The 281789-nt window shown below is 40.0% G+C and overlaps 1 protein-coding gene across 1 annotated transcript; it reads right to left on the bottom strand.

Annotated features, from left to right (window-relative positions):
* Positions 1–105222: 105222 nt before the first annotated feature.
* Positions 105223–229957, bottom strand: SUCLG2 (succinate-CoA ligase GDP-forming subunit beta). Its single transcript, XM_061362317.1, has 11 exons — positions 229791–229957; positions 203375–203516; positions 169852–169951; positions 169638–169728; positions 163607–163759; positions 162532–162621; positions 159938–160034; positions 155037–155198; positions 153522–153664; positions 112724–112844; positions 105223–105409 (listed from the first exon to the last, which is right to left on the bottom strand). The coding sequence occupies exons 1-11, from the start codon at positions 229872–229874 to the stop codon at positions 105294–105296; spliced, it is 1299 nt and encodes a 432-aa protein (XP_061218301.1). The 5' UTR covers positions 229875–229957; the 3' UTR covers positions 105223–105293.
* Between the last annotated feature and the right edge of the window lie 51832 nt (positions 229958–281789).

Below are 281789 nucleotides of genomic sequence, written 5' to 3'. Positions count from 1 at the left end.
CTCAACCTCCTGTCACAGAACCATATATCATCTTTAAGATTATGTCACTATTTCTATCACATAGGAATCCAGACTGTTTTAATACAATTGAGGTGATTATGACTGGCTGCCGGTTGTGGCTGGCCTGCTTCCTGCCCCCCATAGGTTCACATCTCTGATCACATCTCACTAATCAATGCAGCAAAGCAATGCCGGATAATTCTGCACTTTTAGGCATATGAGTAGCCTTAGAAATGCTTTGTTGAGTCAAATCCCATGAATTCTACACTTTGCAGGCTCAAGCTGTAATCCAGACTTGGGAAACTCTCAAACTTCCCTAAGAGCATCTTTAGTTATTAAAAAAGACTGCTGCAATATGAAATACCCATTAGAAGAAGCTCTTGTGAAGGAATAGAAGCTGCCTGTGCATCTAATTTTGTGATTTGTGTGCCAAATGAGACACGATATTCTTACTTACATGCATGCTTAATTCTGGAAAGCACCTATGTAGGAAAGTCGAGAGGTGTGAGTTTTGTACCATAAACCTATGTACTATGCACATGGGACATATTTGGGATATCAGACATGAAAGGATGATGGCTAACACTTCCATTGGAGTGCAATTACTGGATGTCTTTTATATTTCATTAGCTTGTGACCTTGTTAGAGGATATTACCCATTTTTGGGTTGCTTGAACTTCTGCAAGAGCCTGATTATAATACTGAACCATCATTCCTAACAGCCACAAAAGAAGCCAACAGACGAGGCAGCAACACAACACTCCCCACAACCATGTGCCAGTGAGGCATGAGCAGTGTTTGATGGGAAGGTGTGACAAGCACCATGAATTAGATTTAGATTTATCCCACATACTCATTTCTTATTAATAGTTTTCCTCACTTTTTTCCCCTCCTTATATATTTAGCTTCCTAAATTTAAAGACATGGAGGAGGATTTCAACTATTTCAACATATTCAAGTGGCAAAATTTGTACATCTTCCTACCTCCCTTTTTAACAGAATGATAAAGCAGTGACCAGTCCACATAGTGGAGTGTCATGCTGCTGGGACATTTTCTGCCATCACCCATTGTGCAAGATGCTGCTTTGCCACACATGGCATTGTCTTGGCCTGGGAAAGGAGTAGTACAGGCTGCCTGAGAGCAGGGCTGGTGAGCAAGGCTGGGAGACACAGCACTGCTGGGTCTCAAATCTACAGTCTGTATGATGAACTCAAATATACAGCTCAAATATACTCAGCTTCAGTGTTTCTTATTTTATACTGCCAGTTAAAGCCTTCAGCCAAGAGGATGCCAGAGAAGCCTGGAACCATGAGTGAACAGAGGTAACTTGGTAGTAACCATATTAAAACCAAGCAAAACAAACAAAGAAACCAAAAACTGAGGTACCAATCCCTATGTTTGAAATGTGCAATCATTCTAGACAGCACAAGAGAGTATTCAGAAGGACAGTTCCAGTTGCAGCTGACGCCACATTTATTTTGATGTGTTCAGAAAATGCCTAGTAGACAATACAGGTGCATTCAGATTACATTGGGGGAATGAATTTAAAAGACTTCGTACCATCTGTGGAGACTGACTATAAACCAGTGCTATTTAGACTTATCAGAGCCCTGCAAGGGTGTTGGGATGAGTGACATTCATAACTGTCAGCAAAGCTTCCCATAATGGCTGTGGAGCTCAGGAACAAAGACTTGATTTGGTGTCTGCTTTGGCACTCACTGAAGTATCGCTGCTGAGGTTTATATTTGGAGAGAGGTTCAGGTACATTCTGACACCAAGAAATTCACATACACAGGTAAATGGGATCTCCTGTGTCATCACGGTCAAGTCCCTTCTGGCACATGTGATAATTCCCCTTAAAGAACATACAACCCATCATCCTGCAGAGCCAAGCACTTGCCGAGGAGTCACCCTGCTATGGTGTCTGTCCTGCAACTCAACCTGAAGCGGTTGAGTCTCCAACAAGTACAACAGTACAGGAGTCTAGAGGCTTAAACAAACACAATCTGACACAGCTTGAGATACGCAAACCCTTAGCTCATCAATCAAACAGGATATTTATGCAAAGGAAAAGACCTCCACAAAGGCACAAATTTGGGCAATATTTAAAAATGGTTTTTCTTTTTTTTTTTTTTTTTTAGCATTTATGTTTGTTTCTATGTTACTACTTTCTGAAACAAACTGCATCTCTTCAACTTTGGCATTACTGATGAATTTGGATTGCAAATGCTTCCTCTAATGACTTCACTTTCTCTTCTCCTTTTACACTACCTTATTCAGCACATTTTTCCCTATTGCAACACTTCTGAAGTAGCACGAAGTTATTTAAGTGTTGTAGATCATATTTTAGTCAGATACTCAAGACACAATTCTGCTGGACAGCTTAAGAAACCTGTTACAGCAAAAGTTGGACATGGAAAGCTTCAATGGAACCACATCATTCCTCTTTCAGCAGGGACTAGGTAATTCAGGGAGAGTCTATAGCACAGGCATGGAGTTTTTTGCCCTTCAAATGTAACAGTCCCTCCCAGTGTTCAAGACAGACATTTACATCTTGGTTTCTCTGAATTCACAGAGGATGCCCCAGTCAGCTATCTTTTGTAACTATAATGGACCTTCCCTTCAGAGACCACATGTCCAGCACTGCAGAAAGTGCTTCTCTGCAAAGGCTTATTAAAATCACACCAGAAGCTTTCATTTAGGTGAATTAGTGTTTCCCAGCCAATGCAGATGAACTGGTACAATTGAAATGAAATAGGGTCAAATACTTCCCTCACATTGAAGGCCTTAGTGTTTCCTTCCTGGACAGATGAGATTCTTAAGTAGCTTTTAATCAGTATGTAATCATCCCTGGCCATTAGTTATGCCGCCTGATCACAAAACACAACTCCAGAGAGAGATCCTTAAATAATCTAGGAGGATCCATGTATCATTAAGTGATAAAACCACAGATTCCGCCTATCACCCATGAATGCTATGTATGATACGCACTTGTTTAGCAAACTTGCCAAGTCTAATTCATTCTCCCAGCAGACTGGCACTTCTTGAAGTCTAATGGAAACCACAGCAGGCCTGCTCCTGCGGAGGCCACATCAGGAAGGAAATCTCTGATGTGCTTCTGAGATTGTCTCTACCTTGTGTGCACATGCATTCACCCATGTCCCAGCCTCGCTACGTCAGATGGAGGGAAAATCCATGAGCTAAAGCCTTGTCCACAGGGACTGCATTCCCTTGTGTTGTCAGGATTGATGTGTTAAAAGCACAAGTCATTCAAGTCTGGTGGCAAGAGGGAGCCTCAAACCATCTTCGATGATGCCTGATGGGTCCTAGCCATGCGCCAGTCACAATGTGAAGCGAGAAGGGAGCTCCTTTCAGTGCTGACTCCCAGCCCCAGACCACAGCTGGGACAAAGGAGGAAGCACAGTTTGCTCTCAATGTCTGGGCTCTCCTTTACATCCTTCCAGGCAGGACAACCCACAGTCCATGGCCTGTGACCTGATGTATGATGGTTCATATTTCTTATTTGTTCAGACTTTTACCCACTAGGTGTTAGTCCTCTCTCCTACCTGTTACAGATATCCTTCAAAACACAGTATTGTGTAGTACATCCCAGTATGAAACATGAGGGACAGCAATATCATGATTTCAGCTTTCATCCAGAGACGATAGCAATTATGCACTACATAAATAGGAGTGCAGTGAAGCAGCTTTGTGATTACACTGTAACCTAAGCCGTAGCTAATTTACTTGTAGTCTGAAGTGCGCTGAAGTTAGCAGTAAGGTCTGGTACAGGGACAAAACACCTTCACCAATACATATACCAATATACTTACCTTCACACTCTGTATTATTTTTCACTCATATCTATCATGAGCCTAGATATTTTCTAGGGATTAATGATAGGCAGTGAAAAGTTGATAGCCTGAAGTTCAGCAGAGAGCCATTAAACTGGCCTGGTCATTAATCCCTTGAAAATACCCTGCACCAAGGTTGCTATAAGGTGAATATGGAAAATAACCTTCCACTCATGTTGACTTTTGTCCTGGCTGTTATATCTTTGATGGCGTATAGAAACAATACCCCAAAAGCAAGTGCCTCTTTCTCCCTTGTATTTGGATGTGCTGGATGTTAAGAGGGTGAATCCTTCCTAAGTTCACCTCTGTACACCACTGGGGGCTGCCAGTAGAAGACCCTGAATAAACAGCTTGTATTCCAGTAAGTCTGGTTTAGCCACAGCCGCATGGCAGTGCATGGAGGTTAATTTTAGACCAAACCTCCATTTTCTGAGATGTGTAATTCCAGCTTCTCCGAGCTGAGAAACAACATTGGCAGCTGAGTAAAAATATCCATTACCAGGGGAATATATCAAAACACCGTTCCATCAGTCATCCTGCTCACACAACTCCCTCCCAGAACCGAGGGTGGTAATGAAAGTAATTTAACATACATCTATAATTAATTTACTACATTCCTCCTGCCAGTGGCAATCATCTTACCCAGGAAAGTTCATGAAATTGATCTTAATGCATAAAAATAGAGATGGAAAAGCATTAAAGGCAGCTTGATGTGGTTTACTTCTAAGCATGTAAGCAGTTAAGCACTGTTTGGAGAAATGTTTTGGGGCTGATTTAAGCAGAAGCCATTACCTGTGAGAAATGATGGTAAGCACACGAGCTGAGCAGGGCTTTCCCCTCGACACACACAGTTTGTGAGCGCTGATGAGAGCAGCAGGCCTTTCTTCCTGGAGGTGTTCTTATTTTGCATAATGCAAACAGAAACCTGAGTGTAGGTTCAAAGACCCTTTGCAAAGAGGACAAAGCTGCTGGAGAGCCAGAGGTAGCACCAGGGACACGAACTCATGGCTGTTACTCCAGTGCTGCTTTAAGCCATGAGCCCACATCCCCAGCATCCATTCAGAGGGGTGAATCTGGCCGATGTGCCAAACGTCCAGATGTGCAGATGTATCTGGGCACTTGGGCACTCCATGCACCACATATACACTCACCTACACACACACTACAGACATGTGTGACAGAAGGTCCTATATATACATGTTCAGGCTGTTTCTAGGACTTCCTAGTGCCTTAAAAGCATCATTGGATTGTGCAGGTATCCCTGGTTCCTTGTCTATTTGCTATTACCATTTCACCAGCTGTGGCTTTTGTGCTCATCCATGAGCCACACACTCAGCTGAGCTGGTGGCTCCTACCCTCCCAGTGTCTCTATGCTCCTAGGGCTGCAAAAAGGGCTTAGGACCATCAGCCTGATAGGAGCTCATACACTTATCTCTGATCATGATCTGCAACTTCCCAGAGAATCTGCTTTAAAATGAAGATAATTAACTTTATGACTTTAATACAGGCTGGAAAACCTAGAAAAGCAGAAGCACATAGCAAAGAACACTTCAGTGCTCTTGTAGCTATATAAATATGCATATAAATAAATAAGAAGGCTTTTAAGTGTATCTTCCATCACTGTGACCTCCATATGAGGGAGTATAGTAGCCTTACATGGATGGGGTTCAGGGAAGGAAGAGCCACCACTCCTGTTGGTGCCCTTTCGAGGTGGAGCACAGCCTGTCCTGACTGCACTGCAAGGGAAAGGAAACCCTGCACATGAAACATCATTCCTGCTATGGAAAAGCCCTAATCATGGAAGTAGGGCAATTCTTTCATTTCCTTATGCCTGCCGATGCAGGAGAGCCCACTGAAAGGACACTTGACCTCTGTAGTTGGGGCTGCTTGTTGCAAGCATGGCTGATTCCTCAGCAAGGCTCAGCAAGAGGCATTTTCTACAGGCTTCTTCCTTAGTTCAGAGCTGTTGACTGGCTTCTCCTTAACGCCAGAAAGAGCAGGATGTGTCAGGCCTGTGCTGCCAGAGAGAGAAGCATGAATCAGCCTAAGGATTCGTACAGACAGCAGCAGGTTGCTGCAGGACTTTTATTGCCCGTTGGCTGTCACGCAGCTCCTCATCACAGGACATCAAACACCTTCAGTGCTGACTGCTGGAGCCATGAGAGGGACAGCCAGCAGCAAAATGTATAAGACAGCTCTGAAGCCAGCAGAAAGTATTCAGGGATGCTTTGAAATGCTGGGGCATGGGCCCTGAATACCTGCTTTTCACGGTGTCCCCATGGCAGGAGCCTGGGAAAGTGTCTGCCCCACCAGAACCCTAACTGCTGACCAAACAGCTATAGGAAAGGTTGCCAAAATTGGGGAGCTTCCTCTGTATGGGTTTGTGTTGGCATGAGCACGATTACTCTCTGTGCCCTTCTGGAATAACCTCCAGAAGCCCTTGTCCAACCCAGTCCTAACCAACTCATAGCATGAACTGCTACATTGTGCAAGACCTTCCCCCTTGTAACACTAAAGTGATATCAGAACCAAAAAAAGCCTTACAGTAAATCGGCTCATTATAGATATGAAGGAAATTTCAGGACACAGGCACCCCATGGAAAGGCTCAGGGATGGATGGGACTTGCCACCCTTCTCTTGAGGAGCAAGGGCTCTTTCTTCTCACAAGCACTTGTCACTAGTGAGACAATTGCAGGGAACAGCCCAGCTTTTGCCAGAAAGGAAAGTTTTCAGCAAGAGGCAGGAAAGCACAATCTGAGTCACATAGCTCTATCTCCAGCCAAAATAAAGACATTGACAACATAGAGGTCAGTGATGGGCACAGGGCAAACCGCTATCCCTGGCCAAGAGCTCCACTACCAAGTGAGAGATGCCCTGAGACATGTTAATTACTGAGATTTGCAAATGTGAGGAATATCAGGATTGTATTCACCTAAGAAAGGGGATCTTAGAGGTGCAGGTGGTGAGAAGAGAGTTGGACACTTAAAGACAAAACCAAAACCACCCTTCCTATAAATTCCCATTCATTTCAGGTTGGCTCCTTCCCACTACATTACAGTTATGTGATGATGAAGCATTTCTGTCTTTCCCTGAAGTGGCTGTAGGTTTGGTGATAACATTACAAGCTGTTGTTGTGAGACACCCAGCTAGGGAATAGATCACGGTGTGTTAGCTGCTGTATGGGCAGAATGAAACCTGCTTGGGAGGAAAAGGATGTGACAGGAAAAGCACCCTTAAATGAGCTATGCTAGATCAGTTTGAAGTGTTCTTAGTCATACCTTCTTCAATTAAAGAAAGTTAATACTTTATCTAGAAAAAAAAACAACCTGCTTCAAAGCACAGCAATGGATGAAATGAAGTTTGTAGGTTTTTTTCTCAAGACTTCAGCAATTCTCATCAGCAAACACTGAGCAACAATTGCTGATGGAACAGATAGAAATATACAGCAGTGCCATGTGTTTTATCAGCTAATAAAAGAAAACCCTCAGATTAGGGAAGTGTGAGCATATATAATGACATAAGTGATGCTCTGAATGTGTGGTTTCTGTTTCAGTAACTTGTCAGCATTATGTGGAACACAAATAGATACGGTGACTGAAAAAGCAATAGTGTCGTCACCATTTGTCTTGCAGTTTGATAACAAATTAGTGGGTTTAAGTGGTACAGCACAACCCTGAGGGACACGACTTGCCTGACAAATCCAATTCTATGTACCCCTGCAAACTACATAGTGCTTATCAATTCTGTCTATTTTGAAATGTGTTTTGGATTCCTCCTTTCCTTCTGGTTCCTACGAGTGTTGCCTAAACAGCATCTGATTTTCCCAATTCCCCTTTCACAAACTGACTGAGAAACCAGAAGATGTGAACCAGGCACTAATGGCCTGGTGCACAGCTGAGCAAGAGCTGCTTGGCTGATGGCATGAGTTAGTGAGGAGTTGCATTTTCCTATTGGAAATGGAGAGGAACCACACTTCTTCTTTCAAAGAAATAGTCTTTTTTTCCCCCTTCTTCAATAGCACTGTGAATATTGTGCACAAAAGGCCATCTCTTTGTCTTCTTTTTGTTATAACTAGGAAGAAAACTATTTCAAACAAAAGAAAAATACTTCATGTTTGGCTTTTACATCTTTTCCCACCTGTCCATCACTCATAGGAGGAACAAAACAGAGGAAGTAAAAAGAAACCAGGTATTCAACAGAGAATAAAAAAAGAGAAACAATTGCTATGAACCAGAATATAAAAACCAGAAAGATCCAAGATCAATGTTTTCCTTTTCTATCCAGTGTTAAGAAGCACAGTACCGCAGACAGAGCTCTGCTGCAGGAGACGCATGGTAGTGCTGCTGCCAAAACAGCTTTTTAGCGAGAGAAAACACGTTCTGCTCTGTTCTTAGAGGTGAAAAAACACGCATCTGGGCCAGTTTCCACCCTGAAGATGGGTGCTGGCAGTGACACCCCAAAGACAGCCCTCGCTTTGGAACCACAGAGGATGGAGGCTGGCAAGCAGCAGCTTCCCGCAGCCGCTAGAGATCAGCCTTGCCCTGCTCTTGGCGCTGCACAAAACCCCTCCGGCTGCCTCGGTCCCCCGGCTTTTCACATCCGACTTTTTCTCTCCTGAATGCTCATGCTTTTCGCAGTGCATTTTGAGAGTCCCCTGCGCTTTCCCCCCATCGCTTTGCACTTGGGTGTCATTAACTGCGGTTAATTGCAGGGGAATTCTGTGCGTTTCTCTGCAGCAGAAATGCAGAGCCCCCTCTCTTTCCCCAGGCTTTTGCTTTGTTTTAGCTGGTTTTTATACATTGTAGACTGTCATAGCATTTTGGAATTTCTCGCCCTCCCAGCTCCTGTCAGCTGCCAGATGACTGTGTTAGTGCTATGCCTGACATTTTCCTTTCTTAGATATATGCAAACCTGGGGCCGGGGATAGCAAACAAAGGAAGAGGGTATTTTACTCTTCTGCAAGAGTAACTCCCATCCCAACTTGCTGTCTGCCCTCTGAAATCAGAGGCAGTGGGCAGTGACAAAGCCAACACAACCCTGTATGCTCCAAGCAGAGCTGATGGGCATCCATCCTCCATCCCACTCTGTGCCAATGCTTCACTTACACACTTGGGATACTGGGGGCAGTGATATCGCACTGGCAAAGCAGTGCGCAAAGCTTCCTCTGGAGCCGAACTCTTCTACCTCCTGCTTAGAGGCTCCTATTCAAGCTTAATACTGCAATTAAGCTCACAGTTTCCCTGTTTCAAATATTTCAGCACTCCTCTGATCACCTCTCATTTTGTGCCTCAGAAATATATTGAATATGATGTGCTGACCTAACCAGCCATGACAAATTGTGGTGTAGATGTGGGAAGCACGCGGAATACAAAGGGATGCAAAATGTCAGGAGCTGAGATTCAACTTCACTGGTGTTGTAGGACCTCAGTTATCATTTTGGCTCAGACAGAACTGTATTCACACTCAGGTTTGTCCCAATGCTTTACCAGTGCTGGGACCATCTTCCTAAATGAAGAGCACAAGACTTAACGTGCATGTCTGCGTGTGCACATATTTATGTTCATCTCTCATGACATGCGTGTGGTTTGGATGCATGCCCCACTATTAGAAATAGTTAATCTGGAATAAATGTTTTTAGTTAACTACAGTTTCTTCAGCAAAAAACATGTGGCATTCTCATTATGCCTTACTGCATAAACCTGATGAGTCTACTCTCCTTATTCTCCAGCTACAATGAACAAACTGAAAATGAAAGCTAACATGACCAATGTGACTGTGTGGTACACTGAGGACAGATGTGGGCTTAGCCTTCTGCTCTAAGGTAGCCAGATGTGGCAGCCCACAAGGAACGTGCCCACCTGAGGTCACTGCTGCTCTGAAAGCCATACTGTGCAGCTACCCGAATGGTGGATTTGAAAGCCACTCTATTCAGGTGCTGGGAACTTTCCTCCTCCTGCTCATCTCAGGGAAACAAATTCAGAAGGCACAGGAAGATCGCCAAAATTAGAGTACAAATTCTGCAGAGATTCTGATTCTGACACCTGTATCTACCTCAGTCTTGAAAGCTTAACACGTTGATACCCACACCTCAGACTTGTGATGAGCAGGCTCTTTGAAAAGCCAGAAGTGACAGCACATGTCTGCAGGGTGATGGAAACTAGACAAAAAGAAGAGCCAGCCGTTCTGCAGGAGGCACTAACCCAAAGTGATCCCTGCAAACTGGGACAGGAGCTCGAGAGCCAGAGCCAGAGTGGGAGGAGAGCTGAGAGGAGGGAAGAATACAAGAAGTGTTAGTCCAAAATAAACTTCACGGATGCCCAGAGTGCTTTTTTCTGCTCTCACACATGCTATGTGGGCACTTGTTATTCTTATGCATTCATTTAGTGTCACCAAGCCCTTTATGACTGCAGGGGACAAGAATGGGCCTGACATTATAATATCTATTCCTGCAAGTGCATGGATTTTACAAGAAACGTAGCAATATCTGAGAACCTAATCTCTCTCAAAGAGAGAAAATAACCAGAAAACACTGGAGTGAGTCCCAAAAGACATGTCACTGCATTTAATGTGTATTTATGCAACTATTTAGAAGCAAACGAGAAGCAGTGATTATGTATAGAATAAAATGGAACAACAAATTGAGATTGTTTTAGCTTCTGCTCTATCTGATTAGCCAGGAAGAACAACAGACAGATATGCTCTGAACAAACAAGAATATGCTAAGCCTGAATGCTCTGGTCCTTGGGGGATTCACTTTTATTTACTGACTGAAACAAAGAGGGAGAACAAAAGAGATTTGTTTCAGATCAGCTGGGAGCCTTGGCAGCCCAGGCTGAGCCAGTCCTCCTGTGCACCTATGTGCACGGGACTTTGTGCTGCTTCTCTGGTCCTTGGCTGAGAAGAAGTCCTCAGTTAACTGCAGCACCAACACTGGCAGTTTGCAAGTCAGCCCTAGCAATTGGTGGGAATCGTGGTATGGGAAAGGGCTGCAGCTCGAGGTATCCCTCTCCTAAATATATTTAACAGCAGAATATTGGGTTGAATAGCGGGACCAGATGCCCCGACGGTCCTCTGGCTCAGATGTCTGCTCAGTGTAGTGAGACATGAGCCAGATGCTGAAAGAATGAAAACCCGTTACAGATATAGCCAGAGAGAATGGAAACCGGTGATTTACAAGGACAGGCAGTGATCTTTCCAAACCCCACTCACAGCTATAAGGAGCAGTGAATCCCCGAGATGCCTGGCATGATCACAGCACAAGATTTAACTGGGGAGACTTCCAGGAGCCAGGTTTTAAAGAAGGCAGCAAACTGTAATTGTGCATGAGTAGATCTATAACATAACATCTCAGAAAGACCAAAGTCACCAGTCATAGCTTTGCTCTCTTGACCCCTGATAGGCACATGAAAGGAATGTGCTTGTATTGAGCAGGAGCCACTGGATTTGCTCTTTGAAGTTGCACGGTTTCATTCATCTACCTTTAGCACATAGCATGGGACCAGAAATTGCTAATGAACATCGTTGCTCAGTGCACCAGGTGATTATATATTACCAAGGCTCAGGTACTACATTGTAAGGGTAACATGCCTCAGATAAGTGAGAGAGTGGCTGGAATAACTAGTTTAGTGGTAAAGGTGAATGTTAAGTAGCTTTTTAATGCAGCAAATCAAATCCTACACTAACAAAGACCTTATGACCTAGGTAATAAGTAACACGACTGGAGCAGGCAATAAGACTGCACGGAACCTGCATTTTGTGTACATGCAGCCATTGAACTAACCTTTAACACAACTGGGGAGATCAAGCCAAATCTTATTTCCTTCCTATTCTTTCACAGGGCCATGCTGGTGTGGGCACCCCTTAGGGTGCAATACACTACAGCAGCAAGATGTTCTATTAATTCATCTCTGCTGGTCATCGGAGCCCTGCTCTGTGAGGATAGAAAGCCTGAGTACATCCCAAAAGCTGCAAAACAACTGGAATATGGCTAAATAAATGGTACATTTTATTCTCTCTCATCAAAATAGGACACCAGGTTCTTTCCTGTTGTCCTATCCTGTTTCCTTAAATGTTTTAATAACATTCTTTCAGTCTCTCAATTACATTTTATGTGGAATGAGAAACTGAGGTTTCCTCACTAAACATGTTGTGCTATAAATACCATTACAGATATACTTAAGAAATGGTTGAATAAACACACTGATGAAGAATAGGAAGAACTGTTCCTACTTAGAGACAATGGTATGATTTTCAACTTGCAAAAAGATCCTGTTAAGCATAAGGAAAGGTCAGCAGCATAATTCTTTGTTCCTTTCCCCAAAAAGGGATGATTCATCAGAAGAGAAAAATATGGTTTCTGCAAACATACTTTAGCAAATTTCTAAATAAAGAATGGCAATAATTTTACAAAGCCTGGCATGGAAAAGGTCATTTGTGGAGAGGACAGCCAGTAATGCAAAACCCAAGTGAAACAGAGGCAACTTAATAGAATATGTCAGAAAGGACTGTTCAGCTGTGATAATAACAAGGCTTCTGCATTTTATTGTGGTTTAGCCTATTTTCCCAGCCAAGCGAGGCTCACACAATCATATGCCGTGTACCTCTGTGTGTCTATGTTCTCCCCAAGTAATTCTTGAATCCATGGGCCTGTCTGCACCACATTTGAAAGGTAAAAGGAGTTTCAAAGGCAAGTGAGATCCTCTGGCTGTCATGAAAATAGGCACTGCTATCCCCACTGATGGAAAGGCTGCAACCGTCCTCATCTGCTCATCCTCCCTCAGTCATGGAAGAGCCCACATGGGGAAAGATGTTATCAGCATCCCAAACCAAGGAAGATGTTCAGCGGAGTCTGCCCCTTCCTGGCTACCAGAAAATCAAACTACAGAGTACAAAACTAAGAAACCAGCTTCTGTTCGTCCCACTATGAAGGGAACTACTCACTCCCGCAGTAGTTTTATCCTGTGAAGTACAGATATCCCTAACATGGTTCTCTTTGTCCCAGCCTCAGTGATACGTCAAATTGCCCTCCCAGATTTTGGAAGGATGAAGCCAACCATCCTATTAAAGCATCACAGTACTTCTGTTCTATTCTCTGCAGGTCAGGGGAGAGTGCTGGATACATTATTTGCATGGGTAAGGAGGAGGCTGATTGAATTGAGAAGCAGCATTAGTAATCCTGATCTGAGGGAATGCCTGTGTTTATCAGGGCATTATACCCTTCATTTATCTGTCATCTCTCCCCTTCTTCAGCTGACCAGTGAAGTTTTACGTTGACCAGATTTGGCAGGCTTCATTTTGTGTATTTACTTTTTCCTTGTCATCCTTGCAAACAAATGCACATACCACACACTGACTAGTTTATCTATATAGCACATACAGAGTATCATCTCTTATGAATGCACTAAAAAGGTCAGAGTACTCAGCTTGCATTGCAAATCAGTACCAGTTATGTTCTCTGACAGCACCAGATGTCAGCTCCAAAATGAACTGCATCTGTTCAGCTGTACACAGGAGCAATGCATGCAAAGATGAGACCAGACTCTTGAATGGCCCCTCAGAGCCAGGGCTGTGGACTTGCATTGCAAATTCAACGAGTCCAACTGCAAAGAAAGGTTTGGACTTCTCTCCTAGGACTTGTTGCTCTTCTTAAGCTGAGCAGAGAATGAGAACTGCAAGTAAAATACAGACTTGGGGCTGGCCTGAGCGTGGCAATTCCCTTTCCTGGCTCTGAGCAGCTCAGGTCTGCTCTTATTTTTCCATCAGCTATTTCCTACTGCAAGTCCTGCTCTCCAGCATTCCACATTACATCCACAGCAACTCCTTGCTCTGTGCAGATGACTTCTTTGCTGGACTTTTGGAATAAGGGGGACTTATCCACCTAAGCTTTCCAACCTATTGCAGAGGTGCCTCATGTCACAGCACTGGGAGTTAAGTTCAGAGACATGGTGCATCAGCCTTTCCAGTTTGGCTGCTCATCCCCACAGTGCTGCTCCTCCAGAAAGGAGATGATGTTTCCTAACAGGCTACTGGAAACACATTGTGAAGACCAGTCCTAACTCGTTCACCACTGATAAGCAATCCAGATGACGATGGTACGTGGTGTATCTGGAGCCAGATTGTGGAAGGGACACTTGAGCTACTGTGCTACCCATGTGTGTGAGTTTGGGCTGGTTTTTGCAGTGTGAAGAAGCTTGTTTACGCATTGTTTTGTGGTTGTTTCAATCAAGATCTGACCTGACTATGACTGCATCAATGGGAGCATGGCCAGGGTTATAGCTGGAGCTGTGTGCTTTGCCAAGCAGGTCCTCCAATTAAGTTTTTTCTAGTATATTTGCAAGCCAAATAATTAGCACCCTTGAGATTTCCATGGCCTTCTACAGATTCCCAACTTCTACATTTACAGCAAATTGCTAGAAAACCGAATAAATGCAGTAGTACAAAAAAGGAAACATTATCTGCTTTCATAGGATCATAGAATGGTTTGGCCTGGAAGGCACCTTGAAGACCATTCACTTCCAACCCCCTGCTATGGACAGGGACATCTTCCACTAGACCAGATTGCTCAAAGCCCCATCCAACCTGGCTTTAATGTTACTTGTTTGTAAGTACTAAAACACTTGATGAATTTTAATAGCTGTGACACTTCCCGCCACTCTTTATAAGCGGTATAGTTCTATAGATTCAAAGTAGGTTCCTTCACCTTGTCAAACCCTCAAGAAGCATCTTCCAGCATGCCAGTTTTCACTGATGGAAGAGCTGGCTTGGTTGCAACGGCCAGGGCAAGGCTTCCCTGCTTCAGAGCATCTAGCCTGGAAGGGCTCCTCAGAGTCATACCTGTTGAGTTAATCATGTCCCTCATGAAGCTTGATAAAATATACACTCACTGAACATGATGAGATAATTTGGCTTATTTTGTCTGAATTTTTCTAAGGTAAGGGCACAGAAGGTTTCTCCTTTCCTCCCTTGCACATTGCGTCTGACATGATAAATCTTTTAACAGTAATGAGAACAAGTTAATACAGGACTACATTTTCTCTTCTCTTAATGAGCTTTGTCATGGAAATGGATTGATTTTATGTCACTTTCTTTTCTCTTTATACTTTTTATGGGTGGAATGAGGGAGCAAAATTTTCTCCCTCCTAAATTCAATCGGAATTTGCCTTAGCCTACATAACTTCATGTTTATTTTGGCCACTTCTTTCACTGCTCCCATGTTTACAGCCTGGGAAAGAGGGGAAACGGCCAATAAATCATAATCTGGAATACTGAAAAGGTCACAGCCATCCGCATGATAACACCATCCCCTGCAGCAGTAGGCATTTCCCAGCTGCTGCATTCCTCCAGATGTGCCTCTCTGTTTTCCCTGTCATTTCCTCAGACCCTGGAGGAACTGGGGGGAGGAAGGCAGATCTTAGCTAAAGGAAGCCCAAGCCCAAAGGGCAGGAGTGAGAGCTTTCTGCCTCCCCTCCAACCAGAGCAGATGTCCTGTCTGGCACATGGCGAGCAGTGTGCCGTGCCGTGAGGAGCCACCGTGCTCACGTATGGCAAAGCTCCCGTCACGCTCCTGTTATCCTGCCTCTGATATTGTCAGCCCCTCAGAGGGGAAATGTATTAACTATTTACTGGCTTCTTCCAAGTGCTTTTCCCTGCAGCCCCAAAGCTTGAGGCTTTGTGGATCGATTCAGAATAATTTCCCCTGGAATGCTGCATGGCTTTGTCCATCCCCTCCAAATTTCTTGCCTATGACTTCTTATTAATCTTCCTTCTCTCCAGTTCAGCAGCTGCCCCTGTGACAGAGAAGCAATTTTCTCCCCGGTACACACAAATAAACGAGGGGCTGAGCTTTAGGTATTACTCCTTGTAGGACTAAACCAGACACCTGTATATTTATCAGTGCTCATCTCATTGCACAGACTAATTGAAACTTGAAAATCCTCGTTTAGAAATGGGAGCATGGAAATGAAAAGGGATTTTTCACTTTGTGCAGCTGACTATACGCAAAATGAGTTGTAATGGCTACAAGTAGGACTGTTACCTTCTGCTGCCCACAACAGCAGGGCAGAATGTATGGATGGCAGGTGTAAATCATGACAGTCTTCAGTGTCTACTAAGGAGTTGGACTAACCTCTACCAGGTAAGGATCTGCCCTCTGGAAGTCAAAGTGGATCAATAATTTGGGCTCATAATGAATTGGCACAGAGTCAGAGGATAGCTCAGCTCTCTGAAGATTGTAAACCTTTGCAGTAAAACTCTGTACTCCATATTATGAGACAAACCCATTGCTGAATGGGATTTTGGATAATAATTCTCTTAAATGGGAAGACTGTATGGAAGAAAATTTAAGCAGGGGAATTGCAGTTTTGCATTTTATGTGATAAAAACAACTGGGGAAAGAAAGAAACGTGGCCACTATTTTACAAATTGAGTTGTGGAAGCCACGCTCCAGCTTTGCTGCCATTAAGGATTAACATCTGGAGATAAGAGTTTAAAATCCAATATTGCCTTGACAATGAGGCACAGGCACAGCTTGAGGTCATTGTATTGGCTGCGTATTCACAGTTCACCAATTTTATACCCCTTGTTTCCCACTAAATTGTTCATCCAACCATCCTCTATGTTTCCTTTACATCATGCCACAGCTGGAAAAGGAGGAAGGCATCCTGCATGTACCATGGCTCCTTTTGTCACTGCTTTCACCCTCCAGGTGCGGCACGCTTCCTACCTCCTTTGCTTTTCTATACCACCACTGCTGCAGGCTTGAGGTCATACCTGCCACATTAAAGTGGAAGCAAGTGGGCAGGTTTGTACACAAATAGTCACACAAGGCAAAGAATGCACCATGGATTGTGATCAACCCAGGAAACAAAGCGCTCTTTCTCACTTCAGCTCCTCTCCGGCCTGCATCTCTCCAAATAAGAATTACACTTCGACAGAAAACAACATCCCACTGTACTATGTCAAAACTCCTCCACTTGAATGCAACACCCTCATTAACCCACCAAGCAGTTGTTTCTGCTGTCTTGCAGTTATATCCAAGAAGTGCTTCCAAGCATCCATCAGAAAGAAATTCACAATAGACCTCTGTGCCCTGCCAAGTTACACAGTTCCTGTAGGCCCTACAAAATTCCTTTGTTAAACAGCCCTATCAAATACCACAGAAAGGGAGGGAAAGCTGAGGCACGCTAGATTGTGGAATGAGAATCAACCTCTCCCTTGTCTTTCAAGAATAACTGTCCTTTGCAGCACCTCAAAACCATCATACTAATAAATTAGAGAAAAGACCCACTGTATTGAGTTTGCATGGCAAAGTTTTGGTAATGGGGATGGTGTAGAGGTGGCTTCTAAAAGAAGCTGCTAAGAAGTTTCCTCCGCTACTGACAGAGCCAGTGCCAGGCTTTTGGGAATAACACATTTAAGACAGGGGGAAATGTTACTGAGCAAGAGCAACTGTCCTTATGTTGACCCACGAGTCTTTCGTTGTATTTCCTCTCTCCCATCCATTTGAGGAGGGAAGTGATTGACAAACTTTGGAGGGCACCTAGTGTACAGCCAGGGTCAGCCCAACACAACCACTCACTGCCGAGAAGGTTTCATTTTCCTTTTCACCTTTAAAGAGAGACTTAAGGAAATATGAGAGGGATGAGGGGGTATAAATTACTACATCAAATACTGATTAAAATCACTGGAAAAATTTAAACCTCATTATACCCATGATATATCTGTTATCTGCTGTAGTCAGAGTTTGAGTAGCTGCTGTGCTTGTCACTAGGGTTGGTGTAGCTGCTGTATTTGGAGTTGGAGTAGCTGTGTTTGTTGCTTTGCCATCAGATCCAGAGACTCTTTGAAGGTGCTGGATAGTGCTGAACAGGGCTCTGTAAATGTAGGCCAAACCCCAGCACGTTGCCATGATGTGTCCCTCTCTGGTATGACCAGGATGACAACACACCTCATTTAAATGTTTTACTAATTTTTCTGGATTTTGCACTTGTTCAGTGGTGAAGTTCCAAATCCCTGGAGAGGCTCACTGACCTTGATACTTGCCCATACTATCCCATACACTCTGCCACTCATGACTGTCCAGCCTCAGGGAAAATCTCTTGGTCCTCCTATATCGTAGTTGAACCCTATACAAGGCCCAAACTCAACTCTGCTTAGCTTTCGAGATCAGACAAAATGGTCATGGGTAAAACATACTCTGTATGTGTGCCAACATGTTAATCCCCATCAAAATCAGGGTATCCAAAGGCCATTCAAAACCTTCAGAATTCTCAAATGATGCTGTAAACGGTCTGGTATGGGGGCTGGGAAGGTAAGAGAATGTCTCCTTCATAGGTTGACTACCCGAGGAGGAAACAAAGACGTGTAGTTGCTAAACACTTCCATTATATGCCTCCCAAAGTATAGAGGTGATGACCACGCTGGGAAGACTGGGAAGCAAGGCAGATCAGTTTCATGACCAATGAGTCTATTGTATTACAAGTAATTACCATAAAGCACAGCGAAACAAGAACCTTAGCCCAAGCCCCCCAGCTGATAAACACTAAAACAGCAAAACAGGCTGTAAGTAAGGTACGACATGCTGAAACTCTGAGATCAAGAGCAACAACTTTGAGAGCCAATAAATCAGCACTGTGACAAGTGACTATTAATCTGAAATAATGAATGCTTATCACAAATAAGATCAGACACACTCCAGTCAGATCTGTCGTTATCTCAACCATTCATGCCCCACAAAGAACTGTCTATGTTTAAGCCCAGCTGGCAACCCAGAACCACGCAGTCGCTCTCTCACTCTCCCCGCTCCCGGAGGGATGGGGAGGAGAATCGAAAGAATGTAACTCCCATGGGTTGAGATAAGAACAGTTCAGTAACTAAGGTATGACACAGACCACTGCTGCTACCTCCCTGGCAGAGCATGAGACTCACAAAGTCCTTGGTCAGTGTAAACATTACTGAGCAGCAACTAAACACATCGGTGTTATCAGCGCTGTTCCCAGGCTGAAAGGCAAAACCACAGCACTGCACCAGCTGCTAAGAAGGAGAAAAATGACTGCTACTGCTGAACCCAGGACAAAGGGGAAAAAGCCCTAGAGAAGGAGAAAAAAATATTTCAGATTTTCAGCTATTGAACAATGCCAGCATACAGACAAATGGGCATCATATGGCTTTCTGAAGGCATGAAGCTTGGAAATCAGAAATCAGCTTTCACTGAGAGATTGAGAGAGAGAGAGAGCGCAAGAAAGGAGCACATCTAGGTCCTATAATACTAATATTAGCAGGTCTGGATCACTTCTCATTCCATGGGGTAACCAAATAAATAACCATTGATATAGGGAATACAAAATCTGTGATGCATAACCAACGCGTAAGAACGAGATCTGACTGTGTGTTACGTATTCAGCAGAAGAAGGTAAATAAAGAACTCAGGGTTCTTTCTATCTTTCTCTATCTAGAAAAAGAAAGACAAAATACTTTCTTTTTTTTTGACAGCAGAGTGCATCAGATTGCCTCAAAAGTGTTGTGAATAAATGTAATTTCTAAGTAAGCATTACTAAAGGTAAATAGAGCAAAAACCCCAACTGTGAGCAGTAACGGTTGGGTTACTACAATGGGTGCTCAAGTTTGCAAAGTGAAACTTAATGCAAAGCAAAACCCATCTAAATCCACTCAAACCTGAGTTTTGAGTTCTGAGGCTGAGGGGTCAGTATAAGTGCAAAGGCTGAGGGGTCAGTGCAAGTGCAAAGCCCAGGGGGATGCTCTACACTAAAACCTGTTTGCACTCCTGGATGAATCCTCACATCCAATTAGAAGCAGGGCAGGAAGGTTTGTGCTGGAACTGAACTCCTGGTTCCAGGACTGTGACAGTTTATTCGGCTGCATTCGGTTTAGCACCGAGCACTTCAATCAGCTAATTGATAGCTAATGGCTTGTCAGCTCGGAATATTCCTTTCGCCCATAAGTAGTAGGAGTGTGGAAAAAAGAGCCACCTGGGAGTCAGTATAAACTTTCTGTATGCAAAGCTTTCGGATAAATCACATTTTCTTGGCAGCTAATACAGAATTAGCCACAACTGTTCAGCACAGCTCCATTGCTTAATACAGGGGCTCTAACATATTGTTCACATATGAATTATGAAAGCATGCTGTGATTTATAGGCACTGTTCAGTTTACATCTCTGATTTGATATTTTAGGGAGTTTTTCACTGGCATTTGCAAAGCATCAGACTACTGCAAGCTGTGAAGGACTTAAAAGCTCAAGAACAGTTGTTACTGTGCATCCCTAACAGAGAGAGAGCTCTCTGAATGAGGACAGTAAGAAATGGTTATCCTGCAAATGATTTTTCAAATCCTCCCTCAAAAAGCCTGCTGCTTCTGCAATATTGCTTTGTCATCTTAGCTTTACAGCCTGCCTGTAAGGAACATCTTGGGACAAAACTTAGAGCAAGTATGTCTTTCCTAAATTGGGGTAAAAAATATCAATTGCCCTGGTTAAACACATCCGGAAGAGGTGAAATGATTTGGATATTGTTCTCTTCCCATCACCACTCCTTGACTGTTTGCCATCTGTTGCCCACTCTTTGCTGCAGGACAGTGTGGTCCATTGGCCACACAAGAGATCCAAGAGAAAGGTCTTGGTTTGCAGATGCCAAGCAGCCTCGACACATCACCCCTCCTCCTCTTCCCTCAGCTTGCCCATTTGGAACTGGAGGACAATATCGATCTCCTTGGAAAAGCCTTTGGGACTGATGGCTGATATTAATTTTGAAGCAGCAAAACAAACGGATGATGGTTTATGACTGAGGAAGGATGAGCTGTCCCCAGGCATAGCAGCACACAGTGGTGAATGACAAGGTGTATTCCACCTTCTTGAAGAGCCCTGTGGGACCTCTTGTAGCTCTTTCTTCTGAGCTGGCTTTCTTCAAGCTCCTCAGTTGTCAGCAATCCTTTGGGTACACATACTGCAGAAGGCAGCATCCATGGATCAGTACAGTCATGTTTGCTTCTTTGCTCTCTTTTCTAACTCATTTGTGCTGTTCCCCCAGGTCTCACCTTTCTGTCCAGCCAGTAAATGTTTCATGCTGGGATTATGTAGGGGACTGGATGAACACACAAAGAGCTGATACCATAATAAATCCAGTATTAACACAAAAAGAAAGAGGAAAGTACTTTGACAGGGACCATAGGCTGTTAACTTGACAGAAACAGCCAATAATGCGATTGTATCATTTTAGTTCTCTTTGCTGACTACCTGGCATTAAGATACCCCTTAGCTTCATGTCAGAGCTGAAAATTTAAATGAAACTTACATCGTCTAACACTGCCTTGAACATGGGTGACATTTATTTGCCTTCCTTTTTGCTTTCATTAATTCCAGTTTTGCTTTTAGATTTGTTTGTTAATCCTACAAATGAAATTAAACCAAGGCTATTCTACATAAAGGGTTTGCATGGATCAGATCTAATAATGTCAGATTTTGTTATTTTATACAAAGTGATTAGCTAGTAATTCTTTTAATGGAGGAAAGATAAACAAAAGCCTCATGAAATGGGTGTTTCACGCGCCATGCATGGCTAAAGTCATGCTAACTGTGCAAGGAGTATCAGTTACTTCATGCTGGATACATGGTCCCACTTGAATCAGCAGAGATATTCCAGCACTGGGGGCCAGTGTTGATACAGTATGTCATGAATCAGACAATAAGCAGCTGATGTAATTCACTGTGGTTTTACTGATGCTGGCATTGCTGATGTTCTGGCAGTAGCATCATCTCCCTCTATAAGGTGCTCTGCGTGGTGCAGGAATATTCCATGTTGTGTTCTCCTGTCTGTGCATGTACCGACAGTCTCCCCTGACTTTGCTTTCCTTTGCCATAACAGCAGCTGTGATAAATGGCTGTAAAACTTTGAGACCTACAATTTTGGTTCCCCACCCTGTAACAGCCCTGATCATCTCTCCACACCTCTGTGGTCTGCAGTGGCTCAGGTCTCTCCCTGGTTGTGGTGTCCATCCGTCTGCAGCTTCAAGTCTATCACAGATCCACTGAGCACAGGTGTAGAAACTGCACAGTGGCAGAATGACAGTATATGGGCAGTTAAGGCTTTTTTAAGCATCTTACACTTTTAAAATTCTTCACACAATGCATCAAGATTTTAAGTACCGCTTCAGCTTGGTGTCTGTTTAGAAATTCTACTCCATTCTGTTAGCACCAAGGGAACTATGTTAATTTGCCCCAGAAGAGAATTTGTCTCTTGTTTTGATCAGTAGCATGACCAGGATATTTGTGTATTTTCTGTTCTAATGTCAGAGTTCCTCAATGACATGCACAGGCTATTATTCAATAATGATGCCTAAATGGAGCTATCAGAAGGGTTATTATCAAGGTTATTAAAAAGCAATTCTTGCTGCCTTCAGTTTAACCATGAATTGCAGAGCTAGCCACCATCTAGGTGAGGATGTGCATATTAATCAAGAGGCTTCCTATAGACTACTTAGATATCCTGAGCCCAGATAATGATTGATTTACTCTACTTTTAGATCAGCACACAATCAACCAGGGGTGTTGAACATCTGACCAGCAGAGTTAATTCATAATGCTTGGCAACCATTGTGCTATTTTCTCACATCTGTTCTTTCTGGCAGAGACACTGGATTTCTTTTAAGAGCCCAGAAAATGGCACATGGAGAAGTGTTTGTGGTGCAGTATTCCCTGCTATCAAATGGTAACAGTCCTACTAAAACCCCTTTCACTTCAACACTTTTCCAGGAGAAATAAGCCTTCTATATTATAATATGCCAGATGCTAAAGTATGGAAAATGCCAGCATTTTTTAGTAATCATTCGAAGGTATCTGTACATAATTGCATTCCTACGCAAACCAAAGTCGATCAGGTAAGTTATTACAAAGCCCATGAGCACTATGTGGGCTGAGTACTCAGCATCAGGGAAATGTATTTAATTCTGCCCCCTTTTTAGCTTAGGTAAAGTGCAGACCCACATTGCTCTCACGTGCTTCTAACAATCCCTGAAGTGCAACATGGCTTGCATCTGTTGATGCATTTTCTATGGACACAAGCAGTTCAGCTGGCTCGGGTCTTTCCTGACGACCCTGTGCTATCAATGCATGCATTTGAGGTTTGGCAAAGTTCTCACAGTGCTGTCAAGCCAACCAACACATTGAGTATTAAACGGTTTCCCATTTGCTATTATCATTTCCACAGGCTACACTTCAGCTTTGCTATGTACTTCCTAATGCTTTCAATACTGCTTTTTTCAAGTGCAGAAACCAGAGATGCCAAGACACAGATGTGTCCACTCCAGCCCCTTTCCCCAGCAGCCTGAGGATGGAACTTGAAGTTAAAAACAGTCACTAAAAGCAGACAGACTTCTCTCTGGTCTACCCTCAGTTATGTTACCAAACTGTTCATCCTGTCTTGAGAAACTGTCAAAGATAAAGTGTGCAGAACAAATGGGAAGGTGGATTTAATAAAGAGTCTTCTGAGAAGTATTGCTTGCACAATCAATAAAAGGCTTTGAAGAGGCCCTCAGGGCTTTTGAACAGTGATTTGAATACAAGGAGCTGAGCTTCAACAAAATGGGAGGTACAGGCACTTTATAAAGAACAACCTTCTTAGACTTAAGCATTGCATGGCAGGCAATGGTGTGCTGATGAACAACACTCTTATGTTTTTAAGACATTACTGTGAAGAGTTATGGTGATCACACTGATTTGGGATAGCTGCCAAAAGTGAGAGGAAGAGAAGTGGGAGCATTTTGATTCATAGAAAAACTCTAAGAACTCGCCAACAAAGTTCAAGTTGACAAGCTTGTAGTTATTGTAGGGCCGGGAGACACGGGGGGTAGCTCCTCCAAGCATGTCTCACTTGAGCACCAAACAAGCCATATAGTCAAAGATACTTACACATTACCTTACATGCATATTCCTAAAACTACTTATGCATGATGTTATTCTAGAAAATTCCTCCCGCATGCACACAGTAATGTGGTATTGGTCTTTGGGACCCCTGATGGTCAATTCTTCATTATCTTCCTCTTCATCACTTTGTCCTTTGCCTGAACTTCGGAGTTGGCCATCCTTGCTCTCCATTTGCCAGCTCCTTAGTTGGTTCTAACTGGTTTCCCTAAATATTAACTGAAGAGTTCTCTTCCTTATCATTATCATAGAGTCCACCTGGGGTCCAGATTGCTTAGTTATAAGCAAAAGGTTCATTCTATATACAATGAGCTATCCTTCGTTCTGTCTTTCTTGTGCTTTCTCCATTCCAATTTATAGGCACAAAGGTGTATCTATCAAAAGTAAAGAGCACTCCGAACTTCATAACATTCATGGAGTCAGTAGTCTGGAAGCTGGATTCACAGTAAATGAGTAGGACCAACCAAAACTACTTTACTGGAGCACATGAAAAGCCTAGTGAAGAATCATCTCAAAAACCTATGCACTTTCATTGAATAATTCAGTGGCTGGAAACTCATGTTTAGTTGCTGATTTTGCTTAGAAAGCAAAAACTAGCAGGACTCTATACCTCTGATGTTACAGCACAACCTGGGACCAGCAGCACGTTGCTCTGAGTTTAGATATTGTCTAATAAATATTCCTTGGTACAGGTGCGGTCCCTATTAAAAGGGACCTCGCTACACACAGTCCCATTAGAGTCCTACTTGCCATGGTACTTCCTCATCTGCCAAGCCCAAGAGCTAATAACTTCTGGAAAAGCATCTTTATTACAGTTCAGAAAGTGCTTCAAGCTTCTGCCTTAGAATAAGTAATTCACCTCTCTGGGGATAAATAAAGCAATACAGGTTTGCATGCCCCCTGCAGAGTTGGATACCAAACACAAATATCCCATCTTGCTTTAAAAGGAACTCTTTCCAGAGACCTGCTTTATGATAAAACCTATTTTGAGAGAGGATTTCACAATCCCAACAGATGAAATCTCACAAATCTCTGTAGGGTAGAACCTCATGGGAATTGCAGAGATGGGATGCTGCTGTAACAGACAATTTTAGCTATGTCCAGGAGAAAAGTTTCTGGTAACAGAGCTGCTGAAAGCTTGGCTATGTGGGGAGCTGAGGGTGTCCCCAGGATGGAGAGCACCGGGGTGGGGGCATGTGGTGTAGGTGGCTTGTCTTTTCTCACCATCATGGGGTGTTTGAGCCCAGCTTAGCTCAGTGGACTCCTGTGGCCTCATAATTTATGCCTTGTTATGTCTTTGCACTGTAATATACCAAAATAAAGAATAACATTCCTGTAACAGAGATTAATGGCTGTGAGGCTGCAAAGTAATTTTTCAATATGAAATGGAGCAAAACTTACATTTTCAGCACAATTTCCTACTTCAGTGATGCACCTGGTAATAATTATGATTTACATTAACCATAACATCATCCTTCTTATATCAACTTGCCTTAGTAAAGAATGAAATAGACTCTTGTTAAATGTTTCATGAAATAATTCGAATTACATATGCTAAAACTTCCCAGCTCCCACAAGCCAGGCTAAACATCAACAAGGATAAAAACTATTTGCTGCTGCAAAGACCCTGATTCTGTGTTAAAAATTAAGTGAGCAGAGCCCTAAGAGCTCTCTTGGTTGAATTAATTATAACAGCTGACAAAAAGTTTAAGTCCAAAACAATGATGCAACTACAAACCCCATTCTCTGCAGGTTTTCCATGCACTGAGACTATGTTCAAGGTAGCTTTCTCCTGTAAGATTTTGCCTATTACAAATGTAATTTGTTGCTTTGCTAATCTAGGGCCTGAGCGTCTCTCTTGTTCCCTAAGGCACCAGGAAACATTTTCCTAGCGGGGTTTCCTGCCAATATATAATAAACAAAGCTCCTGCAACAAAACTGAAAGACAATGTCCTTTCCGTGGCATTTGTGAGGAATGCAAACCATTTACATGCTAAAACATAACAGCAAGAAAAGCGATGAAACAGCGTGAATTATTTGCCGTAGAAACACAGATAAGTGAAATACAGAACTAATGCAGCCCTAAAGAGCAGGTAAATTCATTTGAATAATAGGATTATGATTTATGATTTTGCCATTACAAGAACCATTTTCAGTTCTACAGCCTTTAATTATGCTTTGGCTTGCACAAAAGCTGCTCTGTTCCTGTGCCTGAAGTATCAGGACCCCAGACAGGATTCAGAGGCACCATGCATAGGCAAGGCTTCAGAATACCCTGCTTCCTGAGGCCCTGTATCTGTGCTAAGGGCACACCTTACCCAGCAGCTTACCAGGAATCCAAGGGGCTAGAAACCCTCATTCCCCCCTAAAAATGCTCTATTTTACCTAAAGAGTTGATGGAACATCTGTGGTATGACCTTTCTCCCTTGCTGGTGCCCTAGCTTGGAGAGCAGGATTGTTTAAAATCTCTCACTCTACCCTATACTGTCCTATATACCTTACATGTATCCGTTGTGAGCTAGGAAGCCTGCTTGTGTGTGGGGAGGGGCAGCGGGATGCAGCTGACCCCAGGGATGCCCAGTGTTATCCTGCAGTACTCAACACCATACATATCTTTCCTGCAGGGTTGCTGTTTGAACCAGATGCTGCAAACATGGCTATCAGGTGGTGGTGGCAGTTGTGTTCAGCAACAGACATCACTGCTTGCCAGCACTGCCCAATCCAGAGCTGTCATCAGTACAGGGCTGCCCACATATCAGCAGCCCTTCCTCACCATTCCAAAGGGCTGTTTCATTTCCTTTGACTCGCCCGGTCCCTATCAGCTGAGATGGGTAATAGCTTGGTTCTGCTGCCAGTGCTGGAGTAAAGTTCAGCACTGAATCATTAATTAGGATGACTGGATACTCTGGGATTTAAACCAGTGATTAATGAGCCTTTCCAGCTCTACCTCTATGTGAACAACTATCTAGTTCATGTTATATTTAATTTACTCTAAAAAAACCCTCACTGAGACAGTAAATCTTGCTCAGAAGAATTAGCGGAGGAAGAAATAACACACTGCATTTATAATGTTGATTGCAAATTTATATTCACACTCTCTCGCACTAATTTGAATGCCTTCTTCAGAGAGACAATATAATTCATGTTTTAGGGGAGTCTTTGAAAATCCATTTAGAAATGGGAAATGGCGAAGGAGACATCATGCTACGGGAATTAAAATGAGTATGACAAGTAATGCAAAATAATTCAAAGCAAGCAAAAATACAGTGCCTTGTTCTTATTTTTGGCATAAAGCTACCATTCCCTTTGTGGCAAGACAATGTAATCTACCAAACAAATCCATCTCCCCACTAATCAGCTTACAAAGTAAGTTCGAATCCTACTGTTTCCATCATGCAGGGGGTGAGACATTCCAAGCTTTGCCAGTGTTTTGTTGTTTTGTTTTTCCCCTTAAGCAAACATTACAGTGCAGAGGCGCATGGCAAGTGTGCTGGAAACCCAATTTTGAATTAATCTGTTCAGAGCATTAATCCACTCCTAAGCTCCCTTCACTCCTGCATGGTACGTAATCGAAAGCTGGGATCATGGCTGCTTGAGCTGTGCTTTCCCTTACATCTGCATTCAGACACCATGAAGTCAAAGGCCACCAATCTTAACTAATTCCTCTAACTACATATCCACTGATCTCCCCACCAGAAGTCAGCCCAACGTCTCTGCAAATTTCCATATGTTTGAAGTTTTCCTCTCCTCTTTTATCTTTGCCTGAAAACTGTTGGAACGCAGCTATAATTTCATAGGATAATGAGGAAGAGATTAAGGAATTTGCACATCTGTCACCTAAATGCGTGCAATAAGGAGAACGTAAAATAAATAAAATTAGGATCCCATAAAAGCAAACAGCTGCTGCTGAGTCGCTGTCAGCGTTGCCTCCTGCACCAAGTGGTGCATGAAGTTAACTCCTGCATCCTTGAGCCTCAGCAGCACTGCCTCTGCAAGCTATAGGCCCATCCACCAGCATCTCCTGGGACATCTTTATTACAGCCAGGCTCATGTCCAGGGATGCAGATGGGCTTAGGGGAAGGTGGGATAGGCAGTCATGCTCTCCATCCAGCCTATCCCACTTTGCAAATGGGACATGGCCTAAACTGCCTGTGATGTTCTGGCAGGTCTTCTGCAACTGCAGATTTTCTTCCAAGTAGCTAAATAGAAAACCCTGAATTTCAAATCAGCTGCAAAACCCAAACCAGTTTTTATGCAACAAGTTGAAAATCCACCAACATTAAAATATCGGCTTCTTGTTCATTGGGATTGCTCTACCATTATCTCTGGACGCACCATCAGCCCTCAGTTTCCCATATCTTGGCAAAGCTAAAAAGATTTGCCTGAACCTGTGGATGAGCAGGAGAGCTCAAACATAGGGCACATTGTCAGGCTGATGGGCTGGGATGTCCACACAGCTTTCTCCACAGGAGCTAATGGAGATTGTGGAAATGGGTTCATTCTCTTTACATTTAAGCAATAAAGTCCTGGAAAGACTCTTATTTTCAACCTTTATCCAGAAATGGTTAAGCTCTTAAATTGAATCCATTATCACCCAGACGAAGACACATACCAGTCAGCTAATTATGTTTGTTACCAAACTCGTGAATAATTAAATATTCTATTGTGATGTTACGATTGGTATTTATTATCCTCTGCTAAGAAGTGAAATTAAACATAATGAGGCCTGTTAGTGTCTCTCTTCAGTGATGAGCCCATGGTATAGGTACCTATATCATTTGCACCAATGGTGATTAATGAGTTTAATTTACTTGACTTGCTTGTTGAAATCTGTGAGGGGAATAGAGAAGGGAAGTCAGATTGTTAAAATACTTTTAATTGGACTAATAATGCCAAGTTTGCATGTGTTAACTAGGGCACACTATTAATTAGTTTTACTAGGTTGTTTTCTGAAAGGTGGCACTGTAGCATTTAGGCATGTCTTATGATCCCAGGAGAGCTAATAAGATGACAATCAGAGCATGACATTACATATAACTGCAAGCATACAGCCTTTAATCTTTCTGGATAAAGGATTGGGGATAGCTGATGGACAAAACAGTTGCTGCACTGTAGCTGCCTCTCCCTCTTATTGCCTTTACTAGGTGTTACTCACTCAACTATGGTAAGGTTCCACAGAGTTGCCCATCCTCAGCAGTGGTAGAGCTGGAAATCAGTTCTACATCTAAAGCCCCACAAAACTGGTAGCTAAGGGCTTGCCACAAGCAAGATGCTCACTTCTGGAGCTAAATAAGGGCTAAAATACCTCTTCTATGCCCAGGAGGCAGCAGGTTGAATGGATTGGCCTGGCTGGCAAACAGCAGTCGCACTAGTACCTGTATCTGCACTGCAACAGCTCTTGCACTTGTACTGGGGAGCCCTCAAGGTACCACCAAAGCCATACTTGTCATCTTATCTGCTGTCAGAGTAGAGGCAAACAGAGAGCCAGGGGCAGATTCTGTCTCTGATAGATGACAGGTCAAGCAAAAAGCACACTGCCAGGCATGGGTTCAGGAAGGGAGGCAGAGATATCAAAGCATAAAGTGTAGGTGTAAAGCTCTCTGGCATAATTTGGCTCCCACTAGCATAGAGGTAAGAAATGCGTATTTCCACACAACTTAATTGATGGTTACCACATTTACTGTCTTCCATCAGAACTCAGCACAAGGTGGGCAGGTAAAATTATCCTCAGTTACCCCGTGTGAGCAATTGGCACCATGGTCTGTACGTACCCCCAACCCAGGTGGGCAGCAGGACCTGAGCCAGAGCAGAGGCTCCCCATTTTTTTCTGATCATATTAGCCAAGCTGTGCCGTCACAAGCAGCCCTCAGGGTCTTATCAGACCACAGAAGCAGTAAATTTCCCACCTCTTTACTGCTATGAATCTGGAGTTCAGCTGCACTGTCAATAGGCATTAGTAACAGTTTAGCAGTTTCACTGCTCGTATGGATGTCTAAAGGATTGAAGATTTCACTCTTTGCTTGGCTTTCTTTGCTCACATTAAATACCTGTCAGTGTACAAATGTGTGGAATTTGCATGCACATCCATAGAGCATTTTGAATGCAGAACAAGCAGACAGAAATAAAGACCCATATTGCGGACAGGAACTGTAATCACAGAGGAAAAGTGTTTTCAGTCTATTCTTTCTGCAGCCCTGTCACGCTGTCCCCAAGAAATACAGGTGAGTATGTGGTTTGTGTCCCTACAGGCTATAGGCTTACTGAGCTATAATGACAAAGGAAGTTAGCTCCTGCTTGAAGAGAACAGGAAGGGAGAAGAGGTGTTTTGACATATGCCCCAGGTTGGGAGTTTGGAAGTGAGTGTAGCACCGTGGAAATGGAGAGGCATTTGGGACACTTGAGTCACCACATGCATCCAGAGCAGAGGAACTACTTGGGAACAAGTACTGTGGTTAGTTTCACGGCATGAGCACTAAAAATGGATTGTATTACAAAATGGCCTTAATATCATTCATTTTCTATTCCCATCACCCGTGGCAGAGTTAGAGGGGACAGAAGAAAAGGCCATGCTCTTCACTGATCTATGCTGAACAGGACCTGGGCACATGGCTAGGTTTGCTGTTCCCAGTTCTGCTGGCTGTGCTTAAAAAAAGAGTTATTGTTCTGGACATTTCTTGCTTTGCTGCTCATTTACAGAAGCTTCTTAGGAAACTGCTTTGAGCTGGCACCAGGATGAGCCCATTTGGAAGCTGGAGCAACTGGCAAGCACCTGCGTGTTGGGATTCCCTGAGCTAAGTGTCTCAAATGTGTCTGTATCCTATTTCTTACAATGACTGCTTGCTCTTGAATTACACAACGTCCCCAGTTGCAAGAAATCTGAAAGCTAGAGATTCATTTAATGGCCTCCAATGGTCTTTTCTTCAATTAATTTCTCATTGTCTTTCATTGCTTTGGTCCTGCAACATCCCTTGGGCATGACTTCCACAATTTCATTATGCTTTTCCTTTTTTATATGTCTGCTCAGCCAGTGCCATGTGATACCTCCCTCCTCTGCCACATTCATGAGGAATTGAGAATAACCATTTCCTGACATTTGTAATAGTAAAAAAGGTTATTTTCTTCTCCAAGGGGGAAAACAGGTTGTCTCTGTAAGAAGATCAGTGACTTAGGGATGCTAAATAAAACAAATTAGCTAAGTAAATAATTGTTTAATGTATGGATTTCGATTCTTAAAGAAATAGATATTGAATCTTCTAGTATGATATTCACCCAGGGGTTCCTGTGAAAGAAATAGTCGGTTTTAAGCATTTAGTGGAGCTCAAAAGCCACAGTTGTCAAAACCCCCTTTTTATTTATCATTGAAATGTATTGACAGGCTAAATAGTGTACTTTCCTACATAGTAGGAAGCTTATTTATTGCTTTTATTTTTACTTGGGTAGTAAGAAGATTGAATTGATATCTGCTCTCTTCATAGGGGTGTCTAAAATTTTCCCATATTTGAGGATGCTTTTCAGACACTGATCACATTAATTCACCTGAGTGGCTGACTGTACTTTGATCTCTACAAATGAGCTATTCTTTGTTAAATAACTTTTCATATACCTATATATTAATGATATTTAATATTTTCCACCCACAGACTTCTGGCCTTGCTTGTTAGCAATCTCTAAGGTAAATCCTGGTCATTGTTGTTTATTTTTCTGGGGAAAAAATCTCAGTAAACCCAGGTTCCTAAATTGCAATAACCCTACTAGTATAACTGGAGCTAGATGATGTTTAAAGGAAGAGGCAAGCTATGGCTAATGCCATATTCTGATCTATTTCAGTTTACCTATGTAGCAACAGAAATGCAGCTAAACATTCCTCACAAAGGACTTAGAGCTTAAGTTGAGCTTTTGCTGATGCATGTCCCCCTGCTCAACTCAAGTATTCACAACATACTCCCAGCCTTGTAGTCTGTTTGCTTAATTCCTGCAGAAGACTTGCTGAGTTTGAAAACAACTAAGCAAAGACGAGCAGGAAAGCAAAGCCTCAGAACTCAAGCCTGAAAAACCCCATCATGTTCTCACTCTCTAAAGTGGGAGCCAGGGCAGATACATCTTGCAAACTTCACAAAGACTGCCGAACAAGTGAAACGTTTGAGGCAGAGGAGTACACAGCTGGCAATGTTGTCTGATCTATTTGCTAAACTACCTGTGGCACACAGCCCTGTGCATCTCAAGCATAGGTTTTCCTGCACCCTCCACCCCCATAATTTCATTTTCACTTAGATGAAAGCTGGTACTATCATCCTTGTGACCGACTGCTATGCATTGCCAAGGCAGACTGTTCTAGGGAATATGTCCTCATTATTCAAACATTTCCATTCACACTTAACTCACTTGTTTTCTCTACTGTGCCAAGTTATCCTGACTCAAAGTGCACTGAAACTGCTGGAAAGGCTCCCCATGATCTGTACTGGACCAGACCAGTGGGTTTGGGTTCAGTTTCCAGGTGGAAGCAATACTTTGAGAATGGGACACCTAAACCCTGAGCTCATGTCCTGTGTCAAAGTCTGCTGTACCTTGAGGATGCTGAAACCATTGCCAGTCTGGCCTACAAATAAGCGAAGGTTAAATTAGAGCAACAGCCACAGAAGAGCAGAGTAATATGAAATGCTGGGAAAGAGAAAGTGCCAGTATGTTTACAAGTCCTCCTTTCTTTCTGTGTTTCAGCCCGCATCAAAACAGCGAAGGGCTGCAGTCCTGGGTACCTCTAAAGCATCACTTGGATCAGGGGTTGGTGCTTAGCACAGGTAAGGATCACAGCTTGAGCCAGAGATGCAAATCTAATTGCCACTTTAACAAGCCCTCCAGCAACACCTTATTTTATCTATTTTGAACGAGCATCAAGTGACCATCAAGTCATTATCTGACAAGTGATGGGTCTAGGCAATGCACTGGCTGTGTACTGGGTTCCTCTGATGATGAGTGGAGGAGTTAGTGGCAAATAAACCTATCTTTTTACCATTTACCAACTGCTAGGCTATGAGCTGCCTTTTCAATCAGACCTTGTCGGCCTAAATGGTAACACATAACTCTGAAGTGGTGTTCTGGGACTTGAAAGGAGACATACTGCAGATTCTTCAAGGAAAATGGGAAACAGGCATTCGTTTTTGCTACAATCATATCACTGCAGTTTACACCTGGTGCTTTGCACATAGCCACAGTTTAAAATCTGCCTTGCAGTGAGAAATGAACTGGTACATTTGCCCCATAAAATATGGATAAAAGCATATTTTGTTTGGCCTAGGTTCCTTATCTGGCTGCAATGAGACTGTATAAACAAAGCACCCATTGCAAGAACAGATTGCAGAATCATGATAAGCATTTCTGGCACATACCCCACCCTTCAAGTAGGCAGCCAACTGGGCTTTGTCTGTGAACATTTAGAGCACTCCAAGACATGTTGTCTTGAGCTAGGATAAGGTGAGCTCTCCATTATGCTTAGGTACTGATGAAAGTTTCGGTTTGAGTTAGCTGTCATCAACCTTTCCGATAAAGTTTTGGACTTCAAACCAAGCAAACTGGACTGGCCAACAATGAAAGCATGGTGGTATTTCACATTGCAGAAAAAATCATAATCTTAAAAACAAATGAAGTGAAACTGTGTGTTTTTAAAGGATCTTCAAATTCTGGTAACAAAGACCCACGACTCGCACTTCAGAAAACAAAAACCACCCCTACAAACTACAGGCTATACTCTGTTCTCCAGGACCTGGTTTCCCAATAGGTTAAATGAGAGAAATATCAGGTCCTTTGACACAGATACACTAATTTCTAATTCCTCCTAGCAGATAAAAAGTACCTATCACAGCAGGAGCAAAGACACCCAAAAGAAAATACCAGAAGGTGGTTATGATAATAAGCTTAATTTTATTACAGTAGGATTATATTTTAAACCTTTCATCAGACTCTTAGAATTTCAGAACATGCTTCTTCGATCCAGGGTTTTTAAAAGACAAAAGAAATACAAGAAGAGAACATAAAGTCTTACTCCTGTGGATGAACCCAGTTTTGTAGCCTAGAGAAGATCTTATTGTAAAGTAACTTAATTGTATTCAGAGGACAACTTCAATTCTGATTACGACTAGAATCACGCATGTCTTCATATAGGAAGTCCTATCGGAGTCTGTGTGTCCTAAGCACAGGCTCTTTGAAGCATTGCTTAGCAGGGTAATTTTATTGTACGAATTTGCGTGTAAAAATTATTGTCTTTCTGGTTATCTAATTAAAATAAAGATGTAATAAAGAATTTATGGTTTTAATTAGAGCATAGATCTTAAAGCAATTATAATGCTATTAATAATTCCTTAACAGGCTTTCTTATACAAGATGAAGAAAAAAGAAGATTTGAGCCCCATGAAAAATCAATATGCATTATTCAATTACATTAACAAAGCTACACAAAGTAGTCTAGGTCCCAATTAAATTGCTCCTCATGTTAAACTGGCAATGGAGTCTGTAGTTATTAATGAGTCTTTACCTATTTGTTTAGTCATTGTGAGGTTTTTTTGAACTATAGGGTTTTGTTGCTTTAGGGGGGTTTTATTAGAAAGATGCTGAATATAAAGATGTGCCTATGGCCTCATCCTGCCTGAAATACAATTTTGAAGGTCAGGATGACCAAGGTTTTCTCCAGAACCAACATGACTGAGCACAAACCCTTTCTGCTTTTCCTTTACCTGAACTGTCACCTAAGGCAGCACAAGAGCTGCTCATCGAGGCCAAGCAGATGCAGTGCAAGGCACTGCACCCTTTTCCAGTGATCTCTGCTAGGTGGAGGGGGTTCAGGGGTCCACCAGGACCTCATGCGAAAGCACCACTCTGGGCTAGACATGCTGCTCCCCTTATTCCACACGTAAAGATCCCTGCCAGGAGTACAGTAAGGCTGAAAGGTCAGGATCCCAGATGCACTCACTGTCTTTCTCTACTGTTTGCAGTCCCAGGTCCTAAACACACGTGCTGGAGGCCACCAGCATCTCCAGGAGCCACATGCAGAGGCTCAGCTAAAAGGATCGCTCACTGGGCAGCACCTAATTATTTGGGAGTGAGGAAAGGGAGCACAAAGAGTTCAGTGCTACACATGCATATCCAAACACTTTTTACTGTCTAATGGTGAACAGAAAGCTAACTAGCACAAAAACCTTGGCCCTGACTCAGGCAATCGCTTTGCAACATGCTTAACTTTAGGCACACAGTGGTCAATAGAGTTATTTATGTACCTAAAAATTAAGAATATAATTAACTGACGAAAGACACAATATAGACCTATAATGAATAGTGAATCCAAAAGCTAAACAGGAAACAGTTATTCCCTATTTCACGTAAAAGCAGCTCTGGAGAAACCAATAATTTACCAGGGAGCAGGTATGAAACAAACCAAAAGAAACAATTTCAAACAACATCCCTGCAAAATTTCCTACCAAAAAGGTATTGCAAAGGCCAAAATAATAAATCAGTTCAAAAGGGGAACAAGGAAAAGTCATTCATTGATAGGGGTGTTTACTCCTAATGGTTCAGATGCCAGTTGGGTGAACCACTAAGAAAGGGATGCCACAAGGCATCAACGGAACAATCACCTAGACCTGCCCATCCTTGTGCCCTTAGCCATTTGCAGCTGGTGGCTATCAGGGACAGGACACATACTCAGCACAGATGCTCTCTTCTTCCTTGTTGATGGCACAGTAAGTATTGAAGAGAGGGTTTTGGAGGGGATCAGGATCTAATGTCCAACTTATGTGTCATCACTGAAACTTCTAGAAAAATTTGAGTTTACCTTTCATTAATAACCTGGTTGAAGTGATAGAACCAAGAACTAGATAAGTTCATATTTTACAGATTAAATGAACTTTAACAACAGCAATGTATCCGTACATTCATTCATACACAGCTCCACTGATCAAGCTGCCTAGAAAATGAAGCCATACTAATTTAAATGTAGAACAGGGGCAAAAATGATCTCACACAAAACTTCTAATTAGTCATTCTGTAATATGGATTGTCACTTGGGAACTCACTAATTGATCATTAAGAACACATTGTTATAAAGGTGGACTTCTTGGTGTGAGGAGAACAAAACCCTCAAACTTCTGAAAGAAAGAAACCACCATTCACTCCAAATAAATCTAGAGAACATCGATGCTTTATTATGTTCAGACCTAGCTATAGCAGAACAGAGATTTATTTTGGTACTGTCAGCTTGGGTGCATCGTTGCCTATGGATTTGAGCCTTCGTTGATACCTGTGGGTGATGCTGCCCTACTACAGCAATCACAAGGGTAAAGATGCTATTAGAGCTACTTGCAAATTTCAGCATCCAGTGGAACTGTATGCATTGAGATGGATTTCATTTCTTGAGCACATCCTGTGTAGTGCTCTTTAAAAATGTCAATTCCTTCAGCCAAATGACTGCACAAATTCAAGTTGTTTTCAAAAAGTTGGTGAGGTTAAAAAAAGAGAAGATTCAGTAATTGCAACAGGGAAGATCAAGAACTATTTAATGCCAAGTTAATGCTGTGATTTGAGTGAATGCCTTTGAGCTGGTTGGAGTTACTTGATAATCTGATTCTAAAAACCCTTTAAAACATTCAAAATGGGTGCAAAGTTTTCCTAAGATTTTCGTTTCATGTAGTTGTCTCTCCTTTCAACACCTTTGAGTTTTCCCAATACTCGGTGGCTGCAGGCTTCACCAGACACAGGATAGGGGGGCACACAGCACACAGTCACAAGGGGTGCATCCAACCAGAGATAGTCCACCTTCTCCTCTTGCCATCGAATCTGGGCGGACGCCAACCTAAATGTGGGGCTACAGGTGCATTAGGGGAGCTTAGGGTGACATTCTGGTTCTCTAGATGAGCCTGTTAAGGAACCAAAGTGGAAAATCCCAGCTACCCAAACCAGTGAGCTGGTTAAAGCACTGCAGCCATGCAACAGGCATCTGTATTTAGCTTTGATTTACTTATGGCAGGATGGGCTGCTGTTGCGTGCCTCGCTCAGACAGACCTGCACAAACACATGCAAGACTTGCAGAAAGGCCCCATTTGTGCAGGATCTGGGACAAGAAAGGGCCACATGGGTCCGGGGTTTGTCCAAGTAACAGGAGCTGTCAGTACTTCATGTCTTTCAAGGCCATGTCCCAGTTAGAGACTTTTAAGGAGACCACATTCTTCAAACACTAAGGATGACTTTGGGCAAGGTCCTGCACTCACCCTTCTGTCTCTAAGTACTATCTTTGCTTAACACACACCTTCCTCCTGTTATTTCTTTTCATATCTCTTTTTCCATCAGGAAACCATTTGCTTGGCATGTTTTTTCATCTTCTCATTTACATGTCTCCTGCAAGACTGAAACTCCAGCATTGATTTTACCACAAGATAATGTTAATAGGATCAATAAACCACAATGACTATATCAAAGTGTCTGTTCTTCACCCGCCAGGACTGCAGAAGGTGCTTTAGTCTTAAAGTACATCTAATACACCGTCTCTCACTCTTCTTGTCTACCCTTATGTATGAGAGACTGTCTGTCTGCCAGGTAGAAAATAAATTATTAGCTTACTGAAATAATTTAAATTTTAATACCACTTTAGCATATATAAAATATCACTGATGCAATTAAAATATAGACAATCAGCTCAGTGCATCTAAAAACGGGTGCGGTGTGCCCTGACAGGAATAAAAGAAGTCTGTTGGGAAGACTATTATTAAGTACAGAGTCCTCCTTAACCTAAACATTTCTCAGCTAGTAAAAATCAGGTATCCTATTTCAGTCAGGTCAGACACCATTTAACAATCTTTGTAGGGAAAGATTGGGAAAGACTTGGTTCAAAATAAGCTAGATCCTCTGAGAATGCACATAAGGGTCATTTTCACGGGGGTAAAGGAGGTTATGTGCTCTCTGGTTTCTTGGTTAGTTGTTCCATGGACTGTTTTAGACAGATCATTTTTCAAAGGTCACAAAAAAGAAATTGCAGGACGGGACAAAAGGTTACAATAGAAAGTTTGCTCTGATTACTTCAAGTCCTGTGCTGTGTGCCCTCGGGTCCCAGAGTGGTTGTTGCAGCCAGCTGCAAAGTCACAGGACAAAGGAGATGAATAATGTCAGCTATCATTTTAAAACAGAATATTTCCTTGTTCTTTTTCTGTTTTGTTTTTCCCTTACTCTTTTTGATTCCAGCCAATATCTGACCCTTAAGCACAAAGCATTTGCAGACAGCATTAGAAGACCTGAGAGTCAATCTAATTATTTTTCTCAAGATCGTATGAAGTGTTTCAGTGAGACACTAATGGCTTTGTTCAGCTTTGTGACCAAAATAATTTCACATTTAACTAGCAAGTCCTCTGGCACAGATGAGTTTGAAGACAATGCATAGTCTCTGTACAAATGAAAGTCGGCCTGAGTTTATACCAAAGGACACCTCTCTGTGTGAATGGGACCAGGTTTCTACTTCAAGCAATCAGAATCATTTCACTGATGATAAAGGTAAGCAGGTGCTACCCTGAAGAGGCATAAAGCTTTTAGATAGAGGATATGAAAGCAGTCTGGCTGAGAAGCAGCAGCTTAAAGTCATCAACTTTCAGGACACCATGTGAAACGCACTGGAGGACTCAGCCCCTCTCCTAGTAAATGCTTGTCTGAAAAAATCCACATAAACCCCAGCCAGGCTGAGTAAATCAAACCCAGCAAACTGCATTTGTGAGACTTTAGCGGAGATAAAGGGTGAGATTTATAAAGTGCCTCTGTAATTCAGCAACAAGAGCGCTACCAAAAATTATTCCCTACGGGTTCTTGTAAATCCAAACCCTCTAAAAAACAGATTTTTGACTTTTTTCTTATTGATATAAATGGACTCTGTGTTATCCCTGGAGTATTTCAAACTTGTTATCAATGTATTTTCCAGGGGTTTTTGTATATGCCAAACAAAGCAAAGGCTTTAACTTGAGCCCTATACATAATGAAACAGATTGATTCTGACAGTTTAAGCTTGCTTAAATTTAAAACAAAGGTCAGGGCTTGAAAAACCAAGCAGAGATATTCTCATCATATGGTATAATGCCACTTTGCCCCCATAATTATGTTTTCCATCTCTAGATTAAAAAATAAATAAGGAAGCTTGAAGAATATAGTAGTTTTATTTAAAAACTCCTATTCAAATAATTAAAGGTCCCCATTATAAAGATTCAGCTCTAACGATAAGTTGCCAGTGAGGACAACCAGCGCAGTGTGCTCAGTTACACTGGTGCACCTCAGGAACTTGAAGGAGGAGGGATTTTAAAGGTCATCTAGAGCAACCTCCTGCTCCACACAAGAGGCATCATTTGCTCAGGTCAGCTGTGCATTTGTCTGGCTGAATCCTGAAATCCTGCAATAACTTCTGATTTATTCCAAATTTACCCTCATGTAGAACTTGTCTCCACAGCAAAATGAGGGAAATGTATCCAAATTAAAACTAGACCCAGTGTAAAATGAATGTGTTAAATCATGTTTACTATTTTGTAGGCATGGTTATTCATGATTAAGAGAGCAATAATTTGATTTTTGTTTCCAAAGTAAATTAAGATAAGATCAATTAAATCCAGTCTAATGCTGTACAACATTGTCATTTTGGAGATACACAGTACAGTTCAGCAAGATGATTTTAAAAGTTATTTTGGAATGGTTTGACCTCCAAGTTAGACCAAGGACATTGCACATAAAAAGTTTACTTAAACCCTTTCATGACACAGATTTTTTGGTCTATGGATACATTTTGAGCGTGTCCCTCCCCACAACCTTTCCTCTCTAATAGCTGGTTTTAAATTAGAGTTTTACCTGCAAGAAAATACCCAATTAAACACTCAGAAGATTATTGAAGGCTTACTGTCAGTAATGCCCAAGGGAGACTGGAAGAACAGACCCTCGCTATTCCATGGGATTAGGACTGGGACTTAATTTCATTATGTAATTATAATTTCCATTTATTTACTGTGAGGAATTAGCTGTAGGTTGGCTTTCTAATGTCACCTTAACTGGCTCTGGAAAAAAGAGCAGGATGCAATAAGAATGAACATGATGTGCTCAGCTAAAAGGTCAAGATCTGGTCTCAGCAAAGCCATCAGCTTCTGAGGTTCCCACCTAGGTGTGTGGTTCCCACCAGGGCTCTGGCCACAGTCTGGCTCATGGAGTCTCCAAACAGAATTTGGTCAAAGTACAGCTGGAGAAATTACTTTAACCTTTTAGTAAGTGTCCAGTGCTAAGAAGGACGAACGGCTTCCAAGGCAAAATGTCACAGCAGAATAACTGTGAACAGTGGGGAAGTCAGTGAAGGAAACTGAGGCCAATTTACACCCAGAAGGACAAACACCGCCATTTTTTTCTCTGTCCCTTCCCCAAGTAAGCATGCTATGCAATATCGTGAGTAGTAAATTGGTCTCGAAGAGGGGAAGGACTTGCCAACTTACTGGCACTCTTCGGTAACTAAAGCAACTGCTTTCCAAATGTATTAGTTGTATTTCTACTAAACCTACAGTTGAGCAAATCAGGTTCATGTCCTTTTCTAAGGATGACGATGTCCAGAAATGGTAATAAAGGGTAAGGAAGGGGCAGAGCTGGTACAGTAAAAGCCCCCGAGAGGACGCTGCTCTGCTGGGTGTCTGGCGGATCGCTCTGCTCCAGTGCAGAAGGAGCCCATTTGCGTGCCAGGGAGGATGTTTTCCAGCTCTGAGGCTGATCCGTGGGGAAAAGGCTGATCAAAGCAGTGATTAAAGGGGGATCTGGCAGGGTCAAACTGAGCTCCTTTGTTCTTCTGCATTTTTTTAAGAAACATTTGCACTCAGTAAGGCTAGCTCTTCTCCCAAGGACACATTGGCAATCAAACCCTTGCTTTGCTAGCTAGACTGTCTTAGGTTTGTCTTGGAAATATGGAGCAAGTGATGCACCTGGATTATAGTAACCTGAGTTCTTGCCATGTTTTGCTCATGCTGTTAAAGTTTCATATTAAGCTGTATTTCCAGAACTTTATTTGCAGAAAGGTTAGATCTGCAGTTAAGCTACTGAAAGGATGTGATTCCTCAGCCACTCAGCACACTTGTTATAAGTGTTTTTAGGATTCTTGATATCCTTTCATCAAAACTGCAGTAATAAAAAAAAAGCAAATTACTCCAGAAATGCAGCAGTCCCCATCACATTTGAGTGTGTGGCACCCGCAAGAACCTTGACTCCAAGAAATCTTTACCTGAAGGGAAAATATTTTCCATTACACAAAATACATAAACAAAACCAAGTCTGATATTCGGTACACAGGCAGGGAAGGAGTTATGATTTTCATAGGAAACATGAGTTTGTAAGTGCAGTTGTCATCATTCAACTACTACAATCACCCTGAGGATGAAGGAGAAAGCACAAACCCAGTTGAGCAACTTTGCACTCCAAGAAGTGAATTTTGTTTCCCAAAACCTTTGCTTCTCAAACAAGAGTACTAAAACTGCTCAGCTGTAGCAACCACCTTTGAATCTAATCACTTAAACAGAGCCCACCTCAGAGGTGCTTCATCTGTGCACAACTGGCCCCTCAGTCTTGACCCAAGCACTCAGACACAGGAGGCAGAAACTCACTCACACCACCAGCTTTTCTAAATGCAAGTCTTCCCTATAGGAGCTGACAAACCTTGCTTATTCACTCTGAAGCCCTGGTACAGGGCACATTACCAGACTATGTCCCTACAAAAAGACATACAAAAATCCCAGTGTTTTCCAGGTTTTTGCAATGTGTTTTGGAAACTTTAACCAAACAATTCTTTCCTTTTGCACTGAGGCATCTCAGATTTTCTTTTCTCTTTTCTTGCTTTTTTTTGGCAGACTTATACAAACGACATCTTTGACATGCATGAAATGTGGAAAGGCCCCATTACCCCACCATTTTACAAGCCATTAAAGAAAATAGATCATTTTCCCTCTATGGTTTCACACAAAAAAGCATTAGCATTAGCTGGAAAGAGAATTTACATGTTAGTTCCAAAACACTCCATGAAGATTTTGCTCATGAGGTGAAAACGATGATGCTTCTAAAGTCTGCAAAACAGTTTGACCTGGTAATAGCAGTTCCCAATGTACTGAGGCAATAGTAGGTTATTCTGAACAATATAACTATTTCCTTGCATACACAACAGTTTGCACAAAGTCTCATATCTCCAGCTTGCAGTCTTTACTCACTCATGGCACCAGCAAGGTTACTCCCACAAGTAAACCATCTCTCAAGGATTATTGATCTCCCACAACTGAAAGCCACGTGGAACCCAAACAACTTCAACCACAGCACTATTAAACCAGATTAAAATCTGACCTTTTACATTGGAACTTGCATCTCCCACACATTTCTCTTGCTCCGGCATGCAGGAAGAAGCTAGACCAGAAGACACAAGCAAGAACATTGTAGAATCATAGAATGGCTAGGGCTAGAAGGGACCTTAGATGTTAACACCAAGCCAGAAGAAACACCTGACAGCTTTTAAATAGCAAAGGGTGGTCAGGAGCTGACTGGTCAGGAGCAGGGTGAGTTGGCCACATGGGATTGGCCAGGTTAGAAGCTGCTCTCCACATCTCCACCATCTAACATTAACACATGAGGAGGATGTCTAGCCCATGTTAGGCTTCTTCTGGAGGCAGCAACTATAATGTTGCCTCTGTGAGTTTAATGGGTATGGTCTTGCTCCCAGCCTTGAAGAAATCAGTAGGAAAATTCCCATTACTTGTGGTTTCATAGGATCAGGACAAGCTTGGATAAACAGTGCCCTTGGTTAACAGACATTGCTGTTGTTTGCACAGAGGAACAAAAGAAATACATAAGAACCAAAGGAGAAGCCAGATGTAGTATTAACACCACCAATGCAACATGAATCCTAAGTGACTGGTGCTCCTGAAATCAGTCTATACTAAGCTGTCCCACAGTGTCTTTTTGCATGCTATGGCTCTATCTGAAATGCCTTATATCAGGCTGAGGAAACTTTTAGTGGAATAAAGCCCTATCCAATGCAAATTTGGTGGTGTATCCATAATGAAACCACAATTTAGCATCTAGAGAAAGCAGTCACATTCCAGCATGACTGAACAGAGTGATGAAGTTAAATTTAATTAAATAAAAAAAAAGAACTTCAGGTCCTGAAAAACCATGTTATGCAGTGCAAGTAGGCAGTCCACCCACCTTCCCACCAGATTAACATCAGCAGAGGATCAGAAATGAAATGCCATATTTTGTGCTCAAGTAATGCATTCTGAAGAGGAAACAATTAATTACTGCCAGGTAACACTGTCATGGGCTGACTAGGTGACACAGTAACTAATACATTTTCTCCACCAGCTTGTAGCTGCAATGAAGACACAGCAAGATCCCCTTTCACTGCAAACAAATATTAAAACAACATTCATTATCTTTTCATGAAAGGGAATAAAACAGTGACCTTGGCAGAATTTGTGTCTCTGCTTTTCCCTCTTCCAAAATAAGACAAAACCAAGGCAGCATATCCTCCCCAAAGCCCATCAAAAGACAAAGCCCCAGTAGAAAGCAGCATTGCCTTTTTAACCATTGAAGGTGTTTTTAAGATGGGCTTTTCCTACAGGGATTTCAGAAGCTCCACTGTGGCTGCAGCAAGCAACTGAAGCAAAGCATGGGCCACTGAGTCAAAGAGGGAACGCGAGCAGACATACTACAGCGAGCTATTTTAAACCATTATCGGAGATCTGTAGCTAAGCTCTCCAGCGGCCTGCTTCTAGCTAAAAGGCTTCCACTTGAGTGCTTCAGATCATGTAAGTTTGTTTAAGATGCATAATTCATGAAGGGTACATAGCACCATCCTTGAATAACTTTTCACTCACCACCTGCTTGACAGGGAGAGAGCTGACAGAGCAGTGTGACTTCAGAAATCTGACATGAGCATGCTATGTGTCCCAGGAAGGGACAGGGATCGCTCCATTGCCTTAACCCCTTCCTTGGTTAAGGAAGCCGATTGCACCATGGTTAGGACTATTTCCATCTGTTGTCATTACCATTGAAATAAGAGAAAGACAAACGATGGGAAGAATTACAACTGCTTACCTTATAGGCCTTGAAAAGGGATGTAAAGAAAATGTCTGGTTTTATAGCCTTTCAAAAGAAAAAATCTATTGCACACCAACTGCCAAGTGCAACTATTCCTACTAAAGCTGAGCAGCACTTGCAACTCAAATAGTCCCACTGAAATCAATTTGGGATTATAAAATGCAAGTAAGGAAAGCACCACCTGTTTTTTTTGGTGGCAAAATAAGATGTATAAGGACAAAACCTTCAGCTAAAATTAATGTGATTTGCCTCATTGTGGAGCTGTGCCCATTTACATCAGCCTGGAGTCCACTGCAGCAACATGACTACTGTAGAGCACTTGGGGTTTAATTACCAATGGTAAATAGTACGTCCTTAAACTTTATAGACCTTATATATTTACCCTACTTTATTTTGTAGATAAAAGCCCAACTGTGGCCTGATAGGCAATTGAGGAATGATTTATGGACTTTGTCTGCTGTTAGTATCAGTTTGGAAGTGCTGTGTGACAGAAGGGAGGGATTTTTTTCCTAATTTATTTTGGGAGATGGTGTTTGGAGTGGAACTGTCATACATGGATTTCCCTTATAAAATTGTGAATAATTTTTATCAGGGCTTTAGAAAGAGGGGAAAAATATAGGGCAAGACAAGATACAGAGAGAATAACAATGGACACAGTAGACAGGATGAAGGACCTAGTGCATGGCAGAGAAAGAGCCTTCATGGCTTTCATAATTTATGCTGTGGGCCAGCCATCCCAGCTGTGAGCCTTGTCCCACTTCCACCCAAATCCCAGGCTATTCTCCTTTCATTTTGGCTCCTTTGTCACTGAAATGTGCCTCCTGCTGTCACGCTTGATGTGGCATTTAGATTAAGCACAGACACCTCTCAGTTTCATTTTAAAGGCCAAAACAACAAACACATGCACAGACGAAGGAGGACAGGTTAATTTTCAAATCCAGAGTGTATGGGTATTGTCATCCCCCCCTATACACACAGCCTCCAAAATAAACATTTCACACAGAGCAGTATTTTGCCTCTTGTGTAGTGCAGAGCAGTGAAGTGAAGCCGCGCTTCCAGCCAGGGCACTCTGAGCATGCACATTTTAAAGTAAGAAGGGTTTTTCCTCCCAGGATTTCAGAGAGGTTTTGTAATTGGCGGCTTGTATGACCCCACTGTGATTTCTGCCCTATACCAGAGTGCTGGGACTACCTGAGAAGTGATTTGTAAGTCAGAGAGAAAGAGTGAAATACACAGACCTGGTGTATTGACATGCACTTTATCCTTCCTACTGTTACTCTGAAAGCTAGCATGCTTTCCTGCTTTTATAAGGGTCACTTGATTCTTTCATCTGAGTCAAATCCTGCTCTTGCTTCCTGCAGGGCATACGAGAGAGATGACACCAAACATTATTCTGTTATCAAGGGAGAGATTATTCCTGCAACATGGGTGCTTCCTGCGGACGGCCAAAAAATCTGACAGTAGGAAAAAGCAGTCCATGCCATGTTGTTCTGACAGGAAGAAGTCAAGCAAGTCTATCAATGTAATTATTTTGCATCTCTCCCTATTTAAATCTGGGCTGAAAGGCTGGTGAAGAAGTAGGTGCATGCACGATGCTTTGGCTCAGAATTCCTTCCTCAGTGACCTGAAAGAAGCAGAGCTATCACTGGCAGGATGTTTCCATTCCCCAAGGAAGGGGAGGGAATGGGACTTATTCTGGGTAGCTGGGAAAAGAAAGTAAATGTGTGAGTTTATTCATTTATGCATTGGGGGGTGCTTTTGTGCATTGTTGGAGTCACCAAGCAGGGGGACTGGCAGCAAAGTGAAGAGTCAGGCTGCCTCTGAGCCATAGGCTCGAGGGCAAGTTGGAGGGGAGAGTGGGAGCCCAGCACTGCAACTTTGGTTTTCAGGTTATCCCTGGTGTTGCTGTGCCATTGTAGGATAAGGCAGAACCAGGGTTGTATTTAAGTAGCTCATGCTACTTTAATGAGATCTCAGTGAGTGATATTTGGAAATATACTATTAAGTTTCTGCAGTGCAGCACTAAGATTTTCCAGTGACTTCAGGAAAAGAAATAGCACCTTCCGCTCTTGTGTCTCTTACAGGGGAGAGATGTTAGAGATCAGCTCAAATGCATCCAGCCCTCTGCTAAAAACAAAGTGGGCTTCAGAAATGGCTTAGCAACATTATGCCAACGGCATAGCCTAGGCTTTTGCTTCAAAGCTATCTTGTCCTTCAGCAATGTTTTTCTTCCTGCCTTCTCTGCCAGCTTTTCTACCTAACTCCTCAGTCCAATAACTCCACACTGATGTACAAACAGGCTTTTTCTATAGCATCCCTCTGTCTTAAAATTAAAAGGAAGTAAACATGCATTGTCTTCCTAGAAATAAACACCCAAGACAGAAGGCAGAAAAACTGCCTTTATTTGGGAGAATTCATTTAGTGATGCAAGATGCTCCCACCAAATGTGTAAAGGGTGTGTAGTGCCATCCCCTAACTGAGTATTCAAACAGGAGGATATGTGCAGAGCTGTGTACAGAACAAAGTAATTTCAGGTACCAAATCTTACACTGATACACATACACACAAAAAAGCTATTTGTAGCTGAGATATGCAAAGAACTATGCATTCAACCATCCAGACAAAATCTGCAGACAAGGCAATACAAAATTATAAGTGTTGATGTGCACTTGTCTCTGGCATGAGGATGTGAAAAGAATTACATCTGTCCTCTCCAACAGGCAATTGTTCATCATTTCTAACGGATAAAATAAGAAAGTACAACAAAGCCTTGAAAACTCAGTACACCCCAAGCTGGCTGATGGGAGGAGGGCTGTGAGGATATACTTTCTAATCGCCATTCAACCCTTAGCAAAAGGATGGCTTAAAGGCCACTGTGCTGAACCTGGAAGTTAATCCATAGCTCATCCTAAGTACAGATTTCCTTTGTGATCATGAGAAAGGCTTGGACAGAGCTCATAGAAAATTGGGGAGTTTGGGAAGACTAGTGTCAGAAAAGCAGAGAGAGGGAATAAATCATCTCTGTTTCCTTGGGTACATTATCTAGTAAGTAGTCAAAAGCCCATGTGCAACCTCTATTTATACCCAGGTGTTGTACAGAAGACAGCACTCATCTTTACACAAAAGGTGCATCAGACTCCTGACCCATGTGGTAACACTATTCAATTGACACTCCAGCAGCAGAATAACCACCCTACTGAAGCATCTCTCTGTGTGAATACAGTCAAATTTCCACTGTTGAATGCAGAAGGTGGAATAAATAGAAGTAAATGAGAAAAACAGGTTCCTGCACGCTTAGATGCACAGAGCCTGCTTTTTGGCTCTGCTCCTTCCCCAAGTTGTGCTCGCAGATGTGCACAGCCCATGACCTCCTCTGTGGCAGGGGGATGTGACAAATTGCTGTGTCGCTCAGCTACGTGCAAAGGGAATGAAGCCCACGTCCGGCAGCACCGTGAGAGACGAGGCGAGACGAGACAAGTCTCCCCATCCTCAGCAGGGCTCCATTTCCAAAAAGAGGCCAACAACGTGGCAGGGCACGTATTCTGCACAGAGCACCAGAGGTGCAGTAAACCTTGACATACAGCATATATCCACATAGCCATAAAGAGGTTAAGACTCTCTTGGTAGGAACCAGTAGGCAAGAGCCTCAGGAATGACTATTTTTCTTTCCTGACTTCCCCATAAGAGGACGTAGGGAACAATTCCTCCTGCTTCAGTTGATGGTCTCCCCCCTAAGAGTTCTGTTGCCTGTCTGAGGCCAAGATTGTTTGCACAAGGATGCTGTAAGAATGGCCAGAGTTTTATGAGGAAGGAAGAGATGACACCCAGTCTCACTGCATAAGCATCAAGAGTGACAATGAAGCAGTTAAATCACTAAGTAGATCCAAATTGTATGTGCACTAGATCCAAATGCTGTCTTTAGGACCTTCATTCTCTGTTTGGTTCTTTGCAGAGGTTGCTAAAGATTAATGATTTATGAAAGCATCAGGCTGCACTGTGTTTCCTCGGGTCCAGTTAAGGAAATCCAATAAACATGGGAGTTTTGTGTGGTGAACATATGTATTTTTCTTCCCCTGTAATGTTAGGCCTGTCAAAATGAAGCTGTTTGGTTGGAAAAGAGTCTGCTGAGGAGCCAAAAATGAGAACTAGAACTGGTGAAACCTATCAGATAAGTATCAGAGCAGTGCTATCATAGTGCACTGTGCTGTTTGAGGAAGAAAAGGAGCAGTGGGGTCTAACTGGCCAAAGAGTACAAGATACCTGGGGTTTGGGTCTGCTTCTACTGACAATCATCTGTTGTATGACCTTGGGCAAGCACGTTTTTTCTCAACACTTGCTTCTCTCACTGTTTGTTTTGCCTTATCTGTTTAAATTGGAAGCTCTCAAAATGAGGTTTGGCTCCTCCCATGTATTCAAAGTTTGGGGCTCAAGGTGCTACAATAATACAAACAATAATAAAAAGGATTGAGTGATGCAGTAAAATGACATGAATAATAGGGTACCTTTTAAGACGGTTCTTCCTGTGAGATCATCTTTGTGCTAGTAAGTTCTGTTTACTCAGGGATTATTCAATAAATAATAAATAAAACCTCAGGCACAGCAGGTAATTTAGGTGTATCATCCATTAAAATTAATCCAAAGGGTGTGTCTAAATCCCCTTAGCACTCTCAGAAAATTCTTAGCTTTAGTATTTGATTTCCAAGCCAGGCAATTGGCAGAGTGGTCTCTGTATCCAGTGGACAGTGGGGTAGGAATTAAGAGGAGTAGTGAGCACACTTGGGTTCAAAGCTCTTACTCACCTGGGCAGCTTTACTGGGCATCCGGTTGCTCTTGCTCCCCTGTAGCCCTGTGTGAAGTCCCTGGGAACTGATCACTACAGGAGGTAAGGCTGGGAGACTTTTGCCTCTGGATTCTGCAGATGAACAGATTGGGCAAAGAAAGGAAGATTAAAAAGGAGAAATAGCACCTTCACTGCATGCAGTATGACTCTAACTCTTCTACCCCCACTGCTCTTACCTGAAATTGTGCTCCCGAGAGCACACAGTGCTGCTCTTGCTTTCGGCAAGGGTCAGTGGGGGCCCACGGTGGATTCAGCAAATGGGAAGTTTAAAGTCACTTAAAGCCACCTACTCTCCATTTCTCACCTCTAATTTCTTAAACCTAGTGCAAGGGGGGGAGGAACAGCACCAGCCTTATTGTAAATGCCACATCACTATGTAAGACAGGACTGATGTGCTTCGAAAGATGCTCGCTGCAGCTTTCGTAGATCACTCTGTCTCTGTCAGCATGACAGATAACAGCCTCCAGACAACTATGAACACATTAAAAATATACTTCCATCTCTGAGCAATCACACGTCAGTGCAGCGCTGTCTCACCGTGGAGGAGCAAAGAATGCCGTACCTCTGGGAGAGCTGTACAAACATCTGCGTCTGCTTCAGCTCTATTTTTCACCATTGTTCCTTCCTGACGATTTTGCCACCCTTGACAAAAACCCCAAGCGAGAGCTAAAAATGAAATGAGTTCTTTCTGACATGTGCATGCATATTTAAGCATTTCTGTCACTGTATGTTAGAGTTGCAGGCACTCTAACAATGCCACTTAGTTGCTTGCTTCTTGCATGGCATCAGTAATATTAGGCTATACAGTTTCAGAAGCTGAACATATCTCCTCTTTCTTCCCATTTCATATTGGCCATGAAACTTAAATTATCATCAGAATCACAACGAAACAGAGCAGTGTCTCTAATTCTGTGAAGAAACGAGGCTGACAACACCAGAACAAAATACACATCGTTAACAGAGCGCTGCTCATAACACTCTTAAACACACAGCTCTGTGAATATTCAAACTCTATTTTTGAAGGACACTAGGCTTAAATCTGGAGATTTCAATTGTGTTACTGTTTCACAAGTCAGAACACCAAGGAAAAAGAAAAGCTTTGTGTTGTTCAGGGTACCTTTGTCTCAGCAAACAAGGCAGAGGCAAGTTTCCCTACAAAAAAAGAGAGATGGTAGGCCTGCATTTAAATGACTTGTACCTCACTTTTAAAGAAGTGGATTGTGAATATTATAATGCTGGATTCATCATTAGATGACAGACCAGATGGTTGAAAGCTCAGAGTGTAGTCTCATCCCTATGCAGAGGGATTTCTACAATTGCATAGTAACTGTTATTGGAAGTTTCCATACACATGTAAATCCCTTTGTACTAGAATGAGAAAACCCTTTAATGCAAAGCATTATGTCCATTACAAGAAGCAGAATGAATAGCTAATAGTCATTGCAATTAAACTGAAAATCCATTTGGCCTGCTGGCACCTTGAACATAAAGCAGTAATTTTATGAATTATATCTTTTATTTAAACACCACGTTTCACATCAGTGACACCTTCACAGATACAAATAGCAGGAAAGTCCAGTTACATGTATTGCAATGAGGTCCAAATAAAATTTTAATGCTCAGGATGTACTGAGAAGTCATTGGTCTGCTTAAATTTATTTAATCCGTATACTAAGATATCAGGTCTGTGTATCTACTGTAGTGCATTATAAAAAAAAGAGGTCTGTAAACCTTAAAAACATCACTGCAATCCCAGATGAAAAAGCCCTAAGAACTTACTGTTAGTAAAACCCCACTGAAACAGATTCCCAGCCTAATGCCAAAAAAGTGTCACCAGAAACGCTCAGTGAAAGTAACCTTCCTGAGAGGTAAGGCTATTAGCATGGCCTTAAAACAGCCAGACAGTCTCTAAGGATGATCCTCAGGTCCTTGCTCCAAGATGTTAAGCTCTTGGATCTTAGCATGATTCCTTGAAGGCAAGCATGAACCTCTCCTGGAGATTGCTGGATATCTCAAGCATGATCATGCATGGAACAAATAGTTAGGCCATCCTTACTTCATTATATTAATCAAGAAGAGTTTCTGTTTCCATACTGCACTAAATTCTTGAGAGGAGAAATTCAATAACATGCATCAGATGTTACTACAGCCACAGTAGTCATACTGATAGGAAAAATGTGCTTGACAGAATCTCCCGTTACTGCACTGATACCCAGTTCATTCACGCATTTGATCCACAAATGGATGTGTGCTTCCTTTTGCTGTTGTCTGTAAAGATGGTTTTACAAACCACCATCCAAAAGCATTTGTGACCCATGTTACACAGTGATTCTCAGCCTCAGAGAAGTCAGTCTATTCTGCAGAGAATATTAACAAATAACACTCTAGAGAGATAATATTTAAACGTCTGTTCAGAGCCCAGTGTTTCACAGTACTACAGAAAATAGAAAGTGTTCTTATGGGAATGTGTCTAGAACTACTCAAATAAAATTATGTATTTTTCTCATTTCCTCATTCTAAACTCTTTTTATTGCAAACAGCATTTAGTTACCATTTGCTGCACTGCAGAATTTTGCCACATTGAGATGAATTAAACTATCTTGGGGAACTCACCCAAAACTCGGTATTAAAACTGTGGCCAAGCTTGGAAAATACAAACCAGAGAAATTACCTAGAATGCTTCATCCATGACTCGTCTTGGAAGCAGAACTGGTAAATATATTTTGCACATGAACTTAGCATTAGTTTATTGGTGCTACTTATCCCCAACCTTCCCCTGTCAGTGGCCCTGGATGGAGCTCAGCAAATGCCCCTGCCAAGTGTCTCAAGGCCATTGAGACCATTTATTGTAATTGTTTTGCTTGGAGCTCCATTTCCATCCTGCCTGATTACAGAATTTCATGAATCTGAAACATGTAGAAATAATAAGAACAATCATTCAGTCTCCATTACTCACTCCTCAGAAGACAAAGGCCTGGCCTCTTCTTTCAAGAAAGAATTTGCCTCAAAGTGAATTTATAACACTGAAAAGTGGAAAGGTTGTTTTTATGGAAAAAGCCTGCAAGCAATTCTGCTTCTCCCAGTAGAATTACAACTTCATCCTTTAGGGTGGAAAAAGTATACTCCCATTGCCCCCAACCCAAAGAAAAAGCTGAATACTTTAAAAAAGCTGCTATTTACAAAATAAATACATGTATTGAAAAGTTATTGTTTTTTCCCTGAAAAAAAATTGGCAGGCACAAGTTTAATATTGAACCTACCAGTAACCCACAGACTGCAAGGGTCCACTCAGTAGGTCAACCCTTCTCTTGATTTCCACGTAGTTGCATGAACTTATTCACATTTTCAAGTCTTGTGATGAATCAAGTTTCTTAGAGTCCTTCCTTTCTTCTCCTCTGTTGTTGGAGAAAGGACAGCTAGACCCACGGTTGGATAGACACACCTTCAAAGAGGCCAAACTTTCAGTAGGTCACACACAATGCAAAAGTTATTTCTGCCCTTTGCTGCAGAAGGACTGAGCTGGTCTGGCTTTTTTATTATTATTACTTATTTAAAATGAGTCTATATTTAGTAAATTTCTAATAAATATTAGAATTTAATAGTACTTGTTATTGTCTTGTACACGTGTGTGGATATGTGTATAAAATGAAATTCAAACCTGTGTTTTAGTCTAACAGAGGAAAGGAGTGCAAATGGAGGGTCATTGTAAAGCTGTGTAGGATATGGGGAAGTCAGCCAAAATGACCTTTCAGAAATGGCAGCCTTCCCAGCCTTAAAGTCTTTTGTGAAAAATAAAATATTCTATTACATTATTTTCCAATTTCAGCGTCTCCCTCGTTGGGCTCCAGGGTGGTACATTTCCAAAAGTTTGGATATAATTTGCTGCTCACCATCTGCCTCAATAGCTGGACATATTGATCATCAACACCAGGACCAAACAGCTGTGGCCCAAGGACACCAAGCAGCCACCAGTGTCATGCCAGTGGGAATATCCATGCTCCAGATCTCTGCAGCCTCACTGACTACAACACTGTGGGCACACGAAAGTAAACTCCCCTACATACTCACTCCCCTTCTTGGTTAACATCAGTACAAATTGTTTTGCCACATTAAGATGAGCCTGGGTGTAAATGAAAATGCTTTACTGTACCCTGAATTTGTAGCAATGTGCAATGTTGATTTCTCCTTTCATCCATGCAGAGAGTGCTGGATATTTTACTTTGTGGTGGGTTTACAAACCTTTGCCCAGTCTACTGTGGCATGCAACACTATGCAGTTAGTCTCCATATGTATGGCATTTGTAAAGCTCTTTCTTATAGTTCAGGTTCCTTCTCACAAAATTAGTTTCATTATTAAAGAGGAAAAATATTTCAGCATGAAGCTGCCCGAGAAGCAGCCAACTGGCTTTGCACTTGGCTCAAACAGGCTGGTCTTAATTAACTCATGCAGAGGCCTGAAGTACTACAAACTTCCTGCACCAGGCAATGCATTACACTCCACAACAAAATCTTTTGGAAGGGCTGGGCAATGTAACCTCAGAACTTTCCCCTAGAAATATGCATTCCTGTTTTAAAAGCTAATGACCTATTTTCATACTCAACAAATACTTTCTCCTCCTTTGCCAGCTACTTCCATTTTCTTTCTCAGATACGCGAAAGAAATCCAGCTGGTGGCGTAAGTATGTGATGCTTTCCAATGCATCCTGCTCTCCAATATGAATATTTATTTTCAGGTTTTTGTGCTGGATATTGAAGAATATAATCAGCATTTTCAAATTCCATTGTTTGGGGAATGGAGTTCTTTCAAATGAGGGCTAGATGCTTCTGATATTGGTGTCTCCCTTTAAAGCACACTGAACTCTCATGGCTGAGAAGACATTAAGGCAAAGGATAATTATTCAGAACTATCTTTGTAGACCTCATCCTGGGACTTTATATCCTGATAATCTAGAGGTTAATTTAGGAACAGATAAAAAAAAAAACAAAAAACACAACCAACCAACCAAACACAAAAACCCAACAAACAAAACCTGATTCTTAAGAATTATGGAGGTGAACTGAAAATGGTAACATTTAAAGAATATGTCAATATTTCTTTCTGTTTAGTTTGCATATCTTATGTGAGATGTGGTGGAAAAAACCTAAAAGCTAGACAGGTGCGGCTCCAGGCTGCTTTACAGGATTTTAGACTGATGATCCTGAAAGTGTTCTGGCCTAAAACCCACTATGCTTCATGGCAACTTCGTGCTTTTCTAAAAGCAGATAAACACACTCTCTGAATGTGGAGTAAAGCAAATGAAACATCTGACCTCCAGGTGTTGCTGTCACAGTTTCCTTGCTGTGAATTCTCTAAATTCCCAGCTGTTTGCTCAAACCTGTGGTAAACAGTACCCCTGGACATATACACTGCTCCTTTTCACGGGCAAGCAATAAATGCCAGAAATGGGCCATTCACATGCATATACAGTGGCAAACAGGGAAACTGTGTTCTACTGTAACCGCAACAGAAAAAGATTCCTGTACTTCATCTCATACGAGACGTCCCTGCTGTTGGTGCAACCAGGAAAGAGAAGAAAAATAAAATCAAAGTTATGTTACCTGGTAATTGAACTGAAAGTTCTCATTGCTTGTTTGCAGTCTGTCTCCAGAGTGCATAGAAAAAGCCCTTGGGATAGTTGTATACATGTTAATTGGCCATGTCAGTTTGGAAAGGATCTTTTCTTGTTAGACTGAAATCTGTTGGGGAAGGGGCTCAAAGGATGCTAATAAAAGTATCTTTTTTAATTTCAGTGTCATTACATTGATTTACATTACTGGAGGAGCTAGCCTCCTAGACTTGCCTGCACACAGCTTGGAACAGAGCAAACATGATGGATTCAGGCCTATGTACAATACCAATACAAAAAACCTGTTGCAAGAGGATACTAACAATTAGATTTGAGTATCTAATGCAGGGAGAGAGTGGGGGAAGAGCTGGTATTTTCAGGTCAACTAGAAGCTATTGTGTTTGGAAGTGAGGAAAAAAATTGTTCATGTTGCTTTCATGAAACGTGTAATTTTCCATCTCCCTTGCCATGTCTTAAGAGCTTAATTGGACGCAGTTGAGGTAGACACAAGACCAGCTCCTGTCGTAAGCTTTTATTTCCAAAGGTCACAGATTTCACGCTGATCCTCTGCATTAGGCTATCATTTCCATGAGAACCTGAGGAGAGGAACATTAATTGCCTGTGACTATAATTGGCTTCATGATGGCTGGGAACACACACACCAAAACAGCTGTCAAACATGTAACCTGGCAGAAAGTCACTGAGTGTCAGGAGAATGCTCTGAACAGGACTGTCATTTTCTATGCCTGCAGAGACTCTGTGATCAAGACAGATCTCTTGACATAATGATTCTCAAAAGTGACTAATTTGAAATAGTTTCAGCTGATGCAAAGTGAAGATGCAAAGCATGCAAGGGCTGCTGGCAGCAAGGCTCATCTTAAATAGTGAGAGGGAAAAGTGGTCTCCTAGACCTCTGTGTATTGAGGCCACTACGAGATCACTGTGGTACCAATTACACAGCGTTGACGTTTGTGGTCAAGGGTCAGTTCATAGAAGTGAAAAATCAAAGCAGGAAACCACTGGATAGAGTGATCACCAGGTACATGTGGTGTAATTCGCATTAACATCAGACCCAGCCTCTCTTCTGCTAATTCAAAACCAGTCCCTTTTTTGAAGCCAAGTAGGGCAACTCAGATCAGTCAAAATGTCATCAGACAGTTCTGCTCTTTGTGTTGCTACTAGAAACAGCAGTTCTGCTCTCTAAGACAACTGAAAAACAACTATCCTTGATGTAATACGTACTAAAGCAGAGAGTTTTGACTGTGATTTTTAGATATATACTTGCCAGTTATACAACAGTAGCCTGTTCTCTGCAAGCAGTTGCCTTAATGCTGGGTCAGTCTTCAGCTTACCTTCACCCTGATGGGATTCCCACCTTGGAGTACCATGGTGTTACTCCTTTCAAAACTATTATAGCAACCATTGGCTATCAGTGTTATTTCTATTTCAATAGAAAATCCTGGGCCCCACTGAGCTATGTGCAGAGAAAATCCAGAGTGAGTAGTACTCCATGTCTCAGGGAGACCACAGTCTAGATAGACAAGATGAACAGGGAAGGAAAGGGAAAGAAAAGCTTTATTGATGGCAAGCAGAGACATGGGTTATGAAAGGAATTGGCCAAGGTCAAAAAGAGAAGTCTGTGCTGGAGCTAGAGAAAAGATCCCAAGGCTTTGCCAACCAAATCCAGTGCCTTCACACAGAACTCACTCTTCCACAAAAAAACATTGTGTGAATTTCAGCCCAGAGAAGGATAATTCAAGATGCAGTACCTGTGAAGCTGATTTTCCTATTTTCTGCCAAGGAATGACATGGAGTGGGGACCAATGGGAAAGATGTGACTGTGCCTGCAGTTCTCTGGATATGTGTTCAACTAGAAGAAAGGTGTTTCAGCTCCTCTCTAATGGACTTCTTAGGCATTGTTCTTGTGTTATTACAGGATTTTCTCTTGTTTTCAAGCAGCTGTTTATCACACTAATGAAGTGAATTGAAAACGGAACAGTTACTAAAAACCTTATTTCCTGAAGCCCAGTATATGAGAAACTAGCAGAAAGTCTATTAACAAAATGACTGTATATAATGACCAAAAGGACTTGGAAAGTAACATATTTCTCTGTAGCCATAGATTTAAATAGTTTGCTGCATGTTTCTGCTGCAAAATGCAAGGCAATAATCAAATGAAAATCCTCTCAAAACCACAATTATAGATCTCAAGTGTCAAGCATGCGGGTACTCACATTTCAGATTAGAATTATAGTTTATTCTAACTATAGAACACAGCAAATGACATCCAACAACTATAATTAGAGTTTAAAATGAACTTAGTCCTTCACACATCTACATATTTACACAATTGGAGGAGAAAAAGTAAATACACTGAACACCGTGTGCATATGAACACTCCCTTGAAGACAGCTGCTTCTAGCAATGCAAGACTAGAACATGAGTAGTACAATAGTTTTGGTACATGTTTTTCTCCTGAGTCCCACAAGCTGGGTCATACAAGAAAAAGCCAGTTCAAGAGTCCCATAAGTTTATTACAGTGGCACAAAGACTCTTCCCATGTGTGCAGAGCACTGTGTGGAGCAGACTATGCTAATCAGTGCCACAGCTGTTCAGGGGAGTAACATATAGCACTGCACTTGCTTTTTACCTCAGTAAATTAATCTTAATTATAGCAACTCATTCACAACATTAATGTGAAATAGGCTGTAAAGCTGAATGTAAATTACAAATTCAATTCAATTTATACCTGCAGCAGCTCTTTTTACATGATTAGGGAAAGTAGTGTAAAAGCAGAACCAAAATGCCTTGGAAGTCTTTTCTCTCTATCATAACAGCAGGAAGATCCTATGCTAGCAAGCAAATGTACTCTTGGGCAGAGCTAAAGAACTTGATAACGCACTGAGTGAAGCCAACAGGAAGACTCCCCAGACTTCAGATGAGGCCATGCATATATTGCTTTGCCATTTGGTCCTGGCTTCAAACTGAGTGAGCTGGAAAACAGAGAAAAAGAACAGCAGAGCCACCACAGTGACCTCTCTGTGAACCTGGATTGGGTAGCGCTTTGCTCCCTCCCGCACTTTAATTCATGTCTCTGTGCTGACTGCAATGCTGTGTACTGGCCCCAGCAAGAATTTAATTAAATATTTATACTTTTGTGATGAGATACTTTGTTACCTCGTAAAACTCGCACATATGGAACTCTATTAATTTATGCTAATTCCTTATTTCTCTAGAAGAGCCTTTCTCCTCATTAGCATTTGATCGTTTAATACAACTTTACAGCACACACTAAATTGAAGCCCATAATCTTTTGTAATTGAAGCTTTGTGTGCATTCATTGTCATTTAAGGAAAAAATGAAGGGGGAGATGTGTATGGGAGTATTGCCTTTGTGCGGCACGCCTGGCTCCGGGAAGGGATTAGCTCTGCAGGGAGCTGTTTGCAGTGCCAGCTGCAGGGAGCAGACTACATTTGAAAGGCTGGACCTGCCCTTGTTTGTGTTGAGGAAGCATTTTCTGTTGACCTCAGTGAGAAAAGGACCACTCCTCTGGCATGCTGCCTGTGCCTGCCAGCTGTATCTGAGGATGGTGGTAGGAGAAGAAAGTGGAGGTGGAAATTGCAGGCCACAGAGCAGACCTGCAGCCAAAAGAAATTGTCCAGTTCCCTCTATCTATCCATCTTGCTTTTGTCTCCTGCTACAGCCCATTGCAGTCCTGTTGTCCTTGCCAAACCTTGCCATTATGTTCCTGACATTATGCTGAGATACAGATTACTGGGGAGGAAATCAGTATTGCTTCCCTTGCCTTTCCTTGTCCAGTGGACCAAATTCACTTACCCACAAGTCTAACGAAATGAAGCAAATATCTCTGGCTAGTGCAGAATCTGTTCCTCTTGCTGGGATTGACCTCTGTTCTGGTACCAGCTTCCCAGGCTCATCTGTGGCACTTGTCAGGAGGCTTGTTCCAGTGCTCATCCCTGGCCATAAGCTATAAATCAGAAGTAAACCAAAACATTTCCCATTTTAGGGAAGGAAAACAACAGTGTGCTTTTCTTTCAGTATCAGAAATCAGCAGGGAGCAATGGGATTCAATGTTCAGTTTCACATTGTTCTATCTTATGTTCCCTTTCTCTCACCTTGCCATTAGCAGCTGGGGTTCTTTAGCACATTGAAGAGAGACAGCTGGCCAGCTTCTGGATTTTTCTAGCAGCACTACAAAAGTGTTTTATGTTTAGAACAGCACTATAAAAATATATGATTTATTAGAGTAAGTGTCAAATTTATGTCATACGGCACAGAGGGATAGCTTTGTGCTTGAAATACTAGGGTTTTTCTTCAGCAGCGTTCACTTTGTTCATGATTCAAGGAAACTAGAAGACACCCATCACTGCGAGAATTCAACAAGTACTTTGAGGTTTTCAGTGCTTCTGTGTATTTCACACACAGCTAAATGAGGCTCACTTTTATCTTGCTGAATTCTCTACATTGTGTTTCGTGATGAGGAACTCGCACACACACTCCTGCCCATTCAACCTGAGCTGGTGGGAGTAGAAAAGCCAATGGTTAAACAGAATCTAATGACATGTTTCCAAACACAGGCTGCCTGATTTTATTGATATGAGTAATCTCACTCAGGTTAGGACCTTCTGATACACCTGTGTCAAAATTATTGTGAGATTTAATGTAAGAGTTGTCAAGTACCTGCAGCCTGCAGTCTGGGTTTATACTTACTTGACATTTACAGCAGTAAGGTTCACACAAAGGCACTCAGCTTCCCCCAGCACAGTTGAGTTATAGTTCAAAGCTAGGGCAGGGCTGAAAGAGCAGAAATCGTCCAGCTGTGGAAGATTAATAATTGTAATGTACAGAGGCCCCAGTACATCTTTGGGGAGGAGTTTGTGAGCACTACCTTACATGCATCCTTAGAACTGCATAGAGGGAAGTGCTGGACTGAATGCTATCATCCATTCTCAGGGACACACTGACAAAGACATAAACAATGAAAAGGCTAAAAATACCCATTGCCCCAGTTACAGAAAACACCTGCAGGGAGCAAAGCACTTAAAACTCATTTAAGTCTCATTGAGTTCAGTGAGAATTAAAAACATGTCCACTGGCTGCTCTTGAATCAAGGTGTAAAAGACAACATTGCTATGTTTGTGCTTACATGTTGTGGACATAAAGCAATAACTGTAACACCAAGTACTGTATCCTGAGCAAACGCATTGTATCAGCAGTTTGAAATGGAAAAGAAAAACAACCACCACCTCTACATATTTATGTTTAAAAAGCACTTCCTAGCTAAATGCCATCTGCCTGCACTGATATTTAAATTGTCAGTTAATCAATTAAATCTATTTGAGCTAGCAGTACATCACAGTAAATCAGTGTAATCACCTTCATCTTCATTTAAATTTAACTGGACTCATCTCTCTGTTCAGCCTCTGACCAGATACAAGTCAGAAGTGAAAACAAGAAGGATCCAGTTTTACCTATTGGAATCATGCATCTATGTTGCTGAAGTCATCCTTTTGGGGGAGCATGTGTTTGTGTTCCAGAATGCTCACTTTAGTACCTTTTTTCCTAGGGCAAGGAGAGGAGGAGATTGGGGAGATTGGATTACTCACTGAGAAATTAACAGACCACCTAAATCTTGTCTAAATGCTTTATCAAATAGCTCTTCAATTTTCCTTTACACCTGAATCAGCCAGGAAGCAAGTGTACCCATGTGTCAGCAAAATATGCTCGGGTCTCTGTTGAGGTGAGGGCCAGCTAATGAAGGATGTATATTTCAAATCAGTGCTCTCAGCCAGTTACACTGACCATAAAATTACATGGTAAGTGCCTTTTAAAGACAGTTACCACATGGTTATTGTGGCTTTGCAAATTAGACTGTCATCAGGAGTGTTAAGAAGTGAAAGATACAGGTAGGGAACCTGTTAATTCCTTAGCTCCGGCAGGTTGGAGCTCCCAATGCTTATTCATTTTGCATTAGCAAGAAACATCAGAACATCTCAGCTCCCCACACCACGAGGTAAATTATTCCTGGAGCACTGTACTTGGTAGCTTCAAGTTTAATTACCTTGTAATCTGCAGGTCGTGTTATTACTTTGTGGTTATATGTTTGGGGGTTTTTTCATACCTATTTAGATAGCCTATAAAAGAAAGTGACATTGGAATGGATTTTTCTAAATTGGTCCCATGTATACAGTTCCTTCGGTGTCTGAAAAAATGAGACTCTGCTCTCAGTAAGCATCTGCTGGCTAAATCTATAAGCTGTCTAAAGAATGAAGCACCTACTAATGTCTTAGCAAGGCACAATGATTTTTATATAAAGCCCAAACATATACTGCAGTTGATTATTCTATATTAAACTCATGGGACCAGGGTATGTATTTAAGAAAGAATTCATATTTTTGCCGATGTGAATTTCATTTTGAAATAAAGATATCTGGCCCCAGTTCTGCTTGGGTAATATTCCTTGATGGACATAATCCAGAACAGGCTTATATCAAAACATACATTTAGATCACAAGTTTGATTTCTTTTATCAGTATCTTTTGTGATGTTTACTGAATTTAGCAGTCAGCCCTGAATAACAGAAGAACAGACTCTTTGGTGGCTGAGAGTCCATGTCCAAGCATAGAAAGATGGTCAAGTTCTGCATCCTTCTTTGTTCAAAAATAGTTCTCTCATCAAAACCTTTCCAAAAAGAAGAGTCCTATGCTTGGAATTTGTGCCAAACTCAGTGTCTGAGTGTATTTACAGGGGAGAAGTGTACCGCTCACTGCTGTACAGAGGCACATCTCCATCACTCTGGAGAGATGCTCGGTTATGGCCAAAGATCTGTTCCTCTGACTGAGGTGGTACATTTGAAGTATAGAAATATCTGGCTTTGGAAAAAGCATAGGAAACTACTGTAAGTGGTGATGGCCAGTTCTGTATTGCATTTAACCGCATAAATATTTTACAGCTTTTCTTGATGTACAACCCACCAAGGTATTGACCTTTGCAACATAGAATGCATTGAAATCTTTGTTGTGTGGTACTTGATTAATTATTTCATTGTTTTTTTAATTGTAGAGAACCTTAGTGTGTTATTAAACAGTGTATAACTTCTTTACTATGTAAGGGAAGAAGTAAACATGTATATTGGTTGCAGGCAGCATCTTTAAACTTTTCTTTATCTTAGAAACATAAATGGGTTTTCTAATTAAATGTTAAAAATATGTGCAATAATATTTTGGGGGATGTTCTGAGCATTTATCTGGTTAAGGGAGGAGGGAATGTTTGCTCTGACACTTTCATCCAGAGGGAAAAAAAATGTAATTTCAAGCAGTTGTTAGTGAATTTAAGTATCTAGCTCATATAATGCCTGGCTTAGCCATACAGAGATCCAGTTACTGTGCTGGAGGAAACACTATAGGAGGATGTGACCTCTTAGTTGTGAACAGGGCAATGCATTGCACTTACTGGTATTAATACATTTTTTGTCTGTCAGATTAATGTTCCTAAGAGATTTTGCCCACCTAATTTTCATTTTCTTTGTGTCCTTTTGGATCACAAGTACCGTGTTCAGGATGATCTGCTTAGTAATAGTTTGAGCAACAAGTAATACACATGATTTGTTTAGGATGAAGCATGGGTTGATATGATGGGATTCACCTTAAAACTATGAATATGTTTTTCTCCCATCCCTCCTTCCCCTAGTTTCCTACTTTGTGAATCAGGAATAAAACCCAGATGCCCTTTGCAATATGAAAAATGGATGTACTTCTGTAAGCAGATTTTCTGAAGGCATCAAGCCTTGGGATTTCATTGGGTAAACAGATGCTTGCAAGCAGTTCTGTTTATTTAAAGGAATGGGTGCCTGTACTATTTTCCTGAGAAGCTACAATCAAGAGTGGCAATTTCCACACCTGAGTGAATAAATATGTAGTAACTTCAGTAAAACATGCATAGGTGGAATCTGCAATCATGATTCCACTGAGCATTCCTTTCTGGCTAGAAGAAAGACATACATTTTTCCTCTGCTCAGCTGAAGTGTTCTCAGTGCTTCTTACAAAACCAAGGGAACCCTTCCCACTGCCTGTAAAACACGCTAAGGTTTCATCTCTCATATGAAGAAGTAATAGAATAATAGGAAAATCTTGATGCAGCCTGATGCAGACTTATTTCAGGTGCCTGCTAATTGACAAAGCAAGCCTCAAGAGCCATCTAGAGGTTGTTTGGCAAGAATCATTCGCAGTATTTCAAGAATGTGGCTTATGCATGACAGAAAAAAAAACCTAGTTCCTTCAGATTTTGGTTTTGTGTGCAGCATGGTAAATCAGGAACACCTCTAGTTATACCACTGGAACTTCAGCAGTGCGGAGATGGTGTCAGGGAAATCACTCCCTTCACTAACAATACAGCTGTTTTATTAATGAGAAGCTGCATTCATATGCTACAGGAAAAAGTATTACAGAAAATGCTGTGAGGCAGAAAGCATTTGGCGTGAGGACTGTGCTCCTGTGAGCCCCAGACACACTGCAGTTGATAATAATGGATTAGTAAGGGGATAAGCGGATTTAGCCAAAACTGGCACACAGTTGGGATTGACTTAATTATGAAGCTATTACAGTCCTGATGGTATTGTGTATTCTGTCCTAGCTTCCCCTTAAGTCTGTGTTGAATCAAACCAAAATCAGTAGTGCTTTGAACAGTGGCCATTGTTCGTGAGAGGATGGTAAGAGAAAGAAGTTAGAAGAAGGTGTCTGTGAGTTCACTTCATCATTTTTAGACAGCCAAAATGTGCCAGCTTGCAAATAGAGACACCTTCTCTTTGGTTGAAATGGTGGGAGACTTAGTCTTGAGGTACCTGCATGGCTGCTTAGAAGTAAAGGACAGAACAGAGGGAAGATGGTTTTGCAAACAGTGGTAGGAACAGTTCTTCAGTGCCAGCAGATGTTCCCATCTGCAGCTCCAGTCTTTGATGGACTGTGATTTTATTCAGATTTCAAGACATCTCCAGACACAAGGGGATTTTAATGCTATCAATGGAGCTAATTTTCTGCCTCTTGAATTCATATCTCTATTTGTCAGGAAAAAAGCAGGCATGACTTTTCACTAAATCAGACCGAAACCTCTTCCTGATACCCTCTATCCTCCAGACAGAAGTCTAATGAAGTCCTTCTGCTGTAAGCTGCTTTGATGTCAATACATCCTTTGTCTATCTCAACAAAGAACTTGAACTTGAAAATCTAAATATACTTTGCGCTAACTTGATAAATACCAAGTATACTTATTAAAATCTGAATAGGATGCACACGTGCATAGAAAGAAATTCAACAAACATATTATGTATTCAGTTTAAGTTATAGCATATGCTATGGGTTTAGAAGAATCTCTTTGATTTTTCCTGTGTAAATCAATCTACTGGAGGAAGGATTTAAATAGCAGACTGGAATAGCTGAAACACAGGGGGTGGACTGCTGGTGTAGCACCAATAATACTGGTCCCACAAAGCTCTACGGAGATACACAGGGGTCTGCTCTAGGCAAAGAAGATTCCTGTAACTTGGGAAATTTTGGATTTTCCACTGAGACTGAATTTCTTGGGGAACCAGAATGCAGCTAGCAGCAGCACAAGTTTAATTTCAGGATATTAAAACTTCCTGAAATGTTTTTAAAGCAATAACCCAAACAGTTGCTACCCTGGTTTCAGCTGAGATAAAGTTAATTTGCTTCCTAGTAGCTGGTGCAGTGCTGTGTTTGGGATTTAGTATGAGAATAAAGCTGATAACACACCTATGGTTTTAGTTGTTACTAAGTAGTGCTTCTACTGAGTCAAGGGCTTTTCAGCTTCTCATGCCCTGCCAGTGAGAAGAATGAGGGGCACAAGAAGCTGGGAAGGGACACAGCCAGGACAGCTGACCCCAACTGGCTCCATACCATAGGATGTCATGCTGAGTATATAAACTGGGGCAAGTTAGCAGAGAAGGGCCAATCACTGCTTGGGGACTGGGTGGGCATCACTCACTGGGTGGTGAGCAACTGTATGGCACATCACTTTTTATTGAATTTTATTCCTCTCTCTTTGTTATCTCCCCTTTCATTACAATCATTGTTATTAGTAGTCGTATATTGTACTTTATTTCAATTATTAAACTGCTCTTATCTCAATCCATGGGCTTTACCTGTTGTCTGATTCACCTCCCCATCCCATGGTGCAGGGGGTGAGCAAGCGGCTCCATGATCCTTAGTTACCGGCTGAGGTTAAACCATGACAGCTGCCTAATGGATTCACAGGGCTGCTTTCTTCATACAGGCATGTGCACCTGCGAGATCTCTGTACAAACACCACCTGCAAAGCCACGTCCCAAGCACAGCTCCACTTCTGCATTATGCATGAACCTCATTGCTCTCACCAGATGTAGGTGGATAGGGGGAGCTAACGCAGATGCTGCCAGGGTTTTTCGAATCCTGAGAGAGGGAAAGAGAGGTTTTATCAATACATATTATGAATGAGCTGAATAGAAATGCTTCCATAAGGGATTTCTGGCTTCAAGATGCATAAACTGGCTCGATCAAAACACTGAGGGAAGGAGACAACAAAGATAAAGACTTCAGGGGCACTACTGTTTAGTATTTGCCAGCTATTCCAGCTTTGTCTCCAAGTGTCAGAGAAAACATACAAATATTAGAAAGGTGGAATCTCGAAATCACAGCTAAAGGATTTCTCTAACAGAGATGTATTTTCCAGTACCTCTGAATTCAAGACATTGGATGCAAAAAATAAGATTTACGGGTTCTAACCTTTGGATAAACAACTGCACAATAAGAAAACGTTTTCTTATGAAAGATGCTAAAACACAAGTTCAGTGTAATGGCACAGCTGCATAACTAACAAAGAGGAACAAGCAAAACGTGAGCAAATTAGAAAGTATGTGGGACATAGAAAAATTATATCTACACGTGTATACACACATGCATGCAATATGAATATGAGGACAGCATCTGTTGCTAACTCAGGCATGATGCACATTAGACACTGCAATATATAATCTATCGAATGGGGGAGATCAAAATAGTATAAATGATGCTAATAATATAACTCTGACACACAATGGCCAGGACTGGCCCACAGAGAAAGGCAGGGCTCTCACTTTGAATGTGGGCTGGGTTGGGACTCCTTAGGCTAGTATAAACATGGTTAGTCGAATGAGGTATAAATGAGTTTGACTTTCGCATACTGATTCAGTGAGTAAAGTTCAAGTCAGTACTAACAACAGCTCAGAAGAGCAGACTATCTAGTTAATCAGTGACCCTGCTTAAAATTGTTCAATGGGCTTTTGTAAAATAGAGCTTTAAACTGTTTTTATGTAACATAATACAACAGGGGTGACCCAACAGAAACAGAACAGGTAGTGCCTCAGACAGTCCTGGCATTTAGCACCTCTAAATGAAGTTGTAAATTAAAACTCTGCATACAATATAATAAACATCAGAAGTCGGGTATATTTGTCTAACACAAATGTTTCAAAAGATTGGTTATTTCCACAATTGCCTATTTAAATGGATTTAATAGATACATCCCACAGTGAAGAGAAAAAAATAGCCTATGAAACCCCAAGTCTGTGAAACTCTAGGCCTTAATGGATCAACCCTTAGGGGTTCTTTCCTCCACATCTTCACAACAACCATACCTTCAATAAAATCCGACTGCCTCCACTGAGAATAAGCAGGACTGAAAACCAGACATTAGTAGGTAATAAATTATTGAGAACAAATTAAACCAGCATGTAAACAGCCCATCTTTGAAAAAACAAGCTTTTGATGCCATTTGGAGACTACAGAAATAAGCTTCTCCACCCTAAGCTAAGTTGCCCTCAGTCTATTACATGTCTGATTGCTTCTGACAAAGGGCAACACTTCAGCAGACAGAAAGAGCCTAAAACACCCCTGAATATCAGTGAAATGCAAGAAAGAAATGCAGGTAAGAGATTAAAGGGAACATCTTGGGATGGTTGTTTGCTTCCAATTTTCTAGTAAACTAGCATTTATCTACAGCAGAGTCTAAGAGTGATGAGGTTTGGATTTGTATTTAACAGTAAAGAGCAGATTCTTTTCCTTACCCAGGGATCAGTGTTGTCGTCCTCAGAGTCCCACAGAAATTAGTGGGATTACTGCACAGTAAGGGAGCACTCACTGCACGCAGGTTGCAGGTGCATTTATGTCCAATTTCAGACACAAAGTTTCCTCAAAACAATCAACAAATGTGCTGGAGTTTTCCTTTGAGTGACACAATTTGAAGCCATTACTTTTTAATGTATCTTGTAACACATTTGCAGTCCCACTTACCCCCAAGAATACTGTGGAATACATAACAACACTAACACTCATGATATATAATTAAAATCTGCAGCATTCAATTAAGAGCATCCTTTAAAATTTGCCATGCTGCCAGCTACGTATTTTACATGATTGGAGACTGCCATGTACATTTTAGGATAGCTATTAGTAAATATGGAACCACATCCTGCCTGTAGATGTTGGCAATGTGTTTTTACTTCATTTGCAAGTTTCCATGTTCATAAATTACAGGCTAAGATGTGGTCCAAAGCCAGGAAAGTACTTTGGAGCTTTGCTACTTTCTTTATTTTCCATCTCTTGAAGAACAGTAGTCTAGCTGTGAGCTCAAGAAGATGCTGAAATTTGAATTCTGTGCAGCTGACTAACCAAGAAAGAGGAAAGAAATAAGAACAAGAATTTCAGTGTGCACCAATATATAAAGGAGAAGGTGTTGTGGCCCTTTCTCTAGAGCATGATCTTTGTAACCCTCTGTTTTTGCCACTGTGAACCGAGTCTCAAACACTCAGTCTCCCCAGCAGCATATCTGCACCACACCTAGTTATCCTGCTGAAGGATTTTCATCAAATTCAGATGTTTTCATCTGCTGTTTTTCATCTGTGGCACCAGGTTGCACTGCATCAGATTGGCTTTTATCAGCTCACAGTCTTGTTTGTTGTGTGAGGAAACAGCTCGGATGCACTGAGGAAAAAATCTGTCCGCATGAATTTGTCAGGGATTGTCTGTGCTTGGAACAGAAATATCTGAACCAAGATGGAGGGCAGACAGTGGGCTTTGTGAGCATAAATTCTGTGGGGTGCTACACCAGATAGCACTTCATGACATGGATGTAGTTGTACCTTTAGTTCCCAGCCCTGGTACATCCACATACATTTTACTGTTCACTTCAAGGAACTATTTGAAGCATTTCACCTGTGTTTTTATACCTGCATCTGCTGATAAGATTGTATATATATATATATATAAATAATACCTATAGGCTGCAAAATCGTAGTCCATGTATATGAGGTAAGATCCTGTAAACTAAGATATTTTCGATGCTAAACAGCTTGTTTGCACAGCTGCTGTGTGCATGGGATCTCCACATTCACAGTCTTACCTTACCAGTACCAGCCTTCCCAGAAGAACCTGCCACTATCATAAGAAACTTCAATCAAGTCACCGATGCTATTAATGTCATTGCATTAATTAACATGCATTAATGTTTATCCAGAATCAGTTAAAGAAGAATTATGTATACTGGATTCACTCAGAAAGAGTTTGAAGTGAGTGACTACTACAGAGCTACTCACCAGTTAGGTTTGACACAAATCTCTTCAATTTTATAAAAGATGTTTCAGAACATTTTGAATCTTTGCTTCCAGTATTTTTCTTCTTACAAATGGAATGCATTTCATTCTGCTCTTCACATTTTGTTTTGCCATTTCTAACTGGTGCCCCTTCATTTTTTTATATCAATGACATTTTTTTCCCCCGTAAACTATAATGTAATTGGTTTTGATTCAATATCCTGAAAATAAAAATACACTGCTTTGGGCAAACTGAGTGTTTCTGATGAATCAAAAAATGACATTTCTTTCAGATTTCCTTTTTCGTTGTTTGTGAAACAAACAAACCAAGCAACCAAACCAAACACCCAAACATCCTCTTCTGGCTCAGTCCCCCCCACATACACCCTACTCTTCAGTTTTCAGCTCAGCTGAAAAGAAGTGAGGGCATGAAACTTGGAAACGCTGATCTCAGATCTCGCAGGAGGACACTTACGAAATACAACGCACCAGTTCTACCTGTGAAATCTTTCAGTTCTGTTTATGTATATTAGAATTGGAAAAAGTCACTTGGAAGTTCCCATTTCTTGCTGGACCAGTTCAGGCCAATATTCCTATACATTACATCTTCAGCTACCTCTTTATCTTTAAAGGTCTCAGGGCACTCTGACCTATGAGTGAGACACCTCACTTCAGAAGTCTCTCCCTGATATTCTTCCTCTGATATTCCCTAGTATCTTTTCCCAATATTTCTTGAATTTGCTTTTTCTTATTTTCAGCCCATTGTGCCTTAGGCACAGCAGCTGTTTTCTGCCAAGAGTGGAGCATGTATGATAGGCATAACATAATAAACACATTTTATGTACGGATTGTCCTGGACTACGTCTTCTGTGTCTGGGCTCCTTGCCAAACCCTTTTGGGACATCCTCACCTTTTTCAGCATCCAGAATGAACTGATGACTGAGAGAACCTACATGATTGAGTAGAAGTACACTTACTGGAAGTGACAGCTCTGTTCAGGTCTCAAAACTGGTGAGCTACTTAAAAATCAATTTTCCCTATTAGCCAATCAATAACCTAAAGGCAGCTTAGAGGTCATTGGAGCAAAATTGTCTCCCCTGAGTCATGAGTTGACATCACAAACAGCCTAGTAACCAAAGCTCTTCATCCTCCCAGTACTGCAGTGCTCACAGAGCAAATATCCCTTTTGTCTATAAAAACAACAAACATTGCAACAGCACCCTGGGATTCCAATGGAACAATCCTTGAAAGAATTGAATGGAAAATATTTTTATCCTTTTGTTTTGTTTTTCTCTCGTGCATTACTTTCCACTTTGCTCACTTTACCCAGTACCTGCTTTTCATGATAACTCAGTTTACGCATGTCAGGAATAGCTGACAAGATGATAGAAGAACAAAAAAAAAAAAAGCAGGAGAGAGATAGATAAACCCAAAGACATTTTGAGCACACACTTTCAGTGGGTGGGATGCATGTAAAACACAGGCTTCTCTGCAAAGAGGTTGAATTGAAGGGTTTCTGAAACCAACTCTAGGCTTTAAATCCACTGCAGTGTCATGAGAAAGGCACTGAACATCCTACAGAGTAAGCTATGAAGGCATGATACAGATGTGCTGTATTGTTGTACGCAGAGAAAGACTCAGCAAGGACTACGGTGTAATTCATCTGCTGATTTCACATAGTTTCATCGTATGGAGAACTAGCCTAAACTTCTGATCCTCCTGGAGGTTTGTAGAGATTTTTTGTTTGATTTATTCTGTTTTGTGAGCATCTCAGCATTTCAAACTCTTCAGAATAGCTGTCAAGTCATGAAAATCCAATTAACCTCCTTTATACTAAAGCATAAGAAAGTAACCTATTTCCATCAGCAAACTTTTTCCATAGGCAGACTTGTTTCTTATGATCTTCATGTGCTATTACTGTAGCTATGAGAGATGTAATGTACACTTGTCCTTGTACCAGTGAAAGAAAAAGTATAAGGCACAGAAGTAAAAACATGAAATCACTGTTACACAACCTCTGAAGGAAAGGTAGCCCAGTCACACCTGTAGTTTCCTTCAGTTTCCTTCACTAGATTTAGAATCCTCTTTCCTTTTGCTTTGGAAACCTACAGGATCATTGGGGAAAAACATTTTCTACAGGAACTGGGCTTCTGCACTGCTAAAAAGTTACACCAGCTGCACAGCAAACAACTGAGCTGCATGAAGATGAATGAAGGGGAAAAAATGTCCAGCATTCCCTGAAAGTTCTCTGAGGTTTTTATGGAGGAATTTCAGCAGTGTATCTGTGAAAATATCTAGTGCTGAGGTTAGTTTACCTCATACAGAACTTCAAATGGTCTTTTTATTCTGTGCCAGGGCAGAAGTATTCACATGCATCGGTTTTACACACAGGCACAATCAATTGCTGCTTTTTTGACTGAACTCCGTCACTGTAAGAATGTTCCATTAAACATCTGGAAATAACGTTGTATAGATGTTCTATTGAAAAAACAAGTTTCTCTAAGCCAAACTGCACACAGTGTACCTGTAAAAATATGAAATAAATTGTTCATGCAATGAAAATATGTCTGAATCAGTAAAAACTATTGTACAAAACGCAGAGAAGAGCTCAGTAAATAAGTTTGATCCGGGCTATAAAAAGTTAGTGGTAATCAAGAAATGCCTGGTTCAGGTGGTTGGCTAAAATAATATCAGAGATTGGCACTGGGAAAAGGACCTTGGTGCACTTGCTCCTTGGAAGCTCTGCTCCCTTCTCACAATTTACTCTGTCAGTAGTTCAGCATCCACAGGATCTGTGTTGGTACTTTTGGCTCAACATTTTTGCATGACTTTTTTTAATTAAGGTTAATTCCTAACTCACCAAAACTCTGCCACTGGAAGTAACCTAGAAATATTCTGATTGTCTCCGTAAAATAGAAATATTCTGGGCTTAGACAAAAAGCACCAAGTTTTAGCAGGGAAAAAAACCAAACCCATTTTCTAGACAGTTCTGTCTGTCAGCTGTCTCCTTATCAGGTCTCCCACCTTCTTGAGACTCAGGCTATCAGGAGTCATCAAATCAGAGAGACCTTTCTCTGCAGTTGCAAGAACTGGGTTTGGTATCTTCTCTCCCTCTGTTGCCAATCTCCTAGCTGCTATTTGAGGTTCTTTCTCCATCAGTCTTCAGGGTTCTTTTAGTATAAGTTGTTCCTGGTCTTGTAGTTTATATTTTGTTCACTTTTTCCCTGGGTGGTTGTTATCTTGTTTCTCCCTGTATTGGTCACTGAACCCTGGCTCTTCCATTATTTCTTATCTATGCCTACCGTAGCAAATTCCTGTATAACCTTTGAATCCTTGAGACAGAAAACACACCATCTTTGAGAAGGCTGTCACCTTTTGGGTTTAGGTTTGTATGTAACCAAGTGATTTAATTCCTTGCTTTTTACTAAGGTCCTCAGGTTTGCCACCCTTACCCTTATGCCTCAGTTTTAAAGGTATTCTTAACATTAAGTTGCAAAACTTGTGCCAATCTCACTTGATTCGGCTTTCCATTATCTCCCTTCAAATCATGTAAATACTTTTTCTTGCTCTGAAAACCTTCCCTTTTTAATGGAGTCCAGGAAAGCAGGGCAGATCTTGAGAGAATTAGAATGGATGTACCCTGTAGCACTGGGAAGCTAAGAATTAATTTCAAGGGGACTAAGGGAGGCAGGGGGGACTGAACTTGTTTTACAACTGCTTCAAGAGTCCTCCAATAAAAGCCTCAATGCTGTGAAAGGAGAAGAAAAAGAAAGTGTGCCTCACTGTCTGTCTTCATGTTTCTGAAGGGGGAATCATCACGTTTGCTTTCTTTCCCCTTATTCATGCTTAATGCTCTTTAGAATAGAGACCGTAATGTCAGTGAGGGCTCTCCCTGTGCACATGGACTATGTTGTGGTTGCTGAGAAAAGCTGGTTTAGAGTTATACATAGAATGAAAGTCCAAACAGCCTTCAGTGCAACTGTGACTACGCACCCCTGGAAGCACCTTTGCATTTGCTCTGGCTAACAAGACTTGGTGAAGAATTGGCTCTGTCATGCTCAGCAGCTCTGGGTAGCCCAAGGACATGACTGTGGAGATGCATCAGGTTGCCTGGGCTTCCAAACCCACATTCAGATCAGGGATGTTTGTAGGGGTTTATGCAACTGTGGTTTAGAAAATAAAAGCAGATCTGTAAAAATCACACTGTATAATATATTAGAAATGGAAAAAAAATCTCAGGGGACTCTTCAACCGAGAATATGGGATGATTCAGCTGAAAATGATGGATGGCTCCTGCCCTTTTCTCCTGCCAAATAAACATTCTATCCCTCACCATTGGAGCTGGGCAGCAGATGCAAAAATACAGCACAGAAAAAGAGCAAAATTTGGCCATAAAAACATTGCAATAAGTCGTTACACAGCTGAAATGCCATCTCCTTTAGTGCATCCACCCTCTCGTTTTACAACCAGTTAATATTTTCCTGAACTTGCGCGGTGTATTCTCTCATGCCGCCTCTGCAATCTTTTTGCCTATTTTTCTGCCAATGCCACAAGAATAAAGCTGTCAACGTTGCAACTAAGCCATCTTTCTTGTCTGGCAAATTGTCTACTGGAGACTATAACCTCCTGGCTGCTCCACTGTATAAATGTAAGTATCCTGTCTTAACAAAACAGAATTTAAATATTCTTTAGATACAACATATCTGCAGGCATCTGTGCAGAAACAAGTTAAATATATTTCCTTGACGTTTTTTGCCTTTCTCCAGTGGGAATGGCACAGACATTCATATTAAGCTGAACACGTATTGACATGCTTAGAGAGATGTTATATGGCTTTTCAACCGAAATATCTCCAGGTATTTGAACTGCAATAATAAATATGGCTGCTCCCGAGGGAAGGAAGAAGCAGCAAGTAAAATCCCTAGAAGACTATGATTGAGAACAGAAGTGAGCCAATGGCACACAGTAGTTATGCTTTGAACGTGATTGGGATTTATGATTTCAATTAATGCTGGAACAATTTAGAAAGTTATTAGCAAGCTACTGGCTATACAGGATATGGTTCATTTGTGCATTGCTCTGGGTTAGCTGTGTCATTCTGTTGTTTACAGACACAAGGTCAGATCCTTCGTGGTGTAAACTGGTGCAGCATAGGCAGTGGGTGTAGAGGAGCTCCATGGATACACATGGACCAAAAACATGGCCTCATCTGTATGGTAGGTATTAGTGTATCAGAGGAGCTATAATTTTGCATTTGAGATATCAAATGAAAGAAAGTCATGAGGGAAGAAAGACCAATCTCCTTTCCTCTGGCTCCATTTTGTGTCCCAAGGAAGGCCCAGGGCTGTGTGTTCAACTGGTACAAATTTGCTGGATTTACATCACAGAGGACCTGGGCCCTCTGGAGGTTTGCTCACAATTCAGAAGCTAACTGAGGGCTGACACAGCTGTACATGAGTGGGCATGTGCTGCCTATATATAGATATATACATATATAAATATATACACACACATGTCCCATCTTGCCTATGTTTTCTATACACACGGCTCTCCCTAGCTGCATCCTAACTCCAAAATTTGAATGGCATCTGTATTTGTTTAGACCCTGCTGCCCCAGGCAGGGTGCTGCTCAGTGGGAAGCTCTGTATGCTGTGCACCCAGAGAGAGCCCAAGAGCTAAGGTCTGGATCCTAAACATGTCTTGGTTCACTGAGCCGAATGAGGCTAGTCATAAATGAAAGAAAATCAGGTGTAAGCAGCTGAAGAGTAGGGGATTAATGAAGCAGCAGGGAGAGAAAGCAGCAGAGTGGTTTCAAGGCAGAACTGGGGAGAGGCACAAACACCCTCAAGTTTCTATGGCCACTGGCCACAATGGTAGCAAGTGCAGGGAGGTGGCTGCAACTTTGTTCTTCTTTACCTGGTTCAATCACTGCTCCCTGTTTCCATTTAAACCTCTTCTACACACACTTAGGATAGCAGAAGTACTAAATACCCCTTACTTCACTTGTATCAGGTACTAAGAAATATTTACTGAAGACTCATTATGTACCTACGTCAGTGCAAATACTTTGGTTTCTAATGATGGTAATGATCATTCTTCCCCCAAAGAAATACTAAAATCCCTATTTGGAAAAGGTGTTGTACATATTATCTCTCTCTGGTTTTATATGGCTGTAGAACAAATGCAAGGGACAACAGAATTACATCTCTTTGTTTTCCTATTGCTAAGACGGCAATATTTCATACAGAGCAGTTTCCCATGAGAAGCATTTCCCCTTTCATTTCAAAAAGCAGCCTATTGTATAGTGCCAGTTTTGAACCAATGCTGTGGCTGCCAGCATGACTCACAGCTACTTGGGCATAACAATATTTGCTAGTGACTAGAAGAGAAAATCTCAGTGATGCTTCAGGCATGACTCTGTGAGAGCAGAGCAAAGCAAATAACTTTTGAAGCTGACCATTTCGATCCATGCATAACAAGAGTAAGGGAAAACCTTCCACCTACAGGTCTGGTATATCCCTGAACCAAGACATCCAGGCCAAATTGTTTTAAACTTTGTGGATTAAATGACAGAATCGACAGCTGACCAAATGGAATAACTCCTGCTTGCAGTCGTATCTGTTCCTTACAACTCCTGTTTAAACCTGTGGGATGGAAAAGCTAGGAAAAATAATCACTTGTTTAAAAATCCTGGCACTGCAAGGTGCACCATAGCAGAGATCTTGCCTTTTGAAGTCTTGCTTTCAGTGGGCTTCATGTGTCCAGATTACCTTCCAGCAAGGCTCTTGGACACATGCTTCTGCTGAGGCTGTGAGTGTGGAGCTAGCAGGGAAGAGGCCAAAGGCAGCCTTCTTTCATTCAGATCTCAGAAGTCTCTTGTGCAAGCTGCCTTCTAACCACAGCAATGAAGGAACCAACACTGATGCTCCTGAAGCATTTCAGGAGGGTCTTTTTCTTTTGTTGCACCTGATAAAGCCAATGGAAGCAGGGAGGGAAAAAAAGCCCACAGCTTGTGTTTCTAAAGCTGACATTAGTCCTCTATAGCCTCCAGCACATTCTTATTACTCTATACTATCTGTTTTACAGTTTCAGAAAAGTGTGTAAAACACTTTTGGCTTGTTTGTTTTTCCATATGGCAAAGGCAAAGCTTTCCCCTTTGCTTCCATCGGATCTAAAATTGACAAGGCTGCTCTTTAACAACCCATATAGCACCTTATTCTGCCAAGACATCTTTGTTTGTGTACCAGCCACATCAAATGCAGTTAGCACAGGACTGGGAATACCGTTTATTAGTTAACCACAGCTGCAGAACTAGCAGATGGAGCAGAGCACATTCTTGTTGGAGATAACAAAAGTAATGACTATTGTTCTTTTCTTTTTATCTGTCATTTCTTTGTGATGGAGTTGTAGATTTCATTAAACTGCATAGACTTGTACAGAAACCACAGTATCCATTACATTTAATTACTCCCCCATTTGTTTAAACACTGAGTGATTTTATTGAATTAAATTCTTCTTCTTTGCAGCTTACACATCAGAGTGGCATTATAATTGCAACCAGGTTGGTGGTTTAGAGCTATAACATTTGTAAGCTACAGTAAAAGTTTCCAAAGCCCTTCAGAAATTACATGAATATTTAAAAAGCAAAAAAAATATTTGCTCACACTACACCTGTAAAGATTTCTTTCTCACTTCTGTGAGCTGAAACCGAGATCCCAGCTGAGGTGTAACACACCAGAATGACCAAGTGGCCAGCAAAATCTGTTTCCTCTGAGAGCTGCTATAGCAAATACACTGATGCAGAGCAAAGGAGACAGTGGTAAGGCTACAGCTGCTAGCTGTTACTTAGAACAATTCCCACTGGCATACCTAAGTCCCCTCCAGTAAAAGAAACAAACAGAAAAACAAAAAGGAAGGATTTTCAGTCTTTTCATTTCTAGCATCCTGTCCAACGAAGCAAGTTTGCTGCCATTGTTCTTAATCCCTGCAGTTTCAGTCATACCAGTTCTCTTTCTCTTACAAGATTCCCCTTCTCTTTACAGTCTTAGCAGTGGAGCCTCCACATCTCCAGCTTCAACACCCAGACCTGTGAGCTTCAGGAGACATCACTGTTAAGAATCAAGATATCTGTCCCAAGGACTTGGTGTCAAAACTGCAGTAGCAGTTGTAGTCTCTGAACTTGGATTTCACTGCTTGATTATAACTCATTTTCATGACACTTTCACTGTGTATCCATGACTTTCCTTTCTTCAGAAGAGAGAGATGTAATTAGACACTAACATTGCAAAATGCTAAGAATCAAACCTATTGCTACATCCTACAGCCCACATTGAGCACGAAGCTTGTACATATAGTCTACGTGAAGAAATTCATTTTATCAGGGCTTTTGCTCCAAAACACATCAGCAGAAACATAAATTGCATTAAGGATGAAAAAATTAGTTCTTTTACAAATGAAAACTGGATTACAAACAAAAGGAATAACAGTGTGATGTGATTTTTCACTGAAGGGTGAATGAGAGGAAGTTTTCTTTTGGCTGATAGATGAACAGAGCTTCCCACATGCTCTTTGGAAACAAATAGACAAACAAACCCAACAAACAATGAAAACCAAACCAGAGGAATGAAGGCAGGGTTTGGCAGTACAGTCATGAGATGATGTGTCACTCAGTGGGTAATGCAATGGACTAGAAGAAAAGGATTTTCTTACAGCTCCGCTGTTGTCCTGCTGCTTGCATTTGATTAAGACCCATGGGGCTCCTTGTACCTGTGCTCTGCTCTCCTGTTTGTTTGGTCTTTTAGGCAAGAGACTACAGGCAATAAGTCTGTATGTGGCTCCACCACAATGGAACACTGACCTTGGCAGAGGGCTATAAAAACTATAAAATCTATAAAAACTACCACCCCCAAAAATACCCTCAAATCCCCACCTCCAAAACCCCAAATATGAACTAGTTCTGCTGGTGTTATTAACACATTCCCAAGATGCACCTTTACAGAACATAACCTGCAGAACAGACTGTACTGACAACCACGTGCAGAGGGAATTTATGGTGTGTGCCATGACTTCATGATCAAATCTGTCAATGCTTCATACATCCAAAGAGCAAGATGTCTTAGTGGTCTGAGTCGTTAACCAGACTAAGATGTTGAGAAATAAATGCCAAATGACAGCAGCCATTCTAGCTACAGCCAGCGTTGAGTGTCTGTCTAGAGCAAAACCTTTATAAAACTTGAGGGAAATGAGCCATTGTGAGCAGAACTATTACAATGGTGATAAAATTCTTCATTGCCAGTAACTCAGCCCCTGGATAGGAATCACTGAGATCAGCAGTGGGATCCATCTCTGTGGGCTACTTTTGTTACACTGAGATCTATTACGCTGGTGAGGGAAAGCAAAGATGTTGTATCTCTCTATTTCCCCTCCAGATATTCCCCAAAGTATCTCTTATATCACACAGAAAGCCTGCAAATGTGGTTCTGCACTGTCTAAATGTCCAGCCATGACAGGAGAAACTTCCACTGTCCATTTAAAACAGCACCAAGATACAGGTCTTTCTCCTCAATAAGAAAATAATATATAGTGCAAGCTCCTTCCATGAGCAGCATTTTTCAATCTGAGTATATTGCTCTGCTTGAAGTTACTGGCTTCTTGAAGAAAAATGCAAGAGTTTGCCCAGATTCAGAATCGCTGGGAACTGTTAGGATTGAGACTCCCTGAAATCAAAGCTCTGAATACACATAATCAGAGTCTGCCAGCAAACACTGCAGCTCTGTACTTGTCCTAAAGATGCTTCAACCCTGCTTATATGGTCAGCTAACCAGGGTTAAGGTTGCTTTGCTGTGCAAAATAACCTGACTGCACCTGTGGTCCATGATCTCCAGTATTAATGTGTTATTGATGTGAAGTTTCACACCAATGATAGTCATAAAACATCAGGATCTTTTATCACCCTGAGTGACCTGAGGGAAAAATGAATCCAATAGATGAGGGAATTGAGTGTACTATCAGCAAGTTTGCTGATGACACTAAGCTGGGAGGAGTGGCTGACACGCCAGAAGGCTGTGCTGCCATCCAGCGAGACCTGGACAGGCTGGAGAGTTGGGTGGGGAATAACTTGATGAAATATAACAAGGGAAAGTGTAGAGTCCTGCATCTGGGCAGGAACAACCCCAGGTTCCAGTATAGTTGGGGAACGACCTGTTAGAGAGCAGTGTAGGGGAGAGGGACCTGGGGGTCCTGGTGGAGACAGGTGACCATGAGCCACACTGTGCCCTTGTGGCCAAGAAGGCCAATGGCATCCTGGGGTGTATTGAAGGGGGGTGGTTAGTAGGTCGAGAGGTCTCCTTCCCCTCTATCGCCCTGGTGAGACCCATCTGGAATATTGTGTCCAGTTCTGGGCCCCTCAGTTTAAGAAGGACAGGGACCTGCTGGAGGGTCCAGCGCAGGGCAATAGATGATTAAGGGAGTGGAGCATCTCCTTATGAGGAAAGACTGAGGGAGCTGGGTTTAAGTTTGGAGAAGAGGAGATGAGGGGTGACCTTGTGTATATAAATATATAAAGGGGGAGTGTCACGAGGATGGAGCCAGGCTCTTCTCAGTGGCAAACAATGAAAGGACAAGGGGTAATGGGTACAGATTGGACAAGAGGTTCACTAACCTGAGAAGAAACTTCTTCTCAGTGAGGGTGACAGAACACTGGAACAGGCTGCCCAGGGAGGTTGTGGAATCTCCTTCTTTGGAGACATTCAAGACCCGCCTGGACACGTTCCTGTGTAACCTTATCTAGGTGTTCCAGCTCCGGCAGGGGGATTGGACTAGATGATCTTTTGAGGTCCCTTCCAATCTCTAACATACTGTGATACTGTGATACTGTGATACCCCACACCATGATCTCTGGCATACACATTACATTTCAGTCAAGTAAGTATGAAGCACACAGCTGCGAAAAGCTGGTTAATTCCACAGAGACAGCCCCACCTTTAGCACAGGGAAATGCTGAAGGTGAAACCCTGCCACAGCATATTAAATACAAGTTTAGCCACCTAACTATTACATCCAGGAAACAACCCTGATCAGCACTTGGGCATTGCCTTTGTTCTGCAGAAGCTGATGATGACAAACTCAGTAGAAGGTTGGACCCATCCAATCTCTCCAGGATTATTTCTTCTTGCAGAAACATGAAGTTCTCTGAAGCAGAAAAAGAAGAAAATAGAGTCAAAAAATTGGTGAAAGACTCATGAAATTCAGGCACAGTGAAATTCCTTCTGTTTCTCCCCCCCATGACAACATGTATCACAGACATACTCAGCATACATCTATTTACATACTAATCTCTGTAGTGGGAATTTGGTTTCCATTCTAGCAACATATCCTATGCAGACATGTAGAACACTGACAAAACCAAAGGAATCCAATAAATCAATATATCTACACTCAACTGAGAAAGAAGCTCTGTTTTAATTCTCCCTGGTTGCTTGCATTTCGCGCCCACTTTCTCACATCTTCTGTTTCAAGCCAAGAGGAGAACAAAATAGCAAGCCAACCAAACTACAAAATAGCGAAATAAATCAGAAAGCTGCAAGGCATCATTAAGAACAAAACATTGTATGAGACACATGTATGAGATCTGGTCAGTTTCGTGACCAAAAAAAAAAGCACAATATTAACATCATCCAATATTGTTTGAATCCACTGATAAACTGTATAACTAGAATGGTGAGTGCTGGACACTTAACCTGTTCTCAGATTGAATTTCATAATAACAGAGCCAAATGGATTATAGCAATTTTCTCACGTATGCATCGGAGAAGAGCAAATATCTTCCATGTAGAAATCTGTAAACAATAAACCCAAAGTAGTCAGTTTAAAATTAAATTGTGTTTTACTTCTGTGTCTAAAAGGAATCTCATCATCTCCAAGTGCTTGTGCAAATTGGGCTCATCAGCTAAAGCATCTTAAACTCAGGAATTCTAGAAACCAACCTAAAACTAATTCAGTATCTAGGGCAGATAAATCTTAGAGGACATTTACAGAACTCTCTGCTCTTGAAACAAAATCAGCTTGTACACCCAACATTCTAAAATGGCCACCGTGTATCTAGAGTTAATGAGGTCTTCGTAGACAAGCTGGTAGAAGGATATTTTCCAATTTAAGTATTTATGTGTGTCTGTATCAGATATAGTTATATATATTAAATATCTGTATCAGATATAGACATATACAGTGAAATACACACACTGGCATTTATTAAATTATCCCATTAACAATTTTACATCTGCACAGTGTTAGGTACATGCCATGCACCGCCTGAACATAAGACATCATCAAAACATGCTTTAAAAGTGTCATTTTTAATTTGAAAAGAATTACTGGTACTACGGTTTATATGATTTTAAATAATTCAGGACATCAGTTGAAACTTCAGTGCTCCTTAAAAGTTATAGCTCCAGTAATTTCTAACTCATTAAAAAAATAGCTGAAAGCTTTATTATGCTTTGGGCTCCCAAATACATAGAACTTCTAGCAGAAGGACTTAAAGGATCTGGGATGAATAAGAGATATGTTTGATTTATTGACTTACAGGGGCATTTGTAAAATGAAGTTGGTATTTGGCAACCATTCTATGAATCTTAAGGTACAATAGGACAGCTTGGGAGATAGAGTGAGAAAAATAGAGTAACACTGTTTAAATCCAAACCCAGACAGAAGAAGAAGTCCTTCATCTCCTTCATCTTTGATTTTTCCAATGTAAAAAAAAAAAATGTAAGGAAAATCCCCAGACTTCAGATTAAAAGGGTTTGAGCCAAATTCTGAATGTATTTCTTGCCACTTACACATGCTTTTGGTGGCTTGGAATTGCTGTCAGAGAAAGGAACCCTTGAAGGAGCCTCAAACAGTATGGTCTTCCATACAGCCCAAATCAACGCCTCTGAGAAGAGAACCTATCATCCTGTCACAGGCTCAGTGGCAGATGTTTGGCTAATTTGTTCTTGAAAACCTTCCCTAAGCAATCAAGGCTGATGCTCACCCTACCTTTATGAGAAGGCAGCTTTCCCTAGTATCAACTTGCCCAGCACTGACAAGCCAAGGCTTCATATTACGACAGAACAAAGCACGTACTTGTTGTTTTGGCTTAGTTTTACTTTGTTTTGCTTTAGCCTTATTACATATTTACAGGCTACCCTGGGATGTCACCACATACATGCACCTCATGCACATCCATGGGTGATGAGAGGGAGAACTCCCACAGAAGTAACACAGTTCAACTGCTTGAAAGATACTGCCTCTTTCCTTTTGCTAGTACCTGTCAAGGTTACGCTGATTACAGATATCCTGGGAGATGTGAATCGACAGCATCATCCAAAAACATCTCAGCTTGTGTCATGACCTTAGCAGAGAACCTGCAAAAGGCTTCATTTTAAAACCATTTACCAAGGCTTTCACTATAGGCATTTTCAGAAGGTCAGAACTCTTTCAACCTGGGAATGCCAAAATGCAGATCCTCAGAATGAAACATACCTCTGGAGAGTGTCAGCCAGGGAGTATATAATATGTGCTCAAGGAAGTCAATGTTCATTGAGGCAATTAAATATCATGCTTTATATTGCTGTCACTTGTAATTTAGTTAGACTGGAAATGAAGAATGGGCTGTCTATGCAATTGCTATGATAAACATCACAGAACCTGTGTGGAAAAGATTCACAATAAAATACTAAGTTGCTATTATCTCGATGGCAGGCCTGTCTTCTTACAGAGCAGTAAGTAATAACTCCCATATTTGCAAAAGAAACCAATATTTGCACTGCAAGGATGTGTCCTGTTAGTTTGAAAATAATGTCAATAAGGTGCTCTCCTTAGAAACATCTCCACCGTCCAATTGTTTCCCAATCACAATTCATTTACTCAAGGACTGCACTCTGCTAGAGAGTAGGAATGATCCTGCTTTCGTAATTACTGCTCCTATGTGCAAACACTGACAGCACAGAGGCAATTCTGGCTGATTTAGCCATGTGAAAGGTTAATGCTGGGTAACTGCAGCTAGGATATTTTTTTCCAGCAGGAAGGCATTCAGTGTGCAATAAAACCTTCTCCCCAGCTGCTGGTAAGCCATTGTGCCAAGTCTTTGCTAAAAATGGTTTCAAAGAGAAAGCACAGGGCCATTATCTTGCTTGCCTCTTCCACACTTGACATTGTACAATGAAAAAGCCCATGAACTTGCAAGGTCTGGTTCCCCATTTTGTGCCGAACTGTACCTCTCCAAGATAAAAATAATTACGTTTTATTCACTCCAAGACAAATTGCAGCCAGAGAAGACATTTTATCAATTATTGCTTCTTTTTAAGCTTTGACCTCAAATACAGCGCTCTCCCAATAACAAGGCAGTTCCTGCGTACTGACCTCTTCAAGATTATTCTTCCAAGGGAAAGCACTCAAGGGAGTCAAGTTCCAAGTATCTTGTGGACAGTTATTGATCTTTGCAAACTTTTAAGGACATCACGGGAAGTTGCAGGGTATTTATCATGTCCGAAACATACTAGATAAAATGACGAAATTGAGTGATTTAAAAGAAAATACAGTACCCAAATCCTTCTGCTATTCCCACCTAGAAATAAGTTGAATCAACAGTCCTCTAGACAGGTAGATACATATGCATGCACTTTGGCAGCACTCCCATATCACATCCTGTAGGCACGGAGTTATTCACATTCAAAGTAGAGCTATATTCACCTGAGACCTAGACTGAATTTCAGCTGCTGACTTCTTAGGATGCTAGAAACAGTCCTGGCCTCAGTGAGGTGAAAGATCCATTGGGAATTAATTCTACTCAACATTTGTGCAGGTGACAGGTGATCCAGAGCTCCCCATGTGTGATGGTTTGGAGGGGACTGATCTTTAGTGAACACAATCCAGCCCTCCAAATCAATCACACCCTTGTATAATGTCTCACTGAGCAGCCAAAAATGAACACAGCCAAACCACTGCTTATTCCTGGTCTGCGTTTTGAAAGACAGAGGCAAAACCAGACATTGCCTGTGAAAGTTAATTCAGGGTGTTTAAAACAAAACCAAACTAATATGGTATAATACTTTGCTATGTTGAATAAAACTCCCAGCACCTTTTCAAGGTTACACTCTCCTTTGGTAAAAGGCAACTTTACTAGGTGTAGGTGGCCACCTGGTGCATCGTTGCTCTCTCCTTCTCCAGTGAGACAAAGCGAAGGGAATGGAAAATGCTGATGGTCATGCATATGAATACATTAGACAGCAACTAAGTTAGTTCTCATGCACATGTACTACAGCACAGCTGTGAGTAAAATGAGTATTTTTTTTAACAGCAACCCTATTTACTCTGTCATCAACCCAGAGGTTTTTTTATCATTCTTCCATAACCACTGATAATTACCTAATATATTTTGTAAACCACAAGTCCATTTTCAGAGCAGAAATGGCACTTAGACACGGATTGACTCCAATTGGCTTCGCCTCCTGATCCACAGAGGAGCAGCCATCATACGACTTTTAATCTCCTATGAAACAAAAAGATTAAACTGTCAATATTAGGATGAGCCACCATGACGGCTGCCCTGATGGAATGGCGCTTCCGAACTGCTCCTAATAATATGTATGCAAGGAATAGATTTTTCTTTATAATGCATGTAATTAGAGCACAGGACAAAATGTTCTGTTCACATTCATGACATGCACAACTAATAGAGAAGGAGAGAATGAGGCCCTTGGCTATTTATTTGCATGAAAAGGCTTCAATATAGGCTATACTTTAGAGAAATTAGTTTTTAATCTAGGTGACTAGATGAGATTTTGACCCTGAACTGGTTTTGAGTTGACCTGGGAGAATTTATGCAGAAATAAATGTGATGCCCTGGAAGCCAGACGGATGTCACTTCTTTCATTAATTTTTGAATGCCTCATGTAGTCAAGAGGAGCAGAAAATCGCTCCTTTTAAAGGCTCACCTTGTGTGAATTTGCTTTGATGAAACACAATCAAAAAAAGCAGATAGAAATCTTAGCAGGAATGTATTCTTTGTAAATTTGGGCGTTGAAGGGAGCTAGATACATTGATTCAGCAGTGATTCCCCCTTCTTGACCTGTATAAAAGAGAAACCTACGACTGTAGCTTCCTATGAATACATTAAGTGGGGCAACTTACTTTCCCAGCACAAGTCTATTACGGAGGACTATTGTTCTACAGCTTTAATAAAACCTGATCCAACCAGCCCTTGCAGAAGGGTTTCAGAACACAGCTCCTTTTTGAATAGCTTTGCTCATTTAATGGCTGATACAGAAAATGTATGGCAAGCACAGGTGAAGATTTTATATCAGGTCAGGACAGAAACCTCACATTCCCAGGGTAAAGGTACTCTGAGCACAACTGTACAGGATCTGAGTCTCTTCCACCTCACCCCTTGTGAATCATTATTAACAGCAAAGTAGGGGCAACAATGACTTCTAATGTACCAGACTGTTAAGTCTTGCTAGCTCCACCTGTTATTAGTACCTCTTAAAGCCAGATATTTTGAGTTATTTTTATACAAAAGCCATCTTTTAAGTAATTGCTGTGGACTGCATATGAGCTCCAGCAGAGACCCCAAACCCCACGGTGCTAGACATTCAGTGTCTCCTCAGCATCCCACCACTGGGAATTACTAGCACTTTTTGGCTAAGGGGAGTGCTGGCCACCACTGGAACCAGCGGTCAAACTGCTTCAGAGAGGGAAGGAATAATGTAATGAGCACACAGCCTCACAGCAGGAAAGGACATGGAGCCATAAATTATTTCTGTAAAAATCACCGCATTAATTAGGGAGAATATATAATTTCTTTATGGTTTCAGGCATTGAGGAGGGCAGAGAAGAAAGAACCTTTGATGGCTGGGGAAAAGCAAGGGCAAAGCGTCATCTAGTAGCTTGACGAATGAACAGGTCACAGCAGCAGAGGAGAAGTGAGGATTTCTCTTCCAGCTGATGAAAAGCGTGTTTCTGTGAGCAATTGCAGAGGTTGGAGCAGGCCAGAGCCATTTCGGACTTTGCCTAAGGCCTGGGCAGTTTGAAAGACAATCTATCCACAATTTCTGTGCTTAATTGCTATACCTGCTTTTTTAGGAAAGCCAGCTTCCAAGTCTTTGCTCTTCCATGATCTCCCCTGAAACCTGAAGCATGCTGCCTATGCTCTCCATGCTGCACAGTTCTGCTTGCACATGCAGGAGTAACAGCCATCAGGTACTATCAGGAATAACTCACAGAGGTGCTGCAAAGTGGCAGGTGCTACAGTAATGGAGGAAGGGGTATGAGGCAGGGACAGATATCCTTTACTGCTGCGCTTCCTCATCTGCAAGTGTTCTTTTCTTTCTGGAGTGCACATCCTATAGAAGTGCTTTATTCCTGTTCACTGCTTGTCATAACTTTTGGTAGAAAAGCTAGTAGACACACACTGCTCATTAGATGAAGGTAAAGGAGTCTCCCAACTTCCTTCCTTTCATCCCACAGCTATCACGCTGTTTCTCTGCAGGACTTGGAAGCAGGTGGATTTGCTGATGTGCACACTTTTAAGGCATTTTTTCTAAAGGCTTGGTCCATGAATCCCTCTCTAGTCTATGTTAAAGAGCAAAGCAAAGACATGGACTTAAAAGAAATTGCATCCTGCTACCAAACAAGGGGAACTTGGGGATGATTTTACAGCTGTGACATTTAAGGGGGCTTGGGGATGTGCTAAATTAACTTGCCTTGGGCAGAGGTTTGAGAGAATTGTTGCTGCTGGGGGCAGTGCAACCAGGCTGGTTTTTCAGCTCAAGTATAAGCAAGGGAGAAGAAGAGATGCGGAAAGTGCACCCTGGAGAGGGGGAACCATGGGATGGACTTTCTGAGTGAAAGGACATAGAGGGCTGGACAGTATGTTTGGGACACACACTGCCCTCCCTAGCCCATCCCCTCTACAGGCAGTGCTGCCCATCACAGTGACCTGGGCTTTGCCCCTTTCAGCCTGCAGCCTTGTGACAAAGCCCTTCTCCCTCCACAGTGCTACCAGGGGCACTACAGCCAAGGGAGGGACATCTGAGCACTTACACCCTGCACCACCCCTCCAACAACACCTGGACACTCCTTGGACACTTGGCCCCAAAGTACACTTCCTCCCAACATCCACACCCAACATGTTCCTCAAGGATATCACAAGGGTGTCCAGCGGATCACCACACAGCACAAATGCAAACCTACCTCTGCCAGAAAGAACTCCTATAAACCAATCTGAAACCCCTTCAGGCAGGTAACATTTTGACATCCAAATCTGAGAACAGTAAGTAAAACCTTGTATCACACAGGCTTTACCCAGCCCATCATCAAGCAAAGGGTTAAGTAACTTCAGAACGTCTATGTCAGCTCTACACAAGCTGCACGTCAGTAGCTGGTGAACCGGGTTACTTGTGAAGCTGGTTTCATGCTCATTCCCATGCCATTGCTTCAATAAAACCTTTTGCAGATATTGGTACTTACCTAAAGACTCTTCCAAGCCAAGTTCTTCTGGATGCTCAAACAATGAATGCCTCCAGGAATGACTGTGGAAATATTTGCAGAAAAATGTGTCAATTTTCATTCCTTTTCCCAACTTCTTCCTGCACCATTGGCAGTAGCTTTGTGTGTATTTCTGGGTTTTAGCTTGGAAAGGAAAACTCATTAAAAACTGTGTTTGTGGAGAAAATAACACGACAATTGTGGAGCACATCACATAGATGAGGCAAGGAAGCTGAGGTAAATCAAAAAGCTGAAAGCCACGTGCGATGTGATGCTCAGGTGTTGCAGGCTCTATGACGGCCCAGAGCAAGCAGTTTGACTTGTTTCAGTTACCCGTGGTGCCTCTTTCAGCATGCACCCAGCTTTTCACCCACCCTCTGTGTGTGATGTTAGACTTTATAACAGTATCTCACCTGCTTGGATAACACTTGAAAAGTCAGCTCAGCTGAGCAGCTCCGAGCACTTACAGAACTAAGAGCTGGCATGAGAACAGTGGCTCCATCACAAGGTCCTTCGCTGGCAGAGGTATTCAGTGGCAGCATCTTCGCATGTCAGTGGTCACTTTCTGTTGCTCTAAAGCAGAAATGAATTAAAACCAAAACAAAACCTTTCTTAGAGGCAAATCCTGATTGTGCTGAAACTGATGGGCTTTTCCCTTTGACCACACTGTGTGTGTGGCAGCCTGTGAAGGGTAACATCCTGGGTGGAACAGAACACCTTCTGATTGCCGTGGAGTCCAGAAGCAACAGATCTGTGGGCATCTCGTAGAGCTTTTCTGAGCGCTAAGCACATCTGTGCACTACCCTGGCACATCTGGGTAGTGTATTTCCTTGTGCTGCTTGACACGGTCAGGTTTTGTTTTGTTTTTCTATTCTATGAATCTCTGATCTTGGCTGTTGAAAATGGGAAATGCAGACAAAAACTCATTTGGAGAATGGTAATGAGGGGCCATAAAGAGTTTGCTAATACAGTTTGTATGTTCATTGTATCCCCAGCTTTCTTTATGGGCTAATTACTATGCAGGCTCATGTTTGCTTTCTGAGCAGTTGGGAAACTAGTTGGAAGGTGTATGCTGAAACTACACTGTCTCATTATGCTACTTGCTTCCTCAGTTGGAAAAATCATCTCTGACAAGCCACTTTCCTGGGTGCAGAGCTCAAAAGACGCCAAGAGGCTTGGGGCTCGATGAAAGGTATTTGATGTCAATAGCATTTGACATATGCGGGTTTGATATGTTCCTGGCTTCTAAGTGATGCCAAAAATGCAGCTTATGAGAATAATATAAAGACAGCGGACAGAGATCTAACCTCCTTCAGATAATTGCTCTGAGTTGTTGCAAGGTGACCTTCATCCCCACACAGCTCATTGGTGAGAGTGTAAAAATGTTTCTCCCTCCCCATTTTCCATGGACACATAAGAGGCAGTCTATGCTGCTTAGAAAACATTGATGACCCCATGTCTGTGCTGCAAGTGGTTTAGATGGTAGCTTTTATTGAACACAAGGACAGCTGTCCTCAGACTTCCCAAACAGTTACTGTCCGTGATGCTTTGTATTCCCCTTGGTAAGACCTAAACATCTGGTCTGTAAGCAGAAATAGTGCTGTAGCATGAAACTTTCCAAAGGTGTAAATCCACCTCTCCCATCAGCCTTCTTCTTTCTCCTGGGCACTTCTCTGGGCACAGAGAAATGGGTGCTGAGGGCCAACACTGTTCCTTTTTCCTCAAATGAGGAAATGGAGGCAAGGAGACGCAGGGATGAGGTTTTCAGGGGTGGAATCCTGCACAGCTTTGCCCTGTCCCTCACGCCCCAAGAGCCTAGCTCATGTCTGCATCCTCTTTCAAAGATATGATTTCCTGCAATTAAGCCCTGGACTGGGCCATTAAGTGGTTATAATTAAATTAGAGGTGAGGCAGGACACTGACAATACGAAACCACTCAGTGCGTACTGAGCTGGAGGTTGTCTTCTGCCTGGCAGCCACACAAGCACTGGCATTGACATGAAGGGCTCCATTTCCCACCACCCTCCTGCAGCATGGCAGTCCCTGCCTTTTCCCAGGGACTGGCATGGAATGGGAAACTGGCTCTACCCAGTTTCACAGTGTTATTTGGTTGTAGATGTAATGCTCAGGGAATACATCCTTTCTGCCTGCCCTGTGCCAGCACTGCTCACCTTACCAACCAACCCTGGGCAGCACCAGGGCAGCTCAAGGCAGAGAGGACAACACACATGGAACCATCGCAATGTCTTTAAATGGGAAGGAAGAACCCACAGCCCTCTTCTGTCTGCATGGCTCCAGCCTCCCAGTCAGGCATTGCCCATCCCTGTTGTCACTAGGGCCACTGTAAGGCTGGCCACCACCTTGACCTGAAACCTGCCATGAGGAGTCTGAGGTAGACATGAGCTCCCCACCACCGAGCAGAGGGCTCTGCAGCAGGGACAGAAACAAGGGCTGTACATGTTCTTTAAATCATCAGTTGCTTTCTCTGCATGGTCCCTCCTCGTGTACCTGTGACTGGGACAGGCTTAAGCCCATGCTCAGTAGGAGATGCCAGAGAGCAACATCCCTCAGAGGCCCCTCTTCTGTGGGGATTTTCCCAGAGGAGCCCATAGCAGGAAAAATGAGATCACCCCTTGTGATGAGGGTGAGGCTGAGGACTCCCTGTGCCAGTACAAGCTGCCCGTCCAGCCTCAGGTAAATGAACTGCTGCAATAAACAGAGGAAACCACACAGAATGTTTTTGTCTGGACATTTCCATGAAATTTTGCTCCAAGGTAAAAAAGTGCTTTTCACACCCTGCTCCCAAATGTAGAAATAAACAGGAAAAAACAAGCTTCTCTTTTACTGATTCATTTTCCTCTGTGTCAAAGCAGCACAGAGCCACAGGTCGGGAATATTAATGACTCTCCATCTGGGCTGGGCAGCGCTGCAGGGCCCCAGAGCCCCTTATCAACACGGGCATCAAACACCAGGACAGGAGAGGAAACAGGTTTGTGCCTTGCTTTGCTCACTGAGTATGTTTGTAGGTGAATTCCTTCTTTTCAAATCTGAGACTGACTTACCTCTCCCCAAGTGTCACTGCTTGCACACAGCAGACTGCTTTCTTGGCTAGCGAGAGCAACTTCCACACTTAGAGTTTGCATCTCCTAACGTTGGGGCCAAACTTTATCTGCCCTTCCTTTGGGAAGAATACTTTGTCCTGCATCTGCCCCTGTTCAGATTAAAGCTGCCTGCTGAAAACCCTCACCCATGTAAGATGCAGATGCTCCAATAAAGAAACAGTTTAAAGATGCCTTAAAAACCTAGCTTACTTAAAACCTTTTGAACTGCCCTAAATCATGGATGGAGGCAGGACACGGGTGGGATGGCCCCACAGCTGCAGAGTGTAACATACCTGAACATACTTCAGAATCAAGCCCTGTACGTTCGAGAAGTGGTATTGCATTCCCAGAGATACTTTGCTAAGATCTTCAGAACAGAAAATCTGGAGAAAAACTGTTTTCTACCATGAAATTCTAAATTCTACCTGCCTCTTTCCAGGCACTTTCTGAAAACTGCACTTCCCATCTGTTCAAATTCATGCCTTTTACCCATTGCTGCAGTATTTTACTGAGTCTGTATACTTCTAAATACTATGTATCATCTCACTGTTCAAATTCCCTTTGGGCTAGGAATTGTATGTGCACATAAGACGCAATTCTGATTTGAAAGACATAGACAGATCAATGGTAAGGTACAAAACTCCAAAGCAGAGTTTTATATATTTCATATAGGTACTGCAGCAGCTACCCTGCTGGAAACCCAAACATCAGGCCTGGAAAACAGAGGCCAAAGGGAATGTGGAACTTGCCATGTCAAAGACAAACAAGGAATCTGTGGGACAATAGGAACAAGATCTCCCACGTAAAATGTAAAATGCTAGTCCTAAAACTCTCCCTGGTACAGCGCTACACATCGTATTGCTGCTTTCTGTCTTGGGTATCTCATACCTGTGTTTTATGTATCTTTTAATAACATTAAAAAGGAATAAAAAATATGCAGGTGCTACTATTTATGAGTAGGCAACTTTCTTAGAAGTTTACAAGAACAAAAAACTCAATGTGCTTTCCAAGGAACAATCAGATTTCTGAGCAAGCCTCATTTATTATTCAATTTAAACACAACTATAATATATAGCTGTTTCAAATGTGGTTCCTATCTGAAACATGCCTCGTGGAGCAATGTTTCTCTCTCTCCCTGTAATTCTGGCTCCACAGCACCAGTTTTATTTGCCAGGCCTAGCAAACAGTGATCTATCCATCCATGTCATGAATATTATGTCAAATTTATTGCGGCAGCTTTTCAGCATATTTCGAGTCAAAGCTTCATTCTTCTTACAGATTCTGCAAGTGAACAACAGTGTAGTTACAAATGCCTCCCCGTGAGGCAGCGCTCCTGACAGTAGAACTGAACTTACTGTATTTCTTGCAGAATTGTGACACCCATATAACCAATCATTATGACACATTGCTGAGAAACACCGTTTTGTTCTGTGGTTGATATACTCCCGACTCAAACGGAGCAGGGGTGATCCTGGGAGTCGTTCAAGCCTTGATTAGTACTTGAATAGATCAAGCATACTTCTTCATGTCCCAGTAGAAGACAACCCAAAGAATTAGCTGTCCACAGACAAGGCCCTGAACCTGGGGAGAGGTTAGTCCTCAGAACAAATGACACGTATGTGGGAACATGAGTACCAAATACACACAGAGCAGCATATCAGGAAACAGAGAACTGCAAGGTGTTTCTGACAAATGGTGGCAGTGCTAATGAGCATCTGCACTAAATGATTATATTCCTTTTTTGATTGAAAGCACTGAAAGCGCTTACAGATTTACATTAGCTCTGACCCAGTAAAGCTTCAGCACCTGCTCATAGTGAGGCTCACTCATTGCAATGGCAGCACTCACATGCAGGTACATAAATGAGCTGGGGCTTGGGCAGGAAAATGCCCTTCCTGGTTATTCCCAGCTAACAGGGCAACACCCAATAAACATGCTGGTGAAATACTGTTTCTGAGCCATGAATACCTGTCTGTGAATACTCTGCAAGGACCAGCTCTGAGCTGCACTGGGAATAAATGAACAGTTATAGCATCCTCCCACAGCACTCATCGCCTTGTCCTCCCTGCCCACAGCTCTCTCAGTGCACTAATTCCCTTCCTGTCTCCAAGCATCTCAGCCAGGGTCCCACCTCTTCGCTTCTGTAAGCAGAGGTGCCCTGATCCGGCCCTGGGGACGTCTGTGTGTTGAATGCAGTGTGTATGGCTGTGTCCAGGGGTCAGGAGAAGCAAGAAATGCTTATAAAAAGCTCTTTGATATTGCTGAAGGTTCAACTCTGGTTTCTCAAGCCTACAGTCCATGTAAATTGTAGCCATGATGGAATTTCTGTTGGCACAGGTAGAACAAAGGGGTAAAAGCTTTGGAGCATTAGTACATATTACAGTCTCTGCTGCTCCAGTAATCTGCCTCTCAGGAAGAGCACAGATACACTGTATTACCAGTATCAGACCCAGAGAAGATTAATGTGATTAGCCATAAACAGATTGAGGAAAACTCATCTGGAGTTTAGGGGAGTGCTAGTGGTTGCTCTTGGAGAACTTGCGAGTGCAAAGACATTGAGCAGCAAATAACTAACCTAGCGCACTGGCATTTCTCTGTGTTGGAAGTTTATACCAGAAACTGAAAAAAGCAGGATTTAAATAGCTGTCAGAGAAACTGAAAAGGCTTCACAGCTCCAAACGTTTGAAGAAAATAAATGCAGCCACTAAGAGTATTTTTTAAACCATGGACAAATGACATTGAATAAGCTAGTAATGGTGAATTTCCTACAGTAGTAAATAGAAATATCACTCTTCAGCCCTGGGTTTTATGATAGAAACCAGTGTCCTTTGGCACATAGCAAACAGGTGCAAAGAACTGAAAAGGTTCTTTGTCAGCAGGAGACCAGCTGGGAACCATGAACAACAGACAGGTCTCCTGCCTAGCATTTCAGTGCCTTTCTTACTAGAGCAACACTACCCATCCATCCACAGAGCTTTGTATCTGGTGGTGCTATCTAACACAGCAGAACTCCGGTCTGCAAGGCACTGAGCATCTTCATTGCCATTGCAGCCAATGAGTTCCGGTTTCATGCCAGCTGGCACTCCTCTCTCTTTGGATAAGCATTCAGGCTAAGTCATTCAAGTGCTGACAACTGCTAATTCTCAGCCACAGGGCAGCACTAATTTTATCTTCCAAATCCTGGTCATCTCAGGACCTGTACCAGATTTTTCAGCCCACTGGGAGAATGACTGAGCCCTGTGGATGTGCTCTGAGGGATGCGCAATGGAGGACCCTCTGTTGTGAAGAGGACATCCCACCAGGTCAGGTCATCGAGTGTTAAGCCATGGGTTAACTTACCAGAATCAGTTTTCCAGCAAAAATAGTCCCAGAGCTTAATCCTAAAGCAGCAGTGCTGGCTGACAGCTCTCAGAACTTGCCATAGGGGCACAAGGCATTCTCTTCTGAGGGGATGCAAACAGTAAACTTCTCTGCAGGTCTCAGTTGCAATACAGGTGTAAGTAGGTGAAAGTCTAATAGACCCCTCAGAGGACAAAATGAACTAACAAAACCATCAGCATCCATCCTTTGTTTGTCAGGGAACATAACTTCTGTCTTCCATCTCTGCTTACAGCAGAGCACATGCTTAAGTGGTTTCCTGCAGCGGGACATCTTTGCTGAGCCTAGGCCTGCAGGAGCCATTGATCATTTCCACTGATAAACAACCTTGTTTTTCCCCAATACATGGATGCAAAAATGTCAGCTGTGGACTAAAAGGTTTTCCAGCAAAGCCAAAATCTCAGGGAATAAGTGTAGTCTAAACTTAAAATTAAAAAGAGGAAAGAAAAGGTTGGATTCCACCCCCCTCCGACATCCCTTTTCCAATAAAGCACACAGAGCAGCTTCTGAAACATAGCATCACAGGCAGAGTACAGTTCATGCAGCCAAAGTTTTCTTATCAAAACAAAAAATATCCAGGAAAAAATTGGGCATTGACTGTGCAATGGGAAAGCTCAGATTTTGTCCTGTGAATCCGTCAAAACCAGAACAAAGTTCCTTTATTTTCAGTATAAACTGTTATTTCTTATCTTCCAGTGGAAAACATCCATTCCAAACAGCCATTTCTCTTCAAGTGCAAACACAAATCTTTAACAACACTACTTCCAATGAAGACTGTTGTTCTCAGATAAAAAAGTCCCTTTTCCAGCCACTGTGAATAAAACTCTTTGCTTCCTAATTCTAGGTAGGAACCTTCTGAGTGGAAGCTTAGCTGAGGCTGCCAGAATGTGGATTTGAGGTGCTTTAGAGCTGGGGTTTTTTGCTTTGCCATGTATTTGTTTTTGTGACTGCTAAACGTGGTGCCATGTAAAAGACAGCGGCATTTCTAATCAAAACCCCCACTAATAGAAATGTAAACAATTCCAGGGTCAGGAGTAGTTCTGTGTTTACTGAAGATAACCAGCTTGTTCCAAATATCCACAGTATCTGAAACACTGGAAACTTCTTGGCCCTTCACATGATTTGCCTCTACTGGGATTTACCAGTATTTTTCTTATGATTTACCAGTATTTTTCTTATCAGATTTATCAGTATTTTTCTTATAAGATTTATCAGTATTTTTCTTATCAGATTTATCAGTATTTTTCTTGCAGAGGTTTTTTTCCTTCAAGTCAAGTGGAAAAAGCAGAATGACCTCTTACTTTGGCAACTGCTGAGTATTTAAGACACCATCAGGAATTTAACAAGCCAGTGCCATATTTATCCCAACATTAAAAGCTGCCCTTCCTGGGGGTTTAAAAGATTCTTCCTTGAGTGCACCATTTTCTTTCAAAATACATATCAAGATGTTATTTTCTCCTTAAATTTCCTTTTAAAGCATTCCCATCTGTCACTGTCTGCAAGTCTCATATACCTTACGGAAAGGATATAGCTGTGTTTTGGTTATCCCTAGTCACACCATAACTGCAATGTGTTTAAACAGAAAAACACTGTGATTTACTGTTTCATACAGAAACTGGAACCTGTGCCGAAGCTCACCCATAGCATTATGGCCAGGTTCTTGGTTGATTTTTTGCTATTGATGCCACAACCCCTTCCCTCTCATAGAGGTAAGGCAAACATGGAGGTAAGTTAAAAACAGAAAAAAATAAGTTAAAAAAAGTAAAAATAATTACTCTCAAGTTTCTTGAAGTGCATCCTGCCTTGCTTTGGGCTCGTTTTGATTGGCTTCTGTATAATTAGTTCCTGCTCACAGTTTCTGTGATAATTGCACTCTATTAATTGAGCATATATTGTACTCCATGCAGTCAGCAAGTGATGAAGCTGTCAGTATTTTGTTAGCTATTACACTGCCTGGTTCTTATGGGCTGTTTGATATTGGTAACAAATCAGCCAATTTATACGTCATAAATAAGATTCAAATGCCCTGCTTTATCAGCTAGAGAGAAAAAGACTGTTATCTTGGTTTAGAAAATGCTTGTGCTAAGATACCCAGTGCCTTTTGGCAGGAATTCATCAGAGCAGATGTATTCCTTCTATTGGGCATCATTTGGTTCAATTATTCTTAACGTTTAATGGCAGAATAATTGGACCAAATGGTAATATATACTCCAATAAAATACTTTCATCAAATGCTTCAATTGCTTGATCGCTACAACTGCAGTGCTGAGCTCTTTATTCCGCTTATTGACATTTGATAGACCATGATCTTAATATGTTACTTTCATATATTTTTTTATGAGCTTTATCAGAGGTGAGTACTAAACCCATGCAAACAAGTCTAGTAAATGGGCTGGGGATTTGGGACAAATAGGGGGAAAAGCAAACTGACATAAAGCTGCTCCATCATAACCACAGACACTTCTGTGCAGCCACCATAGGCAGGAGAAGGAAGGATGAGGATGGCCATGTTTGTTCTGTGACTTCAAGACATGTTCCAAACATCTTCCCCTTGCTAGTGAGCAGCTTGGTCTATGTGGCCAAGCAGCTTTTGTTTTCTACTTACTGGGCATTTAAAGTGCTTGTGCTCAATGGCTTTCCTTGGGCAAAACTCTCACTAAGCTGAAAAGAGTTGTGACAGCAACAACATGGGGTCTGATCCACACTCCATGGAGTCAGCCTAGTCTAACGATGAAAACAGATGTCTAGCATACTCCTGACCCTCCACTGGTATTCTGGTTTGCTGGATGACCTAAAAACAAAGAGAAGGAGGATGCCAGGAGACAGAGTGAGCAGGAAGGAGGTGCAGAGCCAGGAGAGAAGCTATCAGAAGGGGCTGGATATCTGTCTTTACTCCCTGCTGTGTACAGGAAATAAATACCTGTTACTGGGGACTCACAGCTTACAAATCAGGGAAGGCTTACAGACCAGGAGAGGATTACTGGCTCTCCAAAGCACTGCCTGACTTCAGTTTGTATCATGCTGGGTACAATGGGCCCTTGATCACTAACTGGGGCTCCTTGCTGGCAAGCAAAGGATGCAGTAATCCATTTATCATGCATCCAGAAATGGCCAGAAGCCAGTAAAAAGATGATGAAACCATTTTCTCCCTGCTTATGAAAAATTCTCTGTCTATTATTACTGACAGATTTTATTTTAAATGACATAAGCGAAAAGCACAGAAATACCTGATAGAGCTACCTGCTCTCACATATCCATGTCCTGATCTCCACACCACCACAATCACTGCGAGCACCACACTGATCTCGGTAAAGGCATCATCTCTGGAACCTGGATATGCTTCTGCAAGCAGGTGACATCCCAGTTTCTGCACAAACAGGGAGTGCCCAAGAGGACAGAGAAGCAGAGGAAATAGCAAGAAAAGAGAGCCCTTCCTGGGTCCCCAAACAGCCCTGCTCTGCTGAGACACCTGCTTCAGTTCAGACACCGAGCGAACAGTAAAGCGGTGCGAAATCTCTTGTGAAGAATTCTGCTGGGGATTGTTAGAGGATTAAACAGAGCAGAAGGAATGGGGAGGAGACGCATTTTTAAAGCTTCTCAATTAGTTTCTAATTGCTGGCATCCAGCCAGTCTGGAGAGGCAGGGAAGGGATGGGAGCGAAAGGGCCCCAAGCGGCTCCCACTGCTCCCACTCCATGGCTGGCACATCAGAAACACCAGGGCAGCACCTTCACCCCGCACTCCTGCTTGGAGCTTAGGTCTGAGAAATCAAACATTACACTGCTATGGATGTACTTACTGTGCCTAATTACTTAGTAGCATTTTATTAGAAAGTTATTCTGGTTTCAACAATCTGGTTCCTTTTGTGTTTTTTTTTTTTTCTGGGGAAAGACAGAACTGATTGAAAATTGAAGGGGTGAAGTCTGTGGAAAAATCCTGCCTGTTAAAGTTCTCATCACAATATTGCGCTTCTGCTTTCCACGAGGAAAACCAGGAACATTTTGAGGATCTTTCGGCTCCAAAGTCAATTAAGGCACCCAGTAATCTAATGCTCCACCCTGGCAGTGTTAAAGGCCAGGGTGGACAGAGCCTTGGGTGACATGGTCTAGTGAGGTGTCCCTGCCCATGGCAGGGGGGTTGGGAACTGGATGATCTTGAGGTCCTTTCCAACCCAAACCATTCTGTGATTCTGTGAAGTTCTTTAATGCAAACCATTAAAGCAGAAGCTACTCTTGCATGGCCAAATTAATGTTTGTCAATGACATGTACTAAGCTATGGATGGGGGGCCCAGGACATCGGCAGAGGTACAACACAGTGATGTCCTGAGGGCTGGGAGTGACACAGGCACTTTCTGCATTACCTGCTTTTAATACCCATCTTAGAAGAGACTCGAACACAGCATGTGGGTGGTTCTGTTACACCAGCAACAGATAGAGAACAGAAGGGACCGTACATGAAAGCCCTGTCATACAGGCTGTGAACATGGGCTTTGCTTCTGCTGCTGCTGCTGCATTTTCAGATCTCTGCAAGATCTGGAAACAGCCAGGGAAGAACTTGAGCTGTGGCCTGAAACAGCTCAAGCTTAATGATGAAACCTGGAAAACAACCGTTAGTAGGAGGCAGAGCTCTGGCAGACCCCTCCATGTCCTTTGAAAGCAAGCTGTTTTCAAAGGGCAGCCACATGAGGATGGAGATGGGAATTTCCCAACTAGAAAAGCCAATGAGGTTGTCATGCAAGAGCAGGCTGGCTTCAGCAGATGGAGCATGACAGCAAGAATTCTTTAGCTTTGTGAGCAGCAGTTTCTACAATGGGCACAATCCAGAGGATAGTGGAAAAATCGATAGACAGGTACTGTTAGGGAAATCAATAGGATTGAAGCTCTGAGGCTGAGCTATACACATGGAGGACTGGCACTGACACTAGTCCTGAGCCCTTGATCTCAAAAGTTTTGTCCTGAAGAAGAAGCATCCGGCAGGGCTCCCATCATGGTAATAATGGAGAAAAGACTCATTCTCTTGCAAGTGACATCCTGCATGTCGGAGAAAATCTACTTTCCGCTCTGAGTATTCTCTGAAGTGAGTTTTGGGACTGATTACCAGATGTTGAGCAGGCAAGCTGTGGAGGTGCGTTACGTCAAACATTTCACTAGGGCCACAAGACAATGGTTATGGAAAATTAAATGTGAAGCAATGTATTGCTTCAGTTTCCCAGTGATTTGCACATGCTTGTTTAGAGCACAGCTCAAAAGGCATTAACATCTTCACATCACATTCCTCCTGCTATACAGTAAGAAAAAAGCATGCGGGAAAGCCATAGAAAAAGCCGCTGGCACTAAGGGCTTTCCAGCACCTCAGGAAACTGGGGTTAAGCTGAGCATTGTGAAGCTGACAGAGGATGGACCGGTTAAGGAAGTCCAAGTAGATAACTTGGAATTTGTCTGCCTTCCTATTAATACTGGTTTCTTTGGGCCAGCCCTAGCAACTTCCATTGACATCAGCCAGAAATGCTTCTAGGAACACTGCAGCCTCCTAAAAGCCCTTATTTTCATGTTTGCCTCGGAAAATGGGAAAACAAAAGGGGCAGAGAGAAAAGCATCCATCAAATGGGAAAGAAAGGGCAAGTTCACAGCTCACCTCGCTCAAACATTTCTAGGGGCTCCCTCCACAAAGCTGCCAACACCCGACCAGCTTCCCTGGCACCATATTCAGAGGCAAGTCAATCACATCCTATTGGCCTACATAGGAGCAGAGGATTTTAGGCCTGATTATCTTCTAATGATAAAGATTTACACCTCCATAGTAAAATTTGAGCTTGTCTGTACACAGCACAGAGGTGCATAAGGTGCAGATCCCATCCCACCCATTGCTTGGTGGCAGAAGGAGGGTGGGCACTCTGATGTTCAATGGTAGCACTGCTGGTCTCATGTTGAAACACAGCGTGAGTCCCTCCAAAGCTGCAGGTTGTCTGTTTTCACAAGACCTCCCCTACAGACCAAGATATTACAGCTGCAGGAGACTAACACCACACTGCTGCCAACATCCTTTGAATGAAGCCTCTGGTTGCACAGTGCTGAGGCAAAAGGTGAGTTTTGCTAAGCAAGTAAAGTGATAAGGCAGGGCACCAAATACTAGTTATTTCCTGAACTGTGCTGCCTTGCAGGGTGAAGTCCTTCAATGAGAGCACAAGGACGGAGTTGATACGGGGACTGAGCTGCTGAGCATTGGCCAATATTCAGTCACAGAGCCAAACAGAGCAGGGCTTGTGACAAAAGAGCTTTCTGAACCCCTCTACTGACCCATCTGTGAAACAAAGGAGCAACGTCTCTCCTAGGTTCTTCCTGCAGTGCCCTTTCTTGACTGTTATGTTTTATTCCTGTTTTGGAGCGGCTGGAGAGCAGCAATCTGCATCTAGCTCTAAAGAGGCTGCCACATGCAATTACAGGCAGAAAGTCTTAAAGGACACAGCGCTGGAGCAGAGAGACATTTGAAATCAAGGGAACAGCTTTGTTTAGCTGCGTGGCCTTTTGCTGCCCTGTAATTCTTTATGTCGATTATAATAGAAAGATCAAATTCCTCATTTTCTCATCTCTGTAGCTAGAGAAATGCAAAAACTCTTTCACACTTCATCTCTCTGAGCCTCCTTTCCCAGATCTGCTTACCAATACTTTGTCACTGTCACCTGTCTGGCGATGGCCTGATGGTACGTATGCACACACGCCTTCAGAGGAGCTGCTCTGGTAAATACAAAGGACACAGTTTCTAATTCCCTGTTGCACATCCCAACAGCACTTAATTCATGGAGTAACCCATTTGTGTCAGAAGCTTCCTTCTCTCTAGACTTTGCTATCCCTGTTGTATTTCATTACAAATTAGCCTGGATTTAACTGGAAATTTGAGGGCCAGGCTATTCCCAATTCTTTGCAAACACAGGAAAGTCTAAAAGGAGGTCTCTCCTGTACCAAAATGATGGTACATACTGTCCTCATGGCATTCCTCTTGCTTCCTTCTTGATGATGTCGGAGTGCTTCAAGGACGCAAGGAGGGCAGATGTGGGAATCCATCACAATTCCAATGGGGAGCTTCTTCCTTCCAAGCCTCCCCAGTGAGGATTCACCTACTACCCCCATCCAGTCTTATGGGCTCCCCCAGTGTTTTGCCCTCTGCCTGCCTATCAAGACCACTTTGTACCTACATGAACAGGATGTGGAAGGGGTAGCTCAAGGGAAGCAGCCTGAGTCTGCCCACACGCCAGAATGGAGGCGAGTCCTGTCTCCAGCCTGGCACTGGGATCCAAAATGCACAGAAAACTTTTTCCCTTTTCAGTGTTCTAAGTCCTGTAGAAAAGGAATGACCTCATATGCTATGCAATGCTCTGTTCTTACTGTCCCTACGCCACTCAGCACCCACAAACATGGGCAGAATGGAGAAATGCAAAAGGCCAAACGCACATAGGCACTAAAGATCCTCGTGCAATCTGCTGTGTTGGCTAAGTCAAATCTTATCTCACAGTAGCTATCTCTGAGGAATAGCATGCAATAATCCATGTACACTTTTATATTTAATCTTTAGCTGGGATTTTGTGAGGCTGAAAAAAGACAAAGATGCATTTAGGATCCTACCAAAGGTGCATCTGTTTCTGGATGAAAGCACCCTGACATCAAACTGACTGCAGCTCGGCTGCAAAAAGTTATAAATCACTGCGATCAACACAAGTTTTGCACCAAAGTACAGACACACATGCCATGATTTCCTCTGGGTGCCAGGCAAATCCCGTTATCCTACTTATGAATGGGCCTCATTAAGTAGAAAAAAACCCTGTTGGTGCAACCTGTTCCTTTTAAAATTAAAGATATTAAAGTTGTTAGATACCCCTAACTCTCTGCTCAGCCTTTTATGCATTGCAGTAACACTGCTCCTATTGCTAGGGAAAGCTTTTAGTTTGCATAATCTGCTTTTCATATCCCTGGCAGCTGCAGATCATTCTCGGTGACTAAATTAAGAAGAGTTTCTCCCAAGAACCCATCAGACCTGTCCTCCTTTTTCAACCATGTACCTACAATTTAGGAAGAAAATAAGAAAACAAAACCTTACCAATAAGCATTAAATCTTATCAGATCAGGCTGGAAGGTCACCTCATCCATCCCTCTGCCCTAAGGCAAAAATCACCATTTCTTAAGCCACTCCTGACAGATGCTCATCTAACTCTGAAAACCTGATGATTTCACAGCCCGTTCTTTGGCTTAGCTCATGGCTGCAAGCATGACACAAATGTCCCTTACCACAATCAAGGCTCCTCATTGCTTGTTCTGCCCACACCGGACTTGGGGAAAGACTATTTCTCCTTGAAGTATTCTCTTTTTAAAGCAGCCCTTCACATGCTTGTCACTCCTCTTACCTCTTATGAACATACCCATCTACAACTTTTCTGAAACACAGCCCCATTTCAGAGCCCAGCACTCCTGAACAGACAAGTCAAACTGCTCCTCACCCCATTTCTGCTGTGCTTACTCCTGTTGTGAGTGGAGAATGCAAGAGGTCGAGGTCTTAGCTCCCCAAGAAAGCAATGGATAGGTAGGGAAGAGGCACCAAGAGGACAACTCTTAGGCTGGCATGTGTCAGGTCACTGGTGCCTGCTGGTAGCACAGTGTTGGGCTGACCAGAGCACACTCAGTTCCCAGGTGGATGCCTGGGTGCTCACACAACACATCCAGTCCCAGAACAGCCAGCCCAACAAACCTGGTGGGTGTGGACAATGGTAATTGGGAGGAGAGACACTATAATTAAGAGAAAAATCACAGAGAGTGAGCTATGTGGATGGAAAGGTGGGGGAAACCCCAGGAATTTTAGTAGAGGAAGAGGAAAGAATGTGACATGGTAAACCAAAGCATGCAATGACTGGCTTTCCCCTCACTTGAGCCTTGCTAGAGTTGACCATGACTTCAAAAGAAACTCCAGTTTTATGAAAGGCAGCAAAAACAATGCATGAAATCTGGCCATCAGTCCAGAGGCTTACAGCAGCACCCAGTACTAGCATTTTACATGTCATATGATGCACTAAGCCTCGGAGGTTTTTGGATTTCCGTAACGAAGTTGACAGAATTTGCCAGCACTTAGCCTTGTGCACAGAGACTTCCCAGCTCTCCTACCCAGTGTGGTTGCTCAGACCTGTGTTTTGGTCCATACACTCAGCTATTACTCTGCTCAGCTCTTTGCACAAGGCAACCACCCAGGCCAACATCACAGGTAATAACCAGAGGTTACTGTATGTGCTCAGGTCTATAAAACCCCAAGGTCACCAGGCTAGGCTCACCTTGGAGGGCAGGGTGAGCAGCACAGCACTGCTCTGGACTGGGGAAGCAGACCCCGCTGTGAAGGGATGGTCCTGCTTTAGATCTCATCTGGTGACGGGTCTGCAATGATGTGCTGTTCCAATCACAGCAATTTTGCATGATAACAGCTGCTTTTCCGGATGTAGCGAAGAACAGGCTTGACAAATAGGACGGTAAATGCACCTGAAGGACACTACTCCAGAACTCCCAGCTGTTACACTTTCGCTGTGAGAACTTAAAGGTATCTTGTTAAAGATGTAACACAATGTCAGCATTAACAGTTTCCTCCTGTTTTGCCTTCTAAGTGCCCAGTCCTACGGAGCTTTATTAATACAGGCTGAAACGTCAAGATTTAAAGGCTAACTAAACCCCACTTAAAAATTTTCACAAAGGGGATTAACTGTAATTTACCTCCTGCTTACACCACTGGTTGATTGCTATGGGAGCGGAAACTCTCATGTATGAGCCTCTTGGGTTTGGGCTGTGAAAGGCTGATGGAGCAGAGTCTGCATCCCACCCTGCTGCAGCAGGGGCAGCACTCAGGTAGGCAGCTGCTGAGGACAGCAAACATACTCATGCCAGGTTGTGACTCTGCACGCTTAAGCAAAGACAAAAGCAACCCGTCAAGGCATTGCATTTACTTGCAATTTAGAATAGCTATAAATCACAAGAAATGCTACTGAAACACCTTCCCAAGGGAGAAAACTAAAACTAACACCACATTTCCATACACGGCAAAACAACACATGCAAACAGTAGCAAACCAGACTGCAACACCACACCAAGCAAGCTGAACACAGGAAGAGAGCCCTGGTTACAGGGAGCCAACAGTGCCTTGAATGCCAAATGTTCCAAAAGGCAAACCCAGAGCTTATGAAATTTTGTATAGGACAGCTGAAAATTAAACGTTATACTGTTCTGTATATGGCTTAAGAGGAATAAAATTTGTATGTACTGTCATTAACCTACATATAAGAAAAGATAGATACATATAAAGATCTACTTTTTTAGAGAAAAAACACATATATGAGTATATCAATATTATCCACTTAAAATTAAATTCCTATGCATTTGTTTTCACCCACCTGTAACAAAATGCTGAATGGCAGAAGACAGAATGCAACAAATCAATTTTCTATTTTATAGAAAGGACAAAGTCATTAAATGGGTTCATTTTTGCATTTATTTCATGAAATGGTGCACGCAGCACTAATCTTTGCAGAATAAGAATCATGTGCACACTCAATGAATGGGTTTGAGCCCAGAAGATGCATACAGCATGCGACAACATTGCACGAACAGTTCTTCTACAGAATGCTTCTATTTCCAGTATTAAAATATATAAAATAGCATGCCTTTTGTCATTTATTGTGGTGAGGTAAACATCGCTTCCTTCACAGCAGTGTGCTTCTATGCACCTTCACCAGAACTGCTAACGATACCCTTTCTCCTTCATTCAGTCAATAAGTACCTACCCAGTGGCATATTTATTGCTCTTCTAACGGTCATACATTTTTTCCTTCAGCAATATGTAGAGAAAGGAATGGAGAAGAAAAAACCTGTAGTAATTGATGACAGCAACCTATCTATACCATTTGTGTCAGGAGCCAAAGATCAGTGCAGATAATTTATTTTGAATGTAACAGTTTTAATGGAAAAGTCAAGAAAAATTTATTTACATTTTTCTAAGTAGAACTTAGGATCGATTAGAGCTGCTCAAAACTCACAATTAATAATTTATTAGACAAATTTTTACCTCTCTGGCCATTTACAGGACCAGATCATAATACCCACTCATTTGTTCACTGTTCAAATGTATTGATGATTTTCAGCATGTAATTCCTGGGCTGAGTGAGATCTGTACTGAGTTCTTTAGTTACACAAGCCATTTGGTATTGCCTTCTGTTCCCTGAATGAATGATTTGTGTAACTAACAGCATGGATTTTGACTGTGACAAAATAATATATCATCAAAATAAATCTCGGTCAATACCTGAGTACTGAAACTCACTTTTTTCTTTCTTGTACATGTTTTTTACTGAGGCCTGAGAAATCAAATACTTTTAAAATTGAAAAGTTAATTTGTATTTTATTCACAATAAATCAGAAATGCTGTTTTTCGGAAGTATAATCAATTGAAGAGTATTCCACGCTCCTGACAGAAAACTGCTTCAGGTTCTCATCTTACTTTAAAACCTCACAGCAGTGACATCCTTATGAAAGAGGTTAGTTTAAAAAGTTAGCAGCCATTTTCTTACTGGCAGACACATCCTCCTAGAGCTCTCTGTATGGCACTGTTACACCCAGAAATACTGCACCTCATTCCCAAAAGCTACAACGTAAAATGAATCACATTTTGCTGGCTTATAGGCACAGTGTAAGAAAGGGAAGTCCTTTCACTACCAACTATTCAATCCCTTTTCCTGTTGTGAGGTATACTTTGGCATCTACAAAATAAAAACATCTTAAGGCAAAACGTGCGACTTCTAAAGAAGAAAATAAACATTATTCATTTGAATAAAAATAGATAATGAAAGCACAATTTTTTACATTATTGTAAAAATCCATAAAAAATAGAAACCCATTATTAGTTTGCTGCCTCTTTACAATATAAAAAAAACCCCACTGAAAATACTGTGAAATAGGTGAACTACATGTGTTTGATTAAAGAACAATCCTGTTGATAGATGTAAATTAATAATTATTGTATCTTAGGACTTTATCAGTGACAATTCTGGACGGAAATCACAAAAAGAGCTGCATAAAGTGAAGTATTACAAATATTGCAATTCTGAGTAACAAAATGACCAAAATCACATTAAGACATACAAACTTTGCAAGCCCATGGCCTCAGTTTGCCATGTATCACAAACGAAGTCCACCAACATCGATGACTTGTGAATAACCCTCTGTGAAACAGTGACAGGAATGACATCTTGTGCAATACACATACTTCCCACGAGAATAATCTTCAGGTTGTTATTTTTTGGCCACACTAGCCACAGCCTTCTTTGCTGCATCCTCAAGGTCATTTGCAGACGTGATGGGGAGTCCACTTTCATTCAGAATACGCTGGGCTTCATGAACATTTGTTCCTAAAAACAGAGCATTGACTATAATTAGTAATTAATATTAATGCATAAATGAGCATCTTCTATCAAATCTCTATAAAAGAAGTTAATGTTTCAAACTACACATCATTCCAGTTTAGCAACAGATTAAGTGGTTTAGAGTGAGCTGAGAAGAAGGAATTCTTGATTTCAATGACAGTGTTGACAGATAATTTTGATAATAGCATCTGCATCCACAAGGGTGGCCTTGTGAAGAGGAGAAGGTCAATCCAACATCCACTGGTCGGTAGGGACATCCAGCATACCAGGCCTTTAAGACACTGAGAAGATTTAACACATTTATTAGCAATGATCAGCTACAGCTAATCAGAGGCCAGTGAATCAACAGCAACTGAAGTTAACTGAAAAGCACCCACATTAACTGAAAGCTCCAAGATAGGCTACTGAGAGTCAAAGATTTAGGTAATCCTGAAAATCTAAGTGGTTTTGAGCTGCTCTTGAATATGCTTTTTCACATTTATGCCAAAAATGGGGAACACAGTGATTTCTGAAGCATTCTGCATGACACCATTCCCTCTGCTGCTGCACTAAATTGCTCCATATCAAAGGCCACTGTACAGCTATACAGTCCAAGTGCTCCATTTTGTATGTAAAAAGCTCAAATTCAGTCAACAGACTACACGCACAGTGAAGGAAAAAAATATCCCTAATGAAAAGAGGTATTTCAGGAAAGTCCGTTTTCCCCCCACTATTCACACCTGTATAAAGGACATCATCTTCCCACTTACTCCAGCTCATTCCCCTTGGAAAACAGCCTAACAGGAAATCTGAACTCTCCAGCAAAGCCAGTGGCAGTTTTGATCACCGATATACTCTGCACCATGGAAGAACTTGGAGTTTTCCTACTGAGGATATGAAATCCACACTTTGGGATCACACTGTGGTCACAAGCACAAGGCCCTGGGCTGATCCTCTTTAGGACCATTTCTACTCCTCTTCTCCTCCACATCAAGTTCCTTGTTCATTTGCCATGCCAAAATGCTTAATTACTTTGTAATTCCTAGACATAGCGAAATGAATTTTAATTATATTTGGAGCTATACACTAATAATACTCTTAATTATTAGCCAAGCAAGAAGGATACTCTTTATTGCGCAACTCCCAGGATGCTCATTTTAAAGGGTGTTTCTGTTGGTTTTTTTTTTCTGTCAGACTTTATAAAACATCTGAAACTGTACAGCAGAAGTAGAGAAATTCAAAAGCTTGTTTCATCAGCATGCTCAGGCCAGGATTCCCACTCCCAGCACCGAGAGACTGAAGACATCTCTGTCACAGCAGTTCCCAGCACTTTGTGATAGGAGAGACAGGTGTCTGGAAGAGGAATGTGGGACTTCATCTCCTATGCTTTAAAAGCACTAGCAGAAGAGGTCGTCCTTCCCATCTGTATGCAGAGGACACGCTGTAGGACTTGTGAAGGAAGGTCAAAGACATCTGAAATCTCTGATAGAAGTGGGATTTAGTTGCACAGTAACTGTATGTAATTGCAAGTCCAGAACTGTACAGGACTTTTCCCACAGAAAAAAAGAGTATTAAGGGCAAAAAAGAGTATAATATTTAATTTTCTTTTCCAACGATCCCATAAAACGTAATGTGGAAGCTGTTAATTGGCAGTACAGAACTGCACAGGGCAGTCAGAAAGCATTATGAAGGTTCCCTTCTCTGTCATGTTCCTCACATTTATATACTGATTCCCATCAAGCGTTGAAGGTTTTATCTATTATTTAGATACAAGTGTGATAAACATTTAAAACAGCCAAGATTGTACTGCTCTCTCAAACAGATTCTACAAGACAAAGTGCTGTGAGGAGAAGAAAATGCAAGGAGGGAAACTTTCCTAGAAAAATACAATGATGTCTGCAATAGCCACGTATTTAAAACTGACTTTTGCCCTTCACTAAGTGGCCAATATTAATTTACTAACAGGTCAGAGTGGGAAAAATACATAGGATCTATTCTGCACTGCATTGATTGCTATACTCACCACTTGTCTAACATGCATCACAAAATCAATACAAAACGCAGTCCACTAAGAAGAGAGGGGGAATTTATGCAGGCAAATGAAAAGATGAAAGCTGAAAAAAATCTTACTGCAGTCAAAAGAGTAAGGGTACACTTTGTGTTTTTGTTAAAAAGAGTGTTTTATGGGCAGGCCACATAACTATTTTTGAGCATGCATTTCCTTTGCTGTTATTTTTGTGTATTTAAATAATAGCTTTTTATTTCATTGTGAGAAGTATTTTAGATATATGGAGATTACATTAATTATAATGAGATCCTGCTGAAAGCAGAGGTAAGACTTTTAAAATTAAACATAAAACACTGGAAATGTTTAAGACTATACAACCGGCATCATCTTATTGCAGTAGATGTTAGGATAAGCAAATAGATACTCCCACTATTCTAACATTAACCTCCTGCCACTGGATGGTGTCAGAGAACCGCAAACAGAATCCCATACACAGGCTACCAGAGTAACCCGCCCTTCACCTACACTGAGGCCAATCCATAAAGGGTGAAAATCCACAGCACTGAAGGCTATAGGGCTTTTGTTGTTGTTGCTGGGGGTGGTTTTTGTTAGTTTGTGGTGGTGGCGGTTTTTTAAACTGAACTCTATTAAGGCAATGCCTTTGTAATGAGAAAAAGCATCTTTTTCCATCTGACATATTACTGTCAATGACTCCATAGAAAACCAGGAAAGATGTAATTTTATACCTTCAGGCTTTTTAATCTAAATATCCTCCTCCTGAAACAACCTCTCTGTGTACATGCAATCTCTCACATTTACACTTCTGCTGCCTTGAAATCTCTGCTATTACTGGCAAAGCAAATCTATTCAACTCATTGCCTAAAAAACCTAGTAATAAATATTCTATGCAAGCATGTTTCTATAGATTGTAAGATTACACTAGCACACATTGTTACAAATGAGTCAAGAGGACTGTATAGGTTGAATGAAAGCAAACAAAGAAAACACCCCAGTCATACTCCAAGATTTTGATAATGTTCACTTACTCGCACTGCCATAAAACCACTGGGAACAGACTAAATCGTCACTGCTAAATACTGATGGCTGGAGAGGATGCAAGATTCTGCAATGCCATTTCTAGCTTTCTGGGTAAATAAGATATAATGGGAGAAGACATGTTTATCTACATTTGATACAGCCTAACAAATAGAAGACTTACATAAAAAACTAATCTGCTCTACCCAAAACATTTTGCTATGAGGAAATATTTTACAATGTGCAGCATATCTGAAAATTGACATGAACACATTGCGACTATGTTACATTATCAGCAGCAATGTTTCAGCTTTGATATGCTACACGGATGAGTGTGTTAAAAGTTGAATTTACCCCCATCACAGGTCCCGGTTACATCATTTGTGCTAGCCCACAAGCTGGAAACTCACAGCCTCTCAGGACTCACAGGTACTAGAAAATAAGGGACAAGGTTTGAAGTTCATCACTAGGTAACCTTCAGTCAACATCTGATTTGAGGTTCGACTGGTGATAACCTTTAATGAATGATCGTTAGCTGAGGAACTGATGAAGGTTTGGTGGCTCACCTATCTTGTTGCTGTTGGCTCTGCAGTCAAGAATGGATCAACTTTCACTGCCTACTTGTAAGAGACAATTAAACCTGTTCCATTCTGTTCACCCCATTTGCACCTTTTTTATCCCAAACTCTTCCCAAAGAAAATTTTAATCTTTTCCTCTGCCTCATGTCTACATCGTACCTGGGACAAACATATTTAAATTGGTACTGAATGTTTAAGCAGCCAGGATGTCTGTAGAGGTGAATAAAGTTATAAGTGTAACTTTGCAATAGCAATTCTCTCAATAGGCAATCTGGGATGCTAAAAGTCACAGACATACATACTAGACCATATGTGTGAGCAAGATGTATAAGCTGGAGCAAAGTTTCACTTGTGTTTAAGAGATTTCAGAAACTAATGACTTGTTAAATATATTCAGAAGAACATTGAAGGTCACCAATCACATGGCTGAAAAACATGATAGGAAACTTTAGATTCAGACATTTGAATAAAAGTTGACTTGCTTCTAGCTGTGTTTCAACACATTAAGTAGTTCAAATTCCTCCCAATTCTTCTTGTCCTACAACCAGAGAAGCAGAAAATTCATTTATTGAGAGAATGTAAAACTTCCAGCATAGGAAGAGGATATCTAATTCACAATTCTTTTTCATTCTTTCCTCTTTTCATCTAACTTGGAACTGCATAAATGAGAAACAAGGTTTGGCTGCAATTCAGCACCCCTAGTTAGTTTTCACAAAACTTAATTGAGTACATTACATTTTAAAGGGCAAAAAATCCTGCATAAAAGCAGCAGAAGTTACTTTTCTACATCTGTAAAACATAAAACCTGGAATATGCGATTTCTCCATTTGTCCATGAGCCTTTTAAACAATAATCCTGTGCCTCAGCTGGTGAGTTCTTTACTGATAAGGCACGTAAATACATGTAATTATAAAGTTACCATTTTCAAAGAGGAGAGTAATCCTTTCTTTATCCACTGGTAAAACAGCTTGTAATTATTATACAACTGAGAACAGAGATTTGTCCACAGAATCCTGCTAAATCAAGACAGATTTGACTGATTAAAACTCTAGTCATCAAGACATTTGTAATACAGTTCATGTGGGCAGAGTCTTCAAAGTGCAGGTCACAAATCTGTTAGATTTATGGGAATAATCATGAACCTTCTGTTGGAAAAATGCTCAAAATGGAAATCCAAAAAAGTGCCTGTCCCTTTCTCTCCTTTTGAAGTACAAAATGTTATCAGTGATGTTTTAAAAAGGGCTTGGGTAGCCTTATTACTCCCACAGTATTCATTATTAGTTCAAGATCCTTCTATGTTTCAATAACCTGGTGTGAGTTGAAAGAACAACAATGAAGATGACTGAGGATCCACAAGGATTGATTTCTAAGGAATCTGACTATGTGATTAAGGAGGCAGAGAAACCAGGAGTTACATTCCCACTGTTTCTAAGTACAACATCTGACAGCTGTAAACACTGTCACTTTTGGTTTAGGATGAACTGACGGGTAACGCTAGAAATGAGAGAAGGAATAAAAATCTTTTCAGATACATATTATACAAAAGTGTGAGTTTGCTGTATTAATTCAGGACAGTTTCCTGCAGAAAACGTGGCATCGCCACCTCTGGAGTAAGCAACTAGTCTAGGAGAAGCATTATTACAAACCTAGGACAGAGTGAGCAGTCATGGTCAACAAAAGACGTTTGCATTACATCTTGTGTTTGACATTCTGAAGACTCAGCTTCGAACTCTGTGGAAGAACCAGCACACGGCTCATAAAGGTCCAGGCACAAGAGGCACAGGCACTGTGCAGTCACCTCTGCAAGCCCCAGGCAGAAGAGCTCCTGCTCCACATCATCTCACCTGCTCTTCCAGACAAACTCCACGGTGCAGCAGCACTGGAACCTCCTCACTCAGCCTCTACAATCTCCCATAAGCCACGTTAAAAGATAAATAAACATTCACCCTTACTTGTGTACAACCACAGAAATATCAGAAGAACGGCAGAAAGGTCAAGAAAGCCCAATGGCAGACCTAGCAGACTGCAGTTCAAAATGAGCAAGGTGATTTTCGTGTTTCTCTTATACCAGTTTTAACTACTGCAATAGAAACAAACTTGTAACTACCTCGTTCATTAGGAAAACTGATGGCTTTTCCAGTATCTTCACTTAAAAAATAACAGCTACAATAGAAGTCTTGCAGGTCTGACAGATAAACTTTTTCCCAGCTATGGCAGACAGGAAAAGTTTGTTGCTATGACAAAAAGCTATACAAAATTGCCTAGAGCTGACAAACAATGAGATTTCATATTATGAAACTTTCCTGCTTCTAACCAACATCCATCAGTATCCCTGATCCATATTAAGCTGGCTTCTTACTCTGTTAAGGTGTTTAGTGGTGCTGCATCACCCAAAGAAATTTTTCACAATTTGTTTCTAAAATCCATTTTAAAGTAACTGAAATTTCCTGCACTTACAACAGCAGAAGTCTGACCCCGTTAAACCAAGCATGCCCTCTGGAAAGCGTCTGAACCCAGCAGGGAAATGCATGGCACAACTTTTACAGGACAAAATTGTATGACACACGCTGTGGTCTCCCCTGACATGAACTATGTATCATGTGTAATGCATCAGGAGAAGGAGGGATGGGAAAACCCTGCTTTGTGGTGAAAGGAAACAAGCGCTGACCAAAGGGCTTCATGGGTAACCTGCATCTTCATGAGTCCTGGTGACTTTTGAAAAGGAACAAGTCTGGTGCATTCAGAACTCTTTATCCTCTCCCCTCTACTAGAGTGTTAAAAACCACCTTTGTTTTGTACCTCAGGTACCTAAACGGATGCATTTCCTCCTTTCATCATCAGTGCTGAGTGATAGGACACTTTATGCTCTTTACACATACCCAAACACGAAAATTGATGGTTTTGAGGAACAGGCCTTAAAAAAGCCCAAAACCAAACAGAAACCCCTCTATTTCCAAACCTGCTTAGCAAAAAAGAAATGTCTAAAGCTTGCTGGAGTTGTGTGCTGATTTCAATCAAAGCAGTTTTTCATTCAGTGGCAGCAGAAGAATCCCCTTCCTCCCTCAGGGTACTTCTCAGAAATTAGAGACAGAACTCCATACCCACTGCCGTTATATTAAAGCCAATAACTGCCAAAGAGCGCTCTTCCTTACCTCTCTCTTACTTTTTTGTTTCCAATTTCATAATGCTGGATGTACCAAAAAAGTATTCCTTGTCCTTACCAAATCTGGTTTTTAATGGATTTTAGCTGGATAGTTGGACAGAAGAACATGTTACAGTAATCTCTCTCTCAAAAACACTGTTTCTAACATCTTCCTTTTAATTACAGTATTGAAAGAAGTTTAAGAAAGCTGTGATGTTGCTGCAGGTTCAGCAATAACGGAATTGCACTCCAAAAAAATCATTTGAAAAGAAATGGCTTCCAGTAGACAGAAACTTGCAGCAAAATAATTTCCATTTGCATTGCAAATCTTACAAGTAAAACTGTAAAGCTTTCACTGCAAAATTTCATTGCTTCAAGTACCACCAGGGAGCAGGAATACAGAAAAATATGACCTGAGTTTACTGACTTCAGGTCATGCTATGGATGAAGAATGGGATGTATTCCTATTGTGTGAGACTAATCTGTTTGGGGCTTAGTGATGGAAGAATGCCAAAGTGGATTACTGTGCACCTGAGGGCCAAACCATCAGCACTCACCTTCCAGTCTGACCACCAGAGGTACTTTCAGCTCAAGCTCTCGGCAGGCTTTGGTAATGCCATTGGCTATAATGGCACAGTTCACGATCCCACCAAATATGTTCACAAGTATCGCTTCAACCTGTAAAAGACACAAGAGCAGGGATTAGGTGTGAGTTTTGTCTGTCTTGTTTTGGCTTTTCTTTTTAAATAAACACAGCTAACAGACCCAAACCAGGGTACCAATTCCCCTCTGTCAGACACATTCTCATTTATGGAAGATACAAGCTTTACCTCTGTACTCAAGAGGACTTGGTCTCAAGTCTATTGTTTCCATAGTGTGCAGCAGTGATTAATTGCCTTGCTCTAAACTGGCATGGTAATTAATGTCGTAGACACATTATTACATACAAAAGAGGAATTTCTATCAATAAGTTAAATAAAAAGAGATTAAACAGTCTATGTTTTGTATTTTTTTCCATGTCTTGAATAATCACCAGGTTGGAGCTCAGAAAACAGTGTATGAATGTGCGGATACACATGGAATGAAATATTCATGTGTGAATAATGAACAAAACAATCTGGATACGCACTATATCACAAACAGTACAGAGGAAAAGGTAATATACTTGCCCTGACTTGAAAAAGAGGACTAAAAATCCCTTCTAATTAACAAGAAAAGGCATGTAATGAAGAACAGTCATTACAAGAGATTAACTGATAACCTCAAAAAACTGCTATTCATTACTTTCTGGAAACTGAAATTCCTGCACCCAACTCACTATTAAATTACTCTTTACAATGTACAAGACATTAATACCTACAAAATATTGACATGGTTTCTTTCCACTTGGTAAGCTAGTATAAAATTGAACCCAAGTTCATAGACCAGGCTTCCCACCACAGCTTATTAAGTCAAGGGGACACCCTACAGACGAGGCTATGCTGTATCTCACCCATGGTGGGGCTAATCCACAACATTTGGGGTACTCTACAATAAGCTTCACTGGGTATCACAAACAAGCTTTGTCAGAATGCTGTTGACACAAAAGATAAAGAAGGGATTAGGTTTGAAGGAACGAAATATCACTGGCTTTTACTTGTGCACGATGTCAACCACAATTATGCTTAACTCATTGCACAAGATGAACAGATTCACTTTGCCCACCCTCCAAGTAGCCAGGCTCATACCAGCACCATGAAAATACCCCGCAGTCATGCACGTTTATAGCTCTGCACAATCAGGTTTAATATTTCTCCACAGACAAAATGTGACAATTAACTCCTGTGATGTGCAGTCACACACGCAGATTGAAAGCTCACCACTGTTAGTAATACTGCCATCCACAATGCAGCAATAAAAAAGTGGGAAAAGAAATCTCAACAAATACTTTAGTTCCCGTAAGAAATCATTTCACTCTTAATCAGTGCCCCAGACTGCAAAAACATCACTTACTAGATAGATCTATGGCAGTGTTGTGTACTACAGAACTCCAATGCTAGAACAGTCATAAAATGAATATGGCAATGGGACCACCTCACTGGTATCCTTCTCATCACTTGCTGCTCCCTCCAGCTCCAAGATGTTTCATGATGCCACCCAAAGTGTTCAGAACAGTTCCGATCTGATCATATGGGCCATAGCCCCATTTTCTCCACCCAAGCTTACTAGACACTAATTCTTTTATCTAGTTTTCCATTGATGATATATGCTAGAAAGCTGCCTCTCTGCTATGTGTCTCCTTACCATTTGCACTGGAGCTATCCAATTAAGGTATCATAAGGAAATTAACAAGGCAGTCAAATCAGAACATACAATTTAATTGATTTTATAACTCTTATAGTTTAGACATGGCCCAACACTTTAATGTCATGTTAAATGCATGCATTTACCGGTTTAGGTGTTTCTGGGTATTAAGTTGGTGATGCCATTGACATTATTTATTGCACCTTTGTGTTAGAAAATCCTTAGCTCTGTAGAAGCTACCAATAGTGAAACCTTCTCCTTCTCTGCCTTGCTCCTACTGCTTGTGCACATGCAAACATTGTTGGTGGCAGGAGATGAAAACACATAAAGAAAACATCTAGCCCTTCAAACTCGTACCACATTAACCCTTATGGTAGAGAGAGATCTATGCAAAACACTTTGATGTTAAAATATACTAGTGGTGGATTCTAACAGTTGGACAAGCCACAGACACCATTCTGCCCTTTCTAATACATACTCCTAATTCAGTGACATTGCACCAGGCATGTGCACCAGATCAACTTAACCGAGTGTGTTTACATTATTAGAGATAAGGAGGAGGATTTTATGCCCAGTACAGATATTTTAATTCCTAATGCAGACACTCTCATTTAAGGATCTGCTTTTCAGCTTCCAAGCTGAATTCTAATCAGGTCTTCTAATCCATTGGCAGCAAAAAGGGGGAAAATAAAGTTGAAGGAAATTAGATGCAGCTTGGATAATTGATGTTTGTATGCTTGGCTTTAATAAAAATACACTGTTAAATTAGAGAGGAGTCTAAAAGGATTTGATCAATAAGAAACTGAATCAGGAAGAGAATTCAATCTTGGGTTTTACTGTAATCTTCCAAATAAGCCAAAAGATCAGTTCAAATGATGCTGACTGTAACTCCACTGAAATCTGTGAACATTGTTTATGTATGCTTCTGTAGCCTGACTAGAACTTGCGTTTCCAGCTGAAAGAACTTTAACATTCAGACCCCATAGTTAGATGAAAAGGTTTTCAGTATTTCATGTGCACAGAAGATGCACAGTCCCTGTATTATTTAAGTCTGTAAGAGAAATAAACCTTCCATTGTATACCAGAACCATGCTCAGTATCTAACGTATACAGGCTATTAGACATATGAAGGAGAGGGCAAACTGTCTACACACAAGACAGGTTATTTGATAGCATTATTATTCTGATAACCATTTTTACCCAATAGCATGCCTTACAAAACACTATTAAAGAAACTGAAGATAGCACTATATCCACAGGTTAGGTTCCTTCCACCCACAAAAACAGCTGACAGATGTGAAATCACCATCAAATGTACTTGCAACTGATTACGCGCTCCTCTGGAGGAGTAAGGAAGCCACAGTAGAGTGAAGGCATCACCATCAATGGTGGTAACAACCTGCAGTCTGCCAGGACTAAGCACCAATGCTGGGAAACAAAAGCAATAGTAACTAAGGCAAATGCTGCATTATCACTGTCTTCATGCTACGTATGGGACTGAATCTTTGTAAATACTGCAAGACCCATCAATCCTACAGCTCCTAAATACTATATGAACATATATGCAGCGTCTTCTCTCTTTATATACGAAATTAGATATATTTACTCATGCTCTGTCTATATGAAAACTAACAGCTTTAATTAACAGTGTTGTCTTCTTCAAGGGATTCTTGACAAAGCCTTCAATTCTGCCTTGAATGTCTGGCACAAAACCCCCACCTCAGATAAATGTAATTGCACACTACCTGAAGCAGTGTTAGGACATTACTGATAGAACTGCACTGAATCACTGACATAATCCAAAAGGCTGCCATATTCCATGCAACTAAGGGCATTTTACATACAGGAGAAGCAGCTTTAGCATACAGCATACCTGCCCTCGCTCCAGAAAACAGACACAGTGTGTGCATTTACTGTGTTTTCTTCTTTTTTTCTCTCTAATATTTTTAGCCTTAATAAAATGTACATTGGCATTTGATTATCGTACACATAAGGATTAATATGAGCAGCACCTATAAAGCATTCTACCTCCCCTACAGCCCATTTATAAATCTATATACAGGACGTCTCGCTGTCTGCAGCAACTGCATTCCAGTCTGCTGACCTTCAGAGCCCACACTAACACCACAAACTCTGTACATAAAAAGAGGGAGAATGAAAACTCGACACTTGAAAATTGTTGTTTTTCTTTCATTTGTCACTGAACAATTAAAACAGGCTTAGGATGATAACGCACCATAGCGCTGAACAATGGCAGATACTTCATAAAGGTAAAGAGCTCTGAATCTCACAAGTCCAAACACAAACACAGATGAACTGAGGGTGAGGTTTCATAATCATTTGAAGATGGCCAAGTAGAGGTAACCACCAAAACTGCTCTCCCACTTTCTCCCTCCCTCCCCTGCACACAACCATGACTGAATGAATCTCTCCCATGCTCGAATAAGCCCCTTATCCATGCAGATGCCAGAGCAGCTCCTGGATCCAACTGACCCTACAGACACACAAACACTGGCCCTGAAGCGAGGAAGAACCCCTAATGTGCTGTTAGGACCCATAATAAGAAATGTGTCAGCCAATTGTGAAGCCATTTTTTTGGCTATTACCTTTCAGGATCAGAATGAGTATTAGGTATGTACAAAAATGTGAGGCTAACAGTACAACTAGAAAACTGTCCAATAAAAACCCAATCTGAAACCACCACAACCATGATTGTACAGCACAAATCTCTCCTGAATACTACTGAAAATGTATGGAACGTACATGCTCTAAAATACTTGTTTTAGCAAAGTATTTCAGGACGGCTGGCATAACGACAGCTCAAAACCATAATTATTCCAACATTCAGACCCCTTTCATCAAAAGTTTCTGCTGGTGTATTTTTAATGGGAAACTCTTTTGAAAAAACCCCACGTTATCTGATGACAGCAGCAAGGACTTGCAACAGTTTTCCAACTATGAGCAATGCTGGATGCACGCCTTGTGATCTGGATGCATCTTCTCCCTTGCATGCACACACAGACACATGAACATTCTCACAGTTAACTATAAATTACTACAAAACCCACCAGTATTATCCCTGTCCTTGCTGTAAAAAGATTTTTCTGAAGCTCAATCCATCTATTTTAGTTAAAAACAAGCTATTTGGAAACTGTCAGTAAAACTACATCTGCAGCAAATTAAAAGCTACTCTAGCAAAGAACTTGCTTACAGATTGCTTTGACCGAAATTAGAATATAAAACCTTTACAGCTTAAGCTAACTGAAGTAATTTACTAACCAAACCTAGCTCTTTCATCAGCTAAAAGCATACCCAGTCAGTACAAAGCAGACAAATACATCAAGTTTTCTTCTTCAGGATGCCACAGGTCACATCTACATGGAAGACAATGGTTTTGCATGGTACAGTTGGCAAATATGTTCCTGCCAGAAGGCTTCTAGCATTTTCGTGGATATAACGCGTGATGTCTCCCAATATTTCTGGTCAGTGGAGTCTGATTTTATGTCTTTTACTGAACGAAATTATTAAGATGGCAGAAAATAATTAAGAAAAGCAAGACAGCAGCATGCTGCCAGGCATTTGCTGCTTCTCTCGTTCCTTCAACACAATAAACACCAGTGGAAGGATGGCATCTCAAATTGCTCAAACAAAAGAATGTGGGGAATCTCCCACTGCAGGGTGCTTGGGAGCAACTGAAGATGCAGATGTATTCCCAGCTCATGGAGGGAAAATAAAGGGGCTGTAACTTACATCTGAATTCAGACACAGAGCACTACAAACTTACACAAGCTACAAGCATCGTCACTAAGACTTCTGTATTCCCATTCTGCTTTTCAGAGATGTGCAGGTCCTCAAGTCCCAGTTAGAAAGAAGGGTATCCACCACTTCTAAAATCAGACATCCAGGATGCACTTTTGCCTTGCAAACATCCACTGGCCTTCGCAGCACTGACACGGAAGAGCTTTTTCCTCACAGGGCTGGAAGACTGTGGGAACCTCTACCAACAGCAAAGCATCAAGAACTGCTGCAGTTTAGAGATATGCAAAGCAAGATACACTTACATGAATGTGACTTTGCCAGGATCAGAGAATCCCGGGAACATGATTTAATTAGCTACAGGTAAGCAGGGAACTTTCATTTAATTTCGTAGAGGCTACACCTTGGTTTATGAAGAAAGAAATCCTCAGCATGACATGGAGAAAGCGAGGCTCCTTGTTAGCTGCTTTGGAGATACAGATGCTGAGGCAGAGAGCTGAGGACTTTCTCCAAACCCTGTGGAGACGGTTTAGTTTACCTGGATTACAAATCACATGTTCTCATGTCTCAGACAAAGATCTATTCCCTATCCCTCAATGGCTAGAGAACAATACTAAGATAAATACCAAGCCACTGCGTAAAATGGGATGCATAGTTCTTCACTTTGAATCTAATAACGTGTGTTTAATCCTTCCTACTATTCCACTGGTTTTTATTATTCACTCATTCGCAGCTCACAAAATTTGTTTCAATGTGTTATCTCCAACTCTCAATGCAATGTAATAAAATGCAATAAAACACAGACGCCATACACTTGCATCTTCACTCCGTATCTTTCTGCTTCAACTGATAAGTCAGATACAAACATTTTTTTAATGTCTCTACATTATTGTGACTTGGATCACAGGTCAAATGTAACTTTTTCTTATCCAGTTTGAAATATTACTGTACCTTCTATATCAGACAACATTTATGGTTCATTTGAAAATAAAGATTAAGCCTACTGTATCGGAGCAGTATGATTTACAGACACAGAAACAATTGCTTAAAATATCCACTAGAGGACAGTGCAATTCAATGTGGAAAAGGGATATGAAAATCCCCTTGGAAAGAGCAGGGTTATTTTTCCTACTTAAAGCCAAACTATCTCATTTTACTTTATAAAAATGATGCAAAATATTATTTTGCCTCTTTGCGATGGGATTTTGAAAGTCTGAAGGTGATAAATTTAAGCAGGTTGAATCAACAACAAGCAAGGCAAGAAAGCCTGCAGTGAGGTGAAGAAATACTGATACAATGCCATTTTGAATGGTTTATACGATCCTAAAATAGGTCATGGTTTAAAATTCACTACTTTATTCAAAGGGTTTAAAATTCACCCTCCTGCCATAGCAGGAAAGGAGCTGTAATGGATCTCCAAAACAAAATTCAGAGGGTTTTTTTATGTTTGGGTAGAACTGACAGGTAGGAAAAGCAGGTTAAGAATCTTCTCCTGTGCTATTTTTTAGCCTGTGTTCAAGAGGTTCCTGAGGAATGCAAGTCTCAGAGATCAAACACCTTGTTTCTGTATCACTTGTATGTTAAACCCTTATCCACAATGGCTGGCGAGGTGGTGGTATCTCACCTGCAGACCAGCCCAGCACTGGAGGAAGGCCTTTCAGAGATGCACCTCCTTTGGTGCCACACTAAGAGCACCAGATACCACAGCTTTGCAAAATCAAACTTTGTGGCTTTGATTTCTGATGCGCTAAACCAGCCCACAGTCGTGAGTCCTTCCTGTTCACAGCAAATAAAGGATCTAGAACAGGATACAGCTTTATTGGCTTTTGCTTTTAGTGGTTTGAAAAGGATTCAGTGACAATCCTCTGCTAACTTACCAGATCCGGGTTGTGGGGCTTTGAGGAATAAGGAAAACATGCAGGTAAGCAGGGTTCTGTCACAGGGAGAGCTCTGGTGCCCTCTGATACCAAAGATAGCTCCAGAATGGACCACCAGGAACATCTCCATCTGAGGACTTAGTCTTACTCCTCTATAGTGCTGACATAAGAAAAAAATTAAAGGATCAGTGCTCATTAAATAACTGGTATGAGATGAAATGAGAACTGGCAGATAGTGCGGCGCAGTATGGCACTGGAAACAGTCCCCAGGGACCTTCCTTTGCTCAGCTGCAAGAAGCCTGCGTTTTGGAAACAGAAATATTCCAATTCTAGGCACACAGCCTCCTTTAAGCGCCAGAATATGATGGCAGGCAGCAACGTGACCTCAGGAGCCTTCATTTCAATATTACTTCTCTGTGAGACAAGTCTCACACTGAGCTGGTTTGGGAACAACACGCACTCTGCACACACTCAGCCTTGGCACAAACACATTCATCATGTTAATGCCATCATTCCCATGTGAATTCCCATAAAGACAAAAACAAAAGGCAAAAACCAGGGGGTGAGGGGTATGTCAATCATCATGACTTTGCATTTCTGCTCAGGAGAACAAGAGAAAAATAATGACTAATCTTTAAAACAGACTTTGGTCTTCTCCCCATATTGAGAGCTGGGAACTCAACATGAAGATTTCATCTTCTGTTTACAGAAAGCACAGGAATGGAGGAGCTGGAATTTTCAGACTCCCCATGTTGAAAGATTCACACAGTAAGACTTCACAGCACCACAGTTATCTGTCATTTCTCTTTCCTACCATCATGTGTTCAGCTCTACACCTTGTTTTGGGCAAGGGACAGGCCCAACTACCACTTTTCAAGTCATCATGGCAAGGGATTTATTTTCTGTAACCAACAGACAGCAAAACCTATCTTTATTCTCTCTTCAGAAATAGCCTTAGAAATATAAATACTGTATTTACCCGGAGTATCAACATACTAAGTGACTGTACTCATCACAAGGGATAAAGCAGATGAAAACCAGTTATTCTTATGCTCTAGAGTGACTTGGGATCTTCCTGTTTTGTTACCTGAGAAACATCTCTGACAGGTATTCCCCATGCAGAAGAGAATGAAATGCTATGGAAGCTCCTATCTAGATCATTCTGCTTTACTTACAGAGACAATGGAAACTTTTAAAAAGGAATTCTGTACTTCAAGAAGCTTAATTAAAGTATAAAACTGCATTGTCATGGGTACTGAACTGCACATGCACGTCTGAATTCTCCAAATAATTAAACCTCTTTCTTTTATGGTAACATAGTAGTCATCAAAAATGTGAATTGCTGTGCTCATTAGGTTCTGAATGACTGCCACATAAAAATCAGCTCACTATTAACACGTAAGCAAATCAAAACAGAAACAGTAAAACTGAGAAAGGTACGGAGCAGAGCGACAAAGATACTGAACAAGCTTTGTATACAGAAAGATTAAATAAACCAGGACTTTCTATCTGAAAAGAGGAAAGCTGGAGGAGGATATGTAGCAAAGACTGCAAGAAGCAAGAGAAAAAAGGAAGAGGTGCAACCATTTTATACCTGCCTTTGGGTAATTTTATTTCTTAGTTCTTACAATGCCAGAGACAATGAAAATACAAAAGGGGCCCTTTTACTGCTGGTTTTAAATACAGCACATATTTATTGAATGGAATTCACTGCCAAAGGATATTGTTTATGTTAAAAGCTTACATGATCTAAGAATACACAGTAACAAATTTGTGGAAGGAAAGCCTCTCAAGGCTTGTAAATACAAGGATATCAAAGGGGGTTGTAACTTGATGATCTTAAGATCCTTTCCAACCCTAACTATTCTATGATTCTATGATTACTAGAAAGCAGAAGGGTACATCGGGGAAGTACCCTCACACAGTTGTCCTCTTCTTGTGTTCTTCTCTAGGAACCTGCTTTTGGCTTCTACTGGAGAAAGATGATCATATCCAGACAGATCCAAATCTTACTCAATGCAGCTACAGTCTCCTATTAAAACAAAACGTATACCCATAATTTTTTTATTACATCTGTGCACACTCCTCCTCCCGTCCAAATTAAATCACAAAATAGTTTATGCTGGAGTCATATATTCTTCTGTCGGTTTCAATGATTATAATACTGTCTAATCTCAGCAGTTACCACTTAATATCAAGTATGTGGCACCAGACAAGTGATCAGAATGGATGACTGATTACTTCTCTTTTCATTCTAGTGCAATTAATTCCTTGCCCTTTCCTATCCTCCCAAGGATAGGATCCCAATCAGAAGATGGGAACTGAAATTCATACCTATGACTTCATCCACAACGGGTAACAAGTTTAAGAACCGTTTATGTATACTCTCTTCCTCTTGCTTCATCAAGCTTACTCATTAAGCAACCAGCGTTGAACTAGAGGGAGAAGAGCTATTTCCCTGGGATGTACCAAGTCCTAGATGGAAGACTGCATAAGCCTATTTTCCTCCTACCTTGCTAAATTCAGGCTGTAATGGTCCTGAGCAGCAGAAAGAGATGTGGGGCAGATTACTACCCATCAGCTCAGACTCCATCTGAGTCTGCACCAGCAACAGGTGACCATCAGGACCTGCTACCACCTAAACACTAATGAGAACTTCTGTTCCAGACACGTCTCTTCCGAAGACTGGACACTCTGGCATTATATATTAAAGACATTCAGCTCAGAACAGGACTGTTGAAAGATGGATAATGATCTTTACCTTCCACAAGGTTTATATAAAGTAATTTAAACTAAGAAAGAGTGACAGTTTAAAAATTAATGTCTAGTAATAACATCCCTGCAAACAGGATGCTAAGCTAAGAAGTGTATTATTGAAAACAGAATGACTCAGGAGCTGACAAAGCGGTTCTACACACTTTTTGGACTGCCTTGCTACGTCCAAAGTCCTAAAATGCAACTTAACATCTTTTCATTATAACAAGGAGGAAAAAGATTGGCCTCTCTGACAAGTACAAATCAGTAATATCACTTTACTCCTCCTAATAATTTAACCTGCCACCTCCACTTCCAGTAAACTTTTTCAACCCATTTTCTGCATTAAAAAAAGGAATCACCTTCAGAGAAATAATTACACAATAAATAATCCCCCAGCCACTTTTCACAAATTTATCAAAGCATCTTGTAATAAACCCAGAGCTGAATGTTTTAACCACAACCCCCAAACGATACAATCAGCAAATCTAAACTGTGAAAGAAGTTACAGAGCTACATTAAGAAACAGATGGAGTGAGCATAAAGCAATCGCAGATAAGGTAGCATAAAGGAACTTCAGATTAATTAAGGTTGAGATGCTGAAGGCTGCCATCGGGAGTCATACACATTAAAATTAACAGGAGACATGTAAATCACAGACGGCTTCTTATATCTCAACCCAGTTCTGTACAGAACAACACATGGAATTGTAGGTGTCTCTGTTAACTATATTCCCTTGCTTCACAAATGATCCTGCAGTATGGTCAAGGAAAATATGTATCTCAAAAAATGGCTCTCCTGGATACCTGTTAGCTCCAATAAGAGTTAGAAAAATCTTATGAGGATCTGGAAACTCCCACATTGAATAGCAAAAAATGTCAGAATGAGACTCAAATGTATGCAGCCATAACACTTGAAATTAAGCATGATGAAAACAAATCGCCAGCAAATACTCAGTTATAAAACCAACCATCAATCACAGCCAAAAGCTGTCACTTCAGTAGCAGACTTTCTCTAAATTCAGATTTTCTGCTGTGATCAATACTGTATTATAGTGGCAACTTAACAGTAGTTCCTTGGTGTAGGAATCCAAAGACACAAATAAAGAGCCAACTCCCCACCAAAAACTATTTCAGAGCTTTACTACAGTGTAAAACTCAATCACAATATTTAATGCTAAGCAACCAGCTAAACCCAGCAGCGCTTAATACCTTATGATCTCAAAAATCAGGTAAGCAAGTATAGCTGAAGCAGATGAAGCATTCTGCAATTTGCTAGTATAGAAGTGAAGCTACAGGTTCATATGTTCTTGTGGCTTCTTTTTTTTTTTCCACTGCTGGATGATCCACAGAATGGAACAATTCCTGTTGTCAGAATTTATTTCATCACCTGAGAAACACATCTTGTTCTCTGATAGAATACTGAGAACCAACCGTGATCTGGGCTAAGCTGCAAAAGTAAAAGTGAGTTTGAAGTCTGTATTTCAAAAGAAAACAATACAAATGGTTATAAGCAAGGAAATTAATGCAGGCAGAAACAGTTTAATGCATGTATTGCATTTGGTTTTTGTTAATTACTTTTTAAGTACTTATGCACAGTAGTAGCTAAAGAGAATTTGAAACAGAGATCACATAAAAGCATTTCCAAGTGAGTGTTTCACGCTGAGCTACAGTCTGCCATAGCAGTGCTGATCAGTCAGGAAAGCCTTGCCTTCACTTTCAAGGCCTTCAATGGCCCACCAGAGTCTCAATCATAGAACAGTTTGGGTTGGAAGGGACCTTAAAGCTCCTCCAGTTCCAACCCCCTGCCATGGGTGGGGACACCTTCCACTAGAGCAGCTTGCTCCAAGCCCTGTCCAGCCTGGCTTTGAACACTGCCAGCTTCCCTGGGCACCCTGTGCCAGCGCCTCAGCACCCTCACAGGGAAGAATTTCCTAGTATCTAAATCTACTCTCTGTCTGTTTAAGACATTCCCTCTTGTCCTATCAGTACAGGCTCTTGTAAAAAAAAACCCTTGAGCTTTCCTGTAGTGTCCGTCAGTACACGGAGGCTGCTCTAAAGTCTTCCTGAAGACTTCTCCAGGCTGAACAAGCTCAGCTCTCTCAGCCTGTCTACACAGGAGAGATGCTTCGGCCCTCTGATCACTTTTGTGGGTTCCCTTGGACTAGCTACACTAGGTCCATGTCATTCCCACCTGCTCTTTTCAAGCATCATCAAGGTAGGTTCCCGCCTAGATTCTGTTCTGCCAGTTGATGGCAGCCACAAGCTAAACCTGTACAGTCATCTTAACGTATTTCGTCATGTCTGAAAGAAGCTTTCCATGAAGAGTCCCCTGTGACACTCTTTTAGTTGTGACATCTACAGCTTCCCAAAAAACCTCACAGGCTGACAAAGACAAGACTCTTGGCAATCTGAAACCATTGTGATTATAGCTCACGTTCTTAATTTTCCATCTTGGACCCTACTGGAACCTGAGGTCACAGGTTCCTGCAATGGCTTTAATCCAATTAAAGCATGAGAGGAAGCAGAGAGGAGCAACACCCTGCGTTTTCACCTACTGCGACTTAGCTGTAACGCAAAGCCATATCCTAGGACTGTCAGGTCTCTGAATTAGCAACCTGGGTTTTATGAGGTGCTGAGATACCGTCTGGCACAGTGAGTTCTGTCCCATCAAGAGCCAGAACAAAAGGAGTAACCACAACAGCAATGACACTGTTCTGTAACTGCAATTAACCTGTAACAGCAGCTGCAAAATAAAACTGTTTCCACTGTGAACTAACATACTGGCCCTGAAAGCAAATCCACATGCGCTTCAAGCTATTGCCTTTTAATTGACTGTAGTTGCCCTTTTAGTGCTACCATTCACCTCCACACGAAAGCACTTCAAACACATGCAGGCACTTCCAACCATCCCGCAGAGATGCATAGCTATATTCTCACCAGTGCTGGCTTGTAATAGAGGCAGATGACAGCTCTGGGAAGCAAGCAGATGACACATGAAAGTATGCTCACAAGACCTTATCCACATCCTTTGCAAGAGATGGGAAGCCAGGGGTTCTCAGTGGTGCTTGCAAAAGAGACAACTGACAAACTGAACACCTTCGGAACAAGCCCCTATTCCACCAAAAGGCCCATCTTATTTAGATGGAAAACATCACATATATTCACATTTCTGCGAGACATCAGTCCAAAGTCATCTACCACATTTGGCCTTTGGGGCACCACCACGTAGCTGAAGATCTTTAATGAAGAATGGTTTCTTGGATTTATTATTTGATTTGATAAAGCCATCTACCAATTATGTGTGGCCACACACTAAAAAAGTCAAGCTGAGTCCTTTCCAAAAGCCAAGATACCCTCCAGCATGCTCAACAGCTCTCACCTTGGTGACACCTGAGTGCTTACAAAGAGCAAATGAAATGACTCCTGTTTACTTCTCCCTAATTAAAACGTTTTAAAACAATTTAATTACAATTTGCCAAACTACACAAATGTAAAGATCTTTCCCACAGAGAATTAGTGATGAATTGAATGATTTTTCTTTTTTAATCAAACTGTTGGCAAGCAGTGTGGGTTTCCTGTTTGTAAACAACCATACGAATGCTAAACATATTTATTCACAACTTGACATGAAATACAGCTCTGTAATTAATCATTTCCCTATCTAATTCAGGCTAAATAAAACCCTCAAACTTGCACCCCTCTTTTATTATGAAACAGTCAGTTACACAGAAATGAATAATTATCTGAATTATCAACTATCTACAGATGCGTGGCTCTTTTCAGCCCAGACAATGGCATACCCATGCTGCATGCTGGCAATCTTGCACACATTCACTTCTTCTTTGTTTTCAGTGAGAAAATCTCCTTACATATTAAATAAGCTCAATCATGAGCTATTAAAACTATTGTTTGAGGTTATCTATTAATTGCAGGCTTCCCCGTCTATATTCAGTGCGAAGATGCCAGCCCTCTTATTAATGGAAAAATGCTTTCTTGAGTGTGTGAAATGTTAAAGGCCAGGGGTTAAGACTAACTGTAAAAATAAGGTAACTCTTAAGCTGTGAAAAGCTGTCATTGGAATTAACTGCTTCAAATCCTGTCCTCTTTTGAAAACATAAAGGCTGAGTTTCAGATATATAACAAAATACTCATTAGAGTTTATTTAGTTCCAAAGGCTTGAATAATTTGCAAGAATAGTTTCCTTTTCGCATCAACAGATGTTTAGATGTGAAAGACTGTGTGATTACACTTCCTGTAAAACCTTATTTTCATCTGAAATGCAACAATTAGGAGTCAATAGGAAGACAAAGAAAACTATGCTGCTTATGTTAAAAGATTAAATTCTTTGCAGGAATGTTATATTAATCCAAAATAGACCAGAAATGTAATCTGCTGCTTGAATATGATTTTGCTATAATGGCAGCATTTGTATGCTTTTTTCTCGACTTAAATGGGAAAAGTATATTTACAAGATCTTTACAAGCTTATTACATTCAAATAGAACAAGATTAATATGCAGGCATGTTGCCCAAGTGACATCTCTGACAGACAAAAAGACTTCTGCTGGTAAAATAACCAAATAAAACCCACAACACATACAATTAAGGACATAAAAGATGTGCCAAGGCCTAGACTTGATATGATAGATATCAAGGATAGTATGATACCACTTCTAAGTGTTCTTTTTCATTATAGTGAACTAACAAAACACCACATTGCTTACAGACATAAGATTGCTCCAGAAGTCTAATACAGGAACTTAAAAATCAGTAACTTTGTATAGATACCTCGAACTCACACACAGTATTGCAAACTAGGTTTCCTTGGTGTGATGCAAAGAGAAGTGGGAAAGGAGGGGAAACAAATTAACTTTATAATCCATGAAGTCAACTGAGTGATTCTTGAGCAACAGCAGATAATAATACGGTCCTTATCAAAGTTTCACTTTGCTGTTTGTCTTCAGTGTCTGCAGCTGACAGATATACTCATTTACACTCCTATGCCAGCTGCAGTCTGGCAAACTATTTTGAATTAGTCCCTCCACTTGAGCCTATGAATTTAATTCCTTCCACAAACGGCTGGGCAATGTTTCAAAACTCTGCTTCAAGACATGCGAAAAGTCTCATTTCATACCTAACAGAAAAACAACAGGTTGTTCCCTGGTACTTGCTGGAATGCTGAAACACAACCTGGATGAACAATTTAAGATGTATCAGAGATATCAAGAAAATACCTGCCCTACAAACCTCTGTACAGTTCCAATTTTGATCCAAATTAGAAGTATACTTAAATCTCCATGGACTTTTCTTAAGTAGTGTCCCCCCCATATTTCTTTGGTTTTAAAACTGTTCCACTGACTATAATTCCTTCTCACCATAAATGCCCGAAACGAAGTAAAAATTGCTGTCCATATCAGTGAAGAAAAATAGTCTTCTTTTTAGAGTTACAAACTCTCTTGTTTGTTCCAAAACCAAAAGCAAAACACTACTGAAGCTGCATAAAGAACATACACTTAAAAAAACCTACCCAACAAATTACAGCCATGGTAAATGGCACAGTGATCACTCCATTTGGGATTATTCTGATGATACCGAATTAAACAGATTGCTCACAAAATCCTCTGTGAGCACATGATCAAAACTGTCTCAGAAATGCAATGATTACCAATCACAACTCTGGGCAACACATTCCGGCAGATAAAACTGATGCAAATCAGAAGTGAAAGTGTGATAGGTCCTTGTTGAAACAACCAGTACATTTCTCTCATAAACACTCAAATACTTTACAGTCTCTGTTTCTTGACTTTTCAACTAGCTGGCTGCAAATCCCAAATATTTGGTTAACAATATATCAAGAGGCTTCGGAATAGAGAATTAAAGAATTAACTGTATGAGCAAGTTAACGGCTACTCAGGCATTATAATTAAAATACACAAGCATTCGCAATGGTTCCTTTGCAAAAGATTATCAGAGTGGTAACTTGATGTGGAAGAAAAAGCATTGTCATGGATTAAGAACAACACAGGTTGGATTCAGAAAGCAAAATGCAGAATGAAAGCATCAGTGTTTACTTTGGCAGGTATCTAGCAGTAAACATCTCAAGGTTTCATTTAGAACACATACAAGTTCTTTAGGAAGGTGAGGAGTCATACAGCCAGTGGTCCTAAGATAGCAAATTAACTGACTACAGTAGACAAGAAGCAGAAGGAAGGAGCAGTAATACAGCAATACTGGAATAATCCAATTTACCAGCTTCTGCACTCTTTCATCTGTGAATGTGCTCCCCCGCTCAAGTAGAGCAGAAAGATCACTGTGCAAGGCAATGGTTTATTAATCCTGTCAGAAAACCAACACCTGCTCAAGGTTCAAATAATCAAGTTTGGATAACAAAACACCTAAACACATGTGCAAAATACTTCACTTTTCAGCATGTTTTCAAATATCCCATGAAGCAGAGATTAGGAAAAATCTCATGCAGAACTGTTTTGCAATGGATTAAAACGTAAACAGGGCAGGCACTTCACAAAGCAATCAACATAGCTACACTTGTATTTCATTAATGTATTTGCTTGTTCAGAAAGAACAAGTCTTTTATAGTCACCGCGATCAGAAGTACAAAGAATATATAAAACAATTTAAAGTAAGTCATTGCCATTGAAAGTATCTTCTCAAATCAACCTTCACTAATAACCACTCCAAGCACATGGATTTTGTCACTGAAAAGCAATACAATAGATCAGTAAATAAAAAAAAAATTAATAAATTTCAGGAAATTTGAATGATACTTTTTTCATTTTTGGTTTGTAATTGCCTCTTGCATAATAACCCCTCTATAATCAGTTTTCTGTTAAAGGTTACTGTCTCAGATATAGTAACTAGCAGAGATGATAATTCTGATCCAAATTGGTAATGATAATTTTGATCCAAATTGGTAATACCTCTGCTCGTGTCCTGTGTTTATTGATTCTGTGTTCTTTTCCTTGAAGGACTGTCTACTTGGAATACAGAAAGCTCACTGCATTGGTGTTTCTAAGGAGGCTTATTCACCAGCATCCTTAACAGAAATTGCCAAGGCAAGATCAAGGACATGACATATCACTGTCACCAGGATGTTTGTATTCTTAGTCTAAACAGTTATGCCTCAAACTGGCTGACATTCTTTGCACTTATTCCACGCTATCATTTCCAACACAAACCATTCTGCAAATCTGTGACCATCTGAGTTATTTTCTGGCCTGGACTTCAAGTTCCCATAAAATTTCCCTTCCTGCAGAACAACTGTGTTCCAGTTAATCACCATCACATAAGCCTGCCTCCATTATTACCTGCTAGGCTTTGATTAGTAGGACCTCAGCAAATCCAATATCACTGATTTCCTCTTATGGCTGCAGCTGTGAAGATGACTTCTAGAGAACACTGGAACTGGCAGAAAATACTGAAGTAGTTCTACACTGAGAGCTTGCTGCTTTCCTTTAGGTGTAAAATTCATGCATGAGTTACAAAGCTACTTTCCAAACAAGTTTTCACTTTCCGGGCTTTGAAATCAAACCCCAGCAAGCTCTTGCAAGTTCCATCTGTCCTAGCTCTTGGAACTGCAACCTTCCTTTATGACCAACATTTACCATTTGATGAATTCCACAAACCCATCTAATGGCAGAGCTGTGAATGTTCCCAGGTAATAACAGTTCATGTGAAGGTGGCACCAAAACTATTTCAAACATTTTGCAGCAAAACAACTAAGAACCTTATTGTCAACTCATAGAATCGGACAACTGCCTTTGTCAGGATGTGTAGTTTGCCACAACCAGTGGTTGTAGGATAGGAAGGATAAACACTTGAAAGACACAGAATTCTGCAAAAATTGATCTGATTTAGAAACTAATTTTATATGTATAAAGCTTATTATATACTGCTGAATGTGAATGCCACCAGGATGTTTGGATTCTCAGTTCACTTACTGGTTATTTTCAGGCCTTCACTTGGATAGCATGCACTTACTAGCATTCTTCTTGTTGATCCACCCATATGTCAAAAAATATGCATTAACACAGCTGAATACTGCAAACAACTGCAAATGTTAAGACCCACATACAAAACCTCAAGAAACAAGAATCACCTTATTGATTTGTGGATAGATCCTTTGGTTTTGTAACTGCGAAAAAGCTACAGGTAGCGGTTTCTTTCAGTATAACATGATGCTGAAGCTGTTGCCTGTTTCTTATTAGTTTTTCATTTCTACATGAAAAAAGTCTTTTCTGGGAGCACTCAGTGGCAATACAAATCTGTTTCATTCACTTTTCAACACCAGACACGTATTTATTCTTAAGTTTTCAATTTCATTGCATGGCTTGCTATGCAACTTGCACACATCAACCACAGCAGATGACAGCTTTTCACCCAAAACTTGTAATTTGACATATACCTTGTCTTGCCTTAGGCTTCAATTGATTAATTCATCTTTCACTTGTGCTAAAGTCTTCCATTTAAAATGTTTTAGTAGGAAGAAGCAGATTTTACAAACTGAACCAGAAAGAAGACTTTCAGCATCTTCTTCATCCCACTTTCAAACTTGGTGTTCGGCACAGCTGTTAAGGAAGTCTTTAACTTAATTTTACTGTTGCTATTCACATGAAGTTTCTGTTTTCCAGACATTCCTTCCTGTGCGAAATACAAGGACTAAAGAGCAAGGTTGTCTCAGTCATTTCTCCTCTTAAGAGTTCAGCTGAATTCCCTTATTCTCAGATTTTTGGGAAGAAAATGGAATTGGAGAAAGTGTTACTCAGGATCTCAAAAATTCACCTGAATTAAGAAACTCAACCTATTACGCTACTGAATGGAAGATTACAGAGTAAATTTTGACAGGAGATATCTAATACTTCAGAAGGTAATGTACTACAATAGGAATAACAAACTGAAGATTCATATGGATAAAAAGGAAACTCAAGCATAAGAACAGATTAACTGCAGAAAAGCTTACAGACATACGTGTGGTTATCTGCCCAAACTAATGAAGTATGTATATGAAGATTGAGAATTTCCTCTAAAAAAAAGACACATGCTAATGTAATTAGAGGACTTAAAATTCAAGGCATTTTTTTAGTCAAGAGTGTGCAGGAAGTCAGACTAGATGATCTTAAATGTCCTTTCTAGTCTTCAAATCTGTCTCGAGCATATACAGATTTGGTTTTGCATAACCTCCACATACTGAGCGTATTACAGATACAAATTTACTTCTACCATAAAAAATAGTACAAAATAGCTTTCATTTGGCTTTCCCCTGAGTAACTACTTCTGGCTGCAGAGCTGGCAGATGCAAGCCTGCTCACCTGCACTCATTTCAGTAATGCTGAATCAGGTAACAGTTGACCCACAGTTTCTGGAACAAGTTTATCTCTAAAGGACTGCTGGCAATACTGAACTGGAATGACAGATACTTGACAGGATGCAAAAAGAGTATGTGCTTCAATAACAAAAGCAGTAACTGAGATTCTTGAGCAAGTAAAGTAAATGTAAGCTAACGTTTCCCTGGATATACATTCAAGGTCATAGGAACAAGAACAGCTATGGCATCTTCTGCAATACTGATGCTGACAGTGCACCAAGAAAACGGAAGAGGCTACAGCAGCTTCAGGGTTCATTAGAAACACAGAGGGTGGTGAAGAAATCAGTGTTTGCCAAGTGCAAAAAAGGCAAAATCACTAAGGAAAAAAACTTTAATTTCAGCTTCTAAAGTGGGTATTATGAATAATGTAAAGTTTAAAAAACAAAGAAAAATTCTCAAGTATTTACGTCTGTATGCTCTAGAAATGCAGACACCAAGTTACATAAACACAAGCTTCTGCAAAACATAAAGTTAATACCCTTAAGTTATACCTCAGCAATCATTTTCCCTGCAAGGCCTGAGCATCCTGCCTTGCTTTCCCTAAGCATTCTTAACAAGTGAGTATGTATTAACTGGAGCACATGGCAGGTGCTCCCTGAGCTAAGGAAAAAAAGGGCCATGCGGCTCCTACCTCATCTGGAGCTTCCCTGAAATCATAGGGCATCTCCCATTGACTTAAATGAAAGCAAAGGCTTGCCCATTTTTTTGGCAGTGGAAACACGCCTAATAGCAAAAGACATCCCTTCCAAAGCTTCTGCTGGCCTTCAGTAGTCCTAAAAAGCTGCAGACATTGTCCCATAGGTGGCACCTCATATAAAGGAACATGTTTGCAGTGACCATTTTTGAAAAATGTAGTAGCTAATAAGTCAAGAGTAATTTAGGGTACTGAGAGTAAGACAGTGACATAGCATCATCCTAATGAACACTAAACACAGCAGCAACCTATAAACACAAAACCCAGATGACTGATAATCAGTGTATCCATCAGCTGCTCCCTTGACAGCTCATTGTGATGGCAGGACAGGAGAGGAGAGCAGAGTAGTTCAACCTAGAAAATAAACTACGCATTACAGAAAGCTGAAGAGAACAAAACAAAGAAATAAAAACAAAAGTTTTTTCTATGAATTTACTCAGTTTTGTAACCCCAGGTGTTGGAACTGCAACAAAGATGAAGATGAGCTGATTTTCACCTGACATTACCCATTGAATAGCACAAGGTGTGGTAAAGATGCAAAGTACTCCTCTGTACAAAAAGCACATAAAAGCAGTGTAGTTTGGAGATTGCTAGGAACACCTATTTCCGGTCAACACAGAGCATCTGCTGTTCCAGGGGACACTGCTCTCTCTCACATCTGAAGGCCAGAAATGGAAAACAGCAGTAGTACTACCAGATTGATTTTCACTTGTGTTTGAGACACACAGAAGACCACTTCTGTAGCTTTTCATACACAAAGCAAACCTGACTAGTAGAAAATAAGGTGTTACACCATGCTATTCTGTGAAGAACTGCAGAGAAAGCCACTGCTGAACACTGAAGACAAGCAAAGGTATATCCCTTGACAGGGAAATAAGACAAAAGCATGTAATTACCAGGTGCCTAAACAGGGAATGGGGCTGCAGAACAAAGGATGTTTAATGGCAGCTGCAATGTCTCATTTAAACATGAAAACAAGTGTTAGAAGCACCATTACATGGCTTGTTCTCTAACCACGCAGCTGTACCTTACATTCACATTCCTAAAACTGCATTTATCCTGATGCTAATGGACTTTACAGCCTGAATTAGTGAATTAAAAAAAAAAAATCAACCAGAGCAGTGGAAATTTAAAACTATTATTAATGCTGGAGATTAATAATATTAGTGACTGTTCACCTAAGAATGACATACAATAGAAAGGGTAGCCCTTAGACCACTCAATCTGTGCATTTATAAGTCTGCCTGATCCCTCCTCCCTCCCCCTCTTCAAATATTTATTTTCTAATAGCAATGATGACCTCAGTATTCGAGGCAGCCTTCAAAGATTAATGATCAGTGGAGGTTAATGGTCCTCAGCTATTCTTCAAGCCATCAACTCCTCCCAGCCAGTCATTAATCCCCAAGAAATACCTTAATGCTTCACTTATTACTGCTTAAGCATCAAGCCTGTAAATTTTTGGGGCATTAAATCTCAAAAAGTATCCTTTTTCACTTCATAGGCCACTATTTCAACAAAGCAGACAGATGAGATGAAAGTGACTTTGTTTTATAGGGATTCTCCTCAGCTTTACAAAACAGCATTTATTTGTGTTTATTTGCATTTATTTGGTTTGCACTCTAACAAATAACATTTCCTTTCTTGTCAATTCAGTAAATTTCCTGACAAAATGCTGATTATCAAACCTTCTTCAGCCAGCATGTCAGCAGGAAAAAAAGCCTTAATGAGAACAGCTTTATTAGTTTCTGCTGCAGGAAAAACACCACCACAGAGGAACTGCTAACACTCCATGCTTCTGCTGAGTATGTCATTGATCTTTGATACCCATCTAAATACATACACATGCACTCTGCCCCCAACTCAGCACCAGTGACATCTGCAGCTGGAGGCCACATCAGAGGATGCAGCAGTGCACAACTCAAGGCTACATAGCCTGGTTTCTAACACAGGTTCTGCCACTGACTTCTGGGTAACCTCAAGGAAGTATTGTCATCTCCAGAGACCTATTTCTTTCTGTGCATTACCTGTTTAGATTAAACTGCTTAAGGAAAGGAACTGCTCTACTGCAGGATGCTGACTTACAGACCTTGATTTCAGCCCAAGTTTCTATTCTACTCCAACATAAGCAATTACAACAAGTCTCTTCCAAGGGCCTGTTAAGCTCAGTATTCATCTGGACGTGATTTTGTACACCAAAGTGGTACAGCATGCAAAATTACCTATCCTCCAAACTATTTATGAGTCTTCTGGAAAGTCGTGATACATAATAAAGTACTTGTTTCATTGTCTCTGGATGCCAAAAGAATAAACCAGCAAAAAAGGCAAAAAATAAAGTCTTTATTCAAGCAGTGACATCATCAATCAAATTTAATCTTTATCCACTCAGAAGGTCAATGTGTCTAATTTAGACTGTACCTGATCAAGGCAGCCTATCAATCACTTAAAGGGCAGCCTTTTTTTGCCTTTTTCTTTCCCTTTCTCTTATTCTTTTCAATACACATCAAGTTTTACATTCTTTTCTTATTGTCATACTCTGGCTAATAAGACCTGCTTTACAAAGCACTCGCAAATTGAATTACCTGACATTCAAAAGAGAAAGAAAAATTCTTTGTAGGCTTCATTGTTGCAGATACAACAAACAAAGCAAGATTTCATTAGTCCTCAATCATTTTCTTTGAGGAAAACACCACCAACAGATTCAGAAAAAATGTTGACAGTACATTTAGAAAGACTAGACATAATACCAGACTATTATCATACTCATTTATATTGGCACTCAACCAGCATTAGTTGTGAAGGCAACAGGGCTAGCTGTCAAACATGTACAAATTGACAAGCTATTAGAATGCCAACTGGATATATTCAATTAGAGAATTTACTCCAGCACTGAAAAAGTTCGTTTTTAAGATGAAGCAGAAATGTAGGATGTGTTGACCAGGAAAAAAATGATAGAAAATTAATATGCATAGATAAAAACTTATCCCTTCCTTTATGAAATAAAAACTACAAAGTTATTAACTCAAAAATATAAGCTTTATATAAGGTAACATCCAAAATGAGTCAATGAAAAACAACGCAAAACAACAAAACAAAGTCTTTCACCTTCTAGAAGCTATTTAGGGACCCTCATCTTGAGTCACACCAGCTTTCTACAATGACTTTCTTCCCAAGTATCAAATAAATTAGGTTCTCAATTTCAATCTGCGCTTAACAACTCTGAAGACAAAAGAACCTAAGACACATAACCCATATCTGGAACTGCAGGTAACCCCCACCCAGACACAACTTGGCATTAAATGACACTGTGCCTTGTTTCCTCACTAATCTTTCAGAGTAGTACTTGTTTCCTCCACCAGCGAGGTGTGGAACTGTGGAGGTGCACTCGGTAGGCACTTCCTACTGGGGAGGGGGATAAAGCCCTGCATTTGGAAGTGTCAGTGCAAAGCGGGGTGCAGGGGCTGAAAGGAGGAATGAGATGTTAGAAATACAGGTTCCTATATGGGAAAGGATGAAGATGCAGAGGAAGAGGAGGGAACTGTAGAGGCAATTCCTGTAGAAGTTTGAACTTTCTGAGAGAACACATTTAAAGTCAGATCCTGTCACTAGATGCAAATCTGGAATTCTGCCACAGCCTCTAAAAACAGCATTTACCACCTGCCGTCTTCTGTGCATGCAACAGGACCGCTAATGAACATACAAAGAAAAACCCTAGGAGTTCAGCTGCTCTCCTGACAGGCCATGCAGTATCTTCCCTTTCTTAGCCTATTTCCTTTTAGAGTTTTCCAAAGTTACGGCTTCGTGGGGTTTTTTTTTGGTTGGTTTGTTTGTTGTTTTTTTTTTTGGGGTTTTTTTTTGTTTTTTTTTTAAGCACATTTTTGGCAGGATTTTTTAAACAGAAATGCAGACTGGGTAAACGAAGAACCTACTCAGCAGCCTCCTCGCCTGCATTAGGAAAGGGCACATACCAAATGAATTTCAGGATCAAAGTCTTACACTACAGCTCTTGCTGTTTGGAAGTCTTCTTATGATATTCACTGCTCTTTGGTTTTTCAAAATGTTTAGTTCCAATTTTACTAAGATTAAATGATTCTACTCCCTCTCTCCTGTTTACACCTTTTATACACTTCAAAACACTCAGCATGTCCCTCTTCCCAGGGAGTGTAATTTTTTTAACACTCCCCTATAACCCTTTCACCCCCTACCTCCATTATTTTTGATGCTCTCTTTGATTTATTCAGACACAGAAAGTTTAACGGAGGGAGAAAATGAAGGCATTTATGCCAGCTCCAATTTATCAAAACCTATGTAAGGATGATTTCAAAGGGGAGGAAATAAAAAGTTTTCCCTATTCACATATTTATAAAATGCAATCAAAATTTACCACCTCTTTTAAAAAAATATTAACAAGGTAAAAAAAAGAGTAAACACCTTTACCACTTTTCAGGGTAGGAAAAGCATGATAGAGCTTAACAAAATCTGGGCTGGAGAACAGCAGCAAGATAAGGGAAGTTTACTCGAAACAGTTATGATAAAAACGTGTATGGAGCACGCATGGAGAACTGGTATGTGTGATAAAAAAAAAAAAAAGAGAATACAAATTAACAGGAGATGGTGTGTGAACCGCTAAAGGTTTCACTACTGTGAGTTTGGAATGACAACATCTCTTATGGGTGCCAGAGATTTGAATGTCCTATGTGGCTTTCCCCTCATGAGTGACAACAATCATAAAGATATAGCATCTGCACCATCACATTTTATTTCATGCCATTTATTTGGTTTCAGCTTTTTGATGTTGGTCTTTTGAGGAAATCAGTTTCTATAGAAACAATCCTGTCACTGATGCAGCATACGAAAAGTTGTGCCAGTGAAAAGTTAAGTTTACCATTCTAAAATCTGAATGGAGGAAGGGTTGGGTAAAAAACAGAACAGAAAATCCCAAACTGTACTACAATATTCTGTTACAACTGTGGCTGCAACAACTGCCTTTACCCAGTGGACAGTCAGTGCTTCACTGTACTGCATCCGACCTATGGAAAAACCTTTACTCTTCACTCTGCAGGCAGTCACTTGCTGAGAGAGAACAGTATCTCAAAAAACTGCCAACTCCAGTTGGAAAGATTCTGTCTTAGCATCCCACATTATACAAGAGAGGAATCCTGCATTCAACAAGCTGCCTTTGATCCCAAGTCTCAAGAACTAGACCACCCCTGTCTCATCTATTCCTGATGTTTCTTCTGATCTGAATAAATCATCCCAGTTGTTCTTTAAAGTTACGAGACACGTTCTCTTGTTCTCCTGCTAAAATTTCCCAAGAAGAACTGTTGTGACCATAGGAACCCTGTTTTTTAGCAAGGCAGCTGGAGCCCCATCTTCCACCAACGCAGTCCTTAGTAACTTCTTGGTGTCCCTGCTTTACTGTCCCTGCCACAGTCTGTTTCCTTCTGGAAAACTGAAGCTGTGGAAGTGCTATAAAATTACAGAGGCTATTTGGAAAGTCAAAGAGGAATCTCCAGTTTATGGAAAGAAACCTCACAATGCCAGTAAGCAATATTGGCTTCAAAGGGCACATGTTTATATGAACACCTTAATGCTTAAGATGTATATGTGCATGTACATGACTGCACACCTGGGGAAAAAACAGTTTAGTTCATTCAACACAAGAAAGAACTGAAGATGTATTAAGGACCCAATATGATTTTTGCTAAAGCAAAACAGCACTAACACTCCAGAACCAGTGGATGTGTAACTAAAAGAAATACCTCACTGAGAGGAGAACCAGACCTTGACTGCTCATGGAAATAAATCTTTCCCTATGACAGTTTTGAAATTTCATCTATAACTCTGAAAAAAGAAATCCCAAAATTATTCTCAGTTAAATCCATAGAAGCACTGACCTTCAGCTGTATAATGTTCAAAGAAAAGACGCTTCCACTTCTGACAGATCCATTGCAAATACAGTCTCAGCAGCTCCAGAGCAAGCGTTGAGAAATGCAACCCGCTTTCATAACTCAGGCATTCTAACTTACTCAAGCAGTTTTTCCTTTGCCAAGAGAATTGCACGATTCAAGATTCAGCCCTCCATATAATGAGCAATCGGGAAACCCCTCTCATGTATGACATGTTCTTAAGTGTCAGAGCGACAAAATAAAGCACATGATCCTATAATATTCCAAATCAATAGGAAAACGCATGCTTCAAATTCAAATTCTCAATATAACCCTTGCGTTTACTACTAAAGAAAATCCATGAACAGTTCAGGTAAAAGTCCATTACACCTTAAAATAAACTCCAAGCTGTAAATCAGACAAACCTCAACACAATGACTGTGCAATTCTGCAAGGTAAAGTTATTATGTTCATTCCAGAGAACTGTCCCATGTAGCAACTGTACCACAGATCCTCACGCTGGACTATTTGGTTGAAAATGAACACTGTACTTGACCACTTCCCTACTCCTGGCTCACTACTATGAAGCAACAAATACAAGCTGCAGGAACTGCTTTGAAATCAGATTTTTCTAACTCAGCAAGAGCAGTGCTGGGACCAGCAACTTCGCTGCCTGGAATGAACACAGCTTTCCACCATAAGAACCCCTCCCTGGAGAGACCTGCCTTGGATCTTTCCAGCTTGAGATTCCATAACTGACTCCAACAAAGCCAGAACAAACTTTCCCACAACAAATCTCATTTCTTTAAATATGCCAGCCCCCATGCAGAAAACATAGCACTAGCATGAATGAAAGCCAAATGTCACAGCCTGTTTCCTACATGCCTCAGAGCAGTCTGTAAACCAACCCAAACCCGAAAAATACATCCAGGTTTCCTTAAGGGCTAAGGATTAAGAAAGCAGCATGTGATATTAGCTGCCTCCTTTTACGTTAGTGAAAGGTACTCAAAAACACTTGGAGAACTGCTGTAAAACCTTTCCAGAATTGGAACACACTGTTACAGCTTTAAGTGGTTTTGTCTCAAACCCTTCAAGACCCTTTGTTATCTAAAATGTTAGATAATGCCTCAGTGCATTGCTAAGTTAAAACCCTGAGTTCAGGGCTGAAAAGCTCTTGAATACATGAGCAAGATCAAAGCAGGTACGCTCAATAAACTGTGTAGTCACTGTTTAGGGGCTTGAGGAGCATCACTTCCACAGCATGTTGGAAGTAATTTTCTCTGGTGACATGCTATGTTTTGTCTTACTGAACATTTAACCTCTAGATTTGGACAGCGCACATTTGGCATGGGCGCATTTCTTTAGGGAACACCGGAGTGGTTACTTCAAGTGACAGTTTTCTAATTATTCTGTCAAGCATCAATCTGTGAAGTTCCTAGTTCCTCAGCACCCTGACTGACAAGGCAATCAGTGCTTTACTTAAAGCCTCTAGAGCTGCTCTGTCCTGACAAATGCGTTTTAAGAAAGAACAACCAACCAACCCAACCCTCCTCCTCAGGGTTCAAAGGCAGTGGAACATTTGACTTCCAAAGCAACTCCCCACTTGCTGCAAATACAGTTCCTCAAAGAAACCAGAAACACGGCATTAGTACATATAATGCAGACGGGAAAGAACAGAGCAAATTTTCTTTTGTATTATAGTAATTAATTTCAGGCATTTTATTTTGGAGCAAATCAGTTGATAAAAGTACATCAAAACCAGGGAAGGAGCTGAGATAATGAAATCATTTTCACTAAGAAGTTTTCCTTCTCTTGAGAGAGGAAAAACACCCACCTTCACAGCACTTTCGGCTTGATTCTGAGTTCCTCTATTTTTGATGAATATCATCTTCTTCTGTTGAGGGTGCTATTGTGACTTCTCTTGGGGCCTTACAGCATCACTGACTGTAAGTGGGAAAATGAGGGACTTTGTGAGTGATAAACAATTAGCCCCGTACCAAGTTCAGGGAATAATACAAGCTACTTAGTAGTCATGACCACAATTTCCTAAATAACATGAAAGTACTTCATGCTCTTTATCTGCTGTGTAATTAAATTCAACACTGGGGCTAAGATTTTGACCAATAAGTTGGCACTACAATTAGATGAGGTTCGATTTATATGCCAATATCCTGCACCTGAGAATTCAATAGTGGAGTTGCTTTCCTTGGCTTGCTGGAACAATCCTCTATTGGTATTGTTTAACTTAACACAAAGAGAAAACCTCTCACCATACAGAACAACAGCACCGTCATGCCAATAATACTAGTTTCTATTTGCAATCAAATTTGCATCAATGTTGATCCTTTGGTTTTCAAAGGTAAACTATGACTAAGGCAGGTTTGGTGACTAGCTCTCGATTGTGAACACTACAGAGTGCTCTACAGTAAAACACTACTGAACTCAGCGAGACTAACAAATAAACGAAATATGAAGTCAGGTGTCAAACAAAGGGTAGAAGACTACAGCATGTAATCACTAATCAGAGTGAACTGCGGAAAACCTCTCTCTAGATTTCATCCTTAATTCTATTTTTCTGAGGACATTAAATATGTAAATATATTCACACGCATAAAATTCATTTTTTTTTCTTGGATCTGAGTCAAAACTCCCAGTACACAGGTAGCTGTGATTTATGAAATGAAGGAAACTTGCTCTAATCAGAGCTCACATCTAGTCATAGGCCAGCAATGGCTGCAAGATTCTGTTTTCTTTTCTTTGCTGGGCAGCTTAACGCTCTATGACTTTTATACATAAATCATCACTCCTGCTAACAACACCCAATGATTAATTTTCCTTAGTGGACCAGATTCCTTTTGGAGAAGACTGTGATGAGCAATGTAAGACCACAAATTAGTTTCAATGAATTCAACAGGAGCACTTGAAGAGGGAAGCATCGCACAGTAGAAGAAAGAACACAAGAGTGGCCTAAACAAGGGAGCAATAGTAGCTGTGAAAGACTGAAGCTCATCTAGACCAGCACTGTCCTCCAGGAACTACTCATCTGACCTAGTAACAAGCCAGTTCAGGCAGCTAATCTATTTCCACACAATACCAGCTTGGAAAGGACCTCAAGGATCATCCTGTTCAACCTTTCTAGGCGAAGTATGATACAGACTGTATGTCCCAGCACGATGTCCAGATGAATCTTAAGTGTCCAATGTTGGTGAGTTCACCACTTCCCTGCGGAGATTATTTCTGTTTCGCAGGCTTAGTCATTCTGCTTGTGTAACTCATTGAGCTTTTTCACTGCTGTGTCAGATGACTGTGGGGGCAAATGGAGAGGAGGAGGATGCAACTGTGAAAAACTATCTTTGACACACTGTAACTGGCACAGACCTGATTCCTTGACAGAAGGGAATGTCAGAGCTGACCGCTGATGGTACAAGTGGAGGAAGGAAGTTCTTTGATAGAAAAGCCTAAAACTGCAGTAGTCAGCAAGGTGAAATCTGTCCCAGTGTCACGGGAAAGGCTGAACCCATCTGCTTGCAGATGAACTTACTGAAGTTCAACAGACTTTTAGTATTACTAAGGGATTTTAATGAACACTACTGTAATGTAGGCACTATCTCTGCTTAAGATGTTTCTATTTTATCTTTTCAGTTCCATTACTTCCATAGTTTGTATGACTAAGTGAAAACAAAAATGTCTTTAAGATTCTAAGTTACACACACAAAATCCCCAAACCAACTTCATAGGGCCCTGTGGAAGTTTTGATTAAAGGCAAATCCTTCACAATTCAGAGAGCACATGCTCAATCAGTGGTTGAAGAGGAAAACCCCCAGGGAGCAGCAGGAACTAAACAATTCTGATGAGGTTTCTGTGACTTTCCAGCAACTAGTAATTTGCTCTTTTATATTTCTTCAATAAGAAGTCAAGCATTGCAGTCCCAAACCTTTAAATCAAATGATTGCTGGGCATCAGGCATTCAACTTTCACCACCTACTATAAAATACTGACTCCTCACATTCATTCACTTCTACCCAATTAATTGATTCTTCTTTTTTTTTTTTTTTTTGCTAGTTACAGGCCTATAACTATTCTGGGAGGTTGAATTCATCAAGATTTAGTTAAGAAAAAAAGAGATCCTCAGCATTTTCAAGTTTTAATCTTCTCTACACCACATAAGCATGTATGTAATCTATTTTCTTAATGAGATGCTTTTACTCTTTCTCCCTGTTATAACTATTAATTCCAAATCTACCATGCACAAGAGCCATCATAGTTCACAGGAAGGCTTCTGCTTTAATCAAAAGGTTGGTATTACTCTGTCTTAACTTTTGCTTAACAGCCTTCTGAGCTGGAACTAACAGAGATTTCATTCCCTTTTCTGGTAAAGTGAATACTGACTTACATGGCCAGCCCAAATGTCACCCACTCAGAAATCCAATTTTATGGCACTGGTGACAGGACTGCCACCTTGCTTACACCGAAGCACTTCAGTGGTTCTTGGTTGGAGGAAGGCAACACTGTTCCATGGCTATCATAGCTGGCTGCTCCTCTGCACTGAGCAGTCTGCTTGCAGCAACAGTGCTCCTTCTCCCCCACACATGTGAGAATGCACACAGAATCACACAACGGTTTGGGTTGGAAAGGACCTTAAGATCACCCATTTCCAACCCCCTGCCACAGGCAGGGACGCCTCACACTAGACCACGTCACACAAGGCTCCGTCCAACCTGGCCTTGAACACTGCCAGGGATGGAGCATTTACCACTGCTTTGGGCACCCTGTTAATCTGAAAATTAGTCCTATTTCTCATATATTATGAGAAAAACTATTAACTGTAAATGTATGATTAACTCTTGTGTTCTGCAGATTGTGATCAGAAGTACAAGCAGTAAAAGAGATAAGCCTTTCACTTTTCACAGTAAAGATAACACCTCATCTTAGAGACAAAATATTGAAAAGTACAACACAGACAACACCTTTTAAGAAATAGAAGTAATTTTCATTTTCCTATAACAAGGCAGTTTTTCTACTAGAAGATGAAACTAAACCTTTAGCAACGAGTCAGAACTACTCATTTGTGGTAGATGTGGACTTGACTTGCCAAATACATAAGCACACGACAAGCTTTAAAAGTGAATAGGCTCATTTATTTCAGCTTTAGCCATCCACTCAGAATAATAGATAATAAAACATTAAAACCTGAAACAGGTTTGAATATCTTGTTGAATTGGAGCATGAATAATGAAGCTGTGAAATAGTTCAGTCCTACCTGAAACAAAACAGTGATTCAAAGGAAAGAACAGCTTGTCCCCTCTTTCATTAAGCCATATTTCAAGTAATTTTTGTCTCTTCCAAAGCCTTTTCATCATTCTATGCTCAGTAATGCAAACGAATGGATGAACATAGGCCAAAGAATATTTTTCTTATTCAAATACAAATTAAATACATCCCTCTGACTGGAAAGACAGAATGTGTCCTGCTCCAAACTCAAAGCTTACACACTATGGAAAAACACATTCCCGATCTCAACACTAAAAAAAAATTGAAATAAAGGGAAAAAAAAAGGCATCTAGAGTGGCATACAGAAAACATAAGGAGATACACTGCACCTCAAAATGCCATTTCCACAGAGATGGGTGGATGTTCTAACAGATCATCTCTTAAAAGACACCAGTGAATTTAAAAGCCATGTATTTGACAGACCTGCATATTATTCCTGATCACATCATGGCACCAGTCATTTCAGATGGCATACAAGATTAATAATAGGTCAGAACAAGATCACCTATCATGATCTACTTCCTCTATTAGGATGCCAACCAGAGCACAAGTGTCACAGCAGAGACAAGCGCAACATGTGTATTTTTCGTGCAATTCTCTCCTCTTTCCCAATAACTGCATCACTGAACCTGACACTGCACTTTTTGCAGCTTAGAGACAAGAAAGCGCTTCAAATTTCACCACCCCCCCCCCTTTTTATTTTAAAGTACAGATGTATCTTTACACTCAAAACCTTAGCAACATCAGGCCCTTTATTCTTCTGTCTTTACAAGATATATGGTTTTATGATGGGGAAAATGCTCACTAATTTTGTTGTGTTTCACCATTCCCCCCACCCCCCATTGAGTCTTATTCTTCAACTAACCTATGCTCTACCTACCCGTGCTCCATCCATCAAGGGTGCTTCTGAAATTATAAGCAAATCCAGGTGATATTCATTTCACTGTCAGAAGAAGATCGTATCTTACCCAGTTTAAATAGCTAAAAGCACCTACAGATCATCATCTAGGCCTGTTTCTATCAGGGACAGATGGAGGTAGGGTGATTAAATTTCTTCATTTTGGTGGAAAGAACAAACACTTTCCTAGACAGCCATAACACCTCAAACCACTTAAAAATAATGAGCATGAAAATGTGATTTTCTTTACAAAAGAGTTTAAGCAAGGACACCTACAACTTTTATTTTAATATACTATTCCCTACCGGTATTGCCAAATGATTTGTCTTTCATTCTCCTGTAAATACGCTAGATAATCTATAAATAAATTCATAAATTACTCATCTCATCAAGATGAGCTACCAAATTGAGATTCCTAAAATATCTTCCCTTTTTATCCTGTGAAATGAGTCATATAAATTTTCAATATTTAATCAATTTGTAAACTACAGTAAAGGATTACACACTTTTCTGATGTATTGTGGCATTTCCTTCTAGTAGGCAGTACCAAGACACACAAACATAAGTCCCCATTATACCACACAAGCTGGATACGAATCAGGCATTTGGCAGGTAGAGGTGATGTTAGCAAGGTTTTCAAGAGGGAGATTTACTGCCTGTATCAACTGCCCTTCATTTTAGGCCCTGTTTTGGAGCAAGACACCGATACTACACTATGACATGACAAGAGACATGCACTATCCTACAGCCATTAGCATGTACTTCTCTAAAACACTTCCCATCACAGGCTCAGCCATACTGACTCACCAGGACAGTCCCAAACACTAATGAAATACTACTAGTAATACTAATAATTCCTTTACCACTTTGATCATTAATCAAGTGTACTCTAAAACAAGCAGGAAAATGCAACAAGCCTTGACCACACAACAGCCATCTCAAGAGGGTGAAGCAGTCTTCTGAGAAAATGGCAAGGTCTTTTCTTTTGTCCCTATTTTAGAAGGGACACCACTACCGAGAGGGTAATGCACACACAAACATTTCAAATTTCATCCAAACCCAACAGCTCAATTTTCATTGTGATTCTTCCACATAATTTTTAGCATTTATAGCTTCTATGGAAACATTTGTGCTTTTTTCCTTATTCCGCTGCAAAGGAGGCAATTACAGAATCTCTGCAAGTTTTCCTTCTTCTTAGTAAGTGTATTTTCACAGTCAGTTTTTAAGATTCATTATAGCCAACTTTAAAATGCCAAAAAGCATTCAACTTGTCAGTGCCTATAAATAATGGGAGATTCATGTTACAGTATATTTACATATCAATTACTTAGGGCTCGATACTACACATGCTCTTGAAAAATACATTACTCTTGATTATAAAGCAAGACAATTCAATTATGCAGCTTAAATGCATAATTGTCCTCACATTTTCATAAATATTGACAATATGCTATCAGTCTCTCAATACGCTTCCATGAAAGGAGAAAATGCCTTTTCAATACTTAAAGTGCTCTAAAAGATGACTAGTCATTTCACATTAATTCCCGCAAAACTGTAGAGACACATTAGAAGAAATCCTTGTTAAAGTTCTATTACTCTACATTTTCTCACCAATGCAGTGCTAATAAGAATGTGTGGAAATTTCTAAATTACTCCTATCAACTCAAATCCTACAGAACCCATTAAAGAACCATGAGCTGCTCCAATATCCTTGGTTAAAGGCAGAGTATTTGTACAGATTTCGGAGGCAGAAAATACAATATACCTTTGACAACTTTTCCCAGCTTTACAAGATGTTTCTGTGCTCCAACGGGTCTTTTCTACCTCTACAAGGTGTCATCCTATGACAGTTTAGGGCTATTCTCTGAAAGAGGAAAACAAACCTCTAGACCATCACCAGTGCCAAGGAGAATCAACTCATCCTGAAACACTCTGGCTACATTTTTGTTTAGCTGGTTCTTAAAAACTTGCAGTGCTGGATAGCCTCTAAGTTCCTAAAATAAAGTGCTATAGGACTCAACTGCCTTTTTGATGGACAATTTTCAGAACAGCTAACTTCTACTTCCTTGCTGCATTTAAACCTTAGTATTTCTCACCTTACTGCGCCAGACACTGACTTGCAACACTGGGCAGATTATCCTTGTTAACTGAAGGTTTCCTTCACCTTTTTTGTGTCTGGTTCTTCTTTCAACATTTGAGATTGTATTTTAAGTAAGACAAAAGGATAGTCTCTCCGTATGTGTTCATGCACCCCCAAGGCAAAAAGGGGTCTCTACATTCTATTAGGTGATAATATGAAGATGACATAGTAAGATCCATCTTCCAAGAACTATGTGGTATACGTCAATGACATTGTCTTACAGAAGTGTCAAAATTGCATCATGAACCCAACAGGTTTATTGATTATGACTTTCTTTTTTAAAATGTAGCATTTCACTTCTACAAAAAATATGCTGAATACAAAACTGGCAGTGGGATAGGGCTCTGTAATAAGCAATAAAGGAACATGTAATAAACACTCAAATAACAGGAATAACTTTTATCATTTCCATAATGCCTAATTTCTTTAATGGACTATGTAATTTTTGATTGTGTTGAGATCAGTCATATATAATACATGAGTATTATAACCTACAGTTCACACAGAGGGGGACACCAGAGCAGTCAAAGCCTGAACTTTCAAAAGCAGCCGCTAAATTGAAGTGCCACGATTTTCAGCTATCCAGCCCCTTTAGGGCTATGCAGAGTTGTGAACACTGGACTAGCAGTTAGCTCTCATGGAACAGTGTATTATAACACACCGCTATTTTTCACTACAATAACTCTTCACTTACAGCTTTTAGAGTACTCAAAACATCGTATGATGCTTCACTCTCTTGTATGGATCAGAAAAACACACAAAGCATAAAGCCTTTTCAGGCTGTGTAAAGAAGAGCTGGGTAATGAAGTGTGTAAAGGGTGCATGATAGTTGAATGAAAAAGCAGAAAGATTTCTAATGACTATGTAAGAACAGGGTTCCCCTGCATTATGTGAAATGACATGCAATCTGACAACCCAAATCCAGCACTAACACTCTAGTATATGTCCTTAACTGAATGCTATTTAATTTCATTTCATCAACATTATATAGACACTGAAATAGACTGCATGCATGATAGAGAAGCTTATCTCATCCTACTTATTCATGTTTTCGCATTACTGTAACACTGACAATTAGTAAGGGAAACACTGAAAACGCACGACAAACTATTCACAACCAGCCTATGCTCTAATGGGGATAAGGCCCAATATCATAGCAAGTGTGGGTATTTTAATGTTTGCATTTTTAACACCTCTACACCCTATTTTTTATTTATGCCTTTAAAGTTTAATAGTCCCCTTCCCACTCTCCAAAGCACCCTCCTCTCACTCCACACAAAATGTCCAGGACTAACAGCAATACCAAACCTCATCAATGGGCAAAGGCAGCCCTAGAAGAAAGTCCATTAAGTTGTTTCTCTGTTTCTGGATGTTGCCTTTGATGCTCTCTTTGTCAAGACAGACTTCACAGCCTTGACTGACTGGCATGCCTAATACTGCCACAAACATTCTGCATATCACATTAAATAGCTGTGCAAACTGCCAGCATGCTGAAGTTGGTCGCTGACATCATTTTTACATGATATAATTATAATATCTCAGTGCCCAGTCCTGGATCAGGAACATCATGTAACAACATTCCCGTGTTCTTCTTCCATTCTCTTTTCTCCCAGACTGTTTGAAATGATGTCTCAGAGGGCAGAATGCAGGGAATAAATACCTGGCAACTTGTAAGAAGCTTATCTACCAAAACTCCTTTTTGGCTCAGGCTTGTAACCCAACAAACACTAGTCACAGACTCGCTGAATAAGGCAGATTTTTACACAACTTCCAGGACAAACCCCTCAGCTATACAGTGAAGCCTATTTAAAAACCATACTCAAAGGAGCCTTTTCCCCCTAAAACTGGAAGCAGGTCTTTGTGTAAAGTTGCAGTGTGAGAGCAAACACCCTAGTAACACTGATGCAGTTACAACACACCAAAGTGCCTGAACGTTTGCAGACTTTCTGAGTTGTCTGAACTGAGCTAGCTCACCCAATTCTGAAATAATTCACCTGAAATAAAGACCAAATAAATTCTACAAGACAACCTTATTTTTATTTCTGAAATCTAAGAAAAGAATATCCTAAATCTTTCCTCCTAGTATAATGTTCTCCCTTCTGTTGCCACATATAGGACTGCAATGTTAAGAAAACTAATACTAAAAATCCCTCCGGCCAAAAGGATAAACCCATGATAAAAATGTCTTATTATATACAGATGGGTAAAGTGTATTACTTTCACAACAAGCACAGCTGGAAAATAAGTGAATTGCAAAAATATGATTTAATGATACCCTCCTTCACAATGGTGTTCACTCTCTCAGGTGTCTGGAAAATAAAAGCCCCAAGACCTCTGCTTCACACTCAGTGGTGAGACACGCTACTTTTCCCATCACTGAGGTGGGCGGAGATGCATCTGACATAAGCAAACAGGTGAAGAAAAGTGACAGGAATAAGAATGCCTATTCCATATTAATAAAACAATAATCTGAATTCAGACTAAAGAGTAGCTAAAGGAAAGAAAAAAAACAACAAATTTCTGTGTGTGTTTGATATTAATTATTCCCTGGATATGAGTTAACAGATGTCAATATAGAATATATTTTTTTCCAGAGACATGTTTATCAATCTGTCAATAGTATTTTGCTTAAATGATAAGCAAACACTTGTTAACATCAATTGATTCAGTAAGTCTTTAGTCACATCATCAATGACAGGCTTCAAAAAAGATTCTCAAAGGAGCTTTAGAGGGAAAAGGAGAACAAGAATAACAAATAATCTTGGCCTTTAACTGCCCATATTCCAGTGATACTTTCTGACAGGAGACAACTGTTAAAGACTAGAGCCAGTCACTGGTAAACCAAAACTGCTTACAACGTACTTTGCTTTTTTTACTAGGTTTGCATAGCAAGGTTTTGGTATTGGAGTGCTTATGGATGAGTCTCCTGTGAGAAGCTTCTAGAAGGTTCCCCAATGTCCAACACAGCCATTGCCCTCCAGCTCCAAGATGGACCTGCTGCTGGCCAAGGCTGGGCCCATCATTGAAGGTGGTAGCATGTATTTAAGAAGAAAAAAAAACCACCTGTCAATGGTAACTTCAGCTGGAGAGAGAAGTAAGAGTGTGTGAGAGAAACAGCCCTGCAGACACTCAGTGCAGGAGGGAGAAGATGCTCTAAGTGCTGGGGCAGAGATTGCCCTGCAGCCCATCGTGCAGAGCATGGTAAGAGAGGAGCTTCAGTTCCCTGGACAGCAGATGTATTATTATTTCAGCTTATTATTATTTAAATTGTTATTATTTCTATTTATTATTATTATTTCAAATTATTATTATTTGGAAAACCTTGTTAAATCCTATAAACAGATATCATACAGTAAATGTAACAAGCCAAGTCTTCAGCATGAATAAAAACGAGCACCTACTGAGCTTGGTAAGGACGAGAGAGTACTCAAGGATGAGGACTTCAGTAAGGATAGCTGAAACAGCACCTCATTTATCCAGGCATCACTCAGGCCTCTGAAATACCAAAGGAAACAACCTCCTCTACCTGACTTGTGGCACAAGCAGGAGAAAAGAAGCTCCCGCAGTGCCTCCCAGCAGCTTCAACACCCAGAATTGAGCCACCTTCCCCTTTCCTGTTACTAACTGAAATGCAGGAAGAGAACTTATTTTCTGCCAAAGCAGACACACAGCACAAAGTCACAGAAATAAGACAGGCAGGAAGGAAGAAAGTTAAAAACAGACTGGAATTTAGATAGTGAAATAAAAAAGGAATTCAGAACCATTGCAGTGACCTGTCTAACCTAGGGGGTACTGGATATGGCAGGCTGCAAACAAGACTGGCAGAATTTAAGAGTCACTGACTCCAGAGACAGCATTTCCATCCAAAGCCAGTGGGTAACCTTCTGCAACAAAAATACCCCTTTTTTATTATATTTTTATTTTAAATTATAGACCCTGACAACAGCCAGATTAAACCAGCAGCACAGCAGCCAGGATCTTCATCTTTCTCAAAAACAATATCCCCAGCTTCACCAAATCAAATCACTGCATACCTGTATTGTGTTGCTTTAATACAAAACAGACGTTTTAAAGATCTATTTCAAAGTGCAGTTGAACATTTCCTTCTGTAAGATTTCTTCTGCAATGTCCTTAATGCTACCAGTGTCACGTCTCAGTGCAACCAAAAGACAGGACTTCTTCATATTACAGCCCTCAAGCTTGTTTATTTGTTCAGTCTGTCTCAGCTTAATGTTGTCTAGAGACATTTACAGCAATTAATTGTCCCTCAAGTTCCAAAGAGCTAATTTTTATCTTCTCAAACAAGGTGGGAATCAGATTAAAGGTTACAGGGAAATGACTGAGCAGATACAAACTGTGGATGCTGCATTAGCCATGACAACTCTTGGGGTTAAAAGCCTACTATTAGTTAAGAAAGGAGAGGATTCATTCAATTATTTTGCTGTGTATTAGTGATCTAATGGACATGGTGTATTAGGAGAGGAAGTAACATTTACTATCTTTTCTGAACAGAAAGGAATAAAATATGACATGTTTATTGTTCTAATAGCTACTAAACTTACACTAATATTAACTGCAGAGCTGTAAGAAAATCAAGGGCTTTGATGTTAGGCTGATGTAACTGCCAGGGCTGCTACAGTCTCCTGTTACGTGCCAGGGTATCTGCATATCTTCCCTAGTTCTAATTTTATCTCCTGCATATTCTTTATCAGTTGCCATTAAGAGAAGTTTTTCACCTGATGTCTCATGGAACTGGAACGGAACACTGACATAAAATAAAGATCAGCCACACTGAAAGGGCTGACAAGAAACAGTTCAGAAGTGACTCACTTTAAGCTTCTCAGAGATCACAGCTGCGGTCATATGCAGAACTAGGCTCAAAAGAACTAATGCTAATAACATCCTCCCCTTTTTTCCTGGAGTGCAATAAAGAGAACAGGCAAGAGGGAGCTGTTCCGTGATTCTTCCTGTGAATGGAGGAAGATCAGAAAAGGCATTCAAAAGGAAAAGAGGATGCAACAAATTAATGAGGAATGAACTGTGCTGCGTTTAGGCTAAAACCTTCTGCATCTTCAGCAAGTCAAAGCCACGAATGGCACAGCTATAGCTGTGCATAAAAACAAACATAAATTATTATATCAGGTTCTTCCTTTTACTTGTGTAGCTTTATTAGCCCTGGTGCAAGCAGGTAGTATCGAGCAGTAATATATAAGCAGAATATATAATACAAGAAGAACGTACTTACAAGTCAAATGTTTGGCATGCAGATGTTATATACCTGAGCACTACTGAAGTACCTCTTTGCTTTCAAATTGTTTAAACTCAGTCAGCTTCATCACGAAAATTAATACCTGTTTTATGTGCTGTAGCAGGCAGATGAATGTACTTAGTACACTGATAATCATCAGCTAAGTTGCATATCTAAGACTTTACTGCATCTGCCTCTCCACCAACACATGTTTTAGAGCACAATTACGTCTCAGCCAGACCTTGGCCATCATAGAAAATACACACCACAGAACAACTCAGACACATGCAAACAAATCTTTGTGCAGTGCCCTGAGGATAAAGCTCCACAAATTAAGACAAGCACAACACTGTCTACTAGCATCAGACAATGAAGGAAACTACCACGTTTTCTAACATGAATCTCAAATCCATCTTTCTTCCCGTCTACCCCAAGTAAGGTATCTTGCTTCTCTGCTTCTCCAGGTCTGTGTTCTAGGCATGCTAGTAACTTGAAGCTTATACAATCAGTAAGCAGAAGGAGATAACCAGTTCTCTTCCTGTGGGTCTTGCAAAGAATGTTAAGCCTAGATCTCTACAAACAAAAGGTCAGCATGACCCCATCTATGCGTGTGCAAAAAGGTCCAGGAAGAATGACTGACTCCAGTACAGCTGAACGATCGAGATACTATGTGCCTTAAAAACATGCAAGGAGAGTTACACCTGCAAAGAGCTTAAAATATGAAGTCAACCTGTGCTTGCTTTGTACTGCAAATTTTCTTCCCGATTCTGCCTTGGAATTTTGTGACAAACAGTATTCATCTCTATGTGAAAAGTCACAATATTTTGTCACTGCTGCACAGGATGTACAATTACAGAAATGCAATTTTCACTGGAAGGTGGTATTTAGAGGAGTTCGTATCACAGACGAAATGAAGATGAGGAAAATGGATGGAAGCACTGGAAAAGAGAGATAAAAGAAAGAAAGCCAGCAAACCCGCACGTGGACGAGGAACTGAAAAGTCAGGCCAGTAGTTCACAGTTAAATCATTTTCCTTCCAGACTGCCCCTTAAGTAACTCATCCTCAGTATTAACACCATTATCTCTATTTTTCAGCATACTAATGTTTCATAACACAGCTGTATTACTGCACAGGGAAGCTTCTGGTCCAAAACCACCTTTTTTACCTTTGGATCAGCAGTCAGCAGCTTGAACGCTTGATATACTTGTGCTTCTTTCACGCCACCACCCAAATCCAAGAAGTTGGCTGGCTTTCCACCATTCAAGGATATTATATCGCATGTTGCCATTGCAAGTCCAGCTCCATTGACTGTAATTATAAACACCAAGTACTTATATTTCACATAAAAGTATATCAGATTTGTGAAAAAGTTTAAAACATATCAGCACAACCACGTAACACAGCTCATGAACACCTATTTCTGAATGGCTCAGTACCTATTCAAGGATATCCAAAGCAACAAATAATTCAAACTCTGGTGCACACACACCAACATTTAGGTTTCTTTATGACTGTATCTTTAGGACTTAGATGTGCAGCTTTCCTTAATTATAGGCACACAAAAACTTCTTGGAATAATGATAACATCACGAGGCATAAAGGACAAATTGACTTCTTAAGCTCCCCTCCATCATGCTGATAGCAGTAGATGATGTTTTGTATTACTGTAAATTACTGACGACTAAATTTTGGGGACAGATGCTCCTGAAACTGCCTTTTATTTTGCATTTGCATTAGTCTAGAAGAATCCCAGGGGCACACACATCCTCTAAGCTAGGAAAAGTAAGAGAGAATTATTTGTCCCCAGCAAGTTGTTCCTGCTAGACAAAGGAGGCCTTCTGTGTCATCTGCAATTCAACAGCACTAAAGACTAAAGAAACAGCAATATACCATAGTGTTGCCAATTATTATTTGGCTTTCTTTTTGGTTTTGTTTTGTTTTTTAAATTAAGATCCAACTGAACCAACTGCAACACTTTATCAGTATCTTCTAGATTTATGGTTAGAGTACACATCTAAGCATTATAAATGCTGGACACTTTCTCACCAAGCTGAAATAAAATGCCTAATTCAATTAGATTCATAATAAAATGTACTGGCTAAAAGCATTTATACAAAATGAAAATTATTTAGAGCACAGCTCACCACCTTACTTATCTATTCTAAAGAGAAAAGTCGTTTCTGTCCTACAGAAACTTCAGGAAAATAAGCAGCTGATATTTTGCTTTTAACAACCTTCCTTAAAGGAAAAATGGAGTTTGATATTCAACTGTAAGCATGAATATAATGTTTTTACACACATACTTTTGCAGTGTCTTTTAAGTAACACAGACTGAGTTTTGATAATTAATGATTGCTTTTTGATTACTTTTCTTGTTTTGTTTCTGTTACTGGAAGGACCAATTGCATCAGTTTAACAATTCAGTGGGTAGAAACCTTCTCCCTCAGCCTGCCCTCTCCCTGACCCCCTCATGCCCTGGCCTGTCTGCTGTGGCCTTCACCACAGTTTCAACACAGTTTTAGTTTCATTTCTGCAAGAACTTGTGGAAGGACAGACAACCTGAGCAAAGCAGGCTGAAATACTGTTAAGGGTGGGCTGAATGTCAGAATGTAAACAAAGTCTATGCACTGGACAAGTATGAATTTGTCTTCAAATGTCTTTTGGATTTATTTGTTCTTACCAAAGCAAGCAATATTTCCATCCAGTCCTATGTATTTTAAGTCATATTTGGCAGCTTCGTTCTCTATAGGCTCGCTTTCAGACTTGTCATCCATGGCAAATATTTCTTTTTGCCTAAATTCTGCATTGTCATCAAAGTTTATCTTGGCATCAAAACAAACCACTACAGAATAAAAGAATAAGACAACACACGGGCATTTAGAGATCACAGTTAGCCGGAGCTTCTGAAATATCACGACTACTACAGCAGGGATGGGGAAAAGGTTACGTTGGGACTGAGGTCACTTCTGACATATGATAAGCTGAAGTTCTAGCATTGAATACAGCAAATAACGGCAAGTTTTCCTTAAATCCTATATTGAGAAAAGCAAACATCTCCACACTACTACAGTGTCACAGCCCTTGCCACAGACCATCTTCTATGTTTGCTTTCAACAATGTTCATGTAAATTATGAAGCCAGTTTGCATGATTTGGGCATTAGATTCATAAGAGTCTACTTACAAAAAACACTGAAAGTACAACAAATATAACAAATAACAGGCTAGCAACCCAAAGCAATGTTTGGTAACATGCACTCATTTATAGTTGAGCAACACACAATGCTTTCCTTAGCCATAGTTTTAATTTATAATGTTATTAGCTACACACACATTATTTCCCTAAGGATCTGAATTACAACTTTAAGCCAATGGATGTTTAAAATGATCAAAAGATTACAGCTAAACAAAGAAAATTTACAAAAGAAATACAAAACTTCTCATCAATGTCAACACCCATTATGGCTGTAAAAACAAATTAGTAAGTAGCTAAACCTGACTGTATTAAATAATAGATACAAAAGACAACCCGGTAGACATAACATTAACATAAAAACACCAGCAACAGAAACACACATAGAGCAAATGGGTTATTTGCCTATTTACTGACTCATTATTTCTATGGGTTTGCAGAGGCAAACACCTCATTAGATTAAAATGTTCTAAGTAAATGTAAGACTATATACTTATGATTTCACCATTCAAGTGATGTGATTTGTACTATACCTAGATGATAATTACTGACTGAAGCATAATTGATTTCTCAATGCAAGACAGTCAGAAATAAGTGCCTTTAAATGCTGCACCCAGAAAACTCTAATATTAGTTTCTCTTCTTGTTTTGATGCGTATCACCATTAAAATACATGCATGTTACATGTGCATGTCTCACAAGAATTGTACACTCCTCTGCAACTAAAGGTGAATTGCAATTAAAAAGACAATTTTAAGTCTTTGATACAGATACCCACTAATTAAAACAACTACTCACACAACCTTTTTTGGTGGCACAAATACCTCTCTTTTTTTTTCCTCAATATGCAATTGCTTAACTCAGGAGGAAAATATTGAAGCAAACAGCAAAAGATTTACACAAACAGGAGAGTCTCAATTGTACCTCTTGATTTGCACTGGGGTTTCCTGGTTTGGTTTTCTGATGTTGCCGCAGGTTTTGTGTGACTTTGCACAGTGGAATTGTAACCGATACCAGATTAAATTGAAACACGACCAAATTTCACGTGAGTGACTGCAGTTTCAGAGAACTACTCATGTGTGTTTGTGTATAATGAATCTCTCATGGAAGAGTCTAGATCTTACCCAGTCAACCATCAAGTGGGAAACTGCCAACAGGATAAGCATCTAAAGTTCATAATACGCTTCTACTCTACTAGAGCTGCTTTCATTTTTTTTAACAGTGAACTAAGACTGGTACCATTTTTCTTCAAGCTCTAAGTTCTTTGAATTGCTAAAACAACTCAAAGCTGGAGTAAAACTGCAGCTGCAGAGTTTGTTTACCTTAGACATGAACATTCTCAATGTCACATTAATAGAATCTCATTTTTCCAGAACAGTCACCTTTAACAAAGGCTATGCTGTACAAAGTAGCAGGAAAAACATCTATTAATATTTATCAACCCATTTGCACCATCAAAAGCACATTGTTACACGCATGATAGATTATACAGATGGATTTTTTTTGTCTAAACAAATATCAAAGAAAGCTCCAGCACTTGTATTCACGGAGTACTTCTGTTGTTTTTGCTAGCAGTGTGGGATTTTTGTCATCTGCCAATTCAACAGCTTACATTGAGAGCAAACAAAAGAACCCAAATAAACGGGCAGTTACAGGCTTCTGACCCAACAGAGTTAACAAAGAATTTGCTACAAAATTAAACAAAAGGAAATGCATATGACAATGTATTTTCTAATGGAAATTGCACAAATGAAAAACAAAAAGCACAGCAAGAAATGAATCCATCTCAACCATTACTTAGACAGGAATAATGGTCTTCATACAGAGACTTGTATTTTATCATTAGAAATAACTCCATTAAGCTACTCAAATGTTTTTCCATTTGTTTTATCTTTATTCTTCTTTAAGACATTTCAGATGGAGAAACTGCTAGCAAAAAGAAATAAAGCATAGGAAGGTTTCTGTGTATGCCTGCTAGTAAGATGGCTTTCACAGTTGGAAACCCACTCTGTTTCTGCTCTTCAGATTCCTGGATGTGAAACACATGCAGAACAACCTCAAAAAAACAGCATAAATCCCCTACCATCACTCAAATTAAGCTCTCCTCACTAAATATGCCAAGTGCAAATACCAGAACAACCTAGTCCTGGCAAAAAGAGCTCACCTCAAACAATGATAGAAGGCAATTGTCATAAATGTCCCATATTCCTGATATCTGACTGAGCAAAAGGACTACTGGGTACCTTCCATAATTATTCTATGATTAAGGTATCTTGGTTATTTATTCTACTTAATAGTTATTTCATGAAGTTTTGAGAAAGGATATTTTGTTTTTAGAGTATCAGTGGTCTTGAACCCACAGAATAAACCTTGTAAGTACATCAGCCATGGAGGACAAGCATACCAATGAATTTGGGTTGAAGTGAACATCATAATCTGCAGGAAATTCCAGCAGTTTTTGTCGTACCTATTTTAAAGGTGCCATTCATCCTCAAATAGTCAAAAGTGTTACACACTGCATGGTGCTAAACTGGCAAAATCCAGACCATTCATTTTACAAGGCCCTATTTTATTGTTCTGCTTTAACTACACTGCAACACAGAATGAAGATGATCTTACCTCATTCCAAACTGATTTTAATGAGCCCAACAGATCTATTTAAATGGTGGGGAAAACAACAGTCTACTACTAGGTTCTGAAGGTGTATTTTCAATTTCCATTTAAAATACAGCATAAGATGGAACTGCACTGGTCAAAAACAGGGCTTTTTGTTTCTTTGCCCCAGCACACATTTCACAAAGTGCATAAGAACCAACACAGCCAGAGTTAGTTCCTAAGAATGTGACTTACATTTATTAAGCTGAGTGAGGTTTACAACGCAGAAACTACTGATTCAATGTGCGCATCATCATGGTACTTCAAATTAACTAGAAATCTGAGCACACAGTGCTGTGAGAGATTCTCAGATAAAGAGTTAAGGCATTTGGAGGAAATCATTCTCACGAAGTAAACTCTGTCCAGAGAGGTAAATGATTCTGGTGGCAAGAACACACATAAAAACCCAACCACAACACAGAAGGAATCTGAAAAAGGTCTGCTATCAAAGCAGAATTCATACATTTAAGCCATAAATATGTTCTTCTACCTTAGTTTAACCTGAAAACAGCTTAGTATGTTAAAAAAAAAAAGATGCATATTTAATATTTATCATTATCCCTGAATTATCCTCACCTACTTTAATAGACAAGATTTTCCTTTCTGTAGTTAAAATGTCACTTTATGATACAGTATTTTTGTGCCCCAGAGCCTATTTTATAACAAAGAGCACCATCATTTAAGATGCATCAGTAAAACAGGGTGAGGCAGGATTTGTTTTACATCTTTTAGAGCTTTTCAGAGTTCATTACCAGCAAAGTTTTCCCTTTAAGCTGTGGACAATTCTCTGTCAATTCTTTTGCATTTGTTTTTTTACTGTTAAAAAGGGAAGAAAAAGATTGGACAATTGGAGGAGACTGCATATTTTCTACCCACAATTCAGCATCTGAATTCCTGACCAACTGAGCCAAAACCATAGATTTTTAGTGAAAAGCTGCTTACTTTACAAACTAGCTGTGGACACAAATAGTATTTAAAAATGCTATTTCATACTGACACAGAAGTGATCTTTTCCCAAAAGTTTCTAGAACAGCAATTAAGCAGCCACATTCCTAATGTTTGTTAAAATGGGTAAAGGCAAAGTGAAGGAAAGGTTTCAGCTGGAAAAACAACTACTAGAATGATGTGAAAGTTAATTTTTATGTTATTTTTATATTTTGTTATATTATGTTTATATTTTTATTATTTTATGTTATATTATTTTTATGTTATACCTTCTTAGCCCTGTATTTCTGGTGGAAGCAGATCAGTTACCCCTTTTCTTCCTAAATGATGTATCTAGATACCAGTTCCAGCTGGAACCTCTCCCGTGCTCTAGTAGATTGTAGTCATGCACTTAAAATTTTAACTTACCCACACGCTTAGATATGTAAAATAACAAGTTTCTTTCCACACAATCTCAGTTAACAGCAGAAACAAACAAAAAATCCAAAACACCAAAAAAACCCACCCAAACCAAGAATAACCTAACTTGTACAAAGAGCAGTGAAGCAGAAAACGTTACTGTTTCTCATCAAACACAATATGCAGAAGCCAATACTTTGATTATTTGCATGAAATAACAAAAGGTTTTGCAATGTAAAATCTGCCATGAGAATATTAATGAATGCTGCTTAAATTGCATTACAAAATGATATTAATGCAAAGCTGCTTTTATAGCTTTCTACACGATTTAATTTATAATTTGGATAAATAAAGACTTACAATGCATTCACCTGTTTCCTTCCATTTCTTACCTTGCCCTTCTGGAGTTTCACCAAAGGGATTCACTTCAACCTGAGTGGCATCAATTTTCAAGAAAAGATTATACAGCTTCTTAATTTGATCCGCTGCCTAAATTTGATCAAGTGATTTACAATTACCACAAAGAAAAACAGAAGTTAATGTTTTCAAGGCAGAGGTAAACAATTATTGATTAATGTATTCAACTGCACACTAGATCTAGATAATTACTACTTTTATTTCTGTTTCTTTAATCATAATTGTGTAGTACCTAAGCCAGCTATCATGTAGCATTATGGTACTGCATAACATCTAGTGATTGAGCTTTTAAAGACTACACGAACTTAAGATTTTCTAGAAAATAAAGAGCATGATAACTATGACAAATTTAATGTGAAGAGTTCATAACGACATATTCTCCAGCATGCTGAGATCTAAGTTGCATCCACATTAATCAGTCTAAATTCCGAAACCATAAAGCAGTATCTGCACGTTATGACTTCAGAAAAAAAATACATTTTTCCTTCTTAGATCAGTCTGAAATGTTTCCTTGAAGAATTTGTGTCAGAAGCATCTTGCTTACTCTTCACAAGATACTCTTGCTTATTCCTTACTGTTCTTCACCATCTAGCTCTGTGACTGGTTCTGTGGCTGAAAGTATTGTGACTACTAACTTCCAAGTCTTTTGTTCTTAGAACATTCTTCCATTAATAGAACAGGCTAAGCAACACCAACATGAATGTACATAAAAAACAACCCGTAGGTTGTCAGTGTGTGATGAACCAGTTAGCTGAGTAAGTTTGCAGATGAAGTGCACCAATAAAGAAACATTAAAATTTATTTCTTCATTACTGACCAACTGATCGAAGTACACACACCAAAAACATTTGGGATCTCTCCTAATAAACAAAGTGAATGGAAATAAAACAACAGAAGTTAGCTTCCTCTCGCAGCGCCATTTATAAGAGAGGAATCACTATATGACTGGAAAGGCTCAACTCCAACTCCAGTTCAGGGATCAACATGTCTTAAGACTCTGTGAAAAGTTACTGTTTGGAAGCAACATACAAATTGTTTATGAAGCATGAACACTCAGTGGATAACCTGTCCTAATACCAATGGGTACAGCTGTCAACAGTGACGCTGGGGAAAAGTCCCACTGTGCAACCCCACATTGATTCTGGGCAACCTGAAAAGCTGTTGCTGCCCTATTACACTGCTGTAAGTGTAACAGAGCACCAGAATCACTTAACTTTATTAAGGTCTGCTCCATCTTTCAGCATCAATATCTGAAGGGGGCCTAACAAAGATGCTGGAAAAGGACTCTTTATCAGGGACTTTAGTGATAGGACAAGGGGTGATGGGTTTAAACTTAAACAGGGGAAGTTCAGTTTAGATTTAAGGGAGAAGTTCTTTACTGTGAGGGTGGTGAGGCACTGGCACAGGGTGCCCACAGAAGTTCAGAATGCTCCATCCCTGGAAGTGTTCAAGGCCAGGTAGAACAGAGCCTTGGGCATCATGGTCTAGTGTGAGGTAACCCAGCCCATGGCAGGGGGTTGGAACTGGATGATCTTAAGGTCTTTTCCAATCCTAACTGTTCCATGATACTTTTGTATTCTTTTCTGTTTCTGAAATAGGCAACTTAATGCCAACACTTCTCCTTCTCAAGGTTTACAAGCACTGAGCCTCTTTGAGGCGAAGCATAAAATCATAACCTAGAAATAGTGAATGTATAAGTAGATACCAGGATTTGTCTGAATAAGAACTATGTCCCTGTGCTTCAGTAAATTCCTTTGAGTTCATAGCACAAGGAAAGAAATGCATTCACTGCAGCATTATTTAAATACATTGTTGAAAAGTCCGTACATTGCGGTTAATTATTAAGTACCAGAACTCTTCAAGGGTTGAAAGGCTCTACATAATCATTCCTACTCATTACATATACAGCTAAATCTTCAAATGTGTGTTAATCAACTTAATGAGTATTCATTTTTTAATTGCATGGTTGGGATAGAAAATAATTAAAACTGTTGAATTAAAAATAAAGGAGCTCTACAGAAATGACAGGTTGATACTATGGGGGGAAAAAACAGAGAAAAGTAACATAAACTATCTTTCTCTTCCTTGCAAAATGTTTCATAAAGGCAAAATATCTCACATGCTTGTGCACAATATGGAATTCATATATATATACACACATATAAAAGAGATACTGAACAGACAACAAGCTGGCAGCATTTTGGGTTTGAGCTGATGGTCAGAAAAAAAAGGCTTCATTTACCCAGAGAGATTCTCCCATATTAAGGGCCAAATTTTCCAAAACACCTCTACCCATGTAATTCACTGAGCTCCACTGGAATCAAAAGAATCCCATGTGGTGTAACAGCATGCTGTCACCAAAGACCAGGAACTTTCACTCTGGAACAATAAGGAGCTTATTCAAATTGCTAAAGCCTGATGACAAGTATCTAGGTGAAATTTAGTATTTAAAATGTCAAAGCATTCCTGATCTAATGGACACTTGGCTTTTCGTGTCTATTTGGAAAGCATTTATTGTACGGCTGGGCTAAAACGTTGTCAGTAAAAAAGGAGGGAATAGTCAAGTTACCTTCTGTTGCAAAGGTCCTTTGAATCCCAAATTTTTTGCCATCTGCAACGCCTGATGATCCTTTATGCCTTCAAAAATATCTATTTCCTCCTGCAACAATAACGTGCATAAATGTAACTAAATATTCAACCTGAATGGAGATTTAGAACTTCAAAAGGAAAACACTTAGTATACATTTGCAAATGAGTAATTAAAGCATGGCTGTTTGCCAAAGCTCCCCGAGACTGAGGCTGCAGCAGCTGCCTATAGGGTATAATTACCACACCAACTCCAAAACAGTCCTTCCAAAAAGATACAGAATTCTTCAGGGTGGCATTCTGACAAGACAATGTGACACCAGTTTTCACTTTTAATTACTGTACAGATGGCGTTGACGACTATTTAGTCTGTTAATTTTAATGACATCTTCTGGAATACTTTCAAGGCAATGGGTGTCACTGCCCAGTAACACTGGAACGTTTATGTAATTTTTAGAATGCACATTAAATATTTTTATAACTGTTTGAATAATTACACTTGATGGTATCAATTATTTTCCCAGATTAATAGCTCATATACTCATTACCATGCCACAGTAACATGAAGAATACTTAAACGTAGTCATCGTTATGAAAGCAATTACAACAGTTGTATTTCAGCTGCAAAAGTCATCCAGATACAAAGAAACAATTAACAATTCTGTCAATGAGAAAAAATAACCAACTCCAGAAACAACAACCATACTGGCACTGATTCACTGTGAACAAACTGTACCTTCCTGAAAGTGAAACTCAATCATGAAACAGCTCAGGTATTAAGTTTAATGCATCACAGAAAAGCCAGATTTAAGCTCTTTTTCTAATTAAGCTGAAGACACAAATACTGACAAAATCAGATGTTAAACGCATTTCATTTGTCTACTAGATAACAGGTCTGATCCCCTATTGGATGTAACAATTTTTACGGTTCTGTCTTCCTTCCATATGTGGCAGAAGGAAAAATGGAAGGGGAAAGGGCAGGGGGGAAGGGCGGATGGGATATATTCTTTTGGATAACTGCCAAGGAAATCTTTTAGTGTAAAATATTATATTTCTACCTTAAAGATAAGTTCTGGGCTAGTAACTGCAACTTCTTCTATATCAACACCACCCTGTGGGCTGCCAACCATAACAGGTCCATTGCAGGCTCTGTCCATCAAAATGGCGAAGTATGTTTCCCTTGAAATATTCAGTGCTTCTGCAACCATCACCTGAAAATGAAGATAATAAAACAAACCCAAAACATGAGCAGTTCTGACTGGTCCATCTAGCTGGTGAAGCAGAGAACATGCCTTAAAACTCAGCAGTTTGATACTTGCTATCCTGAAAAGAAATACTTGTTTCGCTTTTTTACAAGGTATTACAACATGGTAATCTCTTCCCCAGAAAATCCTCTTTCCCTAAATAACAGACTCCCCTGACGCTGCTGTTCTCACTGGGTCATGTAACAAGCAGCACAACCCAGGAACACCTAAGAGTTGGGGTTGTTCCAAGAGGAGAATTGGAGCTGCTCCTGAAAACCTCCGTAATAACTTTTTACATGCACTTTAAAGAGCTAACCACAGAAAAACTTAAATCACAAGGGAGTACAGTTTGCAAATCACATAGATCTGAGAGAGGGTACGCTGCCCTTCAGATGCATCTCATCAGTAACTCCATTCCCCAGCAGTAAATCCTCAGGCTTAAATTCTCTTTCTCATTCTAACAGAAGGCCCTCCTACACTTAGAATCTCAGCACTGAATTCTAGACCTGCCTAAGTACTTCCTAAAGAAATGAGGCTACAGATAATTCTGCCATCCCGCTTTTTACTTTCAGTTTAGAGACAAGCAAATGTGTGACCTTCAGATACTTGCACAACCTTGAAATTAAAAAAATGGTTTTCCAAAAAGCTACTAATTTGTGGTATTTACTATAAACTACAGAGCCCTTTTGTCCCAGTATCTGACAGATAACTCAGCACATAACACAACAGCTGATTCAAATCCTACATGTTTGGAATCCAGAAGTATTCACGTTGAAATTGGGCTAAAAATGGTCCAGGTAAATTCTTTATAACAATTTTTTCTCTCCTCCTAAAAACATGGTAAACACAAAGTCCTCTCTATTTTAGTATTACAATAACTGCTCATCTGAACTGTCAGTTTCTGCAATAGTTTAACAATAACTACTGAAGCAATTTCAGAGATTATGTAATTTTATACTTGGCAAAGCATTCCTAAAACTATGTTTTGATAAATTCCCCAAAATGTTCTTCAAATCTGCATATGCTCATTACTGTTTGTTCATCGTGATCATTATACGTGCCTTCATCTCAGGTGCAAAAGCTGTACTTCTGCTCTGCATACAGTTCTGACTTTCAACCTGAAAGCTGAGCAGCCACCTCTGCAACTGAATTACCACTATCACTTCTCCTTATGACAATGAATTACATTCTTCCTTAGCAGAGCTACTATTTCTTATCTTTCAATGGAAGCAGTAAAAGTCAGGAAAATCAATTCCCTAAGGTTAGTATTAGGATTAGGCAGCAATGCCTTTCTAACATGGTCTCTTTATAGTGACAATTTTGGTCAATTATTTTAGATGAAATTCATCACTCCCAATGAAACATAAGGTGAAATTCATTTGAAATTAATTCATCAGTCAGCAGCTCAAACTCCTCAGATCCAAGAGGAGTATACATGCAGTATACACCTGCAGTCTTAAAACTCCGCCTACCTGGCAAGGTGTGCTCCATCAAGTAAGTATTGCTGGGGATTTCACAGTTCAAGGTCCATAAACAAGTTGGTTTTTTGACATTCTGCTCTGAAGTACACAAGAAAAACTGTACGTACCTTCTGCCTGGCTCTACCTCTTACCAGAACAGGAAAGAAAAGTAAGAGACAAGGCATTAAATAAAGCCGTGTCCAGAATGGAAGGAAATATGCTGTTTCTTCATGGGGTTTTTGATTTGGAAACGGCGATTTTGTTTCTTCTACTTTTACATAAGGTGATACAAAGGAATAGGCCTAATAGCAACTGTTCAAAGACAAACTAAAGAAAACTAGGGTGAAGGAGAGAAGTAAGAACTTTAAAAACTACCATACTATTTAAAAGCATCTGCCTATTTCATGCCACTATAAAGGGATGCTAAAAGCCAACTTCGGAAACATAGCTTGGCTACCTACCAAGACGCGACAAATTAACAAGCAAAGATATGGAATATATCCTTGATTTGCTACTTTTTACCTGCATGCATGTTTTCACCTTCTTGTATATCCTGCATCAGTGTATCTGAAAAATGCGAGTCAATTGTTTTAGACATACATAAGTCAAATAAAACCAGCTGGCGCTACTGGACCTATTATCTGAGCTGTGCTCAGGATCAGGATGATCCAGACTCAGGATGAGAACGAGTAAGTCTTGAGAGATACATCTGCAAGCACAGCAGGTGGAACTTAAATTATTAAATCAGGTATCTTTTCAACTGCTACTTCTGACCCAAGTGATTGTCCTCACTACTGCTTATTAAAACTATGTCAAAGTCATCAAAAACTTCTCTCTCTGTCTTAATGCACAAAACTATTCAGAGTCCATCTACTTTGCAGTAGGCAGGCTTACAGCAGAGTAAAAAAATTGACAGATATGTTGTATCTCTCATTTTCCCAACAAAGCATTTACTTCCCTTCACCATCCTCCCTCTCTCATGCAGAGCAAAACCAGAGAAAACAGTGTTCAAGGTTTTTAAGTATTATGGCTTAAAGTTTACCGATCATTCACATGGCAAAACCAACATAAACACATCAATGAACAGTTAAGAGTAGTGAAACTGAATCAGACTGTTGATCCTTCTCATGTTTTGCCCGTTTTACTTATGATAAATAATGTGAAGCATCATTATCTTTTTACCACATCAGGTCTATATTTTAGATCTCCTGGGGGAAAATCAGTTTTCTTGAAAACTACCTGGCAACTTCAACCTTTCCTTCTTAAAAACAAACAACTACCTAAAAGTTTAAGTTACACTTCTAATTTCATAAGGGTAACTATAACAGCTCTTTTATATTGAATCAAATATTCAAAATGTTAATTGGTATTGCTTGAAGAGAAAACACACGCAAAGAAGTCTCAGGCTGCCATGATAAGAGAAGACTGTCTCCTCAGATAACCAGGCTCTCCAAATTCCAAACTGCCATAAGAGAATTTTATGTAAACTCACAAAATAGCTTCCGAGTTACAAGGGACCTGAGGAGACTGCTATTTATTTGAGAAACATCAATCTACAGAAGCACAAACATGCTTTAAATTCCATAGTAGGTGCACAGGCAAAGAAAGCTAAAAACTCCATTTTCTGCTCAGAAATTATTCTAATTGTAGAAAATTCCTGTCTTTTATCCCTTCCTTATAAACACATGTCAAAGGTATGCAACTTCCACCCCTTGACTTGACACCAGCTCATTGATCGCCTCACAAAAAGTGACTTAATAAATATTTTCCTTCTGGAAAACATGTATTACCTAAATTCTTTAAAATATATGAGTTCATTCAAACTTTGCAGAACATAAAAAAGTTCAAAACCCACAAAACCTAAACCCATGCCTTTTCTCCCTGAACTGCAATTTTCTTTAAGTACATATACACTCACATACACTTATGTTCACATCCAGAGAAGGCTTATGCCTTGAAATAGAACAAAAATGCCAGCTATTAAATCTCAACTTCCCCACTGCTCTTAGCAAGCTTAAAGAGTCTGTCTAGCACTTCCTGTGCACTAACTAGCCACAGCATTAAATGACATCTTAGACATAGCTAAACTTGTACTTTTAATCATATTACTGTTTGGCCGTTGATTAAAATTTCAGCGGTTGACACTGCAGTCCTTGTACTAGAAACAAGAATGCCCTGAGTCCTTTAACTATTTTATAGATCCTAGAGTAAGCTAACTTTAGAGAAGGTAAAGGCTCTTAAAAAGACATTATTTTTCTTGGGAAATGGCCTTTTGATGACCTAGATGAATTGTTTTAAACATGCTTTCTTTACTATCTAACAAGCAACGGGGAAACCATTAGCATACCACTAGTTGAACTGCTACATAATTAACTTAAAACAGGGTGTCAGCTCTCACCATAAATTACCAAGAATCAAGATTTCAACACCAAAAATGTAAAACATACTATTATCCTGATAAATGTGTGTGCAATGAAGGTATGAACTGTCCTAGGGCTTTTAAAAGCCAAGTCCATAATCAGAATGGAAGGTCACGACAACAGATGATAAGCTTTGTCCCGGTGAAAAGCATCACACTAGTTTATCATGGATCGATATTAAAATACTTGCAACCTTTATCCTGAGAAGTTTCCAAGTAGCTCTACAGCAAAAGAAAAATTACACAATCTACCAGGGCTGTATGCCGTCCTCTACCACCAAAATATCACCTTAAAACCCACATATGCCCTAGCCGCTTACTCTTGACTATTTGTTCATACAATCAAAGTGTGGATGGAGAAGAAAGCAATTACAAGTCAGATCTACAGTTATTCCACACATGATAAAAAAAGTAATCTTGCTACAAATCTCTTGAATAATCCATTTCAAAGACCCAAGACCCAACACCTTTTGTTCATTTCTACCAATTTGAAAGAAAATCAGAAATTTCTTTTTCAGAACTGAATATGTAAATGAACAGACTCACACTCAAAGAGTGGTATTTCCTGTACTGTGTATTCAAAGTAGGTCAACTAGGGCAAAAGAATAAAACCACTGAATTTATAAAAGAAAACTGCTTTTACGATACAAATTTTTCAAAGCAGAGTGCCTTATATGGGAAATGTATATCCTCTTTTATATCCTTAGTATTATCACGATCTCTGACAGACGTGCCTTGGTAATACTGTTCCTTCTTTTTAATATCTAGTATTTCTTTTTAACAACACCTATGAGGAGTGATGGTAATCTGCTCTCCCCAGGAGAAGAACTGCCTGAGCTCCTTCCTCCAGCCCTCATTAGAAAGTATCTTTCCAGACAGGTGTTCTCTTTCTATGCTAATATATCAAGCTGTTCACAACATATTAAAAGTGAACTGCAGCTCTCTCCAGCTCCTGCCAAATTATCTACTGGCCTCAAATAACACGATTGTGGCTCTTGACTACATACCTGTATGAAGGTCCTTTCTCAGTAAAGCAATACATTTATGCTGAGGTAAATCTCAGCACCTTGCAGTATGCACCATCATAGGTAAATGATTTGCCATATATTAGCTGAACCACTACCATAACCACATTTAACTCTGCATCTTCAACATGTTAGGAAGAATTTACTTTTAGACACCTTTTTTATTTAAATTGAGAACATTCCCATGCAAACCCATGTATACTTAAAGGGGTCTTGTAAGAAAGATGGGGACAAACATTTTAGTAGGTCCTGTTGCGACAGGACAAGGGGTAACAGTTTTAAGTCCAAAGTAGGTAGATTTTGACTACATATAAGGCAGAAATCTTTTATGATGAGGGTGGCAAAACACTGGCACAGATTGCCCAGAGAGATGACAGATGTCCCATGCCTAGAAACATTCAAGGTCAGGCTGCACAGGGCTTTTGGTCTACCTGAAGATGTCCCTGCTCATTACGGGGGGTTTGGAATAGATGGAGTTTAAAGGTCCCTTACAACCCAAACCATTCTCTGATTCTCTGAAAATAATCTGTCTCTATCTTTAGTAACCCCTGCCCAAAACTGAAGATGTATGACATATGGACATAATTATTACTACAAGTAAACACGTATATATTACTTCTGCAAGAAGAACATCAATAAGCCTGTACACTTAATGCTACAGAAAGTTATGATAGCATTTAGTATGCATCTGGTGAAGAATGAATACAGCACTCCCTTCAACACAGGTAACGGAAATGAATTTATTTCCCACTACTAGCTATACTGAAATTGATGGACGAAATACACAAAATGAAAGAAAAAGTAACATTTCTTTTGTCAATTAGATGCAATCAGGCATTGGAAAAGGAATGAAAAAATAAATCTATGTCATACGCTCCAGTATATTAACTCAAAACTGCAGCTGAACACAGCTCTCAACTTTCAGGAGGCAAAAAACTTACCTTTTTAACTGTCACACCATCCTTTGGAGTTTGTTTTGTTGACAGATTGTACCCAATCATCTGTTTAGCAAGCCGTTCAACAGTCTTAGGGCTACAAACAAAGGGGAAATGCTAGTTTATTAGAAGATATTAAAAGGAACAGTCATGTGGTTATTGTTAACAGCTTAAATACTACAATAGAATTATTTATGCTTTTTCAATTTTAAAGACTTACTCTTTCGTTAAATGCACTCCTCCTTTCAATCCACTATTGAAAATACCTTTTCCTCTCCCTCCAGCAAGAATCTGTGCCTTCAGAACAATTTCCTTAGCCTCTGCAAGGGAAAAAACACCTTGTTGTTCTATTGTGCATCACTTACCAAGTTTGTTAGTGTAAGTTTAAAATGCATCTCCAGATTAGACCCTTTAAAATAACAAGAAGTTGTTCATAACTTGTGAGCAACTAAACAAGAGTCAATTCAGCATTTTTGTAAAGCAACACTTCAAAGAAGAACTGCTAAAGGATAAATACACACTACTTATTAGATGGACAAATCTGTCATTATTTAGATGAAACCCATGCTATTAATGCCACGTGGCTTGCACAACGAACTACATAAACAGCATACAGTTTGATGACTTACAGTCTGGAATGGTTTTTAAAACATGAATGTCATGGTTTAAGCCCAGCCAGTAACTCAGAACCACGCAGACACTTGCTCACTCACTTCTCTCCTTCTTCCTCCCCCCGCTCCCGGAGGGATAGGGAGGAGAATGGAAAGAATGTAACTCCCATGACTTGAGATTAAGAGCAGTCCAGTAACTAAGGTATAACACAAACCACTACTGCTACCACCAATAATAATAATGATAAAACCGTAGAATCATAGAATAGTTAGGGTTGGAAAGGACCTTAAGATCATCAAGTTCCAACCCCCCTGCCATGGGCAGGGACACCTCTCACTAAACCGTGTTACTCAAGGCTCTGTTCAACCTGGACTTGAACACTGCCAGGGATGGAGCATTCACAACTTCCCTGGGCAACCCATTCCATCCTTACAGTAAGGAACTTCCTCCTCATATTCTATCTAAACTTTCCCTGTTTAAGTTTTAACCCATTACCCCTTGTCCTATCACTATAGTCCCTAATGAAGAATCCATACCCAGCATCCCTATAGGCCCCCTTCAGATACTGGAAGGCTGCTATGAGGTCTCCACGCAGCCTTCTCTTCTCCAGGTGTCCTGGGTTTAGCAGAAGCAGTCATTTTTCTCTTTCTTGGTAGCTGGTGCAGGGCTGTGTTTTGACTTTCAGCTGGGAACAGAGCTGATAAAAATGATGTTTTGGTTTGGCCAAGGACTTTGTGGGCCTCATGCTCTGCCAGGGAGGAGGGAAGCTGGGAGGAAGCAGAGACAGGACACCTGACCCAAACTGACCAAAGAGGTATTCCATACCACAGCACGTAATGCCCAGGAGGTAACTGGGAGTTACCCGGAAGGGCTGGGGGGACAGCAGGGTTGGAGGAGGTATCGGTCGGGGCTTGGTCGGGCTGAGGGGGGCGAGTTACCGGTCGCCTGGTGATGAGGTGTTGTATTCTCTTCCCTTGTTATTTTCTTTATCATTACTATTATTGGTGGTAGCAGTAGTGATTTGTGTTATACCTTAGTTACTAAACTGTTCTTATCTCAACCCGTGGGAGTTGCATTCTTTTTGATTCTCCTCTCCGTTCCCCCAGGAGTAGGGGGAGGGCAAGAAGGGGGGGGAGTGGGTAACAAGCTGTCTGGCTGTGGGTTAAACCACGACACCAGGCTGAACAGCCACAGCTTTATCAGCCTTTCTTCACACAGGAGGTGCTCCAGCCCCCTGATCATTATGGTGGCCCTCCTCTGGACTGCTTCCAACAAGTGATAAGGGAAATAACAAGGGAAGAGAATACCACTCTCCACCACTCGCCAACCAATACCCAACCCAACCAAGCAGTGATCTAGCCCTTCCGAGTAACTGCCCCCAGTTTATATACTGGGCATGACATGCTGTGGTATGGAATATCTCGTTGGCTAGTTTGGGTTAGGTGTCCTGCCTCTGCTTCCTCACAGCTTCCCCTCCTCCCTGGCAGAGCATGAGGCTCACAAAGTCCTTGGTCAGAGTAAACATTACTGAGCAGCAACTAAAAACATCGGTGTTACCAGCGCTGCTCCCAGGCTGAAAGTCAAAACCACAGCACTGCACCAGCTACTGAGAAGGAGAAAAATGACTGCTACTGCTGAACCCAGGACAATGAATCAGAGTGCATTTTGTCTTGAATGCACAACAAACAAATGCCCATCAAAGAAAGTAATTACATTCCTTCCTCTGAACACATATAAGCAAACCTTGGGATGCGGTCCTAAAAGGAGAAATCCCTATCTCCAAAGGGCAGGTAAGTATAGAGCAAGGACAGTAGCTGTGAAAACATGTTCATCTGTTTGAGGCATCACTTGAATCTTTGCCAGTTGGAATGTAACAGTATCTCAGTAACAGAAAAGTGCAGCAAGACACACTGACAAAAGCAACTGTACGAAGACCTACATTGGAAGCAGAAGCTATTCTGACATCCTTACAAACAGGGGGAGGAAGGGGAAAAAACAACTAAACAAAAACATCACTCCTGATCTCTGCAGCTCCATGGACTGCAGCGGCTTCCTGAACCATAAAAACCTGCCAGGTGCCTGAAAGATGTTTATGAATACTGAGTACTGTCACTTTGCACATTTATTATAATACTGCCAGGTATTTTGTGAAGTCTGAGATCCTCATATTAGAACTGCATTAAGAATGCTAAGAAAAGGCTACCATTATTCATCTTTTCTAAAGCCTGTGGAAATGTCTGATTTCAGTGATGTCTGGGTAAGGCCATGCCTCAAATTGCAATATTCTATTCAAGTATGCAAGAAAACCAGAGAAATAGTTGTTAAATGGACAAATGTACTGTTAAAGTGGCACAGAGGATACAGATACTTTTCAGTCAGACAAAACACAGGCTATCTAGGCTTGAATAACACAGAAAGCATTTTACAGATTATTAAATTAAATAGAAGCTTGGAGGTGTCGCAATTTTTGGTGCTGATCAGCTCTGATGCAGCACCATTTCAAAGTTCCAGTATAAGAAATCTCAGAAACGAGAAAAAAAGTTGGATCTTGGGATAGAATAAATATTATGGCATAAATATCCTATTTCCTGTATTAAGATGGGAATGCATTTTTAACATAGCTGTTGGAAGTACTGTACTAAGAGATGTGTGATTTCGAAGCTTCTCAATGCAAAATCCCTTCATGTGTTTACCCATTCAGTAACATTTGACATATATCATTCTGAACCTTAAAAGCACTCTCCTTGAAAATACTTCATGCATTCCAACATATTCATGTTCAGGGCTCCCTGTTACTCATGCCACCGAAGGGCAGATAACAAGGAAATTTAAATGCAACAAAGTTTGATATAAAATGTTTCCTAAGCACAAAAAATATTAAGATTAATTAAAACTATAAATCACTTTCCAACCTGCAGAAACAAATTGTTCAAATCACAATGGCTGCTGCAAAAAATAATCTAATATAGTATTGTTAATAGATGCTGGAAGCATTTAATTGCATGGGTTTGAGGTGCCAACCATCCCGACAATGTGAGTTTTGATTGTCGGTGATATCTGTTATCAACTCTGTGAGCAATCATTACCCTCATTCCTAACCAACACGCTACAGGAGTGCTGATTATCTCCATTTGACTGCAACAAATGAAGGTAGGGAGAGCAATTACTGTGTACGTTTTTATAATCCACTAGAGAACTATCAAGGCAATAAGAATAACTTCAGAAAAACAACTATCAAAATCATAAACACAATAAAAAGCAAGCATAACCACGTAAAGATTAGACATGAAGAACTAATCGATACAGCAGCTCAGCAGAGCACACTACAGCAGGTTCTTCTTGCCCTTGGGGAAACCAACAGGAAGCAGTCTAATTCAATAGTTACTTGGCTAAGCTCTGTAAAATAAAGTAAATGAGGCAGATCTTATAATACAGGAATTGGGACTGGTTATTCAGTACTTACCAAGATGATTACTTAGTGTCACTGTTTTATTTAGAGAGCCAGTTTCTAGAAATGCTGACACAGTTTTTATCTCCTGCCTGAATTGTCAAATTAGGTTATGAAAGACTACCCCCAAAAGAAAAATGTTGGTTTAGCTGGAATATTTGAAGTAACCACCTTCACTTGGAGGCTCTAATAATAGAAAGTGTTAAAATTCTTGAGAACAGTAAGTAAAGTCAGGATTACACCCATTAAAAACAAAAAGCTCTAACTAACTTCCATTAGCACCCTTCCAAGCTGCTGTGGTAACATTGGAAAAATGGTTAAGGAGGGCTGTGTACTTATAAATACTGATCTGAAGAGAACCTAGCACAAGAAACACGTCTTTACACCATCATAAAGTATACTGCAATGTTTTCAACAGGACTGAATTTGATAATTAAGGCTTTGATGAACTTCTGTGTATGTCCACTGACTGACAAGCATCTGTGTAAATACAGAAACAGCCCCCATAAAACTCCCCAAATAACACAACAGACTGCTGCTTAAATGTGCATACATCTATTTTTTTTTCTTATTGTGACAGATTTAACATTTTCCTTACCATTCAAACCAATACCAAAAAAGACTGCTTTCAAGTGTCACTAATTTAGCAGCAAATAGCCACAAACTGCTCCATGCAGGTTAATGACGCATTTCTGGTAACAGCATGTGTTCTTAACTAATTATAACTTGAATATTAATATCTCAGACTTAACAGTTTATTCACTGAATCCTGTATTTGTCCTTTTTTAATTAATCTACAAAATAAAGAGGCATGAACAATTCCAAAGAGTCCTTAAATAAAAGGGAGCAAAATACAGCTTGTCTCTTAAGTCAGATGCCAATAAACAGGCAAGACCTTTACTCCTCAGAGAAGTCCTGAGAGATGAACATTTCACAAGTGTTGTTGGGTCTAACCACATTTTTAAAAATAAAATTAAATCTGACCACATAGGAAAAAAAGCTTTAAGTACTTTTAAATAAATTCAGATGTTTCAGCAGGACAAAACATGGGACGGACAAGCATCCTCTACATTGGATTCAACAATCCACTTCCTCCCTTTCGGTCAGTGCTGTGAATACAAATGGCAGTGATACTCTTGCAATTGTAATAGGCTCAGTTCTATAATGAAAGCCTATTTAAATCAATAAAATCAGTCCTGCTTTTGGGAGCTATGATTACTCTGGTCCACTGGTACTGCTTGCAGCAAAAAATGAACAGCTTGTTCTCAGCCCACTGCTGTGTATATTTAACTACTGAATTCTTGATCATGAACAATATACTGAGAGCCACAGCCCTGCTAGTTATGTGGCATGCCAATTTATTACCTGTGAAAAACTTTCCATTATTATTGATACAACTACATGATTGCAAATTAGGCATGTTAACAATTACATTCAAATGTGCTGTGGCTTATCAGAAATAAAATACTGTAAAGAACAGTCAATGTAAGACTGTGTGGTAACAGACCTTGCTCTTGCCTGCTTATGAACAAAAGATTTTCTGTCAGAGGGTACCCAGGGCTACTTTGGCAAGGCCTCCCACACGCCAGAACTAGAGCATAGGACTGGAAGGGAGGTCTCACATTAAACCCTAATGACATTTCTGTCTCACCCTGTGACTTTCAGCAGTTCAGATTCTCCATCTGCAGGAGACCTGTGAAAATTAATTAGCATCTGCACCTCTTTTAAAAATGCAGAACCTGATTCCGTATTACATTAGCGTATTTTAACCCCAGTGTAAAGTCGCACAAGTCTGACTCCAAACCCTGACAGCACTGTAAGTAGTGCAGCAGCAGCAAATGCATCTCTGGAAAATGCATTGATCTCTCTTGCAATGAGCTTAGCACACACTGGGAAACAGATGGAAGCAACCCAGTGTCATGCTAGCACAGCAGTGAAGACAAATTGAGGACATGCCAAATCAAGGTCTTACAGAAGCCCCATCTCCTTAGTGACCCAAACACGAGCATCAACACTGAGTCTGTAAACACACAAGAGCCATACCCATAAAGGGAGCAGGGACTGAGACACCAAATGTCCTGTAAGGGTTCTAGATAACATCTCTCCAACTGCATCTATGCTCGGATCCTGTATTCCACAACGTGGGGTTGGTTTGGGGTTTTTTACCTCTAGGTGATCCACCACTAAGGAAGCCTACTTTCTGTGGTCTCATCTGTCCTATTATTGTTGCTTTTTTTTCCTTGTTTTAAGCTACCACTAACACCTGAGTTTCTAGCTTCCCTTTGGGAAAGACTGGCTATAATTAATTTTCCCAATTTCAGCCATCCTTTTATACTGTAAGGCACGATCCTGTCAGGTGCTTATTAGTTTTTAACAATACTCCTGTCCAGAGACACTCAACATACTTACTCCAGCAGAGTAAGAAACAAGAATACAAGGTACAAGGAAGATTATAATAAACATAACACAATAATAAAAAAATTGTAATAAAACTTAATTGCCAAACTGAAGACTGAATCTTAAAGTTGTTGTAATAACTTTTCATATATGGGTCTCTTTACCTGAACTTGCCCTGAAATCTGAGAAGACAGCTTTTCCCAAGGAGCAAGTATTGCTACCACTTCCACTGTTCCCCATCCTCCAAGAGCTCTGGAGATGCAGCATCTGAGACACTTCCTATGCTCTGCCAAGTAAGCAGACTGAGGTGGGAAAAAGAAGCCGTCCATAAGATACTTCCCACATCTACTACTATTAGTGTGCTTAAAGGTGTTTAGAATGAAGTTAAACAATTGTTTTCCCCCCTTTTAATTTAAACTCTCTTCCTCTGGTATTTTTATTCTGCTCTGTAACAGCAAAACAGAATTACGTTCTTACAAGCCTACTTTCTACAACTTCTGGTTTTCAGACTGGTTTAGAATTAAAGTTAAATAAATCATTCTTTTTATAACTCCGTACTTTTGAATATATTGTATATTTATTGCTAGATTATAAGCCTCATTAAAGTCTATAAGGATAAATTAGTCAGTCTCTTGATTCTGTCAGTACTGTTATTAATTGCTTTCATAACCATTACTACACACTTCACCGGTGATAAAAATTTTAAAGCTAGATAAAATCAGCTATGTTAAAGCTCACTCTTAATATTGCACTCTTAAACCTTCTCAGAGTGAATGTAATCAAGTATTCACATGCCCTACATTTAAGTTAAACCTGATAAATTACTTATACAGGAAGTGGAGCCTCGGCAGATCCAGCAGCAGAAATGGAAAAGCATGGAAAAAATATGCACATTAAGGCAGGGATCCCAAAATAAATAGTTCTCACATTAAAACTTGTATATGCATGTTGAAAATTCCATGGGGTATCTTATTTCTGCTGTTTTCCAGCCTTTAACATTTTCTTTTGTCAGCTTAAGTTCTCGCTATTTTTTTTACATAGATTCCTTCTGTAATAGATACAGGGTTTAGAAAAACTACTGTTGGGCCCATCTGTTTGTAAACTCATTTGAAAATTCAATCAGGAGAGGAACAAGTTCTTCATTTGGTGGAAGAGCAACAAAGTCTACTGATAAGTAGACAAGAGCAAAAGCTTTTTCTGCAGCTCTCGGGGAAGATCCATTCCATGGGTCAAACAGAGAAGGCTGCTTCCTGTAACCCACAATATCAACCCAGCATCCTGCATCAGGTTGTGCAGTAAATACCGAACATGGAAAAATTCATGCAAACCGATACTGTTCTATCACTATACCCACCAGTTTCATTCTTGTAACTTCTAGATTTTCTAATATTCTTTATATTATGTCCAAGTCAATGTTACTTCTCTCTTCTTCTGATAGTTTCACTTTAAGAGACTGTAAAGGCAAGGAAAGAATACTTTTCCTTGTGTATTACTTGTGATCCTTATTACTTGACATCACCATGGAAGCCTCTCAGGATAATCTATTATGTGCCGAGAAATCTGGACATGCAAAACCATGTGGTTTTGTAGACCCATTTTCCTTGTAAGTATAAAATACATTTATACATCACAAGACTTCCTTTCTAAAACCACTGCCGTTCAAAATTAGCTATAGTGAAACAACTATACTGACAGTTTTCTTTCCATCTTTCCTTTTACAAAGCCTACAGTGATTTCAAGTTTTCCTTGCCAAAATATCCTGTGATTTTAAGTAGAATCATGTTTTAATGGTAGAAGTTCCAGCCCTGGCAGTGTTCAAGGCCAGGTTGGACAGAGCCTTCAGTGACGTAGTCTAGTGTGAGGTGTCTCTGCCCATGGCAGGGAGGTTAGACCTAGATGATCTTAAGGTCCTTGCCAACCCTAGCTATTCTATGATTCTAAGATTCCATTTAGTTCAATGCTATTCAAAGAACAGGCTTTATGGAATCTAAATGCAGCGTTTAAGTCATGCAGTCATTAAGAACAAACACTGTTCTCATGCCCAGCTGCAACAATACATACACCTTTTTTCCTGGAATGCTTTCATAATTTCATTCTTTGCGATTATGTGTAAGGCACAAAAGACACAAAGTCTTCTCTGACTGATTCTTTTATCCATTATCGAATTGCAGAGAGAGTTTTGAGAAATGTGTAGATAGTGTAGAAAATACAATAACTGAGAAACATACATTAGTTTTTCATAATTCACTTTCAAGCACAAAAGAGTTGTTGTAGTACAAGGTATTTTCAAACATGGAGCACACAACAAGAAACATCAGCAAGAAACCAGGGAGTTCACATGTTATAAAGCAGTGAAGACAACTGCAACATTACTACCATTGCTTAAGAAGCATTAACAAATCCATAATGAAGTATGCGTGGCAGGTGAACCCCATTCAAGTACAGACTTGATAATTAGTTCTTTACCAAGCACAGTCTTTACACATAGGCCGGCTGTGCCTGGCAAGATCCTTTTAAAAATAAGCTTTAAAACAGTGGGCAAAGATAAAAAAATTTGGAGCACATCACACAGGGGCGGCTGGGCACACAATCAACAGCCTTCACAAGCACAAGAAACAGGACACGTGTGAAAAAGGAGGCATCTGAAGGTACAACAGCTTTAGATCCATTTTCTGCAAGTTTGCCAACTCTACGGCAGGACTAAGGCCCTTCAAAGGGTTTCATCATCTCTTAACTGCCTTGCAAACACCAGGACAAAATGACCTGATAGCCTAACGCGTGCATGCACCACTCGGAATCAGGAGATCCCCCTGCTTCCACGGTACTTGACATCACATCATAGAATCGGCTAGCCTGGGAAAGACCTTTAAGATCATCAAATCCAATTACTCTTTGCAGTAACTTACAGAAACAAAATACTGATGTTTTCATCAAACAGGTATTTATCTGCTATATTTTAGGCACACACTAATGCCAGCTTGGCGTTTGAGTGCATGCATAAATATTTCCCTGAGCAAAGCTTTGAAATGTTTCATGAAGAATTTCTTAATGAAGCTCCAATCCTAAAGCTCTTCCACAGTTTGCATTTTCGCCTGAAGTGATAAAATACTGAACAGATCTTGGCAGAAAATTTACATTTTCTGCAAAATTAACATTTCCCTCCCAGAGACAGCTACCATTAAACAAATTCTGCTCTACCTCCTAGCCTTATAGCCCTTAGTTTTTGTTTCACCGTTCAGGGCTGTATTAGATACCACACTGTCAGATGCTCAGACCATAACTAAATCAATCCATACCCAAACATGCAAAAGAACAGCAAATCTTGCAGTATTTTGATCTGAATCAAGCCCAGGAGTACTGAAGTGTCCTTCAGCATTCCAGCACATTATCCAATTTACATGGTGGAATTAAGGGCAGAGTTTTTACTGTACTGCTGAAATAATTTATTGAGCCTCTAAAGAAAATCATGCCTGGGAAACATCTGGATGGGAAAATGATCACATACAAGAATTTATGTCCGCCTCAGTAGTGCTGAAGACAGAAAGTTGGAAAGGATTTCTTTCGAGCTTCTATTCTACATATGCACTTGATTCCTGGCCTTGATTTTGAAGCAAGAGGAAAAAAATGACACTGATGTGCTACCTCCTGCCCCATACCAAAACCAAAACAACCCCCTACCCCCCCAAAAAAAACAACCAACAAAAACCCAACAACACCCCTCTTACCTTCTGCACATTCATAAGAACTACTTACAGATAGGAATTCCATACTTAAAAGAGATCATTTTAAGACCACAATATTTACCACTCAAGTGTTGTCTTATTTATTTAGGTATTTTGTATCTGAAGAATAATAGACTCCACAATAAAAAGAAACGCTACCTCATTTTAAAGAAACAATCTTTTCCCAGTAGGGCTTCTAACAGACATCTGATAGCAGGTGCAAAATTCAGATGGAGAAGCAAAATCTAGTAACAGAGATGCTGGGCAGTGAACATGCACAGGGCTGTGTGACGTTTAAGTTCTGTTGCAGATGCAAGTGGAACTTAAATGATGAACAGGTACAGCTCTGCCCATCCGGAGTAGCAATGAATTTTGCCCAGAGTGGAAAGAAAAACCCAGAAGAAAACAATTATTGGAACTGGCTCTGACGTTTCATTCCTGTCAGGTGGAGGTTAACTAATTGGAGACTTTTGGGCAGAAGCTCATTCATTTCTAGAGCTCCAGATCTAGGAATCAGAGTTATCCAAGTCTGGAACAGACAGAGGAAGCCCACCACATTAAGTTTTAGAGTTGACAAGAGAAAAGGGGATACAAAAGTACACACAGAAATATCTATTTAGAACACAGAAATACTGTAACCAGAGTAAGAAGCATGTTTATTCCTGCATATATTTTCCTACACAGGTTGCTTAAAATCCTAAGTATTACTGATGTTAGTTTTCACGGTATGTAGCTTTTCAATTCATAAAAAACCCTACTGCATTAAGCAGTACAAAAAGAAGTATTTTAGCCCTCAGGCAACTGGTAAACGTTAACTACTGTAGGCAGACGAAGTTTCATCTGTGATAAGAACAACTGTTTATAACTTACTGTCAGATAATACCAGTAATACAGTAAGCACAACTAACAAGGGAGAGGATATACTATCATCCTGCTCATTTTTGTTTACTCATCACATCGTTAAGATAGAAGCAACTGCCAAAGTAATCTAATATTGGAAAAAGGTTAAAAGAAGACCCATTATAAGAATGTTAATATTTAATTCAATATTTCAGACTTAACTATTCCATTAAAAGAACTTCTCACTGATCAATGATTCACTGGTGAATTGAGATTGAAAGCCCCAAAAAACATGCTTAGAAGAGCATCAAATCTTTATTACCTGAACAACATTCTTTAACAGCTTCATAAAGTTAACCAACCTATACAACTCTTTCACATGCCTGTGGTACACCAAGATATTCAACATAAACCCATTCAGAACTCCTAACAATGCATCCCTGCCAATATTAATTAGCCCTCGAAGAAAAATAACTTCCTTTAGATAGTTTTCTCCAGATTTCTTTTTTGTTCTGTGATATTTTTCTTAATATCACACCATCTGCAGACACTTTTCAAAAACACTGCAGAAAAGCAATTTAGGGAATGTTCCAGATAACAGGCAAAAAAAAACCCGGTCCCACTGTGCTTTTCATAGCTTGGTAATTTTTACAGTCTTTCATCTTGGTGATTTGTTCTTTTTAACACCATTGTATTAAAAGCCTTCAATTCTGACTGTTTGGTAAAAGCAAGAGAATACAAACGGTACAGATTCAGCTCTGAAGACTCACTGCATATTAGGAGAGGCTAAAAGAAAAAAACCTTAGCGTTTCAATTGTTATCACTACTCATTGAACACGAGCCACTAAAGAGATACATATTTGCAATGACTTATTTGGCTGGGCCAAACAAGTTTGTACTTGCTTAGCATTACGGAGAAAGATGTAAGTATAAAATGGGTGAAGAGCCTTTTATTTTCCAAGATGAGCCTTTAATTCATGAACCTAGAAGGAAATATTTATTACTTAGATCATACTGTAACGCAGTTGTCAAAAAACATGTTGTACCCTTGATTTTAACCAGCAATTTGTTAGGTGAATGATTCATGATCATGTACCAATGTACGCAGCTTCTTTACCTTTCTCAGCCTCTCTTTGCCCCTTAGTTTTCTCCGTGGATTTATAAGACTCGATTATTATTATACGCAGCTACAACACACTCTGTATGAGGACACTGGACAAGCTGTTAGCTCTATTAACTTAATAATAGAATTCAGAGTGTGATTTCCAATTAATTTCATTTTCCTCATTCCACAAGAAGCCAAAATTACAGGGAGCCATATGGTGCTTCATAAATAACAATTAAAAGTTATTTTCTAATCTTTAGGCACTAGAAGAAACCCATAAAAATACATACGGTTGCAATGACACGAAGCAAATTAGGTGCTGGAATGTCTGCAGATGTCCAGGAAAACTCCAAACATTTCCTCAGCCTTTTCCCCATTCACACATTTGTGGTGCATGTTAGACCCTGCATGTTACAATTAATCTCAGTGTAGGCCTCAAAAATCATCATTATTCTAGAACTGGATCTTTGTATGAAGATCTGTGTAGCACAGTTTGTGCCATGAATCTGACAGTCTTTACCTTCTGCACTGATTTGTTAACTGGTTTGTCCCTACCCAGCCATAAGCACCTGCAGAGCTCTGCCAGTCAGAGAAATTACATCCATGTATCACAGACCAGACTGGGATCTGGGAACTCAACTTACTATGTGACCTTGTCATTTTTCAGTGAGTAAGAATCCACGCTATCCAACACAGAAACCACTCTACTCCAAATAAACAAAACTTCAGCTGCTGCCCCGAACAGACACCTTCTTCCATCCTGCCCCATATTATGCCTTGTGTATACACAGACTGTAGAGCAGTCAGATCTGGAAATCCCACCCTGAAGTTAGATAACAAACTCTCTTACTGTAAAATTAAAATAACAAGGTTACCTGCCTCACTGGATGTTTTCTGGAATAAAACATACATACATGAGGGGAGAATTTTCCTTAGAAGCACCTTGAATAAAAGCTTTTACTGCTGCCTGCTACTGAAGTGAAACTGATGGGCAGAGGTATACTGTCTAGCATGAGAATCTAGATGTGCAGAGCACATGCTGGCCGTGGGTACCTGAAAAGCAACATTCAGCTCTAGTACAGCCAGATGTCAGCACATTTGCTCAAGCTATAAATGATTCTCATCATCTGCATGTTGCCTGGGGATAATATTAACATGAGATTTTCCTAAACAAAGAGCATTAGGAAGAAAATAAATTCTAAGCTTAGGCATCAAATGTCCAGTGGTGACATTTCAAGTCACGGGGACCGTATCCCTTTCAAAATGCACCTATATTTAAGCCTCCAGAATTGCTGCATATAAAAATACTGTACAGCATGGTCCCATCAATTCTCAAGAGTGTGATTTTGTCAAATTCACCTTTTGTGGAAAGATATTTTGAGGCTGTACTGAAGATAAGCCAAAGAGAAGAAAACATTCTTTCAAATTCATATTCACAGAAATATTTTCTTCCCCTAACATCTATGTGCTGCTTCTATATACACACACATATATGCAGATCTACCAGCATAAAGATTTCATCAATCTAAAAACCTAAAATGGAACACACATGCCTTAAGCTACAGATTATAAAAACTACATTGAGTGAAGGGACAAAAAGGGGAGGAAAATGCTCTCTTGCACTATTTAAAAAAGAGCTCAATTTGATGGCTGTTTGTGTAAGTAGATACAGAAATATTCAGTGTAACCTCAGCTAGCGCTAATATAACCTAGAAGTTTAGCAAGAAGGATACATACTCAAGGACTGCACAGGTCTGACTATTAAGATACATATTACAAGATAATGTACATACATAATACAAGATAAAGTACATTCACATATGCACTTACAAATTTAGCTATTAAAAGAGAACAGAATGCTCAACATAATTTTCCACTGTAACAATCTTTGCCCAAAATCTACACTTCCACAGAATACGGTAAGTAAGTAGGTCTAACATATCTCATCAACCTGCAGCAAGCCAAACAGATGTAGTGACTCTTGTATCTTACAGCTCAGTCATAAAGGGGCAGTGCCAAATCCATACAGATGTATGTCACAGTGTAAGAAACAGTGTTCCCGTTCTGAAAACCTTCCCTGTTAGTGAGCGATGTGCGATCTTCCCATTATGGTGAATACCTGAAATTCTGTATTAAAGTCAGTCTGGTTTAAATCACCAATCTTGTTGGTACATTGTCAGAGACACAAGAAAGTGAGTCCTGGCACTGGGATCTTTCATCCTGGAAGAGATACTTCATACATATATATATGTATATAAAAATACATGTGTTTAGTTGGTGCAATCAAGCATACGTCTGCATAAGGGGGTGAGTCAACTCAGTCCACTGCTTGCGTTTTCTTTCTCTGGTATTCCATTGAGCACTTCATGCTGACACTTGCTTTCGATTTTCAGGAATCTGCCTCATGGTCTACATGATTCAAAGTTAGGACATGACATGCAATAGTAGAAAGTATTTGGCAGCAACCTGGGTGCAAAACGTCTCTGGTAGAAGCTTCCTCGTAAGATAAGAGCTACAAACATTTAGCAGGATACACTGCCTCAAAGACAGTAATAAATATTTTGCCTTTAGAATTACTTTTAAAATTGCTCTTGGTTTTTACACTAAAATACCGTATTTTGCTAGAGACAAATATACGGTCTGAAAAAGGAGCAATTTTCTAAGTAACTTCCCATAAGTGCACACTTTCCTCAATTAACAGGGCACAGATTTAAGTAATTTCCTGAAGAACTTTTCTGAAGAGCCATCCAACTGATTAGCTGATTATGGCTACACAAACTGTGCTTTCTAGTTCAAGTTTTACCTATCCAATAAAACCATGGGAAAGCGTGCATCCTACAAGGTTGCGGTAAGACCTGAATTTATGATCTGATTCACCCTGGATATACACCTTTGTACTTCTCTCATAAGAGTTGTACCATAATGAGTCATCTGGCTGGCGTAAAGTGTTACCTGCTTACAGAGCAAAGCCAGAATCACTTCTGGTTGCTAAATACAATCCCAAGCATAAAAGAGCAAGACAATCCCAGTGGCTGACTTTTAATAATTCCACAGAAAGAAGTAAAAATGGGTATACCTTAAAGAGCCCAAATGTTAACTAAAAGGAGGACAAAGGTTACTCTGTACATCAGTGACATTATAAACCTCATTGATGTTTTAACTCCCAATAAATACTGAAAAACCACATTTTACCTGCTAAATTACTGACAAAACACTGCCGTTAAAATTGTATGTACTGGTGTATGACCAAATGTCACTTTGGTCATTTATTCCACAATGACAGTTCTAAAAGCAATCACTGATTTCATTTAAGGATATGAAAGTAATTATTAACCATACTCAGTTTTCCAATTTCCAGCCCCTAAGAAACGTTATCTCTAGCGCGTGCACTGAATCTAAACCATTCCTTATTTGCTTTGTGTTAAAGAAGAAAGTGCCAAAAATCTATTATTATTTTCTTCTTTGTATATACAAATTCCTATTGTTCCACAAGGGAAGTCTCTTTTTCAAATTCATCACAGACGTGGCTGTTCTGATACCAACAGATTTTTCTTCAAAGTAAATCGGATCCACAGCCTCTGGACTAGAGTTTTAAAGCCAAACATAGTGGATACATGAGAGAAGAAATCAGATAACATACACAATCATTTTCTTTTATTACCGCTGATCTGAGGCTGAACATCTCCAATCATGCTTTGTCTTTCAACTGACTAATACCAAACTGCTTTTCTGACATTATCTCAGCTGACCTTTGCAGACTGAGTCTGCATTTGCTAAAGGAATTTTTAAGCAGTGGCAAGTAAATTAAGGGTTAGTCCCACTCACTTGAAACCTGCATCAAAATTGAAATACCTACAACTTCCTGGGTTTTCAGCATAGAGAACATGAGTAGAAGGCAAAATGATTTAAACAAAACCCTCGTATGTCACAGAACAATGGCCTGTGTAAAATCAAATGTGCCACCCTTCAAGGCAGCCTGTATGGTACCCCAAAACACCAAACCAGAAGACAGAACAAAGCGTTAAGGTCCACCACCCCCAGGGCAAAGCATTGTCAATGTGTTTGTAACCTAAGAAAACCGCAGAGGGATAAGGGACCTGGCAGCAAGGAAAGGAGATCAGTGATGAACCAGAACCATGTTGTGAAACAAAGTAATTTCCCCTAGGAATGGGCTGTTTCATAGCCCTGTTCCATGCAGCTCTAGAGGAAAGCTTCAGCCAGCAGTGCAGGAAAGGTGTTGATAGGGAGAACAAGTCATCTGAGGCTCTGACCTTGGCCACCCACATTAGTCATGTGTGCTCTGTGCAATAAACTTTTCATAAAGCTCTCAACTGTCCTAGCCTAACAGAAGAAAAAACAAGGGAGTAAATAAAATTGAAAATTAAGCTTGCATTACTTTCAGCAGAGAGCTTTACGACTAATAAGCGAAGTGATAAAGTACCACAGCGCTACTTCCATGACATCGCAGACTGCACGGACAGGGTTGGCAGATTTCTGTTTGTATCTCCTAGGAACTATCCTGTTACACAATCAAGTGAACAAAGAAAGAAAAACTTGCAAATGACCAAAGTTAGAAAATCGGGCACATTCCACTACTACACTCATTTTCTACGTGGCTTCTTATCACTCGCCTAACTCAGAGCACTACTTCTCATCAGAAGTTAAGATTTAACTCCACACTAAGCAAGCTACAAGTAGTTTGAAGTGGCTCAAAATCCACAAAGATCAAACACAGCCAGATTTTTATTGCTTATGTACTACTGACATCAGCCTTGCAAAGCTATTACACAAGCAGCCAAATTTAAGGCCTAAAAATCAGTGGATTTGCTTTCAAAGCTTTCATGGGACACACCTGACTTGAAGGAGGAGCCCTTGGAGCTTTGAGAAGTCTTGATCAAAAAAAATCACAGGCCTTTATGAAATCTTTATAAATCAATTGTACTTTGAATCAATCATTTGGAAGCATTTTCTAAAGGTTGTGCTTTCCAAATGCTATGGTGCGGAGCACCCTTCCTTGAGAACACCAGACTCCAAAATATGCCAGAGCTGCCAGCTACAGTTGCTGGGTTTGAAACTTCAGACCATCTGTATTCGAAATGAGCATTCTGTAGATAGTTATTTGCATCTCTACCATGCCAAAGTAGAGAGTCCCAAATGTAAATGCATTCTGCCTGCATGGGTAAAGACCCAAACATATTGATAAAAAACATACACACAAATATTTGCCTGCAGCGACACACCCCAACTGAGACGCAGCCTGCTGATTTATTAGAGTTTCCACTGAATTAACACTTAATATGGTTACAAAAGTGATGCCTATGCAACACTTCTCTCTAAAAAGTGGAAATACACTGAAGTAAAATACTTTTGTAACTACTTCCAACTTTTCACATTTATGCAGAAGGTAATGAATATTCCTCATAAAAGGCTCTTCCAAGCTTTTTCAGTCTAAGGTGGTTTGTTCTTTGTGTATTTCAAAGAAAATTTTCACACTCCTCCCTTCAGCTTTTCCTGCTGACACTTAAATCTCCCCCTCTTGTAAATATGAGCCCATACGAATAAATCATGTTATTTATTAAAGGTAAAAATAGGATTCAATAGACAGCAGAAAAGACTATCTCCATAAAGTTTTCACCCACAGTGACTGAAATTAGCTTTTATACAAAGATTCAAACACATACCTGGCAAGGCAATGAAGCAAGAAAAAAGTTCTCCAACTGTACATAGGACTGAGTATTTTTTGGCCAGTTCTAGCAAAGTAAAATCAATGACAATGCTTTAAAACATAAGTATTCTGCAACACGGAACCTGACACATCAGAGAACCGTTGCCTATATTAGCACCAAAGAACTCCACAAAATTAATATAAAGTAGTATTTTTTCACTTTTATATTCAGGTCACTTTTAATCCTAACATCGATTCAGAGAGGAAAAAAATACCCTTGATTCTTCTGTAAATATATTCTGCTTGGAAAAGTGCCTGCATGAAGCACACCAGGGAACAGGAGTGCAAGCAGCCCACATCACCTTGCCCTTTGTTTAGATTGTCAGTTTTTCCTTTTGATCTTTCTTTGCAGTTGAAGAACCATAAATTGATTTTCCCAGTTGTACTGAAGTAGAAAAAGGACAATGTTTTATTTAAGATCCTTCACTCACGCACATACGCCTATTTTTCTTTCTTTACATACAAAAGAAAAAATGTCTTTTTGTTCTTGTAAAAAAGTATTTTCAAATGGGGAACGCTCTCAGTGTACCGACTGTGGTTTCATAACAAGAGAAGGGGGAGATGTGTTTAAAAATCCCAAATCTTGCCCCCCTGCAGAGAAGTACACACACCTCACAAACCACCTAGACTTAACAGAAACTGAGCTTCAGGGAAGCAGCAGTCATACTTGTTAGGTGTTTGCGTAAACCTATGCTACTATCAAGGTTACATTCAAAATCTTGCTTATGGGCAAAGACAAAGCATGGATTATATATTTAGATACATATAAAGCCAAGAATATTATCTGAAGTATAATGATAATCTTAATTAAAACAATATTCCAGGTTTGTTACAGAAAAAGAAAGAACACCTATATGTGGAACTTCCAATAATAAGGTAGTTCAAATGGTCATACAACTATTTCCTAATTTCTACTGCTGCTCCTGGTGTTACACTCATCCTTTCAGTGCTCTTCTGCATCCTAAGACTGCCAGTTTCATTCTGGTCTACGGCTGTTACACGCAAGTCATCACCACCTGGACTCCTCTGTTGGGAAAAATATGATGTTACTTCTGATGATTTCTTCTTCCTCACTCTAGGATCCCGATTTAAAATTTGCTCATTTCTTAATGGCCCATGGTCATCTAAATTTACTATATACAGTGCTTTTTACAGATATTAGATACCAGTTTCTCATTCCCCTTGCTAACACCAGAACTGTTTTATCCTGCTCGTGGTCTGCATTTGTTTAACTATCCCGGAGTTATTCATGACTTTGGGATCTCCAGCATCAAGCCTGTGCTCTGATGCTCATCAACCCGTAACTGTACCGTGTTACACGACACCATATGACTTCACTTCTCTAAGCCTATTATACCAGGTCTGTATTCCTCTATGCCACATCATTAAATTAGTTGTAAAGCCATAGTGACATCAAAGTAAAACAAATTAGCCACAGATACCTGGTCAGTTAGAAAACACGCTGTTACAGCTAAACCAAGTAAATCAAAACTTGCTATTACAGCTAAAACAAGTAAATCATAGCAGGCTAAGAAAGGTCTGAGAAGACCCTATCCTGAGGCTCTGCAAACCATACAAAGCTTATGACCCGTTGCTAGCAATAGCACCATACTACAGGGCTACACAGTTACAGTGAGAAACACTAGACAGCAGAAAAGCTCCTGATTTTACTCAGTGTTACATGGTACTAATAAAATAGAAGTGAAACCACAGAACAATCATGCAAATCTCAGAGCTATATTTGCCCAAGCCTAAAGATACAGTACCTTCAAGAATAATCTTGAGTCACCAGAGAAAGCCATGACTTCCAAAACAAAATTAATCATATTCCATTTCATGTTTTCACATAATTCTTCAAGACAAACCTTGCAACTTGAAAGTTTTGAAGTTTCCCATGCTCACCATGTAGTCAGTGAGCCCCTCAGACATCTTTCACTAGGCCATAATGCTATCTGTCATCTTATTTGAATAACAGTTAATCATCAAATAAGAACTATTGTGTTCTAATAAGCTAATTATTATTATTATTAAATACACATTTTAACCCCCTGTGTGACCAAAATTACTGAATTTAATATATTTTTTTCCTATTCTAGTCACAACTTACATTTCAGAATAAATCACTGATATTGGCAGAAAAAAAGAAGCTCCCCAACACCTCCAGACATTATCGGTACCCATGGAAAGAAAATGTTCTGTGTTGCTTGCATAAATTCTTATCAAATCCTTGAAGAAAGCAGAGCTTACAAACTGCTGTGCTGCTCTTGAACCTCAGAGGAATGCTGAGGACACACAGCCTCACAAATGTTCACTTACAAACACAAGAACCTCCTGCCTACTGCAGGCTTTCCAGTGCTTTCCTTAGCTGCTTCAGTCTTTCTAATCTCTCTTTTTCTGTGAACCTGGAAAGGCTTTAACAGCTTTGCCCAAGCATTTCATTTGAATCAACTCAGCACTGATCTGTCACACAGGATTTTGTTCAGAACAATTTCCTGGATAGCATACCAAATTACAACCAGTCTGTAGTGAGGCCAAGCATTGACGAGTTTAAATCTAAGGAACGCAAACTGTGATTCTCCTTACGATACATGATTACCTTTTTAGAACTTGCAAAGAGACGTGAAGATACGTAAGACAACCTAATCCTAGTATCCAATAAGGTGATTTTTACTTGTTTAAAATACAGAGAGCACTAAATACATATACTAACCACATGAATCATAGAATGGTAAAGACAGTAGGCACATGGCACAAGTCTCCATTTTTAGTAGTGCTGCACTGGTTATTTAGAAGCCTACATGCATTCCTCACGCAATAGCTTGTCCCGTGTAGACCTTTCCTACTCCTTTGAGAGAATACAAACATCTACTCACCAGTTCTAACAGCCTAGCGTTTCTGTCTTAAGGCCCAATAACTACCCCACCAACAAAGGTACAACTATATACATTACAGCTAGACTTCATGTTTTTCAGGTTCTGTAACATTAAAGTAGCTTAGAAAAATGAATGTAAAAGCAGTAGAGAGGCATTAGCTTCTGGTTTGGCAGTCAGCATTTACAGGAAAAGATGCATCTTAGTATGATGTTGAAATCAGCACAGCTATTTCATTTTGGCTCACTGCAAGATGAGCTCTGTGGGGACTTTACAGATAGGTACTATGCTCAGAATCTGGATTCAAGATATTTTATTGCATAGTCTAAATATCACAATGCCTGAGCAGTCTTATCAAACTGTGGAACTTGGAGCTTTCTCAATTACTCACAGATAAAGGGAATTTTTCTGGGTAAAACTGCAATGAGCAGCAACTGTGTGAAGAAAAATGTGCAGCTGATTTTGGTGCTTTGAACCTATAAAGGGACTGAAATAACAGGCGAGCAAGTATATAGAACCACAGAATAATCTGCGTTGGGAAGGACCTTAAGATCATCCAGTTCCAACCCCCCTGCCATGGGCAGGGACACCTCACACTAGACCATGTTGCTCAAGGCTCTGTCCAACCTGGCCTTGAACACTGTCAGATATGGAGCATTTACCATGTCTTTGGGCACCCTTTTACACCCTCACAGTAAAGAATTTCTTCCTTATATCTAACCTGAACTTCCCCTGTATCAGTTTAAACCCATCACCCCTTGTCCTATCGCTCCAGTCCCTGATGAAAAGTCCCTCTTCAATACCTCAAATGTTCTCATTCTTTATGCACAGTGCGACCATTCAGCAAATTCTCAGCTTCAGAAGAGCAGGACTGTGAATCAAATTTGTGTTGAACTTGCCAGCAGCAGACCACCATATCCGTACACTGGCTTCTTAACTACGGCTCAGCTGAGAGGTGGTAGGTTCAGCTAATCTGCTATATAAATGACAAATATGTGACCCAAGCACCATTCTAATGGCTCCTTGTATGAATCCTCAAAAACAGATGCTCTGTCATCCTGAGAACTGTTAAGAGCTGGTTAATATTGCGTTAATTTAAGGTCAGCAAGTTGTTTTACCACATCAGAAAATCTACTTCTCGGTTCCTGCACAGGGCCACTTAATACTGTCCCCTGGTTTAAAAACTAGAAAAGAGAACTGCTGGAAAGCATGCTATAGTACATTACTACCATATACTACAGAGAATACTGCCAGATTTTAGTGAAGTGTCACTACACAATAGGGTAACTTTAAAAGGCAAAATGTTTTGCTCACACATCTGCCACCACTTCCATTCCAACCTTCTCGTTCTGAGGTCAATTCAGAACTTGCATTTGAGGCAGCATAAATTACATCTGTGTAAATAAGGGTCACAGTTAACTCTCAGAAAATCTCTTGTGGTGTAATTTACCTAATAAGATGCATACGAAGAGTGATCTAAATAGCTAAAACAATTCATAGAGCGACAAGAGAACATTATAATTAGCACTGCCCTACCTGCTGTTAACAGCACTAATCGCATTCCTTTCTGCACAACTGACAAGTATCACATCACATAGATATCTTCAGTGATATGCAGCTCGTGTTAAATTACCTCTGAACCTTAGGTGTTAAAAATCTCTCTCTAGTATTAAACTTGACTGGTTTATTTTGTTTCTTCATTAGCCTAGTGCTTCTGAAGGAATGCTTAGTACAGTCTAAGGAAGGGCACACATAACACTATTTACAGGATACTAAACATCAAAAAACTCGATGTAAAATACAAGCCATAAATCAGAACCTATAGCATGAAAACTGAAAACAGACACAAAGCTGAGTACACTCAAAAGACACAGTAGTCTCACCTTGGAAACCCACAACATAAAATATGAAAATACATAACATTTATTCATCTTAAAGTTGGAAAATAACTTTTCAGTACAAAAGTATCTTTAAGCATCTAACTTAGCTACTTATGGATCAAAGAAACAACCAAGTAAATACTATCTGCATATGTACTTGAAGTACAAAAGTCACTCAAAAGATAAAAATAACTTATTTATAGCATAAGTTAATCACTGTATTTAAACAGCAGACTATTTTATGGCATGAGACATAAGCCTGTATTTACAGGGAAAAACATTTTATAAGCACAGTTTTTTCTAAGATACCTAAATTTGCAGTAATCAGCCTCAGGTCTCTTTTGTTCCACTTTTATTCCAACATATCCAAAACAAAGGCTGTATTATATTGAACGTAAGACATGGAAGGGCCAATAAGAAAATCAACCACACTGAACATTTAATGAGTTAAAACAAAAACCTGTGTAAAAGAGGGTGTTGGATATAGACGGTATCAGGAATATGATGACAATCTTCAGTGGAGCACAATACTCACACACACTAAGATTAGGAAATACACAGATGAATAACAGGAGGAACAGACGGATAAAATTTGGCAGGGAGTAGATGGAAGCACAATGCAGTAATGGTGAATCTTCCCAGTGGCTTTATATCGTTAACTATTTATATGGTACACTTTACATGCCTGCCTTTCTTTCCTCTTTCTGCAAATAACCTGGGGCTGTTCTTAAGCATTCAGAATAATAAACATATTTTACAGCTTGAAGTTTGGCCTTATTTATCTTACTCAGGTGAGCAGTTCAACTAAGCCCAGGGGAGGTGAAAGAAAAATGTCCTCCTTCATAATGATGCAAGAAACAATTGGTGATTTTAACTGTAGAACAGGGTAGAGTATACACCACACAGAGGTAAAACTGTCAACTTCAGGTTTTTCTTAATTAAACAAAAATCACTTAAAATATGAGCACAGCTAACTTCTGGAACTAACCTGAACATGATTCTCACCAAATGTTTTTCTTGCTGGCATTCCCAAGGGTTAGAGCCTCATCTAAAATATACTGTGATGCAGGAAGTCAGGCAGGTAATATCTCCCAATTGAATCCAGCAGGGTTAAAAAGACACATTTCATATTCATAAATGTGTTAAAATATTTTACTTTTCTTAAACTGCAAATATTTGAAGAAATGTAGATAAACATATTTTAAATTCGCAGCACTTTCTCAAACATGAAAGAGCAGATTAACAAAAAGTCAGAACATCCTCTGCTTCAAAACCGCTCTTACCAGTTTAGGTAGAGATTATCTACCAAAAAGAAAATAACAATCACAGCCTTTTATGATCATATTTCACAACTGCTGAGTTCAGCAGTTGTGAAGAGTTCAGAGTATCAGCTTGTCAACTGCTCCCATCTTCAAAGATAAAACAAGCTCTTGCAAGTCATACTACCCTTTGCAAAATGCTACTTAAGATTACTTCATGACTGGAGGAGGTTAAGGAAGAAAAATGGGAAGTGACTCATGGCACAGAGGCTGTACGCTGTGTCTTCTCTGAATTTTATACAGAAAAGTGTATATATATATGTACATATATATGTATATATTTACACATATGAAAGGCCAGATGTGAGATATTTTCAGCTTGGTTCAAAACCATGTGCTTCTATAGCGAATGTACAAGCTAATATCCTTCCACATCAATCACAGCTCATCCTAAAGCACCACCTATTCTAAGAAAGACAAAAAGTGTAACAAAGTTAACAGAAACAATTGACAGATTAAAAAAAATGCAATTTTCCCAAACAAATTATATAGGGAAAGTGGTTTTAAGGAAAGGACCTTCCTGCTGTAGCCTGCATCACCAAGGGAAAACTACTGGAGATAGGGAAATTACAACAGTATCAAACTTGGGCAATAACAGAATGGTTGTTTTAAACACTCAACACAAAAAGATGGTAAATGATGGGACAAAAAGTCAGGGTTCAGTTAAAAACCAGCATCTGAATAAGAACTGGGGTTTCTGTACAAGTTTAACTATTAATTTGAAGGAACTTACCACTACTCAAACCTCTTCTGTTTGTAAAATTTTCCACTTTTGCTCTCCCCAAATCTAGCCCAGTTCCTCCTGTTCTTTTCTGTGACAATTATCTGAAGCCTGACTACAAAATGAAACACCTCTCCATACATCAAGGAGCAATGAGGGGCTAACCAGAGCTAATGTCATATTTGCCCTCTTTGCAGATGAAACTGCAGCCTCAAACAACATCAGTTTCAGGAACAAAAATGCTCACTGTATGGAGGCGGGAAGAGGTTATCTATTTCTTTGAAGAACTTACTACCAAACAACTGACCACAGGAAGGAATTTTGCTAGTAAGGACCTAACAGATACTACAAAAGGGGCTAATTATCAACTATCCTCTTCTCTAGACTGCTATCTTAGATTTTACAGTACTTCAATGTGATTTTGCTACTCGTGTTTCCACTAAAAAGCTTAATTTAAAAAACCCACAACCCACGTTTTACAGGCATAAGTATCCATTACATAATTGATGCCCTTTTACAAGGGATTATGCACTGAGACTGATCATACAGAAGATCACACCAAAAGCACGCTAAGCTACAGTAACTACCAACACACCGATTTCTTTTGAATAAACACATATATCAGGCTTCAGAGGGAATTAGAGAAGAATTCTCAAGTGACAGTGACACATGGCTTGTGGACAATAATCACTATTTTATAACTTCTCCCACACTCTTTGTTAAATACAAATGCCAACTAAATGACTGTTCAAATAACCTGGTATTTTTTTTAACAGTTGTGTAGTTTATATCAAACACAAAATTTGGATTCAGTTCTGCCTTGAAACACATGCAGTCAGGGATGGCAGAATCCTAAAAAAAAAACCCAAGAGGCACAACTCATTTATCTTCCATCAGGAACACACATTCCCAGAAAGGGACACTCTGGCATTCAGATAAAACCAGCAGCTATAAATACAGGTGATTTGGGGAAAAAAAAAAAAAGGACTCCTCAGTGTCACAGATGGATTTTTACAAGAGTTTTGCAAATTAATACCAGAGTTATCACTTACGTTTCAATGCAAGCCAGAGTAACAAACAAGGGAAAACAAAACCATGAAATTCAGTTTCACTAATTGGCCCCCAAATATCTAGAAGCAGATGGGCACTGAGAGGGTGTAGAAGGTGTGATTTCTCTCCTTTACACAGCTGCTAGTATTGCAGAAAAACAATGTTGTTCGGTGTTTCATACCTTAGACATAAAGATTGTCTAATGGTTCTGATTTTATGCATAAAAAACATGAAAATTTCATGCAGCTGCTTCTCTATTACGCATCTGGTTATTGTTTTGCAGCTGCAAAACTACCTTGAAGAACTATAAAATATGGCGTGACAACCCTGGAATATATACCAGCAGTCAACTTGTACCTTCCTTGTGCAATCTTGCATCTTTTACAACCTGTAAAAATTCCTGAATCAAGAGCTATGACTTCTGTCACCTCCTTCTTTTATAAACAAAAATCCACTAATATATTTAACACAACTGGAATTTGTAAATGACCACTTTCTATGCCACACACTAAATATAAAATTCAGTACCCCATTCCTAGAGTATTTTTTCTTGCTTTGTGTTGTTACTTCCAAGTAGCTGTTTTGGTAATTTGATCAGAAATCCAACACAGAGAACAGTAAGTCAGCACAACATTAGTGTCAAACATCTGAAATGAGATTTTGATTTGTTAGCCCCCTATCCATTACTCAGATTACTATAAATCTGTTGAATATGAAGACGTTTGGTGACAAAGAATGGTCATAAAATACCCAACTATTGTAAGCAGTCCCAAGCTTGCATTTACTGACTCACACTCAGCATGTAATTTTCTAACACAGGGAACAGATAAGAAAAACAAAGCAGATTTGTTTTTTCAGTACAATCCATTTGAAATTAGCTATTTCCCTAATTCTTCATGAGACAGAGTGTCCTTCAAAGAATTTCCATACTTAAAATATTTAAAAATCAACAATGTGTAATTTCACTTGCAATGGAAAGGTTCAACACGAAACACCACAGAACAGCCTGTGGTAAGCTTTGACAAAATCGTTTATTAATTTCATTTCAAAAGGAATAAAACTCAAAATCACACTTAGGGAAGCTAGAAGTTTTACCACCTTTTTTTCTGGCATGCAGGATGCAACACGTGTGGCCATTACCAACAAAGACGTGCGGTGTTAGACAACTGCCTGTTTTTCACACAGGTGCCAAGGGCTTATGTGGAATAATATTACTTATCTGAAGAGGAGGAATGGGGCACGTAGTAAAGTTAATTGAGACCCCTTGCAGGGTTTACCAAGGATAACACACTGCTTAAATACTGCTGCACTTAAAATTCTGCCACTTCTCAGCAGCCTCTGTGAAATACAATTTCTTAGCATGAAACACAAAAGAAGGAGGGCAGCAAGGAGGAAGGAGAATAAACAGGAATTACAAGATTCAAAACCAACCGAACAAAACATGTACACAGAGAGGTGAAAGCAGTATTTTAGGGCTCATGTCCAGGGAGAAAGGCCCTGCTACACAGCAGTGTGAACAGCCATTGTGTATGAAATCCTCACACAGAAACCCTAATTCTACCTTAATAGTGCCTTTGTGTGGTTTAGCTTCCAGGACAGATTAACTTAAAGCACCTAAAAGCAATGCAAGAGCAAAGGAAGAATGTCCATAAAAAGAGCTACTACTGAACAAATACAGTACTCCAGCTTTGCACTATAGCTGTATCACAGCAAATTCAATGCAGCTTTCTAACAAAATTCCTAGTAAAGCAGGTTTCAGTGAACACAACCCTTTAACACCTTTCCTCACTCCTCCATTTTTCCATGACTGATTTTTTTTCACCCAGTAAATGCAGTATATGAATTGGCTCATTGGCATATTGATTACTAAGCCTCCCACAAAAACATACCTTAAGTAACTATAACCAACAAGGCACTGCCTTCATAACTTTTACACTGGTTTAGTATTTTCATCACTTTCAGACACACATGAGATTTGGTAAATTGTTGACATAATACCCAAATTCAGAATTTTTTTCCAAAAATCAAACCATTTCAGAGCAGAAAAATATTGAACTATTTGAACTGGCAGCGGTCATTATTTGTTTTTTGATCATACACAGAAATATTCATTGCTGTAACCACTGTGTCAAGTGAATGGTGGTCTAAGTAAACTTCAGCAGGCAGAAAAAGGTATGCACACAAACACACAGTGACTTTTAGCAGTACACAACTGCCACGGATTTGCTGTAAGTAGGGTAAGATCCAGTTGACTGTTTAGCACAAAAAAAAAGAGGATGTTCTTAATCAGAACTCACAAGAGGGCCTTGGAAAGAAATAAGAGAAAATGGATGCAACGAGGCAAGGGCTCTGAGAAACAACAGGAAACTGAGCAAGGGACAGAAAGTGATTAAAACCACAGACAATGGCAATTTTTGCAGAGCTTTGAAATTTATACATTCAAGAGATGCCTATGAAGACTGGGAGTAACAGAGTATTAACAGGTATTTCCTCTTATTGAGTTGTTGGGAAATGCAGATTTGCTTTGGTCTTAGATTTCATCACTCAAACAAGGCAAATCCATTAACTGAAAACCCACCAAACAGAACAGAGAAACACTCATGCTTGATAATGCTGAACATGGTCCAAAGGCAGCTCATCCACCACTACTTTTCTATTAAATTTAAAAGGTTGTTTTCTAAATACTTACCCATTTGAGTATAGAATCATATTAGTCAATAACTTATTGCATTACTTTGTCTGAAAGAATAGTTTCATAAAGCCATAATTTAAGGGTAAGAAACTTTAATAAAAGCTGTCAGAGAAAATAAGAGGACTTATGGGAGAGCTGATCCTTAACAGCGAGCACGTTCTTTGCGTACAGCTCCATGGAACACTATTTCAGCAACACGATTTTTCAACATATGCAGAGAAATATAATCCAAGGGGATCTAAAAAATAACTAGTTACAACCACTAAGTATATAGAGGGGTTTGAGAAATAACTCATTATACACAGGTAAAAATTATTACTACACAGTGAACTGTACAATGGAAAGAAATATGAAAAATCACAGAAATGCAGGGAGCAATTCCTCTGTTACCTATGCTGATGGAAGAAAGGGAATTCAATCATGTAAGCAAAGCACATGACAGTAAAAAAGATCAGCTAAGTAGCCAACAATCTCAAAAATTGGGGAGGAAATTGAGTTACTTAAATACTACCTTATAAGAGAGCTAGGCTGTACAGGGTACTAATAGAAAAGCTCTTCCTAGTGTAACAAAAAAGAACCTAAATTCACATCTCTAATATCCCCAGAAATGTTGGGTTCAAGGATCTTTTTCATTTTCCCTAACATAAAAGCTTACATTAAATGCAGACATTACCACCAACAATTTCTTCATAATCTATACAAAAATGACATTACCAAGCTAAAGATCAATTTCTGATCCTTTCTAAATACAAATTGCTTTCAAGTGGTTTTCCCAACTTGTGTTGGAGAGATGAACTTTCAGGTAAGGGATCTAAAACTGTATCTAAAAATGCAGCCTTCCATCTAAATTAAACACAGCTAAGGTAAAAACCCAGCAGGCTGAGATAGGAAGGAGACTGGCAATCACATGGCTGAGAACTCTTTCAATAGTCTGAAAAGTAGTGAGCAGGTGACAGGTAAATGACCTCATGGAAAGAGGCTTTAATAAACCTCTTCTGCTCTTTATAAAATACATGTTTACCTCTCCAGGCTGATATAAGAAGCATGCCTTCAGTCCAAAGCCGAATTTTATGAGCTCCCTCATGCATAAGGCAATGGAAATAGGACATGCAGAAACTATATTTTGTCAGACCTTTTTTTTTTTTTTAAACAAGAGTGAATAAAAGCCTTGCACTCAATTCAATTGCATTTCTCTGTGATAGAGTGTGAACACTGCACCTGACTGATTCCTAAACGTAATGAAACACTCTAAGTGGCAACAGGCAGCACTCTATTGCTTTTGTTAAAAATCACAAAAAGAAACGCACGCCAAGTTTCCGGCATTGATTTAGGATTGTCAGCATTTTCAACCACCTCTGTAAGTTCTCTGCCGATTCAAAAAGCCAATTGACAGCACATAGTAACACCCTCCAGCATAATTACAATCCCTTTCAGCTTTGTCCACCTACTAGTTTAAAATGATGGTTCCCCTAATAATTTCTCCATCAGGCAGAACTTAAAGAACAGTGCATGGGCTGAAGCAGACTTAAGAGCCTTTGGTGAAGAAGGCTAGAGAAAATGATGGACCCTGAAATACTGCATAATGCATCTGCCCAATACACACCCTAATAGCGTGTGTACATGTATGCATACATTGGGAATTTTTCCTTGTTTCAGTAGTACAGTATGAGGAAAAGAAATAGCATGAAAAGACTCCCTTTTTACTAGAAGCCACATGGAAAAGATGAGGGGTGACGGGCAGAAGTTACTCCTGGGGAGATTCCAACTGTACACAACAGAATTTTTTTCACAATGAGAACAATGAGCCATTGGAATAAGCTGCCTGGGGAAGCTGTGGGCTCCCCAACATCAGACACTTTCAAGATCTGGTTGGGCAGTGTGCTGGGACATCTAGTCTAAGCCATGCTTCGCCTAGAAAGGTTGGACCAAATGATCATTAAGGTCCCTACCAACCTGGTATTCTATGATTCTATGAAGGCTAAACACGCCTTTAATGTACCACTGCATTACGTGAGAACCAGATCAGAAGACTTGTGAGTTACTGCAACAGCCAGATGATCTTACAACTCAGAGAAAATCTAAGCTCTCAAATATTTCCCTCTGTTCTGTTAAATACCTGCACTAGAACTGTAAGAACTTGTCTACAGGTTGTGTTCCTTCAGACGGCAGACCAAGCAAAGGCACAGTGTTGTAGCAAAACAGTAGAATGTCTTTTTCTTTCCTCTCTTGAAAACACTAGGAATCTTAACATGAAACAAAAAAATCTGTGACTGTATTTCTTGGTATTCTGTAAATATCCCCTGCTCTGCAAGAGTTACACCTGAAAACTGCTTGGCATGTAGAGGGCAATGAATTCCTTGGGGCCTAATTCTGTATTTCTTATTGTGTACAACTTCCTTTGAAGTCAATTTTAGTGATGTCATTTTAATTTTCTTCACATCTGCCAGTCTTATCTTTGAAGGGGGGGGAAAAAAAAATCAATCCTTTAATTCTGTTAAAAATTCCTTGTAGACTGCCTTTGTGCTGTTGGCAAGTTTTGAAACTCTGAGAAAATTAACATTCCATGTATTCAGTGTATATATTAATAAAAATAGAGAGCACAGGAGAGGAAATGAGCAAACTATAACTAAAGTGCTGATACTGGATAAAGGCAAACCCCTTCAGGAACATTAACACCTTCCTGACAAGTGAAGACAGCAGCAAGAATTATCTAATCCCATCTCTTTCCATTGCATCAAGAAGAAATCCAACAACAGAAAAATTGGTGACTGCAGGCATGGCAGCAGCACAGACACCTCTGTCAAGCACATAGTATTTGGTGAAATTAATTTGTGAATACCAGACTTCCATGTCAGGAATTTCTATCCCTTTATCTGTAGCCCTTAATCACACACACAGACCCATGTGAGTGATGTAATGCTCTGAGATTCTCCAGGAAAATTATTGTTTCAGCTGTATTCATGACAACAGGTCTATAGAAAGAACCTCCTCTCACAAGAAAAATACTGAACCCCTGACTTTCAAGTTTTGATAACTTTATTTTTATCTTAAAAATATGTTGGCAAGCATCCTTTCGTCTTTGCAGGAAGGAAAGTTAAGGACAGCTGCAATGTGGCATACAGCATCTAAACCACCAGATTTTTGAGCAGTACTTGGCAGGGGTGATTGGCCTCTCCTTTCCCCATCTTTCACTGCAGAACGCCTGTCTGTCAAGAAATCCCACAGCCACCTCCATTAGGTTTTTCATCTGAAAAGTATTTTGTGCCTCCTTTAGGCTGAAGTTTTTTGTTTTGCCCATAACATTTTACTTCATGTGACTGCATATTCAGAAGACAGAAGCCCATACCAAATTGTGCAGATAAACCTGAGTGACAGAGATATGACTACTCTGAAGGATCATAAAGATGATAAATGTGATGAAATATTGGAACAACAATGACCACAATAGCAAAACTGTGATGCTTCCTGATGCTTAGTTTTCAAAGTGCATGTTAGAAGTAGAATAACAGCACGCTATCAGAAGGATTACAAGGATGTTGTTAATTATTTAGTGGAGCAAAGGAGTGCCAACTATTTCAAGAAGAAATAGATTCCACGCTATAAACCACCATTCTTTTAACACCCAGTCATGCAGTATGGTTGAATGCAGTTACATAAAATGAAGGAAGCTACCACTGACTTACAAGTTTTGAAGTGTTAACAAGCCAACTCAGTTAAAATAAACACATTTGCCTTATAGAGTTTCATTAGCAAATTTTTTTAGATTTTCCTTTTGATTATCTAAATTTCAACCTTTTTTGTTTCATAAATCAGTATGCCTGTAATTTGCAAAGCAAACAAGCTACAAAGGTTATTTAAATCTCGCATCATAAAACAGAAGAGGTTCACTGCCTTTAGTGGTTTAATTAATTTCTCCATATAGGTACAGAGATTGAGACCAGTAATAGTTACTGGACAGACCAAACCCTTTATGGGTTCAGTCATGAAGAGGAGAGTTTAAGTTTTGTAAGATCTGCAAAAAACCTGCCCCAGCTTCAGATGGCATTTCTTGCTTTTCTCAGACATCCCAACATGAGGAAACCCTCCCATTTTATGAGCTTTGCTTTGTGTCAGCATTTTTCATTTTGCACTGCTAAATGACCATAACAGTACATTGAATGTTTTTGTTTCAAATATATTTGTTGTCATAAGAAGGCTTTGATTGCGGAAAAATGTATCACCTTAAGTTATAGATATTTAGCAAGCCATTATGCTAATGCTATTCAGCTACTTAAGGTCTGATGAGACTCTGATATAGGTTGCATTAATTTACCTTCCAGTGTGCAAAACAGAAATGCATTTAACTAAGTGGCTTGTGCATTACGTAAAGCATAAAACAGAAAACAGAAAAGCTTCCTGTTCCTACACAATTAGACTACAATAATGTCTGGCCTCTGGCATTTTGATGTGCAATATATTAACAAAAGCTAAATGAAAAGAGGAAAACTATGCAAACTACTGTTTCTACTATTGGAGAAAACTTCCCTCAGAGTTAGAATTGGATGACAAATACACTTCCATGCATTTCCTTCTGACAGAAAAGGTATTACATAAATTCATTTCTGACCCATACTTTCATTTTATGTTCACTACACAAAAGCAAGGATGTTTTCAGAGAACCAAAATCAAGTTCCAGAAGCACGGCCTTCTCTCCAGGCCACTGTCAAGCCCTTCTGTGATGGCACATGACTCAACTTACCTTTTTTTTTTCTTCTCCATATGGACAAGCATACAGACAAATATGCACACATAAAATTCTCTCAGTACATATAAACATATATGAGAATTAATCCTCATTTCTTCATAGAAGCATACAACAGTTGAGGTTATAAGGACCTCTGGAGATCATCTGGTACAACCCACCAGGTCAAAACAGGGTGAGCTACAGGAAGCTGAGTCTAATTGGGTTCTGAATATCTTAAAATCGAGAGTCCACAACCTTTTTCTCCCTCTGCTTTTTAAGAGCAAATTTTTGTTTGAAAACCACGTTCATCTACTTCAGTTCCTAAAATTGTATCAAATACACCACAACAACTAATTTCCCTCAGCAACCACTCATGATGTATTCTGAATTATTCAGTAGTATAGAAATAATGATAAGTGAAGAATTCATGTTTCATGCTGCTTCAAAACATTTTAAATATTGCTGTTGTAAACTACGGTTCACATATGAAATGAAGCATATACTTATTGTCTGGACAACATTATCAAAGCTTTTCAATACACATCAATTTGTAGATGGTGTACAACTTATTAGAAAGCAATTTGGTTTTCCAGATTGCTATCTGGTGAAGCAAATTTCTCCCATTATCGGTCAACTTACTTAGTCTCTGAGCAGCCTCCAGGGCATCATTTGCAGAATCAGCTACAAAGAATCTCTGAACTGTAACCCCATGGTCTGCCATTATTTTTTTGCTTTGGTACTCCTGCAGGTTCAGCCATCGTCTAGGGGTTAATTGAATAGCCTAGAAAAACGAGAGGGGAAAATAACATAATGCTCATTAAGAACAGTTCATGAGACAGCCAACTGAGCTCTTCTGCCTTACGGTTATCTCAAACCAGCAGTTAAACAACAGTTTCAGGGAAAAGGTAAAATACATATTGATTAACCCAAGTGCCTTTTCTTAACATTTGGGCATCCAAAGTACTCTGAAAGCTAAAGGTCTGTGGGTTTTTTCTGAAGCTACCCAAGACTCACTGGGTGTTCCTGGCTAGACAAAATGTCTTGCGTTTAATTTCAACACAGATTGGAAAACTTGGCTTGAACTCTGAAGTCTATTTATTTGGTTTTATGTGCCATAAAAATATTAACAGCCTGTTAACTTAAAACTTCATTGTTTCATATTAAATACCCTTATTTACATTAAATTTTATTTATTTTTTCCCCTATAAAATTATTTCTAGCGATTCTAAGCATTTAGTACAGCATCTCCAAGAAGAAAAAACACTTGATGTGGAATTGGCATTATCTTGTATGAAAATACGTATTAATATATGTATTTTTGGTGGTCTGTTGTATATGCTTAGTTGGTTGAACTTCCAAGTATATTTTTTCAAGGATGCCAGCACAAGCACATCAGCCATGCAAGGCCAATAACAGTCGGAAAAGAATTTACTTTCCATTCTCAGCTTGCAAGTTTAGATGCTTGTGTGTGCATATAGGTATAAATATGTATCATGGATACAAAGATATTGCAACCTTACACACACAAAAAGACAACATTTGCTTGTCTTGACAGTAAACATTGAATACAGACATTATAAAAGTCACAGGTTCATCACTGACAGATGTTAAGAAAGGACACATTCTTCACACAGGATAAATTGTTACAAGCAAAAGCAATAGTTCAGGAGCTGTCACTGACTCCTGGCAATGGTATAATGGCAAAGGTGGAACTGACTCCTGCCAATGGTATAATCCCATTTTTGGGGCAGCAAAAGATGCTCTTTGCATATGGAGAGAAAAGGGTTGTCCCACTGGCAGACAGCCCACAATCGATTCTTGGTTTCTCCTGAAGTAAGGAGCACAGTATGCAAGGTAGCACTATATATTTAGGTATGTTAGACATAGAGGATTATTTACTGTACTAATACCTCAACCTCTAACAGCATGATACAAAAATATTACCTAATACAGCTTCATAGTGAAAAGAAAAAAACCCTCTATATTAAAATCTTTCAGTAACACAAACCCTCTTCACAATACTAGAGTTTTAAATGCTATGTTGTATCAAAAGCAAGCCTCCATCTGTTCCCATTTGCTTTGAAACACAGCACAAAAGATTGATGCATAAAAAAATAAACCCCCCACCTTTTGCAGCATATAACCACATGTTTTCTGTAAGTGACTCCCACAGAACTTAAACAGTTACAAATAGCTCAGAATGCCACATTTTAAATACTTTTAACCATAACCTAGTTAACATATTTTAGAAGAATAAAATGACATATTGCCAGTACGCCCTATGGCTATCTCCAATTCCACTATCATAAAGGCACCCCAGTGCTTTACATTCCTTCATGTCAGTCACAGACACTGTATGCTTACATTTATGCAATGCCTTCAAGCATAGGGTCAACATTTAAAGTCACTTTTATAATTGTTGACATGTAATTTGTTTTCCTATCGTAAATCCCCCGTTAGGCTCAAACAGCTACTGATTCATGATCATTTCCACAAATGGATTAATGCTGAGAGCCAAGAGGGACCCTGCAGGTCAATTCTAGCCTCATATTAAAGAAGACCAGAGCATTCAACCAAAAACTGGTGCCACAAGCCTTTCATTTCTATCAAGCTTTTAGCATGACTGGAGAAAATACCAGTTTTATCCCTGACAATCATTAACCTTCTCATTCTTTTTTTTTTTTTCCTCTAAAGACTACCTCATAACATTATTAGTATGAGGACTTCAGAATACATCATTATTGATACATGCACATAATCAATGCGTATACACACATGCACATTGAGAAGAAGCACCACCTGAATCTGCACAAGCAGCCAAGAGTCTATTACTGTGTTACGTGATCACTACCTAAGACTAAAATACATTTCCAGAGCCCCCCCCTTTCAGCTGTAAACAGCAAAAGGAAGAACAACCCAACTGCAACCAGAAGCCAACCACATTTGTGGAGGGAGGGAGACAAGGAAGGAGGAAAAACCAATACCGATCTCTATCGAACTAACTGGGTTTCAGCCATTCTGCTCTAGTTAAAAATCGTATCTGATGTGCACACTCCCCCTCAAGGCCTGCAGCTACAACAGGAGCACATCTGCAAAGAGATTTCTCAATGCAACTCTCTTGAGCAACAAGGAATTTACCAATCTGGCTTTCAAGGGTCAGGAAAATAAGCTCACACTTTTAGTTAAAGCAGACTGACTTATACCAAAACAAACCAACTCATCAATTCTAGTTTAAATCTGAAAGGAAGAAACCTTGATTGAAATGATTATATTCTAATTCTGGCTTTGTTTTTTCCAGAAGAAAGCCTAATTCTCCCTAACTGGAAGTTGATGTGAATCGAAGGATAACTCTATGCTAAGTTTGACAGCACATTTTTTCCTCATCTGTTGTATGTTTATGAACCCTAGAGATACATTTATTTGTTCTTATATTCTTTAATCTTGTATTTACTAGAAGCCAAAACATATTTGAGAGACATGTCAAACTGATCTTGGATAGAATTAAATAAATGCAGAAAACAATGTTAAAGTTAATGCATTAAATAAAAAGCTGAGTTACAAGTTTTACTAAGGATTTCTCTTTGGTATAGGAGTATGTTTACTGACAATTTATTTTTCTTATGCCTAAATGTGTTTATTCACAACTAACTGGTTTATAGAATGATTTCTACAGCTCAGTAATACAGCTGACAAAAATTTTGGTCACTGGTTTTATAATTTATAATAAGAACAAAAGTCTTCAAAACAGCTTCTATTCATCATTTAGAATAGTAAATCAGTTCCATATGTATATATTCTTAAATTGAGCTAAATAAAATATGAAGGGAAATATTCCAACAATTCATTCCAGGGCAGACTTCTGTTGCTGTTGCTTGACAAAAGTCTATTTCAACACAACTCATTTTCAAATGTTCTGCTAGGCAGAAATCAAGTAGTTAAGGGACTTGCAATGCAGCACTGTGTGGCAACTGACATCTCCACCATTAGTTCAACCAGCAAGGCTCAAACAATAAAATCCTTTAAGGACTCTCTTAAGTAATATGGACTGCAAAGGGTCACCACCTAATAAAGGCCACCAGTGATAACCAACAACATGTGACAAATAGAGAGCAGAGGCCACTGTAAGAAAAGCAACCAAAGCTCTGTTTGTTTTATGAAGAGAGGTCATCTCCAGCGCCACCCATCTGGTGTTGTGCACTCCAGTGTTAACTCAGCTCCAGCCTAGTTAATGAATAAAGAAAGCCTAACAGCTCCAACGGGAACCTGCAATGAACTCTGTTCCCAACCACCCTCTTGGCTGTTACAGAAGCTTCTGATATATATCAGCTTTACAACTTGAAAATATGAACTCAAACTGTTCCATCGGGATGCTCCAAATTATAGCTGAGATGTTAATCATAGTACATATAGATACAGTGCATTTATACATAAGCATGTGGAGATAGGTCTGTTCTCTTATAAAAAGACAGCTATTAGGATAATTGATACTACGATAATTAATATTACAATATTATGAGAATATTTACTTTATTAAATATGAACCAGGCAGGTCTGAAGAACACAGAAATGAAGTAAGAGAATAACTCATTTGAAAGAAGGGTGATGAAACAAAGATCTGGCCAAGAACTGCTGGCACAGAAAAGCACAGCTTACAAACTTCAGGTTAGGAAACACGAACATTTTTTCTCCTCTCCTCTGGGTGACCATCTTTCTGAGTGCCAGCCAAAGACCTTCAGTGAAGACCTTCCACAAGAGACAAACTCCTGGTTGTGAACGACCTACCCAATAAAATGAATTAGTACAGCTTACCACTGTATACAGGAGTACAGTGTATTTTAGAAACCAGCTGTGACAAAGTCTGTATTAGAAGCTCTGAAGAGGAAGAACATGAAGACCTTGCTTTAAAGCACTCACAGTACACACACATCTTGAGAAGAGCGGGCAAAATAAAGCAGTTACAAGAGATGAAATAAAGCAAAAGCTTTGAATTTGTGGAGACAACTACTCTTTCAAGACCATCTTAAAAAATGAAAACAGTTGCAAACATATGCATTTTAGACTTAAGGCGCGCGCGCACACACACACACACACACACACACACAAAGTGACCACAAGATGCTAGAAATGGGAGTAAACAGATGATTCTCTGAACTAATTCCCAACTCAAATGTATCTGGGTTGCAATAAATCTGTATCTGAACAATTTTAAAAGGGACAGCAATAAAAAGAATTGGATGAAGAAGTACAAGAATCTTGAAAAATCTTTGCTAGATGAAGTTCCCAAACCTCCCAAAGTCATTTATACCAAGCACTCACAATAATTTCAGGTGGGCTTCAAAGAGCGTAAATTTCTTGGGCATCATAACTCACCACACATCCTACATATCAAATATACAGCTGAGACTGACCATAACCGTGCCACTGCAGAAAGGTCCAGCCCTAAGACAGCAGAAGCAAGAGTCTAGGGAGTTTTGTATGTATCTCCCATACAGTCTCCTATAGCCAGCCATAATCCATCCTTTCCCCTGAAACTTATTAGAACACTTTAACATGGTACACCAGTGTCATGTGTCTTTGTATTTACTCTTTCTCATTCTGTAGCATTATTCTTGTCAACTATTTCCCTGCTCTCAGCAGCATTAAACAGCACTGCTGGCTTCACCAGTGCAGTCCTGTCCTGCATGAAAAGACAGACTGAATAATTTGGTTGCAAATTACCATTAGAAAAATAATTTCAATCTGAAAGGTGCTGGGGGGGAAAGCAAGTAAAGGAAAATTAAACACATGGAAGCAAAAGCTACCTTTTAAGGATTTCTGTTCATTATTGATTCTTGCCACCTTCTATTCCCAGCTTATTCCCTGCTTGAATACTTTTATCTCCTTTCCCTACATACTAGTGGGAAAACCATAATGGAAAACACCATACATCTCTCGGATCCTTCTATGCATCTCTGTCTACAGCTGAAACACAGTATGTTCCAACAGTTTAGATGTATCTCTGTTTCATCTGTTTGTTTATTGCAAGGTTGCACTGGAGTACAAGGAGTACATTCTGCCCTGCCAGCCTGAGAAGAGCACACTGGAAAAACTTGAACTTCAGTAAAATCTGACTGCCTACATGACATCCCACGTTTCATCTTCATAAGACAATAGGCAAGAAGGAGTAAATTTTCAGTTGGTGGCATTTTCCTGTTATCTAAAGGCATTTTTTCCTAACAACAAAGTCTTAAAATATCTTACTGAACTTACAGACATCATCACTGTATATACCCCTTAACCTTGAATAATAACTTGTCAAGCTCTGAACAGCCCAAAGAAGGGCTGTGGGTTTAAATACATTTTTCTAAACCTTTTTTTTTAGTGGCATTTTATTTCTATGCATGTTAGCTACAGTTGCTATAACAAAGGAAAACTTAAAATCACTCCAGTGAGCCTAAATGAAAATGCAGACAATTTGTTTTCAGGGAATGGAATAAAGAAAAATCTCAAACTAAAGAATTTAGTCGCTTGAAAGAAAAGTCTTATTTAAAGGCTAAAATAAATATTACTCATGGCTTCACTGAAGACTTCCAACAGACCTTCTATTACCACAAGAAAAAGAAACAGCTTTACAGTGAACTCTTTATATGTGTTGTGTATTGATATACACATTGCAGCTGGAGAGCAGCCCTTGTTTGAGATTCAGATATGCCAGGTAAGTTGAAAGCTCTGGGGTTTGTTCTTTATTTTACATCACAAATAAGCTTTAAGAATAAACCATAAATAAGCTTTAAGAATAAATCATAAATCTTACAAAAGATCATAAACCAAAAATCACTAGTAACTTATGATTTATTATTTAAAGTAATCAAGTTTTAAAGAGAAATTAAATTCTTCCTAATAAGATATTTAAGATTAAATTTCTAACATAAGTACTTATCAAAGAGATTAAATATACTTAAATAGGACTCTATTACAACTGATAACATTTCCTTAGAGCCGAAAACAACATCAAGAATCCCCAAATTCAAGTAAGTGTTATGAAAGGCCTCAACTGAACAATAACATGAAGTGAGTGAAGGCAGCATTATTTAATCAAGCGCAAGTTTCACACTGGATTCTGTCCTGCTGGTTAGAATTATCTGATGTTTTCCTAAAGCACAAAGATATCACTGGGGTTCAGCTCTAATCCCCCTTCCCTTCTCCAGCCCCCAAGATTTTTGTTACCCACCAGAATCATACTAATACGGATCAAAAGTCAGAAGAGTGACCAAGATTTCAGAAAACTACTGTTATTAGCAATTGTGTATTTGATTCTGAACAAGCCTTATGTTCAATGTACTACTTCATATAACTAGATACCGTTTGGTCCAGTTACATATGTACAGTGTCATTAAAATGAGTGGCATGTGCATCAAAAATCAAAATCAAAATCAAAATCTAAAATCAAACATCTTTTTTTTTGAGCATCTTAACAAAGCCAGGTATTGCCTAACTGTATCAGTGTTTTATTGACTATTGCTGGAGGAAAAGCTGATTGTTCATGTAACCTGCATAATCTCTTATTTACCACCTTTTTGTCCATTCTTTTAACATAAACTGCTAAGCGCTCTGCACAAGTAATGCATTTAAAGGGTAGTTGCATTATTCTTCGCTACTCAATTAGCCAATTTTTAAGCTGTCACATGGCCACAAAAAATAATCTGCACTATTTGAATAATATGGGCTAAATGATAACAACATAGTTAAACAGGAGTAGAAATACAAGTACATTTTATAGCAGGAATCTGCTTAGATATAAGTAAAAAAACCTGACACCAAACAGATTCAAAAAAAAACTGCAAAGAAATGTCTTTGTCCTTATGTATGCAGCAATAACTACTCTGATGTGCAACATCTTTCAGATGATCCAGGAGGAATCTCTTGAGTGCTTCCTTTTGAAAGAAGAAAAACACACACTCATAAACCCAGGAGAAACTGCCTTAACCTATTCACCAAGAAGGTTACAAATCGCATGTTAAGTACTTCAGCAAAACTGCTCAGAAATAAATGTTCCATATAACCACAAAACAAGAGCAGTAACAATAAATGCAAGCTTCATCCAAGCAGCTACTGATAATTTCTTAGCTGAACATATATGCTAAGTATTAGCTCAGTATAATGGTTTTTCACTCTTTGGCCTGCCTGCCTGGTAAAGACTCTAAGGTTAGCTCCAAGACGGATGATTTCATATAAATATTGATGTGCAGCACGTATGCATCAGGTACCAAGCAGTGTCACAAGTAAGATAAACAGACAAGATAAGCAGACAAGCTTTAATAAACAAACAAGCAGAAAACACCACAGTGACATGTACACGCATGAAAAAATCAGTGGCTTTTTGAAGCCGATCCAGTAGCTGTGTCAGTAGAACAACTGAAGCTTACACCAGGAACATCATTAGCCAGCAGTATTACCAGCACTGTAACTTTACACTTAGTAAGTGTAACTTTACTCAGCACTGTAACTTTACACCTTTCAACTCATTAAGTTACTACTAGAAGAAAGTATTCTTCCAAATAGCAAAATGCAATCATTTTTAATACATTACAAGGGCTGAAGAGGGGCTCTCACAGGCAGATGCCACCACCTGGAGAATTCTGTTAAGCACCACATATTCTTTTTAAACATGAATGAAGCACTCCACTTTCTTCTGTAACAAGCGTATGAAGAAACTGCTAAAAAAGAAGAACTAAAAGGTCAAGACTGACAAACAACTGAAGAATCAAATTACAGTCTCTATCACAGCCAAGACCTTTTGGTCTTAAAAGAACTAGCTTCAAAAAATTTTGTGCCATTTCATACCCAATTCCATATGGAATTACCTTGGCTAAGCATCCACAACCAAGTATTTGTCCATATTGAGTTCACTAATCATGTTCAGACAGTTTCGCTTAAAAAAGCCATTACCTTAAACACCTATTTTCTCTTAGCAAGTCTCTTCAGGTCAAATCTGTACTTTTGGAAAATGCCAAATAATTCTAGCTGAGGAAAGGGAATCCAGTGATAATCAGCACTACTGAAGAAAACAAATCCAACAACAAAACCACCACTGAGCAAATCTCTGGGATAACTGAACATCCCTTGACACATCTATATAGTTTGAACAGCTCTACTGTTTACATAAACCCAGCTTAATGCATTTTACTGCATGACTGTTCAAAGGAAGATACACTCAGCGACATCCAACATTCCCTTTCCATTCATAGAATGAATGGAAGCCAGTATCAACATAGAATGAAGATGTATCTCTTAAAAGCACCTGAAAGTAAAGCTGGTCAAATAAATGCCTACCACTTTCTTCCCACTCTGATGCTGCACTTAAGTAATGTATCTGTAACTATGCTAATAGACTCTGCGCCAGCTCATCTCTGCATGAATGCAAATTATGTGTCAAATGTTTACAGTATCAAGTTGTATACATATGGTCTATATTGTAATGGTTATATTGGAAATAAGTCAATTAGGGAGAAAACCTGTGGTGTCTATGGGAAGATCTAAAGATGGGTTTTGTATCCAAAATAAAATTGTTTACTGCATCCTACATAAAAGAATCTAACCAAAACAAAGTATCTATTTGCTCACTCAACACATTCTACAGTATTCCAGCTCATTCAATCTGTGTACTCTGACCTGTAATAGAATTCCAAGAGCATATGAAAGAAAACAGATACACAAAGATGACAGTAATGAAACAGCATACCATTCATCAGTATAAGGAATAAACCTTTATTGTATTTATTGACATACAGCTCCTGTAATTGACAAAGTTGTAGTACAAATTCCTATCAAAAGGGAACCATCGAAAATACAACTAAATGGAAAAACTTCCTATAAACCATCGCAGGTACAGGCACATTTTATTAGGTCATATACTTGAAATGCACCACATAACCCACTGCAAACAAACTAACACACTTCAGTTTACTGGCAGTGCTGATGTAAAGAGTAAGTATCCATAGAGTTAGTCTATCAAGAAACAAAAATTTGCAGGAAAAGGCACTACACTAAACAGAAGAAGTTTACCACAAATCTAACTCATGGAAAGCAAACACAGAGATTACTACATTTTGTTCAGTATGAAAGCAAGTATTTCAAGCATAAAAGAAAATGGAAAGAGTTACGGTAAGACTCATCAGCTGTAAGATCCATCACGTTACATCAAACCACACATCCCCTTCTATGCAAAGACGATTAATGCCACATCCCTATATTATCAAAAACAGGACAGCAAATGTCCTGTTTGCTACCACAAACCAGTAATTTTAATTTTCCAAAGCAGAATTTAGCACCCAGAGTATCCTGTTTAAAAGCCACAAAAGAAACCATCTTCCTTCAACATCCCAAATTGCCCACTTTAGACTGGATACAATATGGCAGCGTGGTCCCTTTGGTATCAGCAGAGCCCAGCAGCTTCATCCAGCACCGAGCACTATGATTGACCCACACTTCTGTGATACATTTATAAAGGATAAAACTGATTCTGTGAGCTAGTTTAGGAAAAAGTCTTGTATATTCTCCTGACAAAAAAAGTTTCCACGCTTTTGTCCACAGCAGTTAGGAATTGCTTGTTTCTTCTAGTTTGTATCAAAACACTGTATGCAGCCTTGCTTTTAAAAAACATTTGATTTTAAGATCTTCCACAGGTACAGCTGAGGATCAATGATCTTAAGGTCCTTTCCAACCCTAACCATTCTATGATTCTATTTATTCCTTCAAATGCAAATTAATTTGAATTGAATTAAAACAAGGGCAACACACAAACTAGTTAACAGTTACTTTTAGTTCCAAATTTATTACTTAAACTACACCATATAAAATATCTTGAGCAGTAAAATGCAGTATGCCTTGGAGAAAAAAAGTATCACATTCCCAGTTCTTTAAAGGCTATGGCATTTTGATCAATAAACTCTAGTGGCAAGTTACTGTTTTATACCACCAAACCATACACTCGCTTTTCAGAACAAGGGAGATCTGTCGCTGCAATTGTTAAGGTTTACATAACACCCCACTTAAAAAAAAATTATACAAAAAAACAATCCCCAACCATGAAATATGCCACTACATCACTGTTTACTAAAGACAGACAGTGTGTTCTGGTGGGATTACTATTCCCAACAGCTCTATGTTTCTTTGAAACAAGATGGCTATGTTAAAAAACTTAATGATTTTCTTCATATACAGAAAAAAAAAAAAAAGAATTGGGGCTTGGTTATAAAGGGAAGTATTATTAGGATTCTTACTGTTATATGGGTATTAAAATTAGACAAACAGCTGAAAGGATGACCAAGAGCTTGGAAAGTGTAAGTTTTGTTTAAATACACAAACTTCAACAACTTCAAAAGCATGAAACGGGCATCCATTTCTGCTCAGAAGTCTACCTTACTGAAAACCTACCCATTATGTTGAGTGAGCAAACCCAGATAGCCCTGCCAAAATTAAATCGTAAACTGGACTGAAGGAGAACCAGATCATCCATAGGCAGCTTGATGACATTTTGACAGCGGCACATTCAAACAATTGACCAACTGCTGCCCACGTGCTTCTGCAGTCCAGGAAAGCTAGTGCTGTGTTACATCAGTCTGCCTTGTGCAGTCTCCTAAACAAAGCTGAAACCAGTTTAGATTTCCCCACCACTTTCCCACGTACTGCTGATATACCCTCACATGGCTATATAAAAACCTAAACCAGCCAAGTGCTTTGTACTACTTGAAACCAAGAAGCCAAGGTACCAGAGGGCTGTGGTTTCCCATTTCCGCCCAGACGACGCAGAGGCAAGCTGCCAACACGGTTAACTGGCTGCTCCCTCTTACGTCCTCCCTCATGTCCCCCAAGCCTCAAGTGGAGCTAACCCAGCAGAAAGCTGCTTTTGCTGCTGAATCCACAACTCAGCCCATGAGAGGACCAGGTGAAGATGAGAACCAGTACAAGACACACCAGCAATGCTGCGATGAGGGCAGGACCACCGCTTCTGACCACAGCCTGCCCTTACCCAGGGGCAGCAGACACACCAGCCTGTGCTGCCCGTGGCAAACCAAGCCTGGGGATGACAACATGAAGCCACATGCTCAACGGGACATTTCCTTCTAAAGCAATTACTCAAATTCACTGCAATTCATTGTAGAAAACAGCAATGCTCCAGAAGAGCTCTAGTTCAGAAGTCTACAGTTTAAAATAATCAGGTTTTTATTTTTTTATTCTTATATTATTTGTGTCTCCATTTTAATTCTAGTTTATGCAATCAAAATAAATGCTTAGTTAAATCTTCCCCTGAAGACTTACACATAGTTCAAGGAAAAAACAATTTCTCTCATCATGTTGCAAGGTTCCTTTAATAGGAGCCACTGCAAACCAGATAGGAAGGCAGGAATCACAGTGCATCACAACAGGAAACGCCATCAAAGAAAAGGAGTTTTCTTGGACTAGTAATATGTCAATTTTAGAAAAGGAAGAGAAAGTACTTTTCTTCCATCGCCAGGCAGCAGTGATTATTCTAATGCAACATAATAAGGCAAGGATATAAACTACAGATTACCTGCCTGTACATAACAGAACATACCAAAAACTAATACATGCTAGTTGACATCACTTGTCTGTTGAGAAGTAGGCAGTCACCGATTACTAACAGAATGAGAATTTGTTTAATGATTATGCTAATTTTACTGAAGTCTTGTTAGACAGATATACAGGCAGTATTGATGAGATCCATAAGGCTTTATAAGTATGGCTGAATTGTTTCAAAACAAATTAAACCAGAACATATTGTACACTATTTAAAGGAATACTAAAAGCCGGTGGTGAATGAATCCTCAGGATGAGCTCCCTGAATAAAGCACAAGTTTTCAGAACTGTAAAGACCTACAAACATACTGCTGCAGCAGAAAGCATCACACTTATGTCCACGGGAACATGCACCCAGGGATTCTTACCTACAAACACAGGTGACAGAATGTGCCCATCTGGCATACAAGTGTTAGCACTTTAGAAACCCTTGCAGAGGCACATGCTGAATTGGGCATGTGTTAACATAGGTCTGCTCCAAGAGGCAGAGACTGAGAAACTGTTTGAGAGGACACACCAGCTCCACTGAGCTCACCTGAGCAGAGGCTGAAGAGCTTGGATTAGGGACACTGAAGAATGTGCTACATTGCTATTTCTACACAACCACCTATTGTACCCTTTTGCTGTTACTAATAAATTCTAACCTATCTATAGGAATAGCATAGTAAAAGACTGTCCATCTGCAGATTTAGTCCAGCGCAACATGGCCCTGAAAACAAAAGCAGCTATTAAACTTTCATCTCGTAATTTCTCTTCACTTGTGCTGGGGCTGCATCTAGGTTCTCTTTTTATCTCTTCAGATTTTTAAATTCCTAAATTAAGAAGAAAATACAAATTGGTTTGGGGTTATTTTTTTACTCAAGAAGAATCACTACAAGCAATACCTGTCAATTTGTAATCATTTATTCATACACAATTTACATGAGAAACAATATTACTTTCTCTTTCAAAATCAGGTCTTGCCAAAGGAGTTTTATTTCAATATTGTCATAGACACGAACTGTAACTGATTTCAAATAAATAACTGTAAAAATACCCTGTATATGATATGGCCACATAAGCCATGCTTCTGCTTTTTAAGGAGAAAATACAGAGACAGAAGAGACTGCAGCGGGATGCAATTCTAGTCAGAATCAGGTCTGACATCCATGTGTAATACAGGCCACTTCAAAGAAGCAAGATCCTACAGAAACCATTTAGGAAAATAACAGTTTCAGCCTCAACCTGAACAGCCTGCCCTGAATGTTAAAATTAACCTGGGAGAGTGAATGATTTACCTAAAGAAATAAACCTACTGGAACTGACCCCAAAGTCAAGTCATGAATCAAACTCCCTCATCCTCTCCAGATTTCCTCACTCAAGTGGGTGAACCTTCCTAAAACTCGCACACCAGCTGAACTGCCAACTTTGCAAGATAACTGGATCTAAAAATATGTGGCTCCATTGGAGCTTTTTAAGATTAAAATGCAAATGCTATGACTGGGGGAACTGAACATTTCATCCACTACCCACTACCTCAAAATTAATTCATTAATAAATACTCAAGAGGATCGACCTCCTCCACACCTCTAAACCAACATTCCTGCCACTAAAAACTGTATTTAACTGTAATAACATATTAACCAATATGGTATTTGTAAACATATAATGATACTTCAACACCCTTCCTTATTTTTGATTCAGCATCTTCTTTCCTCTCTGTGGTGGAATCCCTCGTCAGGGAAAGAGGAACGTCAGGAGCACATCCATCAGTTCTGAATCTGCTTGATGCTGTCAAGGATTTCCTTGCTTTATTTATCCCTTTCATTAAAACCTACCTTCTAAATATTTCCACAGTGACTCCAACATGAAACGGTTCAATTCTGCTGCACTTTAACAAATGGAACAGAAATAGAAAAGGACTCCAGAAGACCGCACTAGGCTCACATATTATACATGGTTCTGAAACAAAGGTTTACAAAGCCATATTGACTGATTAAAAAAAAGGAACAGTATCTATCCAGGAACCTTTCCCTTTCACCCAAGCAACCGCGATACACACATGAAAAACACTAAGTTTTAGAAGAACCTCAGTTATGTCTTGGATATTTCACACTAACGCAGATAAAGCAGTAAGGATTATTTAAGCTTTGCTAGTCTCTTGGTAAAATGTACTCAGGGTGGAAGTGGGGCTGAAAATCCTGCACTGCTATTTTAACAAAACTCTTAGCAGTTCTGAATGTTCCTGCTAGCTGCCTACTGCAAGAAACCCTTTTACTTCAAGAGCTCCCGAACATCTCGCCCCATAGGTTTCTGTCCTACTGTGTTCTTTTGATTTTATCTTGGACTCCTCCTTGCCCTTTTATAATCAGTCTGATTGCAAACTGATTGATCCCAAGCTTAACCTCTGCACTCCCTCAGAGATGATGCAGCATGGTGTGATGTTCCTATACTGCAGAAGTTATTTGGGTCATTAGCTCACGGAAAAAAACAGAAACTACACAATTCTGTTCCGATTTCCCTTTAAATCACATTTATAAACTCAGCTTTCTGATTTATCCTTCTGTTTACTTCTCATGCAAGGAAGCAGAGAAAAAAATGAACTTGAAGCAAGTCCTTCACTCATTGCAGATTTAAAGTCTCCAGTAATGATTATAGACTTATTTACAGCTTGCTTACACACAGGGATTTTGACAGCTATTCTGTAAATACACTCTCCTACTCACTAAGCTCCATTGTAAACTACCAGGAACATGCACAGGGTCATACTTGAGCTCCTTCTGTCATCCTTATTCTCCTTATCTCAGAAAGCCAGAATCTGAGCCGACATCCTTGTGCACCACAAGGCAGATCCTACCAGCTACCACCTGGATGATCTTTTTGGGTATTTGTGGATATGGTTTTGTGAGGACTGTAGTCCTCAAAAGTAAAAGAGAAGATGGTAGAAGAATGTTGTCTTGAACAGTAAGAACCTGACCTCAATATCCCGTTTCCCACACCTTGCCAGCCTATTGTTCAGCAGTTATTTCAGTCAGGCTGCTAAGGACCAGCCGCCAAATTAAGCAGGACATAGCCAAATCCCTGACAACCTGCATCCTGCTGTTCCACCCAGAGGAGTATCAAGGTCTCTATTTACATGCAAACACCAAAATATAAATCCCTGCAAATTAAGTGACAGCACACTTCTGACCCTGAGAAGTTCCCTGATGCATTCTGCTTAGCATTTAAAGGTTGACTGAGCAGAGCCAGGTCTATTCCAATCCCACTAACGTTTGTTCACCTGAGCAGTACAAACCCAGCCAAAACACTGCAGGCTACTTATTCCACGTGATTACAGGAAAACTTTCTGCTTGGAACAACATGCGTAAGGTCACATAACAAACAGGATGTCAAGTAAACAAAGCAGCCTGCACAAGGCTGCTAGTCCCCTCAAAGTGGCAAACACCCCTACTTAATTCAGAAAGCAACTGCAAAACTCTTCCCCAGCATTCTTTAACTAAACTTCAGCAGAATAAAACAGTATTAAAAATGCTTATTGTACATCCATATGTGCCCAAAAAGCTTTATACTTCAGAAATCAATTTTCAAAGCCTTTGCTTGGGTACAGGAGACAAGAGTATGAATTCACAAATTCTGCTTTTGTCAGTGTGCTAGCCACCAGTAGCTCTGCTTTGCATTAGTAATTAATTTTAGTCAAATTATGTTCATTTTGCTTATTTAAAACTTCAAAGCTTTAGGAAAAGCATACTTTCCTGACCTAAAAAGTAAGGGCTTTGAAGTATCTGATGAAAATAAACTCTCTGCCATACACAACTGAATAATCAGCGGCAGAAAATACCATAATACATTCTCTGCCTTTGCAAATGAAAAGAGATTGTTAGTGATATGCACCATGCATTCAGAGAGTGAAATGAGCTATCTTCTCCACATAAATCAGAAATATGCTCTTATTTTAAGTATCTAGAGGGGAAATTAATAATTTTGTTTTCATTTGAAAAAGTGTTTAACTTCATAATTTTTTACAGGATTAAAACTGTACTTTTATGCAACTGTGAAGAAATGCTTTATATATTAAATACAACCAGGAAAATATAATTCTTGAACTATTTTACCACCAATCTCTGCTTTTCAGAGTAACCCCACTATCAATTTGTGTAAATTGCATCCTAACTTAAGCTTCCTGAATCATTAGGAAACTCAAAACATGGTCAACAGTTTGATCAGAAATGCTTCCGAGTTCCTGTCTCAAGTAAACGTATCTATCAGAGCAGCATTTCATGCCTACCATACCCTGGAAGAATAGTTTTTCAAGTGGTAGGAGTTACAGGTATTTTAAGAAAAACAGCAATAAAATGCCAATTTAGACAGTCTGAGCTTCATTTCTCATCACAGAGAAGCAAATAAGAAACATAATCACAGTTTTTTTATTCCAGCTCTTTAATACTTAAAGTCAAATCATGATAATTTCCATGCTACCTAATTATGTCATCACAGAAGATTATGAATTTGAGCTCTAAGCGGCACAGCACTCCCAAGCCACAAAAATGCAAATACCCACAGCAGTGGAATAAAGAAATACAGAAAACTATCTACAGAAACAGTTCCATTGCATGCCTAAGTCACAGCTGGTGACAGAATGGACTTAACAATTGCTATCCCAGAGCACCAAGAAAAACTACTTGCATGCAATTTTTGTTTAAATATGAATGCGTCACAACTTTTATTGTTAATAAATCTTGCTTTTAATTCAACCATTTGATTTAGACTGACATGAAACAAACTCAAAGTAACAGACATACAGGAGGAAGACAGCCTTCTGGCTGCTTGGGCAGAGCTAGGGAGAAACCAGAAACCCCCACAGAATAATTGATGAAAGTATGCCTTTAACAGGAGGCCGAAAGTCATGAACTTTTTTCCTTCTTTTGCAGGTGATTTCTTTATTAAATAATTTCTCCATTAGTCACACTGGAAATTCCCCCTGCTGCCATCTCAAATCTCAAAGCAAGCCTAGGACACTGAGCAGCATCGTATCTTAATCATCAAAGACTCTGACCTTAAAGAGGATTTCTGCATTTCTAACATCACCAATCAAACGTTTCCAGGAAGTAACAGCCTATTTCAAGTCATCTCTAAAACAAAGCAATCTCTGATTTCTTGCTGTCTGGAAATGCGGGCACATCCACTGCCTGTGCTCGGCCATGCAAAATGACTGAGACTTGCCGACGTGTGGAAGCTGGGTGTACAGTAAAAGCTAATCAGTGAGCAAAGTGAGTAAGGGAGAGCAATCCTTCATCAGAAGCATGTTCGTCAAGTAGCTCTTTAAAAACACTACCTGCCTGCCACATGATAACATTAATCAGGCACTAAGTGAGAGAGGTCACCAGCAAAGCCAATGACAACACAAAATGGCTACTTGTAAGGACAGCAAAGTAATGAACAAAGCCTTCAGCCGCCAGCAGAAATCCAGTCTGTGAACAGCCAGAACCCCCTGCACAAGGTGGGAAATGACAGCTCTGCAGGGTCAGAAACTCCCAAGTGCTCCTCCTGGCCCTGGGCTTCTCTGTGGCAAACACCAAGCACGACATCCCATCTCCACTTGAAACCTCCCACTTCTATAGGAATGGCCTAAAAAAATATCCTAGGCAACTAGCTGTGATGGATGTTTTTTCACAATATCTGTTACTAGACCTTTAACGGAATAAGATGTCTTAGTGAGGTCAAGGACGTAAGAACATGAATTTACTTTTTAATCACAAAATCTCATTTTATTTCACTTGACAGACATGTGGTGTGGGATGAGACACCTCTGCACCAGTAGAAGAAAACACCGGAAAATGGCCAGACATTACAATTCATCAATTGTAACAGATTGCAAGACCACAGAGAACTTAAAACTCCTCATTTCCCATCTGACAGACTGAAACCTCTGCCATGTTTTTGTCACCCTGGATAGACTATTGGGAAGCTAGAAGCTTCTGAAAATGGACTGACCAAAATAACCTCTCCATTACTTCTACAGAGAGGAAAAAAAAAGGCGATGTATAGTTCTGACCGGCACTGATAAACTCAGTATAACATACAGCCTGACTATATGGAGGGAGAAGGAAAAGGAGGTTAATCCAATGCAACAGAACATCCAAGCTGAAAGGATGATGGCATTACTTCACTGGGAATATTCCCAGACTTGTTCCTAGTGCCTTATTACAACCCATGCTGTATCCATCAATATATACAACGTCCACTGCATTCCCTCACTACAAAGCCAGTCATTACACCAGAGAAGGCTATCAGATCAGCCAAGCACTTCCCCTTTATAAATTCAGGCTTCCCCAGTCTTCACATTCCCAACCAGCTCTCCTTTGTTTCTATGTGTGATGTCCAGTAGTGCATCCTGTTTTCAGCTCCTCAGTCATCTGCCCTGGGAAGCTGTTATCAACAGTCTCCAGTAACCTCTTGGATCACTTGATTACTTGTTCCCTGCTGCACCATCACTCCAGCAAATACTGGAGCAAATTAAGCCCCCCTTGAGGACCACGGTGTGCTATCACGAGACTTTCTACAGTCGTCTGAAGCTTCATCTGGTTCAGCAAGAACCAAGGTTCAGCAAGATCAACCTGTCTGCAGCAGACATGTACAATAATACTCGTGTGCCCTCTAATCCTCACCTCAGACTCTTCAGCTGGGTCATCAACCCTCCCTAAATAGAGCTTCATGCGTTCCAGCTGCTCTCCCACATAACCTTTCACATCATGCTTAAAGAAAGCTCTAAATATCGGTTCTTTTATTCCCCAAATTTATGCGTTACTTTAGACTACTTTAATCCGAGCCATTTAACTGAAAAACAAATGCAGACTGAAACTCTGCATGAAAGAATTCAATTAAATAGATTCACTGTTTCCAATATGCTTGGAGTGGCAGAGTTGAAGAAGCTAGAAAATTTAAAGGGAAATAAATTTCTCATGCCATCTTCAGACCATTAGCAAGGAGTATGTTGACAATAAAAAGTATATGGTTGCTTTTAATGGCCCTTTCATCTATAATTATTATAAAAATATATATCTTTTACCTATATCTATCACTGTTACCTTTAATTTGCACATAAAACTTCTCCTATAACTGGAATTTCCCAGACATTTTTATACCACCTTTTTTTCCTTTTTGCACAAGACAGTAACTGCTTTCTTGGCTGCCACTAAATTAGCAGATGTCAAATTAAACTGCTCTTTTGTCCACAGATCCCTCACAGGAAGATCTCAAAAGAATGATGAAGTTCCACTAGCAGTCTGTGCCTGGTTTTCAGTTCGCAGCTTCATATTTTTTAGCCAAAAGTCCTGGGCAAGCAAACCTAGCAACCATGATCAAAAATCTCAATTCTCCATAACTGACTATTCCTACAAAACTTTTCTATCTTACAAATAACTTAAGTGGACAAGACTTAGATACCAAAGGTAAAGCAACTACAGTAAGAATGATTCTGTCTCCTCTTGACCCAAACTGAGGTGATGGTCATTGCTTATATTCTCAGGGTCTATCTACTCCTGTAATACCTTGCCATTTTTCATCTTTCCCAGTTACTGTTATGAACTTGGTTATTGTTCCTGAAGTATTCCAAAAGCACACTGTACAAATGGGCGTTTAAAGTTCTGCTACCAATGCTCCCAAAATAGCTACCCATTTTCAGACAAACCAAATTTCTATCTACAGTTTAATCCTTAAAAAGAAAATGAAAAATAATCCTTTTGTTCCAAACTAAATTACTGCTCCCAGAGGTATTCTGCCTGTTCCACCTTCCTTAAGACAAACAGCCAAATGTATTAACTCCAAATGCCTAGGCACCCTATATAGTCACATCTCCACCCTAAAAGCACAGAAAGCATACTGTGAAGTTGCAACATTTATAATGACTCTTCTATAGCCTAATTTAGCTGATAAATATGTACACATAACCTTTGGTCCTTCACTTGCAAAGAATACAAAGCTATGGTGCTTTTTATTTAAAAAAAAAAAAAAAAAAAAAAAAGAAAACCAAAATCCAAATACTTAGTTATACAAAGATACAAGTGGCAGAGGCAAATTTCAACTACTTTGCTCTCTAGGGCCGATCAATAAAGCACTATGCAGCAAAACCAAAATGCTGTTCAGAACACCCCTTAGGGCTGGAGCATATGCACCAAGGAGCTGCTTTCCATCTTTTTAACTAGTTGCAGGCAGCATACTCTAAGAAAGGAATCTTTCCCTCAAAGTCTTGTTGCTCAAAGTGTAACGGAGGCATGAATTTCCACAGATGAAGAACAGTTTCTTAACTCAGGCAAAAGATGAGACCTTTGTGCTGTTCTTTAAATATGGCTGATGCAGGCTGGTATTTTTTCAGGAGCTTAATCTAATAGTTAAATAATAATGAAAACCAACACCTCACACAGAAAGATTTTGAGAGAAAAGGGGGATGCGAAGTCATCACGTGCTTACCATGCCTTAAAATCTGTAATGTTTTCTTGAGGCTTCAAACTGCAGGTACAGAGCAAAGGGAAAGCAGAGAAGCTCCCAGACCGTCTCCTTCCCCGAAACAACACCTGGTATCACCAGGGACCAAATTGATGGTCACTTGGCCATACCAGAGGCCAACCCCACCAGTTACCCCCATCTTTCCAGATGCTTCCCATTGTCTAAGCCATCAAAACCACCCAGAAACAGAGGCTCAGATCTGATTCAGTGACCATACAACATGTCCCAGGGCACATATCCTGTATGTATAGTCACTAAATCCTTGGACCACCACAGAAATAAAACATACAATTCAATTTTGGGATACAGACTCTTGCGGTTTAGGAAACCTATGAGCAAGCAGAAAGAGACCAGAGACATGGGATTTAAAAAAACCCAAACACATTATGTCTAAATCTGCTCAACAAACCAGCACCTTTTAAGAAAACAAAGGGTGGAGACCTCATAGCAGCCTTCCAGTATTTGAAGGGGGCATATAGGGATGCTGGGGATGGACTCTTCATTAGGGACTGTAGGTAGGACAAGGGGTAATGGGTTAAAACTTAAACAGGGGAAGTTTAGATTGGATATAAGGAGGAAATTCTTTCCTGTTAGGGTGGTGAGGCACTGGAATGGGTTGTCCAGGGAGGTTGTGAATGCTTCATCCCTGGCAGTGTTCAAGGCCAGGTTGGACGAGGCCTTGGGTAATATGGTTTAGAGCGAGATGCCCCTGACCATGGCAGGGAGGTTGGAACTTGATGATCTTAAGGTCCTTTCCAACCCTAACTATTCTATGATTCTATTCTATGATTCTATGAAACAAGACAAAAAAAAAGTGAAACTCAAGAACTTTCATTTACTGAATATATTTTGTGCTGTTAGTATAAAAAGTGTTCCAACAAGTAAGTGCAAACACTTGCTGATTTTTCAATTCCTTCACAGTCAACATTTAGCCACTAATTATACAAGAATATCATGAGGGCTTCAGCATACAGTTTAGAATCTGTTTTAACTATCGTTCATGCAGCAGAGACTTCCACAGCATCTATTCAACAGCACAGCATAACTCCACTATTAAGGAATTTTTCACAACAGTCAATCTTAATTTCTCTTCGTTTCATAGCTACTCCTGCTGTGTTATCTAGTTAAAATAAGATCAGTAGCCAGCTATTAATTATGGATCAATGTTTAATTACCAGCTCCAAAGTTACTGTCATAATCAGTTGCACAGATAACATGATTTCTATGGCCTGCATTTTATTAAAATGCTATGGAGTGGGGTATAGCTGGGGATACAGCAAACTGATTCACAGATGGCTATAAATTGGCTTTCTCAGTAGAGACTATTAAGGAAGGGAATTTTCTAGAGAAAATCCCTAGGGTACATGCTCATGCTGCAGATTAGAGTCTCAAATATGCTCAGAAAGACTGTGTGGTCAACAGCAACAGAAAGAAAATATGTCTATCAGTGGGGTTAAGTCATCCTGGAACTGTAACTGTGAGAGAGTCCCCAAAAATAAGGAGGGGGAGAATCGTATCTCTAAGCGCTATATGAATACATTTCCAATTTTTGCTGAAAATGAATCTTTCAAACAGGAGAGGGGAAAATATAGCAGAGAAATCATTCACTTCTAAGAAACAACCAAATCCCAAGTGTTTCTAAACCGTCATCTCACTTTTCTGTTTTCCCAAAAGAGCCTCAACATCTTCACACATTCTTCATAGCATCCTTGTTGGCAGCCATCAGCCAGAAAGACCAAATGAAAGCGTGAAAAAAAAAAAAAAAAAAACAGAAATAAAAAACCTGCCACATGCACTGACAACATTCCAGAGAAAAATGGGAGGAAACAATCACTCAGATACCAGTAAAGAAAACACAGAGCTTGTCAACTGACAACTTATATAGTGCCTCAGGAGGCAGATCAATGAAAAAAACATTTGCTTTTACAGCAAAAACTTTAATGAATACTAAATATACCCAAGCGAGGTCTCTTCAGGGGAACTGCTTGGGAGTTCAGGTGGAGGGCCAGGTGGAAGAGTTTACTTATCCACAGCCAGGTTTAAGACTGCAGGTGTTGCAGCTAATTCTCAACCTAATGCCATATTCATGAAGGCTGTCTCTTCTTACCTCATTAGCCCTATCCCCTGATTATAACTACATGAGGTACAAAGAAAGGTAAATAACTACAGCACAGCTTTTCTACTTCAAGATAAAGCAATGAGTATCTGTGCCAGAGACAGGTTGCTCCCAAGGCAGTTCCATCAGTATAAAAGTAACTGAAAAAATAAAATAAAATAAAAATAAAAATCACAGTCTGGGTTGTATTTGTTCTCATTCTCTTATTTCAAAAAAGCATCCAATAACCATGCGTTTAATGGAACTGCCAGGGAGGAGTGGGACAAACATCTGCTCCTCTTTGGCATTTCAGTTTTGTCTGGAGTTTGAAGAGAGCTTTCCAGTCATTTGGTTTAAGTACCTGTAGAAAAAACTGTCTGTGAAAGTCTGTAGGCTTAAGTATTTCCTGCCTCTGAATGTGAAATCCTAAAAATGATAGCAAAACTGTCAACCAGAAAAAGCCAAACAGGGAAACAGTCTAAACCCTCAAGAAACTTTCAAGAACTTAACACAAAGCCAAGAAAAAGTAAGACTTGGGCACTGAAGTAGCTTCTGAAATACTGAATTAAAAGTTATTTTCAGTAATGTTTTCTGTTGCATGGAAAATCATTAAACTCCAAGCTGATAGCTTCTTAATAAAGACAGAACTTTCTCTGTTCAGTATTAATGAGGCTTTTTAGGTACTCAAGCATAGGAATTTAACACATCTGCAGTGAGCAACCTTGTACAGATCCCTATTTTTAACATATATCGCATGCAGCAGATTTTGTAACAGGAATATTGTTTAATTCAATCTTCCCCCTCTTTTCTTTAAAAAAACTTTCAACACCCATGAAATTTGGAAATGTTTCAGCAGGACTGAGGACAGTTTTGAAGGCCAGGCCAGGGTCGCACAACGCAGCAGCAATCTGCTCTCTTAGAAAACTGAAGAGTTACCTTAAGCATTTTTTCTTCTGTGATTCTGATTTAATTGTTCCTCATTTATATTCATCGCTGAAATCATCTGCATCTGAAGCCGTTCTGAAAACATAGCATTCTCCCAAAGGGCCCAATCCAACTCCCATTCAAATAAACAGCCTTCAATGGAGCCTATTTGTTGCTAGCCAACAAGATTGAATTCTGCTGCAGAGTGGTCCCCAGAGCGTTTGTCACAGCTCTCTACAAATACTGCTCCGGCAAGAACAGGTCTAAAAACGCTTGTCCACATGCAGCACCACTGAAATCTACTTTTTATCTTCCTGAAACACTTGGTCAGATTTAAACTCCAAAATTACAAAGAACTGAATCTATCAATATTAAAAAGATCAAAAAATGTCCAACAGTTATAAAAAGGTAATGCGCCAACAGGAAAGCAGAAGAACAATATTTTCATGTGCTGAACAGTTCAAGTACCATTTATTCCACCCCTAAAATTAAGTTACACAGAAGAATGTTTTGTGTGTAGATTATGATAGCATACAACCAACTTCTCAAAAAGCTTGTTTCAACACAGCTATGAACATCAACATAAATAATAATTAATAAGAATTATATAAGAAATTTTGAATAGTAAGAAATTTTGCAACAGATAAAAGTGTGCAAGTGCCAACAGTAAGTCATGAAGATTATGAGGAAAGACTTTAAATCTCAGCAAGCATCTACTCACAAAAACATACATTTCTTGATTATACACTCACCATCCAGAAGGCCCCCATTTGTGAAAAGAACAATGTGGCAGGCTTTGAGGACAGGTTTTGCCAGTTTATGGTAAATAAATAAACAAACAGTGGAACTTCTGGTCTGAATTAAATAGGGAATGATAACTCTTTCAGTAAAAGGACTCTCCTACTCTTCAGATGCTTTACCCTATTTTGTAGGACAGAAAACCAGACTCTGGCTGATGAATTTATTAGTAGTTTAAAGTCAGACAGTGGAAGATTAGGACATTATTTAGACGGGAACTGTATAATGTAACACTGCAAAAATTAAGACCTTTCTACAGCAAAGTGTTATACTTTGAATTTAAGATCCTGATTTGTTGTTATACAGTATCGGTGTGGTTCTTGAAAGTAGTCTACGTGGAAAGCACAGATCTTGGGAGATGCTCTCAATATCTGTCAGCATTCAGAAACAGAATAATAAACTGTAATTTATAATACAAGTTCGTATTTCACAAACCACACACAAAACCATGAAGTTTTTTAAAAAGTTGGCCACCTTAATATCCCAAGAATACTCTTCAGAATCTGAGCTGATACCCAGTGATTTCAATGGGGTGCCTTATGGGTTCACTCCATGCTTTGCGAGACAACAGAATAGAGCATGAACTCCTGATTTCCACCTGCACCTCAAATCCCCACTGCAGTGCCAGGTAAAGCTCGAGCTTGGAACTGAGCTCAACCAAAGCACCTTCCATGCTTCACTCCGAGATGACTGCCCAGACAGCGCTCCACACTCAAGCCATACAAACCCCCCCCCACATTAGAGCCCTACAAGAACAGCAGGGACACATCCAAGTCCAGGCAGGTTACTTCTGAATTCACTCTTGTAGGATCGGTGTCACTTAAACCACGACGGCAGGAATGCACCTTCACCCATGTAATGTCTATGCACCAAACACTGTTGGGCCTGATAGGCTTGCTTATCATCATAAACAGAGTTAAGTATGTATGCATACAAACAAATGTATGTATATGCACATTTATGTGTAGGGATATACACATAAATATACACACTCTCCCTCTGTGTGTATATTAAACTGACATGCACTAAATGAACTAATCAATTGCACCAAACTGCCAAATACCATTCTCACCATTAAAAAAGTTGGGCACAAAATATTTGGTTTAAAACCGAGCTAGCTAACATCCTCCAGGTTTAGCACACCGAAGCAGATGCACAGCGCAAGTTATGCTCAGCAGCAAGACCAGGCTTTATCCAACAGCCGTCCCATGCAGCCACACACCGGCAGCACTGCCTGCAGAGCAGAACCAGCGGGAAACGTGCCTTGTTTGCTCCAGAGGCTTTTGCTTCTGGGAAAATACTTATGCTTAGAAGCATTAAGGCAAGCAGATTCTCCTGCAGCTGCTGATCTGATAAAAAGACAATATAAAGAGGCTGGTTGCCAAAGGCACTAGAGCTAAAATGTCCATATCTCATTTTACCACAGCTTATCTGCTGTTGAGGTGAATAAAGAACTGCTATACCATACCATGGGAGCCAGCCTAAGCATTAGCCCTTCAAGAAGGCCCATTTACTCTTTCCCATCAGACTTCTGAGATTCAAGACCACCGGGAAGAGTGATGTCTGGCCTTTCTGGGTGAGCAAACCTGTGGTCCAACACTCCAGCCTGACCTCAGCCACCTCCACAGTGCTGCCACCCGGAACGTGGTTAACTGAACGCTATTAGATCACACGCGGCATCCCCTATTTCTGCTGCTGCAATAAGCAAACGTGCTCTCGGTTTCACGGGCAGGGAGGCTTTCAGAGCTGGCGCTTCAGGTCACGCTTTGGCCAGACCTGGCACCGCCTCTGCCCCGACCCGCCGGGCGCCAGGCGCGATCGGCTGGGGGCCGCCCGGTCCGGTTATCTCCGCCGGCAAGCGCACAGCGCGGCTCCGGGCTCAGCGCATCCTCCAGGCAATACACCCGCACAACAGCCCGAGCTCCAAGCCGGACAAGCGAAAGGGCTTCCTCCCCCTGCGAGCCGCGCACAAGGGGAGGCTGCGAGTAGGGGGATCCCCACCGGCAGCGGGGGAAGAGCGGCTTCGGGGGGGCGGAAAGCAGCGGCTGAGCGGCCGAGGAGCTGGGTGGCTTCTCAAAGACTTCCCAGCGCTCCAGCTGCTCTCCCACCGCCCTCCCTCGGCACCTGGGCCAGGAACAGGGCCGGCGGGATGCGGCGGCCGGGGCCGGGCTCACTCACCGGGAAGCTGCCCCGCAGGCGGGCGGATCTCAGGGCCAGGTCCCGCAGCACAGCCCCCGCCTGCCCAGCCAGCGGAGCCGCCATCTTAGCCGCGCCGCGTGCTCTCCCGGCGGCCGCTGTCTCCGCCCTGCCCCGCTCTCCGGGCGGAAGCTCGGCGGGGCCTCGAGGCGCCCAGCCCGCCGCAAGGGACGAGAGGGGCCGGGCGTGGGTCTCGGGGAGGTCGGCGATGGGGTCCCGTGAGGGCATCCTGGGGCAGGGTGTGTGGACGAGCCGGTGCGAGGGAAGGATTTGGGGGTAACCGCGCTGAGCGCATCTGGGTGCGGGCACAGCAGTGGACAGCGATGTGCGGAGAGGATGGGTAGTGTGAGGTGAAAGCCTTGAACTGCTGGAGGCACTGCTCTGGCTAGTTTGCTTTCTCACTTTCTTCCCTTTTGTTTTTCATGACTAAAAGCCCTTTTTTTTATTTAATAGGAAACGTTAAATTAACCCAAGCTAATAAGCCCTAATAAGGCCTGCTGGGATCCAGCTAACTTTGTAGGAACTTTAATCTGAACTCCACAAAATGCCTCTGTTCGTTCTTTATCCACAGGTAAAACCTGTTAGTTAAGGCCACAGCTGAGAAGCTGAACTTAGGCCCACCTGGGGGACAGGGCTTAAGGCCGGAGCTCTGGTAACTCACGACTTACCACACAGATACAAAATCTACCGTATGATTTCCCAATCTGACCTATGGTTTCATGAAATTGTGTCCTAAAAGAGCTGTGAAAATCATAAAATGGTTTGGACCTTAAGATCATCGTTTATTCCATCCATCAGGAATGACTTAAGGGCTGATGTGGACACAGGTGAAACCTCAGTCTGATGCAAGCTCAAGAGTCAAATGGTCTTTACAGCTACAGTCTCTATGAGACCCTGCTGAATGTTTCTAGTTAATGCATCCTCCAGATAACCCACCTATGAGTAATGGAGAGCTGGCTTTAGCTTATGCAAATTGCTAGTTAACAACGATGGTTTGGGGGAAAAAATACAAAAATTAAGGAGCAGATGAGGTACCCTTGTGCTTTTACAAAGGTTCATATAACTTTCACCTGTATTGAAGCATGCAGAGTTTAATATTACATCCAGGCATTAGTTATGCTGAGCATTACTTAACACAGTTGTTTATGATGAAATAGTTGGATAAACAAAACAGTCAAATCCCCATCTTTAGTCCAGGATGTGAGTGGAACAAAGGAGAATGCACCTGTCAATGCTTAGAGCTTACACGCCTAAATGTGTTTTAAAAAAACAGAACTGAACAGCTCCCTTTATTGGAATTTAATCAGCTAATAAATTATACTCCTGTTAGAAAAAAAAACCCTGCAAGTTCATAAAAACTGAGGTGCTAGAAAAATCTGAAATTGGACAGTTTTGTCTTTGTCATGACAATTTAAGTAATACAGTATATTTCAATAAATAATCTGAAGATGCAGCTTTCTGATAGCATTGAGCAGTAATGTATGGTACCTAGTATTAACCTAAGTATTACTGTGTGCTTGTTCTTTCAGAGTGTTATATACTGACTTTGGTATTATGATGGAGGAAATATAATTTCATTTTTAGTTTCATGACTGTGGTTCAGTAAGCACAGTGTTGCCTATTCATACAAACTATTATGGCTGTCTGCATTAGGTTTATATATATAACAGGTATATAAGCTTTCAGATAATGTGTGTGGATTGCATGCAAAGCTATCATTTAATGCTATAAGGAACACTTTCACTGCGTAATATAAATATTGGAGAACCTTCTTTACTATATTTTTTCTTTTTTAGATTTAGTAAATGGAAAAACACCGTGCAAACACACGGTCTGGGTTAGTCACCAGGATATGATTCTGTTGTATCTCTAGGGTAGAAGATACCTGATCTTTAAAGTCTGAGGAGAAAAGATATGAAGATTTATTGTCTTCACATTCAGTTTCCTTCTCTGCATGTGTAAACCAACGAAAATTTAGATTGAACAGGTCTCTGAAGCAATTTGCAGAGCAAGCAAGAGCCAGATTTCTTGGAGTATGGGATAGCAAGACGTGTGAGTGCGTGACAGAAGAGACGTCCATTATGAATTATTGTTAGAAAACTCACTTGGGATGCAGGAATTTGGGAACAGCCAAGGAGTTGTCCAAAGACACAAATGAGGGGAGGGAACTGCAAAATAAAACAGGGAGAGAGAGGGGCTGATTTCAAAGGAAATGTTCTAGGTTTCCAAACATTCCTCCCTGTATCTTATCATGGGTGTGCAGCATTTGAGGGTGCTGCCCTTCTCCTATCTTCTCCAGGATGCATGAAAAGCTAGATTGTAGCTAAGTGTTTCTGCAGTATTCTACTTAATGCAGAACAGCCAATAATGTTTTTGCAATTATGTCTAAAAAACATTGTATAAAGCATAACTCTTCAGAACTTATCCTTAAGCCTAAAGAGTTGATACAATTCAAGTGAAACTATTTAAAAAAAAAACGAAAATAGTCACCTTAGTACACTTAAACCACAATTTTAAGTGATTTGGCATTTCCTCTTCATTGCAGCAGTACTTGTTAACAGTGAAATAGTATATTCATTTTCTCATCCAAACATTTTACCTCCCAAACCATTATTTACTAAAAATGGATGTCACACCCAGCACATAGTGTACCCAGCTGTTTAGAAAGGTTGTTTATCATTAACTTTTTGTTTAGCCATAAAACCATTGGACAAATACAAGCTTATTATAGATAGCAGAGCTGAATGGTGGGTTTTTTTCTTAATAATTCTTCCTGAGTAACATACGTGAGTTTATGCTGATACATGTCAGGAATAAGTCCACTATTGCAGCAAGGAAGCAGGGATCATTTGTATTTTCATGGATAGGATACTGTTCTGATTATACTCGAATAGAACTAGGCCAAATAAATCTTTTCTTACACTATTAGTCTTACAACTTCAGTAGAGACCTGTGAGTCAGGTGGGCCATCACACGTTCAGTTTTGCTTACTGATGTATCAGATGGTTGCTCGAGTCTATTCTTGGTGGGGTATAGCCTTTTTTTCAGGAAGTGGTGGAGTTATTTCATCATGTGTGTATTACCTTGAAATTATTCTTGTGTCAACTACAAAATTGAGCTTCATACCACGTAGATTTCCTAGAGATTAACGTAGTCTGTATGAGACTGATACATCACACACAGCAAGAAATTACCCCAGAATAATGCATGAGGGTAGTAAAACTGAAACAAACTCACTAAAATAGTCCCACCATAGGTAACTGAAGAGTGGGAAACAAGACCATAGACTGACTCTTAGCAATGTCACTATAGAGTTTGAGTCCTAATGTGCAAATCCCTCTCAGTCTATGATACTGTCTCAGTCTTTCACTATTGCTCATTCCTTTTCTCTGTTCATCTCAGCTTGTCTCCAATGTAAAACCAAAAAAAAAGAAAAAAATATGCTAAATGGTAAATATAGCAATGAGTGGAGAAAAGGGCAGCAAAAGATTAAAATAACAGTGTTCAAGTCTAGAGAACAAAAGAAGAATTAAAATGAAAATAACATATTAGAATTGTTAATTACCCTGTAGGTCACTGAGTTCAGTCATTCCATACAGAGACAAAATTTCCATTCATTAAAAAATTATTTGAATATAATGGAAGGTATCCTGGAAGCATGCAGGATGGGGCTCGTGTTGAGTAGGTAGGATCAAATTTCTGGTCATGTCTTCAGCAAATACATGGGCTCTATCTACTGCTGCATCATCAATGCATGTAAATATCAGTTTGCCTTTCTCATTGTCAAGTTGTATCTGTTGTATGTAGTGACCTTGTATGAGGTTAGGAGCAAAAGATTAAAGGGAAGTCTCTGAACAGTCTGCATCTTCTGTTTAGTGCTGTGGAAAGCCAGGGTGTGCATTTTAACACTGTGTGATAACTTTGACATGAAGTTAAAGCTAAATTCTTGGAAAGAAGAGCCCAAAACAAGGAAGACTTTATGTAATAACATGTAGGAATAAAGAAAAAAATGTAGTGAAGTAACCCACTTTAAAAAGATCTATAGCAAGAGAGTCAATACCAAAGGGAGCATCAGTAACACTAATGGGCGCCCTTTTTAATATCTGACCATCTGACTCTGCGAAAAAAGGAAACATTCAGGAATTATGACATAAATTAATTGGCTGAAAACAGTAGAAGCAATGCATCAATTTACAAGACATGTAGTGCTACCTTTTGCCAGAGCCTTGCTGTATAATAAGGCAGACAGGGGAGTTCAGGTTTCTCAGCATAGAGAGACTGTGGGTCTATAACACTCAGTTCCAACAATGCTGAGAACCCTGATATTGTGGGTAGAAAGACAATTTTATTGAACTTCTGTCAGAGACAATATGGAATTGTGAATGCAAAAAGTGTAAAGATCTGAGCTGTGGGATACAGTGGAAGAAAACAACCTCTCAGAGGCTGGACCTCTTTGATAAGATGTGACTATATCCCTGCAAAGACTTTGAAGCCTTTAAAAAGTATAAACAATCTAAATTCAGGAAAGAAATGTCTAACAGTCTGAAAAAAAAGAAGGTGAAGTTACTTGGGGAAAAAGGAATGGAGGTTAGAATAGCAGCAAAACAGTGATGTAATGAAAAGGCAGGCTTTGTCATGTGTGTGCTAGGCAATTCAGCCTGTTCTGCAGGCAGACATTGTAAAATACAGACACTGGTTTATTAAATATGAAGCAGAATCTTGCCTAGATCAGTAATATACTGTACATTGTATTTAAAAACCTATTTAACAGCAAGTCATTATATTTAAAAACATATTTAACAGCAAGCTGTCTAGAGTGTAAAGAAAAGCACAGATGAAGAGATTGCCCAGACAGTCAAATGTAGAACATCCATTCCCAAGGGCACATGCTTAATGATAGGAATCTGTGAACTCTGTATGTGCTGTGCACTAAAACTCTTTTAACTGTTTCCCAGAAGGGCTGAAATACCTGTGTGGAAGAAAGGCAAGATGTCACTGCCTTAAGAGAAATTATTTGGATTCTAACACAACAAGCTTTGTAGCATAGGATTAAATGTGTGCTGTACAGTATCTACAAAAAGGTGAGCATTTTCCAGGAATGAAACCTGGATACTACACGAGAGGGTAGACAGCTGTAGCTAAAAAAACAGTGTTTGCCTTTACCAAAGGGAGGCTAGGCAAATTAGGAAACCTATAGGTGTTCACATTACATCTAGTCCATGTTTTAATTCACAGGTTGCAAAATACCTTATAGCATGTGGTCCCAACCTGTTACAGGGCTTGAAATAGTCTATTGTAATTATTTCTGAAACCTGTAGGGTGAAAGGGCTGCTAATACGTGAGGGGTAATTTTTTCCTGATGAATTTCATGGATTGCAGAGGGAGGGAAATTGATTTTTCTGCCGAATTAAGTATTGATTTAGAAGTAGCTTTCTGTGCTACTGAGTTTGGGGTCACAGGGTACTAATTCAGTGGATTTTGTAGATTGCTTGCTGTGTTTTCCTATTTCAATAAGATCTTTTGGCATGGATGCAGGTTTCACTTTCATTACAATTGGTTGGACACCAGCAGGTGGTTCAGTGATCGCTGAAGTTCATGAACACCATAACCTTTCTGAACAGCCTCACAAAGGAGTGCAGCACTGTGTAAAAAATCTTATAGAAGAACCTGAATACACCGCTAGAGAAGACTGAACTGCCTAAACATAAAGCAGGGTGACAGCAGTTACTATGGCATTTGGTGCACAGGCTCACTACTTTGTTGTCTAGACTGCATATTTGGGCGTTTACAAGTGTTATAAAATCTAACTTTTGGCCTTATACCTTATATTGTGCAGAGATCTGGTGGGTACTACACACTACTATACCATATAGGGGACATTATATGTGCTGGTATCAGACTCAGTGCAGACTATTCTGGGTTACTGGGTGTCCTGCATCACTTTGCCATTCAACAATCACTGCCTCTCCGGACTGTTGATTCCTTTTCAGTTTACACCTGCTTCCATTTCCTCAGACAGTGTTTCAGTATTTTTTACACTTTGTATTTTAGCCATTAAGACATATAATTTTTCCTTTTTTTCCGCACTGACCTCATGTCATTCATTAGCAGACAGTGTGATCATCGAGACTTGAAGGGTTTGCACTGAGAGAAGGTAGATGTCAAACATGAATTTCTCCCAAAGTGCTTCTGTACAAAAAGGCCAAAGTTTGTAAATTTTCTTTCCATTTTTGCTGTGTTGTCTGGGCTCAGCTCTGAGACAGCTGAGGAGACAAGAGTCTCTGCAAGTGCAACTGCACAGATCAGGTCGTGGTGATCTATTTATTTAATCTTATCCCTTTGCAATAGAAGCTGCAAGTGAATAAAAATATTCCTACACGTAGTGGCAAGGAGTGCTTTCAGGTGTCTCTTTTGCTTGTTAATCTATGAATTGTTTGAAAATGAAAGTGAAGTGAAAATGTAAGTTTCTGGAGTAGAAAAAGTGGGCTGTGATTGTTTCTGGAGGCGCCTTCATATTACATGCAGGAAGCCTTTAGAGCCTGATAAGAACATAAATATAATTGAATAAGAGCCAGTCACACCCACAGAAGACTGTAAGTATTTTCCTGACCATATAGCCTAAATAGTTGACCAGAATTCCTGCTTTGAATGGTGTTTGAAAACTCTATGGAAAATCAAAGTGAAAATGGAAAGCCTAGAAAAAACAAAGGCTCTATCCCCATGGGACCATATCTATATGAACAGATGAGTAGAAAGGGTACACACTCATGGTTGCTTTATACATAGATGTGTGGTAAAAGAAGCCATGTAATTTAAAGACTAAGGAACAGCTTCATCTTGGGTAAACATGTTTTAGGCTTTGAGCAGAATAAGTCCAAAATGTTTTATGAAGATTGTTACAATCTGTAATAAAAAATAGGCATTCAGCTGATTTTAAAAACTCATGGATATGGACACATACAAATAATCACACCTTCAAATCTTACGTGCATGTACACATATACATTACAGGTTTTTCGTGTTTCAGGAAAGGATAATAGAAACTTCTTTTTCTACTAGTAGAGCTAGAGAAATAAAAAAGAACTTCCCCTTGGCTTATCTTTTTAATAGCTTCTACAAAATTATGTAGGAATTATCATATTTTTAATTAATATGCAGCTGTTAAACAGATCAAAATGGGAATGCTTTAGCCATCAGCTTGCATGTAGCAGAGCCTAAAAATTCCTTTTTTTTGCATTCTTCATCAAAGAGGAAATTGGAATAAAATTTCCCTGAGCAACTGATAGTTCTAGTATCCATCTGATTTTGTAATATAGCATTTGCAAGGTTAGCTGTTTAAATTTAAGACTATCAGGTATAGCTTCTGCTATTGTTTCTCCTTAATAAATGTGTTTTGATGGTTTTGCTTCTCTAGGAAAGTTGGGAACGTTGTAGTGTGTATAGACAAGTCTACAATCAAAATTCTACCCCAGTGGGTATTTTTGGTTATTAGGCTGTGCTTCAGAAAATGCTGATTTTTTTCTTAAATAGAAAGCCAGTGAAGACCAATTCATTAAGAACAACAGCCATAGGAGGTATGTGATTTGTTTTGAGAGTCATTTAGGCTCAAAATGTGTACTGTAATAAAAATTCTACAGTTCTACATGGACAGCTCATTTAAAGGCTGTGATGATTTTATGTTTCAAATTAAGGTAATATGCATCTAAAGTGTAGTATCCTGAGAAAATCGCTCTTTTATTCACTTTAGATTTAGCTTCTTTCGTCTTTTAACGTATTTTTAATGAGTGTTGAGCTATAACTGAAATGAATCAGTTTGTAACTCAAGGCTACATGTGGCTTACTTGATGGAATTCAGAGTAGGATTCCCGACAGTAACAGAATTTGAAGGGATGAATGCCAAGAGTAAACTTTCTTATCTCCTCTGGTTTCTGGGAACATAGTTATTACAGTGTCTATGGCCCATGGTTCAGTTCTTTACAAAGTACTTTACTAATACTAATCAACCTGCAAATATTAATGCAAGTGTATAATGTAGCAATATCCAAGTCACAAAGTGCTATTTTTAATTGAAAGAATTTAAAAGGACTTTAATACTGCCATTAAATTCTCCCTCAAATTCTGATTGAATTTATGCATACATAAGAGTTTATGAGTGTTTCCTTAAAGCTTTGCATATAATATTGCCAACAAGTAAAGAAAACAACATTGTATGACTCGTCTGACACATGCAGCTGGCTGCCATGTTTCAACTGAAAGCACAACTTATATTGCCACCATATAAAATTGAAACATATTACATTTAATTCATTATGTCAGTACAACAAATAACTGAGAAATTTGTAAAATACATCATTGTTCTGTGAAGAAGTGTATTTTAGGTAATAATTGTTATGTATTAATCACTCAGCTTTAATGCTAAGTATGATCTTGTGATACAGCATAAAAATATGAGCTCCAGTCAATAAACAGGCTTGTGAAGGTATTCAGCTCTTGTTCCTGGAGAATCACGAGTCTTTGTTTTAACCCCCACCTCTCAATGTAAGGAGCAGTTAAGTTCATACTAACTTAGATCAAAAGCACAGACTTGAGCAGTGGCACTGTACCTTATACAAACCTGTCACCAGTATATCTTGCAGAAGTCTCATGCTTCTCAGGCCTCTGGGAATAATATGTCGAAGGTTTCTGGCACCATATAAAGCACAGAAGATATATGTGTGTATATGTGTGTGTGTGTGTAGGTGCATACACATACAATGGAGAGCTTTACTGACAGAAGATTTATATTCAAATGTATGCTAAAATGTTATATAAGGTCTACTGGGTGTTTGTGACATTAGGAATTCTGCAATATTTCCCTTCTTAATTCCTCCAGTTTCTTCCTGCTTATTCAAAATTGTGAGGAAGATTCAGCACACCTAGTATTTCAGGGATTTCTGGCAAGCATGCAGAGATTAATTACATGTAACACAGATCAAACTGTTAATTGTTAAAAGCCCAGTCCTGCCTTGTTGCGTCTGTGCTGTCAGACTGAACAGGTCTGTCTTAATAACTTGAAAGGCTGACAGAGAAAGAATCAGCTCCATAAAACTCCACCCAAATGAGAAAATCAGTCCTCGATGAACAGTGAGTACAGACCATCAGAAATCATTTTTCTTGATGGGCAGATGGAGAAATGTGTTTTTGAAGGTAAGCTGTTAGATTTTTGAAAGGCAACTATCAGGGGTCATTTTAGCCTTAGCTGATTATCTCTTAGGCTTTAGCTAAGACTAAATGGCAGTTCAAAAGTTTGATATGTACAGCTGTGGTGTGCAGAATGAAAGGTGCTTAGTGTAGATTAAAGTAGAAGAAAATAGGCAAAGTCCACGAAAAATAAAGTCTTTCCTTTTAGGACAGACAGCTGAAAGCCAGGGATTGCTTCATGTTGTGTCACACTTTATCTAAGTGAAACCAAACAAGAGTACATGTTTGTTATGCAAGCATGTTTTCCTCCTCTTTTTTGCAAAGAATACTGTTTTTGATATGTAAAATACTCAGTCATTCCCTAGGCAGGTAAGATGGTGCAACTTACAAAAAAAAGAGGTCAGCTACCTCCTGGTCAGAAAGGCATCATCAGCATGTCCTTATCTTTGTGATGTATTTTGAAGCCACTAAATGAAGATGAAGCAAAAAGCTCATGGAGAGGCTTGGTACTAATGTATTTTGTCTCTTTTTTTTGTTATCTGCTAAAGAGTACAGTACTCCCATAGATCAGCTCTCCTTTACAGACAAGGTTGCCATCCTAACTTCATCCTGCTCATCTGTAACTTAGTGCTCATGGTGTCTCAAGGCAAGTGATCTGCGGTATTTCTGACTTCTGCTCAGATACTGCAGTGACACCTAAACAACGGTACAGTCTTAAGGCAATTCCCTTCATTTGTTGAAGTAAGCTGAATTTTTCATCAGGGAGCTGTTGCTTCTCATTTATAAAGAAAAACATCAGCTATGATGGTGATAATACAGAAAGCCTCATTAATTACAGCACACAATAAAGAATAAAGTGAGTGTTAGAGAAGCCAAGCAGATGGTGCATTATAAACAGACTTTTTAAACAGTAACCTTCACAGTAGGGAATGTTGTAGGTAAGAGTGCAACTTAACTTTCATTAGAACATTTTTATTTCTATGTTTAGAGTATAAATTTATTTCCAGATATGTTCTTTGCTGAAAGTTAAATATTCTGGAAAGCCTGAGAAAAACAAAAAGCAATACAATTGCCTTCTAATTACAGAGATTACAGGGCAGAGGGTAGAGGAGAAGGGGCAATGCTATCATGTTTTTACTGTTTTCTATCATTCCTTCTGCAGTTTTGAAACTGTAAAGAAAACTTTGCTAAAAACGTTTTAGGAAGAAATTGGGTGGTTAGCAAAGACAGAAACAGGGGCAGACATAGCTCTCTATTTTGGGAGTGTGGAGTTGGGAGAGGGGAGGCTCAGAAAGCATTGCAAGAAAGGAGGAGCCTTTGAGGTACCGTATTCCCAAATGGAAGGAAGAGGAGGGTGAGAAAATACTGCTGTGTGTTAGTGGCGATTTTAAGGGACAAACCTAGTAAAGATTTCTCCATCCATATAGAGCATTCCTGTATGCCTAGGAAATTGTAACCGTTTCCCTTGCAAGCATCCAGAAAATATCTGTACTACAAACCTATAAAATATTTTATAAGAGAAATTATTCCGTACCATAAAAATAGCAAAACTAAGTCTGTGTGGTTCAAGAACTCAATTCAAATTCAATAACTTACTGGCAGGTTTTATATTAATAAATGTATGCTAAGAAAAAGCTTCTCTGCTTCAGTGCAGCAGTGCAAGAATATTGGTCATATCTTCTGGGTAACTTAACTGACCAGCCCCAGGAACAACAGATGCTCAGTTAAGATACTTCGCATCCATACCTACAGTCCTTGTAGGCTATCTAAAATCAGCCTGCATATAAATCCCATCTGCCTTTGCAGACACTGCAGTGGAGCAACTTCGAGCCCTTTTTTTTTTTTTCCCCACTATCCTATGATTTCAGCAGGGTAACAGGCAGAGTGACAAAACGACTCACTCTCTGCAAGACCTCCCTCTTTCATAGATCTGGTTCTTTCAGCTATGAGCTTCCTACTGCCTTAGTGACACACATATTACCCTTTAACTTATTGTTAACAAAAATCTAAGATTCATGGCAATACATTGACATTCCATTACTTTTTTTCTTCCTGATGTACTTGGCAATTACATTCAGTTTATTTTTAGTCTGGACATCCAATGGCAAGAAAACAACAATCAAATAATCTATATTAAAAATAGTTAAAAAGGAACATATTCAGAAAATAATTTAGTACTCAAACAACTGTTACTTCCATTCTGAAGTGTACAATCAGGTGGAATTGGAGAAATCAATTTTGTTCAACCTTCTGGGTTAGCATATGCTTTCGAAGTGGGCAGTAGGAAGCTTGGATTCCTTATTTCTGTCTCAAGGTTTTTGGTTTGTTACCTCTGAAATTGCAGTTTGCCTGTATAAAATATCCAGTATATGATAGTATTTATAGAGAATATTCAGTGTCTTCTTAGGGTTTTGGCTGTTTTTTGAAGCTCTAGTGTGATTCATGACCAGTCCACCCATAAATTATCCCTTATTTTACAGATTAGAGTGTAGCAGCTCCGTATGATGTTACCACAATTCTCATTTGGGTACCATTACCACTGACCTTAGTGTGCCAGTCCACAACAGGCCACATAGCCTTAAGCAGCTCATGGTTTGGGTTTTTTTTAATAGACCAGTGGCCACATTATCCACATTTCCTTGAATGGGGCAGTAGCAAGAGACAAACCCTGTAGCTTGAAGAAAACTCACAGGTGTTAATGAAGCTTTTAGTTATCCATCTGACAAGACATCTAGCTCATGTGTTCACAAAGCACTTGTGAAACCGACAGCTCTGAAACTTGGGAAAGGAGCTCTTTGCTGCCATCTCTCAGTGAACTGGGAAGAGAGGAATATGTATATACAAACTTTTTAGCATGTTCATCTGCCCGCACTATTCCTGAAGAGCATTTTAACTGATTTTTTAAGGAATCATTAACGTTTGGATAATCAGAGAAATGAAACAACTTTATACGTGTTGTATGGTGATGAAAATCAGAACTGTGTTTAAAAATAATCTGTTTGGGTGGTATCATAACTGAACCTTAGTCTTGAATGGGGTAGTAAATGAAGCTGAGTACATATGAATATATAAGTACATCTATTCTGAATTGACTGGACATGTTGAGTGTGCTGAAAAATGGAGTGGAGGCATCAGCATGACAGGAGATGATGGTAGCATCATTTAGGTACAGTGATACAGGATTAGCAGTGACAAAGGGTGCAAATGGGTGAGACAGTAAATTGCTTCTTTTATGAAAGGAGGCAGCACTTCTTGAGAGTATTTGTGGATTTGTCTGTTCTGTTTTTTGACAGTAAATGATAGGTGCAGCTGATGGGTAAACTATGAAATTTGTTCATCAAATGTTCAAATAGAGTTATGGAGTGTATGCAAAGATGCTATATGTGTCTTCATGGGTGCAACAGAAATACTTTAAATACTGACATTTTGTAGAAAGATTGCTAATCGGTGCATCAGTGTTGAAATCCATTTTATCTTCATTTTCTACTTTCAGAATGAGACAAAGCTCTTCAGAAAGAATGAATAATTCTTGGTGAATTCAGAGAAAATGTTTTAGTTCCTTAAATGAGTTTATGAGTTATATTTTCTTAAAACCTTTGCAGGTTTTAAGAAAAAAGCATAGTATCTGAGCCTGCTCCTTCTTGTTAGCAACAATATTTGGAGGAATAATTTAATGTTTATATCATTATGGGCAGTTTCTTTAACGTTGTATTCATGAATGGTCTCATTTAAATCCAAGAACATGACTATATGGCAATGCAAGCACAGGGGTTGACCCAAAAGAGGGGATGTTTCTGTGACACCCTCTAGGGATTTCACTGTTGCTATTGATTTTACAAGAAGTCATACAGATGGTACAGTGATGGACAGCAATATAAAACCCTAAGAAAGATGGATGGACATGATTAAGTGTTTAGTGGCCAGCAGTCAGTACCTTTTTCCTTCCTCTCAGGTCCCAATCCACATATGATATGCCGTTACCGCTTTTAGCTGCAGGGTTGGTCATTAAACTCAAGCAGAAATAGCTGATATGTTTAGGACTAGAGGTCTCCAGTTCATTGCTTGTTTATCTCTGTGCTGCACTTTAACATTGTTACAATATCGAGACCTAAATAAACAGCAGAGTCATGAATATTTAATTTGTTAAAAACTTTATTCAAATTTCATTAATCTCTTCTCAGCTATTTTGTTTGTTCCTTAGAGAATTTACAATTTCCCTTGAGATTGTGGTCTGTTGTTACTCTTTCCAAAGGAAACATAGAAATCATATTTTAACCAAAAAAGGGGTTTATCTTCCCTTCATGTTCTGTTTAATGGTTTTTAGTTGAATAGTATGAATCTTTTTAGACACATTTCTGGGATTTATGCATTAATATCAGACTCCAGATGGAGAGGCTTTTTATCAGATAAGCAAACCTGTGAGGAAGTCTTGAATGTTAACAGTGGGGATGGAGACTGGTACAGTACTCTTTCTTTAAGCAAGTCTGATTGCATTTGAATGACACAGAAGATAGAGTACTTTTCTTTTATTCACTTGTTCTATTACTCCCACAATAAACTATATAAGCTCAGTAAAAATCTTCTAGGATGAGGAAAATCTGGTAGCAAGGTGTCCTAAAAAGCAATGAACATATTTTGTAGTTTACTATTTCTTGAAACTGGATGGCCAGCTTTCTTAAGAGTGCTTTCAGGTTCTGCAGATCAACATTCTGCTAGATTCTGATTTTAGTGTAGTTAATACTTTGCTATACAGCAAGAAGCCTTTCTGGAATCAAGCATGTGGTCCTTCCTTACTCAAAGAAAATTCAGCTGCTTTTCCAGCCATTGACATCAGTTGACAGGGCATTGCTGGTACTTGTGTCACTGGGTCTGATTTTATGAGCCAGGATCCAGATCTGAATTTCACAGAGTGATCTTGCTGGAGGAGGGAAAGGTATAATGTTTCATGGCAAAAGTAACAGGCTAGATCTACCCTAGCTGGAGTAAATAGCCATAGATTATACTTGTGTAGTCCACAAAACCATGCTGTACACCCTTTCAACCTTTGTTGCACCCTTTTAGTTGCATATAGCTTGCAACTAATATAGAGCCTTGTCCTGGGTTCAGCAGTAGCAGTCATTTTTCTCTTTCTTGGTAGCTGGTGCAGTGCTGTGTTTTGACTTTTGGGCTGGGAACAGAGCTGATAAAAATGGTGTTTTGTTTTGGCCAAGGACTTTGTGAGCCTCATGCTCTGCCAGGGAGGAGGGAAGCCGGGAGGAAGCAGAGACAGGACACCTGACCCAAACTGACCAAAGAGGTATTCCATACCACAGCACGTCATGCCCAGGATGCAACTGAGAGTTACTCAGAAGGTCAGGGTGGACTGCAGGGTTGGAGGAGGTATTGGTCAGTGCTTGGTCAGGCTGGGGAGGGCAAGTTATCGGTCGCCTGGTGATGGGTGTTGTATTCTCTTCGCTTGTTATTTATCATTACTATTATTGGTGGTAGCAGTAGTGATTTGTGTTATATCTTAGATACTAAACTGTTCTTATCTCAACCTGTGGGAGTTGTATTCTTTTCGGTTCTCCTCTCCGTCCCTCCAGGAGTAGGGGGAGGGCAAGAAGTGGGGGGAGTGAATGCACAAGCTGTCTGGCTGGGGTTAAACCATGACAAGCCTATATCTGATTTCATGGGAGCCAAGTAGATAGATTTTGTTGAGCACTATAATTAGCACAGTATTTAAATGCTATTTTCAGCTCAGGAGATGCCTGTGAACTGCCGTCATTTCCTTCCTCATAGTAGTTATACAAGGATAGCTTTTCCACATTTTTAGATTAAATGAATTTGTGAGGAATATTCTACATCTTGGTGTCTACGCCCCAGTGTCTCTCTACAAGCAAAGTCATACGAAGTTGTCTCAGACCAACAATCCTTCTGGCATTCATAATAAGATTCTTTGTAAAATCTGCTTCCCCCAGTTCTATGCCCAAAATGCATTTTACACAACAAACCAGTACAGAAATGGTCAATCCCAACTGCCTCAGAAAAGTTTAAAACAGTGACTGAATACTCATATCAACCCTCTTTTTGCATAATGCACCTTTTTACAATAGAAAAATATTATCTTTATTTGCTGATATTCCCTGGTGACATGCCTGTGGTTCTGGGAGAAAAGCCTTTAAAAATACTGGTGTGTTTTTTCTGTCACCTGAAAATTCAGAGCTACAAAATATTTGCACAGACAACCTGGTTTGTTGGCTACTGTCACTTGCTTCCATTTCTCTAACAAATGCTGCCAGTTGCTTAGGTTTGTCACACTTTCCTTTCCCCTTATGATGCCACTTACATTTACATCACAGAACTAATAGATTACTCAACATAATTTCTCACTTCCTTGTCTACACAGTGTGGGGGAAATGTTTCTGATCCATCTTTCTTGTAAGGGACTCAGTAGCAAAGATGTATCTTATTGTCATAAAGAAGGATTTTTTTCCAACCTTCCTGTTGTGACTGAGTTGGGTATCTGTTCTTCTCAGATATACCCCAGCCTGTGGTTTTTTAGGCGCTTTCCACCTGATCTAAGCACATGCACTTACTTCTTTAGTGATATTCCATCTCTACAGATGTGAATACTGGAATCCTTTTTGCTTTGGAGCTGTGGTTTGATTTTTTTTTTCAGGTTCATTCTTCCACATTGTGGGCTTCATGGTCAGATGCCTTGAAAATTCATTTTCTCAAGCCTAGTCTGAGATTTCATTGTAAATACTGCCGTTGTGTGTGTAATTGCACCTTCTTCCTCAAGATCACTAAATAATTTATACTCCATTAGAATGTGTTTCTATAGGAAATCATGGTTGCTTGACCAGCTCAATTCTACTGTGTGTTCCAGAAGAATTTGCTATCATAAAACTGCATAGTAAAGCCTTAAAAAAAGCTGAATAATCCAAGGATTGCTGGAAATTTTAGATACATCTAAGTAGTATTCCAACAGTACATAGCATCATGTAAAATGTACCCTAGCTGTATTGGTATCTTCTACCCTACAATAGAAACGATGATAAATATTGTATTAAACTGCTCTAATGCTTGAGGCATTTAACCTTTTTGAAGAGTATATATTGTAAGCACCCTGTGTTCTGCAGCAAGGTAGCTGGTTTATGACAAACTATTTTATAGCCTTCCTCTAAAAAGCATTCATGATTTACAATTATTTTTTTTACTGAAACCTTTGTATTTTTGCTACATTAAAATAGCTCCTAAGCATTCAGTAGCAGACAGAGGAAACTGAGTGACATTCTACTAAAGGTGCCAGTGACTTCATACTTTCATGCATGAATTTCAAGAAAAGACTTTAAAGGAGCTGGAGAGCTCATACAGGATGTGATGTGTTTTGGACAATTGTACTATTCTTGTCCCAGGCATTTGACAGAATTGAATTTCATTTGTTGGGAAGTATTTGAAAGTGATTCTCACTGTGATTCTTAGTAGTGGTGTTACGGTCTAGTGGTCTAGGTCCCAGGAGCTCTGCCTGCTTCATCTCCATCAATGGCACACAAAAAGTCCAGGTGCACATCTTCCAAAGCTCCAGAAGAAGGAACGCTCTCATATCCTTAACTGTGGAAAAAATGGTAGACTAAAGTTCACAGCTTTTGAGAAATCATATTTTTCATTATGCAGTTGCTGCAGAGGCTTAGGGAATTTAAAAAGAGGAAAAGACAGTTGTGAATATTGCAAAGAACTGGAGAGCAGTGATAAGAAACTGATAGAAGAATATGCCTTCCAGCTGCAGTGTGAGGTTGCATGAAGAAATCCTTGTGAATTCCAATTCTTTACTTGAGCTAAAAGAGAATGGATTAGGAAGCATAATTCCTGTAGTCAGAGGTAGGAAAACTTTGCCACCTTGCTTCTGCCTCTGCTTATCTGTCTCTTTTATTATTCCTTCACAGTTTCCTTTTCTTCAGTGATACATCACCTCTCCAGGTAATAAAACATAGGATCTTTGTGGATAATATCTTCATTTTGCATGGCAAACACATGCCATAAATCCAGGTGAAGCTTAATAACTGCTATATGGCATCCTTCTTCCTGTGAATGGCAAAGACAGAGGATCCCATTTCCACTCTGCTTTCCCACTGGAGGACAGACAAAACTTGATCAACTATTTGGCTACTAGAGTGATTGATATATATAGTTAAAAAAAAAAAAAAAGCTAGGGGAAAGTGATGCTAATATTGGCTTTATGACTTAAAACTCCACATTGGTCAGGGTTTCTAGAAGAGGATGGTATTGGTAACCCTTGTACCTTGTCACTAACCATATACCAGCACTGGCCCATGTGTTCTGCCTTCAGAACTAGCACTGTGTAATGTTATGGAGACCCACGAGTCTTACTTTACCTGGAGGACTATTGCACAATGTAGATAGATCTTCTAATGACATTGTTTCTCCTGGACAAACTGGCCTCTCCTCCTTCTATCCATGCCTGTATGGAATACCTAGCTTCACTGCATGGTAGCTCTTCTAAAGAAATTAAAGGACTGTAATGATTAGAGTGGTCTAAAATGGACCAGGCTAGTTTTAGTTTTGGCTAGACTAGTAGAAGTGTTTTCCTATAAGACATACATGTGGCATCTCAAATGTTCCTTGTTCCATCCTGACTGCTTGGGGTATTTTGGCAGCCAGATACTCACTGTAGTATGAAGTGCAGGATCACAGAGCCACACGCTCCCGAAGTGGAACTGACAGCTCTGAAACAAAGGCAGAAAAAATTTTCTCTGAGCAGGATTGGTAGTATAAAGCCCTTCATATATAAGGCAATTACAGTGTAAGCTAATGAAATCAGATGCCAGCTTTGCTGATATAACTAGTTTCACAACCTCTAGCCTTCCCAGCATAACATAGAATAATTCATAATGGGACTGCACAGAACTCTTTCAATTAGATTTCAGCAGTGGAGCGAGTTATTTTAGCTAGGCAGAAGCATGCAAAGCCTGTAGGCTCAAATACATGGTAATTAAATAAATAGATTCAGGCTTTTGCTATCACAAAAAGAAATTAAGAACTCAGTGTAAAAGATGTGAGAGTCTACCTTGAAAAGACACCCATTCAGCTGAAATCATCTCACTGCACTCCATTCAGAAATCCCACTTCTGGCAGAGGGGAGAGGTTGCCAGTTCTCCAAACTCTCAGTGGTGAGGATGCCTTCAAGTGAAGGTTGTGAGTGCAGCTGTAACTTTCAGCTGTTGCAAATGTCAAAAATGCCTGTGTAAAAAAAATGGATGCTAATCAGTAAGCAGGGATTCTGAAGACAAGCTCTTTCGTGGGTACTTCTTTTATTAAAGGTGATATTTCAACATGTCAGGCGAGTATCAGTGCTAAACACATGAACCCAATATAGCACTTGAGTTTCTGCATTGGATTTTTTTGCATCTCTGCCCCTGGCAACTGTTTTGCAATCCTCACTGCAGCCTGCGGGCCAAAGGGTGTTGAAAACAGCAGCAAAACATTGCAGCAGCTGAATGTTGCATTCAGTGCATGGAGGTTTCTTTCTATTTTCATGATGGTTTTCGCTCTTTCCTGATAGTGACTACTGCTAGGGATCAAGTTTTCATTTGCTTCATCTTTCCCATATATGATGGGAAAACTTTCCAAAGGAAGATAACTTATTCCCCAAACAAATTACTTCAGCCAAGTATCTTTGATCCAGGGCTTTTTTCTGGGCTTCAGACGCTTTCAAGTAGCAAATCATGAACATACTGGCATGGCCACCGCTTGGCTTACTAATGGATTTGATGGGAATGAGAACAAATTCAGGACTCCCATGAAGGAAGGAGAAGAAAATCTACAAATGCCCTTTCCTGACATTAATGATATACTGGAGGGGAAGCAAGAATGGTTTTGTTTATCATACTTTTATACTATTTTTCAGAAATTGTTTATATGTCATTGTCCCAAGTGGAGAAGGTGGCATCACACTGGGAAAGAGAGGAAGTGTGACCAGTTTGCAAGGGAACTCATGTGAATTTTGGTGTTGGCTTCAAAATGGGAGAAGAAATTATTTTTACCTTATACGTTTGAGTAAGAATTGCTTATAGTGAAATAGACTTTACAATCCATTAAGTTCAGTCAGTAGAAAATTAACTTAACTGGCCAGATTGACACCTGGAGAATTCAGCTTGTGCTAGAGGGAATCTTCATCTTTGTAAAGCTGATGCAGCTAATTCCGGTATCTCTTGCTTTGGATTTGACATCTGTGAAGTATCTGCTGCTGGAGCTGCATTTTCTGGGTGATTTGGAACAGTCTGAGACAATAGGGGAGGAAGGAAGCATTGAAGGAGAATCAATACTATTTTGCTGTGCACCATCCTTGATTAGCAGACTAAAGACAGGGCACACTGGCTTACACTTTAGTATCCTACGGTTCCAGAGCCAGCCAGATCCTACTCACATTACTCTAATGATCGTATCTGAACCATGAATGTTGTGACACATCTACTCCATTTGATACTTCTGTTTTTCTTAATCACTGTAAAGAACAGACATGTTATCTTCAGTGCAAGGAAGGGCTAACATCCTTTCCCTGGTGGGAATGGCATAGGGCAAACTGATGATGTTAACTACCAAATGCTGTTTGAGATCCAAGCATTGAGAAGGGGATGAGAAGGCAGATGTCTTGTGTAGAAAAGCAAATGCTAACTCTGCTCATAAAATAAGAAATAAATCCTTCCTGAGAGAGATCCAGAATATTATATTCTCCACAGGAATGAAGAATTATGAAGTTCAGCTCAAGTGTTGACAGAACAGTTTATCATGAAGTAAACTACTTTCTTTAGATAGCACTTGCTTTTTAATTTCCTATGCAAGCGATTATTTTCATTTTAGGACCTTTAAAAATAAGCCATCATACAGGGTATTTCCAAAATGGCAAAATCCTGAACCAAAAGGACAAGATCCTGAACCTGAAACTGTGTAAAATAATGTTTTGCCCATACAGTGAATATAATTTCTCCCTACCATTCTCAAGCCTACATGGGCAATGTCGAAACCCCTCGGAATTAGTCCTACAGCAATCTAAAGTCATGTTGTCCCAGAAAATTTGTTATCATTGCATGTTTAAAGCATCAATCACAGTGTTTGATGCCATCCCTCAGAGAATTCCCATTTTAATTTCTTTGCTGTGGTATGGGATTATCTTCATAATAATGATTGTGGCTATTTGTAAATCATTCTATAAAAGTATAGGGGATGAAACTGGACAGGCATGAAGTTTGGCAGCACATCTTCTCTCATCACTTGTGATTCAACAGTCATTACACTGAGTCCTGTAGTTACCTGAGTGGATCTGTTGCGTTTTGGTCATTGAAAATTGTAGTGCATCATCATATCAAATTGCCAACAACTGACTGTTTTTCCCAACAATAGGGAACTGTGAAAGCTGTTTGCTTCTTGTGTATATTGTATTACACTGTTTTATGTAGTTTCTGATCAAATCACAAACAGAATTACTAGAATTCATATGGTTTTTATTACGAACTTAAGTGAGAATTTTGCATTTACTTTTGAGACTGCCATGGGGGATGAAGAAGTCATTGGCAGTACTTTAGGTAGCCACTGTGTACCAGTTTTCAAACCCAGAGGAAAGCCGTGGAAACTTTGCCATCATTATACTGAAAGCAGAAGACACAGATGTGATAACTGGCCAGATGTGATAGCTGGCAGGGCTCTGAATTGCACACGTGGGTACCAAAGCTGCGTCATTCTGAGTGCTTGTTTGAGAGAGAACTTTTACCTTTGCACAAGTGTGAAGGCAGAGCCCAAAGTCAGTCTGCTTCCCAGAAATGGAAGTGGGCTATGGAATTATTTCCTTTGATTGTAAAACAGACATTTACATTGTCTTTTTTTTTTTATTTTTATTGCCTTCCCTGTTGAAGAATTGATTTCAATAAGGGAAGCTGTACCAAGAGCAGATTGGCTGTATTGAATTCACATTGAACTGATTAAAAACCATGGAAGTTATTAGAAAAATAAACATATTTCCTTTTCCATTATGCAATATTTTGCCAACAAATTTATTAGTTTAATATACTGTCTAAGTAAAAATGACAGGGAATATTATTTAGCATCATTGGAGAATAATTTTAGCAGCTGGAGAAAATGGTTATATGTATGCAACACAGTCTACAATTAAATATGTTTTTTTATGTAAGAGATCGTATAGTTTTTCACTTTATGTTGCAAAGAATGAATAGTGTGAAGATAGTCTAGATCTTCATGAAAAAGCCTGGTTTCATTTACATTTTTTCTGGATTATTGTGAAATTTTAGCTACTGAAGTAAATCTAACTAAGGGTTATATGGACAATAATCAAGTGTTAGTCTGAACAGGCAGATACTAATCACCACTTCCATTGTGCAAAGCCAGTGTTCTTGCACTGAAAAAGAGGTACTGTCACTGAGACGAGAATCTGTTTTACAACTTACAGAGTAAGATAACTAAAAAAAATCATCTGGTGCAGTTCACATTTCCAAATGAAGGTCTAATTGATTTTAGAATAATCAGTTCCTGTCCATGAGCTGGTGCAGAAGCTATGCTTCAGTAGTGCAGTCAGCATTGCCTTCTGGAGGAGTTTATGGGAGATAAAATAGGCCCTGAGTACCTATGAATAATAGAGGGGTTTGGCGCCCATTTTCATAAGAATAAAGGATGTGTCTGAATTAAATTCCCTTCAATATTTTATTGGACATATTAATTCTTTCCCTTTGCATCCATTCACAAATGTATACTACTGCAATCTACTGTTAAACAGCAGCCCTAGCTCCTTCTCTAGGACACATAATCCAGGATCTTTTCCCTGCTTTTTCCAAGTATTATGATGTTTAATTAATTTATGCTTATATGGCACATTGAGGTCCTTGAAGAAAAGGTAGTGTAGGGTTGCTTCATTCTGTTACTGGCCAAGCAGATTGCTTGGAAATACAATTTGGTACACACAGGTCACACAGCTCCTACATCTGTGTGGTTTCCAAAGGGCTGATATTTTTCTTTCTCCTTTAAACTTCTTGGTAAGGGAGAAAAGGAGAAGGTAGGTCAAAGAGATGCTTAATGAAAGAGATCTTGCACATGAAACCTTTCCAAGGAGGTTCCACTGTATTGTCCATTGTGCCTACCAGTTATGGTATCTTCTTTCTCCTGGGCACTACTCCAATAGTAGATGATGCACAAATAGATGGTTTGTACAAATAAAAGTGCCAGTAGAATTTGACACGGTAAATAGCATCTCTCATCAGTAGAGTCCTGGTGTGCTGTGTGGATTTGCTGTTAACTTTTGAAATATCCCAGCAAATGAGCTAATTCTGAAGTACACCGTAATCCATTTGTGTAAGGAAATTTAATATTACCTGTCAAAACCTGTATTTTGGATAGTTTCCTGTTATTTATTTATTTATGGAAAATGGCTGCTTTCCATGGGAAATATTACTTTCACGGAAACCAAAAAAATGTGCATCCATATGTCAGTTCAATTGAGGTGTGACCTTTTGAACCAAAGAGGTTTTCATTCTTTGATTCATTAAAGTTTTATCATCCTAAAACACAGATGTAATTTTTAAGCAACGTCACTACGAAGACTGAACATTCTGGCTTCCTGATGTAACTTCAGATTACAAATCAGAAGACCGTTTTATGCCCTTCTTGTCCCACTCCCTCAACTTGGGGTTGGATCAAGAATGTGAGCTTTTGTGTCCTTATTCCAGTCTGTTCCCTTCGCTTTCCATATATTTTCCATTGTTAAGACTGTTACTGCTTATTAGCTGACACTATTAGACCGGGGAGATGAGACTTTGCTGATGAAGAAAGCGTAAAGAATTGAAATGACAGGGTTGTACTGGTAGTGTGGTGGCTGCTCTAACTCCTGCTCAGTTGTAGGTTGTGCTGTGATATTAGATGCCTTGTTGTGATGCAGCGAAATTAGATCAGTGCCCATGGGCCCTACCGCAGAACTGTGAAACAACACAATGTTTTCCATGTCTTTGTACCAACAATATACACTAACTTTGTAGAGTTTAGTGTATATTCTGAACTGTTTTAAGTGTTATACAAGCAGAAAACATCATATCTGCAAAGTGCATTGACAAAAATTCAGGCAATATTTTACAATTTGTTGTTACTGCTTTTAATCATCTAATTTTGGATTAGTCATTGTCTAGCACAGCATTTGGAAGCCATGAGCTCAGAAACAAACTGTGCTTCAAGGATAATATCGAACCAAGGTTTGCATGTACCTGCAGGTCCTAAAACTACATGAATAATCACTAGAGGCATCATTCATTACCATTGATTTCAGTGCAGCTTCTGGGCCGAGTAGGTGAGCACAGTGATGCACTATTGGGTCTGCTTCTCTGAAGTGGAGCAGAAAGGCTTCACTGAAGAAGCCATTCTTCAGTATTGTTACATACTGCTATCTGAGCATCTCACTTCTAATACTCACTATCTGAGCATTCTCACTTCTATTAAACCCAATGCCTGGGTTTAACAGCTGAAGTCTTCAGTTAAAATTCCTTTCCAGGTGCTTTCTCAGACTTACCTTTGGCTTCATTTTTGCTGGAGACATTCCCAAAACAGCATACTGCCTTTCTTTTCAGACTGTAGGACGAGAGGCTTTGCTGATACAAGCCTGACCATTTGCTCTGAGGTAGCAGAACCTTTCCATGATTTAGACCACTTGAATAAATGACCTGTAACTAACACCAATACTTGCTTTACATATCTCTACACAGTAGCAGTTCAGACCCAAATATTCATTCACCTAAATGTCTGAAATCATCAGTCTTACATCTGTTTCTGAGTATCTTCTTCATACTTTTGCCCTTCACTAGTACATAGTGCCTACATGTGATTGTCCCAATGTAAAAATTCAAACTTTAGGTTTGGAATATTCATTATCATTAGAAGATAAATGAGGCCCACAGAAGTGATTTTCTTACATAGTATAAGTATCTTTTCCACCATTACAACTGTGCTGAGGCACAAAAATGACTGGTCTGCAGTAACATGAGAAATGGGAAAACTGCCTGAGGAAAATCTGGCTCATTTAACTTCTTTCCTGATTTGTTCTAAAACCAAAGAGTTAATTAGTGGAGTTAAAGTTTCTGGTTGGTGAGAAGAACACTTTTTCTGCATAGACAAATGACAGTGTATAGTGCAGATTTAATTAAAGAAAACAGAGATAAGTACTTCATTGTATGCTAAAGTAATGTTTACTATAGCAACTGATTACTCTGCAGAGAGCTTGTTATTTTCTTTTCCAATTTAAAGTGAAGATAAGAAATATAGAAGGATGATAAATATTCGATCTGAGCTGTACCTTTTAGGGAGGTGACTGAAAGATACTGAGAACACTTATGTAAGAAATAAAGCTGCAGAATCTACAGGCGATGTAAATTGGTATAGTTCTGTTTGACATTACTGAGTGTTGCTTTATACCAGTGGAGATTCTAGCTCTCAAGAGTCCTCTTAAAAAACTTTGCTGTCTTCAAACCACTCTGTGAAGATTTGGACTTCATTGTGCAATGGCCTGATAAATCATCCTTCATTTCTTCTGAGAAGGTGAGGGAGAAATGATTTTAAACAGCACTGTTGTTCTCTGGAAGAAAGCTGTAGGTCATAAGGAAGGGATAGTATCCTCATACTGATCAGTTCCCATCCTTTCAGAGGCTACACCTTTGTCATTTCTGCAATTGTTGTAAAATGTTTCCTCTTCCATTTTAGTCTGATGGTTGCGTGTGGTGTGAGAGGCTGGGCTTCTTCTGAAGAGGTTGACTGGAAACACTTCTGCCCCAGATCCATTATATGACTTTGGCAAGCTAAAGTGCTACTGTGTGCCTCATTTTCTTCATCAGCATGCACCTTCTAAAAGCTACTCTTTCTTTTCCCACTGTCCTTTCTGAAAGGCTTGATTGCTGTAGATGAGAAGTGGTCTGGTGTTTAGATCCAAATGATTTCCACTAGAGCATTGCCTCTCCTATAGGAGAAGTTAGGACCACAGCTCCACAAGATGGTGGTAAACAATTTGTGTCTTAAAGTCAGCAGTGGGCAGTTGATCCCTCACCCTGATGCAGTGTGCACTTCAGGATCACAGAGACATGCAAAAGGTGCTCACTGGAATCTGAAGTGCTGAAAGCATTCAGGTCACGTTTCCAATGTAGCAGAGCAAAGCCAGACTTGACGTGTTAAATTTATGCAAAAAAGAAAACTGGATCATGTAAGCTTCATTATTATTTTTTTATTATTAATGGGCATGCATCTCATGTAATTGTGGCATAAGCTGATGTTAATTAATTCCAAATAGCCTGTTTAACTAGAAAGTTGATGTTGTATTTCATTACTGTAGGAGGCTCTGGCTTTCCAAGTTTCCTCAAAATGAAACAATTTTCTTTTCAAGTGTACATCACTGAAGTCAAAGAGACATAATATTCCCAACTGTATAAAACAGCCTGTGGCAACTAGGTTAGAGCTGTCAGTTTTACACATGGGGTGCCTGACAAACATATTATACATACAATTCAAGGCTGACCTTATACTGCACCTGAATTTAAATCTGTGTACTGCACTATGCTTTATATCCTAAATAGGCTGTTAATACCCTCTTGCAGCCCTTCTCTTTTATAATGGGCTGTAACTGCAAAATCTAAATTGTCATGAGCAGCAGCCAGAAGGTAATACCATAAAATTAGTTAATTTTAACATAAAGATGCCAAATCACTGCTGCACACATTTGAAAAATACTTTCTTTTAAGCACTTGAGTGCTTGCAGGTAAGAAGAATGTTCCACAGAGATCCACCATATTTTCCAAGTGTTTTTAAATGTCTGGTGTCTTGAAAACACAAGGAATGAGAAGATGGTCAGCTTACAGGGCTGGGAGCCTTTAAGACAGAAATTCAGCTTTGAAAGAAGCCCAGAGAGTGAAAAATTATTTCAGTGCATCTTTTCTCAAATGTTGCTGCATGAGCAGCTGTACACACTGGGAAAATCATCACAATCCCTGCAGATCATGGTGTTCAGCTGCACCTACTCTTAGAGCTATCACATGGACTGTGTTGCAGCTGAGAGGCTTTGCAGATAGGCAGTGGTGCGAGGTTGTGTGGTCTTTACTGGAACATGTGCCTGAAGTCGGCATGCCACTGCATGAGCAGGGTATGTGCCTGCCTAACACAGCAGTGGATTCCTGCTGATGCAGAGGTGGTGGTTTATCCCTGAGCTCTTGCACATCTTTGTGGGCAGCAGGCTACAAGCAGTCACTGTGCAAGTGGATGAGGGCTCTTGTTCATGTAATGTGGAGGATAGTTTGCTAAGCCATCCTAGCTGAAATAACGTGGGGGGTTACTAAAACCTCTTAATCCATCTGTAAGATCATCTCCTTCAAACTAGAAATTCCTGGTTCTGCTTGCCTGGGGGAGCTGAGATACTAGCCAGTGCTTTCAAAAGATGTAGTAGAGTCATTTGCAGAGGATGAAGATCCAGTGCCAAACTCCTGATGACTTCAACAGGGTGAAATTTCTACTGTAACTTTAATGAGAGCACAGATACGCATGACCCAAAGAGCAAAGCAGCGTGCTTCCTCTGCTCCTGTGCTGGGGAAGTAATCATTTACTTCCTCTCTTATTATGACTGGAAGATTGTCAAAGTCTTTTTAAGGGATGGTGTAACTGCAGACATTGGGGGGGGGGGGGGGGGGGATGATAAGAAGGGGGAGAATGTGAGCAGTTTGCTGCAGCTCAGTGTAAACTTCTGTAGGGTATACAGAAGGCTAAGAAGGGAGGACAGATGTTGAGGCTGATACTTTGCCACTGCTCTACACGTGGGTAATCAGGCATCTCATTTGGCTCTCTTTTTCTTTCCCCACCTTATGCCTCAGCCCCAGGCAGCAGAATTTCAAAGCTCAAGTGTGTGTGGATTCAACATGTCTCAGAAATGTTTCCTGTGGTCACATAGGAAAACTGTTTTTTCTAGAGTACTTTAGGATGTTTGTGATACAGAATTTAAAGACTGCCTGTCCTGAGTGCAAGCTTGCATTTCATTGTGTCACTTAGGGACAACAGGGGCAGGTCTGGGAAGTGCTTAAGGCTCAAATTTTGTTATGGCAGGTCAACACTGCTGTAGTATCAGCACGTCAGCCCCACAGCCCAGTAAACAGAAATGTGAAAGGAAGGGGGTCCATCTTCCTTCCATCTCTGTAGCCTCTTCCCAGGAGATCTGGTCCATTAGCCCAGTGCTATAACACTGCACACTCAGTAGCTGTGTCCTTGCTCAAAATGCAGGCAAATTCTGATGCTTACTTTACAGCAGTATGTCTCTTATCTTCCATGTGCTTGCTGCTGCAGAGCTGTGTTGTTTGCATGTCAAATCACCCCCTCACTTCTGCTCAGAAGAGCAAACGAGAAAAAAAAAGAATTCCATTCAGCCAAAATAAGCTCAGGAGAGGTCCAGAGCAAAGAGTCTGATTTCAGACTGACCCAGGCAGTGGGGAGGTTCAGATCAAGATCTCAGCCAGAGCTCTGTAAATCAGGCTTGGCTTTTTAGCTTATTTCCAATCCACAACAGGAGCTGCTTGGGTTTGGCTTCCTGCCCTGTCTCTGTGAGCTCAGATTATGCCTGGCACCTTGAGCAACAATGGAAAAAAGACTGCTTTTCTTGGCATAAACAAATCCTTCTGGAAATGTTTTCAGGCATTTCAAACTGTTTGGAAGTATCCCATTTCAATCTGTAGATTCTCTTTGTTATTCTCCTACATGCACCTGTCAGGCATTATGCCTAATAGGTACCATTTCTTTTTAAATTCCTGTGGAAGTAAAATCCTTAGAATGACTGGTTTTGTTTCCTTTGATTTGTGTAGTTGCCTGTCATTGACTCAGATTTTCAAAATCTGGCTGCTATACTTGCTAGAGCAAATGAAGACTAGCGCATGGTGTAGCATGTACCTCGTTATAAGTAATGAAATGATTTCACACCAGTGATGCTTTACTAACAAACACTACTAACTCATTGAGTGGATTAGTTTCTATAACTGATTGCCAACTTTCTTAGCAAGCTTGTGCTCAGAAACTTTTAACATAAGACTCTTTCTCTCCCTCTGGAGATATCTATCTTGTATGCATTATGAAATGGGCACAGCCTATTAAGGTATTCTTCCCTGCTTGGATATGACAGATACTCTCAAAGGAACTAAACTCATTTCTGCACAATGTGCTGGAGCCTTTAAGAAGTAAACTATAATTTATCTTCCCTGAATAGCACTTCTCAGTTCAGTGCCTAAGCTGGATCACCTTCCTGTGAACTTTGCCAACAGATGTTTATTTGCTAAGCCAAAGCCATATGGGTTTATTTTCGTAATATAGAAATAATTTTGCAGATAATGTTGAAAACAAGCATGTTATCACTGATTTCCTATAAATTAGATACTGTCATTGAAAAAAAAATTGATTAGTTACACAGATTCTTTTGCATTCTTGCATATTGACTTTTAATTATGTGCTGTTTAATAAAACAAACATCAATGTCTTTCCCATCAAATGATAGGTAAAGTATACAGTCTCTATCATGACTGATTTTCTTAGCTCATCCTCTAGATTTTGTGAGTTGAATGAAAATGCAGAATCTCAGATTTGTGCTGAATAGAAAAAAAAGAAACAAAGGAAGCCTCTAATATTCAGTAACATTCCTACTTAAAAGAATGCTTTGTGGAAGATGGGTTAGATATTTGGTTGGCACTTATTTAGCTGGCATGGGCAATTGGACTGTTTAAACTTGGTCTGTTTATCACAACAAGATTTTTTCAAGGTGCCATTATGCTTCATAGCCTTCTGTAGGGATCTTGTTTTGTAGGCTGAGGTTTTGGCTTAGGATAGGAAGTATTCACCTGTCTTGTATGATCAAAGATAAAAATCCCTGGGTGTTAAGCATCAGTTCTCCTGGTAGGATTAGGATGCTGGTGTTCATAGATGTGTACTAACCCTCAATGGTAGAGAATAAAAGGGCAAGGAAGTGTGAGTGATTCCTTTGGGCTTCTTCAGTAGCACATAGTTGTTTAAACAGCTTCCCCTGTTGGTCAGATTATCACTTAAGCAAAGTCATAGTACAGTCACTCAGGGAAGAGCCTTCGTCCCTAGAGATGGGCAAGCACTGAAAACAAGACCTGTTCACTGTCCCAACTGTCATCTTCCCAAGTGTGAGCAGGCTGGTGTTTGCTGAATACCAACCCCAGCATCCCTCTGAATAATATAAGCTTTCTGCTCTGAAGCTCAAAGCTATGAGGCAATCCTGCTGCTCAGTGCTTATGTTCCTTACCTAGTCCTGACTTTAGCTGCTTCCCTTGTGCTACACAGAGATATTCCCCCTTTGCAAAACAAGAGGGAGAAGTCACAAATACAGAGAAGTTAGTTTGGGAAGATATGTTAGAAAACTAGTAACTTCTGGTTGCCCTTCTGCATGTGGCAGTATTCTGGTTTTGTAGTTTCTAGCCTGCTTTTGCTCATCCTGATTCCTCTTGAGCCCACCGTTTCCCTGTAGCAACAATGGTAATTCCTCAACCTATGTCTAACATGTAGCTTAAAAGCACAAATAAAATTAAGCTATTATGAGAATGTTATTCACATACAAAACTGTGGGCTGAGCTACTTTCTGTGTGGTTTATTTGCTAATTAGTCTGGAAGCTTCCCAGAGTTCATTTTAAAGGGTCCAGTTTGTAGACACGTGCACCCAGCAGAGTAGTCTGTGCTAGCGCGTATGTTTAGAATATATGGATGGAATTGCTTTATGTGCATATAAAGCATAAATGTTGTGTTCTCCAGGTTGTAGTGTGGTGCTGTACTAAAATCCTGCCAACAGAATGAACAATAGTTATTAGTACTTAAACTTTTTTTTTGTTACAGTGTAAAAAATACTTATCTTTGGTCTCTGCTCACCTCTGCATGACATCAGAGGGGGAGGCTCAGGAGTCCTAAAACACTTCCATTTGCTGTTACATGAAACACACTGACTATTTTCCATTGCTTTCACTGCCAAGCAAGCTGGTGGTAATTAATTCTTTGAAAAACAACCTTTTTTTTTTTTCAAGTGGCAGAGCTGTTCCTTTAACAACTGCTTCTGTTAGAAAGTTATGGGCACTTAGAACCATAATGGAAAGATTTCCCAAACCTCCCTTTGTGAGAGAAGTTTGAGTTTTAGGCATAGTGGGTGGGTATCCATACCCTCTAATTTTAAGGGGAGTTTGACTTGTTGCTTCCCTTTAGATTCCTTCTGTAGGTGATGCTAACTTCCTCAGATATGATTCAGATCAGAAATAGACTAAGCCACCATTTGGCTTAGTCTATTTGCATTTTTTTTCTAGGGCTGTAGAAGGTACATGGTATTACTGTAGTTATACCACAGAGACCTCAGATAGATACTTAATGCTGAGCTGAGCTGGGAGGAAAGCAGCATCCATTGTGTGTCCAAGGAAAATTTATCCCATTCCTTGACTGGGTCAGAGTCAGAACTACACTAAGCAAGGAATAGGAATTGCCTTCTTGTTTCAATGAGCACCAAGGAAAATACAACTTTAAACCCATTTGTAGACAGATGTGCAGTTTCCAGTGAATTAGAAAGTGTTAACTCCATCTGTGAATCCTGGCATCAGGAAAGTACCTGTATGAGGTGTGCACATATTTTAAAGGATAAAGTTGGAGTGGTAGAGCTTCCATTGAAATCAAATCCTCACCTTTTGGAGTTGCAGTTTGCTCAGTAATAAAAGGGGCATGCAGATAGTTTATTAACACAATCAGTTGGCTGTTGCCAGTTGCATGTTAATTTACTATTAACAGTTGTTATTCAATAACTCCAGGACAAACGCAAGAAGAAATGGTGCTCTAGATGCATAGGTGTAAATGGTTCAATGTCATTCTTGGCTGGATGAGTTATACTCACTGCTGTAGTCTTTGGTACCATGGAGAACATATTTTCAGTGGTCAAACTGAGATGTGTGCATGTCATGAGATGTTCTGCTGCATGCCTCCAAGAGATACCTAAGCCACAGAGAGCTGAGGATTAGCCAGATATGTAGCAACATATCTTTGCTCTAGCACTACAGTGTATGCATTTGGGCTATGAATTCCAATTTCAGCCCTTACAGCCAGCAAACCTAGACAGGTGCAGGACATATATCAGCAAGAACAGCTGTCTTAGGGCTAATGAAGGAACATTCCAAGAACTGGGACTTTCGTGCCTAATAGTTTCTTTGATGATGCTGAGCTTGTACAACACAGGTGCATTAAAGCATTTAGAAGCTGGATTCCCTGTGGTTTTGACTGTGCTTTTCTAAAAGTGGCAGCTTATGTGTGCTTCCACATACAACAGAAAACAATGGAAATATCTTAAGAAGTGGTCTCAAGAGGCTGAATCACAGCTCCAGCAGAGATATATACCACTTTTCCTTATTGACCTTTAATATAACTTTCCTGGCACTCTGCAATCAATGTAATCTTTTCACTATCATCATAATGGCCATTATCCTGAAGACAACAGATAGAAGTGGAAGTGGTACTAAATTAGAAAAATAGCTGAAGGATTTCTTTGTTTTCTTTATGGATTTCTTATGAGGTTTTTTCCCTTATTTTCCATCTTTTTTCTTCCCTGAAGTCAAAAATATTTTTTATGCTGAAGCAAGCAGTTGGCCCCATTAATATTACACACTTTCTTCTGTTTTACTACGTTGCGACAGTACGGTATTATTTAGGGAAAAAAACAAATGCATAATAAACAGATCTATACAATCATTACTGAACTAAAATAGCAGTTAGGAAAGTATTTCCATTGTGAAAAATAGCCCTGTTAAGACTCGCTGGCTATTTGTAATGTTGCAATGTAACTCAGAAAAATTGGTGCCCAGGAGTGTGACATTTCAAAAGCTTGAAAATGCACTACATTTTTCTGATACCCCATTTTTGTAATTCTGCTAGCTATTTTGCAGTAGCATGAAGCAATTCCTCTATGACCAGGCAGTTCAATTAGAGTGTTGTAGATGTTGTCAGAAAGACTCAAACCTAAGTGCCCCTGAGCAATGGTTGTGATTACACAAAGTACCTTGTGCCCCTTCTCCCTAGTAATTGACATTTCTGGTCAGTTGTGTGCAATGCTATTAACTAACTATTAAAGTAATGACTCATTTGTCTTGTAAACTTTGTATAGTAAACCCTCCCATTTGGAGTTAGACATGCATTTTTTAGTAAACAGGGGTTAATAGGTGAAGACTTCTGCAGGAACAAAGGCTCTTTTTTCATTAAGTGTTTCTACTGACCTAAGCAAAAGTTCACCAGATTCTGGAGGATGATATAGGGCAAGCCTAGTTATGCTACCTGCTTATCTGTCATTATTCATAATACAGATCAAGAGTTCAGGAGCTATCAGAAATCCTTAGTGAACTGAGGCTATGGAGTAAGAAGGAGAGAAGAAGATTGGGCACTGACATGGCTGACCTTTGGTTAAGTAAGAATCCCAGCTACCTAAAGGCTGGTCAAGCAGCACTGCACTTGGAAGGGCAGAATTCAAAAGGATTTGAGAATTCAGGTGTGCAGATAAAAGCTTAATAAAACACACAAACCCACTGAGATTCATCGAAGTTTGTCTTCCATCCCTCACTGGGTTAGGCATTATTCCAGACTGTGTGGGTGACTATAATCGTAGTCATAATCATAACCCCCCTTAGAGGGGGTTATTTGGCACAGTGGGAGTGGAGCAGTGTATTGAGGCAGGTGGGGCTGCGGCCTCTCCATCTGCCCGCTGTGTGGCTGGGGAATTACTTGGAACTAGATTCAGTTTGGTGCCCTGAGCTTTCCCATCATTTGTGTGGTTCATTGCTTCAAACTCTGAAGTCCTGGCAGAGGCTGGAGCACATTTGACATCTGTGGTTCTGTGTGAACCAGGCCATGATGCACCAACTGTGGATGAGTCAGGGATTCACTACTGTTCTGCATCAGACACAGTCCATTGCACCTTTAAGTATCTAAATGTATGGACTCCCTGGATAGGAGACATAGCAACCATGGAGGTTTAAGAATTCAGTTCACTATCAGTGCAGGAGCGTTGACCACATCATATTTCAGACTGTAAGCAACAGGCTTCTGCTCTGATCCCACAAACCATCCATGGGTTCAGCGGATACAGCCTTTGGAGCAGCCAACCTTTGGCCTGAATGCTAAGATTGCAGGCCCTTATCCTCAATGCTACCCCAGTTGCCTAAATAATTGCAGTCTTCACAGTTTTTCCCTGTATTTCCTTCACTGACTTCGTGCAAAAGAAAGATGATTTGTGCCCATTTAGGAGAAGTGGATTTACTTCCTGCTTCTGCTGCAGTTTTCAGACAATGGCCTTGATTTCCTTGCTCTGAAATGGGACAATAAGATGTTTTCTGATCTATCTACATAGTTAACTTTGTAAGGAAAAGAACATTTTACTACTGTGTGTGCATCTGAAAAGAACATTTTACTACTGTGTGTGCATCTGATGCTCAGCACAACAGGCTACTGATTTTGCACAAACTGTTTTATTAACCCCCAAAGTCTTCTGAAGCCAAGAAATGGTAAATACTTTTTAAAGGTGAGCTATGACAAGCCTGTTCCCATTAGTTTTCTGATTTTCTACTAGAAGTTTGCACTGGCTCTTATGAAAAATGTTACTGGTGGTAAATGTCTAAAGTCCTCTTAATAACAGGCAACAGTATATTTTTGCAATATGGAAATTGATTCACTAGTGTGATGATCAAGCTTCATAGCAGTTCAAGTTAGAAATCCAGTTCCTGGTGATGATAAATAGCAGTTGGGCACAGTCTGGTTTTAAAGTCTTTAAAAATCTCTGCATGTGACTTAACATCAGGGTATGAGACAGCATGACTGAATGCAGATTTGGTATTTTAACCCAGAGGCTTAAATGTCATAATGCAGCATCATACAATGCTATTACTTAAGAGACACTTGAAAGCTTGGAGATGACAATATAAAATAAAATTATAGAGTATGCTTTTGACAGTTTCAGTTTCAGGAATCAGAACACGTTCTAATTCTTTGAACTACAGTTGTGACATTTCACTTTGGATCACTTAATCTCCTATTAAGTATCTGTCTTATCCTATTTTTTCTCATAGGTATTCACCCAAATGACATCAGCATCATTGTCTAAATCAAATCAAACACTAATACTGAATTGGGAATTTGTTCCTACGTATACTTTAGCAGGTGCTGCCCACACAATCTGGTATAAAGAAAAGACTAAACAAATGCCATAGTTTCTGCTTTCTATCTATCTCAACTTTCATTTGACCTTGAGTTTTGCCTCAGAGGAAAATATTACCATTTTCTGTTGACAAAAGCACAGTCATGAAGTCTGGGGGAAAAAAGCCACATTGACAGATATATTGAATTAGAATTATAAAACAAGTGCACAACAGTTCCTAAGATTGCTGTTGGCATATGTTAAATATCTAGTGTGCCACTTGAAAATCTATTATCATAGGCTTCTGCTGAAAAGAGCAGTTATTATTACCATCATTGTGCCTGCAGCCTGTTAAACAATCATGAGCTGAGGAGCTTGCAGATATTTTCTAGTGCACGTGAAGGGTTAAAAGAGATTTTACCCACTAAATCCAATTCAAAACAGAACAATTTGCCAGATCTGGAATATATTCCAATTCAGCTTCTAAGGATGTTGCCACTTAGTCTCTCCACTGTGGTTCAAGATCAATTTGGGATCTGTATCTAAATCCCTGTCTAATGGGAGCTGTAACAAATGGTCACAGAATATACAGACATTACCCTCCATCAGAGATAAAAGCCAACCACACCACCAAACAAACAAATAAACAACCTGCAACAGAGTTCCTCCAACAAAGTTATTCAGAGGATAATAGCACTACAGAGAGCAGTTATTATTGTTGTTATAATCATTGTGTCTGCAGCCTGTCAAATACTGACAGGCGCCTCTTTACCTTAGTAAAAGGGAAACAAAATGATCAGATTGCAAAACACATAGACTTTGATATCTGATCATGTCTAGACAACCTATGTTCCTGCTTCTTAAAGACAGTCATCAAATGCTTTGCATCAATAATTTGATACGTTGCTGTTTTCAAGATGTCAACTCCTTGGGTCCCAAGTGTCTGCCTCTTCTGTACTCACTGTTTTTAGGTAATAATGAATGCTGGCTTCTGTTTAGTTTTAATAACCACACAGAACAAGCAGCTTCAATATCTGAAATAAACTGCTTCAGAAATTAATCAAGTGCAGAACAAAGCCGATTTAAGTGTATGACAGCCAATAAAGTTGTTTGTGATGCATTATGCAGTCTCTCCCCTTTTCTGCTCTATGCTAAATACTATCACTGGCTGTAGAGATGGAGAAAAATTAGAAATCAAGTTCTCTGGGAGTTTTTACTAAAGTGTAAAACTGGATTTTATACATTAGATAAAGTCGGTTAATAGAAGTCCTAGAATTTCAGAGGATTATTTAAGAGACTACATGCTTTGGAGAACTGAAGGAGCTGAAAAAGGATCTATAGATGCTTTGGATATGTTAGATGCCTTGCAGGCAGTTGTAGTGCAAATTTCTCATACTAACAAATGCAATCAGAGTCTGTCTTTGAGTAGAACTGGACTGTTTGTGGCTGAACTGTAATGAACTTCCCTTAGCTCAGCAGCGCACTTTTTGGGCTTTTAAATTGTGTGGTTGTAGGAAATAGCTGAGTTATATGCAGCAGTTTTGCATCAGCCCATCAGTGCAGGAGGAACTGACCAGAGCTATCATTCATTTCTCTTTGGTTTTTATATTGGATATGAAAAAAAAAATAGTTGTAATATTAACTCTTCCTCTTGGTTCTGATTACTCTCAGATTACATTTAACTGTATCTTGTGTCTGTTCAACAAGTCTATGTCCCTGAAGTATTTATGAAAATAACACAGGGTACAAGACTGACAAATTAACGCTGATAGATATGCAGAGAAAGTGATGGTTCTGAATATAGCACATTGTAGTTACGATGACCTCAGTATAGAAATGATCTCCTGAGTAAAATCTGTATGAGATAGATAGAAGTTGCTACACAGAATATTAGCTTACTGCACTCCATAGATTTGAAACCATCTTTCTTGGATGGCAGTGGAAAACTTCAATATACTTACATGAATTATAAATGATGTCTGATTCTCTTGTTGAATTAGGTACTGTATGTTTTTCTAACATAGGCCTTTTAGCCTTTAAAAAGCCGCATTTTGTATGTGCAAAGGTGAAAGATCTGCCTTTGGATATGTTTACTGTTATCGATGCTGTTGTGTAAATTGTGTACCCTGCTGTAAATATTTTTAACTGGGAGAGCCAGAGATATTCCCTTAACATGGGAATGAAGTCATGGCTTTTAAACGATTAGTTTAGAGATGGAATTGATTTGGAAGAAATAATGCCTGTGAAGATGAAATATATGAGACCAGAATTGATTCAAGGCAACAATTCCCAAACACTTCAGACATTTTGGTGCCTTGAAATGAACATCTTTTCTGTCAGTTCAGAAATAGAATAGCATACAACAAGGCAGATCAAAGCCAAGGAATCATCACTTTGCTTTTTGGATTCTCAGCAGTGATATCATTTATATTATGTTAGACATCTTAGTTTTGTTTTTTATCTCAAAACAATACATACACCCTGGAAGTGCCTGTTGCTAGCCTGAGACATTAACCTTTTGACATAGTTATAGTAATGTGCTCAGTACATGAATAGCTGGATAAAATTCATAAGGCTATGTGACACAAGGTGCTAGACAAAAAGGTCTTTCCGATCCTACGGTGCTATGAACTTACTGCTTCTTCTTGGCAGAAAGAAGCAGTCAGGATTCCAGTTAATTCATCAAAACAACAGAGCGTTTAAATTTGGCATTCACTTCCTAAGAGCTGGATTCCACTGACTTTTCTTGTACTGAATAGAGCCTTCACAGCACTGTGTGAATGAAGTCATGTTGGTATTGCAAGGTGTGTGGGTCTTCGCTCTGCTGCAGACCTGTGCCCAGGCACCAGATTCTGCCATTCCCATCTGCAGGAGTGGCAGAGAACCTGACTTAAACACTGAAGTGTTGCAACTAGATAGAAATGTACAAGCATATTCTTATTAAGATCAAACCTGAAGATTTTGGCACTGCCCAGATCTCATCACAATATTAGTTGAGTGAAGTGGCTGCTTGTGGTGCTGTATCTGCACTTCCTAGAAAGCACTGCCCTCAATAAGAACAGCACAAGACTGTGAGTAATAGAACTGATAGACAGGACATTAGCCAGACTAGCCTAGCAAAGGTCAGTCAAGGATAAAGAAAGCCTGGCAGACTACTTGGTGTAAGAATTACTTTATGCAAAAAGCACTTAATGGGAAATAGAATGCCTTTGCTGAAAGAACAAGCTGATAAGGATGCAGTGAAAATAGTGATTATGTGTGCCAAGAACAGAAGGTGGTCTAGACTGGAGCATGCCAATGGGAATGAGCTTTACTATGTTCAGACCCATGCCAATGTGGGAAGGCTGTACACAGACTCCAGCAAATCTGAAGGTTGTTTACCTGGCTAAAAAATGTGTATTCTCAGAACCAGGTTGCTCTGAAAACAGTTTGGTTCCAACCCTGGCAGTGTTAGTCTTTCAAGTATGTCAAAACTAAATCTGAATCACAGACCAAACACGCTTCCTGTCTGATGGCACAACACACGTCATTTTCACAGATCAAAACATAAGGCTTGCCCTCAAGCAGGTGTGTGAAGAGGCCATCATAGAGTCTGGTCAGTTCAGTGGCAGCCAGGGGTAGTGTTGACTGCACATGGAAGACATACAGGGGTTACCTGTGCAAGGGATTTGCAGAGGGCCTGAATTGAAAGGGCACAGACATTCAAGAGACCTGTGATCATTTAAAAGAAACGTGAGTTTCAAAAGGGTACCTAAGATTGGCACTGTGCCTATACAAACTAAAAAGGAGTCAAATAAGGAGAAAATTGCCTGCACCATCACCTTATCTAAGATCTGACAGAGTACTTTCACATCACAGATCTCACAGCATCTTAAAAAGGAAGATAATTATTATTATTATTATTTCTGTTGCATAGCCTGGGAAACCCAAGCAAAGAGGAAATACTGTTTACCTATTCGTATGCAAAGCTGAGACTAAAGCTGGAAAAGATGTGTTTCCTAATTCAATCCATGCCTGCTGTCATGTGACCCAGTCCTGGGTTCAGCAGTAGCAGTCATTTTTCTCCTTTTTAGCAGCTGGTGCAGTGCTGTGGTTTTGACTTTCAGCCTGGGAACAGCGCTGATAACACCGATGTTTTTAGTTGCTGCTCAGTAATGTTTACCCTGACCAAGGACTTTCTGAGTCTCATGCTCTGCCAGGGAGGAGGGGAAGCCGGGAGGAAGCAAAGACAGGACACCTGACCCAAACTAGCCAAAGAGGTATTCCATACCACAGCATGTCATGCTCAGTATTTAAACTGGGAGCAGTTACCCAGAAGGGTTAGATCACTGCTCGGTCAGGCTGCGTATCAGTCGGCGGGTGGTAGTGGTTGTATTCTCTCCCCTTGTTATTTCCCTTATCATTATTATTATTGGTGGTAGCAGCAGTGGTTTGTGTTATACCTTAGTTACTGGGCTGCTCTTATCTCAGCCCGTGAGAGTTACATTCCTTCAATTCTCCTCACCAACCCTCCGGTGGGGTGGGGGTGGGAAGAGGGAGGGGGGAAGGAAGAGGGGGGAGTGAGAGTGCAGCTGCATGGCTGGGCTTAGAGCACGACAGACCCTTCAGTCACAGATGAATGAACTGTAAAATACAGGAAAACAAGTTGATGAATATTTAAGTGATGTTTAAAATGTTGAATTGGTATTTTTTGCACCTTGATCTCTCTTCTTACTGTACCCAGCTGCCTTTCGTTTTCTGCTGCCTGTATTTCTGTGGGGGTTTTTTCATAGCCATGATGCACTTTAGCTCTGCTAATATCTTTAAGGAAGTTGTTCAATCTTTGTTCTGCATTCTTTTGATGATTATGTGCCAAAATCAATTATAAATATCAGAAGATGATGAGGTTTTAAAATACAAATTATAAGACAAATTCCTTGTTAAAATAGGCTGATTAAAATAAAGTAACCAGAACAATGTCTATTTATTCTAGGAAAGATTTCAGCTTTTTTATTAGTACTAGTGCCACTATCATTTTCAGACTTCAGTTGTGCAAATTCGAAGTCTTCATGTAGACTTCACGTATTTTTTACAATGTAAGACACCCAGTGCTGTTATTTCTTAGTGGCAGAGCAGCCTGTTGAGTAATCCTGCACCCTTAAAGGGAATTGATAGGAACTGATGGACCGTTGTAAATGAAGACACAGAGGAAATGTTTTTACAGAAGAGAAAACATGGAGTGTAATGTAAATATTGTGTCAGAAACTATTACTACTTATTTTAGTGAAGGGACAATGATTCATCCTGTCACATGGCATGCTACCAATATGTATAGCTGACATAAGGGTATACACACAGACCACCCTGAACATTGCATGGATGGGGTAGATGCCATTTGTAGTTGAGGGGTGACCTTATTAGTGTATATAAATATATAAAGGGGGAGTGTCACGAGGATGGAGCCAGGCTCTTCTCAGTGGCAAACAATGATAGGACAAGGGGCAATGGGTACAAACTGGAACACAAGAGGTTCCACTTAAACTTGAGAAGAAACTTCTTCTCAGTGAGGGTGACGGAACACTGGAACAGGCTGCCCAGGGAGGTTGTGGAGTCTCCTTCTCTGGCGACACTTAAAACCCGCCTGGACACGTTCCTGTGTAGCCTTATCTAGGTGTTCCTGCTCCGGCAGGTGGATTGGACTAGATGATCTTTTGAGGTCCCTTCCAATCTCTGTGATACTTCCATACTGTGATACTGTGAGGACTCTTTAATTACGGATTGTAGCATCATTAAAGTAGCTCATCTGAGTTTCTTTTTCTTCAGCCCTTTTGTCCATGGAAAATGGTGCAGGCGGGAAAATCACACTCTTGTTTCAGCCTGTATCTGTCAGGTTGGGGCAAAACTATTTTTAGTAAGGAAAAATTCTCCCTGAACACTGAAAAATATTAAGTTGAAATCACATTTTTCCTTAGGAAATGAGTTCTGCTCATTCAACCAGTTAGAACATCTGATGAGTTTGACAGTACAAATCCTTGTTACACACGCAGGTACGTGAGTCAGTCCTGCTCCATGCTCCTGACAAACACACTGAAGGGGCTCTCGGAACTGAGACCTATAGCTGGATTTGAACTGCAGCATAAGAGCATACAGGGGGCTGGAGTAAGGGACAAACAGCAAATGTGTGACCATAGACTTTGGCAGCAGCAGCCACTCCTATTAGTGTACTAAAGGAAGAAATGGAACTAAAGCTTTTGTCACTTAGGAATGCAGAAACACTCGGCTCTATCTCCTGAATGGGTGAGAGGGTAACTGTAAGAAGGAATGACAGAAGGCCGTGACACTTGGGGTAAGCAAAAACATCTGAGTTCTTTGGAACTGTTTTCACTTAAAGCACCTTTGATATTTAAAGTATGTGATCATACTTTAGTCAACTTAGAAACAGGTCTCTTTTTTTTTTGGTTTTTATTCAATTCCAGACTTCTCAGAAGATACAAGAAGAGTCAAGAGATGACATAATAAATCTTGTCAGGGTCATGTGTTTGTGCAGTGTTAAATACTAGTGAAGTCAATACTCAATCATAACATTTAAAACAGCAATTTGTGATTCAATGAAATTCACCTTTTCAAAAATGGAAAGGGGACTGATTGCCTGTGGGTTTATGAAGAACTTACTGGAACTTCAGAAAAGGTTGCTAGGTTGAAATTTGCCTCTACTGATAGTAAGTTGATTTTGGTTCAGTATGATGAAGCTACACATCAGGGTTCAACTATTCTTTAGCCTCTTGACAACTGAGCAAAGACATTTGCTATTCTGTACTTCTGATGGCTGAGGGGACACACGTGTAATCCTCACCTTACTAGAGCTCTGGAGCAGGCATGTTTGTTCTGCCTGGTTGGAAGGCTGCTTGTGCAATACTCCGTAAGCAAGTGATATGAGCTAAGTATGAAGAGAGAATAGGTGGAGGTTTCATGGTTAAGGAAGAAGAAAGGAACATTGGGAAGTGCTGTGGTACGGGCAGTGCAATTTGTAATTGATCCCCATACTCAATAGAGCTGTGCATGGCAGCTAAAAAAACAGCATGTGGAAATCTCTGTGGTATATTCATTCACTAAATATTTCTTCTTAATTCAGAACATGGTTTAGAAACCTCCTTCCATTTCTGTTGCATTTGTCCTTTTGCATTAGCAAATGACTACTTTGCCTTTGCCATTATCCAGTTTTTCTGTTGTTGCCTCTTTTCCTTTGTATTTAATGAATCACATGAACTAAATACAAGAAAATTGAATGTATATAGTGCAGAAAATACAAAGTATCTCAAATAGCTTTACATAAAAGAATATTTAGGAGCCTTAAAAGTGAACTGCATTTAGGGTTGGAAAAGCCAGCCTAAAAAGATAAGATTTCAATTTTGTCTTAAATGAATTCACTGAATCTGCATTTCTGATGTCAGTAGAATCATATTCCATAGCTCTCATGAATTGCAAGCAAAAGCCCTACAGCTAAGAGAATTTAATCTGAATCTTTTATTTTGCATTTTTGGGGGATTTTTCAAAATACGTTTCATTTCATACATTCTGAAATCTTTGTGGCTTTTTGAATTTACAGCTTGCATGGTTATTCCCCACAACTGTCCTTACATTCCAAATCACTAAATGAAAGAGTCTTCTGGAAAAATATTGTTAAAATGATAAATAGCTTTGGAATGACAGCCATGATTCATTGGAGCAGAATAGTTTTAAGTGGAAAAGTTCCTTCCTGTGATGCTTTCTCATTGGAAAAAAGCCCTACGCATTCAATAGAAGTGGTCCACGTGATGAATGTATATGAATGCACTTACAATTATGCACAAAGAAAATAAATGTAAGTGAAAGCAGAGCATTCAGAAGCTTTTAGTTCTGGGTCTGCTGCTATAGTCTAATATGTAGGGTTGTTAACCCAACATGCAGAGATGAGGAGCTGATGGGAAGAAAGATTTTATGTCTAAGATTCAGGAGATCTACATTCGTTCCTGCCTTCTTGTCACCTTCTGTCCTCCACTGCCAGTTGCCAATGTCCAACAGTTCATACTCGTCTTCTTTTTGTCTCTTTCATATGCTTCACTTACAAGCTTTCTTGGGCAATGGAGGTCTCTTGTGTGATTGCTGGATGTCTGTTAGGGTGGAGCTGAAATGGAGAATTTCCTTCAGAACTGATAGTATGTTTCTATTGCTATGATACGTTTCTCTCCCTGTTTCTGGCAGTAATCAGCATCTAATCTCAGAGTATGCCTTCACTGCCATGAATACACAGCTTCTAAGCATATCTAAGGTAGCTTTAAACCACCTAACCTGAGTGTTGAGACTATTGTAGACTCTTAACAATAGGGTTCATTTAACATCCCAGGAACAGGTACTTAGCATGAGCTGGGATGCATGCTTTTGGGACTACCACACTTGTCTCCCTGAGACGGCTAGTTTAACAGTTGTTTGAATGTATTTTCTGAACTGCAAGGAACACATGTACGCATGTGATTTTGGTGTGGCAGCCATGGGCTCATCCATCCAAAGAACTGATGGCCCCTTACTTTGCTAACTTTATCATTGCAACCAGCTGCAGGAGACAAAGCCAATGAGGGGCTGAATTCTCAGAAATGTTTTACTTACGCTTGTATATTTCCATGTATAGGCATGAGTGCCATCAAAATGGTAAGAACTCCTCAGTTCCTTGTGTTATTCAGTCCAGAGAAGAGGGAATAATAAACCACTTCCTTTCTTCCTCCAGGTCGTGTGCTGGCAGTGTTGGAGGGGTTTCAGTGAGTGTAGTGAGGTTAGGGACCAGAGAACAACTGCTCTCTGCAGCATGTTTGCCAGGTACCGGCAGTGATCCAGGTAGGCATTCGTGCCAACTGTAATGCCTTGCAGGGAGGGAATACTGCTCCTGGCGTAGACACAATATGTGTTGGGCACATGGTTGTGAAAGGGCAGATGCTCAGGGCATTTCTCAACTTGGCTGCCTCTTCCAGATTTCTGGCAGCTGTTATTAATATTTGAGTAACTCTACTAGCATGCTCCATTTGGACTCAGCCAAGCTGTCTCCTCTGATTTCTCCCATGCAAACTCCTAAGCCATGTGCTTCTTTACTACCATGTTCAGCCTCCCCTAAAGCCAGGATGGGGCTGAGAGCATGGGTACAATTTGCTGGGCATAGGTTAGAGCAGGCTTGCAGTTGCTCTACCATCTGTTAGCAGGGCCCCCCAGAGTCCCTGCCTCCTCCTGCAGCCCAAAACCAACGTCTGTTCTGGTGGGCATATCTAGTGAGGACTCTCAGTCATCACCAAAGACTCCAGTCTGCATTGTGAGGAACAAACTGCATAGAAAATATCCTCTGTGCAACCTTGTTCAGCTTTGCTTCTAGCAGAGGAAAGTCCATTTCTGCTCCCTTTGATTGCAAAGTCCCAGGAAAGGTTGTTGGTGAGCAGAAGAAAGGATGGTGTGGTTCTGTGGCTTTGTCCTCAAAAAGCTGAGCTGGACTTCCAGATAATTTACAATATGTGTTGTTTAGTTTTGGTAAAAAGCTGCTAGCAGAACTTGTACCTATTTTATAGAATTGCTAATGGTCATCAGAATCTCCTGGGGTTTCCTAGAAGCTATCCCCTTTTCACAGCTTAACGGATTAATAAAGTGATAGCAGTGTGAGAGGTCTCTCTGGGGTATTCATAGATATGTGGTATCTCTCGTTCTGTCTCTAGTCCTCCCAGCAGAAATACTGCTACCATGAGCTATTCACTTTGTGCTGTTGTAAAATGTCTTTGGCTCACAGGTACACAATACATACAAGACCACAGGAGGTCAGAGCTTACAGTGCCAGGAGAGATTCAAGCTAGCAAGTACAGCACAGACACAGATTTATCTGGAGTGTTAAAGTGGTTGTAGGCTTTACCTAAAGTCTGTGCAGTCACAGCACAGCATCCCACAGCATCCTTGCGGCTAAATTGAGGAAGTGTGGTCTGCATGATCGGGTAGTGAGGTGGACTGTGAACTGGCTGAAGGAGAGAAGCCAGAGAGTTGTAGTCTATGGGGCGGAGTCTAGTTGGAGGCCTGTATCTAGTGGAGTGCCTCAAGGGTCGGTACTGGGACCAGTATTATTTAACATATTCATCAACGATTTAGATGAGGGAATTGAATGTACTATCAGCAAGTTTGCTGGTGACACTAAGCTGGGAGGGGTGGCCGACACGCCAGAAGGCTGTGCTGCCATCCAGAGAGACCTGGACAGGCTGGAGAGCTGGGCAGGGAATAACTTGATGAAATATAACAAGGGAAAGTGTAGAGTCCTGCATCTGGGCAGGAACAACCCCAGGTTCCAGTGTAGACTGGGGAACAACCTGTTAGAGAGCAGTGTAGGGGAGAGGGACCTGGGGGTCCTGGTGGACGACAGGGTGACCATGAGCCGACACTGTGCCCTTGTGGCCAAGAAGGCCAATGGCATCCTGGGTTGTATTAGAAGGGGGGTGGTTAGTAGGTCAAGAGAGGTCCTCCTTCCCCTCTACTCTGCCCTGGTGAGACCTCATCTGGAATATTGTGTCCAGTTCTGGGCCCCTCAGTTTAAAAAGGACAGGGACCTGCTGGAGAGAGTCCAGCGCAGGGCAACTAAGATGATTAAGGGAGTGGAGCATCTCCCTTATGAGGAAAGACTGAGGGAGCTGGGTCTCTATAGTTTAGAGAAGAGGAGATTGAGGGGTGACCTTATTAGTATATATAAATATATAAAAGGGGAGTGTCACGAGGATGGAGCCAGGCTCTTCTCAGTGGCAAACAATGAAAGGACAAGGGGTAATGGGTACAAATTGGAGCACAAGAGGTTCCACTTAAACCTGAGAAGAAACTTCTTCTCAGTGAGGGTGACGGAACACTGGAACAGGCTGCCCAGGGAGGTTGTGGAATCTCCTTCTTTGGAGACATTCAAAGACCACCTGGACACATTCCTGTGTAACCTTATCTAGGTGTTCCTGCTCCGGCAGGGGGATTGGACTAGATGATCTTTTGAGGTCCCTTCCAATCTCTAACATACTGTGATACTGTGATACTTGCTGTTCATCCCTTCCCTTTGTCATATCAAAGCTATATCAAAGTCTATTCTAGTCATGTCCATTAACCCCTGGGCAAAAGATAAAGTTTCTCACCTAACAGTTCCCTGATGCCTGAGGCCTGGACTAGACCTATGTGGGTGAAAAGTGTCCAGAAAAACCTGAATGTCCAGTGCTAAATAACCAACATGTTCCAATAGGGGAGTAAAAGTGATGGATTAAACAATTCATAATCAGTTCTAAATGAGAGTACCTGGTACTGCACCTGGGTAGGAAATGGGTTTCCAAGTCTGAATCAGTTTGAAAAATTTCAGGAATAATAATTAGGATGAAATTGGATATGGAAAAGTCCAAAGCTACTGAGCTTCCCCTGCTCTGTCACTTAAGATCCTCTTGTCAATGATGTTGAAAATCCTGACAGTCTATTAGACCAGGAAATGAAACTTCTTGGCAAACAAGATGTTTGCTAATTTGGGTATTTTGTGTGAGTCAGAAATGTGTGGAGGGAAATATATCGAAACTAACCCCTTCTTGTGAACTCTTTCAGGTTGCATAACTGACATTTGCCAATAAAAAAGTGTTACATCAGAAAGTTTCTGAACATATCCAAAAGAAAAGGCTTTAGAAGCTACTGCAAACACTTGCCCACACAACATTGGTCACACTGCATTTTCACAATGGTCAACGTGATGAACGTCTGCTTTCTCATGTGTCTAACTCCAACTAATTGCAAAAAATATCATGTTCATTTATGAACTTGCATACCTTCACATCATTTAACTGATCACCAAGCTACAGTGTCCCATTTCTTTTTATTTCATGCTTTCAGCTGCTTGGTGAAAGCAAGGTGATGGAAAAATCCAGCTCTTTGAAGTACCCTCTAGAAATCAGTAAAAAAGTCATGTTTCCCTTGCTAGCATTTTCACACCCACATGTATTCAAAATGCTTAAAATTTTCATTTTGGCTTCTGGAAAGTACATTATAAAGTGAAAATTATGGCTACAGAATTAGAATTGTGGTGTTCAAAAATCTACAAAGCAGTTTGATTTAAATTATCCCCAATTGTCTGTTTTTCTTCAGACTGGAAAACAGAATGTCACAGGTTCTTAGGATTTCCTTTGAGTGATGCTAAAAAGCCTTGCACATTACCTGCTTGGTTAGTGCACTTCTGAACTGAAGCATTTAATGTTTGAAAATAAGCACTAAACATATCGTAGTTAATTGGAGTAAAAGGAAGATTTGGGGAAAATTTGAGCTTCAGTGACAGCTTAGAAGTTACGGTGAGATGTGATTTTATTGTCTTGATTTACAAGGAGCATGTTGAATTCTAATTGCATTAAATGAGAAAGAAATTTAAGACTTACGGAAACTACTAAGAGAGAGAATAATGGGAGCAAGTATCTAAGTAATGTGAAGAATAGAAAATCCTGCTTAACTAGCCTCTTTTGATAGCAGGTCATTCAAGGATTTCACTGGTAACAGTGAAAAAAGATGCAGACCTTTTCAATTGTCAGGACTTTATTAAAATTGATATGACATCTAAGTAGTGTCTAAACACAAAGTTGCAAGGATTTGAGTGTGCAATAAAGAATCAAGCACATAATTCACCAAAGATAAAATGTTCTTTTTGGAATGATTCTAGTTATTTTTGGTGTCCAGATATTCTGCAGTATGTCAGTGATGATTCAAGGTGTGAAAGGCAGTTGGGGACTGGTCCTCAGTGAAATAAATCCCTGCAGAGAAAAGGATATCCTTTTACAGTGGCTTCAACCATAGCTTGTGAAATGGTAAAGCCAAAAGAAACAGGTGATATTTTATTCTTCTCGGAACTTCTAAAGACATTTAGTGACAGTCCACTAAACTAAAAGCTTCACATTTCTTCTTATCGCATATTGTTCTATGTAAATCAGGAGGGGGAGAATGCTGTGGTATTCTCCAGGTGACAATGCAATAAAGCATCTATCTGAAACTGCCACACTGATACCATTTGCACAAGCAAAGGGAAATACTACATTGAGATTTTCTTTAATACTTTGTGAAAACAGAACTGTTGAGACGAATCGATATGGGCAAAAGAGAATGAACTGGAATCTGACCTGAATTGCAGTTACAAAATAAGAAAGATTTCAGGGGTGCCTGGGTGAGCAATGCTTTCAAAGTCAGGATGGGTGCACAGAGCAGTGGCTGGTTTAAAGCCACAGGTGTACTGACATGCTGGCTGTGGTAGAATAAATGCCCAAGTAGTCTGTCTGTCTGAACTACAATTCCCTGAATGAGTGTGTTGAAGATGAAGATGTATGTAAGTATGCTTTTTGGAAAAGCCAGATACGGACTCACTTTTAACTTTGCCCTATCAGGAGTACTGTAAAGACCTGGTATTTCCTCATAGTGAAACCTGCCTAGTCACAGTGCCCTGCAGATGTCTGAGAGGATTGTGTGTCATTGCTAAGGAGAGAGAACAAGGACAGGCCAATGCTTTCTCCAGTAGTTACAAATTAAGTTGGCTTGGGGCAGTGAGTTTTCCTGACAGCCATAAAGGTCTACCTCAGTCATTGTCCAAGAAGCTAAAGGCAGGTGACATTGTAGCCACCAGGTCCTTTGTGTTTTTATTTACCTACCCCTGTCACAGTGTCATGTCTGTCTCTTGTCCCAGGAAGTGAAGGCTTCACAAGAAAATTGCCGTGCACATGAAACCATGGTTGCCTCCAGTGTATTATCAGGACACGTGGCAGCTTTTTACTAAATTTTTGGTTCAATAATCATCTTGGTGTCATAGCAGCCAAGGATATAGAGGGAAAGTATTTGTGACCTGGCCACATCTTCCTGCCAAGCTGTCCCACTCTTGAAGCCAGTGTAAAGCCCGCACTAAGGCAGCTATAGGATTTCAAAGGTCCCTTACTCAGAGTGCCTTTAGGTCCAATTTCTTCTGCACAAGAAGTGTGTGGTGTGTTATAAAACTGCATCTTAAGTCACTGAGAGAGAATGAAATGGAGAATACTATCAGGAGTTAAAGCTGTCTTAGGTTTTCAGCTTCAAATGTGTTTTCTTTGTGGAGTTATTTCCAGTAATGACACATGGTAGGTGGTAGGTTGTGTATTCAGCTCCCCAATTAGTTGTCTTTGCATGAGCTCCTCTTTTATCAAATTAAATAGAACAAAACTCAAGACAGATGCTACCTGCAGATCAGGATACTGTGGGACATATGCCACAGAATGCTGTGACAAAACCAAGAGGCTGGATAATCCAGATTGTGGTTTTGTTACAGCTAGAGTGAAAAATTATATTGATCTCAGTTCATCATCAAAGTATCTATTCACTTGTCTTCCCTTACAGAAGTGGCCACAAAATGAAAACATTCAGAGCCTGGTTTAGTTCATCTTTCTTCAAAGCCCTTGCAGTTGTTCCTAGGAGTCTTGGTTATTAGAATATGTCAACCTGACATAACTCAGCTCATAGTATTTCTATCAAGAAATTTGCTTGAAGAAAAAGGAATATGAAATAGAAACTATTCTGGACAAAGACGGAGTGAGAAATATGATACGACTTATTGTCCATCTCATAATTCAATATCTTTCTGGGATGCAGCAAAGTTTAGGTAGTGTGCCCTGTGTCAGCTCCCTGAATGTGTGCACCAATGCTTCTCTTTTCAGTATGACTTTGTAAGTCCATAGAGCTTCTGTGTCCCTCTAGAGTGAGTGTGTAACAGGATTGTCTGAGCCAGCACAACTGAGAGCCTCTACCATGGAGGAATCTGAGCACCTGCCTGTCTCATGCCTAGCAGCGATCTCATTTGTTTTTTCCCTCATCAGTAGCTGAAATGCAGGAACAGAATGATCATGGTGTTGCCAGTGGTTGTGACTTAACTTTACAAATACATTAATACTATCTGGGTTTCAAAAGAGCTCCAACCTTTCAAAAAGAAATGTGGAACCTTCTCTAAAGTTTGTTTCAACAAAATGTTTAAAGCATCCATTTCTCTGTCAGTACAGGTTCCCCTTTCCATTGTATATACATATGCAAACTGTTTAAACCACCCATTATGTCAAGGATGTGGAATTGAAAGAAAAGTGTGAAGACTGTTCTCCGCATATGTTGGGAAAAAATCTGCAGCAGGCAGTAAAGAATCTGATAACAGGAGAAGTGTCTGAAGTTATGTGCAAGGTGAAAGATTAGACTGTGGCTGTGAAAACAAACTAAGTCAAGAGGAGGAGATAGAATACCCTTCACCAGATAAAGTGATAATGTACCATGATGCCATAGTTTGTTGAAGCCTGATGGTGAGGGAATTTTAAGGATTTGGGAACTGATCCATCTGAATTTGCTGACACTAATATTAATACAAAATTCTCTCTCAACTAACTATGTAAAACACAGCTCTGACCAGGAAAGAATCCAGACAATGACAGGTCAGAAAGTCTGAATTAGGAAAATGGGAGGTTCCATTACCCTGAGAAGAAGCAAGATGTTTGCCACAGCAGGATAGACAGCTAAGGAAAGGAATCCCCACTTGGAGGGAAGAGCTGTAAATAAATACTTGGAGAATATACTTCATTTGACATTAATAATGCAGTGCCTTAAGTATGTTGGATGTGCTTTAAATATTACATGTGCATCCCAAGCCTCTCTTGTAATAATTTTAGAAAATAGCCATAATCTTGTCATTTCAACAGCAGAACAAGTTTTCTGGCCTTTTCACCTTACTTGGTGTATGAGGAGCTGAGAAATGTGGACCTTCTCCACATAAAAATTGCATTTATTGTTATTACTGCCTTTGCAGCTGTGCAAGTAACAGTCTACTTGATTTCAGAGAGGTAAAGGAAATTAAGAGAAGATGAAGACCCCAGCACAATAAAGCTACTTTGGAATCATTACAGGACATAAATACAGAGCAACTCTCAGGTCAAATCCAGGTCTGGCATTAAGAGTCACTGCTTCAGCCTCTACAAGAAATGCCTGTAAACATCAGGGTTAACTTCGTCTATCAATCAAAATTTGGATTGATTGGAAATCAGTTTTAGACTTTGGAAAACAGCATTAACAGTGCAATGGGATCACTGAATCATCAGTGCAAGGTTCTTGTCAACAGGATTTCCACTGGTTTATTTCACAATTCAAAACAAGCATTACTGTGCATGCAGATGAAGACTACCCAGTTTTGTACAACACATAGAAAGAGCAATGAATCTGATTCACTTTTCTACCTCCACAATTTACCCTAAATTAAATAATAAGTAGTAAAGGAATGTATGAACAGGAAAAACAATTAGGGGGATTTTTTTTTTTTCCCAGGGAGAAATGTGCACACTTCCAGCTTACATCAGTGGGACTTTTGAAGAATGCTTGCAAGAAAACAATTTGTTCTTTAGGTATTAAAAGATACTCAGACTCTTGCTGTCAACAATACAAGACGGGTAAGTAACACAATGCTTGCTTGAGCTAAATGGATAGATAAAATGAATTTCATTTTTGTTCAATTTATCCGAAAGCTTTGATATTGCTGGATGGTAAAGGTCATGGTGAAGGCTGAATCTTTTCTTTGCTATTATTAAACTGTGCTTAATTAAATTAATATGGTATATATTAAAAGAACAGTGTTACTCTGATACCAGTCCCTTCCATTCTAAATAGGGGACTAACAGAGTTTCAGTCTGATTCAGAGCCGTAATGATTATCTTCTTACTTTCTGACTGTTCAGTTTATATGCAGTTGTACTTACATTTTTTTCCTGTTTGATACAATCAACATGCTGTTTATTTGCTTAGCTATCCATACTGATAAGTATATCTACTCAGTGCTGTGGCTGTAGAGCAGCATTTCCAACACAGTCATCCTATTTCAGTAATGATGGGGAGGGAGGCAGCATTGGACTGGGGATTAAGAGAGCAAATTCTTGTGTTTGCCCTGATAACTACAGGCAGGTCACTTCACCTTCACATCCTCCTTCCCTTTTTATTTGATTTGACATGCTTTGAAGCAGGGAATGCCTCTTTCCTTTTGAGTCTGTGAAGCTCCTGGTCTTTTTTCCCCATGATGCTCTTAATCTAATAAAAGGGGCCTGAGGGCATTGTGGTGATGTTTCTGCTGTGCTGAATGTCCACATAGCAAAGGGGAAGCTGAACAACTCAAACCTGAGGCTCAAACCACAATAGCTCCATTCAGCACCCACAAGTTTTAATTCTCACTGATGCCACATAAAAATTGAGCCCTTTGCAACCCAAGAGGTACTAGGGAGCTGTGTGACATGTACCTTCTGCTCCATTTCATAATCTCTGGAGTAGGGTGTACTAATGGGGAGGGGGGGGGTACTGTCCTTTATGCTCCTTTCTGCTTTATCTGCTCTAAGAATAGAGGAGTGCTCTGCACACACACACACTGAAAGCAGAGAAGATTCTTCAGGAAGCTGTTCAGCATGGAAGTCATAAATCACACAAGAAATGAGTGTCACTTCCATGGGCTGTGTTACATGAGGACTCCCTTAGATAACAAACATTCCCAAAGAGAATTTAAAAATGGTTTCCTATGGCCAAGACTACTAAAAT

The sequence above is a fragment of the Neopsephotus bourkii genome, unplaced genomic scaffold (assembly GCF_033783945.1).
Source record: "Neopsephotus bourkii isolate Nb327-2 ecotype Australia unplaced genomic scaffold, CSIRO-AGI_Nbou_v1 NB_1120, whole genome shotgun sequence".
Lineage (NCBI taxonomy): Eukaryota > Metazoa > Chordata > Aves > Psittaciformes > Psittacidae > Neopsephotus > Neopsephotus bourkii.
The sequence above is the reverse complement of the archived record's forward strand: the minus strand, read 5'-3'. Positions and strand labels throughout refer to the sequence as shown.

Coding starts and splice junctions, on each gene's coding strand:
- SUCLG2 (XM_061362317.1), bottom strand. CDS start 229,874: ATGGCGGCTCCGCTGGCTGGGCAGGCGGGGGCTGTGCTGCGGGACCTG. Junction 162,622..163,606: donor GCCCAGAACTTATCTTTAAG/GTAGAAATATAA, acceptor TTATTGTTGCAG/GAGGAAATAGATATTTTTGA. Junction 153,665..155,036: donor TGGAAATATTGCTTGCTTTG/GTAAGAACAAAT, acceptor TTATAATTACAG/TCAATGGAGCTGGACTTGCA.